General features: G+C 40.4%; 5 protein-coding genes and 1 long non-coding RNA gene across 14 annotated transcripts; 5 read left to right on the top strand and 1 right to left on the bottom strand.

Annotated features, from left to right (window-relative positions):
• The first annotated feature begins 17,008 nt into the window (after positions 1–17,008).
• On the top strand, positions 17,009–24,477 carry MNS1 (meiosis specific nuclear structural 1). The gene is made up of 10 exons (XM_057398158.1): positions 17,009–17,080; positions 17,162–17,293; positions 17,464–17,591; positions 18,478–18,580; positions 19,402–19,631; positions 20,359–20,575; positions 20,654–20,761; positions 21,341–21,598; positions 22,510–22,635; positions 24,188–24,477. The coding sequence occupies exons 1-10, from the start codon at positions 17,078–17,080 to the stop codon at positions 24,284–24,286; spliced, it is 1,404 nt and encodes a 467-aa protein (XP_057254141.1). The 5' UTR covers positions 17,009–17,077; the 3' UTR covers positions 24,287–24,477.
• An 861-nt stretch (positions 24,478–25,338) lies between these two features.
• Positions 25,339–47,876, bottom strand: TEX9 (testis expressed 9). 2 transcript variants are annotated; one of them, XM_057398144.1, is made up of 12 exons: positions 47,817–47,876; positions 47,637–47,728; positions 46,679–46,742; positions 45,076–45,146; positions 41,590–41,638; positions 40,488–40,573; positions 38,814–38,992; positions 37,064–37,146; positions 34,583–34,756; positions 30,208–30,342; positions 29,635–29,769; positions 25,339–25,807 (listed from the first exon to the last, which is right to left on the bottom strand). In XM_057398144.1, the coding sequence occupies exons 1-12, from the start codon at positions 47,859–47,861 to the stop codon at positions 25,730–25,732; spliced, it is 1,191 nt and encodes a 396-aa protein (XP_057254127.1). In that variant the 5' UTR covers positions 47,862–47,876; the 3' UTR covers positions 25,339–25,729. The 2 variants fall into 2 exon arrangements, with proteins under 2 accessions (XP_057254127.1, XP_057254119.1); XM_057398136.1 differs by lacking the exons at positions 41,590–41,638; positions 47,637–47,728; positions 47,817–47,876 and having other exon boundaries at positions 46,679–46,738.
• An 18,246-nt stretch (positions 47,877–66,122) lies between these two features.
• RFX7 (regulatory factor X7) lies at positions 66,123–119,353 on the top strand. 3 transcript variants are annotated; one of them, XM_057398113.1, is made up of 10 exons: positions 66,123–66,223; positions 70,254–70,377; positions 95,480–95,513; positions 103,219–103,301; positions 104,113–104,235; positions 110,245–110,365; positions 112,998–113,078; positions 113,748–113,955; positions 114,621–114,916; positions 115,861–119,353. In XM_057398113.1, the coding sequence occupies exons 5-10, from the start codon at positions 104,126–104,128 to the stop codon at positions 119,170–119,172; spliced, it is 4,128 nt and encodes a 1,375-aa protein (XP_057254096.1). In that variant the 5' UTR covers positions 66,123–66,223; positions 70,254–70,377; positions 95,480–95,513; positions 103,219–103,301; positions 104,113–104,125; the 3' UTR covers positions 119,173–119,353. The 3 variants fall into 3 exon arrangements, with proteins under 3 accessions (XP_057254096.1, XP_057254087.1, XP_057254105.1); XM_057398104.1 differs by lacking the exons at positions 66,123–66,223; positions 70,254–70,377 and adding an exon at positions 73,015–73,408; XM_057398122.1 differs by lacking the exons at positions 66,123–66,223; positions 70,254–70,377; positions 95,480–95,513 and adding an exon at positions 73,385–73,408.
• A 13,147-nt stretch (positions 119,354–132,500) lies between these two features.
• Positions 132,501–190,883, top strand: NEDD4 (NEDD4 E3 ubiquitin protein ligase). Of its 4 annotated transcripts, XM_057398091.1 has the most exons (29): positions 132,501–132,557; positions 143,980–144,053; positions 145,646–145,724; positions 146,642–146,680; positions 147,125–147,178; positions 166,239–166,289; positions 169,099–169,160; positions 171,798–171,900; positions 172,207–172,376; positions 172,957–173,074; positions 173,202–173,369; positions 175,143–175,208; positions 175,821–175,940; positions 176,373–176,579; positions 177,366–177,443; positions 177,682–177,736; positions 177,827–177,885; positions 178,764–178,829; positions 180,833–181,062; positions 181,666–181,787; positions 181,887–181,957; positions 182,788–182,883; positions 183,980–184,053; positions 184,201–184,261; positions 184,826–184,885; positions 184,986–185,093; positions 185,715–185,811; positions 188,964–189,036; positions 189,114–190,883. In XM_057398091.1, exons 7-29 carry the CDS (start codon positions 169,114–169,116, stop codon positions 189,214–189,216), a joined length of 2,352 nt encoding a protein of 783 aa, XP_057254074.1. In that variant the 5' UTR covers positions 132,501–132,557; positions 143,980–144,053; positions 145,646–145,724; positions 146,642–146,680; positions 147,125–147,178; positions 166,239–166,289; positions 169,099–169,113; the 3' UTR covers positions 189,217–190,883. The 4 variants fall into 4 exon arrangements, with proteins under 4 accessions (XP_057254074.1, XP_057254054.1, XP_057254064.1 ...); XM_057398061.1 differs by lacking the exons at positions 132,501–132,557; positions 143,980–144,053; positions 145,646–145,724; positions 146,642–146,680; positions 147,125–147,178 and adding an exon at positions 150,970–153,225; XM_057398071.1 differs by lacking the exons at positions 132,501–132,557; positions 143,980–144,053; positions 145,646–145,724; ... (8 more) ...; positions 188,964–189,036; positions 189,114–190,883 and adding an exon at positions 150,738–153,225 and having other exon boundaries at positions 181,736–181,787.
• A 1,338-nt stretch (positions 190,884–192,221) lies between these two features.
• Positions 192,222–197,867, top strand: LOC130593135 (uncharacterized). Of its 3 annotated transcripts, none has more exons than XR_008970755.1 (3): positions 192,222–192,361; positions 193,732–195,522; positions 195,620–197,867. It is a non-coding gene; the product is annotated as an uncharacterized LOC130593135 (long non-coding RNA). The 3 variants fall into 3 exon arrangements; XR_008970754.1 differs by having other exon boundaries at positions 192,222–192,508; XR_008970756.1 differs by lacking the exon at positions 192,222–192,361 and having other exon boundaries at positions 193,009–194,055; positions 195,236–195,522.
• A 4,507-nt stretch (positions 197,868–202,374) lies between these two features.
• On the top strand, positions 202,375–281,605 carry PRTG (protogenin). Its single transcript, XM_057398034.1, has 20 exons — positions 202,375–202,792; positions 203,484–203,786; positions 233,866–234,010; positions 234,983–235,116; positions 235,426–235,563; positions 236,725–236,883; positions 237,419–237,578; positions 238,222–238,469; positions 242,389–242,553; positions 243,611–243,916; positions 244,255–244,443; positions 268,539–268,634; positions 269,177–269,363; positions 271,015–271,142; positions 271,850–272,020; positions 275,625–275,807; positions 276,984–277,104; positions 278,026–278,191; positions 278,487–278,591; positions 279,632–281,605. Exons 1-20 carry the CDS (start codon positions 202,726–202,728, stop codon positions 280,019–280,021), a joined length of 3,561 nt encoding a protein of 1,186 aa, XP_057254017.1. The 5' UTR covers positions 202,375–202,725; the 3' UTR covers positions 280,022–281,605.
• The last annotated feature ends 6,753 nt before the right edge of the window (positions 281,606–288,358 follow it).

Below are 288,358 nucleotides of genomic sequence, written 5' to 3'. Positions count from 1 at the left end.
AGCAAGAATGTGTGCTGTAGCTGTTATTCTGTTCGGAAACTTCTGCTGTTTGTTTTGGTGAAGAGTTTGACCAGCATAAAGAAAACTGTTTGGAAGCAGTAAACACTGACTTAATTCTGCTGCTGTAGAAACTGGAGCTAAAACTCCCATTCACTTTCCTGGGAATAAAGCATCCTGCTGGTATTCTGTGTTCTCTTCAATACTAGCATCTGCAGAAAGAAGAATGATTGGTTTCTTTGCTTTACCAGAATGGTGTATTTAAATCCAGCAGATCATCCCCAGAGAGAAAGATTTAATATGAGATTTACTTGCTGGTAGTAGATGCCTACACTGCAATCAGGTTTTTCTGGCTGCGAGGTGTTGTAGTATTAATGTTTCTTTCCACATTTGTAGCTCATTATCACTGCATGGAAAAACTCTCCATTCATAGCTCCAGCCTCCATTTAACAAGTTCAATCAGATCCAGCAAAAGGAATAAATAAGATGATGTTGGAGAGATGTCTGGAGTAAGAGCCACATTTTTGAGAATGAAGAGCAAGACTTGCCTACGCCTCAGGGCTGTGTGCCTGATGTTTGTGGGTGAAAGTCATTGTCCCAAGATGTCTGTGTCTGTTTTGTTTTCCATTAAAAGCCAGTGGAGAGAGATGCTGACATGATCACACCCTGAGGTAGACACTGATACCTGGCAGGCATACCTGCTTCTATCTATTGCCATTACCAGGACTTCAGACTCAACTGGAGATGCTGCAGTTTAAACTTTGCTAAGATGGATCCCATACAATATATCCACAGTCGCCAGGTTTCCATTGCAGAGAAAGCAGCTTCATGATGAGTATCTACTGAAGGCTGTCAGCTGAAAAGAAATGCTTAGAAAATCCCAGAGCCCTGAAACCCTGAGCAACACGCTGGAAACCGGCCCAGCTCCGAGCAGAGGGTCAGACCAGACGACTGCCAGAGTCCCGTACACCTACAACTTGTGCTTTAAAGCAGGTTCCCTCTCTCAAGGGTGAGAACCAAGGGGGAAAACTTTCTCTGGTAATGTGTGTGGGATGTCTGTGTGTTACGGGTGATCCTTGGCAACCAAATAGATACATAACATTTATAACGCGGTGACTGATTTGTGCTGCACGGTAAGCTGCCCAGGTGAACTCAAAACTTGTCACTGATTTTTGCACTCTCTTAATCTTCCTGTTTCTTCTGTGCTTCATTAAAGTCAATCTACTGGATGGACTGTCACTCAGGCTAGGCCTGTCCTACTGTCTGCACTCTCTAGGGATCACCCTTCATCCTGATAAATGGTCTATTAGGAGAGCACGTGTCAGAGAAACCCTCCGTGAAGCTAAATAGATTAGAGTCTCTTCCCTCTGCACAGTCTCAGTGGAATGGAGGAGGCATGATCGTTAAAGCGGATTTAGAATGAGAAAGTACTTTTTCCTCAGGACAGGAAATCGCTCCGAGTTTAGAGAGGTACGGATTAGTTCTAGTAAATGTATGAAGTGAAAACTCTCAGTGTGAGCACTTGCCACCAGAACGGGTGCAGTGTGATGGTCTGGAAGTTGCTTGACTTTCTTTTGGTGCCCACTTGGGAACTGAGTAGATACAGCCCTTCTTGGTGGAGGCTTTGTAATACCTTTCTGTAACTACAGCAATTGCTAGCATGGAAGAGCAGTGCTAAAACAGCAGCCAGTGTTCTTGCAGTGCAGTTTAGATGTGTTAGCAGCACCAGCATAATGACCAACAAACCTCCAGCAAAGGGAGGGGACTTCTTGTTCTTGCAGACATCGTGTCCCTCCAGCTGTGGCACGGTTAAGTCATTGCTGCGCTGTCCTGGACCCTCTAAACACATCATGGTTACAGTAAAGCAAAAAATCCCTTACAAATGGAAAACCTGCCCTTGAAACTCTGTTTACAAGTGTGACTTAGTACAAGGGATCACGCACCCAAACACCTCCAGTTCATCATATGGTGCTGCCTTTCTCTGGTGCAGGTTTCCTCAGTGGAACATAGGGATGGGAGCTTGGGTTGCTCCTGTTTGTTTCTTTGTGGAGTTCAGGAAGTGCTAGGGAGAGGACGATGAGCTCCGTTGTTTCTGAGGCTGGTGGACATTTAGCAGAGGTTGACTCTGCCCCTCCGCCAGACCCCAAGAAGCAGCTTTGAGTTCCCAAGGTTGCTGCTGCCTTCTTTCTTTATCTTTCTTTCTCTTCTTGTTTTTAATCTTTTTTTTTTCCTTCAGTGTGTGACATCTTCCCTTTCTCTGCATCACTGACTGAGGATGAAGGGAAAACTCAATCAGAGCCTTCCCCCATAACTCTGTGTCCTGAACAGCCGTTGCCATTAGCAGCTGAAGTCTCCATTTCTCTGGTCTTGAGCTTATTCACCACTTTGTGGATGTTCCAGGTGTTGCAGGGGTGCCTGTGGGAAAGGGGAAGCCTGTGCAAAGAGTATGCATATGAGACCTTGGTGCTGCTTTTTCTGCTGTGTGCAGGGACTAACGTGAAAAGCTCTGATTATTCACCCTTGTTGGAGCCAGTCCAACAGAAATACCTCTGTTCTGCTGGCACTGAAGAGGGTGGCAGGTCCTCACCGGTGTCATTTGTACCAAAATGGGGAGGGAGTGCTGCCAGAAGACACTCTTGTATGAAGAGTGGCTATCGCCCAGGGAGAGCATAGGAAAGATTATGCTGAGAAGCTAATTTGAAATGAATTGAAGGAAGATAAATTCACTTTTTCTGGTAGAGCATCTTTCAGGAAAAGAAATCAAATAAAATGGCATAAAAGTAATAAGCATCAAAGTCAACATTAGTTCTAATGTAGTACTAGGCAAATATTGTAGGCTTTTTAATAATAGTAATAAAAAGCTACAAGTATCATAACAATATGCATGCTGTAAACTCATGTAATCTCATGCAGTTATTGTTCCTAATGTGCATCTTGGTTTTAGCAGCAGTAATATATTCTCTGTCTGCCTGGGAAGATTTGGTAGACAATGACTGCAGCGATGGTACAAAAACTGAAAGAGGTGATGTGGGGGAAAGGGAGCTCTGGAAGACTCTTTTCAGCTCCTTCTTTTGTTGTTGTTTATTTAAATGCAAATTCATCTCCAAAATCTGATAAATATTCAGCAGCTTTGGTGGATTTGGGAATGTGAGGCCAAAGTTCCAGAAATGGGGAGTCACACAGATACTTGTCCTGGGAAACAAGGCACTTCTATTTGGAAGCTAAAGGAAGAGCAGAGTATAGCAAACCCTTAAATTAAGGCAAAGCCTACAGTGTGTATTAGTGTCTTTTAACTGTACTTCAAAAGTCATCTTTATGTAGAAAAATACTCACTTTAGTCATCTTCAGGCAAACCTAAGCAGCACTGAATGCAGACAGCTATAATCAGTGCAGCCTTCTGCCTTCAGATCTGTAAATGACAAGTGTCAGTAAAAGCATGCTCTGCTATGGTTAGGAAAGCAGGTTGTTACACATCATGTGCAGCTGTAGTCATGAGCATGGTATCTAGAAATGTCATAGTGCTGTGAGTGCTTTGGTCTGTGTCGGTGGACATGGCCCTCCCCTGGTGAGATCTTCTCCCAGGGTTGGACATGGTCTGGTGCAAACAGGTGCAGAAGCTCATTTTCCCTTTCTGTTCTTCGAAAAGCCAGTATCTGCACTGTGTGGCTTTCAGTCCCTGCACAAAGCGCAGCAAAAACCTGGCTGCTCCATGTGACTCCCGTGAGAATAGAACCGAACCTTCGTGCGGCTCTGGGGTCCTGGGGATAACCTCTCCTTTTCTCTGCCAGTTCTGAAGAGGTTATGAGAGAGGCAGCTCCTCCACCCGAACAACATCGTGGCATGCTCTAAATATGTGAATTCTTCAGTTTATTAAGGCTAAAACATACTTGACCTATTTAAAAAGTGCCGCTGTTTCCAGGGTATCAACAATAAAAATAATACCTGAGAGATACCTACGGAAGAGCTTGGAAGCATGTCATGAATGTCATGTTATTTCATGGCTTTATGTTTAAGCCACCTTAATTACAGCATCAACTTACACTTCAAAGATTAGCAACTAGAATGAGTTCGAGACTTTGTTTAAATGAAATCTACATTGCATGAAAAGAGCTCACAGTAAAGATCTTTGGATGTAGGTAGAGATGACAAAAATGTGTGGTTTGATAGTTATTGTGTATTGGTGTTGCTGTTCTTGTCTTTTTTTTTAATGTTTCTACTATACCTTATTATGAGTTGATTACAGCAGCCTTGCCTTCACAGGATGACACAAGTAAGCTTATGTTTACCGTTATTATTATTATATCACTTGCTTGTGAGCTCTGCCTGTTTTATTGCTGAATTATAATTTTTTAGCAATATTATTTAGAAATGTCAGCAGCTCTCTAGGATTTTTTCTGGTTTTACACAGATCAGTTTAAACTGTCCGAATCTGAGATACAATACAACATAATAGTCTGTCTGTACCTAACAGTCATTTAGCACTGACTAGGACTGCCATACGTTAATATTTATGGAGGTCTGCATACATTTTGAAATGAGAAAGGTTTTTTTTTTCATTGCTTCTTGAGGAAAAAAAGAGACAAATTCTTTATCTCATGTAGCTGAGGGCATGGAAGGTTGAGCTTCTACATCTAAGAGTAGTGGGTATTTAGGATTATGTATTATTTAAGCTATATCTCACTTTATCACCTCAATTTCCACATCCCTCTTTGAAACCCCATTGTGGTTTATTTGTTTTCTTGCTTTCAGCTGGGGACAAGCTGCTACAAGGACTTAAGCTTGTGAAGGACTTGTGCAGGGAGCTCCCTTTTGCACCTTAGATCTGGACTGGTTGGACGCCATTCACATCCCAAACTGTGTGCAAAGTAACAGAACACTTTCCATGATTTGCTAACCCAGCTCAGGAGCCAGGCAAGGTGAGTGTTAGCTGCCAAGCTGCCTGGAAGGCAAAAAGAATCAGTTTTTTAAATACTGAAATAGTGAAATACTGGGTTGTTTTTTTTTTTTAAGAAAAAGAGGTTTGCCTCTTCCCCCCCCAACTAGATCTGAAATAAAAACTTGCAGTCCCTCAGGAAACTGGCACATTGCATCATGAGGACGAAAGAATTAATTGTTCCTTTCAAGTCAGTTGTTAAAAGCAGAAGATATTTTAAAAGTGAATCTTGCAGTCTGGAGATCAGCAATCTTGTTTTATGTAGCTGCCAGTGAAGAGTCTGGTGTCAAAATGCAGTGGGACTTGTAAGTGGTAATCAATAAACATGAATTATTTAGGAGACACAGGATAAAAATGAGCAAGTGTTAAAGCAGGATTAATCCACTACATAAGCACTAAGGAATGTGTATGAATTCTTAGCAAAATGATAGTGATATCCATTTGGAATCTCAGTTTGGGTGCATAAAAACAAGTGTAAGTGAATATTTCATTATCTAAATGTAAATAAATTATATATAAATTTTAATTAAACTGTGTGAACTAACTGTTAAGGGTCAAGTATCTCAAGTTAAAACAGTTCATAATGCAGTATATAACAGCAGATGTGCCTGGCCAGGTGGTGTGAGAGTAAGAAATGACTGCATTTCAAGTAAGTAACAAGCACCCGGAAATCACGTGCAGAGGGATTCAGCTGACCACCACATTGTAAAATAACCTGGAAGGAAGAGACAATTTAGGAGTGACTGCTTTCCCTGTGCAAGTCCCAGTGCAACTGTGTGGAGAGAGGGTTTTAACACCATACCAAGGTGGAGGGGAAAAAAAACAACCTGTAGTAGAAATAGCAACACACAAGAGACAGGCTGATTCAGGCAATTGACTCTGCTAGGCATCAAATGCTTCTTTGAGGCTATAAGTGATCATTTAGAAATTATCTCAGATCAAGCACCCGTAGCCAAACAAAACCAAGCAGAGAGGAGTCTTCGTTGAAGGGGCAACGAGAAAGTCTCATTTAACACAGACACTGTGTCATTCACACTTTTTGCTTATTCTGTCTGCAGAAGTGAGGTCCCAACAGAACTCTTAGATGCGGGAGAAGCCTGATGAGAGATGTCATTCCAAACCCACCAGCAGAGAAGTCACCCAGAGAGAGGAAGAGGAGTAATAGTTGTTGCATGTAAATGAGGTGAGGCAATGCCTGAAAAAATGCTTCACTACAAGAGGAAAAATGAGGCCAGGAATTGGGAGTGCCCAAAAGAGCACTTTGGAAAGCAGCTGCCTGTGGGATGCTAAGAAAATGCCAAGCAGGTAACGGAGACAAGAAAGGAGGGAGAGAGAATCCATCTGAAAATACTAAAATGAACTTCTTAACCTACAGTTCTATCTCTGTAGTACATGTGTGAGTAGATACGGGGACAGGAAATGTTTTATCTATAAGATAAAACAAGAAGTAATATGAGAGAGTCAGGGTTGGTTGGTTTGTGGTTTTTTGGTTGTTGGTTGTGTTTGTGGTTGGGTTTTGGATTTTTTTAAGCAAAGACTGACATGCATGAAACAGGAGTGAGACGATGACACTGTTTAAGCCAGTGGCAAAATCCCTTTGACTCCCAAGTCACAATCAGGGCTTTTTACTTGCAGTTTCTGGTCATTCCTCACCATGTCACATTAGCACTTACCTCGGTGTTAGACATCAGTACCAGGCCTTAACTTGTGTGCAAAGTTATGCACACACATAGACATTCTGTATGTTTTGCACAGAGAAGTGTACATGGCTGTCTCCCATTTATTGTTAGAAAAATGTAGGCACAGAGAGTGGGGGACAAGTGTAAGGCTCCTGACTTGCAGCACAGCACTTCATGGCAGGTAGCATGGTGGTTCTGAGTGTCCCTGGGAGCCCAGCCTGCCCTGGGAAAATGGGGTATCATCTGTTCCTAGAAAACTTGTATCACTCAGAGCATGAGGCCAGTGCTGCTTTATGATCTGCAATGAGCAGAGAGGATGATGAGAATGGCATCCAGGGAAGTTTGACTTCTGGCACTGCAGTGAAAGCTTTCAGCAGGTAGTGATGCACACAGTCAGGTGCAGAACAGGTATAAACGTACTAATCTGCATGATGCTTCTCTGGTCTAAGTATGACAAGCATTGTTGGCTGGCATGCAAAAAGACAGCAAGATAGTTTTCTGAAAGCTATGTGGCAAATAACAGATAAATCCAGAATTCAGGCACACCTCATCCTCAGTCTGCCCCCTTCTAGTTTCTCCAAGTCTCTTTGCTGTTGTCACATACAAAAGGTAATTACATACTTGAAAATGTCCCCTCCCGAGTTGCTTGGAGAGCTATTACAGAACCCGCATGCAAGGGATGAACAGAACAACAGCGCAAGTTTCTCACTGTTTAACAGAAATGCAGGAATGGCAACACCCCCCCCACCCCCCCCAACATGTAGGATGGGTGCTCCAAATTGCAGGAGAAAGACTTTCATAGCAGTGTTTAAAGTACAGTTGACAAATCTGAGGATTATCAGTCCACAAACTGTAAGGAAATTAATCTAACTATTGCAGCCTTTCAGTGTTTGGAAGTTCCATTGCTTTCAGGATCTGCAAGATTAGTCCCCAGTTTACAAAGGAAACACCTTACCTGACAGGCTTTTGAGTAATGTTCCTCTTTGAAGATATAATTCAAACCACCAGTTCATTCTAGAGCTTTATTAGAGACCTTCATCCCTGTGCTGCAGTTATTGGTTTCCTTGTGCATGGAGTGAATTAGTGCCATGTTTCATCTGGATTTCATGATTGTGTTAACCAGTCAGTAGTAAAATCCATTCAACTCTTTGAAATACCAACCTGTTGTGAATACAATGTCATGTTTCATGGGAGCAGGTTACGTTATGAGAGAGAGCAAATGTCTGCATAGGAGGCTATTTAGCTCTTCTTTGAAACTGAACTTTTGGACAAGCAGGAAGAAGTAAAAAGGAAAAAAATCCTGAAAAACCCTGGATGGGTGGAATTTTCAGCAAATATCTCTTTACTTAGCTGTATTATTTGCCTCAAAGGCAAATACATACTCTACCTTTGTTCTGTGGTTACCCCACTGGAGTCAATCAGTTTAACAAAGTTGTTATGGCTGGTCTGACTCTCACCACTGGGCACTGAGTATTGCAGAGGCAGAGAAAGCACATTGCTGCTTCTCCTGCCTGCCTGCTTGTAACCCTGACCCACCTCCACCTTGCACTTGTATGTATGGGTGTTGCTGAATAGACAAAGCATGTGCTTATTCTAGCTCCACTAAAGCTTAAATTTATAAACTTAGAAGTTCCTTCTCCTGTTATTTCCTTAGCTTCCTTTTCTGTGTCCTGCCCTATAATCTGCAGTAAAAACAGCATGTCGATACTGCTTTCAAACATATGCATTATCTAAAAGGCAAGCCCAGGTAAAATGTTTTCCAAATGAACTTGGTTAAAATTTCAAGAGTATAGATGGATGGGGAGTGGGAATTCCCAACATTAGGAGGAAAGTAGAAACTGCTTATCTTCACGTGTCCTACAACGTTCTATAGGACACCAACTTCAGGTGATGCACCCTTATTAAAACATCAAAAATGTTTTTAGACTCACTGCAGTGAAAGCAAAGTTGTTCGACAGTGGTGTCATCTATTGGGACACCAAAATGATCACTGATTCTTACATGAGTAGCAGAAAGGTTAACTTAAATATCTTGAAAGGGAGAACTTATTTAGCTAAAAGGGACAAAAGATGGGGGGGGGGGAGGGAAGGACTGAAAAAAGTTGTATACAAAGAAGCCATTTAATGCAGATTTGCCATAAGGCAAGATAATAATGCTTGAACATTATGAACTGCAGAAACTCCATGAACACATTATATTTTAAACACTTAATCTGTTTTACAAACTATATACATTCTTCTGCAAAATAAGATGAATTGGGATTCAAGAAGCAGCACATCCTGACAAATCTCCTCCTAAAGGCATCCATTAATATAAATCAACAGTAGCAATTTTGTTTGATCATTTATTTGCAAGAATCATTAAGGTTTATTAGCATAATTATTCCCTGTGGGACTTCATGTCACATAAATGAAAAATGGCATTATCAATATTTAAAAGATAAGTGCGTAATGTTCAGAGTACTTAAACAGCACTCTGCAGGTGGTGTCCAGCTGGAGCAAATTAGATAAGGTTTGATTTCTAAATTGTAGAAATATAATTTCAGTGCAACTGTTTATTTCAAAACTACGTCTGCTCATTGTGCAAGGTATAAACGCACAGCAGAACTCTGTAGTTACTTGTTACAGTACATGTGTGTACATTGTTTTCTGATTTCAAGTAAGCAACTTGTCTCAAGCTATCAGATGGGAAGCAAATGTTGCTTACTGGTGGAAGTCCTTTTATAATCCTGTCTCTTTTACTTTTTCTACCTCTATGTGATGACCTGAAATTTTCACAGTGAAACAAGAGGACTTTCTCTCTTATCCTCCTGTCTCCTTCCAAGCAAAATAGTAGTTACAGTGTCATTAGATCTTCTCCTCTACAGATCACAGAATCAGCTAGGTTGGAAAAGACCTTTAAGACCATCACATCCAACCTTTACTCCAGGACTGCTAAGCTCACCATTAAACCACGTCACTAAGACCCTCATCTACCTGGTTTTTGAATACTTCCAGGGATGGTGATTCCACCACTGCCCTGTTCCAATACCTGATCACTCTTTCAATAAATAAATTTTTCCTAATATCCAGTCTAAGCTTCTCCTGCCGCAGCCTGAGGCTGTTACCTCTTGTCTCATCACTTGTTACTCGGGAGAAGAGACCAGTCACCTCCTGGCTCCATCCTCCTTCCAGGTAGTTGTAAGACAGCAATAAGGTCCCACTCAAGCCTCCTTTTCTCCAGACTAAACAACCCCAGTTCACTCAGCCACTCCTCGTAAGACTTGTGCTTGGAGGGAAACACTGCTGGTACTGCCTCAGTACCAACTCAGTGATCATCTCAGTACTGACAATGAGCTTGGCTTACACAAGCACTTTCTGAAGCAGATGCAGGGACTAGGGCATAGTAAGACATTTGGGCAAGACTGTGCCAGTCCTGCCCCTGATCGGGCAGCTGCATTCAGCATGGCATGGGCCCCATCCTCACAGCCTGCACGCACTTCCAGGTTTCTGCAGGATGCTGCGGAGGTCAGAGTCAGGAAGAGAGTGTATGAGAATATAATGATGACAATCAGAGGGAGATCAGATGAGTGAACTGCCTGCTTATCATTTGCTTCTCTGGTTGCTCTTGCTGCTGCTAGAGCAAGTGCTGAGTGGCAGGTGTGAGCAGGGGCACACGCTGCTTTGGGGAACAGTTGCCAAAGGTTCCTGCACAGATGAGTACCATCCAGGCACTGCTCGAAGTGAAAGCCTTTGACTGAAGGGACAAGTGAGAGTCCAGCTGTGAGGCAGCAGAGCAAACACAGCTTTTGGGGCTGCGTGAGCCCCACTTTTGGGCTGTGGATCGTAGCATGCAGAGCAGCATGATGCAAGGCAGGGAGCATGGCACTGAGCTTGCTGCCACTGAAAAAGGCCTCATGGGCCCTCTGTATGGCTGCTGGCAGTGCTGTGATCCCCCCAGCTCTGCAGTGCCCTACATTAGGGTGCCTTTTGGGCAAACCTGGCATGCAGAGTCCCAGCACAGGAATCATGCTGAGAGGTGAGAGATTGGAGCACCTGGCAGACAGAAATCTATGGGCTTTGTCTGGTCCACACCAATACAGAGGCAATTCACCACCTCACTTGTATTTTTTTGAGCACAAAATTGCTGTTTTATCAGCATTGAAATGTATCAGTAACCACTGTGTGCTCTTCTCCTTTCTAAAGGTTCTTGAATAAAACATCAGGGATTTTGCTAAACATGCCCCAGGACTCCTGCAGACACATCCCCATATGGGGCAGGGAAGCAGAGCCTTTGCCAGCCTGGGGCTCATCATGGGGCTCTGCCAAACCTGACGGGCAGGATGAAGTGCCAGTGTAGAGACGTACACAGGCAGCAGAATTACTTTCACATTGCTCTCAGCTCTTTCTGGGACTGATGTTTGTTTTCTATAACTGCCCTTCAGTTGCCCTTTCTGTTGCTTGGCTTAAGGTTATGGTTATGGATTAGTTTGTTAAATACTTTGTTGTTTGCAAATGGCATCTGTCTTCCTAGTTTTCCACTCCTTGCTAAGCTCCCCTTTGGAGTTCCTCAGCTTTGTAATTATTTACAAATGTTAAACTGAACTCTTTGAAATGAATTGTGTTTGGTGGTATCTTGCAGGAATGAAAGGGGTTCTGCTTTCTTTTAAGTATGTTTCTTAGTGTTCTCTTTTGCACTCAAGTTAGAAGATACACTTGCGCTTGGAGCTGATGCTTCGGGGAAGAGGCAGTCCAGAAAGCATATGCCATCTCACCCTTCACTTAGTGCATACTTTTTTATGCTGCTACAGGAAGAAAAGTAGTAAATCTTAGTACTTAACAGTTCTGTCTCAATATCTTGTTTGGCCTTGGAAATCATGAATCTTCCTTCCAAAGGTGTACGTTCTCATAGCATTGCATACAAAATACTGAAATGGAAACCACAACCTTATCAAATGCTTACATGACATCCAAAATCAGCTGAGGGGAGGATGATCACTGGGTTAGAGGCAGTGACGGGTTTCCCTCCGAGATGCTCCCTTCTGCCCATTCATTTGGGCACTTCGGCACATGAGCTCATTGCAGCCTGGTTACTCAAATGCCTCCTCTAAACCCTGCACAGGAAAGACAAGGAAAGGATAGAGATGGAAAAATGTAAGTCTGGTATTTAATCTTTCTGCTTCCAAATGAAAAGCTACAGATGGAACTTGTTGTCTTGAGGGGCACTTTGTGACAAATAAATTGGAGCTCACATGTAAAAAACTGATTAAACAGAGAACTTTCTTGAAAAGCTTTTACAAACAGAACCTTCATACCCATAAACATTTAATTCTCAACTAAAAATCATCACTGTTAATTCTCTTAAGACAAAACTCAGTCCTTTTGCTTGAACCTATGTTCTCTATTCTTTTTTCACTGGGGACAGGAGTTTGGTTAAGACAGGTAAGTGGGTAAAGATCTCAAAGCACAAACCAGAGGTGTTATTGTAGCAGTGGTTTTACAACATTCTTTACATAGAAGAACTATATTTGCTCTGCCCAGAATATTTGCTTAAAAAAAGAAAGAAAAAAAAAAAGAAGATACCAGGTGAAGCTGAAAGCCTGGTAATTGCAACTTGTATTCTCCTGAGTGTTTGCTACTTGGATTAAAAAGAGCATGGTGGACATGGCTCTCTAATTGTTCTTTAATCACTGAATGCTAGTAAAGCTGTGCCAAATGCACAGGACAAATGCCCTGTTCCATAACCCAAACAGATCTACTGGCCAGGCAGCCAGTTGGCAAGAAAGCTCAGACTTTGCTGTGTGCTATAAAAGCTCATTTCCCAGCTCACTGAATGGATGTTGGATGTTGTACAAAACCTGGCTGATGTTCATGCTGTAACTGCTGCCTTTTTTTCAGGTTACTTACAAGAAGCAATTCAACTGCAGTATAAAGTAGGGAAATAATAAGAAACTATAGAATACACAGGACACTTAAAAACTACTAAATAATGTTGGTTGATGGGAGAGATGCAGAAAACCACCAACTTGGTATTGGTTGGAGTAATAAGAATGGAATAGAAACTGCAGGGAAACAGAAGAACCCAAAGAAAATAGGAAAGAAAGAGTCAGAGAGCCTCAGGCAGGCTCCCATCTTGACCCGGAACAAATCCTGAAAGGCTGAATGCTGGCTGGAGAGAAAGACTTGAAAATGAGTGACAAAACAGTGTCCTAATCCCCTGCTTCTGTTTTACAGTATCAAACAAGTTTGGGCTGCATGTTTCAGGAAGCACTTAGTTTCTTGGCATTGCTAATGTGGAAACAAAGAAATGACAAGGATTGTGTAGAGGTAAGAGACTGTGGGATGAAAAATGATTTTGTCAACACATAAGCCTGGAAGGAACTGTCTAATCTTTCTGCCTACAAAGAAGTTGAATCTGGTGTAGCTGCACTACACTGCAATTTTTATCTTTTAACATGCTTTCTACAGACTACTTAAGGACTCTGTTTTGGTGTTATCCCGCCTTTTAACTACAGTAACTATTATTTTATGTCCAAGCAGCAAAAATACCTTCTGTGAGAACCACTGGAGAGTAAGATCACTGTGGTGTAAAATTCATCTGTGGTCTTTGGAACTTATGTATTCAGTTATTAAAAACCATGTGTCTCCTCAGGGGAGCAGGTGGGTGCTTTATAAACCTGAATGCATCAGTAATAAATACTATCAGGAAATGTTGAGAACGCTGTTTACAGAGGAATACATGAGTACAAAGCTGTGGATAGAAAGTTTTTCTACAGTAGTTTGTCATGTCAGCCTTTAGACACACAGGTCATAGCTTTTACTCGTGACTGGAAGGAATGAGCAGAGGTGAAAGACCAAAAACCAGACCATGCTGCCCCTGAAAAGGACTGATTTCTGTTCACATCCTTGCACAAACATCCTTTCTGGCCAGAGACACTGTTTAATCTTTGGAAACTTAGTACTACAGCTAAATAGTCATTAAACCATGTTTTTCTCATTAGGAACAGCTGTATTTTTGTTTAACGCATTTGAAGCACTATTTTTGTTCCTTGTAGTATTTTTGTTTACAGTCCATAATGTCATAAGTAAAAGATCTCTGCTGCTGCCATGGGACATGTTTTTTTCTCTGCTGCTGCAGGATAATTAAAAAAAAAACAATAAACAAGTTAGTGCTAAGATTTTCTTGACAGTGATAGCCCCTTAGCTGCTTAAATCTGCTATCCCATCCATCACTGATCTCAAGCAAAGCAAGCATTAGTTTCTCTGTGGCTTATCTAGGTCTTTAGTAGATCAATAGCACCGCTCAGATGTTTCAGACTCTTCCCTGTTAGTTCACATTTATCTTTTCATCCAAAGAAGGTAAATTACCTCACAGAGAAGCTGTGTTATCCCCAGTAGCAGTTTATAATGTTGCAAAATCAGCATGACCCACATATCTTATCTCAGCTGGAATGCATTTGTCACTGTCTCATGTTATGATCATCTGGTAAAACGCCCTAGAAAAGAGGTAAACCTGCAAAATAGCTTCACCATTTTCATTTAATGACCTTTTCTACTGTGTGCTCCTGTACCACCTTCTATTTAAACTGCTTAAGTAAAGGGAAGGTTATTTTTCCCTTTAATGCTCCATTTAATCACTTTTATCATTAGCAAAACTGTTCATTCCTCGGCAGTCTTCACTTCTGCTGTCATACGTGGATCTGTATGTGGTGATATTTGAGTCTGAGAACTGAAATATTTATCAAAATCCTATGTTAACCCCGAGAAAGGACTGCTGAGTTTAATCCTACATTTGTACAGTTGGGTGCTGGTTACCTGAAGCTTGTCAGGACCTGGGAGTGTTTAATGCTGTTAGGAAAAAGGAATGAGAAGCAGGTCACCGACCACTAAGCTGTAACCATGCTGCTGCCAGAAGAAATGCTCTATGAAACAGGAGTTTGATAGCAATTATGCAGCTGGGACTCATTCCTTTCTAAACTATAGTGAAGTGGATATTTCATTATCTGTTATTCTGAAAACTTCATAAATCGTATTGTGGAAAGAAAGCTTAAACATAAACACACTTCTAAGGAGTCTGATCCAGCGGGTTGCAAGAACTACATTCTTATTCAAGTAAGCTGAACAACTCTGGACTGAACTCTGTTCTGCAAGTGTGAAATTCTTAGGTCTTTAACTGCAAAATTATCTGGTGCCATCAAGGAGGTCTGCTTTTTGACATGAAGAAAAGGTAGGTCTGCCTTCAACACAGTGCTCGACTTCTTCCCAAATAGGAATGTACAAGGGGGAACCCTATATGGAGCAGTGACCTGCTGTGATGGCACAGCTGGGAGGAATAGCAAGAGCAGATGCTTACCCCTCAGGTGGAGGTAGATCTTGCAACGGAGGTGACCCTGCTGAGGAGAACAGGATGTGCTTGGAGGCACAGGACAGAAGCACTTGCCCAGGTGCACTACCCATGTGCCTGCACCCTCTAGGTTTGCAGATAACCTGGACAGGGGGGTGCAGCCAGTGCCTGGGGACCGCAGAGCACCCTCTGGGTGGTGTGGGGAGTGCACCAGGAACTAAGCTGGGCTCCTGCCGAAAGGCACAGTGTGAATCTGAGTGGCCAGTGGTCACAAACTAGAAATGGGGAAGTTCTGACTTGATGCAAGGAGTTAAAAAGTAGACAGTAAGACAGCCAAGCTTTAGGACAGGAGCCTGTAGCTCCTTGGGGAGGTCTCGAGATGGGACCAGCAGTTGTATCTGAAATGAAAGAAATCACTGTTTTCCATATTCAAGTGTTCAATGTAACAAAAGGAACAGGGCAAGGATATATTGGGTGTTTCTCTGGAGTTTCTGGAGCGTTTTTCCCTCCTTGCTCTCACCATCGAACACTGTACTTGCCTTCCTTTGGAAATCCGCACACACAGTACTGAGCTCTCCCTGTGGCTTAATTTATGCTCAGGAAAACAATCACGGCCTTAAAGGTGAAGAGTTTCTGAGCACAAACTGCCGTAACGTATTGAGGATAGAGTAATTCTCTGGTTGTTTTTTCTTTGCATTTTAAACACACTGCAGCTCCTCTGAGATGCATGGGAAAGAAAAGAACAATGAGGCGCCAAGACCTGGAAACATCAAAATATTTTTCCTTTGGGATCTGACTGGGTATTAGTGCTGTGCTTTGTCCGTTCTGTGGATGCACTGCTCACAAACACTCTTTACGTGCAAATACAAGCCACCTCTTAATATCAAAAAATACCTTTGTGAATGGTCCATTTGTCTCTGATGTGTGTGTTTTCAAGCATTTTTACTCCCACCTTTTTGTCTGAGAGCCTTGCTGTCCTGGAGACTGAATCCAAGTATACTTCTGTTCTCATTTTAGAGTGCTGCTGTTCCCAACTGAGGACATCACGTGAGCAAGGATGAGATTTTTTGCACCTGACGGTTATTTGCTGTGATTTCCAGAGGTGAGGGGTCCTCATTCTGTTACTTTGTTGGCAAGAAAGAGAACTCCATTCATTTCCAGTGTGTTGTGTTAGCTCTTCACTGAGGAGTTGGGGCAGCAAACGTATCTTTTGTACCTTTATCCTTTCACCCCACGAGACCTCCAAACCTTGAGCACTGGAAGTCAGTGCTAGCACAGTGCAGTTAAAAACTTCCTTCTTTCTAAGTAAGTCAGCCCCTCAGAATCACTGGGGGATACAGTATGCTTTTAGTTAAAGACATGGTCTCCTAGAGTTTACTCCCCCCAACAGCACTGTGGGAAAATCTTTGTCATGAAAAAAGCAAAAACCAGCTAAAGCTTCAGAAAGAATTTCACTCATTTGGGAGATTTTATAAAAGATTAAGAATCAGTTTAAAATAATGACTATTCTTATCTCATATACCTAGATATAGGCATATCTAATACAGAATTAGTAGAAACATGCAGACTTATTTTTACCCAGTTCTGAGAGGTGATGTTCTCTTAAGCTTTATTCATTTTATTTTATAAAGTAGGTTAACATTACTGAACTTTAAATACTGCTTTGATTAAGCTTATGTGTCTTTAGTTTCACATCACTAGGCAGAAAGGAAAACAAGGGTGTGAAAAGCGGTAGAAGCGGTTGGGCAGGGTTTGGGGCTGGATCCCTCTGGGACCAGCGAAGGTCACCCACACCCACCTCCTGCATGCCGCTGGCTGCCGGTTTCTCCGCTGTGCGGTTGCCCCCGCCTGGTTGGGATCCAGCACAGCAGTTGTGAGGGACGGAAACACTGAACCGAACGCTGCCCGGTACGAGCCGCGGTTACCGGCGGGCGCAGGCGGAGCCCGCAGCCCCTCACCGCTTACCTCAGCCCCGCGGGCGGCCCCGCTCCCGCCGCGGCTCCGCCCACCCGGTATGCGTATGGCCGGCCTGCCTTTTCCACCAATCAGCGCGGCGCCCTTCCCGGAAGTTAAAACTGTTTCCCGCCCTTCCTCCCGGCCGCGTGGCTCGTTGCCATGACAGCGGCGGCGCTGGCGGGCGGCCGCCATGGTGGGTGTCGGGAGAGGGGATCCGGGCCTGGGGCAGCTCCTGTTCAGTGCGGGGTCAACCGCTCGGTCTTCTCCCTCGCAGGCGTTCGTGGGGCGGGATGCGGGGCGGGTGGAGGCCTCGATAGACGCGGAGGAGCGGAGCGGGCGGCGGCGGGCTGTCAGGCTGTGGGCGGCGCTGGAGCAGGAGCGGCGGATGGAGGAGGCCGTGCGGCAGGTGAGGGGGACCGGGGCGCTGGGGTCGGCGCTCGGCGGAGGGCAGAGAGAGGTGGCGCCGCTGCCCTGGCAGGTCGCTTTCCGGCTGCGCAGTCCTGCAGTTTGCCTGCTTCTAGCTGTGGGTGCAGCTGCGGGGGGAGAGGCGTTACGGGGTCTGTTCGTTCTGGTCAGGCTGAAGAGAGCAAAGCCCGGCGGGAGCTGCAGCTGGAGCAGGAGGAGAGGCAGGCGGCAGAGCTGGCGAGGTTGAACCACGAGAAACTTAAAGATGAGAGGATGAGGCAACAAATAAGACAGAACAGGTAACGCTTTACGGAGCTCAGTACTTTATTTAACTAGCTGCTGCTGTAAATCATTCTCAACGCTGAAAAGTGTGCTTACGGAAGTATGCAGCCTGTCGTGTACCTCCTGCTTGCTTTCTATTTCTGTTGATTGCATTTTGACTGAGCCTTAGATGCAGTGAGATTGTAGGACGGGATCTTTTCAAGCAACAGAGGCAGTTCTAGTGTGCTCCAATCAGATGCGTAACTTATTTTTTACAATAGGCTTTAACTTCCTGAATTTGTGCAATAGAGAAGTTCATAACTGGAAAAAGAAAACTGGAAAAAAGGTTGATTTTGAGTGGTGTTTGGGAGGAGGCTGTGGCCAGACCCGTGGCTGCAAATGCCAGAGAGGTGTCAGAGGAGAGCAAGGGAGACAAATGTGGGACAGAGGAGGACTGGGAGGTGTGACAGGGGAGGTGTGACAAAGCTGCGCCCTCAGTGGGGTGAGACACGCTGGAAGTTGTAACAGAAGCACAAAATGAATTTGAGGTGGGAGGAAAAGTTATTTTAAGAGTAAGGTTTGATAAGTTAATTTAAAGCAAATTTTGTCAGTAAAGATTGTTATAAATGTTTTGAATATGTTTATGTATATACTTAAAGTTACACATTTCTGTAAGTATGCATATTCATGGCATGCATGTATTTATGTAGTTAGATGTAAAGTATGCCCAACTATTGACAGCATATGTAGAAATACAGATAACTCTTGTTTTAAAACAAGTGTTCTTTTTGTGCTTTTACTAGAGCAGTATTTTTGCCTGAAAAATACTTTTTTAAATTGTGTTTAGGCAGTGATGGAAATTCCATTTTTTCCTATAGGTACTTCCTTGTAACAGGATAAATGTCTTATCTCTTGTCTCCCCAGTCTTGAACTTCGGGAGCTGGACAAGAAGCTGAAATTCGCTTACATGAACAAGGAGCGAGCCGCACAGATCGCTGAGAAGGCAGCTCTGCAGTATGAGAACATGGTAATAAGTTGCACCCGAGTGCAGGGGCTCGTTGTAGGGATAGTGCTGAGCACCCTTCCTTTGCCACTGAACTTGCTATTTAAAACAGTGTTCAATGTGGGTGGGTTGAAAATGGGAGTTGCATTAATGAAGGACTAATTATCTATCAATAACCAGCTATAGAAAAGGTTTGCTTTGTTATGCAATCAAAGTAGCAGGATAAAGCTGTGTGAATGGAGAGAGTTTTCATTTTAGGCTTTGTAATATTTATCCAAATTAAAACTGTGGCACAGCATGTAGAGCAAATACTTATTGTAGTGAGTCATTACCTCAGAAGCAGCTTGTTGAAAATGTTGTTACTACATATCTATCTGAACAACTTCAGAGAGAACTGTGAACTTGTATTTATGTGTAGAATAACTCTGGTGAATCAGGCAGATGATTCTGATTCCAAGAATGTTTTATACACAATTCAGTTTATGCAGATTGCACTAAAGACAGGAGTTGACTGAGGATGTTCTGTGGCGTTAACCCACATCCAGTCATTAAGCTGATCATAGTTTTGCTTGTGCTGAATGCTCTGCTTGGTCTTTGTCCAACACGCAGCTTCCTTAAAGTATTATTAGTTTCTTTAAGTTGTTTAGGTATTGAGGGTTCTCTTCAAGGGTTCTGCTTACTGAATTAAGCTTTTAGGCATGTTCAGCACTGCATTTATAGACTGAGGTGGAAAACATTCCCTTTTCTGTAGTGCTGTGTAATTCCTTTTTATATGGTGTGTGTTTTCCTAACAAGTGGTATTAGTGGGAGTAAAAAGGAATCTTGCACTGCTTTTCTCCCTATAGATACGTGAGGGTGAAATAGCTCAAAAGATGAAGGAAGAGCACGAAAGGGCAATAAGAGAAGAAAGTACTGCAGAACTGAGGCGAAAGGAGGAGAAAATAACATATCACAGAGAACTGGAGAAACAGGTTGAGGAACAAGAGAGGAAGAAGCAGGATGCTTATGAACAGTTTCTAAGAGAGAAACTCATGATTGATGAAATTTTAAGAAAGATCAAGGAGGAAGATCAAATGTTAGTTACTTTTAATTCTTATTATTTATTAATTTGAAGCAAAACAATTCATGTACTTCTGTGTAGAAAACTAATTCTTATACATTTATTTCATAGACTAAGGCCCATTTTAGTTTTTCTTGGTCACATTTTACTAACAAGAGACTGACTTGTTGGATTTTGCTGTATAAACCTCAGAATGTTCCAGCCAGTCTCGCATCCTTGTTCCCCAAACACGAAAATCCAGCTGATTTCAAGGCGTGCTTCCACTGGGCCCACTGTGCTGGAAATGGCTGCGTGTCACTGATTTCTGCCTTGCCTCCTGTCCCTGCCTCTGTGAGAGATGTTGTGTGCCCGTCTTACGGACAGGGAGAGGAAAGGAGGTTCCTGAGGGCAGGATGGTAGTGTCTCTGTGGTGGGGTAGCATTTAGTATAAAAAAAAAAGTGTAAGAGATGCTGGTGCCATTAGGCTATTGGGCTTCCTCCTGGCTTTGATTTGTCACAGTGTGTATGAAATGCAGTAGTAGTGAGTACCCGTATGTGCAGTCTGTCCTCCTGAAGAAGGGGGTTAGACATGAGATTCCTTTTTTGGGGCAATTCATAAATAAGTATGTTCAATTTAGGTATGTAAATGGATATGGAGAATCACTAAATCTTAGTCTCTGGAATGTTGTTAGCGATGAGCATATGGTCTGTTTAACATGACTCTGCATCATGTTAAATAAACATTTTTTTCCATCTTCTACAGGGAAAAACAACTGAAGTTAGCTAAAATGAGAGAAACTCAGGCGCATATTGAAGAATATAAAAAAGATCAAGCTATCTGGGCGAGAAGGAAACAGGAAGAGATGGAAGAAGAAAATAGGAAAATTATGGAATTTGCCAACATTCGGCAACAAAGAGAAGAAGACTGGATTGCTAAAGTTCGAGATGCTGAGGAGAGAAAACAAAGAGTTCAAAGCATGGTACAAAAATTTAAATCAGAGAAATAAGATTCTTGTACATTTTTGTCTTTATTCAGAAATCTTTCCTTCTTGTGATAGATTGCCCAGAACCTGGAAAAAGAACAACAGAAGCGTGAAGAACTAGAACAAATCCTCCAAGAGCTGTATCTGGAAGAACAAGCGGAGGCGGAAAGGAAGAAGGAGATGGTAAGTGCTGGCAGGTAGGTGAAGCAGAACCTGTGCAGTGGGGAGGAAGGGGAATATTTCACTTTTACTGGGCTTCTGCAGATACACAGATATTGTCGTGCTTGTCAGATACCAGGTTTTTTAATATGCTGTATGTATGTTAATGTGTACCTGTGCATAAACTGTTAACAGAAAATGCAAGTGGAGAGCGGATTATTGCAGCTTTGCTGTAATTCCTCCAGAACATTCAGGCTAATGGAACTGGTCTGGATGAAACTTCTATAAAATGAAGATAGTGGCTATGCAGGAAAACATGTAGTTTATGGAACTCTTGTAGCTATGGGCAGACAAGTCTAAACAGACCAGATACAAAATGTAAAGAGAAAATGAAAACTTTGAATCGCTGATCTAGAAGATATGTAATAAAGTGAATGCAAGGGCAGTATTTTACATCCCTTTGCTTCTTCTGACATCTTTGTGATGGAGCAGCCCTCCTTCAGCTTTTGCACGTCATTGGAGTTGTGATGCTTTACGAACATTGAGTAAGAGTTTCCCGAAGTATGTTCAGTAGCAGAGCCTTTGATTACATTTCATTTACAGGCAGAAACAGAAAAGAGACTAAGGCAGCGCCTAGACTTACGGCAAGCATATGAAGAGCAGTTGGCTCTGAAGGCAGCTGTGCGACAAGCTATGCAAGAAGAGGAACAAGCCTTCAGACAACAGATGTTGGCCAAGTTGGCAGAGGATGATCGCCTTGACCAGCTGAATGCTCAGAAACGAAGAATGAAACAGCTTGAACACGGAAGGGCTGTGGAAAAACTGATTCAAGACCGTCGCCAACAGTTTGTTGCAGATAAAGTAAGAGTTTTCATGTTCGCCTTAGGTTGGAGCCAAAGGGTTTCAATGAGGACACTCCTGCTATCTGAAGCGACAAGGCTGTTGTTACTAGGGAAAGGTGACAGGGGACTTGCAGAGAAACGTGCAGGGGAAGCAGGCTTTTGTTTTGGTTTGCTGACAAGTGCAAAAAGGCTTCTTCAAGCTAACATTTTCTTGTAGCTCAAGTCAACAACATCCCTAAAGCCCTGAATACTTGACATGCTCTGCAAATCCCTCCTCAGGAGCCATGGGGTCAGCGGCACAACTACTACAGTACTAATACTGTACTACACTGATAATGATGCATGAAAAGGGGCAGTCCCAGCCTTGGCTTTAGGTTAAGTCTCTTGAATTATCATCTGAGGAGGAAAAGCATAAATTGAAAACAAGTCACAGAATCCTCTGCTGTGGTTTTTGCACCCATTTGTAGGGTATAAGCCCCATGTGCAGTGTGAATTGCGATTTCTACTTAATCAGCATGAGACTGCGTGCCTGTTTCTCCTTTTCTTGGATTAGCACAGAAGGGCAGGAACAGCCTAACTTGTCTGAGAGCCAGGAAGGAACCAAAATTTAACTACCTCGAAAAGGGCTTCCAGTATTGAGACTCCATGCTTACCCAGCAGACCAGCCCTGTGTCTTGCCATGCAGTCTTCTCTTTTCTCTGACATTTTTTTCTCATTACCAAATCCATATTGTTTAAACAGTGCTTTGGGGTTTTTTACATAAACTTTTCCACCCTTTCCAAATTAATTTCCCATGACCAGGAGTTAGTAAGTGGAAGTTCAGAATTTACTCCACTAAAAAACTTTTCTCTTTATACTGTGGTGGATATGGGTGGAAGCAAATGTTCAGAGAGCTGAAACTGCACTGTTACGACAACTTCTTTACTGTAGGAGCGGGAACTTGAAGAAAGACAGCTGGAGGCGAAGAGAGAAGAGAAGTTCCAGGCAATTGTTGAAGAAGAGAGACAGAAACTCTTGAAGGAGCATGCATCTAAATTACTGGGTTATCTTCCTCCAGTAAGTGAATTGTATTTTCGGTGCTTTAAATGTTTGCCCTGTTTAAGGTGAAGCTGCAGAGCTGTGAATTCGTGGAGTCGGTGGGTGTCCTTTATTGTGTCAGCTCTCCTGAGTTCACCCTTTCCTTTTCCTTTTCTTTTATTTGATTTGGGAAGCAATTTAACAAACTACTCTTTCTGTATGAGGGGCTTTGGGCTCTACCGCAATGCGGATGCCTTGTACAGAGCTTGCTGAAAGCTCCTACAGTGTTTTGCATGTCCAGTTTTTGGAGTACGGCATGTAAGTTCTAGAGCAGGGCTCTGCTAGCTGGAAAGGGGTCTGCTGTATCTTAAACCCCATTTCCACCATGCTTCTCAGTTGAGGTCTGGGGAGCAAATTCTTACAGTGTTGGCTTATCCTCTGAGTCTTCTGCTCCCAAAGGAACAAGGCATGGACTCTGCTGTGTTTCAAAGCTCACTGCATCCATCCATCCATGCGTTTGTTAGAGTTAAAAAGATGGAAGCAGTCACTGTAATAGGAGCTACAATTTATTTTGTATTAAACTTCATAATGGGAAGGATCACCTGGTGGGACACAAATGAACAAGGAGCTGCTGTAGGGATCTGGAAATGCATTTACATTTCTTACTCTTTAAAGAAATTCTTCAATACTGGAAAGCATTGTAAATGTAGTGGAGTGTAATTTTTATTCAAATATTAATACACTGATTTGGTCATGAATTTGTAAAATTCGAAGTGAATTATTTTCTAATGTAGATTTAGTAAAAGAGAACCCTAATTGACAATATTCTGGTATAGTTTTCTGGTTTGAATTTGTTGCCGTAGGAAGTCTTGGTGATGTCAGTGTCCAGGGCTCATGCCTGCTCCATGATATTGATGTTCTGCTTTGTTCTTTCCTCTGCTTCGACACTGTGCCTGTAGTGCTACATCATGTTACTTCGCTCAAAATGGTTAAATAGAAAAGTGCTAATTCTAAAGTCTCCAATATAAATGCAATTTGTAGTTTATTTTTTTCCTTAAGTGCTGCCTTAAGGGTGTTCTGTTTAGCCCTAAAATGAATTTAGAATTAGAAATCCCTATTTCCAGGTTCCCTTGCTCCCCTTCCCCAAAACATAGTTTCTGATGAAGTTGTTCAGCATCAGTTGTTCTTCAGAATGATGTCTTTCTACAGGCTAGTTCAGTACAACTAAAGGTGGAGACAGAGCCTTGCCCCAACCAGAGCCTCTCCTCTTGATTTCACTGTGCCGACTATGAACGCCTCTATAAGAGAATGCAGATGAATGTTGTCTTTTGCGCATTGCTCATGCTGGAATCTGTAAGCAGTTCTTGCCATCATTTGTGTGAAGAACAAAAGAGGCAGTTCTAGGTCAGCACCCAGCACACCCGTTTGAATTTAAACTTATCCGTGAAGTTTTGTGACAGTTCTCAGGGCTCTTTGTTTCAAAGGTGATCCCAGAACCAGGATACAAGCTACGGCACTCTCTTCCCTAGAAAATTTCAGAGATCTCTCCGTGTTTTACCTTCCAACGTGTGTTTCTTTCCCCTTACTGCAGGGAATACTCAGAGATGAAGGTGACATCAGTATGCTTGGAGAGGATTTTAGACTGGCATATCAGAAAAGAAAAGGCAATGCACTTCCACAAGAGAGCTGAAACTTACCCCATCTCATCTCCGGGTTTGCCACTAGGTGTCACCGGATTTCTAATGAAAAATTCCATTTGCCGTTAACATTGAGGAACTCCTTTTTAACATCATAACAAGTCTCCATTTTAAGACTGGAGCTCTAAACTGACGAGCATTTAGCTCTGCATTTTCCATCAATAAACTGTTACAGAGTGCTCAATCAGTCTTAGTGCTGTAGCAATACTAAAAACGTTTTCTCCAGCAACTCTGCAGAAACCTAAGCTAGTGCAAATTCACATAAGGTTCTATTAATGCACTATTTCTGTTTGTAACTTAGAAGATTTATCTACACTGGTGTTATGCTATTAAAAAATGCTATTAAAATACTCATCTAGATGTAGCTACATCTCAGGGGGTGTATCTGAGTTAGTTGTTTCACTGTTAGGTCCTGTTACTTTGCTGGTAGGATCTACGCAGAGACATTTTTCCATTTTGAGGTCAGAACCACCGTTTATACCTTTCTTTCAGCGCATAAACCTACTGTTTATCTGGCATGTTCCTGTTTGGTTACTCTGAGGGAGGAATCTGCTAAAATAGCTGAGACTTGGCCAAAGCTCATTCAAGTAGCACCATCTTTTCTTGTTCCTGCGAATTAACGTTCACAGGATATTCTTAGCTCATCTACACTTAATTTTTTATCTAGTTCTTAATTATAATGATGACACAATGAAATCTTTTGCTTGCGGAGCACCTTGAACACTCCTGACTGCATCCCAAAGCAGCAGCTGCTGGCCAGGGAGAGATTTAAGATTTTCACTCAAGTGTCAGCTCTACAGAACAGGACTGCAGCAGGTTCTGCAAACTGTCTGGGGAGTGAGGGGCAGTCTCATGGGTGGTTTTGCCAGCCAGGGTGCAAGATGTAACAGCTAAAACAAGTTATGGTCATTTCTATAAAAGAGCTGGTGGTGCTTAAATTAGATGCCAGACCAACCAGCTCTGAGGGGAGATCTGTTACAGAGAACAGACAAGGCCAATTTTCCAACCACGTGTTTTAAAAAGGACATGACATTTTCTTCTCAACTGGATCACTGGGTAATGTATTTCTGTTCCAACAAGGAATTTTCTGAGACTAAACCCTGATTTCTTTGGACAGAATATTACCTCAGGTAAGGTACAGTTTAAAATGTTAAAACAGAGCAAACTGATAACAAAGTTCACATATTGGAATATTCCTTGTGCAGTCTGTGCTTTTCCACTCATTACAGAATGGAGAGTAGAGGTTTGTATTTCATGTGATAATACAACACAAGCTCTCAGTCTAACAGGAATTAAACAATTTAAATGTAAGCAAAATCAACAAAATCAATTCACTGGGATATACAGGTAGTAACAATTAACAAGCATTCCTATATGGTGCCAAAATACTGTACCATCCAACTTGTATTTCAAACAGAAGTTGTGTTTTTATGGAATCAATGATTTCCCCACTCAAGAGCTTTCATGAATTCCTCTTCAGTAAAAGAAAGCATTTTAGCAGCTTCAATGTGCATCTTAAAAGGAAAAAAAAGAAAATAAACTTAGGAGCAGAAGGTAAAACATTGTGAGTGACCAATACAAAATCCTGCCTAACAGCTGAAAGGGGGCTCCAATCAGTCGTTCCTTTTAGTTTTGTACTATGGTTTGGATGGATGTGCCCCTGTTCCAGCTGAAGCTGCTACTCGTACTTTTCCTGCAGAAATTTATAATGTAGGGATAATGTGATAAATTTTATGCTAAACCTTGCACCTGCAGCTCTAGTAAAACAGGACCAACAGCCCATCCGAGTTCCTTATAGTGCTTTACAAATACCTCTTTTTTAGTGAGGCATTGGAGATTCCTGAAAATCTGCTAGCTCCTGTGACCTCTGAAGAACACATGTAAGAAAACTGGTATATGCTCTTTCAAGCTGATTGATACACAGCTGCACTTTATTACAAATCAAATGCATTGCTAAGATTCAGCATGCTAGTGCTTCTGATTATGCATGACTGAATGTTAACTGAGGATTTTAACAAAATACCACCAATAAAAACTAACCATCAGCATAAAACAAAGAGTAACTGTACTGCACCTTAACAGGAAATGCCTGGAACTGACCACTGGTGGCTGTGTTGCCATGTATCACACCATACACTTGTGGTCCATTATGCACCCCCACACACATGTACATATGTACATGCTTAGAAATCATCCAGTAGTCTGATTTTTATTTCTACTACACAGAATACACCACATGAAAAGCAAACTGAAAAGAACAAACAGAACTTTTAAACTCAGAACAAATCTATTTCCTGTTCAAATAATGCAATTGGTTGGAGAAATGTTGCCAAGATCATTGTTGTTTGATGAGAAAGCAAGTACTAAACGGGCAGTGTATTTGTACAGAACTGCCAGTCAAAAAGGCACAACAGTCGGGAAGCCCTGAAAGCTCCCTGGGCTCCATTCAGCTGATGTCACAGCAGAGGCCATACATCCACAGCACCACACTGCTGCATCAGCTCTTTACCTGGGAAATTGTCCCAGCTAAATAGTTTTTACTGCAAATTTTAATAAAATGGGTTATGTTTTGAAGAATAGGAAACAATTCATGTCTCCAAACAGTCCGTTATGTTGGGTTTTGGGGTGGTTTTTTGACATAACTAGTCTAATATATAGACCTATTGTCAGTTCAAAAGGACAACTAGTCGGGCAGTGTAATATGCTCCAGCTCTGTAAAGCTCAGACTAACTTCTCTTAACCCTTTTTAAAACCAAGACTTCCTATTAAATTCTCAAGACAAGCAGAGAGCGGTCTGCAGAGACCACCTGGAGCACCCGCATCCTACCCCTGCTACTTAACACCTTTTGGGGATTTTTCCCTCTTGCCATTCTTCTTATCCTCACCTTTAGGCTCGCTGTATCTGCCACACAAACACTGCACAAAAGGCCCAAATCAGGTTTTCCTCATTAATTCACCAAAAGGCTTGTGTGAAGCAGATTCGAAGTTCTCTGGGTAGTTACACAGGTAAAGCACATGGGAGCTTCAGCAGCTCCTCCCCTGTGCCTACTGCCAGAAGGTACAGGAAGCAGAGTTAGCATGATTCTCTTTCAGGTTCTTCAGTCATAGCCTGGTCTGGAAGGGCAACTAACAACATCCTTCTGTGAGTAAATGCCAATTTATATAAGAAAAGGTAAGTGGCTTCCTCTACTTTCTGCTGTTCTGATACAGTATGTGTAATTTTTTAAAAAAATATATATTTAATGAAGTTTTGTGGTGTGGTTCTGAGACTACGGTTTTGGTTCATGGTCAAACAAATTCTGCTTTCTGACACCCATTTCACTGAATTCATGTTCCGTAGGATTATGTGCTACCTCATGCATAGAGCAGATTTTGAGAGAGTTCTCAAACACAAAGAGGTAGAAGGGCTGGCCAAAAACTAAGCACAATTTTTGTTAGAGTAAGCCCCAAGATCTCCTCTGCATCCTATTACTGCCAGAAAAGTTCCATCGGAATTGCAAGAACAGCCCCAGTTTCTCTTGTTCCAGTTACCTCCCCTCCCTCATCCTGTGTTGGAGAGGCGTTCCAGCTTCAAGGGTATATTTCCATATTGCAGTTCCCATTCTTAGGACAAGTATGTGTATTTTGTTACATGAAGCTGCTACTTCATACAGAAATATTCTTCCTTGGTGGGGGCTCAACAACTTCCAGAGTGTTTACAAAATGTCTGGTGACCACTGCAGTGCTCAAAGGGTAAATAAAATGTTCAGTTTTCTTATCGCAGAGGCTGGCCCTTCTAAGGTGCTTCTGCTCAACAAGTCACCAGACATTGCTGTATTAACTCTCCAACTACTTTGTTTTTAGAGTGCAGAAAGAAGAGCCATTAACTCCACCCCAAAATGAACCTTACTATATTCAACAGAGTAAGCAATTAGCAGTGAACTACGCTGCGGTGTTCAGATTTTGTGCAGTCAGTTGCAAAGCCTCTATCTCTGCATGTGTCTTGTTCAGCCTCAGAGGGAAAAGCTGACAGAAATGACAGCATACAATCCCAAGTACTGGGTAAGTGAAAGGTGTGATGGAACTAGTAAGGCCTAAGTGCATCAGTAAGTGGAAAACTGATTTAGGCAACATGTATAGTATGCATTCCCCTCAGTTTAATTTTCTTTCATGTAAACTCATAGGTTCTTTCAATTCGTATCATCAAAGCACATTTGACAGGTCTATGCTGAAAATGTATTTTGAGAGATACAAGGTACTTACCCACTCTGTAGTTCCCAGGTTTCTCTTTCCCAGTAAAACACCCCTCCTTTTTGGGACATCAGTATAGCTTTATTGAATGTGACAGTAAAGACCTCTTTAGCTGTATTCTAGCTGAAGTATTAATCCACTTTTTGCTGAAACACCTTTTCTATAAAAGCCAAATCACTGATTGTTCAGCATGAATTCTACTGTTCAGCAAGTATTCTACTGCCTATCTTCTTTCTAATTGCAGCTTCAGCTGCTAAAGAAACTAAAAGGCACTCAGCCCTGCCCTCTTACGCTCTGAGGAGAGGGATGGAGTGAGATATGAATGTAGATTCAAACGCTTTTCAAAATAAGGCTAGCTGCAAGTCAGGGTGGATGGGACCAGCCATACAGCCAGGTAGATGTTACTACATCCTCTGTGATTCAAAGTATGCATGATATTCCAGGAACTACAAAAGGAGGTCAACTCCCCTTGTCCAGTCTAGTAACTTCACACCTGAGATATAAGTACTCTCTACTCTCGCCGCCTTCTTTTTTGTCTGACACACAAGGAGATCTGCACCTGGGCAGAGTTGTACATGTACAGAATGCCTCAGAATATAAATAAAGTGTTGATAGAGAAGGACACACTTTGAGGACCCAGGAAGAATGTAGGTCTAAAATGTAACGGCTCGCTCCTGAGAGGGCACGCTGTTACAGCTGCTGCTATGACAAGTAATATGCTGGGGGGGGGGGGGCACGGGGATGACTAAAAAGAACATCTCAATCGCTAAAATGGATTCTACTGACACAGCAGCAAAGGGAGCTGCTGGTATTACCTGAACAGTATTTGTTCTGGGACAAACAGATACTCTCAGTCCTAAAATTTGTCAGTAGTGATTTTTCACCATGACAGGATATGCTTCAAGTTAAGAATGGGGTCAATTCAAAAGGAGATCAGCCTCTGCTATAAAGCAAAATGTTAGCAATATGCACTAAAAAAAGTGAGGCTGCTGCTGCCTCGCATTGAAACCTCCCAGTCTTGGGGCTCCATTTTACAACCCTAACCTTACTTAACAACAGACACATTTAGTTAGAGACTGTTAACTGAAACAGAACGATACCTGGTCCTTACCTTTTGCCTCTTTAAGATATCAATTAACTTTAACTGCTTTTTAAAACCCATCATTAGCTCTTCTTTTTGCTTCTGCAGTTTCTTTTTCTCTGCTTTTAATTCTTCAATTATTTTGAGTTCTTGGTTAGTTGCATCCTATCATGAGAAGGAAAGGAGAATTGCATAATTTGTGGAAGTGGTGCTTTAACCAATGAAACTTGGCATTACATCACAAAATGACAAACAGTAGCCGTACGAGACATTCCTGAAAAGATATGGGATAAATCAAAATATTTCCCCATCAAAACTTAAAAAACCTGAAATCTCAAAGATAAAGCTGTGGTTTGCCTGTGTGTATGTACCAGGTGTGTGTGGCTACTTCTCCCTTCTGAGCACGTCTAATTTTCACACAAATGGGGAAAATTAGAAAGGTGGTAACTTTATCCTGGACATTTCTTCCTCCTGCATAGGTTGCAGTAGTAGTGTCTGAGATAACTCATCAAGTCTTTTGGTGACTTGCTCTAAGTTAATTCAAGACTTTTTAGCACTACTGATCAATTACAGATCAAAACATGTTTTCCTAAGCCACTGTACCTTGTTACTTTGCTTCAGTTTACTCAGCTCCACTTTATACTTCTCTGCTTCTTCAAGGGCCCTGTTTAAGCGAACCTCTGTTGCACTCTGACTGCTTGTGGCCTGCTTTTGTACACACTTTAGATTCTCCAATTCCTATTTAAGAAGGAATGAATCAAAACAAACATTATGAATAATGTTATTTTACTGAATCCCATACAGACATCGCATTTACAGCAAGGCTCACCCTTAGAAACTGAAGAGCCTGTGTGCTTCTTTGGCCTGCAGATAGAATCTGTCTCAAAGACAATTAATTATACCATCAAAACATCCCCTTCTCCTTTGAACTCTTGAAAAGGGATCTTTATAATCTTTGTTTTAAAGTTCTCTCAGAACTCTCAGAACCAGTTGTGGAGCTGATCACATAAGACCACAGGATTGACTGGAAAACCTGTATGCTCAATCAGAAAAAAACCATCAGTATGTGCCCTCTGTGGCACTCTGGAAAGGTGGCTGGTATCCCCAACTGCTCTTTCCTACATGTTTCTTTTACCTCTTTTCCCCAGAGATCACTGCATGCAAAAAAGTTAAAACAGCCTCCTGAAGGTGGCTAAGGGTAGGAACTATTTCATCTAGCAGAAAATAGCTCATCAAGTGATTATGGCAACAATCAGAACAGTTCTCTCTTGTCTCTGATGATAGTATTTCATAGTGCTGTATGTGGGGAAATGAGAAAAAGAGACTAAGCTGAGGAACAGAATAATGAGATTAAAGATCAGGGAATATAGATAAAAGACAAAGTAGAAGAAATAATTCTGGCAGAAAGAGAACATCTTGTCATTTGTGAAAAAGAAACAAGACTTTTTAAAGTCTATCAAATTATTAGTAATGGGCACAGAAAGAGTCTTTTAAGCAAATCAGGATAGAGGGGGGCTTGTTGTTAACCTTTTATCCTCAGACTGCCTTATTTCTGAGTAACTGTTATATTTTCTCCATTTCACACCACCTCTTGTTACTTATGATTTCCAAATTACTTATCCAAGAAATACACCCTAATGGACAAGTGTATGCAGTAAGGACACTTTGGTAAAGTTATGATGGAAACGGATATTTCTAGGAAGCTCTCACAGTTTTCTCCAAAATGGATGAAGAAAACGGGAGAGTACGACGCATCTCACTGACCCTTCAAAATCCTGTTGGTGAATGTGCCTCCTCTAAGAGTGCATAAAACCAGATGTTGCCTCAAGGTTTTTATTTTGTTGCTAACCTGTCCATCTGACTGATTACAAACCACATGGGCAAGAGCCTGGCCAGTAGAGCAGCAGAACCCCCCCCTGCAGCACCTGCATCATCAGGGAATGCAAACCATTTGCTGGAGACTGACCCAAAGAAAAAAAGCTGCACAGCCTGCAAACCAATCTGTCTTGTATCAAGATGATGAAGCTGTAAAGAGTCAGCTAAACCTTTTGTGCTACGTACTTTATTCTGCATTAATATGAAAAGCTTTGGTATGCAGCCTTGCAAGCATTTAATGACCAAAACCACAGTCTCCATGCAATGCAACTTACGTATCAGCTAATCATATCATTTAGTGAAAGAATTCTAATAATTCTTTTAGGGCCTTTTGACATTTACTGTCATACATAATACCTTATCAAGGATTATTATTTTTTTTTCACAAGTCATCTAGTGAGGATGGTTTTAATCTTAAAAATGCGTGCAATAAGTATTTACCTTTGTAAGTAGGCAAGGTTTCTGCCAATTTTTCAATACTTGAAGTAAAAGCTGGACTAATTTTCTCATATAATGTTTCTCTAAGGGGGGGAGGGGGGGGAAGCACATTACTCTGTTTTAAAACAGCATCCCACTTCCATGCCTGGATTGTCTCCCCTGTTCTGTCATGGCTGAGGCACTTAAATATCAGTAGGGATTGTGATACCAGAGAGCTCGTCCACAAGTAACCCGCCCAGCAGGCTTGCTTTTCTCCCAGTAGCAAGCATATACAGCACTTCTATCTTTAGAAAGCTCAGCAACACCTGTCCACCCCCAAAAACATTTGAGAGATGATGTTTGCTTAACGTCAAGCCCTCCTTCAAGGCAAATTATAAAACCCTTGCATGAAGCCTTAAAAGGAGTAAGAGAACAACCTTAGTGTTTCCCTGATCTTCATCTAACACTATAGCAGATTGAACTAACGAGAGAGAACACGGAGGAAAGAATGTTCTTGCAGACAGGCAGTAAAAAAAGACAGAAAAGGTGATGTCATTTATTAGATCAATGAGATGGGGAAAAAGAAGATGCAGGAAAGAAGAGGGTGGAAGATTTGTGCAGCATCAGCACTCAGCTGCTGCCCGAGGTGGGTGTTCCAGCAGAAATATTCAAGAGTCCAATCACCAGAAGAATGAGAATTAAAAATAAACTCATTACCATGTTTTAGGTAAATTGTGAAAACTAGGTGAGAATCTGTGCCGAGGCACATGAAAGAAAAAGTAGCTGGGGGATTAATGAAATTGCAGAAATTGTGGGAAATCTGAGGAAGCATGGGAAAGCACATATCACAGTCGGAGTCTTCTATCATTTATGTTGCAGCAGAAATCACAACAAAAGCAATAAAAGCCCCAAAATCAGAGATTATATTTGTGCTATCTCAACTACGCTTTCTCCATACTGAAAGTGTGAGTTTTGAGTCTACAGGCACAGCAGTACAAATTCAGGCCCATGTTCACAGGAAATCGTTACATGTATGTCTAGAATGAATCTACAGCTACATTAATTATATGGTGTTGAATAATACTTCATAACTAAAGAATAAACCAGTTTTCAGATTGCCACGTCCATAGGAGATTTAAGCAGTTTCTGCAAAATTATTTTTAAATGCATGGGGTTGGTAGATATTTTTTTGTATCAGAAAAAAAAGTAAAATAATTTCTGAATTAGCAGAGAACCATTCATTACATACACTTGCCTTTTTATGCCATATTAGTATTTTAAGCAAGTACCACTATTTGTCATGATTGTGTCTGATCAGTAACCTTGAGAAAGTCTAGAAAACAGAATCTATTAGGAACAACTGAAGCAACTGAGGATGGTAAATGCAGAGCAAAGTGACTGTAGTTTGGATATAGCAGCTGTACAGCAGAAGTGAATAAACTTTTCATCACAACAGGCATCTAAATACTGGGATAAACTTTCTAACTGTGGCTGTGTGTAAGAACCAACACAGACTGTCTATGGAAATTATGGAAATTACCATCACAGAAGGCTTTAAGTATAGGCTAAACTTATTTCTAGGAGGGTTTAGATATCATCTGTCCTGTCTTGGTTTAAGAGAATGGCCTAAATGATTTTGTAAATCTTTTAGTCCTATTTACTGTGAATTGATGAACAGTATGAGTACTTCTGTTGAATATTTTTTTTGCTGACAGAATCAACCATCAGGGTATGTATTTGAGGGAACTTAAAACCTCCAAGAATCTGCACAAAAGAACACACAAACTGTAAACATTTTAGTTTAAAAACGCTAGAACTATAAAACTTAGATTGTAAGTTACAATGCTAGAACTACAAAGCTTAAGATGAAAGCATGCCTATACAAATGTGTAATATGATTTAATGGACGTATAACGAGACTGTGTCAGGCTGAGTTGTGTTCTGTTTTCCCCAGTTTTTTAAGAGAAACGTTCTCCTGGTTATACTACATGTGCAACACAATACTATATGTATCACATGATTTTGAAGTCAACCTCTCCCACTCTGAGTAATTAAACCACGTGCTGCTCTTAGATGAAGTTCCAAACAAGCAAAGCTGTTTATGCAGCCATCTGCTACAACTAGGCACCTATACAATTTTGCATATGTGGCCTACAGCAGAAGACAGGTTAATTTTGATTATTTCATTTTCAAGACCAAAGACACATCCTTTCCTCTACCTGCAGAAGACACTAATGTAAGCCACAGGTGAGTTTTTGGTTTGTTTTTTTAAAGTTCACCAGGTTCTACAGTTGACAATAAAACTCTTATTACCAGAAGTCATTTTTGACCATTATAATTAAAACCAGAAAAATAAAATTTCCCTGTATTTTTCAAGATTCCTCTGTGAATTTGACAGTGGTTTCTGAAACAGTTGTTTTGTGTCTTGCGGGTCTTTTACACAAGAACTTAATTATTTTAAAATACAGAACTATATAATGGTGGAAGCAGAAGAAAAAGAAATTAGTAAAATACATTATTTCCTCCTTTCAAAAAGTGATTAGACCATTTAAATTACAATTTCTAAAACTACTATCAGAGACTGAAACACTAATGGGATCAGTGGAAACGCATCTATGAAGCTAGGGGAATGTGATGCAGTACTTTTCCCCTTTTGTGAGATAAATGAGACTAACATCTGCAATACCTTTTCTAGCGCAGCGACTTCTTGTTGTAACCCTTGACTTTTTCTGCTTGCTTCTTGTGACAACGCTTTATACTTCTCGCTCTGAGAACATTGCACGCTGATGGTTCGTTGCAGTCGGGCAATTTCTCCTTCAGTTTCTTTAAGCCGAGACTTTAAATTCCGATTTTCGTCATCCTGTTTGACAGTAATCAACAGAAAGAAACCCCACCTCGATTACTGCAAGGAAGCAGCAGGATAATGCAATAGTAATATTTTGTAAATAAAATATTTATTTTATTGATATATTTATATATATATTTATAATATATGTAAATATATCCGTATTGTACATATGGAGATCACTAGTTTAAAAATTGTTATTTTTAAACTTTCAGATCCTTCATAATGGACTTCACAATTTCAAAGAGAGGAAGGAATGACGAGAAACTAAGAAAACAAAACATGGATTTACCAAGACAACAACTCAAAAGATAGGAACGCTTTCCTCATTTAATTTTCTGCAGGCTTTTACTTGGATGTAAAACATTTGATTTCTCCTAGTTCAAAGGTTTTGAGAACTATGAAAATGTTACAGAATAGTGTGAATAACAGCGGCATGCAGATATTTTGTGACACTTTTGTGAGAATAGCTAAATGCACTCATTAGGAAAAATTCTTGGAAAAAGAACAGAATATAACTACTGATAAATCAATCCATTATGTTTTAGGAGATTATCTGGTTTTCACTTAAAAGCAAGCTAATGATCAAGGATGCATCAAGTATTCAAATTCAAGATTCTCTTAACATCAAGTAAATCCTGTATTAGATTCATGACCTTACTGGCAATTACATCCCACATTAGGCATTATAATTTCAATGCATTTTTCTTTTCTAACCTTTTAAACATGGTAAGTGAATATTAATGTTATTTCAGAGATACATTATGCCCTTCCCACCCTTAGGATTCTGTGATTCATTTCTTTAAGAAAAATAAATCAAGGCACACACAGAAATGGAATTTCCATGAAAACAGATCTTCCTCTCCTGTTCTCCCAGCAACTAGGAATACATGCTTCTCACCTGGGAAATACATGTGCTTTACTCTAAGTTTCATGTGCCCACATGCACCTCAGAAGTTCCTAGTTCTTTAGACTTAAAACAGATTTACTGCTTCCTTAGAACAACTGGACTGTGAATTGGAACAAAACCAGAATCTACCTCAAGGCTTTGTGTATCTGAAACTTTTTGTGATCTTCTGAATGTAATTAAGATATTTTCAGACCAGAGAAACTAGAGCCCAGGACAATATGTTTAGATACAGAGTGCTATGGGACCAGGACAAGAATAAGTACCGGGCCACCTTCTGTCACTTGCTATAGTAACAGAATTCTGTGGTATTTTTGGCATGAAATTCTGAAGTTTAATAGCTACTGACAAAATTAATTTGATTTGAAAATGAAAATGCTTTTAAAATCTAATAATGACGTTCTCCTGATCACAGCATGAAAGTACCAAGATACAGAAGTACCTGCATCGATACAAGTGAAATAAAGGATAAAGTACAGATATAAAATATCAAAAAGTAAATCCTTCCAAAGATTTTCTCCAGGTACTTATCTCACAAAACTTATTTAATATCATCCTTCTCCTTAACTCTAAACTAAAAGTTTGAGAGAAAAAATACAGGTGGTTTGTCATATGTTCTGAATGCCATCATCACGTTTGGGCCTGAGGAATAGGTGCAGAAAAGCATTCTGAAGTTGAGAGACTACAACTAAGAATGATCTAATAGTGGAAAATGGAAAGTTAGTTCAAAAATCTTCCTCGATTACAAATACATGAAAAAAGAGGTGATCCCTCTGGCAGGCAGACACAAACTATTTAAGGTTTTACAGTTCAAGAAATGTTTAAGCATTACCTAAAAACATATTGCTAGACAGTGCAGATCATAAAACTCACTTGTAGTACACTCTAACACTAAAATATCAGTGTAGCTTAACAATGCCTTAACTTCAGCCTTATCTGCCCAAATATGTAATTCCAAATACAATCCTCTGCATCAAGTACAATCTGAAGAATGGAGAAAGCCAAATTTCTGTTTTGATTACAGTATTCCACTTGAACTGGATCACAGATCAGCTCCAGGCACCACTCCTCTCTGTGTACCAAAATCCATATTTGACTGCTAGTTTATCCTCCTCCTTTTTCTGAGGCTCTGCTAATGCTCTCCATCCCAGCAGTGATGGCTAAGGCACTCTGCAACACCAGTGTTCCTACAGCTGGGGCATATCTTCGGTCCCAGCAGCTCTTTCCTGCCTGCAAGCTTTTAGCCCAAGATCATACAGACAGAGAAACTACTATCCTTGATTCTAAATTCTTAGGAAATCTAAAAAAAAAAACCCCTTATCTCTTAAAAAGGAAAGGCCGAGGGAATTCCATTGTGATTATTTGTTGAAGGGGAACTTACTCCATTTCTACAGACAAGAAAACTCAGCTCTCACCTTTTTCCTGCATTCACGTACTACACTAGCCAGCTCTTCTTGCGTAACACGTAACTTTGCCTTGAGAAATCTTACTTGAGCTTCTGTGAACATAAAAAGTTACATTTAATATCCACAAGTACTCATTATTCAATGCAGTAAAGAAGCAAGACTGATACAAGAACTCACTTTCATCATCTTGTTTCTAAAAACAATTTTTAATTATTAACAGAAAGAGGAAAATAACTCAGATTCCTAAATAAATATTTCAGGTTTCTCACTCTTAGGCAAAGCTTTGCGTAGATTTTTCTTGTAATGACTGAACTCGGTATCTTTAAAATATAAAAGACTCATAATTCAAAATTGAAACTTTTGGCATACTATGCTATACATTACAGCATTCCTTGAGATTGACGTCACAAGAGGTAAAGAAAATTAAACAACTAGTTTTCTAATGGGTTGCTTTCAATCACCTGATGAGGCTGATGAGGGGAAGGGTATCACTTAATAGGATGGTCTTAGTTCATAAAGTAACCAGCAGTTTAGAGAATGGTAGGCAGGAAAGGGGTATCTGAGAGATTTTAATGTTCTGATTGAATAGTTGTCTTGAATTCCTAAGGTAATCTGAAGATTAACATGAAGTGTGACAACACAGTCGGTATTTTGTTCATATGTGTGTGGCTATATTAGATAAAAATAGAGCTTCATGTTCAGCCTTCTATGTATCTGTGTGCTTCTAACTGCTTCTTACCACAGAGTTGAGTCATAATCCACAAAAACAGGCCCTGAGGAAAATGATGTGTAAATCCTGTGTTGGCAGAAAAACAGCTGGACTGTGACAACCTCTGATCATGAAATAAAGATATGGAACCTAAGTCCAAGATGAGCACTGCAAGAAGCTGAAGGAAAGGACAATGCTATCAAACCTTATCAGCCATTGGCCTAAAAACTATCACAGGCACATAAGCCCAAGGAATCACTTTACTGAAAGATTCCAACTAAGAGATCAGCCTGCTCTGTTACAAGGGCCTATTTAGTTTTCTACCTTTACTTCAAACTGTTGGATTAAAAGAGGAGGTTTGGGGCATTTTGTACTACTGCACTGAATCTCTGACTTCATGCTTACTTTAGCATTGTAAGAAACTGTATAAACTCACTTTTATTACATCTGAGCCAAAAAGGCAGATGTGCATCCTTCCTTTAGCTTCACTGGAAATACTGCAATCCCCTTTCCTATTCTATTTCTAGGACAAACATAAACACACCATGTGGAGTGGGAAAGTAGCTGGAGGATTCTCATTCAAGCACTGTAGCTGAACCGTTACTTCATTTAAGCCACTTACTAAGACCCACAGCACTGATCTGAGGAAAGGCTTTTTCCTCTAAGGGCAGAATCTGTAAAGAATAGGAATTAATCTATTTGGAAATAGAAGCTTAGCATCACGTATTTCTATTCCCGCAGTGAAATGAATCAAATGTCAGGCACAAATTTGACATATTAACCACCCAAATATCTTCCTACAAAGGTAAAAATCCAGATAAAAATTCACTTTTCCACATGATTATTCATATGTGATCTGATCTTTCCCTAGGATTACATAAAGAAAAACCTTCCTGTTCTTTTGCCTTTAACTAAAGATCATTAGAACTTTCCCTGCAATTCCTACAGAAACTCTTCCTTTTTTTTTTTTTTTTTTTTCCCTGCAGGAGAACCCATTTCTAACAGTGAAGAAGGAAGAATGAAACTATTTAACCACAGGAGGAAACCTACCTGCTCCAATTTCATTTCCAGCACTTGGAATAGCATCATCATCTACACAATCTGGTAAGACTCCTTTCTCTAGTTTTTCCTCTATTTTGCTTATTGTTTTTGCTAAAGAAAAATCTGTGCAATCCCCCAGTGCTGCAGCAGCATCAACACTTCGTACTTCCAGGTTTCTTGTTTTTGAACTAAAAAAAAAAACCAGACCTTGGATTTTAAATGTATAATAATAATTTTAACATCTACAAAAAATATAGTGTATTTGCTATTTTTAAGAATATGCAAAGTTACCTAATGCAACTTCATTGCTTGCATTCATATGAAAGACACATTGATGCCAATTTCTTACTTTCTAAGATTCCTTTACTGTATTCCACATAAACAATTACAGTGTTTTACACATTATTATGCAGAGGGCAGAAAAGGCAGTACCATTTTCTACTGAGAAGATTCTGGCATGATCTTCTCATCCAACAACTTCATAACTAAATCAGAGTAAAAGTAAGAAACAGGAATGTTGACTTGCCTTTAGCTACTGTCCTTTGCCTTAAATTCTGCTACTTCTCCCTACTTCCTATGTTAACTTCGAAGACTTTGTCCATTCTAGCTATACTCCTACCTTACCGCAACTTCTGTATCATTATGCCTGGCCTAGGAAACTTCATTGACCCTGGAAGCAGCATACCAAAGTTTTCATAAAATCAAAACACACGGTGTGTGACACAACTGCTACACAGGGTATCTCCTCGTCTTTCTTTTAGAAAAAGATAAAGTAGTTCCTACAGGATCTGAAGCTTCTAAATTCTTATTCCAGTATATCCTTATCCCAGTGCTGCTGCCAGTCTCCTAGCTGCTTTCTCCCACAACTTTGGGTTCACCCTGCATCTGCACAAGTCCATCTCTAAATCTCTTGAAGAGGTGCTAGTGTGACAGTCTCCCCTGAACTGTCCAAGAGAGGTCCAGAGGGTCCACAAGTGACTTATAGGTCCTGAAAGACAACCTCATCCTGTGTTAATTACATGTTCTGTCTCTTTGCAGCCAATTTTCATCCTGTTTTGGCATTTGTCCATATTTTGTGGCAATTTTAATTTGCTCCCAGGATTTTATGCATTTCTCTACTTTCTTCTTTTGTATAGATCTCCATTTCTTGCTTTTACAACCTTGAATTTGCTTTTGACAGAGCTGAAGCTTTTCAGCTTTGAACTCCTGAAAGCTGTAGCACTATTACTGACTTTGTCCTGTCCTGTGAGCTGAAGACTCACCAAAATAAAGGAGACACTCAAGAGCCTTATTTCCTGTCACAAGTCTGATCACAAATCACCCTGCACCAGCTAAGTGTGCTCTCTCAGGTTGACTCAGATTATGTAATTCCCATATGTATGCTCCTTAGGCATCCTTTCACTTGAAGAGTTAAGAGTTTAACTGTCAGCCTTGAGAATGCTTGAGCAGAAAGCAACAGTTGTAGTATTAATCACACATGTTCCCTAATAGTTTTTGGTATGCTCCCTGCAAGCAGACAGAGGTAGCTACATGGTGGAGCTGACTGAGCAGGACCAAAAGTTTGCTACACTTATTTACACAAGTATATACAAATATAAAACCATACATGAATGAAAATAACCCGATAGACAAAAATAGCAACTAAAATATTTTATTACAAACAAAAAGAGGTGTATAATATACCTTGAAGTTGTTCTTTTCCCCTTACTTCCAGAGTATGGTCTGTTCTGAGCCATCGGCATGGAAGCACATTTCTTCTTGTTTGCTGGCTACAATTTGTTTCAGAAAGTAGTGATTTTTTTTAATTAGTTAGGAATTTCTTTTTTTCCTAGTGTCTTGTGGGTTATTTTTGTTTGCTTTCTTCATCTATTTAGACTCAAGGATACTTTTCAAACGTTCAAAAGCACAATTTTTCAGTTTTATTTGCACTCATCTTCATCTTGCTACTTTTATGACCATAGGCCCAAATTATAATACATCCAATGGGCATTTGTTTGTGGGAGGTTTTGCACACATACTCATAATAAATTCAGGCATAAGCAAGGCCAATATCTTGGCCATCAAGATATTAACTACTGAACTGTCACAAGAGTGCATTTCTTTCAGGACTTCATACTTTCATGCCTTCAAAGCCATACTATTTTTTATGCATTTTTTATTTTCATCTTACAAATTCCCTGTAGAAGGCAGACCTAACAATATTTTTGTTACTTTCACCCAAACAAATATTCTTCCAAAATTAAGGGGGTTTTATTGTATTCTCATAAATGAGGACAATATTTTGGAAGTTTTAGCTCACCTCCTAAAAGATTCAATATAATTGTAATTAGAGACCATTGAGTTTGCTGCTATTCTCAGTCTCCTTTTTTCCATTCTATTTCCCTTCCTGTACTCAGTTATTTTGACTACTTGTTTATTATTACACCTAAAAGACAGTAGCACTCCCTTTAGTATTATACTGGTGGGGGAGGAAAGAGGAGAAAGGAAAAAATGTATTATGTTCTAATACTTAGCACTTAATTCGATGTTCCAAACACTGAATAATTCTGTGAATGCTTTACAGAAGAGGAAACTCAGAACACAAAAATGAAATGTAAGTCCACTTAACCACCAGTGGCACTGAGAAAGCCTGGTAACACAGTTCCTGTAGCACTGTTTTGAGCATCATTTCCTTCTGGCTTCCTACCCATGTAAGTCCCCAGTGCAGAACAGCCTCAAAACCAAAAGTAATATGTGGAAATGATACTAGAAGACAAATTAACCAGGATAGTTTTAACTCTGATACCTTAGTGTGTGAATGTGTAAGAGAAGCAACTTGAGGACAGAGTGGGTCTCTGCAGAAAAAGATTAAAATAATTAAAAATTAACTGAACATGTATAACAAAATAAACATTTTAGAATAAAAATTGACACTCTCCTGACAGAATTAGGAGAATAACATTTTATATGTCTAGAATAAATATAGCTAAGGTACTTCAACCATAAATTCAGTCTCATTCTCTGCCCTTCCATTCTACCTTATTTGCTATCTAAATCACCTGGTGAGTCTAGAATACCTAATACAGCAGTTTGCTTAGGTACCACAATCTGAATCTCTTACAATTCAGGTGACTGCTGCTGATCTACTTATTTGGCTGAAAACCATGCTGCTTAGTAACTGAACCTCAGGTTAATTGATTATTTTTTAAATCTGCTGGAAAAAAAGCAGAAAGTTTTAGCATGCTGTGTACTATCCAAGTCCAGTTTCTTGTCATATATGTCGCTTTTTTGTTTTCAGAATGAATTATAGGCATCTGTGCTATTGCACTGAAAGGCTACCTTTTTACTACCCTTTGTAATTTTTTACTTCAATTAAAATGCTGGCTTATAAAAGATTTTTAAATATATATTTATATATATATATAAATTTATATAAATATATAAAATTTAAATTTACGCACATCAAGTCACCTCAATTTTTTTCCCCAGCTGATTTGAGCAAATGCTTAGATATTGCCTTTAAAAATTTCACAGACATCCATTCATCAACAAGAATTATCTGCATAAAGACCCATATTTTATTAAAAAACCCAAACAAACAAACAAAACCAACCCCCAAAAATCCTAACAAAACCCCCAACCAACCAGCAACAAGAAGGACAAAAACACAACTGGAGAAATCATCTGTGTGTGGCTGGCAACAGACTTCAAGAATAGGATGATTAGTTTTTGTCTATTTACCCTATTTTCCTCATGCCTCCTTCCTATTGGCTAACACTAGAAGCATGCAGAAGGTGAGGATTTGCTGCCATAGAAATAGCAGTTTTATGTTACTCTGAAAAATATGAAAATACAATGCTCTCTGTACTCAAGAAAACAATAATGTTCTTTCCATCAATAGACTAATCTGTTCCTACTATAGCTGTTGTCTGAGGGCCTTCTTTAAAAAACAGAAACAAAATAAACCCTCATTGTTCACTAAATTCTTCAAACTTGTTTAACCTTAACAATTTATTTCCACTTCCCCACACATGACAACCCATTTTTAAAACCTCAGAATATAGTTCTATAGCTGTGTCATAAGTGAAATCCATTTGTAAATCCTGAAAAGGTATATAAATAAGTAGCTAGAGTATTGTGGCAATACTGAAACAGAAGCTAATGTTTAACAATTCCATCTCTGCATGTAAACAGGAGATGCATGTGCATGAGCAAACCCTTTGTGTTTGCTAATCCTATTCAAAGCCTATAGCATGCTTGTCCATGCGCACAGTTCCCATCGCCATGAGCCTGGCAGTGCTCTGAGGAGTGAAAGTGTAAACAAAAGCTGATGTCAGTGTGGTGTCACTGGAGCTGCTTTGTCTCTATATAATTCAAGTTTCTCTGAAAAAAATGATGCAATAAAATCTCCAGAACCACTTCTTTTAAAATATACACTGATTTTGAGTGACTTATATTTGTTGCCCTTTTTTCACTTTGCTTAATGATTATTTTTTTCTCTAAACCTGTCTTTTTTTCCCCCTTGTACTACATCTTTCTTTGCTTCAGTTTCTCCCCTTCTTTTCAGTTGCTTTAATGTTTATTCTCTGTAATGAAATCAATGGAAATTTTAAATGGATGTTTCAAAAATCTCTGAAATGTTTCCTTTAGGTTTATGGTCTATCTACTTGCACAATTTTGGAAAAAATAAATGGCCTAAATTAAATATTAAATACTTGGAACTAATCTAATTGAATGGCCTCAATGTTCACTCATGGATAATCAGTGTGCCTAATTCCTAGCACACATTTCTATTTTTTTCACTACAGTATAGGATTTAAATTCTTCTGTCACATAAATATCTGCCAGCACACAGATTGTGGTTGTTTTAAGGTGTTTTAGTTTATGAAGGTAAGCGGTAGATCAGCCGCTTCGCTGACATGCAAATTGCCAATATTTGTTTTTAAATCTTCCAGCACTCCCATTTATTTCAAATGCATACCATCAAAGCTATTAACCCCCTTTGTGGGGCTGAACCCTCCAATCACATTACCTCATAAACCAGCCCTATAACTTAACTCAGTTTGAAGTTCTTAAAAATCTTCTGCTGTTCAAAATCCATCTAACAGAACATAAAAGTAAAGCAAGACAGAATTTGTTTGCAAAGCATGATGATACTGATAACACATGGAGTTTTAGGTGGTTTTTTTTTTCCCGTCTATAACTGACAAATTTAGCTTTTAAATAGCTCAGGAATAATTTTAACTACAGCAGCAAACTTCTGATGGTACAGCCAAGCTTCTATCACAGACTTGCTTTCTACCACAGTCACACTTTCTGTCTACTGAAAAACCCTTTCATGTCCATAGACAAACGCTCACTTTTTGGTTTTGCTTTTGTTCTGCACAGAAGTAATTATTTCATCATCTCTAGCAGACTTTCATATACACTATTTTATGTTTCCCAACTGCTTTACTTTTGAAACACTGTGTAGTCTTGCCCAGTACCTCTGTTATCTAGATTAGTAGCATCAGAAATTTAGGAACCTACCAGATCAGATCCTTGATAAACTGTGTAGTAGTCTATCTTAAATTCACCCACTCCCTGTGCTGTCAATATACAAACTCTTGAACAACTAAGCAAATAATAATGCCCCTGACCAGCTAAGTAAATACACCTATGTATCCACTCCAGCACTAACGGGTTTTAACTTAACAGGCCACAACACACAGTTGTATGTATGCTCATACAGGCCAAAGCTGTCGGACTACTGAGGTGTAATGATATCCAAGTTCCAGAGGGTGGCAGCTGAATTGCTGTCTGTCCTGGGTTTCTCTCTGTGTTGGGGTGGGGGTGGGAGTGGATTTTTTTTTGTTTGTTTGTTTGTATGTTTTCATCAAACACTTTCTATCCCAGGAATATTTAGGCCAAGTTTAATATGAACCAGTATCTATTTATTTGCTTTGTCAGATGAACTGGTTAAAAACCACCTACTGCTGTCTTGTGTTTTGTACTGCAAATAAACCTGTTGCCTTACCTTGCTTTTTTACAGCTATCAGTACTACTTAACATCCTAGGTAGAACATGTCATGAAAATGAAGACTTTTTTGAAATAACAAGGAATAACATTTACTTAGCATCGTTTCAATAGGAAAAAATTAGACTCCACCAATCCAGTATGCTGCAAAGATAGATTCAACAGGAGCATGACCAAGGGTGCAAGGCAGAGTGTGCAGGATCACTGTAAACATTCCCCATGAATTATATGCAGCAGTTTTAAAGCACATACTTTTGTTAGCTGTTAAGCACATACCTCTGTTTGTCTTCTTCAGATGACTCAGTCTGTACTGACACTGGTCTAGACAGTATCTCCTGTTGGCCTTTCTTTATTTAAAAAAAAAAAAAATGTCAATTTGGGGGGAATATAAACCATTTTTAAGATTAATTACATATTTGTAAATCACAGATCACAACAACAGTCCACTACAGAAAAGAGTGGAAACTATAGCCTAGTGTGTAAAAGAACTTCTCAAACACAGGAAAAGATGTGGAAAACTTAAAACGCCATTCCTGTACCCCATCAGGTATTCCACCTCTGCAATATGCAATTGCCTTTTGCTTGTAAAACTTTGCTCAACATCATCTGAGATGCTGCTACCCTCCTTCCTTTTTCTCTGAAATACAAGAAGTAGCAAATGCACAGCAGGTAGAACAATTTTTCAATTTTACATATTGTATAAGCCTTAGAAATAAATCTTGCAACATGACTATAATTGGACACTGATATTGCTGTATGTACTTTAGAGAACAATTCAGTCTGAATGCTCAGATAGCTTCTATGCTGCTAAGTTACAATCACAATGCATAATCCAGAACAAAATGCAGTTGTCCTGTTTTGTTTTTTGGGGAGGGTGTTTAGTTTGGGGCATTTTTGCTTCATTTTTAACTTAAGAGTATTTTTCTCTTGTTGTTAAATGTATATCTGTGCAATCTGGCAGTGCCATGTGGTATATTAAGTGTCCTAAGAATATATGGTCTTCTGCTGTATTTGGAGAAGGAAAAATAAACAAACAAAAAAGTGGGTTTGTTGTTGCTGTTTTTTAAAGGAAAGAGACTGGATGCTATTTTAGCCACTTCATCTGCTTCTGTTCCAATGTCAAGCAGTTAGCCTCAGCTTGAGGCTAACTAAGAGAAGACTATGTTTTCACAGGACATAAAAATGAAGTTTCAGCAGTAGGAAAAGTGCATACAAGTACAGCTTTCCTGAAGATGTTTTAAGCTTTATTTATTTGAGTCATTTAAAATTACTTTCTCCAAACTGTTTTGGGCATAAACCATACCTCCCCCATTCCCTTGTTTTAATTTGTCCAGATTTCCTATAAAACCCTGACTCTATGTGGTATACAGCCACACCAGTGTTAAAAGATAATACAGACAAAGACGGGATTTTTTTCTGTTTTAAGAACGTTTTCTTCTTACTAACCATTTATTTTTCTATTTATGCTGCTTGTTCTTTGTATTTCTTTCAGCTTGACCAATGTAGATCCTATTTCACTGGAGTGTTATTGCAACAGTATCTGGTTTTCAAATACCTGGGGGTTTTGTTTGTTGGTTTGTTTGTTTGTACTTACGACATAAAACCAGATACTTTTCCTAAACAGCTAAATTTTTTTACGTGGCTTTATGTATATATCTGCACAAATGCTGTATGCATCTGTCTGGAGACTGATCTACCTGATGGAACTATATAAAAATCGGTTTTGGATGTGTTCTTAGTAGAAGTTTATAATCTTGGAGGCAAAAAAAACACCCAAACACTTCTAGTTGTCACGGTCTAAATAATTTCTTTTGAAACTGGACCGTGCGTACATGTGAATCAAGGCTGAATCATGTAACAGTCTGCATAATCTACCCACCATTACTTCTTCAGCCTGACGCACCAGTTTTTCTGTTTTTGCTTCTAATTCTGCATTCAGCCACCTGAAAGAGTAAGAAAGTTCGTCACTGAGGCTTCGAAAGATTTAAAAGAAATAAATGTAAGCCTGAGGGTACCACTGTATGAACTAAGTGAAATTTTACGAACTCCTACAAAGAAACACCAACATATACTTAAGGGTATTAACAAAGTTATGTTTCAACGATTTCTGTGTTTCTGTCAAATCAATAGTCATAAATCACCTATACCCATTAAATAGTAAGGTTTAGACTATAATTCTGAGAAGAGTTTTGGCCACGTCACTGCTTAATACACATTTTACGGCTTCATTTCTTCCATGTTTTCTGTTTTTAAGAGTCTTTAAGTATCCTCAGCAGCAGAGGTTGGGACAGCAATCACGTACAACTGCATTTCTTGATCACATAATTAAGATGTGTCACTATACATATCCATAGGTTAAAGTAAGCTTGTGTTCTTGCATGCTTCACAGCCTTTCCCGCAGTGGGAGTCACTGAGGTTGAGGCACGGCTCCTTGTGCATCCTGAGAACAGGTAACAGTGAGTGCTTTTAGATCACTTTCACTGCATTTGTCACATGCTTTAGAGCATTTAAGCGTTTTTTGAACAGACTTAAGCAATTATACGCTCGTAATTTAAAAGTAATGTTAGTGTTTTAAATGGAGGAGTCTGGTGTCCAACGCTGTGGGATCGAAGCAAGGCCTAGCACAGTGCACACCCTACGGCGCCTGTGTGAGGCGGCGGCAGCAGAGATGCTGCACGGCGGAGGGCACAGTTAAACACTGTCGTGGTACTCTCCGCTTCGGCGAAGCTAACTGAGGGGTTGGGGTACACCGGGTTAACTGTAAACCCCGCTAGGCCAGGGTGCGGGACGCGGCTGAGGTGACAGGGCCCGGCTGCCGCCCCCGGCCTCCTCCTTACTTGTACTCCTGCTCCCTAGGCAGCAGGTCGCCGCTCAGCACGCCGGTCTCCGTGGCGGCGGGCGGCATGGGGCCGCCGGGCGGTCTCCGCACCTGCAGCGAGGACGCGTTAATGTGCGGAGCGGCCACGGCGCGGCCACGCTTCCCAGCTCGTCTGCCGGTGCCCGCCCCACCGCCTTACCCTGGGCAGGCCCCCGCCCCGCCGGACCCCGCCGCCCGCCGCCATTTTGTTAGCGCGGATGCTGCCATGTGGCGTCTCCTTCGCCAGGGCAACCGGGAGCGGCCGGGGAGGGCGGGTGGCTCCCTCGGTCCCTCCTCCGGCCCTGCTCGTGGCCAGGCCTCCTCCGGCGATGTTGGGTTCGGGGCAGGGACGGGGCAGGCACGTTTCGTCCCTTGCTGGCAGGCGGTGGGAAGCTGAAACGCTGCGCACCCCCCTTCCTCGCATTGCTTGGTGCCAGGGTAACCCCACGGCAGGAGCCCTGTGACAGCCATTGCAGGCCGGGGCACGGGCCCCTGAGTAGAGCCCCGGGGTCAGCTGGCTCCTGGCATGGCGCTGGGCTGCCGTGGGTTCAGGTGAGGGGAAGTGGTGAGGTCTGAGGGGGCATTACACTTACTGTTGTAATAAACATGTATTACAACTCTTCAGTTAGAGCCTTTTGGCCTGGCTACACATTGTCCCACCAACGTCCCTTCAGCGCATGAAACTTTTGCGTTTGCAGCATTATGACAACGGTTCTGCCCTATTTACTACTCGTTAATCCTGTGGTCTCTCTCTGTTTCCTGTTGCCAGTTTGATTGTTGTCTGTTTTTTGCCTTTTCCTCTGGCATGCTTTTGAATGGCTCCATTACTTTTGTCCCTCACCCCTGCACTGTTTGATTTTGCTGTGTTTCTCCTTCATCTGTCGCTTTCCTGCTTACCTCACTCACTCCAGTTTCCATTCCCAAGTTTCTAACAGATGCTGCCCCTCCATGCAACAGCAGCCCTGCCATCCCGTGCCTGTATAGGTACCTAGGTATCTAAGATAGCAAGAATAGTACGGTTCTATACCCTGAGTTCCACGAACTGTGTATGATTTTAATGAAGAGATTTGCACAGGAGAAATCAGAACGGCTTAGCTGTCTAGAAGTAGAAGGTTTGTGCGTAGTTGAAGGATTTCTGCAGAAGCATTAGTTGGAAAACAGAAGAAATGCTTGGAGGAGATTAACTTTGAGCACTGAGACATGCAGTATGGGATAAGTGGAGGTGAAATGAAAGCACAAATGTGATTAGTGGAAGGCAAAAAATAGAAATATCAATATAGAAAATGAAAATGCTTAACAGTAACATTGATACAAAGGTATGGACATAAAGGAGGAAAAGAACGAGCCTATGAAAAAAGTGATGGAGATCTTGAAAAAATTGTCAAGCAAGAAGTCGGTCCATTATAATTGTTTTTTAGTTTGTTTTTTTTTTACTAACAAGAGCAGCAAGAGGTTAATGGTGGCCTTTCAGAAAGAAGATATGCAGAATTTAACTCCATCATTTATGCTTTTGATTTGAAGAAACAAGAAAGGGCAAGGTTAATAGTAGAAACCAAACCTCCAAAGGGAGACAGATTTTGTTAAGAAATAAGTTGCAGATTCCTTGAGAAATTAAAACATCGTAACCAAAGCAAGGTTTTAGAAGCCTCTCCAGTGAGGTTTAGTGAGGTTCTGGAGAATTTTAAGAGAAACAGAGGAGCCAAGGAAGGGAAACAAGGTTGGCAGCATGAAAGCTCTAAGGAGAAACATACTCTTTCTACACAGCAAATGGGATTTCTCAAAAGAAAAGTACTATATCTTTTCGTAGAACTAAAATATCATCTTGGTAACATTCAATATTTAATGTTCTTGCCCAATATAGCTATAAGATCATATCACCTTAAAAATGCCAAAAGTATTAGCTGAGGATCTCTGCTAGTTAGATACTGAGGCAACAAAATCACTGGTTGAGATTAGAGAGATTAGAGCCATGGTTTTCAAGCCAGCTTCTATATAAGTCTTAATGAACAAGAAAGGGGTTATTTATTATATCATAAATTGTCAAATATGTTAACAACCACAGCAACACAATGGGATTGTTTAGAGCCCTCTGGGAATAATAACATTTATTTATTAGAATTGCAGATTTGAACAATTTTTCTAAGTTTCACAAGGTGATTGATTTAATGGGATTTATTTTATTGAAATATCAACTGGATTTAGAATTAAACTACCTATATTTGAAATAATATGAAAAGACTAGAATGTTTAGATAAGTATTTTGTAGTGAACTTTAAAGTATTTCTCCAGAGATGTGGAAAACCAATAAGAGATTTTGGTACATTCTTGATCCCTTACTCCATTAAGGTTTTATCACTTCAAAGTTGACCTGATGTGACCTTAACAGTTGTGGTTAATTCTCTAATACATAGTTGGTAACTGGGTAGAGAATAGGCTTATATTGGAGATGACAACCAATAGCAAGATACATAGGGACTTCAGAAAATGTCTCTCAGTATTTATCTGGAGAAAGAAAAAAAGGCATTTGAAAGCATAACATTGGTATGGTATAAGATTTAGCCAACATTATTTGTCAGCAGATTCCCATTTTCCATTTAAATAATTTTTTAAAACTTGACCTAAACATGGTGACTGTAAAACCAAAATGTTTTTGTCATTTTGATATAAAGCGTAGATCAGATTGGATGCAGATTTCAAGCAGATTGACGTTTGTGATCGTAATGAGCTGTACTTGGGGCCTGTTGCTTGGGACCTGCACAATTAGAATAGTACATCACCATTCTGTATTTTCCAAGTGTTACAATTTTCTTTTGGGTTTGTTGTGGATGTTTTTTGGTGGTTGAGTTTGGTTTTTTGTTTGTTTGGCTTTTTTAGAGTTATAATATCTCAGAATTAAATGGCTCTGACAGAAATGTTAGATTTGAAATTAAATGGTTCCCTGCATTGCTGTTGTTGCTCTTCCAGTGGAGTAGATCACAGAAGCTGGTCAGAGTGATTCAGGACAGAAAGGTGTGCACAGTTGGTATGATGTTAGAACAGTTTATTGCAAAAGACTGCCGAGGATCAATATTCAGTGTTTACTTTGGATCAGACCAAAGAACATGTGTTATTTGTGGCCCTCTTTTTGCAGCCACAAGTTTTGTGATCTCACTTTCCTCCCCCAGTAAGAACACAAAAGCACAATATTTTTATATTAAGTTACCCTCTTTATACTTTTAAACACGTTTTTTTTGTTCACAGTATCATCTTACTGGGCTAAAGATTCATTACACAGGATTTTCCATGCTACTGATAAAAGTTGTGATATTTGCTACAAACCTAGAACAGTACCAACAGCCAACATTATAGGAAGTGACAGGATCCCACTGTATATCCCATTATGTGTCAGAAACAGAGAAAAAAATGTGGTTTGGGACAACATTTTCTTCCATGAAAATCACTGCAAATGTATTAGGCCAAACAGACAACAGCTGAGACCCTTGCTCAACTCTTCATGTGTGGGGTTTTTTGCTTTTAGTAAGACACATTGTAAACAAATAAATAGCATCATATATATCCCTCCACAAATGCTCACCATTTAGTAAAGAATCACTATAAAGGCTATGTATTCGCTTTGGTGTGTAGTAGAGCTAAATTTGATTTTATATATATATATATATATAATATGAGAGCCTTTAGCAAAATATTACCTCTGCTGATTCCACCTCTAGATGAAAAAGTCTTTTATAGGACTTGCTGCTGCCTGCTGTACCTCTGTCGTAGGAAGGAGGGATGCTTCACTGAGGCAGTGTAACTCAAAGTGTGTCATTCTTACATGTAAGCTAGTTTATTTGACCAGGACAGTCTGTACTGCTTAGATTACCCTTCTCCAGGTTAAGCAGCCATGGAGGGACTGTTTAACACACCACATTTACACTTTCACATCTGAACTCTGATACTTTTTTCTGTCAACACCCCTGTTTAGTCATGAGAATCCAAAGCAATCCAAGGAAGGAGGGCTCCCTCCATTGTAGCTGTGTATGCCTCACAGTGCTGCCATATCTCGTGGTCCATGTGACATAAGCTGCCGTTCACACCATGCCTCTTATCACTGTGCTTCACAAGCAGGGCATGCACAGGGAGCCCCACACAGAACAAAAACTACAGCCTGTGCAGGCTGAACCCAGTCATCAAGAAGTAAACCAGAGACAGGCTGACTGCAGCGCTCACAGATGAAGGCAAAGAATGTAAAGCTAGCAGGCAGTTTGTTTGTTTGTTTACTTATTTATTCTAAATGTAGCAGAAAGGATGCCTAACATATGCAAAACATATCACTGTTACCTAAGCAACTGTAACAATTACCGTCCTTTCACACTTGAATAGTGTCCCTGCCTTAAATTTTTGCTTCATTTTCCTAGTGACAATTTCCTAGGAGGGAGAAGGGGAAGAGCAGAACTTTGGAATGAATTGTAGGTGAAATTTAATACTTAGCAGCTTTCTGAAAGCTTGGAATTTTTTAGCTCTAAATACTCATTTTAGGTTTTACTTCAAAAGATACAATTGCTATTTCATATTCCTATTATGTGGAGTGGAAGTAACATCTAATCTTGAATTCACCTACAATCAGACTAAAATACATATTTTTTGTGCAATAATAGGGAAGAAAAAAGTACAGCATTTTCAAACAGTAGTGGAGTGGTTGGATCTAGACAATGTGTAGCTATTAAATCAATAATCCAGACATTGAGGGAATTGCCCAGACAGCTGTTGGATTTTTTCCCTAATCAGTAATAATAATCCAATGGTGTTTGAAATGGCATGATTGTATATTGGAACCTATTTTTGTGCTGGTATTTTCTCATGCATCTCTAATGGCTCCCTAAAAGACCAAGTATTATTAATAGCCATGTATTTCTTACGAAAAAAGCTGCTAGCTTTTTGGATATATGAAGTCTGAAAAAAACCTTTGGACCTTACTGACAAACACCCGCAGCTGATTTACTGTCAGTATAGCCTGGTAGCTTTTGTTTTCTAGCAGAATGACCCTGACGGATGTTAGTTGCCTGTGTCAAGTTTTGCGTGACAGAATTTGGGGAGGGGCATGGGAACCAAGCGTAAAGGTTTTGAGGGGCTCTGCAGCTTGGGGGAGGGCAAGCCGACCTAATAAGTCTCTTCCATCTCCAGTTTAGCTTTCATATGGATTCAAGTGCAATGGAAATGTTTATTCTGTTTCTTATAGCTGTGTAGACATATACAATACCTAGTTTCCAGGCTAGTCTAAGTTATTTTTTTCTATAGCTATAACCAGCATACTTAGGCTATCCAGATTGCTATTTAAAAATACAAATATTTTTCTTTGTTCTTCTCTGCTTCGCTGTACTATGGGGCTTACTTATTTCAGTGTCATTCTTTCTAACCTAATCCAAACAATAACCTTGGCTGAACAATTTAAACATATTGAATCCCCGAGCAGAGTAGTTTTCCCTAGTAATACTCTGATTACAGCAGCTTTTATGTCTGAACAGGAAAGGACCTTAAACACTAAATCTCATCAGCACTGTAAAAAATAAGTGGTGAGCATCAGTCACATTTTCTTGAAATACCACAAGTCTTTCTTGAGGCCTAATCCTTTAATCTCTGGATTTTGGGCACTTCTGTTCTGATTACTAGGGATCAAAAGGTTTGGCAAATACTCTTCAGACCACTCTTCAAAGTGGCCACTGTAATATTGCCAGGTTGTTATGACAATTGCATGATTTTTCCTTGTAGTAGTAGCTGATATTTGGGGAAAAAAAAGCAGAGAAGTTTGCCAGTGCAACGGTCTGCCACATGGAAAATTAATAGAAAATGATCCTCCAATACAGTGGTTCAGAGGATTTCAGAGCATGGCAAGGTCAAAGGGAAATATCCTTCACTAATGATGTAAATCCCTCCTACTAAGACACATTTTCTAATGGAAGGTACCCTTAATGACCTACTGCAACATATACAAATGCTGTTTTCAGATTTTGTTCCCAAAGATACAAAGTAATAATTTTAGTGAAACTAAAACTCTTAACCCATTTCCTACCTTTTTTTGCTTGTCATCCACAGACCAAAATCAGTCCCTTAGACCCCACTACCAGATAGTTTTATCAAATGTTGATTGGCCTGTTCTGGAAGTATATTGTTTTTCCTAAATAATCTCATTTCCTCATCCTATTTCCAACACAGACTAAATAAGTTGTGATGAATCAGTGACTTCTCCTCCCCAAATTTCATTTTACTTATTGCAAACTAGAAATAAAATTGGGCTTAATATTTTCCCTATATTTGATCACCAGGACTCCTAAAGACTGTGACTTCACAAGTTAGAGTTCTGTCTAAAGAAAACAACCCCATATCACTTAAATTTTGAGAGGTAACAAGCTGCTTTCGAGAAGAAATCACTCTTCAACAAAGAGGCATGCTGTTGACAGGGCAGATTTGGAAAAAGAATCAATCTTGTCACCTAGATGCAGAGCCCTGCAGTTATAATAGGAGCAAGTGCAAATCTATACATGCTGTTCCTGTTCATCACAGCCTTCATTGCTGGCCTGCGTTTATTGTTCCTGTCCATGTAGTTGTCAGTAAGAAATCCAATCATGTATTTAGAACCCAAAACCCTGGAGCCTGAAAGAGCCAAAGACTCTTTTCATGAATATTTCATTTACAGAGGTGTGTTGTCATTTGTATCCAAATCCTCTTCACTTGGAAGATTAAGTTCTGCTACATAGCATAAAATTCATTTAGAAAACACTTTTTTATACTGTTGCTTTTGTGGGGTTTGTCACATTGTATGTTTGAGCATGCATATGAGGGGTGAATGCAGATGAAGTCTCTCAGAAGTACTCTGCTGTGTTGACACCACCACAACAGATCTGGCCTTTACTATGAACTTGCATTTTTTTATTAATTTTTCATTCAGTGCAGGGTAAGACATCATGGTACTAAAATATTCAGTGAATATAGTGTGGCATCACCAAGGAAATTAATATTATGTAACAAGCACAAACAAGTTCTAACATTTTAAATGTGTCGATGTTAGCATTCAATGTTAGCCTTAAACTAGAATAACAGATCTTTTGGCATTTGCTCTTTCTATGTTGCTTGATAAAAGAAATGCTAATTCAGTCTATATTGTCAGTTCAGCTCTTGGCTGCCCTGCTAATGCCTATTCTCTGGTGGAAAACTTGTTTTGGTGTAATAGAATGGATTAAAAGTCAATCTACACAGCCATGTGTAAACTATCAGTATGAATGCACTTGACTTGTTAGTGCTTAAACTGCACTGGAAAATTATTTCAGCTCAAGGGAGGTACAAACTTTTTTGCTAACTGTAGTAAAAGATGTGTAGCTGAGGGAGAAAGTTAGTTTGTTATCTTTTGCCTGTTTTCCTAAACAAATGCCAACAGCAATTGTTGTTATTGCAGAGCCAGCAGAAATTCAGAGGGGTTTTATTTTTGTTGTTCTGCCACACAAAAAAAAAAAGGGATGTTATTTTAACAGCAAAGTTTGATAGCTTTTAAAAATACAAGGCCTCACTTTTAGGCATGCTGAACCCCCTAAAGTGCCATTAAAGTAGGTTCTTGCTGCAGATGCCCTACAGCACCCTAAAGAGTCCCTCAGATTTGAGATCCAAGTACATTAGGCAACATCTGTGATGTAAGGATAGGCACCAGGAAAAGCACAGGGACTTTTGTTTTCTGTACATGAACTCCAATTGGAGCAAGTCTTTTGAAACATACATATATTGAATGTGTTCATAGACTCTGCAATGGTATCATCACAGCAATTAGCCTCAGCTTAAACTAAAGCAAGTCTTCTCTAAGGGGAATTGTTGGGTAAAATTTGAACATAACTGCTGTGGGATGATCAGGCACAGTGAAACATCCATCTTTTGAAGAAACTATGGCAAAAATAACCCTGGGCTGAATACTGAGCTAAATTCCCAGAGATTTAAAGGTTTCTGTTGTGTGGTCACAATGTTTTGTATCTCTTAGAGCAGCTAAGGTTTTCCCAGGATTCATGCCTCAGCAGGTAACAGTTAACAGCTGAGGCGGCCTTCTGAAAAAAGAATCTGACAAAACATGAAAGATTTCAAATCCCTGACAAAAACCAGTACATAAATTAAAATGTATTAATTGCATGTGCAAACAAAGTGGAAAAATGCCTTTGCTTCTGTTCCATCACTCCTTACTGTCCTCTTTCCCAAAGTTGAATCCCTACTTTAATTTAGGTGTTGTATATTCGTTGGGTGTTATAGGACAGATGTACAAGTAATGTAGTGGCAGGTAAAGGGCTGTGCATTCCTTTAAATTCCTTTTTATAGTGACATAATTTCTTAGCATTATTAAATGAATGTTTGTCTTTAAATGCTCTGAACCTTTGGTTAACAAGGTAGGAGAGAAGAAAGACTGGCTGATGTTAATTTTGAATGAATCAGCCTTTACGCCGTTGGCTGTCCTGAGTAAAAAGAGCACTCCAAAGGCATTTAAGTTCAAAGACTACATTGTGGGTTCTTTTCCCTAAAACCTGATCAAAAGAAAAAGATTCATTGGAACAGCTATTTTGTTTGCTTAGATTTGGACATTCTTCTCCAGTGTTGGCAACTCAGATTTTGCAAGATCATGCCACTGCATAAGAAGGAGAAAGTGGAATGCAGAGATGAAAGCAAATGTTTGCTATCAAAGAAAAGCTGAATTCTCACTGTAAATAGGTAGTTTGAATAGTGAAGGTATTAACTGTAAAATCTTTGCTGATATTAGTAAATTTAAAAATTTACACTAAAACATTAAGTGTAAAGCTACATTAATACTTTTTTAAATGAAAAATCAGCATATTAAACAGCTCTGGTTATAAATGTGATTCTGTAGTGCTTCTTTTCATGAGTCTTGAAAGGTACTTAAGTAGAATTAAAACTTAAAATGATACAATTCTAGACTGAGATTGTCATAAGCTAATGTCATACCTCCACTTCAGTATGGTGACTTCATTTCTGTGAGGGTCACCTGTCTGTCATTTCTTAACCAGGCTGAACTAACAGCTGTATTGCAGATGGTATTCTTAGTGCAAACTGAAAGTCCAAAAGTGCACTAAAAACTCCACACAACTGATACTGTGCAACATGAAAAGCTGCTGTACCCACTGTAAAAACATTATTTATAGCGGAAGTCATTATCTCTGACATGAATTTTAATACATTCAGTGACAACAAACATACTGAGACTCTTCTTAGGGACTGTCTTGTTACAAGTTATGTGTGATGCTGGTTATGTGAAGTTGCTGATGTCTATTAATTAAGCTTTCTCCTTGTTTCAAATATCAGAAGATGAATTAGTTCAATTAGAAGAGAAATACTTTCAATTTGAAATCACATTAAGGAGATATTGAATACAATAAAATCATCATCATATTTTCTAATAAGCAGAGGACTGTGGGTTTCTGATACTGGTATCAAACTGCCAGGGGTTTGCTCACAGCATTCTTGTTTTCTGTTCTCTTTCTGTATAACAAATCTGCAGTGGGCCTGACTAACTCTCATATTCTTCTGCTCCATTCACTGGCTCGAGGCGCAGTAAAAGTAGTGTCTGTCCCATGTGTGGAGGAAATCAGAGAAGGCACTCTCTCCGGTTGATTTGGGAAATGATGCTAGAGATCACATGAACTGAGGAGAAGGAAAATGGATCCCTAAGAAGGGTTGTCAGAGCTCATTTAGCCTTGGTGAATGATCTAAAGAAAAGGTCTCTGAAGTCAAACTGGGACAGCAAAGAAAAGAGCTGTAAAGAGTCTAGCACATCAACGGTGAAAGAGCAAAGAGCAGAGTTAGTGGAGGTTTGTCTGATGACTTTCTTTCAAATCAAGCACATGGAAAGATGATGAGAAGAAATCACTTTAACCTGCACACAATGAGAAATTAAGGACTGGAAAAATCTTTGTCATGTATTGCTTGTGAAAGAGAAAAAAAGCAGGCAATGGCAGTGAAATAAGTTAACTTTTCTTTGAAGTCAGTACAGCATGAGGAGCAATCATGCATCCTTTCCCTGTGCTACGCTGGCATCCTGACTAAGTGCTGGCCTGTAGTAGAAAAACCACCTCCACTAAAGTTGTGGTTTATTTTCCATGCAGCTTTTCCAACTGTGTTGACATTAACTATAAAGCTGCACATAATGTTATTCCATGCCATGTATAATTGTGTTTCCCCTTATGTGGTCAGCTGTCCAATAGGTAATTAAAATAAACTACCTCTTTTCTGGGCCACGTTGAACAACCATTAGATAAGTGTGTCTGAGCATTCAGTGTTTTATAGAGCAGTGTCCAGGTTTGCGTCAGTGGAGTTTTACAAAGCTGCCCATGTGACAGTGGCAGTTGTTGATCTGAGGGGGCTACGCTGAAGAAAGCACCACTTGTGTAAAGCTGAAAGCATATTTTCCCCAACTTGCATATTTTTGTAGATCTCATTTGACAGAGATTTGAGTTTCGTTGGAGATTTATTCTGATGTTGGAAGTCTGTTTCAGGAAAGTGGTTAAGCTCATATATAGTGCTAAGCATGTGAGCTGTTACCTAACTACATTGCTGAATCAGATTTCTAAATTTATTTCCTCTTCTTTTGAATGGAAATTGATCCATCTTCTGAAACACTGCTTGTGCTAATCAAAACGTATTTATTTTTCCAGAAAGACATGCTAGGTCAGTTAATGTTTGCCTTTAAAGTTTGGTTTCTCCTGGCAGAGAGAACAGTTTAAATTATGTCTGGGCTACAGTAGAACGAATTTTGTAATGAATATATAAGCGATGGAAGAAGCATAGCAAGAATTCCTGTAAGTAATATGAAGCACCCTATTTTATTGTTTGATCTATGGCTGTACTGTTTGAGATTAATAAGAGTTCTTCTTTTTCTTTAAATCTTTTCCTAAAGTTTCAGTCCCCCCAGAGTATTTATCCTTTAAATTACTAGCATGATATGAAACTGTACTGTCTCTTTCCAAGTTCTTTTAGAATTTACTGTTATATATAAGATTAGCTCAATTTTGAAAAAAAAAATTTGTCAAGTTTTTCTATTTTGTCTATGATTTTTATGGTAGAGACCACGATGCAGAGACCACTTTTGCAGCTGATGCTGTATGGTCTGAAGTCATTGACACAACATAAACCTGAGCTGGTTAACTCAGCTTTCCACTCGTGCTGTCATATGTGTGTCTAGGTGGCTTTAACCTTTTATTCTTAAAATATCTCATTGTTACTGCCTCTGTTTCAGCTCTGTGAGAATGTTAGTCTACAGCAGTTCATGCAACACCAAGCTTTTGTGTTCTAGGTTAACTAGTATTCAGATTCATCACAAAAGCAGACAAAATAGCTGCAGAAATAGTGAGAAATTACTCCTTTGGTTGAGGGAACAAAACTGAAGGATGGAACCTGTGTTTTGTCACCTCAAACACCAGAGTGCAATGGATTATATTGACAGTTTCCCAGGATCCAAAATTATATTTAATCTGTTTACATAGCTGCATAGGTTATTTGAATGAGAAACAAGGAAATGAAAGTGGCCATATTTACATCAGCTGGTAGCTGTTCACAGGAAGCAGCAATTACTGTCTAGCCTTCTTCCCCAGGAAAGCCCTCCCAGTTGCCTCCTGTAAATGCATGGTGCATGGACATGCAGCCTTGCCATCAAAAAACTACCAGAGAGTAATACAAACTAATACACGAGGATAGGAATTAGAATAATTCCTGCATGAGCACAAGCAAGGTAATTTCAATTGCAATTCTCAACCTGAGCTAAACTGGCAATTGAAGGAGTGTGTATTTGTAATCAGTAGCTGTGCACTTGCACTGAAGGAGAGACTCGGGAATGGCACACTTGGACAGTATTGCCTCCTTCAGATGCACTCAGCCTGTGCAGTACTCTGCCTTTTCCCTCTTTGCTGTTTTTGGTCACAGCTCACACATCTGTGAATCATTCAAGGGGAAAGTTTTAGAGATGCTATGTGTCAGGTCAATCCAGGTTCATTCACTGTACAGCCTTAGAAAGCCAGAAACACTGGTGTGTAAACAATGGGGGAGGGGAAGGGAAGGTTTAACAAGACAACCAGGGTTCATCTTTTCTTTCAGTGTTGCATATAGTTTGGTTTTCTGGTAACACAGTAAACTGCAGTTGTATTTTCTTTAATTCACTTATACAAATACAGCAGCCAATCTATATTCCTGCACTCTGTGTGTCGTGAGGGATGCACAGAGAAAACCTTTGTTATTTTTCTGGTGCTAAAGGAGCTGCTCAAGTTAAAACATATTCCTCTACACAGCAACAGCAACGTAAATGACTGACAGCATTAATTCAATCCAGGATGCCTGATAAATTGAGAGGGGTTGTTTATCTAGTGTATGAAAGAGTCTCTTGGGGATGGGTTTTATTGTGATCTGCATTGTCATCCATCTTCCTATACTGTCTGTGCTCATGTTTGTGAGTAAAACATATACAGTAATTTAGCATTCAGATAATCCCACAGCTATAATCCAGACAGATTTAGCTGAAATTTCTCCAGGATTTCTATTATCTAGATTTAGCAGTGTGGTGTCGACTGGGTATTTTAAATAGCTGCAAATGCTTTTTCCTACAATAAACAACATATTTTGATGTTCTCATAATTGAAGCTGTGGGTTCTTCCTGGCATTAACCACACGTAAAAATGTATCTTTGTGAGGACAGTGACTGCACAGCTGGAGCATGGTTTTAATGGATTCCAGCTATTTGACTACATACCACATAAGACCATACAATGTTTATATGAAAATCAATGTAACATAACGTATACTGACGACAATCTGAAGAATGTGCATCTTCACACATCATCTATTTGAAACTGAATTCAACTTTAATTTTAATAACATTTTACTACAGTATATTAGACAATATAATATAGAGCCTGGCTCTCTGACAGCATTTTTCGTAAGTAGATCACAGCTTTTGTTGCTTTCAGTTTCCTCAGACAGAACTTATAGTGTTCCTTGCTCAGCAGTTTTGAGGAAAAGAGGCAGTCCAGGGGGAGAGAGAGCATCATTATCCACATGAAATGAAGGGATATTGAGTCCAAATGCACTGGGTGCTTTTCACAGCAGACCACCCTTTGTGATGTGTTCCTCTGATTAATTGCAAATATACTCAAGGGAGCAAAGCAGACACTGAAGAGAGGGTTCAAGTATTCTTGCACCAAAAATGCCAGCCCTCCTACACTCGCTGGCATTGGTGGAGCTGCAGGAGAAAGAATGCTTATGTGGCAGACTTTTAGGAGGGAAATGTACTGTGGGGAAAACTGTAAAGCTGCTTCTTTCACCCAAGTAGCTTGAGTGAGAGTGTCTGAATCGAGGCGAACTGCAGAGCAGGGCAGGACTGTTCTCTGCCTAGTAATAATTGTGTTGCAAATGCACCAAGCACATTATTCACCCCCAGGTCAGATCTTCTGGGAAGAGGCTTGTGCACGCTTGGCACAATAATTTGATCCTAAGATTATGTCACCCATAAGAGTCTGAGAAATTCAAAATAGGCAAACCATTTGGGAATGTTTGGAAAACAAACTATCTGGAACCATTCATGGGAGTTGGGATGCCTTGTGTCACATTTTTGCTCTCTGAAGTGTAGGATTCAGACACCAGTTGACTAGCTGAATTCATGTATGCTGCCCATGAAAGCACTGTGCTGTGTTCCAGATACCTTCTCTGACTGTGCAATACCACCAGCCCCAGTAACTGTAAAAATCTTGAGAAGTTTTCAATATGAAGAGGGAGGATGCTGTGTCTGTGTGGTGGTACTTCTGGTTTCATGCTTGCTCTGAGTTATTCTTTGCAATACTATTGCAGTTGGGTTTCAGAAGCAGCAGCGCTTATGTACTTGCAACTAAAAAGAAAGGGAACCAGAACATTCACTAACCTCACTCTGATGCCCCTGCTAAAGCAGTGGGCCTGCTCCTGTCACACTAAAAGCCTCCACTTCTGGTGTGAGAAATTATATTTATGCTGGAATATCTATCAATATCCAAGTTTCATCCTCAGTAATTTAGAGCTACGAAGCTGTAATGCCAAAGAGATGGAAAAGCAATCTGATAGCTCTTAAACTGCTCTTTCTTCCAGACGGTGCCTGGGGCACTAGCTGCTGTAGCTGGGAGTTTTCAATCCCCAGTTCTCTTCTTTCTCAAAAGGATTTCCTTAGACTCCTAAAAAGTGATACCAAACCACCACAGATGAGCAGAAGAGTTTAAAAAGGACCTGACATAACTATGTCTTAGCTACATCTTTATTTGAAGAGAAGTAGAAATCAATTTGAAGTCTGACAGCGTCTAAGGAAGTTGCAAATGCACCTACAGGCATTCTCATTGCTGCACATAGCTGCTCAACTCACTAGTTGGAGTCTGGTTGCCTGCTTTTTTTTTTCTTGCCTTTTTTCCCCATCCTATTATATCCTGACCTCTCATTCACTAATGAAATCATGCTGAGGACATTTTTCCTCACTCCCTTTGGATTTTCACTTGCTAATGCAAATGAATCTCAAAATACCATCTTCCCAAATTATTAAATCCAGGGCTTGGTGTTACATACTGGGCTTACTTGAAGTATCAAACCAGCAAAGAAAGACCAAGAAACAAAACGGGATGTAAACCATGTAAATATTGACAGATTGTTTTTATGACTAAACTATGATTATTCTTTGTTAATTTGTCTATGTTTCAGAAAAGAAGGGAGGAAGTTTGAACAGCAGAGTAGTGGTTTCTTACAGCAGGCAACTGTGTGTTGTGATGTAGAATTTTCTGTTCAAGAAATCCCTCAAAATGAAAAAAGTTCTGAACAAAACCTATGACAGTATCTCACAGCGAGGCAAGTCTGGTGTGTTTAAAAGTAACATCAGTGTGTTTTATGTCTGTATCTGTAATCTGAGATTAAATACACTGTGGATAAGGTTAAAACCATAATTTTTTCTAACCACCTACCAGGCACTTATGGAGTATATTGTTTCCTTTCTGACAGCTAAATTACTAGTAATAAAGCTCTGTATCTTTCCCATGATGGTGTTTGTCCTCTAACATGGTTGTGCAACTGCATCATCTGCCATAAACTGCACCAGTATAAAGATGGCAGAGTCTGGGCCTGTAGCATTTAGTTAACCATTCTGTGTGCCGTTAGCAGAGCTGGTACCTTTCTACCCCCTCCCCTACCTCAGTGCAGGAGGAATAAAGCAACTCAAACTAGTCAATGGCTGCAATTCTGAAAACAGATTTTCTGTGCAGGAAGTTGCCATATGCACAACCATCCTTTTTCTCTTTGAGTAGCAAACAGCCAGAAGGTACTGAGCCCCCTCTCAGTATTGCAGAGGGAAGAATCTCAGTCATGGCTTTGGTAGCTGTGCCCTGCTGTTTTTTTAACCCATTGAGGTATTTTCTAAAGATGCTCTTATTTCCCTGTGCTTGGCTGGTGTTATGGTGACCATTAGTGAATATATCAAGTTACTGGTATGGGAGTAGCCCTGCCAGGAAGCCAGAGGGCATGTTCAGTGCGAACTGTTTTTAGAAGCCCAGTTAGGCACAGCTCTGAGTTGGGTGCCTGCTATGTTAATAGAAGGACTAAATGTTACTTCTCCTACCCCCTGAACTTGAACAGAGCACAGCCTGTCCCTGAGAAAAGCCTTACTTCTGGGTTGATGTCATATTTGGCTACTTGGCACTTAAAGCATTGTGTAAAGGACAGTTTTCTTAAGCTGGGATCAGACAGTTGGATTTTTGAATTTAGAATCTGCCAGATTTCGGGGGGAGAACTTTTTCAAAACAGAAAGGGGAGAAATTTAGAAAGGAAGCAAACAAACAAACAAATAAATGCCCCATCCTCCCCAACATGGGAAATTTTAATGAACAGAATGTGATCAACTAATTCTGTGGGTTAAAGTGAAAATGAAAAGCAAAGTCAAAGCTTCCCCTGCGTCCTTTCTTCCTGATGTTGAAAGAGATCTGTTCCTTGATTCATGAAGGAAGGAAAATGATCTGCCTCAGGAAAATCAAGTTAGGAAGGTAACTTACTGATTTATTTATTTTAGTCTTCTTATGGTGGTATAAAACATCCAGCTGTAAAGTGCACTGGTTTGTAAACTGAGCTGCTCCACTAGAGGTTATTCAGATTAAAACTGCTGGAAGACTCTGAGCACCATCCCAAACAGTAAAGTCCAGCATTTTATCAATTATAATCCCCATGCTTTCCTCCTGTCCTCAGATATCAGTTGTAAGATGGCAGCTTTTATCCAAATCTCCATGAGTTCACACATGATATTTATTAAAAAGCTATTTAAGTACACCAATTATCTCTTATGTTCTGTTCAAAATAGCGGAGGATGTCACATGCTCTCTCGTACTGAGGTTTATTCCTTGATCTGTTTTGCTTTTGAATTGTTAGGGGAATTTTAGAAGCCTGATAGTATGGGAATGGTTGTTTCTTGGCTATATGGGGTATTGATTTGTAAGAGCAGTGATAGTGTAACTGATCAACTAATTAAAAGATTGATAAAGCTTTTTGATAAAGGATGCCATTCTTCTCCTATCTCAGCTCATTTGCGATTGTTTTTTTTGCTAGGTTGAGCATCCAACCCAAACACGTTCATTAGGACCACAAAGATCCCTGTGGGTACTGAGAAGACTATAACCACCACTGCTGACTCATTCACTGCACATGGGAACTGCTACCCCGCCTTTCCCTCCCACCCCCATTTACATGTTATCTGCCCATGGAGTGGGTTCCCTCAACTGGGAACAGGCTTCATCCCTATCTCAGTGGTACCTTTCCTGATAGCCTAATTTTGGCTCTGATCTAGATCCAGTGCCTAGATAGGATAAGTATAAGATTTCAGCCAGATGGATTATGATCAACATTTTCTTTTCAATGTTCTTGGCTCCAACCCCACAGAAGACTGCTTCAGCCCAACAGAATAAAACCCTGTCCTTCAGGCAGCTGAGCCAGTTGCCTTATTTTAGCATGCAATGTGATTATCCTGTATGTTCCATATACAAGGTATTCTACTCAGACCTTCTGGTTTGCACCTGAAATCTGAATTTGCTGCCAACTTTAGGACTACACAGTGTGAACTTCCGTACACAAGTAGATCAAGGCATTAAGAATCTGGACCTATGTATAATATCATAAAAAGATAGTCTTTTATTTCTTACATTTCACCCTGATAAAAAGTAATGTACGTGCTATACTGAGCTCCGTGCTGGTGAGGAAAGCTCCTTGTGAAGCTTATAAACTTATGCAATGCACATAGATAATGACTTTTTTTTTTCCCCAACTTGATTCAGATTATAAATTAATGAGATTTAGTCCACCAGTCCTTACTGAGTAATTCTGCAATCACATATGCATGCTGAGGAAGACCTTTCAGTGAGATTCTTCACAGGGTAAGTCTTTGCCAGCTATTGGAAATGGGATCATTGCAAGATACTAACATTTGCCTGCTACTTATCAAATGTAGCACAAATCTGCCTGGCCTTTTTATTTATTATTTATAATGTAGCAGACAAAGATAATATTCTTAGAATTATTATTGGAAGAATTTGTGACCTGTTATGAAGTGAAAGTGATTTTGATATATGAGCAGTATCAGGAGAAACTGCCAGTGTGAAAACTCAAACCAGATCTGTGTGCATAATAATCTTGTCTCACAGGAAGTGGTGGGAGTAATATGTGAAAGAGGTTGTTCACATGTCAGTATCCTTGGGAGCTCTCTAGGTGACTTTTCCTGCACTTTGTGATATTCTGCAAAAAGAAAGATTTTCCTTCCCCTTCTTGAGCCTTTTTATGTCACAAACTGTACACACAAAGCCATGTCTGTAACAGCTCACAGTGGTTCTTCAGCAAAGCGTGCAAAGTAGGATCAGGTGCAAAACAAAGGTTCCAGTCCATGATGGTGGTTACAACTACAAATCTCACTGCTAGATAATGTTAATCATTAAAGCAAAGGTATTCTTAAAACTTCATTATTAAAGGGTGATTTATCTTTCCACATTATATTGTGATGAATACCACACAAGCTTTCACATTGCTTTCACTCACAGTGCAACTGGAATCACAAACAGTTTTCATAATGAAGTCCACAGCCTGCAAAAGATTTGTATTCCAAGTGTACGTGTAGACCCTGTTGTTCTAGATTGTACTTCTTTCCTGAAGCATGCACTGACAAGCTCTTCAGTGTGTTTATTACTATACAACACTGTGAGCCAAGTAATGTTTATTACTGGTTGCGCATTAGGTCACTCCAGAGTTTCACCACAACAGGGTATGTTTTAAATGGGTTGTGCCTGAAGGGCACTATCCCTTATGGATTAGCTTAGAAGAACCTGAATCTTAATAAGGATATGCTGAGCTCCCACCTCAGCCTCAGGAGAGAGTAAGTGGAGTGACAAGTCCCGTCCTTGTATTCTCCATGCACAACCACTCTTGATTTGTACCTGGTCTTTTTCCAGGGCTCTCTGGGATGAAGGAAATCTTCTGCATGTCCTGTCTCACTCCTTACAGCTGCACTAAAGCCAACCAAAATTACTGGTATGTGTATTATGTTGAATAATTAAGTCTATGTAACTTCATAAATACATGTGTATTACACCTAAGTTATGTTAATAGAGGAAAGATGCATGCATAAATATATGTACCAGACTGCTCCATACAGATGGTATTTATTCTATATTAATTAATATTGCATTCAGAATTTCCTCCCTCTTTAAATATTTTGAACATAATCTTTTAGAATCTAAATGTACACGTACAGATTCTTTTTGTTTTGACAGCTGACCATTGCATTTTATCTTCATTCAACGTAAATGGCATTGGTTTGTTCTTATAAGTAGTATATTATGTATCTTCTATCTAAATGCCATTATTGTAATTCTACTCTCTGCTTAAATCAAGTTAATCAATTGATTTAATCAGTTGAAAGATGGAGAACAAACAATGGTGCTAACCCTCCTGAAATTTGGAGAGTTAATAGGTTGAGTTTGACTGCATTTGAGTCTGCAGGTGTTGGCTTCACTGGCCATCACCTTCTTTTATAGTTTGTTTTTTCTTAGTCACTTGTTTCAAAACAACATTACACATATGCAGCCACTGCTGAGATTTTACTGTTCAGCATAACTTGCTCAGAAATACTGCTTGAGACATGTGGTTTTTGCCTAGTCTTACACTAGAACATTTCTGCCTTACAACCAGAGCCACGCAGATGTGGCTAAAAACAACAAAGCAATGACACTATCATAGATATTCAAACCCCATTGCTTTAAGGGACACTCTAAAGGAAACTAGGCCAAAAAACTGACCTATTTTAAAAGACACGGCAATCTGTTCTTTTAAAAAATGATTCACACTCCATTGAGTCCTTCTCACTCTCCTATACCATGAAAAATATTGTACAGTAGCAAGAATCAGCATTTTTCTCTCTCTGTACAGTTTCCCATATAAATGTTCGAAGCTGAAATATCCAGTTTGACATTTTAGTCTTTCTCCATCACTGATCTTGAGGGGAAAAAAAAAAATCATCTTAAAAATTACCAAATGCACAAACTGAACTAATTAGGTGTAGCTAACTGCAATTGCTACCTCTCTGCACTTTCTCCCTAGCGTTAGCTGCAGTGGACCCATTTGGCAGCCAAAAGGTCTTAGAATCCATAAAGGATTTTTCCTTCTAGGGACTTCCATGTTTTGCATTTGAAAGCCAGGAGCAGTGAGCCATATTTCTCAGTTATTTTGTTGTCTGAAATCTGGCTGTGAAACTCTGTTTACTTTGTGTTGGACTCCCGCCAGAGGAGGCCTGGTTTTAGCAGATGGTCTCAGAGCAGAGGCCAGACATTTCCTGCTGCGTCCGGACGAGGCACTGATAGCACTGCTCTCGGGCACCGGCAGCGCTGTCTTCTGCAGCCACCATGCTAGAGGTGCAGTGACTGTTGGTGGAAAGGTGGTGAAGAGTCCATGAAGCAGCCCCTGGGGCAAAACCCTTCGTGAACAAGGGAGTCCTGACATGGTGCTCAGAGGTGGTGGAGCTGCCAGCCAGAAGATGAGCTGGAGTTTTGACTAAGAAGAGCTGAAGTGTTAACCCAGATGGACATATACCAGTAGTGATGAGCTCTGATTGCTCTGTTCTTCGATAGGACACCCCACTGTCTTGACAGGGATAGAGAGCTGAAAGAAGAAACTGAAAATGGGAGACTATGGCATTGTGTGGTTTTACCTGTCTGCTCTACAGGCACAATGTGCACGTAGCGTTTTCCTTTTCCCCCATTTCTGGGGGGCAACTTCTCGGAGAAAAAAAATCCTTATTGTGTCCTCAGGCTGGTGTTTGATCTTTCAAGACACTGCCTGCTTGCAAGATGGGGAATCAAAGGGCAATGCCATAATTGCAAGCACTTGTTTATCGCTGGATCACTGCCTTGCCAACTTGCATACAGGAGAAAATGCAAACAAATTTCTCAGGAGGCCGTAGGACCTGGAAATCTTCCAGCATTCCTTTAGGCAGCGGTAAGATTAAGAACATCCACAGTTTGTCTGGGGACCTAGAGCTTGGACCAACATAGCTGAAATTCACAGATCCTACATGGCTATATGGCTCTGCATCTGGGGATTTAGTGCTCTCCCATCCTCTGCTATCAGGTACCTGGAGCTACCACATTCCCATGTCAATAATTTGGGTCATGATTTTGTGCAATTGACAAGGACCCTGTGAACTGCAGCAGGCCCTTTCCTTGCACTCAAGCCATTCTGCAGGTAGGCAGTATTTAGTTTTGAATGCTTGTGCCTTTCCAGTTTACTACTGGATCTCAAAAGGAAACTAATCAAGGGAAGACTGAAATGTTGACTGCTTTATTACATGAAACTTGCATATATTTCTCTCTCCTTGGCCTTGATTCTGTCAGAGTCTTCTCAGAATCAGCGCAAGAGACAACTGACAAGATCAGGCATATGTGTAGGGGTCCACATAAACATGGAGCAAGGGCTGCATACCCATTTCATTAGAGCCTTGAAACTGCCTTGCAGAGGTACAAATGACTAAATAGATGGCAAAGCAGAGAACTGGAGCTGTGCTTGCCAAGAAAACTGCTTCCATAACTAGTCAGAGTGGTAGCTAATACTCTGCTGGAGAAGGACTCGTGATCATGTGGCCTACCTCACACTTCCCTAGCAGTTTCTGGTGATTCCTGTTATTTGCCACGTTGCAGTACTGCCCACCACATAACACTTGCACCCACTCCAAACGTGCTGCAAGACCCAGCAAAGCTCTGCAAACCTCTGGTCAAGTAGGATTTCATTATAATTAAAAAAAACCCTTTACGTTACCAGGTTTGAACGCAGCCCAGTTTCTCCTGTCAGTTGGTATGATACGATTTTGAAGGTTTTTGAGATAAACTGGCTATGTTTGTTTTTTTTTTTAATAATTGAAACCATAAAAGCTGAAATATTCATTAAAAGTGGTGAGGTGAATTACTAGTTATTGCACCTTCATTTTAAAGGTGCTACACATGATATGAGATAACAAAACAAAGAGAACCAGAGGGAGATGTCTTGGGCATAGCTCAGGATACACCGAGACAGAGATCCCTAGGGAAGGAGAGCTGCAAAAACCCATCAAAATGGAGTTCACTGAACCAGCGTTTAAAGCTTTTGGAAAGTGTCTTTTTTTAGCAAGCCTTTAAAGTCAATTATTCTCACAGAATATGTTTTATATTTGTCTTGAGGATAAAAATAGCAAGATTTCATTATTTATCTGCCTCAGACCTCAGTCTCTCTGTGTGCAGTCTCTGGCTTTGTGCTAGGCAAGAGGTGGCAGATCCCTCTCTGTTGACAGGGGACAGGGAAAAGTGTCTTTCCCTCAGTGCTGTCTGCTAGCTGGAGAAAGGGCAGCGAGGCTTTCCTCCTTGAAAGCATGAGATGCTATATGCCCTGACTGTCACAGACAATTTATAACGCAAGAAATAACAAACCAAAGCCATGGTAAAGTATAGTAGAGAAGATGCAGGAAAATAGGTTAGACAGTATTTAAGCGAAACTTTTCCCCACAGAGAGGGCTTGTGTTAGAGCCTAAGCTCCAGAAATGGAGGAAAAATAAACACATCTTTTGGAATTAACCTGACAAAATGGAGTTAGCTCCCACCTGTCACAGGACTGCATGGTGGAGATTGTCTTCTTGCAGACAGCCACCTCTTTCTTTCCCCAAAACAGCTCTTTCATTCTCTTTTGAAGGTCAGCCTCTAATGAATATATCTGCCCAGCGCAGCAGGCTTCCAGTGCTTCTGAGTTAGAAGAGACAGGGATTTTAGCACTAATACAGCAACATCAGTTTCCAGATGAGCAAAATCTGTCTGCAGAGCAAAAAGGAAAGGTGGAAGGGAAGCTCCTGGCCTACCTGCTCTGAGCTCAGCTGCTGCTCTTCAATAAAAACAGACATTTGGAAAATGGGAAAAAAATACGAAAGACCCCGGTCCTGGGGTCAGGTTTCTGACATGCTTAAACTCTCACGCATGCCTCTGTTTACAGCAATGGGACTTAAAATTAACTCCTTTGTATTACTTTTTGTATGTTTTTTGCACAGTGCTGACCAGGAGCTCAATCTCTGCGTCAAATGAAGGTGTTCAGAGCTATTAGATAGAAGAACAGTTTTAGTGGTCCCTGGTGGATATTCCCTGGAGGCCTCCAGTCAGTCCATCTGAGTTCAGGTTTGTCTCTTAGCTGCTAAGTAATTTCCCTCAGTGTATCCAAGTTAATTCTGTCAGCCCAAGCTTTTTGTTTACACAATTACTCTGGATCTATTTGTTCTTTTCTTTATAATCATAGAGTCAACTAGGTTGGAAAAGACCTTTAAGATCATCAAGTCCAACTGTTACCCCAGGACTGCCAAGTCCACCACTTTAGTTGTTTATCATCATGTAAACTGCATATCAGATGCCACCAATTTTTCTTTCACCCATTTTGCACAGTGCAGAGACTTGTGTAGGAAACACAAGGCAAGCTCAGCTGGTTGCATAGATCAGCTAAAATGTCCTTTGTGCATGCATCTACCTACTGCGTAAAGGGAAAAATTCCTCACTTGGTGCTAGAATAGGCATGTAACAAACCTGCACCAAACCCCATGGTCAATCACACTGAGGGAATGTGGGGAAAGCACTAAGGGGGAATTACTCCTAACATGAAAAAGACTCTTGGAGAGCAGAATGTGGGCTTCTCTGCTGTATTTCTGCACAACACAGCACCATTTCTTTCAAGCTTCATAGTGGGAAAAAATCTTTAAGAAGAATAATTTAGATTCTTCTTTATTGCTAAGCCTCTTTTTTTACACAAAACGGGACCCCAATCTCACTATGGGCCTCTGCAATCTTATTTTGGGCCTACTACTCAAACACAGCAGTAGAAACTGGCTTGCAGTTGAAAGGCTTCTTCACACCTAAGAAAGCACAGAAAAAAGTTGTGTTGTTTTTAAAGAAGGTGAGTTGATGGTGAGATATGGGCACACAGACATAGCTTTTGAGGCCCACTGACCGCTTCCACCACAAAAATGCAGCCTGGGAGTCTGGCCCACTTATTTAATCTCTGTGCCAATTTAATCACATTGTGCCCTAAAACACCTGGTGTGAGCACAGGGGGGTGGTGGCAGTGCTGGGGTGCCAGCCCCTGCCCAACACTGTTTGCAGAAGAGATGTGACTTATTTTGTTGGTTACACGATGCCCATACAGCTGTACATAAGTATGATGACAATTTGACATGGCTGGGAACTGAATTTGTGAGGAACTAAATAATAAATTTGTCTTCCAACTGCTGGTTTAGACTGAAAGCAACACTGAAATGATGTATTTTTTTTCCCATTTACTGTAATAGTCTACAGTCCTGCAAACACAATCCACGTTTGTTGAACTTCATTCTGATGTGTAGGCCCATCAATTTCAGTCTGGACCAATCGAACATTTTTAGGGCTGGGATCCCTGTGGGTTAAGCTGCAGTTAGGCAGACGTCACAGGGTCCAACTAAAGATCTCAACAGGGACAACCCTGGCTGTGTTGATACAATTGGTATTAAGTGGAAATTGCCACAAAACTAGAAAATGTCACCCAGGGCATTCCCCTTTCTCGTTTACATGCATATTGAAGTAGTTTTCCTGCAAAAAGCACAGCAGTTAGGGATTTAAAATTGATTACTTTTCTGTTTACTTCTGATTACAATTTTTACTTGTGTTTTTCTCTTCTTTTTTGGATGCCCTTCAGAAATTTCCAGTAAAAGTTAAAAAACTGCTTTTAATAAGAGGCAGGAACAAGACAGCTTAGTTTTTGTGGTTCTGATGAGAAGTTTTATAAGAAGAAAATCACCATCGTCATAGCCATTAATATTCTGATTCTGGAGCAGCGGAGAGTAAGCAAAGATTTGGTTTTGAAAAGTATCCCTTTGGCTGGTGACGCAGTAATTCACAAATACCCATCTCCCACATTTAGCAACGCCGTCTCCATGCGTTTTTACATTGTACGTTGTCTTTTGGCGCACATTTTCTGTGATTAGCATAGGCTTCTTCCTTGCATACCACTGTCAGGAAGGGGACCTGTGTGTTCATCCCCTGCCAAGTAAAACTGTGAATTAGCATCAGAACACTCGTGGAATTGGAATCATTGGGAAAAGAAAGGATATACAGGGGCAGCTTGAGCCGGCTTTTCTGTTCACAGAAAGCTTGGGGGGAAAGGCCCGAGGGAGTCGTGGCACCACAGCCTCGTTTATGTGCAGGGGACACAGAAGACCGAGGGCAAGCGGCAGCCCGGCTTGCCTCGATGGCTGGCGGCACGGCAGGGACACGGGAGCAGCGAGGCATTGATTGTATTTTCATTTACAACTACCGATGACTTGAGGAGCTGCCCGCGCTGGGGGCAGGGGAAGGTGCCGGCGGCAGCGGCTGTGGTGCAGCCCGCTGATGTAATGCTGCCGCCGCCGCCGCAGGACCGGGGTTCACGTGGCTCCTGCGCGCAGCTCTGCGCTCGGTGCACCCGTACGGATCATGCACACCGCCGTGCACTAAATACAGACAGCTGTCTCTAAACCCGTACGTACATACGCACCATCACACGTGTGTTACTCTCGCTGCCGCGCGCAGCAGGGGCCGCCCCGATCCGGGGACACCCCATCATCCGCGCCCGGGATATCGCCGGGGCCGACCCCCAGCTCGGGCTCACCGTCTCGGCCGCGCCCCCGAACCCGGCCCCCCCCCTCTTCCCGGCGGCGGCGCGGGGCGGCCCGTCTGCTCGGGCAGCGCCGAGCCTGCGCACTGCGGCGCCCGGGCGGGCACGGCGGCCGCGGGGCGAGGAGCGGCGGCGCGGGGCGGGCCGGGCCAGGTGCTGCGAGGCGGGGGGAGCGCGGAGCGACCCTGCGCGGGGGCGGCGGCGGAGGCCGTGCCGCCATGCGCCGTGCCTCGGGCCGGGCTCGCCATCCTGCGGCGTAGCGGCGGGACGCGGCTTGGCTTTCCGCCCGTGATGTCCCCCGGGCAACAGGGGAAGGCGACTCACTCGAGGGCTGCGGCAGAGGCCTAGTGCGGCCAGCGCCGCTCCGCGTCCCCGCTGCCGCGTCCCCATGGCCGAGGAGCAGCAGCCAGAGGGGCAGCCGCCGCGGCGGCTCGCCGGCACCCCCGTGCCCGGCGGGGCCCTGCCGGCCCTAGTGCCGGGGCTGCAAGGCGGTGAGGCCAGCGCGCTGCAGCACAAGATCTGCAGCTCCATCTGGTAAGGGCCGGGCCCCGCCGCCGCGCCGCCCGGGTCGGCTGGCCCCAGGCCAGGGCTCGGTACGCGGTGGGGGGGGAAGGGAAGAGGGCGCTGCGCGGGCGCGGAGGCGGCGCGGGGAGGGGGGGAGCGCGGCCCCTTTGTGCCGCGGTGCGCGGAGCCTCCTGCCCCCTCCCCCTCCTAAGAGGGGGGCTGAACCCCCTGCCGCGCAGCGCGGAAAACACGCGTGGCCGCGGGCAGGTGCCGCTCGGGCGGCCGCAGGGCCGGCGCTGCTGCCCTGCTCGGTGCTGGTTGTTCCCCAGGAACGAGGCAGCCCGGCTGTGCCGGGGTGGGTTAGTGGGGCTGCCCGCTTGTGTGCGGGGATAATGGTAGCTACGGGGCGGCTCTGCTCAGCCGGATGGGTGCAGTCTCACCTGCAGAATCAGTCGGCGTCTTACACGGCGCCCTGTTTTTACATCTGTTTTTCTTCACGTTCACGTGAGACCCCCAGCACAGTGTTGATGCAGCAGGGAATGCAGAGCATCGCATTAAGGGTGCATTTTTTCCAGCTTCCCTGTAAACCTCTGTTCTGAGTTTCCAGTCTGGCACTTGAAATACATTTTTGGCTAAAACTTGTGATGAGGGTTTGCAAGTTCCTGCACAGGAATCCAGTTGTTTTGGGGGTATTTTTTCTTAAAAATGAAAACAGAATTCATAATAAACCAACATTTTACTTCATAGTATTTATTTTATGTGCATTTTGGGTTAAGAATTAAATGGAGTTGATCTTGCCCCGCAAATAAAATACTTGGGTTTTGGTTTTAATCTGGAAGTTAGCTGTCACCTGCAGCATTTATATTTTGCCTGTTTTTCAAAGCTGCTTTTGGCTGAGGAGGCTGATAAAAGTATTGTGAAAGTTGGGAGTTGTAATTATAGGTTACTCGTACATAGTGTTTTCCTTTATACACATCATATGTATATATTTATACACATCCTCATCCTAATAAAAACATACTGATCTAGCTTGTGTAATACTTCATATTGTAATTAGATTTTATGGTTTGAATTGATGTAGTTGGAAAACAAAAATAATCAAAAGTATAATTTTGCCTTCAGATTTTATTATCGTATGGCATACTGAAATAGCATTTATTGTTGGGTTGTTGGTTGTTTTGGTTGTTAAACAGTAATAATTCATTGTCCTTAATCCACACTTGCTACCTTTTGTTTTGGTTTTCTCTGCAATGTGACCTAGGGAAGGAATACGAACTGCAGAATTTCCTGTCTGTTTAGATCACGAAATCTTCACACCCTCTTAATTTATTATGGTATTTAGTCATGGCCTTTTGGTATTTTCTTCTCTTTCCATGAACATGCTGCTTGGAAATGAGCATCAGAGAACATGTTTACATTGCATTCAGATTAGGTATCATGTCCAAGTTGAAGACAAAATGGCTACTAAGTAAAACCTCTGCTTTTATGATAGGTTTTCTTCTCAAGGAAATAAAAGCATATATGTTAGCCTTTTAAGTGGAAGCTATCTACTTGATTCAGGTAAACTGAATGAGTAGCATGAGCCCATGTTTGGTACAAAGGAATGGAGGGTTTTACCCGGTGCCAACTGCCTGTGAGCAGCAGAGGTTTAGCCAGCACCTTGCAGCCCTGTCTCCTGGTACTTTCGCGGAGGCTCCTCACCTATGTGCGAGCGTTTCTCCTGGCTACCTGCTTCCTGCACCAGGCTGGGACTTCCCTGCTGCTTTCAGTCAGTATCCGTTCCCTGCAGTTACACTGTTGAAATGCAGTATTTGAAGATAAAGTTATTTTTTAGAAGAAAACCTTTTCTTTGATATCTTTAAATGCTTTGGGACTACTAGAAATTCTGTTTCTGTATTGCGATGAAGCAGTCGTGTGAGGCTGTTTAATGTTAATTTGCATCTTTCATGTAGATGCAGTGGTTGTTTTGAGCAGCAAGGATGAGGAGTGTTGCCAGGGAAGTTGTGCACACTGCACTTGGAGTAAACAGTGGAGAGTCTTCTGTAGCTGCATTCTTGGATCTGCTATTCTGCTCACTGGGCACTGTGTGCTGGTGGTGGATAAACAGTGGGAGAGATTGTGGAAGGCTGCTTGTGAAAATGGCAGTGCTCTGCTTTTGACAGAACTAGGTGTAATGTGCATAAGAGTGCTTCCTCTTTTCTGCCTTCCCTCCTCTTCTTCCCCTCGTCCCTTGCTGTGCCAGTTTTGTGTGATGGCAGGTTGGTGTGTTCAGTTCCTCCTTTGCTTCCCAAAGGGTTTAGCACATCTAGATTAGTACTCTGTTGTTTTCCCCTGCACATGTTTGTGCATAGTGTATGGTTTTAGTTGTTGTTTGTTTGTTTTTTTACAAAGGGTTTCAGTCTTCAAATGGCATTGTCAATGAAAATAGTATAGCAAAATATAGCAGCTACTGAAATACTGGACTTGAGGCTCACAAACAAGTCTGTGCATGTCCTTCCACTGCACTGACAAATATAAATATAGTGTGTGATGTAGGCCTCAAGTGGGACAATGAGGTATTCATTAGCTCGACTCATACTTAATTTATGTTGTTTATTAAATTAAAATATAGTTTGACAGAAGTATCTCAAGTGATTGTGAACATGCGGAGTCTCTTTAAAATGAAACAATAGGTTAAGTCCTACTGGTTAAAGTTGCAGGCGTGGTTAGTGTATGTACTGAAGACTTAAAACTGTGCTTGCTAGGAGTACAGTCTGGTTTGGTTTTGGCTTTCTTTTTTGTTTGGTTTGGGTTTTGGCATATAAAGTGACCATTAGTTTGGATTGCTGTGCTTAAAAACAAATCAGAAAGTATTTATTTGCATTATAACATCACATGCAGGTATTTAACTGCTCTTTGGTTACAGTAATTAAAGCTCATCACTGTCGAACTACATTTTTTTTCCTTGTCTGCCCCACTTGAACTCTTCCAGCAAAGTGGTGCTGGTTTTTGTCTGGTGCTGTGTAAGTGGCTGAGGCAGTTTGATGTGTTCTTACAGTGTCAATGAAACAGGCAAAAATAATATTAGATGTCTTTTCCTGTTGACGGATTAGAAGTCTAGACAGAGAGGGCACGTCTTTGAGAGCCCAGCATGGCTGATTAGTGTCAGGTTGGGCGGGTTTGTAAATTGTGCTGCTCTTCCCTGGACACTGGGCCTTAATCTGCCGGGTTTTATTTCCTTTTAGATTCATTAAAACTTTCATATTTATTAATAGCTTTTTGTCCAGACATTACAGCCTGAGGTGGGGAAAACCTCCCTCGTCAGCTGTCTTGAGCATATAGACTAAAGGGTTTCAGTTATTTTCTTTGGGTGAGGGTACTGTATTACCAAACATGTTTTATTTGTATATGATATGCATACGTATGTATGTATATGTATGATGTTTCTGTATCCAGGCATACCTGGTGAACACAGAGTCTATTCAACATTACGTTGCCAAAGAAACCCTATAGCTGAAGACAGCCAGTGATGTGCATGTGTAAAAGCAGTGGGGAACTAGGATTGAGATGCAGAGATGACCAAGGGAGGATGGTGTTGGCTGAGAGTCTGTTCTTACTGGCATGAAAGAAAAAGACCAAAAGTTTTAGGCAATTTAATCCCTCTGCTCACTGTATTAATCTAAAATCCAGCCCATAGCTGTGCACCTTGAAGGTGCAGAAGGGTTTGTTTTCATAACTGGTGATGATTCTTCAATGAGTACTTGTTTACTGTTGTAAATAGTGATTTGGTGCTTGCATTTGTGCGTGGATTGGCCGCAGCTTCTTTCACCTTGCCTGCATCTCAGCTCTTTTTGACCTAAAGGCATCTGTTAGGATTTGAATATAATAATTCTACTTCAGAGATTAATCTCCTCTCTCTCTCTCCAGTATTCTTGTGTGTAAACCGAGCTGAGGACCAGGCAGCATGGAGTGGCAAACACAAAGCGTTGCTTCTGCAGCCGTTTCATTTGGATGTGGGTGTGGATTTCAGATTCATAATTTTTGTCCTCAAATTGCTCTTCTAGCTAGAAGCTGTGTTGGAAAACCACATGAGCTAGGTCAGGCAGTGCCAAAATTACATGTCCTAAGGCCCAGTTTGCCTTGTGTTAAAGGGGGAGTAGAAAGTGAATTGTACCCTTGTTAGTTTTGAGCTTTTGGTGTTGTGCTGGAAAACCAGATTAACTGATTGTAACACCAGTGTTTTCCAATCTTGGGGAGGCTCCATCCTTTCTAGTCATTCGCATCATTCCTGCTCCCTCCTGCAACTGCACCCATTGCTCCTCATTAGGCATTGTCAGCAAGTGTGGATAGTCACTTAGCTGTTGGCAGAGCAAATGTTCTGCAAATTGGGAAATGCCATGGAAATTTTTCATAATACGAATTGCTACTTATTTGTATGGTTAGGTCAGCAGAAGAAATGATTGACAGACTTTGTAATAAAATACCCAGCAATGAAGAGGGAAGCTCAGGGGGTATGCGTTTCAGGCTCTTTGCAAATGCAGGTGCAAACACCTTTTTGGTAGTTACCTTCTGGAGATGAAATTCCTGTAACAACTTTTATATATTTTCCTAAAAAAAAAACAGCAACAAAACAAACAACAAAACAAAACCAAAAAACCAGATTTCTGGAGCCAGGTTGGGTTAATCTGTAGACAATCCATCTGCATTTACTCTTTTTCATTTTTTCAGTAGTTTGGGAGAGGGAGGCAGCGAATAAGAGAAAATAAGCCAAAACCAAAAAACCCCCAAACCTCTATATTTTGTTAAATGGTCTGTCAAAATTGAGTGGAAAACTTCAAATTTCCTGTAACAGATTACAGTTTCTTTGTGGTTATTCTGTGCATCAGCCACCGTTCCCTCCTTCATCCTGCTTAATTCATTGTTGGAGGTGGGGAACAAAACTTGCAGTTCTTTGATAAAAGAGTAACTATTGTGAGGAAGAGCTAATAATTGACAGGCATACAGGCTGCACTTTTTTCACTAAATCTGTGTATCATCAGAAATGTGTTTACCTGCTTTGAAGAAGTACTTTGAGCCCCTCAGCTAAGAGATGCTGTGTAAAACTGCAAAAATTTCTTCTCATTAACCCAGTTTTCTCTGGCTTTATGGTTCCATTGTTTACCGGTGATGGTGAGACTTGCCTGTCCTGAATGTATTTCCCGACATGATGTATAAGCAGTCAAATACATAGGAAAAAGTTTAGCATGTTTTAATAGTGTTGACTGTATTTTAGGGTGGTTCTTGGTGATTTCAGGAAAGGTAAGCATTCCTTGGGCAAAGCATTTGGCAGCATGTCCTGCTTTGCACTCTGCTTCCCCAAATGGATAGTGACAGAAAGTGGAATTTGTTTGATTTGACTCCATCTGTTTCTGTACCACTTGGTCAAGGTAGCTCAGTTGTAACTCTTGTGGAGAAAAATGGACTTCTGAGGTGAACGCCATCTCCTAGGGTTTCCATAAAACAATCCATCTGATGGCGTTATGTGCGTATTTCTCTTTGACCGTAACAAATGTTAAGCTGTGTGCCAGCATGTAACCATCTGTGGTGCAGATCTCTTGAATTGGGCAAAATAAATCCTACACCATTTGCCGCTTTTCCAACTTGACTTATTTTTCTAGAGGATGGCCACTGCATCCCCTCCATGGGTTGATTTGGAGATCTTCCATTCCTTTGAAGAAGGCCCAGGTACACCCAACTATTACTACACATTCCTGTACAGGGGAAACCCTTTCTATGGGGGGAAGTCCCCCCGAAAGAATTCCTCTTCACCAAAGTGGCTTAAAAAAGCATCTACTGTTCTCTGCTGATTGCATCCCATTGCTGCTGGGATAGCCTTCCTCAGTGCCGCTAGCTGCCGGCAGCAGGCAGGTCAGTGGCACGCAGCAGTCGGTGCCAGATCGGTGTGGGAGGAGAAGCAGCTTTCCAAAACGGGGCACGGCCACCACGGTGGTGGAGTTTCTAGGTCAGCAGGTGTGGAAGCCAATTTGGTCTGCAGGCATTTTTACTAGGTTAGAAAATAAACCTGAATAAAGTGAATGCTGACCTTTATGTAACCTTTTGAGAACAGAGTTGAGGTTTTATTGAATATCCAGGCTCCGAGTTGGATGGAGTAGCTGTGCAGAAAAAAGATCTTTGCAATACAGTCTGCTTTTAGGAGGAGTGGATTTTCCACTCTTGCTCGTGGGTTTTATTTGTCTTTGTTTCTTGAAACAATAGGATCTAATAAAGTATATGGGAGGAAAACAATATTCAACTAATAAAGGATTTGGCTAAGTTTTACTGCTGTTCATTTAAAGTGCATAGGAGTTCATTAAGTTGTTGACTTCACAGCATCAAACGTATGCAATTCCTTGTTTCATAAACATTTTATTTTCCACTGCAGGAGTTCCTTTCGCTGAGGCAAGTCAGATGATGTGACATTGTGACTCAGAGCAGCATTTCTAATGAGTTCTTAATAAGCAGAGAAATGCAGGATTGTCCTTCCAGGCCTCCATAGCTGGGTTGCTTGCCATGTGGTGCAGGTCTGCTTGATTTGCAAATGTCTGTATGCCACTGGAGAGCAGGAATCCAGCTCTCAAGCTGAAAAGAACACTTAAAGCACCCCAGTCCCTCTCCCCAGTTTTCCAGATGCTGTATAAATTAACCAGGAAAAAAATACTGTAAGTGGTGAGATGAAAGCACTGCTCAGGTTTGGGTATCAGATTTATACTGAAGCACTGATTAATCTTTTAATTAATTGGGGCTTGGGGTGGTTTTATTAGTCTTTTTTGTGTGTGTGTGTATGTATGTGTAGTTTTGAGAGCAGGGGTTGAGCTTAATGTTTTTATACAGATCCCATAACTTATGTATGTTGCCTTCTCTTGTTACTCCACTCTGCTGCTTGCCAAACAGAAGTATTTGGAGAAGGGCCAGAGCTGCAAAATTCAGATCAGGATCCAAATTTGGATTTTTGGTTCAAGCGTTTCTAATATCTAATATTACAAAGCCTCGTGTATAAATAAGGAACTCTTTTTTTTAACTGTGAAGAGGTGGAGGTGAATGTAGTTTCCTAGCTCACCTCTGGAGCAGTCCAGGTAGAATGCCGGCTTGTATGTTTGAAAAGCTATCAGCAGGTGATTCAAAGGTAAATTGAATAGATGAAGATGCAGTGCTCTGGCACCTAGGAAGAGCCTGACCAGAAGGTCAGCACAAATTGGCAATTTCAAGTCAGTGAGAAGAATCCCCTAAATACATCTAAAAATTCTGAAGGTACTGGGGTATTTGGTTGTGTTCTCTCAGATCTTTGGGAATTTTGAGGGTTTGTTTTGTTTCATTCTAAATGGAGTTAGCCACTGTCTCCATTTTAATGCTTTCTTGATTTAATGGAAAAAGGATTATCTCTCATCAAGTAGGATGCTTGTTATCGGCTGCTATGCCATCAACAGGCTTTCAGTAAGCTGCCAAGTGTTTTCTGTTGTTGAATGCTTAATCATTAAGGCAGTGGAAAAAAACATTTAAAACTTCCCAAATGTTTTCCCTGTTGCTTGTTTTTAATTGTTCATGGTTGCTGCGGGGACACTGCACCAGTGCAGGTGGGGAGGCTGGGTGTTGCTGCAGGTAGCACTGGGGATGGGGACAGTCTCAGTGGTGGGATATGCGCTCTGGGGGCCTCCTGTGGGTGTCAGACCTCTCCTTTTGGACCTGCTTGGTACCATTGGTGAGTGGTCTCATCTTTATCTGTTGCTCAGGCTGTGTTACCCTTTTCTGACTATAACCTGTATAACACACCACGTGGTGCAGTGCATGGCAGCTGGGGAGGTGAGGGATGTATCTACACATGTGTGTCTTATGGGGTGTACCCGTGCTCCTTCAGAGTGATGGGTCCTGCTTAGCCTTTTCCTGAAGCTGGTTGGGGATGGTATCTCTTACTGATTGTCAGGTACTTCAGGTTTGGGAAGGAAATCTTGTACCTGGGAAAAACTGAGAAGAATGAGGCATATTCTTATTTATCCTTGAGAGGAAACTTGTGGTTAAACATCAAGGTCCATGATTTATGGCTGTCATTTCTGATGGATGATCTTACAGGGATGGAGGCAACCTGTATTTCTTAGTCAAAGTTTCTTAAGTGCCACCATGAGGTGTTCGGGATTCCTGCCAATGAAGTAGTTGGAATTACAGTTCATTACCTTGGTTGCCTATAAAGTGGTGAATTAAATTATTTTTAAAGCTGTCAGCAAAGCAAACAGCCTGATGGAACTTTTTCTTAGTGTGAGGTTGTCTGGAAGTGTCTGCCTCAAGCGTCCTTCAGACAAACAGGAATTAGCTTGTGAGCAAGGTGTGCTGAATAGTAGATTGAGCAATTCTTTCTACTGCATTTTCCTCACCTTCTTGCCCTTGTTTAGAAATCACCTGAAAATACTTGGAGTAGTCTTTGCGACTTCAGTGAAAATACTGTGTGCTTTCTCCCTTCCTTTTCACAACCACTGCCATGTTAAAATACAGACTTCAAATACCAGTCACTCAGTACCACAGTGGTAACTGTTTCAATTGTAAATTGAAAAGATTTAACATTTATTTAATATTTTTTTGCAGATGGACTTAAGTCCTTTTTTAATCTGCTTTGAAAAATAGTAACAACTCCTTCCTCCAGAACCACAAGCTATCTTTATTGCTAATTCAGTGGAGAAAAGTACTTGAGAGGCTTGGATGCAGGGGGAAGATACTGGGCAAAGTGGTTGTGGATGCCATGGCAGTGGGGTGTCTGGGGGCAATCTGAAACTGGGACTCGAGGCTTCTGCTTTGATCCTGGGCATCCTCTGGCAGGACGGGTTTATTGTCTGTGCTGGTGTGTGCAAGGCAGTTGTTTCTCTGAGAGAGCACACAGGTGACAGATGCCTCTCACCTGTCCCTGCTGTGCTGTCGAGGGATGCTCCCTTGCAGGATGGTACTCTGCCGAAGAGAGCTCTGCTTGTTGGTTTTACACAGCATCCTCTGCCTGCAACTGCTGTCTCCCATGCTGTGTTCAGATTCAGATGCTTTGTGCTTCTCGCAGAAAGGTAGACGATTGCTCTGCGATCCTTATGCTGATGGTATGAAAGTTGGTAGGTGCAGGTGAGGCACCTATGAGCTGGCTGGCCGGTGCTCAGCCCTTGCATGAAGGCTGCAGCTCGCTCTTCTCTGATGGCGCTATCTGAAGCAATGGCCAAAAATTGTTTTGAAATAATTTTGCAGGAGTCAGAGTCAGTGCCCCAGGAACCTTTTATCCCGGCTCCGACAAAGTATGATGTTTCTTTCATTAGGGGTACTTAAAAAGTTTGCCTATTCCCTTTATAGTTTGATTATTTTTTTTATTAGGCCTGTTAGCATTATAAATGATGAGCTGTGTTAGGGCCTACAGTTGCTATTAGTTGTCATGTAAACTAAATAAATTAGTTCATATTTAAAAGACAGTCAAATTACTGGCAGTAATTGCATGCTGCACACCTGGAACCACAGTTTGCTGAAGAGCTAAGCCAGCTCTTGGCTCTGGGAGCCTGCTCTGCAGAATTACCTTCATTATGCTTGATTTCAGTGCTATAGTTCAATGATTAACTCATAAAAAGTTGAGAAACGAATTGGCAGCTGAGAGAAAAGTGTATTTGCGTCTTCCATTCAACAAGTGGATGAAGTGGGATTGACAGACCCAGTTTTAAAAATATGGAAAGGGATATTTAAAACAGAAACCATCATTTGTAATGAACAACTAGAGATAGCTTACGGAGTCAAACAAAATCCCAAGTAGTCAGCAGATGTGCTGAAGACATAAGAAAAAGCATGTTTTTTCTTTTTATGGCACTTCAGAAATGCTGGTATGTGTGTGTTTTAATTACATCACAAACAGGTTTGTCTAAATGCAGCATGCAGTGAAACTTGAGTTTAAAAAACCATCTTGTAAACTACTTTATTATGCGGAAAAAAAAAAGTTCAAATGCTGACCCTGAGGATTTGGTGACCTGTATAATTGAGTGTCTGAGCTTTGAAGATGTTGACAACTATCTCTTACTGATTACTTCCGAGTAGAAGCTCAGTGTCTGATTGCCTGTAGATATGTGCCTGAATGTACACTGCGAGTAGTCAATTTTCCTGGTTCATAATGGCTAAAGAGATAGTAATGCTCTTGATCTCTTGGGCTGAGAGTAAAATGGGGAAAAAAAGTAATTTTTTTGTTTTGTTTAGTACCAGTGAGTTTAAGTAGGCCCCATTTAGCTTTCATTGCGCATATCCCCATGGACTGCATTATTTTCTTGCTGTAAGCTTATGTCTCTTGGAGGAATTAAGAATGTGAGGTTCATGTACCATCATAGTTTATACATTCAAGTTGGTGAAACTTTTAGCTTAATTGAAAAACAAAACTTGAATTGTGTGTACAGTGGTTCAGTTTGTGGAAGGTTTCTCTCAGAGTGCTTCGACACACATGCAAGTACTGGGATGGCATTAATAGCTTCAAATGTTCAGGATGAAAATATTTAGAATGGGTGTTGGCAGTTAATCATTGTTATTTGTCACTTCAGAAAAGTTCTTAGTTACCGCTGGATACTTTAGGTAGTAGTAGCTTTGTGGCACATTAGGCCCAATCTGGTATAGGAGATAGCTCAAGTACATTGTATTCTTGTGGAAGAGATGGTCCTTTCCTAAATTTGCCAGTGAGCTGCAGTTTTGGCTTGATTAGTTTAGCTGCTCTGTAAGGGAGTGGCAAAGCAGCATACAGTTCACCTTGAAAATTGAAATCAAACTGTGTTAATGATGAGGAAGAGACATTTTCATTCCTTTAATGCAGGCATCTGCTCTCCCACTGGCATGTTTACGCATGATGTGGTTCACAGGAATGAAAATCCAGACTGATCCAATTCTGTAGTGCTCTTAGACAATGTTTCCTCCTGGAAGGACCCAGCAGACAAGTAACTGGGGGTAACATTAGTGTGAGACTTTTGTACAAGCATAGTTCAGTGAATTGTTAGATGCTCGAAGATGTTAGCAGTTATGTGCTGCAGCCTACAGGTGGATTTCAGCAATAGGGTTATCTCAATTAATATTGCTTGAGTAGCTTTCTCTTTATAGCCATCTTAAATATAATTCACTGTTGCAATGGTACTTAGAAAGTCAAAAGTTTAATGCAGCTTTTCTGACATCTGTTCTAGATGTAATCAAGGTCAGCCTTTTCTGTTTCTGACTATTTTGCTAAAGAAGTTGTGGTTTAAATTCAGAGTTCCCTGGAATGTTTGAAATGGACATACTATGAATAGGAATCCATGCAGGTGTTCTGCAAATCATTTTTAATAGAGTGCTAAATTCAGTGGCCTGTGCGGCTGTGACTTCAGTACTTTGTAGTAGGTCACATGCACTCTGCTATGTTTTTAAAAGAAAACCATGGCATTATGAAAACTTCTAAAACAGGAATCAAAATGGTTGTGGACAATGCTGTGCCTGCAAGGCAGGTATGCTGCTTGAGAAGAAAATTGTTAAGTTCTCAGCTTTTCAGTCTCACCCCTCTAGTTTGCTGCAGAAACGGGATGTGGTGGCAGAGCCAGGCATAGCACAGTCTGCCTGCAACTAACTGGCTGCATGCATTGTCCTCTGTGCTGAGGAGTCGAAATACTGAACCCTGAAGTTGTGGGGTATTAAGTACTGGTCAGATGCCTGCTGTTCATAATTTCCGTTCATAAATGAGGTTTTAGAGGAAATAAATAATCTGATAGGCTTGCTTGTTCATTCATCACAGCCACAGAGGCAGCCTACAGCCAAGGAGGCAGTGGGTGGGAGAGAAAGTGAGTGATGCTCATCTGCCCTACGATTGTAGTTTATGCAATGCTGGCAGAGGAGTTGTATGTTCTGGCTGCTGTGAAGCTGCACAGGCTTGATGGATGCCTCATAATCTTGGGTTGGAGCAACTGGTCTTGCAGTGCAGCCTTGTGAAAGATGCTCTTTTGACACAGTTAAGCTATGACCTACCACATAGCAGTGAGTGCAGTTGTGTTCAAACCCAGCTTTGTACGAACAATCTGAAATAGATGCATGCATCTGTGAACTTACACAGCTTTAACTTAATTGAATGTTGTGCAGCTTTAAGTTTAAGCAAGTGCAGCTTTCAGGTTTAGATAAGTTTGTGAGCCTGCATGTAAACTGAAGTTCACCTGGGTTGTAGGCTGGGGGAACTCAAACTTTCCAAATTAAATACTTGGGAATTGGAATAGCATGTGTTTGTAACTTTTATGAAGATCCCAGTTTATGGATTAAAACCATTTTATCAGATGCTGTTAGGTTGTGTTTTTTTTTTTTACCCCCAGAAACAGAGTGGAAAGTGCTGGGTTTATACTGCTTTAGCATTCAGTGAACTGACCTTTGAGGTAGGCAAGAGACTTCTAGCTACTTGCAGCTTTTTATTTGCAGAGACCAGACAGTTTCTGTGCCTGGAGGGAGAAATGCCCAAGGGTGCAGGTGCAAGGCTGAAGGATGGGGCCTGAAAGAACCTGTGTCAGCTGAACAAGAAGGAGGAATTTTTGAGATGGGAGGTTTTATGGCTGTCACCATCAGCCAGCAGTGCCATGTTCATCGTCCATATGTTCAGCTTTGACATTTTCATCCCTGTGTAAAAATCAAGGACGGGAGTAGGGTTATGGGATGTACCAGTGAGCAGTGTGGCACAGGTCAGGGAGGGAAGTTGCTTTTCCTGTGGCAGGGAAGCCATGCTCACCTAGCACGAAAGAAGTGACCCTTTTAGTAGGCAAATTCTTGGAGAGTGCTTGTAGATACTCAGGGCATTACTCAGCACAGGGAAACTGAAGAGGTTGCAAGGATTGCATTCCCTGGGAGTTACCAAGGTCAGCACTTGGGTGTAGGTTCCACAAGCAGAAAAAAAGATGCAGGGGAGCTGTGTGGTGGAAAGCCATGAGAAGAAAGGGAGTGAAGAGAAGGGATGCAGACATCCAGAGATCAGGCAGAAGCAGAGGTAATGGGATATTGCAAGCAGCATTGGTAGTAGGGGGCTAGATAAAAGCTGGGTTTGTTTGTAGAAAGATGGCATTGCCTGTGGGTGAGCTATTCAGTGTGAAGGGGAGAGATGGATGTCTGTGGCTTGGAGGAGGGACAAAGCATGTGTGAGGAAAGCCCTGTAGATGAAGCTGAACCTCCCCAGTGCAGTGTCTGAAGAGCTAACCAGCCGCACTGCAGCCCTCAAAGCACTGCTTTGCTTCCTAGTGTGTGTCAGGCCCCAGGTCCTCTTGAGATGGTAGCATAGTGTGAATGCTGGGGCTCCTTTCCAGGCTGATAGTGCGACCCGGCTGACCGTGAGTGCTGCTGCTGAGTCTCACCCCCGTAGTTTCATTGGGCATCCTTTCTTAGAGCTATGTGGGACAAAGGCAAGGCTTGAGAAAAATCTCACCGTGCTGTAGAGCATCTCCAGTTCACAGCCCTTAGAAATTCTAGCCTTAAGTAATGATGTGATGAGGCTTCTGTAGACCATGGCTGAAAATTCCATAGCAGATCTTTAGCTAGCTGTACACTGAATTCAGAAGCAGCCAGAGATAGATTTGTTTTTTCACAATTGGTTTTAAGAACACGAGTTACCATTGTGAGATACATGAGCTGTTGTGATGGTTGATTTGCTGTTTAGCCACAAACCTGCCTATCTGGTGACTGTATCTATCCATTCTTTCTGCTTTTAGTGGGACATACTTAAGATTTAGGTTGACCACTCAAGTTCCTGCTTGAGTGACTTTTTCATGTCACTTTATTGAGATCACCCTGTGCTTTTTGCTTTTAGCCTTTCTAGGCAATTGATCTTTGCAGACTACTCTTAGAACGATGCCCTGCAGTGCCCCATGTAGATTGTTAGTAATAAATGTAGGGTGCAGCTCCTCTGAAGTCATATCATCTTCAACATATCACATATCATCTTCCCACATAACGTACAGAGGGCATTGCATCCTTGGAATAGGGTCCTGCCTGAATATAATAATACACATAGGTTTAAATTCAGAGCAATGAGGAAAGATCCAGGGTGAGAGCTGTGTAAAAGCACTCTCTTTGTCTCTTCTAAGAGTTCATTAAAGTAACTTGTGGCAAAATGCTGTAGCTGTATTTAAATAAATGTAACATTCCCCCCCCCCCCCGAATTTAAATGACTTGTTGCTGGAATAGAGCACCTGGTCTGTGTGGCTGTTGCAGGTTCTTCCCAGTAAGAATTGTGAAAGAAACCTTTAGCATTGAATACAGCAATATTTCTTCAGAGAGCTAAAAGAAATGTATGTAGACCCAGATTTCAGATGTAGGTATGCTGATGTCTGCTGGCTAATTATTTCTCGGCAGTTTATTACAATGGGCTGTGTTGGAGACTTGGGTGTTTCATTAGCAGCCTTATCTTCCTTCTTTGTTCAGCTGTTTATACAGTTGGCATTGTTTAACGCTCAGAATATCATCATAGTGTCAGAAACGGTGAAGGGATTAAATTTTTATCCAATGTAAAATACTTTAATTACATTCATTTTAGTAAGAAGCATTGAAATCATGCACTTGACCAGTTTTAACCTGCACTAAGTTAAAATGTCGTGGCATGCTGAACCACTGCTTTTCCCAGCACTGTGGTGCAGCATTGCTCCTCCAGGTGTCGGATGGAAACTGGTCTGGCTTACCCTCTTTGGTGAGCGGAAGGAGGTAGATTAGCTTGCAGTGAAGATGAAATGGTTGCAGCTTGCCCTTGCTGCACTGTTGTATCGGCTTGCTGTGCTTGTACCTTCCTTGTTTCACTGAGAAGAGTGGTTTGACTTGGCCTGAGGAGGAGTCTGTCTTGAAGCTGAAAGATCCAATATTTACAAATTGGTGAATACTTGCTTTGTTTACTTTTTGAGGCCTGAGGGTTGAACGCTTCTCTACATTCCCAATGGGCACAACTCTGTGGCTATTTTTATGCTTTAGGGAAGTAACAGTACTTCATGTGCTTCCAAGATGCAAGTCCCTGTAGATTTCATCTGGAGTGAGAATATATATCTGCATTTGAGTGTTGGAGGATTTACTTTGTCTTGTATTAAATGTTTTGCTTCTCTTTGCTTGTGTTTGTGCTAGGTTTAGCTGCTTTGTCTCTACAGCACGACACTGAATTATCCCCAAGGGACAGAGGAGTGCAGGCAGGGAGAAAACCCCTAGGTGGCATCAGAAGCCACCTGATTTTTGGCTCCTTCGTGCCAGAGGGTGAGATGTGGATGGGAAGGGAGACATGCACTCATGCTGGGATGTCAGGGTTGACTGGTAGACGTGCCCAGCTTGGGCACGCTTTCCTTTCTCAGTAACCTGTGCTAGCAAAAGCTCTTACTGCATTAAGTGAGCAGTATGTATAGTCAGCATTTCGCTTACTCAAACATATTTCAACCTTTTGCAGCTCTGCTTTCTAAATATTTAATTGAAATGCTTTTACAGCCATTTTACTCATCAACATGAGCCAAGCCAGACAATGTAACATGGCATATGTTAAGATGTTAATTGAGTAGCAGCACACATAGGTGGCTGTTTCATAATTTTCTCCTTAGATGATCCTTGGCTCCAGTTTAACGTTTCTTTGTGGTTCTAAATGGAAGGTTACAAAAAGATATATTTAGAGCTGTTAGTCTAAGAAAGAAAAGCATTAATTCAGTAAGATTAAGATTTAAGGGCTGAATCCTGCAGGCACTGCTGGGACACAGTGCTTGTCGTGGTAAGGATGTGATAATAGTACCTTTCTGATAGTACCACTTAACTGTAATAGGGTTGCTAATCCTTTTATTGAGTGGTTCCTCACAGCATGCACAGTAAATAGATTTTTTTTTTTTTTTTTTTTTTCCTAATGTCACCTGATGCCATCAGGCTTGTGGAAGTGATCGGATCTTTCCATAAAGGATATATGGTCAGTGTAATAATGACCCTTGCTATTTTAGCATGACTTTCAGAGAGATGACTTTGCCAGAACTGTCACTGTTGGTATTTAGTTGTGGAGTCTGACTTGCTTTCCTTGGGAGCTGTCTGGGTTTTTGCAAGAGTCAAAGAGGCAGGAGGACACTACACAGGAAAAAGAGCTCCTGGATCAACACCCAGGTACCTCCTGTGCCTGGGAGACACAGACAGGCCTGGGAAATGCTGCTCATGTGGTATTGCACCCAGAGAAGTAGCCTTTCAAGACTACCCCTAGACCCTGTTGTTCAGTAGTTTGACAGACAATGTCAGAGATTGTATAGGGGAATGGCTGGTGCAGTGGGAAATGGAAGCTTTTCAGATCTGAGTAATTTTTAAAAGGCCATGTGGTCAAAATAATTCTTCCTTGGCAGACAGCTCTAACTGCTGTCCTGGGTTTCCTTCTCGTATGGAAGGCTTGTTTGCAGAGTAAAAGTACTGGGGCAGCAGTGTGTGGTCATGCAGTGTGTGGCCATACAGTGTTAGGGTCATATGTGTGGGCTATGAGTGAGCAGTTGAGAAGGTTTCCTGTGACCGTGAACAGCTCCTGCTCCTGACCTCCATGGGTGGGAGCTGTGCTGAGTTGCTACTGGCTCTGTGCTAAAGTCTTACGAGAAAAAACTTACAAGCTTTCTGCTTTGTTGGGTTTTGTTTTGTTTTTTTTTTGCCTTCTCCAGTGCTATTTTAGAACATCATAAACTTCCTCTCTCTTTATTAACTGTCTGAGAGGGTAGGTGGTTTACCACCTGAGATGATAACTAGGTAACAGTGCTAAGTAATACACCTTGGAGATTTCCGTTCTAGTTGCAACTTTTTGTACTGTGTCCTGTGTATTGGGTAATAATGTAACACAGTGCAGGAGTACTGGAAACTGGAGCCCTGCAGTTGGGAACCCTTGCTGTGATGTCGGGAGTCATATCCTGTCTTCCTGATGTATGGCACACCTATTAGCAGGGATGGAAGGTGGTTCCCCTTCATTAATTGCATTAGGATTCTGCAGAAATAATGTTTTCGTTCAGCTGTCCAAAACGTACCAAGCACATAAAACACATCTACAGAGGCTGCTTTTGGGAGGGTGTTCCAGCTTATGCAAACACTTGCAGTTTTGGGCTGAAGGGAATACAGAGTATCTGTGGGAACGTCACTGATGGTATGAAACTTGTAATGAAAAATATCAGTCTTGGCTTTCTGCATTTGGCCACCTACTCAAACCACTACAGTATCTTGCACAATAAATTGTGGCTCCACTTGTCCCCTGAATTTTGCCGAACTGGACTTGTTGCTGTCATTGACATCTTCCTCCATTTGAGTTATTGCTAGCACTTGAATGAGGAGAGCTGTTTCCCATGTGACTTGTGGGACTGGGAGGGCCTCTGCCAGAGCAATGTCCTGGAGGTGCTGCTGTCCTCCTCCTGCCAGGGTCACAACCCAGAGCCCCTTCACTGGCATCCTCCTGCACAGTGTGTCCCAGGACAGGAGCTGTGCGCAGGGGATGGGTGTTCATGCATTGTGTTCACTGTGCGCGTGCTCCCCCAGTGTTTGCTGTGCTGCTTTCATAGGGAGTGAATGCTCTGCAGCTGGAAAGCTGATAAGGGTTAGATTCAGTGGCTGTGCAGGCTTTGAGAAGGCTTAGAGTTAACTAGGCAGTAGCTAATAAGGGTTTTATTTTACCCCTCCCAACCAGCTTCCTCTTTCTGGTCTCACAGGCGTAATGCCTCTCATATCCCCTGTGGTTATATGGCGTCTACTATTTGCAGCATTAAGGAACTAGAATTCAGAGCAACTGAATTCTGCCACCTCTTGTAATACGATAGTCCCCTGCTGCTCAGTAAAGTTCAGCTACCTGTTCCTGAAAGTGAAATGTTACTTAATTAGAAGAAGGTTCAGCAGCATCTGTTTTTATGCCACTTTGAAATAAATTTACATCTCCTTGCCTCCTCCCTCTGCTTTTTCCCCTTGGTGCAAAGTAAACCCAGGTGCATACCTGGGGAGAGAACACACTCCTCATTCTGCCCATGCCAAGTTGGAGCCATTAAAATGGCGCTGTTTTGAGTAGAAATACATAAATAGGTCAGGGAAAGCAGGCATGCATACTTTGGCATAAGATAGAAGAGCAGTTTGAGGAAATGCTTTAGACTGATTTCCCCCCCCACCTCCCTGTTCTCCCCAAGATACTCTAAGGAGTTTGTCAACGTGGCTTCAGCATTTAGAAGCTTAAATTACTGCAGCTGTTGAAAGTTACCTTCAGGATTCTCTCAAAGGTCTTGGTCCTAAAGGTTAAGTCCAAAGCTGAGGCCATTAAGATGGGCTGGAGGTTTTCCAGTGAGGCTTCCCACTGCAGATGCAAGGCAGCCTGTTCCCTGGGAGGACATGGGACTGGGGGTCTCTGTGGAACGCAGTGGCTTTTGGAAGGAGCCACTCTGCTATGCTTCTCTGAACCACAGGCTAAGAAACCCCATTTTATCTGCAATTCTGCTGAGCAGTAGAAGATGGGTTCTTGTGTTTGCGTGGCTGATGGTAGCTCTTCAGAGGAGCACAGTTCACTGGTGGTGTTTGGGAAGAGTTGGCTTTTTGAGGGGCATTGCAGTACACAGGAGTACGTTCCTCTTAAGTCACTCAGTGGGCCTTACCTTTCAAACTGTCTTCATGCTGGTATGCACAGAGAGAGTCATCATTGGTTGTGATAGTGTCATTGAAATTTGAGGGGGGAGCAAAATTTTGTTATATAGTTTTATGCTCCCACGTTCTTGTGGTAGGTCAGTATCTGGTACAAGTTGATAAATCCAAGGTGTCTGTAAAAGCAGGTACCTTTGTTATCACCTGTAAGAGACAGCTATCCCTAGAATCGCAAGTCATCTTGTGGATGAAATTGCTTGAAGTAGCCTGAATAAAGTTGTGGATGAAGTAAGTGAAGAGTTTAACTGCAGGGAGGCTGTCAGTATGAAGAGCTACCAAAGAGAGAGCAACATCAACTGTGCTTCTAGGTGTGGTGGGTCACAGTGAGCCCCAGGAGGAGCTACACTATCTGTTGGCTTGTGGTACGGTTTCTAAGTTTAGTTTTCCGATGGGCTCAGGTCCCTGGTAGGTTGAGCCGGTTGTTTTCATTAGTGAGAACATCTATTACTCCTGCTGCTCTCCTGCAGCTGTTCCTAGACATGCAGCAGTATGTGGGTAGCAACCTCCGAAGGTCAGAAACCGCTGAGGCCTGATTCAGCCTTGCTCTTGGGATTGCTGGTTGCAGTTACTGCAGAGTTGGGTAAGGGGTTCATTTGACAGAGGCAGAAACAGACTTACTTATTTATAAACAAAATTTCAGCTTTCAAAACTTACCTGTCCTGCTAGCGGAGGCAAAGGAGGGGTGAAATAAACCGAAGTGGCAAATACAGTGTAGCTGGAATGGCTGTTCCTTTGCCACCTTTGTCACTTTTCCTTTTTATCTTCTGATTTGGTGGAGATGTGTATCCTGCAGTGTCATCTAGTGGAGCTTTTCTGCGCAGTGCTCAGCACCATGAGAAGGTCCTGTCCCAGCAGCTTCCCAGTGAAAGGGCAAGTTCCTGAGGGTTGCCATTTCTTGTCTTTGACATAGATAGCTCCACTGGAAGATAAATAAGCATTTTTTTTTTCATAAGGCACAGGCTTTATAGAGTCGGGCTATGCTAGCCTACTTGTGCTCTGGCTAGGGTGAAAGAAGCCTCAGTTTACTACTAGCAGATTTCAGTGGTGTCCTCCCAGTATACTAGGGAGCATGGGGCAGGAGATGAAAAATGAAAAAGCTGTAAAAATAGAAGCATGCTTGTCCCTGCTGAAGCCATAGGAACTTTGCCTTTTAAAATGTCACGTTTGCTTGCATATTGGAGGACGTGAACTTGACTATCTTTTTTGTGCCACCAGCTGATAAAAGAAAACGGAGAGGGACTGCTTTTGATGGCCTTATTGTTGCTCTTGTGCTGCAGCTTCTCGACACTGTTGATCAGTGCTGTAGGAGCTGAGGTCACAACTGGAAAAGCCTGAACTAAATTTGAGAGTTTACATTTACTGACTCGGACTGATACTTGGAGATAAAAGCGCAGCTCTAGGAATCTCCTGCCCAGCTGCCTCGTGGCAGCTTGCCTCTTTGTCTTTGCAAGAAGAAAGTATTAATGCAAATGGGCATGCTTATGCACAGTTTGGCAGAACCTAGCAGGGTGGGAAGGCATGCTGGCTGAAGCGTGCTCTTCTGAAGAGCCTAGTACACAGTGTCATCTGCAAGTCTATAGAGCAGAGACTGTATTTGGACCAAATTTGATCTGCCTGTCCCCTGCATCCTTGTATTCTCCATGCTCCTTTTCTGCATTAAGCTATCATGTAAGGCCACAGAAAAGGTTTAGGTACAAAAATGGGCACGTGTGCCTGAGCCCTGTTGCCTACTGCCATGAGCACAGCTTTGTACGAGAGGCTGTGGATCTGAAGCAGCACAGGGACCTGGAGGCCCTGCTGGAGGCAGGAGGCAGTGGGGTGGTGTGGAGTCCAGAGTGACAGAAGTGGTGCTGAAGAGCCCTCTGTTTCAGCATGACTTTTGTCAGCATGGCTTGGTCAGCTTTGGGTCAGAGACAGTGATAACTCTTAGCAGCAGGAGGTTTCCATGCTTGGTGTCCTTTGACTAGTAAGTCGGTGGTTTTGGAAGAGCGAGATGACACTTGTGTTCCCTTCTGCAGTTGCTACAGTAGGTGTGATTGTCTTCCCTAAGGCAAGGAAAAGCTCCCATTTTACTGTACTTAGCCTTTCCTGTTCTCAGAAATCCTCAACATCTCTGCTTTACTCCCTTTTTGGTATTCCTGAGGATCTACCCAACTGATTGTCTTCTCTACAGGAAGTCAGTTGAAGTGGATGTCTGCTGATGTATCTGCTTCAGTGGACTGGTCATATATTCTTAACCTGTAGGCATTTTTTATTGTATTCTGTCACTACAGCATATGCAGTTCTAGCATGGGAAGGGGCATCAGTATTAGCAGCTCCTGCAGAACAGAATTTTAGATGGTCATGTTTCAAAATGTAGTGTTGTAACAAGCAGGACAACCAAACTCCTGCCCCTTTGACACTTGATACAGCAGTAGGTGCTGTTTCAGTAGCTTTGGTTCCTATCATTGCCAGACACTAGAGCCGTTTGTTTTGCTTGTTTCTTATTTATGATTTTGGTATATCCATCAGATACCTTACTTGGTCTTTCTTTGTATGTGGTAGCACCTGTAGAAAAGTAAAATAACTGGAAATTGGATGTTTTGTTGTGCTAACAGGAGATTGAATTATATTTTATTCTACTAGGAATATTCCTAGTAGAACAGGAAAACTCTTCCTGAACTCCGAAAACTGATGCTTTGTGCTTGCTCAGTAGCTGTCCAACAGGAAAGACTGTTGTTTTTTTTGCATGTTAAAGATTCTGCTCCTCTTCAGAGCGATAATAAAATGCCTTCAACTGATGCAGTTAGACCAGCATGTGAAATAGAGCACACTTAAGAAATGCAAAAGCTGCTTATGGGTGTGTTTATATGAAGTATAATCAGTTCCATACTGTTTGCACTCCTTGGCACATGTACTGAGGTCATTTATGGCATTCTTTAATTCAGTCCCCACCCAGTGGCTTCTTAAGAAGCCAACTGGGAGGTAGCAAGACTAACGTGGAAACCTCCTGAGTTGCCAGTGGGATGCCAATTGTCTGCTTTGTAGCAGCTCTTTGGAAAGCTAGAAATAAATGCCTTGAAGTGGTGGGATTTACTGAAGTGTGCGGAGAGAGGGTGGTAATTGTGTTTACAGATGAACAAGTAAAATGAATCTGAATTGTGGAAGAGCTTACAGTAAATGTAGTAACATCCATACTGGCTGCTTTGCAACTTGGGATAATAGCTCCAGTTGCAATGATACCACGTTAAAAAAACCAACCCAGTTCTTATAGAAGTGAGTGAACTATCAAGAATCCTAACAAACAGTTAAGTTTGGGCTGACGTTCTACGAAAAAATAGCCAGATGAGTATTCTTCCATGAGCTAGCAGGATATTTCACAGCAGGAGGTTAAGCCTGTAGTGCAGTGATAGAAATTGTAATATGTGGTGTTTTTGTCTTTGCTGTTTAGATTAATTCAAGATTTCTGTTCTCTCTTTCTTCCCTCACGTCTAGCAAAACTGTACAATCTAAAGTGGACTGCATTTTGGTAAGTACAACTCCAGAATGCTTTTTAATATTTAATAAACTGCAAGACCAAAATAGATGGCTCTGGAGGCTGGCAGCCATTATGAAGCCTTTCCTTTGCAGTGCTTTAAGGTACTGCCATTAAATGGGATCCAAATTATTTCCCATTGCCAAAAAAAAAACAAAAACCATGATGTGGGTTTGGTGTTTGTTTTTCATGGAAATATTGAGCTCTCTTTGCTTGCCACTTGTATAACTGTCAGTATAGATACAGAAAGGTGACTTAGTGCTTTTGTAAGCATGATTTTGTTAAATGAAACATACATATTGCACAGATCAGAGTATGCAAGAAGCTATTTGTGCCTTCAAGTTCCATTGCTCTTTAGGCCTTTAATGACAATGATTATGTTGCTGCTTCCTTGGAACAGCTAATTCATGGCCAGTAGTGCATTTTAAGGAAGGAACTGCATGTTCACACAAAACCTAGCAGACTGATGGCCTCATGTGAAAATCTTGCAGGTGTCATAATTTACAGATTTTTGGGTTTGGGTTTTGGTTTTCTTTCAAGTCTTGTTAACCTCAGAAGCTGCACACTGGCAGGCCTGTTAGCTCCACTGTACTACTTAGGACACAGAGACACACAATTTCTTGAAGAATGAAAACCCTTGAAATGCATAAACATCATCTTTCTGTATGCATTAAAATAACAGGATCTAGATTAGAGATGATTTCTAGGAAGCAATATCTAGCGTGAACTTAGAGGTTTTGTTTGTTTTTAATAGTGAGCAGGTTGCAGATCTCTTTAAATCAGAGTCCTAGTTCATGAATCTTAAGACTGAAAGGGGCTGCTTATTCTGACTTCCTACCTTCAGCATTTCATCCAGAAGTACCAGTGGGTGAGACAAAACAATGACATACACAACCATCTGGATACGATCAGACATAATCTGTTCAGCTGTATGGCTGAGCTGAAGAATACTCCTTAAAGTCACATTATCATAGGCTAATTCAGATGAAACTGAATTCTCTTTCCTTAAAATGTTGTCTTGCTTTAAACCTCTTACTACAATAAATTAAGCTGTTGTACTGCAGACAAACTTGGACCCAGTTTTGCATTATAAATTCTTGAATGCATCCAACTAGAACTGTGATGCAGAAATGTCATTTTTGTCCTCATTATTGCTCATGGGCATTTGTGGGCACAAAGCAGGTGTCATAAGATCTTAATTTTGTTGTTATGTGACTCTTCAGTGGCAAAAGGGCAAATTGTGAAATTGCACTTGTAAAACTTTCAGTACTGGGTTTTTCTGTGGTGAAAAATGGGAAGTGGGGCAAGTGTTCCTAAGTAGCATCAGAGAGGGAGTAAATAAGTAGGAGGTTAACCAGTCATCTGCTTCTTGGAAAGCCATTTTAAGAAAATGGAATGACATTGGACTATTCTGGCATTAAATTCTGTGGATTTGCAGACCTAGGGTACTGAGATAGGGATTATCAATTTGTGTGAGCCCATTCGTTTGTGTAGGTCTCATTCATTGGATGAACAAGCTCTTTTTTCTGAATAGTGCTCCTGGAGGCAAAGCAGTCTCCATTGCTTGACTTGGAACAGAACAGTAATGTCCTGATGGTCTGATTTTCTGTTCCAGATGCCTCCTTGTCTGTTCTGCTGATGAGTTCAGAGGAGTCCTCAACAGTGGAAAGGCCACTCTTGGTTAGCAAAGGTAGATCTAATGCTGTTCAGGTAGTTTAAAAAGGAAAAATCCAACATCAGAATAGTTTCAGGAAATAAAAATTAAGTTGAATTCTGTCAAAATGGCTTCTGCATTTTTACATGCTTTCAGAAAGCTGTGAGCTGCAAGACAGAAGTTAAACTACCAGACCAAGACTGTATAGCTCTAAATAACTTGTTCGGAGCTTCCTTGCAGCATTGTCCAGTTTTTGTCCTGCAGAAGGTAGATGAGCAGGTTGCCTCTTTCTGGGCATGTGTATGGGTTTGTCAGAGCAATCCTGTGATTTGGGTCCCAGCTGCCTGCAGAGAGTCAGACTCCAAGCTTGTGGGCAGGTCAGAACATTTCCTTTAAGTGCACATTCTTACATGTCTGGTTCAGATGGAAACCTTTTCAGGGCCTTTAAATCAGTTTCATGAGGCACCAGGGGACAATGTCTGTCCCTTGTCTCCCTCCTTACTCTAAGGAGGAGATTTGGGACTAGCTTTTACTTATACTGGGAGGTGCTGATGATACCTTGGAGCATTTAAACTTGATCAGTTTGCTAGTGATCTTAAAAGGAAAAACACCAATAGAGGAAAAATCAGTCTTGTTACCATTTGTGTTTGGTAACAGCAGTCAGAGCAGCAGTGTGCAGAGCCACATACAATGCTATTTAGCATGTAGGCTCCATAGTTCAACACAGGATAGCAAGAAAGAGAAATAGGAAGAGGAAACTGAGGTGATGGCAGTAATTTTGGTTGTGGAGGTAGCTAGCAGAAGAGGACTATGGAAGACAGCTATTATAAGGGCACTGGAACTGCAATTACTCATACAAGAGACCAAAGTCATCTGCCTTTTGTTTGGTAGGCTGCAGCACTTGCCTCCTGACATACTGTCAGTTTCTAGAAGATCATAAGAACATCATTGTATTCTGTGCAATCCAGAGAAGATAATTAGCAAGAATTGTGGTGTAAACAGCCATTAAAAATTCATTACAACATCTTTTTAACTGTAGTAAACATGTCTAGCAGTAGAGTCTCTTATGACTTTGCTTGTTATATTTGTTGCCACATACTAAGTGAACTCTTGAACCTGATTTTTAAAACTGTAAGCTCCATATAATTGCTCAGCAAGAAGCTTGAAGTTTCTTTCCGTAGTCCTCTGCAAAGAGGTCAGTGCTGGTGAGGCTGTGCTGGATTGATGGCCATGAAACCTAAAGGTGGTTGGTGATGGCTGGAGTGGTTAGAGTGTGGGCAGCAGCAGGACCAATATGCCAGTCTGCCTCTTCTGCAGCAGAGAAAGAGGGTAGCTTGTCTTCTTGGCCCAAGAGGAGATGGGCAGAAGCTTGATGAAGTTTTGGCAGCTGTGCTTGGGCACCATCAATGCAAAGCTGCCATGTGTTTTTAGGGCTTGTTTGGAATATTTAGCACCTGAAATATGTTTCTGCTTCTGTTCAGATAAAGCACGTCAAATGTATTTATTAGCAGCTTTTTAGGATAAGAGGTTCAGTTTCAAGTATTAGCCATTTTCAGTCTTGATCATGTTTCCACCAAACCATCTGACCTTGAGCAAATTATCCAACCTTTGCTTCTTGTTTCTCTATTCACAAAGTGGGGAGATGGTTGCTTGACTGCTTGGCTATTCTTAGTCTGGTTGTTAAATAATAGATGTTTGTTCTGCTGAAGTCTGACAAGCTTTGGAACCAGTCTGCCAGTAGGTGGAAGTTATATTGCCATTGGCATAGCCTTTTTTACTTCGATCAGAGTATAGGTATCTATAAATACTCAAAATGTGGAAAGAAATATTAAGATCACTCCATGCTCTCTTAAAATAGTAGTCTTCCAAAAAGCTTGCAGCAGTGCCCCTGGCCTTCAGCTCCTCTTCACCAGAACTCGAGGACAGAAATAACCTGTGGAAATGTGAAATAGTTCAAATTGAATGCTGTTTTTCACTCTGTTCATTACAGAAGTTGTGACTGCTAACTCTTCCTTAGTGTATTCTTCCTCTATCTTATCTAAAGTTTGGCTGACTAAATATTTTCTTCTTTAAAACAACCCAGAAAAACCTGGAGTTTTCCCAGGGTAATCCCTTTTGATAGCTTTAGGATGAAACTTCACTAACATTGATGACCTGATGCTAGGTCAGCAGGCAGAGAGAACCAATCTACTACAGTCAGGAAACCTTAAATGATATTCTGTGGTTCTGAAGACTCTTGTGCTCTGAAAAGTTTCAGTGTCTAGTTAGTGTATCTCAGCATGAAACCAGATGTCAAACTCGGCTATTTTCATTAAAAAACCCCAAACCAAGAAACCCCAGACTAAAACCAAACACAGCATATTGGCCATTCTGGTTTATTTCACAGCTCAATCAAAATGCCTGTTAGAATGAAAAAGGAAGTTGCATCTGTTCCTAAGAGATCCTTGCTGTGTGTGTCGTAGACAGCAAAAGGACAGATTCATTTGGCTACTAATAATGCGAATATAAATGGATCTCTGGTTTAATTTTTTTGCTGCATATGTTATGCATTCCTATAGTGAACTAGCTGTATTTGGTAACTGTCATATCAGAGATTGCTGCTGCTTTATGGGTTACTAAAAATCGTTGCTTAGCTGTGACTTGAGGTTTGTAATTCTTTGTCCTGTGTTTTTCTGTCTCAGATTCTAAGACCACTCAAGTTTTGGCTAAATTGAAGCTAAGTTGTGAAAATAAGTCTGAACACTGCTTGCTCTCCACCTTCACTGAATTTTCCTTTACTTACTGTGGTTCCAGTTACAGGAGATGAATATAATGCATGAAGACCAAGAGTAACAGAGGTGCTTTGTGATGGCTTTGCACCTTGGTCCTGCAAGTAGTTCAGCATGCTTATGCGCTTTTCTAATGCAGCTTCAAGAAGTATGGTTTATAAATAGCCTTTGGAGAATTAGACAGTCTGATCTGATAGAACTAGTCAATCGAGGTCCGGAAACTTCAAGCTACATTTTTACTTTTAAGGAGCAGATAAGGATTCCCCAGACATTTTACATTCTGTATGGGTTTTAAAACTACTGTAGCATAAGCTTTTAAAGGGCTATGCAAAGTGGAATTTGCCCAAGATGATGTCGGCATCCCGGTCTTCCTTTTGATGTTTTGACTCTTTTGTACTCTGTTGACTTATTGACCTAACTGGGGGGGAGGTGGAGGAGAAAATGCGTAGTATATTTTGTGTTCTGTTTCTTTTTATTCATTTCCATATGCATCTAATTTAGCACAAAGTGAAACTCAGGGTGAATGAATCTTTTTCTTCTTGGTCAGTAGTCAGTAGGCCAGCTGAAATGTTCATCTTTCTTTTCTGACTGCGTCAAGAAAGCAGAAAGTTTTGATGCTTTGAACAGTTGTAGTAACAGAGTTATTACTGAATTCCAGACCTTCAGCACAGAGAACTGGTGGATGTCAGCTGAGGCTGAAGAAGAGATTGTACTTCCTGGGGTTGTAAGCAAGGATTTGAGAGTTTTAGAAATGTTTAGAGGAAATAACCTAAACAAAACAATGTTTAACATATTTTTAATCTAAACAAAACATGATGTTTCCTGAAGCTACTTGCACTGGCTGTCACACTCCATCTCCTCACTGCCACTTCTCCAGTTTTGAGATGATTTTCTCTAAATAGATTCAGTCTCATCTAATAAGCTTAGGTTTATCTAATTATCACCCAGGTAGGATTACCTCTGTGGACTGCCTTGACTCCTGGCTCTGTGTTAACTCTCCTGTTTCGAGGAGGTCCTGCCTCCCCGGCATTTCGCTGCAGCCATTGCTGGAAGCTGGAGGAGTTGTGCAAAAAGTGCTGTGTGGGGCCAGGCATGGGGAGGAGTGGGGTTTGAGTGACAGCAGAGAGAAATTACCACTGTCCAGCTGCTTCTGTGCTGAGGGTGTGAGGAAGCCGCCTCAGCTCTAGGGATGCACTTTTGCTGATGGGAGAGTTGCTGGCTCGCTTGCATCTTTTAAAAAAGGCTCTGCTAACATAATCCCAGGCACATTTTTTCTCTACACATGTATCGTTGGGGTTTTTGGTTGTGTTCTTTTAATTGGGAGGGCTTGATGGGTGGGCCTGTATAGCAGAGCCTCCCATAGCTCAGGGAGGGCCCTTCCCTTAAGCCCTTCCTTCTGCCAGGACGCAGCAGAAGTTGCTTCAGCCGCAGTGGGTGTTGGGACAGCTTCAGGATATTTTGATGAAAGATAATGTTTCTTTTAAAACCTCACCTTTTATGTTGCCCTCTGGCACATGAGGCTTGGAGGTGATAGGCTGTCTTCCACCTCAGTGTCAGAGTCATGGGGTGTTTTCGTTTTGCCTGGGATGTTTTTGCCACATGGTTTAGCGCTTACCACGCAAGGTAACATCACCTGCGCTGCATCCTTTGGTGTGCTGCTTTGGCAGTTCCTCAAAGGAGAGGAGGTCTGATAAAGAAGTGCAGGCTTTCTGGCAGTTGTTATGTTTCTGTCTTTTAATAAATAAGTGATTAATTTTCTTCGCAGAATGTTGATCTTTCAGTAATGGGTTTTCTTAAAGGAAAACTCACCTGCTGTGACTTATGCAGGAAGGCAGGAGCGGAGAATTTGGCAAGCTGCACCCAGTTAAGAAATACCTTTCTGGCTATTTGGTGGTCTGAGCACCACTGCTGTGTAAGCTGCTATAGAGCCACACAGAAATCGGGGTCAGCAAATTTCAGGAGTTTGTCAGAGGGAAGGAAAAAAACCCGAATGCTGTGGTTTGCTGCAGCTTGTGAAAGCAACAAATCGGGTGTCTGTTACCTGGCTGCTGCTGGAAGTGTTTCTCTTGGCTCTCAGAATATGTGTGGCATCGCTGGTGGCCCAGTTCTGCGGAGCAGTTAGATAGTGGGGAACAGCAGGCCACGTGCCCTCCCAGCACCCTTCCTGGGTGGCATGTCCCAGTCCCTGCCCAGTCTGGAGTCATGGTGGGGACCTGTGCATTGGGTGCAAAGCCAGCAGAGGCCAAGTGGGAGCTCACCTCTCTCAAGTACTGCTGTTAATTTTGTTCCAGCTGAAGTGCGTTGGGTCTGGACATGACAGAGTAGGTAGGGAGCCCCAGGTTGAAGTGTTAGGTTTTTAACTGAGCTCCAAAAGCTGTATTCTGACTTAGAAAGGGATCGTATGAGTCTTTGACTGAACTGATGGTGCACTACCTCATGCATTGCTTCTGCAACATCTTACTGAAGGAGAGCCCTTTTGCTTCTTGTTGCACGGTTTTACTCGCACTGCTGTAGAGCAGGCCTGAGCACATTACCACAACAAATACCCCTAGTATTTCTAAGCCCATGCCGCTGGTTTCAGATGACCAAAAGCTAGTGTGTATGTAGCAATCACTGTTTGCATACACCAGGTAAAACTCCCCCTTGTGTCTGATCCTCAGCCAGTATCCGTGGGAGGAGGAGTCTGGAATCACTGAGGTTGATGCTAACTGAATGCCTTGTCTTCAGTATCTGTTCAGTGTCTCTGATTTCCAAAGGGAACAAACAAAAAACCCCACATATGTGTATAAATAGATTTTAAAATGCCATAATTGAAACCTGTGACACTTAACTCTTAGTATATAGTGGATCCACAGCATCAGGTCTGATATCCCCTGTTGTTACAGCATAGCTGGTTTTGGTACTGTGTTGTCAGAGCTGCTTCATGTGTGCTCTGAGAAGATACAGTTTACATGTTACGTGTCTGGTTACAGAAGTGACCTGGGAAAATGCCCGTAACAGATTCTGCTTTTGTTGCGTGGGACTTTTGTAGTGAGGACAAGTGCTTTCTCGTGTGTGATGGTGTGCAGATAAAACAGAAAATCACATTTCTAGTCCCAGAGTGCTCAAAGTCACGTTTTTCCACATAAGTAAATATTTTCTTGTTTTCAATGGTATCATTGAGGACTGTGCTGTTGGATGACAGTTCTCAGCTGTCAAACTCAACTTTTCTGTTTGCCTTTTCTCCCCCTGCCCCACTTCTTTTCTTTTTTTAAACCACAACACCTTTGTTATCTAGCAAGAAGTTGAGAAGTTTACAGACCTAGAGAAACTCTACCTCTACCTTCAGCTGCCTTCGGGTCCCAGCAATGGAGACAAAAGGTATGTGTGCAAGTGTGTAAATGCGAGCAGCTAGTACTGAAAGCTTACTTCCTGTGACACTTATCTGCTGAGGAACCATTCACGTGATGTGTTTGGTAGCAGAAGCAGCCTTTATTAAGCGTTAGGGACTCTTCCTGAAGATTGTGTTGTGCTGATGTTTGTTTTTTTTTAACTTTGGAATCTTTAGTGCATGAATAGCTTGTAAGTACAAACCTCCTAAAACACAAGAGTCATCGGAGAAAGTGTTTTGCAGCCCAAGTGTAATCGTTTCTTCACTTTTTATGTAGGAAGTGATAATAGAGCAACACGTGATGGTGGAGGAAAGAGGAACTAACGGTATTTCTGGTAACATTTGTTTGACTAAAGGAAGGTCTAGAAAACCAAGCTGACAACATCACAAAGCTGGTACATGTTCTCAGTAGGATGCTTATCAGCCTGCAGGTGTTTCCAGGAAGCACTCTGAGCATCTGCTGGCAAAGGGCAGCTGGCAAACTGAGTGGGCAAAGCTTAGAGGTGGTCAGAAGGAGCAATAAATGTAAGAGGGGAAGTAGGTGAACTCTAACCCATCACTGTCCATTCATGGCTGCGTATCAGTAAAGAACTGGAATGTGAGGTCAGTATGTTAAATTGTGGATGGAGGAGGGAGATATCTGCTGCTCATGTCTCAAGGAATAGTTAAGTGTGTGAAATTGCATCCCTCGCTGTCTCTGGTGTCTCTGCCTACCTGCGTAGGCAGACAGTTATAAAGTCTTGTAACTGAGGAGCAGCTATGGAGCAGAGACTTCATCAGCATTGCTTCTTCTTTCACTAGTGATCAGATCTCCATGTCATCCAGCCGTGCCCAGCAGATGCACGCCTTCTCGTGGATACGGAACACCTTGGAAGAGCACCCTGAGACATCCCTTCCCAAGCAGGAGGTTTATGATGAATACAAGTGAGTGCTCCTGAATTGGAATCATGCATGTGGCTTTAGTGAGTGTGGATAGTTCTGTGACACTGGCTCTACGGGCACTCTACTGATATGCATGTATGAGTGCATACAGTAGAACAAGGCCTTGTATACTGATGTACCTAAGAATGTTCTAGCTACAGTGAGGCAAACTGTATTCATTGTTTCTGCCAGTGAAGATAAGATTGTGATGTTTAAGTTGTGTATTAGCTACGCTGAAGGAAAGATACAAGCATGTCTTAACAAGTCAATATCTGTATGAATATTGTTTTGGTATTTGGACAGAGCAGCACAGGTAAAAAGCACTAGGTATTATCTGGTGGTACATTTTGGTCTGCTTACTTATACTGCCTTATATGACTGCATTAACTAGGTTGAGGGGCTGAATTGTTCCTCCTGGAAATGCAGCTATTTTGCACATAAGATCTAGCCCGTCACACCTCTCTTTTCAGAATAGTGCATAAATATTGGACCTTCCTGCAGCAAACCTGATTTCTACAGAGGCACTATATATCCGAATATGTATGAAACCAGTAACCAAGGCCACTGCGAGTCTGTGTTGTCAAGTCTCAAAGCTACCATGTAACGGGAAAGCGATTAGAAGCAAGGGAGAAGGAGCTGTCTGACGGAAGTTGGATTTGAATTCATTTACAGAACATTCCCTGGGGCAGGAGAGGAGTATGGGGGGAGAAGAGAATAATCATCTCCAGCCCGGTTGCCTGAAGATGAATAGCAGATTTGTGATCTAGTATGAATATTTCCATAATCCGAGCAGCGATTACAGTAATTTGCAGTAAGCCAAATCCCTTCACTCTCTAAGTGCCTACAGGGTTCAGCCCTTAGTCATTGTTATTCCAGGGTTGCCTTTTGTAAATACCTCCTTTTAATTGACTCTCTGGTCAAGTTTTTCACTGTGAGCCCCGAACCATGATGGCATTCGCTCGCCTGGGGTTGATAAACACGCACACACCTATTTCTGAGATGGTGCCATTGACTGGAGTGGTGACGCAGCCTGGAAGTGGAGCCAATGGCACAGACGTGCCGGGGTGGCCAATCCCCGAGCAGCAGCCGCTCGCGCAGACACAGCAACAGCGGCAGCTGCTGTGCGGGAGAGAGATGGGAGCGTTATTCTTAAATATATTTCTTATTAAATAATTTATGGCCTGCTTCAGCAACAAATCTGCTTGGCTTCCATGCTGTGCCAAGCTGCAGATGCCCGGAAAAATCATCATCTACAGATTGTGGAGTGTGAAATTTGGATGGCTTTTGTATGTAGCTGCATCAAGTATTTGTGTATTGTATTTTTTTTTTTCTCCCCTAACAAAATAAGGGTGGTAAGCAAATATTCAGGAAAATATCAAATGTTTGGAATCTGTTCTCCTTTGAAAGCATCTGTTCTGTTTTTAAAATATTCAGTTTCTTTGAATATTTTCATGAGTTATTCTTGCACACGAAAGGAAAAGTAGTCTTGGAGTGGGAGGTGGGGAACAGACATAAATACATGAGAGTTAGTTTTGATAAGTCATTTTTCTTTGCCGAAGGGTGTTAAAACCTCTCAAAACTCACTCCTGTCATACTAACAAGTTACCATTTCTTTCCTCTGTGTACCAAGATAGACATTGCATGAGTTTACAGTGAGCAAGCTTATGCACTCTGCACATATAAATCAAAGTTACAAGGCTCCAGAAGAGTGATGCGTCCCACCAGCATCTCAATTCCTGCTCTAAATTTTGGTCAAAATAAATCTTGCAAAGCTACTGGGCTTCTGCATCACCTTTCATATGTTTGGGTTCATTTCTTTTCAACGAAGAGGGAAGACAGAAGCTTGCAATCCTCACAAATACACCACTGGCAAGTGTGGATGGTGTTTCCAGCTCCGCCATGTTTCAGTATCCTCTTCTTGTGCTTATTCCATACAGCAACTCTTCTGTTTTCTTCCTCTTCTATTTAATTGTGAATTCACATCTCTGACTGGATTATAGTGAATGGATTCCTCTCTCTTTGGAAGGGAATAAAATAAATGAAAAATGCAGCGTACTACAAGGCAGTAGCACTTGGGAAGGTTGAGAGCTTGCAGCTGAATTTCAGAAAGGAGGTAGATGAGCGCTAGTTCACCTCTCTTGTTGGTGCTGTGAAGCTGCTTGTTTCTGTTGGCAGACATGGTTCTGCCAGCTTCTTCTGGGAATTATGTGGGATACTCTGGAAAATACTATGGGAACTCAGGAGGAGCTGCCTAATGCTAGGTAGCCTGTAGAGAATGTATGCTGCCTCCCATCAGATACTTTCAATGTTTTCTTTTAAGTCAGTTTTATTTGGGTGTCTTCTCCCTGTTAGTAAACACCCTTCTGGAGACCGCCAGGTGTAGATTTAGCTGAGTTTAGGGAATTAGGATTTTGAGTCTTAAGTGCAGAACTGGAGTAGGTACGCAGATAAAATCCCCATTTGCCCACAAAGTGGTTTGTTGAGCCTTCAGTAAACACTTGGGTCCTCTTATCTTGCTTCAACTGTGGTGACACAAGGAAAGAAAGTCATTCATATGTAAGTTTGGTGCCCTGAAGATTCACTTGATATGCTTAATATGGATTATGAGGTCTTTGGGTCATCCCGTATCTCTTTCCTTTAGTCTGTAAATCATTAATCCGTGCTTTTCTGGCTGCTGGGCCACTCTCATGCTAGATTACGTGCACTAATATTAAGAATGTAAACCAACAAGTTAGGAGAAGAATATTCAGAAACTAGCACAGAAGAGGGTGATAATATGGGAGTATCATGCCTGCTAAAAAAAAAGACACAAGATACTAGTCTTTAGATAGCACTTAACCAGTGTTTTCATGTAAAACTCCCTGATAGAAACAGGCTGGGACCTATTGTATTGTATATCCAGTCCTCTGTCAAAACCAGCTACCTATATATTGCTTTCAAAAGCCAATCAAACTCCACCTAAAGCAGCTGTTTCCCACCTCTACTGCTGCTCTTGGGAGTCTGACCTGCGCTTAAAATGGTTTTCAGACATCTGGTTTCCATCCTATCTGATTTTTTGGGCTTATTTCTGTGCTAGAATTGTTTATGAGCTTAATAAGAGCCTACCTCTTCCTAAGGTTCTTTGCTCTAACCCACTCTTAGAGACCAGTGTTTTTGCTGGATTGGATGAGCCAAGATCTTTGCTTCATTTCATGTGAAGTTCTTCATCATCTGCTGTTCATGTTATTTTTTCTGCCCAGGAAGCTCTATGGGCTGGGCTGCATAGCCTGATTGTCTTCACTGGCTTTTGGGTTAATTTGTATGGTGGGAGGTGTACTTCAGGTATGCTCCTGAGGTCACCTATGTCTTGAGTGCATGTAAGTTTAAGATCTTAGGGAAAAAAGAAGGGGCCTTTTCTCCTTATGATCATGATGTGGAGCTCTGTACAAAGGAATGTAAGCAACTGCATGCCCATTGTCATTCCTGTCTCTGCATAGACCTTCCCTCCCCCATCTGTTTCCCACCCACCCTTCAAATAAGCAAAACAGCTCCTGGGCTCAGCGATGTGCCAAGAGTGCAAGTAGCAAAGAGAAGAGCTTCGGGGAAGAGGCTCCTGGTGCGTGTTGTCAAGTCAATGAGAGACCACAGATGGACATGGGGGATTCTCGGCTGAGCCAGGAGGAGGAGGGGCCACATGGGATGTTTTGTCTGAAAACTGAAATTACATGATAATAGCTCAGAAATCACAAGCTTGCAGGGGCTGCCAGTATGGATTTGAGGGGACCATGTAACTGGATGCTTTGCTGCTAGCAAATAAGTGTCTTGAAACAGATGTGCTCGACTTGAGGAATGGATCTTTTTTTCCTTTTTCATTTATTTTCTCCTATGCAGGGAATAATTTTAACTTGGAAGTCGATAGTTTGGTAGGCCCCTAATCCTGTTGTTCTGCTGGGTTAGGTTTTCATTTTGTTTTGCTGACATTGTTGAGTTTCAGAGACATTGCTGACTGTGGCAGAGATACTCAGAGAGCCCTCCTTTGCATGCTAGTTGAGACTTAAAATCCTGTAATCAGCATAAGTAAGCAATAAAGAGCCACCTTCTAGGAATTTTCAGAATAAAGTTATTGGGGCCTGGAAAGATGCGAGGGCCAAAAAACAAACCTGCACAGATATCTATCACCCATAAAGCAATGTCTGATTCCTAAGAGGGTGCAGTGAGGCAGCAGAAGTATTCCTTTGTAATAACTTCAAAGAGACATAGAATTCAGATTCTGTGACTGACCTGCATTGAGATGAAGTTGGATAAAAACATTCTTCATGTCCCATATAGAGACTAGACTAATGGCTGACTGTCAGCCAAGTTGTAGGCAACATCTTCTGGTTGGCGCAGAGTGACTGTGTAGATGGGGAAGCAGGTGTATGCAAACTCTGCAGGGAAATGTCATAACCGAAGAGTGTAAATCTTGCTCTTTATCATCATCAAAATCATTACATTTGTGGTGGTGCTTTCCAAGTAGAAGATACTTTCATACCACCAAGGCAAAAGCAGCAGATACCTGCTCTGTAATAACTAGTATTTTGAAGGAGAAAATGCAGTGTAAGTATCTCCAGAAACATACTTCTTTCTGCAGAGGCATTCTGACTGGCCTACTTGGATGCAAATGCCATTGCTATTTGCTGCCAGTTTTAAGAGATGATACTGGGCATGAAGGACATGCTTCAGGAGTGTTGCTCTGTCTGTCTGTGTGTGGTTTTCCATGTATGTACCTGATTAGAGTAGCAGGCAGTGTGTTGAATGAAGTGACTGTTTTTCTGCTCTCCTGCTGATGCCCACACAGTCACCTTTCCAGAGGTGGTTGTGTTTTGTGTATTGCTGGTAGGACATTTCAGAGGAAGGGAGGTCATTGCTGTCTGGTGCAGACTCTGTGACTGCAGGAAATCTGCAAGAAAATGCTCTGGCAGTGTGTGTTTTGGGCCTTAGCACAGTAACATCTGTGAAATGCCACAAGGCTCTTGAACAAAAGGCAGTATGCATTCTCATCTTCGTGCAGCCTTAAGCACTTACTGCGTAGGTAAACCTGCCGGAACAGTTCCCAGTTTTCTGCTCTGGTTTCTCATGTTTGTGATTTTCCAGAGCATTCAGGTTTTGCAGTGAAATCAGTGATTCTTGTTCCTGCCTCAAGGAGATATTGTTTAAATAGGTGTTGAAACAAATTTTCTTGTGCTGTTTGTGAGAACTGAGGACAGATAACAGTGCCTGTTTTACCAGGATAAGTAAACCTAAGAGAATAATCACCTTTTGTTGCTTTATTCCCCTGTACCATCAGGTTGCATGCTCAGTCACACAAAGATCTACATTTGCAGAGGCAGTTGAAATCTGTTAATTTAGGATTGTTAACACAAAGGTGTTTATAATCAAGCAGCTCTCATAGTTCTGTGCTGGTTACAGTCATTAGAGGACTAGCTCCTTCAGTATGTGTTTGTTATACCGATAAAGGCAAAGCTGCTTCCCTGGAAAGGTGTGTTTTATTAAGTTGAGTTCTGTTTAGCTCTGTTAAATTGAGGTTGTGTAGGCAGAATCTTTCTCTGGACACTGACAAATCTCTTACTGCTTTTCAAACATTCCTGCAGGATTTCAGGCCTTACCACACTCAGGTATACTTCTGGTTAGAACAATGTCTCTGCTTCTATTATGTCCTAAAATAAATGAATTGAAACATATGGTATGCTTCAGACTAAGTTGTGGAGTAAATCTTAACTGTGCTCTAGATAATGCCACTAGTTGTTACGTCTCCACATGACTTGTCTTTGAACTCAGTAGAGAACAAGGCAAAAACTATAGTATTAATAGCTCTGTTTATACATTTTTAATGCGTTCAATTCGTTGTGGATAGCTTCATTAATGTTAAATGTGGTTCTAAATATGGATGGTTATAAGTGTTTTCTTTTGAAAACCTTTGACGGAGTCTAGCATGCAGGCTGGCCTCTTCTATTAACTTCGATTCCATTCACGCTTTCTTTCTCTTTGTTGCAGGAGCTATTGTGACAATCTTGGCTACCACCCATTAAGTGCTGCTGACTTTGGAAAGATCATGAAAAATGTCTTTCCAAATATGAAGGCCCGTCGTCTAGGCACAAGAGGCAAATCAAAATATCCTTTGCTCGAACACTTCTCAGTAACTTCTTCTGCACTTGCCTGGTGAACATCTGTCGTTATGGCTTAACTACCAGCTAAATGTAGAAGTAATGTTAAACAAAAAATGCAGGCGCTTTCCCAACGTTCTTTAAAAATCAGTAATTGCAGTAGTGTAAGGTTGCAAGATACAACTTCGGAAACAAGTGCTTAAATTTAGCTTCTGACACGTAGTTGTCACAGCAGCGAGGAATGAAGGAGGCTTTATCATTTAGTGCAAAGGGAAGTAATGGAATAAAGGAATGTACCTTATGTATGTGCAGTGACTAATATTTTATTGGTAGTACAGCTCAGAATTATCAGAACATTTCTTGCTTTTCTGTTATGCTTGTGCACACCAGTAATGTAAAAGTTAGTTGTAAAGCCAAAGATCCTTCTTAATCTGTGCTACAGGTATTGCATTAAACTGCCTCTCAACTGTTAGTATTGCTTGGAAGAGAAGAGGGAACTGGGAAGTTGTCACAAAAGCTCACTTTGGCCTGGAAGGCACAACCTGAGCCTTGTGGTGCTGTCAGGGAGGGAGACAACTCCTTCAGTGCCTGGTGCAGGCCTCCTGAGATAGGAATGGCAATTTAAAGCAAGAGCCTCTAGGAGGTGCTGTCTCTGTGTCTTGGCTGCAGAGTCTTGTTCCCTGTGTCCAAAAGTTGGAATTCCCTTCCTTCCCTGTGTTAGAGAATAGTCATCCCAGAGGGCATGCAAAAACACTACCCCACTTAATGGTAACTTAATACAAACCTTAAAATACTTAAAACCCTGATGCTGTCATATTGTAACTAGACATAACTGTTACAAGCAGAACTGCACACAGTTAGATCTTGGGACAGATTAGTTTAGCAGTTAATAGGCAGCCAGTGTGAAGAATTCAGTGCAAATGCTGTGCAAAAGAGTCTGCTCATACCACTGGTGCTTCTAATGCTTTAGTGTAGGGCAGAAAGCTCTGATATGTAAAAAATGCAATAATCAAGTCTAAAGGAGGCTACAAGGTTATGAATTTCTTAGCCTTTTCTGAGACTGAACTGTGGTTTATCTCGTCTTTATCATGCTGAGGTGTTCCATTAAAAAACAAAAAACTGCTGTGATTTTCAAAGTAAGTAGGTTTTTCATTAAGAATTTTGTCTTTTCCAAATTGAGAATTACACCTTCCCTTAAGAATCAGTAGAAACCATCATGATGGTGTCTGCTGCACCCCCCAGCATCCACCCTTGCTCTGTTCTGATGTGCTGGGTAGGCTAAGCCACTGCAGTGAGCGAGAGAAGGAGATGGTTAGAAAGCCAAAAGGCATCAAGGTAGCTTGTAGGCTCTAATTAGGAACCACTCAGAACAACTAGCAGTAATGATGTGGACACACTATAATACCAACTTTTGCCAAGGTCTCACTTGAAGCATGCACTTAGGGAATTAAATGCTAGCAGGTAGCCCAGAAGTGTTTATCTTCCCTAGAGGAGAAAAAGTCTCCCATGTAATAGTAAATGAAGAAACTGTGTCAGTTAAATTGTTTCATAAAATACAGTGTTGGATTATCTAGCAGGGGAGTGCAAAAGTTAGTAGTGATGTTCTGGATAGAACTAGAGAAGTTTTAAGGAGGAAATCAAATACTGTAATTGTAGCTTGACCCAGGGTATCTCTTTCCGATCTATTTCATAAGTTTCTAATTCGGAATGATTTAAATGGGACCTTAGCTCACATTTACTGTAGTATGTAGCCTCCTTACGTATATTTAACTGTAATTATGCTTAATCCAGGTTAATGCAAGCTTCATAGTGTAAGAAAGAGAAATATAGACATATTTACAGATTGTGAAAAATTAGTCTGAAGAGGATTTGTGTGTATGTGGACTCCCAGTGTAATGCTGGGGAGAGGAAAAAAGGCTGATTTGAGTTTTAGACCTAGAAACAAGTGAGTAAGAGTAATGGAGGGGGTATATTTTTGTGTACTGATTTGACGGCATCAGCGTAAGAACAAATCTGGGTATTTGTATCCATATTTTTACAGAAGAATTATCATGGGTGGGGAGAGAGCAACAAAAACAGTGTGAGATCTTGGGAAGAAGTGTCCTCATCAGTCATGTTATCTTGTTACGGAGAATTTCTGTAGTTTATTGAAGTCCCTTAGGAGAAGGAATTGTCAGAAAATTCATCAAAAAGGCAAAAAAGAGCAACTCAAAATAAAACTTAAGTTTGGGAGCACATTTTTAATAGTGATTAACTTCCGGAAGTGCATTCTTCATCTTCTTTTAGGCTTGGTTTCTGAAGGGAGTATACTCGAAATTTATGTTCATGATTTAAATATTGAGTAGCTGATTGAAACTATTCAGTGTGGTTTAGTACTTCTTTTAAGTTACCAAATTCAGTTCATCTCGCCCAGCATCACTTGCTCCTCTGTGTAGATGGAGAAGCCCAAGGACATGCCCAAGAATGCAGCCATTTGCAGGCTTCTGGTTCTGGCTGGCTGAGAGACTGTTAGTGACAATAAGTGTTAGATCTGCTGTTGAGATTGCTTGTAAAGCTTATGAGGGGTATCAGGAATTGCTGCCCTTCCCTCTTACCCCCTAACTAACAAGCGGACTATTTAGACCTTAATTCTTGTTCACATATTGCTACAGTGGACTGAGGAAGAAGGCTTTTGTGCATATGCCAACACTGCCCAACCTTGACTTTCACAAAACTGGAGATGGGGTATGACAAATACTTGCTTATTTATATGTATTTTTGCCTGTTAACATTTATTATGTTGTTTTTCCATCTGACATTTTCAAAGCAAAGTGAAGAGCTCTGTAGTTCTTTAAGATTTTTCTTTATGATACTTCTATTCTGAATCATTGTTTGATGTTTTTATGTAAGTTCAGAATGAATTGCAGTGCTATTAAACTAATTTAGGAGGTGAAGCAGACTTTCCCTGTGTTGCCACCCACAAGCTGTATCTTTCTAACTCTGTTTCTGTTTTGGTTATGGTTTTACCATATATTAAAAAAAAACCAAACCAGCAAGTCAATGGAAGTGAAGAGGAACTACAGTGAAAGGAGTTTCTGGGTAGTGGTGTCTGCTGAGTTGATAAGATTCTGACTGCAGGAAGCATCAGTTAGTGGTGGTCCAGATATTAGGAGTCTGCTGTTTTCTTCCAGAAACGTTAGCTCTGTATAATGCCTTCAGAAACCAGCAGCAGATTAATGTTAAGGCATTTCATTTTGAATTATATTGATGTTGTGATTTTATTTTGCTAATTTCATGAAACACTATGAACATACTTTTGCATGTTTCTGATCATCATTTGCTCTCTTATTTTGGTTTTCATGACTTAATGACCCTTAATAATTAAAGTAACCTTTCCTCCTTTGTTTGTTGTAGTTGGATGGGGCAGAGCCATCTGGGCAGCTACAAAGTGCTGATGAGGAAGTCGTCTCTGCGGCCTGCCGGCTTGTTTGCGAATGGGCCCAGAAAGTGCTGAGCCAGCCTTTTGATACAGTCCTGGAACTGGCTCGTTTCCTCGTGAAAAGTCACTATATCGGTACCAAGTCAATGGCAGCTTTAACAGTAATGGCAGGAGCACCAGCAGGTAATGAGATAAACCCAAGACAAGAGGGACTTGCTTTGAGGGACCTTGTTGCAGCCCCCCTACCGTAGGCAGGGACACCTTCCACTAGATCAGGTTGCTCAAGGCCCTTTCCAGGGGGAAAGGCCTTTAATGTGGTCCATTTAGTGTGGCCTATTCTCATATGAAATGCATTGTGTTTAATGCTTTGGCCATTAGATAATATCAGCTGCTCAGAGCTGTGCCTCCGTGATACTTACCCGCAGGTTTCTGGAAAGATTTTCTGTTTTTAAAGCTGCCTTAGACATTGGTAACAAAACAAAAACACGGTAGCCGATGAATGTTAAAGGTTCATGTAAAATACATCCGCTGCCCTCTACTGTCAGTTGAACGAAATGCATTGGGTTTTAGTTCTGCTAACACGAAAATTGTGATTGGGATTACTGGAAATAAGGTGCCAGTACACGGTGTTTTAGCAGCGTGTCTCACAGATGGAGGTTTTGCCACAAATGTGGAAATAAACTGAAACACTGAGTAGATTTGAGGCTGAAGTGCATGGGAGCACCTCATGGGTATTCCCAGAATGGTTGTGGAGATGTCTGCCTTGTGTTCTGTGTGCTTAGATACAGAAGTGGCACTGCAGCAGACAGGGTATGTGTGGTTATAATTCATTCTTATTTTCTATTCAGGAATAAAAGGGATCCCCCAGCCCTCAGCTTTTATACCTACTGCTGAAAGTAATTCCTTTCAACCGCAAGTGAAAACTCTGCCATCTCCTGTTGATGCCAAGCAGCAGCTGCAGCGTAAGATCCAGAAGAAGCAGCAAGAACAGAAACTGCAGTCTCCTTTGCCAGGAGAGTCTCCAGCAAAGAAAACAGAAGGCACTGCAACCAACGGTGTGACCAGTATATCTAATGGAAGTCCTGCAATTCTGTCTCCTCCGCCTATTGGCATTGTTGTGGCAGCTGTCCCCAGCCCAATACCGGTAACGTTCTCCAGCAGCTCTCTAGAGAAACCACCTTACAAAAGGGTTGTAAATCACCGGTAACTAAGCGGTGTGTCAGTGGGATACAAGAACCGATTCCGTTCAAAGGCTTGGGTCCCTTGATGCTTCTCATGTCCCAGTGACTGTGTTATGCCACATGAGTTACAGGATTGATACAGAGGCAACAGAATTCTGATCACACAGCATAGGCCAAGTTCATCTTTGAAGTCATTGACAGTGGGATTTCTGCTAGCAATAATTAAGGTTATATGTGGGAAAATTGCCCTTGAGATAAAGTTTAACCAGATGAGAGAGCTGACACTAGATGTGTGGGTTGCTGAGCCTGTGGCATCTAGATTGCCTTCTGTGGGCTCAGTGCGTGTAGTGACAGCAGCAGTTTTACGTTTGCATGATTATCTGTAGTATGGAGCATCTTTGTCTTTCAGCCATACAAAACTGGGCTGGCAGCAGTGGGAAAGGTGATTTGGTTTTTCAGTTGTTAGCTCTGTTGTAGATTTCAGTAAGGTTGGCCAATTTTTCTGCTCGATAGTGAGTTTGTATTTAACCGGTTCTTGAAACCCTAACAGTGAGCAGTGTTTTGAACACATCCTCTCCTCTTTAACTTTTCTGTGTCTGTCTTTTTGTTCCATGTGGTGAAGGATTGTATGAGAATGACCCTTTCATTAGCAGAAGAGTAGACTAGTGTGTAGACCAGTGCCTCATGCGTTACAAACTGAGGCCATGTGTCTGTCTGCCAGTCTTTAAGCAGACAAATAGAAATTGTCTTGCATATAACTGAAGAGCTTGTTTTGTTTCAGTGGCATTCACTAGCTTTGGTGTATTGAGCTGTGTTGTCCTTCACCTTTGAAAGCTTGGGGGTGAGGTGGTCCATGGGCTTTGGGGACTTCCTTGCTTCATTGCCACACTTTTTTCTCTCTCTACAGGTGCCAAGGACCAGGCAGTTGGTGACGTCCCCAAGTCCTATGGGATCGTCTGATAGCAAGGTCCTGCCGCTCAACGTTCAGGTGGTCACTCAGCACATGCAATCAGTCAAGCAGCCACCAAAGACTCCCCAGAATGTTCCTGCCAGCCCAGTTGGTGACCGCTCTGCCCGGCATCGCTACCCGCAGATCTTACCGAAACCAGCAAACACCAGTGCTCTCACCATCCGCTCTCCCACAACGGTGCTCTTCACCAGTAGCCCAATCAAGACTGTTGTGCCAGCTCCACATGTGAATTCCTTAAATGTGGTAAAAATGACAGCAATATCTCTCGCCCCAAGCAGCAGTAGTGTGCCCGTCAAACAGACGCCTTCAGGTAGCAGTAATGCAGGCGCAGCAGAAGAAGGGAGGACTGGTCCACAGATCAAAAACGGATCTGTTGTTTCACTTCAGTCTCCAGGATCCAAGCCTAGCACTGTCGTAGCTGCACCTGCGGTCAAGGTCAAAATGGAACCTGAAGCATTGCTGGATGAGAACTTGGTACAGGGCCAAGAGAGCTCTGATGTGTCTAAATCCGTAAAGGCAACCCCTGACCTGCCTCCTGCTCAACTAATCAATTTTGAGGTTGCAACCTTGAAGGTTTCAGTTGATGATGTTGTGGATACAAAACCAGATAAGGGCTGTGATCAGGGAGCTGAAGAAGCAGGGACCAAATATAAAACACAGTCTGATGAGATCACACCAGTTTCTTCAGCAGGCAATAATCAAAGCACTATAAAGGTCTCAGTTGCCAGTCAGAACTTGTCCAGCACCAGCATTGGTTCACCTCCTACTGGTGAGTCTACGATTAAAGACAAAACATGCACTAAAAGTCCAAGAAAACGACAACCGTCTACACTTCAGGATTCCCAGGTACCACCTGTAAAGAAACCACTGGTGGAGCAGCTTTCAGCTGGTAATGCTGTGGAGAGTCAAAAAGCAAACAGTGTTAAGAAGTCTCCGAAGGCTGGATCATTAGCCAGCAGTGACAATACAGCAACACTTGCTCAAGTTCCCAGCAGCATACCTGTGAAGGTACCTGTACCTTCTGCTGCTGCAAACTTAACAACAGACTTTTCTTTGAGCACCAGTTTAAATACCAGTGATTCTGCTTTAGTACAGCAGCTTGCATCAGCATCATCTCCAGATATAAAAGTAAAATTGGAAGGAAACTTATTTATCATAGAAAATGATTCAAAATCTGATGGCAGCTTTAACCCAAATACGTGGCACCATATCACCAAAACCTCCGACTTTGCATCTGTGAATTGTGAACAGCAGCAAGACATCAGTGTTATGACCATTGCAGGGCACTCTGGCTCTAGTGACTTACAAGAATCGGCGTGGGAGCCAGTGGACTGTGAAGGAATGCAGCAGGATGTGTACAACCAGCAGTTACAGAGCCAGATTCAGGACTCCTCCTTGGGTCAAATACAAGCACAGCCTTCAAATCAGTTACCTCTGCAGTCGGAGCTGAAAGAATTCGAGCATACAGTCCCACAGTCAAACGACAACTTCTTTTCATTTGATGATGACCTTACCCAGGACAGCATTGTGGAAGAGCTGGTGCTCATGGAGGAGCAGATGTCCATGAATAATTCCCATCCTTACGGTGGCTGTCTGGGAATGGCGCTTCAGAGTCAGACGGCCGCTCAAGGAGCTCCTGTGTCATCTCATGCAAGCAGCACGCACTTCTACCATTCGATCCATAACAACAGCACTCCCATTCACACTCCTACCCCCACGCCAACCCCGACTCCCACCCCAACCCCGACTCCAACACCCACCTCCGAAATGATCGCTGGGTCTCAGAACATGTCCCGAGAGAGCCCCTGTTCGAGGCTGGCTCAGACGACTCCTGTAGACAGTGCTCTAGGAAGCAGCCGGCATACGCCCATCGGCACGCCGCATTCCAACTGCAGCAGCAGCGTTCCTCCAAGTCCTGTGGAATGCAGAAACCCGTTTGCATTTACTCCCATCAGCTCCAGCATGGCTTACCACGATGCCAGCATTATATCAAGTAGCCCTGTGAAGCCAATGCAGCGGCCTATGGCTACCCATCCTGACAAAACCAAGCTCGAGTGGATGAATAATGGCTACAGTGGCGTTAGCAACTCGTCGGTTGCAAACCACGGCATCCTTACGAGCTATCAGGAGCTGGTGGAAGATCGCTTCAGGAAACCTCACGCTTTTGCTGTTCCTGGCCAGTCATACCAGTCCCAGTCGCGCCACCACGATCCTCACTTTGGTCGGGTGACCCCCGTTTCCCCTGTGCAGCACCAGGCAGCTCCTGTCAGCAGCACCACCAAGCAAGAGGGCTTTGCTGTTCCTGCTCCTTTGGACAACAAAGGAACCGGTTCCTCTCTCAACAGCAGTCTGAGATGCCGGAGTGTGAGCCCCGCTGTCCATCGCCAGCGGAATCTCAGTGGAAGCACTGTTTACCCTGTTTCAAATATACCACGCTCTAACCTGACACCTTTTGGAAGTCCAGTGACTCCTGAAGTTCACAATGTATTTGCTAATATCCATGCAGACACGAGTGCCAATAACATAGCGCAAAGAAGCCAGTCAGTCCCTTTGACTGTGATGATGCAGACGGCCTTCCCATCTCTTCAGAAACAAACAAACACTAAAAAAATAACCAATGTGTTGTTAAACAAACTCGATTCTGATAGTGATGATGCAGTGAGAGGTTTGGGAATGAACAACATGCCCTCAAATTACACGGCCAGGATGAATCTCACTCAGATTTTAGAGACATCCGCCGCTTTCCCTAGTGCCAACCCGCAAAATATGATCAGTTCCAGCACTTCGGTTTATGAATTCCAAGCACCAAATTACCTCACAAAAAACAGCAGCACCGATCAGATCAGTTTTTCTTCCGGAGATAACCAAGCACAATCAGACATCGGAGAGCAGCAGTTAGATTTTAGCAGCGCTGTAAAAGACATTTTAGGGGAGGACAGTCTGCCAACAAACCAGCAGCTGGTGAATCAGGTGGCATCAGATCTCAATAACGTTGCATCTGTCTTTTCCAGCGACATCAGGTTGTCTTCCGAGCTCTCAGGCAGCATTAACGATCTGAATACTTTAGACACAAATCTACTGTTTGATCCAGGTCGTCAGCAGGGACAAGACGATGATGCTACACTGGAGGAATTAAAAAATGACCCCTTGTTTCAACAAATCTGCAATGAATCCATTAACTCAATGACTGCATCAGGTTTTGAGTGGATGGAGAGCAAGGATCACCCTGCTGTTGAAATGTTGGGTTAATCTTGTTTTATAATATGTATGTAGCACACTGTATCTAAGAGACAGACGTATTGTATTTGTCTTAATGGAAGTGCCTCCCGCAGCAGAAACACTTGCTATGTATTGTGGCATTTTTAAACAAGTTTGCTGTACCTGTTGCTCATTCTTCAGCAGGGAAAAGGCAGTCTTACCAATTTTAAACCAATCTGAAGGTGTCAAGGAGCCAGTGTTAAAATTGGAGTTTTATAGTGTTTCCCATTCAACATTTCTTACTGTAGCAAATAAAGAAGTGGTTGATGGCCAGCCAGCAGTGGCAGCTGTGGTTGAGGCTTTGGGAAGGTTGGAAGTCAGTAGGCTTGCCAGACTTTGCGTTGCTTCTTACGTCTTAGTAAATGATCCTTACTGACCATTGTCTTTCAGGTTTGAAATGCAGCGTGCCTGCAGATAGGTAGGTGCGGGGGGGGTTACAAGTGGGCCAGGTGACTGACATGCAGGTGCCTGATCATTGTGTAGCTGTCTTGAGCACTGCTCAGTGGTGAACTGTGGGCAATCTCTGTAGCATTCCGGTGCCATTGGCATCGCTGGTAAAACACAGAGATAGGAAAAACTGACAGGAACGATCAAGGAAAAAGAAAGATGCACTAAATTTTTTATTTAAGAGAAATAAATCTATGTAGTTATTTTATCCATTAATATTCATGGCATACTTGATATTTTAGTTCTCGCTTCAGTGTTTTTATATTAGGTAAAATTCATGAGAAAAGATTTTGAGCACCGAGATTTAATCTAGGTATAACACCCTATTTTAAAGCGGTAGGTACTGTTTAATTATTTATCAATGCTAGAGAAGGAACGTGATACTTTCCCTCCTTTTTTAAAGAAGAAGAGCTGCTGGAGCTCATTAAAATACTATTTTTAAAGATGCGTTTGTTAAGTTTGCTCTTTCCTAACCTAGTGGAGGCTGTAGGGAGCTGGTCTTTTCTCTGTGTTTCGGTAGGTTGAGCCTTTCTGCTTTTCTTGCTCTTTTTTTTTTAAAACAAAATATTATTAAAATATTAGAAAATGTGGTTGATCTAAAACTATTTCATACAGAGCCATAATACTGCCAGGCACTTTACAGACACACAGTAAGAAGTGATCTTGCTTTTAGAAGTACTTACTGGTTTGGGAGCCTGAGTTCCATTTTCATCAATGATTTGACAGGACTGGTGGATCTGATTTTTGTTTGGAGGTTGGTTGTTTACAGGTCCTTCCCTGACCCTCTGGAAAATGAGTTTTGGGCTTCTGATGGACTAGTTCACCTGAACCAAACAAAAGACCTTTTGTTTTTTCAGCATGGCATGGGTCTCTGTAATGGTCAAAAGAGACAGGTACTTAACTGGCCATGGCCCTGATGCTAAAAGGAGCACTTGCAGAGGCAAGCTTTCACAAAAGAGATGGTGCTCTTAAGGGATGCTATGCCTTGAGATTAGAATAAAATTGTTTTTGTCTCCTGTGAGCTAACACGTTAAACAGAAAGCAGAGCAGAAACATTTTCCTCTTTTGCATCACTTGTTTGAATAAGTGATCTTGGATTTATGAAGGGGGAGGCACTGTGAGCCCCCCTGGATTTATTTAAGGGGAAGATGCTCAGATTTTTCAGGTGATCGGTGTTTTTTTAAGTGTCCTGGTGGTTTTCTGTTTCTTTTTGCTGATGACTTGAGTACCTGGTCCATTTTTTGGCGGTGCTGATTCAACTTGTGCAGCTGCACTGGCTCTTGAGGTGCTGGTGTACCATGGCTTCTCTTGCTCTTGCCTCAATTCATCACCAGTCTATGGCCTCTTCTGCAGGGACAAACAGTTGTGCCAAGCTGTAGCACCTTATGGGGCCTGATTTCACTGTGCTTGCATCTCAAGTTTTGCCGCTTTGTCAAGAACAAACTTGGAGAGTTCAGTTCTCTCCTTGAAGCATGTGGATGTGCGATAGTGTGGTTTGATTTGTTTAAGACCAAGTTTTAACTTCTATTAAGGAAATGCGGCAGAGACTAAAACCTGCATGGTACCCTTCTGCTTGTTACCTTGCCAGGTGTCTGCCAGGAAGGCTTGAACCATTTTTCTTGGAGACTGAAGTTGCTGGGCTTGTGTTCTGGACCTGCCCATGGCCTTTTGCCAGAGATGTGCTGAACATCCTCTTACCTTTGCTTTGTTTGGGTTGTTTTCCCTGACCCTGTGGGAAGTGCCAGCACTACTGTGAATAGGCAAACCTACCTTCCGATGGAGAGCGGCGCGAGAGGCCGGGAGTGCCGGCGCTGCAGCAACCCGTGTGTCTGCATGAGCTGCTGGGCTGGTCTCGCCTCCGGGTCGCTGACACCGAGACTGAGGTGGGCTTGGGGGGCACCGGTTTTTGCCTAGCTCTGCTGTAGTGTTTTAAGAGCCTTTCTCAGAGCAGCAAGAGCAGACTTAAAGCTGATGCGGTCAAATTATGCAGCCTTCACCAAAGGTTTTTAAAAGTGCGTTTGAAATTATTGTTAAGTATAAGCATTACATTGGGCCTAACGTGATTTAATTAGAGGAAATACTCTATAATCAGTGGATTTGAAGCAAATATATCTTTAATTTAAGAAATGTTCAATTTGAACAAGGACTGTTTCAAGTAAAATCCAAGGCACAGCTTTGTACATCGGTGTGTATTATTTTAGAGGTGTTTGTGTTGGTGTTACAATTGATAATGTTAGGTCCCTGTACTTAGTGCTAGTTAGTTCTTTACAATACATTGAGACAGAGCACTACTGCACACCAAAGTATGCAATACCCAAAGGAAAAATCTGTGATTCTAACAAATGGAAGCCTGTCTTGTCAGATACTCCAAAACTAAGAATTTGAGACAGTTCTGACCCCTTGTTTACATTATTGGCTTCCTACTAACATGAGAAATGAATTATTTTGATAGCAGGTTTTGTTAAAGTATAAAAAACCTAGTGAATTTGTACCCTGTGTACAGTATTGCAGCAAACACTTTAAATTGGGTTGGTTGGTTAGTCCAGCAAACTTTCTGGGTTCATATATTGCACTAAAACTCTGTTGAACCTGTGGCAGGCACATTCCTTAGGATAAATGCAACAAATACGGCCCACAGATTAAAGTGAAAAAAAAAAAAAAGGCAAAACAGAAAAAAAAGTTTTTAATGTGTTTCATTATTAAAAGGCAAAATGTCATTAAAAGTGACAGGTGAAATTGTCTTATGTAGCAATGTGCATTGATCTCAATGAGATATTTCTATTATTCTCTTACATGAGAATATTACAGCAGGAAGAATTAAGTTTAGTTTGCTTCACCATGTTAATACATGATCACAAAACGTGCATGAGTGTTAATGACTTAATCTTGTACAGTACTAGATATATTCCTGTAACCACTTTTATTTTTGTTATTCTTTTGCTGTATTGAACTGGTTCAGTGTTAACCAGGTGAGCATAGTTATTCACAAGTTATTTACTTTTTTATGTTAACTAATTCAGCTTAGTTCTTGTTGAATATGTTCCTTTCTTGGATTATTTTTTATTGTTCTGGTGTTGAAAAAACATTTTTGCATCATTTTATCATGATAAGAATTCATGAAGTAAATAATTTGCAAATAATTGCAATAAGCACTGACTTCTGAACTGAAAAGAAGGAAAGCGTTTCTTGTGCAGTGCATCTGAGGTTCATATAATAGTCTTGTACTATACTGTGCTTTATTTACTGCACCGTAAGGAAACTAAAATCCCTGTTCCACGTTTTCATTTAGTGCAGGAAATCCAATTTCTCCCCTCTTCCTCAGTGTTTTATTGTCTGTTGTACTGCTGAAACTACAGTAGTTGAATATTGCAGTAGCATTTCAGTTATTTTTTTTATTGAAAGTGCTCAAAAATTGTTTTTTAAATGTTTTCAAAAACAATAAAAACATTTTATATTAAAATGACTTCTGGAGTTTTTTCTTTACATGGAAAACGTGCATTAAGGTTGCCCTAAAATACATGGCTTTGTAGTTTGTGTTGAAGATGGATCATAGCTGCCCAGTTGTACTGACTTAAACTGCAGTTGCTGAGCCCGGTTGTACACTTAAAGCTGAACACGAAGGTGAATCTTCCTAGCTGGGGTGCTGCTGTCAGTCTGTGCTCTCAGAGTAATCTGTTAAGAGTTGGTGCTAATGGGTTTCTGACCAATTACTTCATATTCCTTTTCTGTAGGTAGCCCTTTTAAGTGGTAAGTGCCTGTGTGGTGATACCGTGACACTTGAGGGATAAAAAGCTGCAGCTTACAGCTGAACCTGAACTGACAGATTTGCCATCAAACATTAAAATAGCATTTTGGTGCAGGCTGTGCTTCAGAGCATGGTGGTGAAAGTTGTGCAGGTCAGAACTGCCATCTCGTGCACCTCTGTGCTGCAGACAGCCTGGTGGCTGCTGGTCAGAGTGTCCATTTCATGTCTGGGTGGTGGCTGCTGCTGTGGTACAGCCATCCACAGTGGTGCTGCATGGCTGGGTTTGCTTTTCAGTTCTAGTAAAGCACTCTTACAAGATAGTATTACAGTGCAGCTTGACTTGCTGCCATAAAGGGGAACATACACTGTTCTGGTCTATGGAGTCCTTTGTTTGGGTTGTAGAATCATACATAAACCCAGCAGTGTTCCCAGCTATGTGACCACAATGGAAATGGAAATTGGCTGTGCGAAAATAAGGGTGAGGATAAATATTCAGGTTTTCATGCCAAAAAGATAGCCCTGGTTGTTAACAGACTCCATCCTCAACTCCAGAGTGCTGAGATGAGCTGGCAGGTGGCAAGATTTGATGGTGGCACAAAATCACTTGGATTTGTCAAGAAAGAAAAAGAATCATCAGGGAGACATAAAGGAGTCAACATGAATGAAAGAGCATCCAAAAGATCATTTTTAACATGAGATTGGAGGGAATGCAATTAATGTGTCTTGTTGGATCCTAAATTAACATGCTCTAAAAGGAGTTCTCGGTGAACAATTCATGGACACGCTTTCTCTATGTTCCGCAGTCATAAAAAACCACTAAGATTGCTAAGGAATGAGATGCAATGTAATGCAGGAGATATAAAAGGCTATTTTAGAAATTGGTAGTTCATCTGAGGTAATAATGTGTTTTAATCAGAACATCTCAGCTGCAGACCAGAAAGATTTGCTTTTAATAAAAAGGGTCATAAGAGCAAGCAAATCTGTAGCTGTGAATGGAAATGGCCCAACAGCAAAGACTTACTTAGGAAGGTGGAAACATCAGAACTAAACACAAAATCAAAATTACCTTGAAATGTTGAAGTCAGGAGCTTTCAAAATGAGTACATGTTGATATGTTTAATGAAGACCTCCAGAGTAAAATCTGAACAACCGCTTAGAGGTATTTTTACATCTCCAGAAATACAAATCTGTGTGTGTGAATGCAGCTGGTATTCTGGAAAACAGAATTCTTCCTCTAGGGTCTTAAGGACTGGTTCGTGTAGTCTTCACAGTGTCTGTGGCACTTGATGCCACCGTCTTCTCCAGACAAAGATGCCCTGCATTATGAGGTGGTCACAGAATAAATTGCTGCTGTGAATGCTGCTCTCCTAGAACTAGGAGGTAGGAGGAGCTCAGCCTGAACTCGGTGCTCAGCTCAGAGCCTGGGGTGAGGTATTGCCTAGTTGACCTCAGGAGCTTCCTGAGAACCTCACTTTGTCAGCATGTGTATTAACGCAGGAGGGTTGAGTAAACCCAGCTGGATCTGATTGTGCAGCATGGCTGCTCTCACTCTGGTAAAGTTAAAGCATAATATTTGATGATCGTCACATTCATTAGCAAACTTTAATTATCTGGGCTGCCTCTGTTGTGTAAGTCAGAGATAACCAGTCTTGCTGCCTTCATCCCCCTCTTACAAATGGCAAGTGTTAAGACTGGATAAGGAGAGAAAGCACGAGAAAAATATACTCTGGAAGACAACTCCAAACTTAAGAGATGAGCAGTGACCTTACTGTACACTTTAGGTGTTCCTGAGAAATGTATGTAAGGGAGTGCAATAAAACCTAGAAACTTAGCATTCCTAATAGTTACCTGTATTCACCCAGACCAGAAGAGCATTACACATTGAGGAGTTAGTGATCTACCTAACAGTTAACAATTAACCTAAATATGCCCAGGCCTGTGCTGCCTGCAGGGTAAACTTGGCCAGGTGACCACAGGAGAGGAGCCTGCAGGCAGCTCCCACCAGTGCTGGTGATTGCACCATCTGTGTGTCCTTGCCTTGGAAAGTCAGCGAGATGTTCTCATGTGAACATCCCTTCTGCCTGACAGAAGAAATAGTAAACAGAGCTGTTTGCTTGTAAGAAAATCCTAGAGTAGCTCAAGTGACCCAAATGGGGTGACCCTTCCACAGGAAAGATCTGCATGTGGATCAGAGGCCTGTTCAGTGCTGCATAGCTCAGGGATCTGAAGGCATTTAAGACTAATTTATACTGCCCTCTCTGTGCTTACAGTGCTCAGTCTAGCACAAATGGCATTTTAAGCAATACTTCACAGAATCTAAGTGCCTTTGTTACTGTTATCATAAGAAACCAGCACCTCCTAGAGCATAATTAACATTACCTAATGAAATTGCACATGTTCTAGTCTCTTTTGCTTTTCCTGCTCAACTTGTTAAAAATACGAAACGGGTTAAAATATAAACTAAGCAATCACGACAAAAGCGAACTGAGGACATGGAGATACTCATTTAGAAAACACACAGTGCTAAAACGGCAGCAGTTTCATTCTGCAGATTGCAGTGTTTAAATATCCAAAATGAAAGACTACCTTGATATAATGTGGAATATATAAACAAGTGATTATAGTTCCTGATAGGTCACAATGTTTCTGCTATCTGATTTGAATCCGTAGGAGATGCCCTGCTAGTGATGTAAATACTCAGATGTGTTGCCTTGGAACATTTGCATGCCTATTCTCCTATGGCTTTGTCGTGGCTCCTCCTGAGTCTGTTCTTCCTGGGCCTGCCTACCCGTTTTCTATATCTGGTAATGCCTCAGCTCTGAAATCATCAAAAAGGTCCATTTTTATCCCTGTGGCTCATCTTTCCTCTGTTGTCAGCTTCCTTTTTACATAAACTGCTTTTATGTGGATCATAGGTTGTGTATCATTGGAACTTTGCCTATTCATACTTCCTAATTAGATGATGCCTATTAGAATAAAATTTTGAGTGGATCTCAAGCTGCTGTTTCAAATACCGTGAGCCTTCATGTCTCTTAAAGGCAGGAAAAAAGATGTGTAGGAAACTGAAAATAGATTTCCATGTATTCAGGAGCTGATAGCCTGGTATCCAGTTACTAGCTTGTTGTTAGTGTTTTTTTGTGAAGACTAAATTGAACAAGGTCTTACCTGGCAGCTGCTGGAGCTGAGTCCATTTGTAGCCTCAGGTTTTCTGAGTGCTCTGTAGAGGAGGGTGGCTAATAGGAATCAAAAGAAGTGGCCCCTGTAGCCTTGCTTGGGTAGCTGACCTATCCATCAGTAAAAAACTGTGCTGCTCAGCTCGCTTATGTTAGAGAGCTATTGGGCTCTCTCTTCTCAAATACCAATCTCTGGTTTTCAGTATGGATGGGAAAACACAGCTACATAATTATAAACTAACTGATTAGGACTCATTCATCTCCTTTCTCTGTCAAAAATACCCAAGTGTTCAATTTGCCTGCATCATATCAGTACTTCAAAAGGACACTTGTTCCAAGGACTCTGATAATCATTTCCCAGAGAGATCAAGCCCAATTCCTCCTTGCTCTGAGACAAGAACAGGCATTTTGAAATGCGGTGTTTAAAAAGTGATGTATAAGCAATGATTATTTCTGACTGGAACAAAATGCTCCTTGATTCTATTTCAAATTGCTTTGAAAAATCAGAATGATCTCTCCTGCTATGTATGGATGGATGAGAGGGGAGACGAAGTGCCTGTGTCCAAAAGGCACCGCTTTAGGTTCTTGTGCCAGTGGCATAACTAAACTTTGCTCTGCCAAGGAGTACTTGTGGAAAGCGTATCTAATGCTAGGACTTAAAATGGCTGTCTCTGCAAGAGCAAAATGACTTCACTCATCAGGTGTGTGACTTCAGTGCTTACAAATAAGGAATTGCTGAAGCCCTGTTTAAGCTGCACATAACCTTAGAATTATTTTACTGCTTTAGGAATTATCTGAAGTTGCTTTTTTTTTAAGTAAATAACATCCGTAAAAGGTAGCTATATAATTCAGGTGGATATTTGCATCTCCTTTTGGCAGAGGTAACAGTCCTCTCACTAATAGGTATGCTTTTACAGCATGCACAAAGCCCTACATCTTTATCAGTCCAATCATCCTGGTTTTAGAAGTACTTTCTTATGGGATTAGTTTATATGCCAGCCAGACCTGAAGATGTGTGTACACTTCTTGGATGGTGTGCTATCGTGTCGACTTTGCCTTATTAGTAAGTAATTCCCAGCGACAACACTTTAAAGTTCATTGGAAGCCAATCAGTGGTCCAAGGACAACACATTAAAAGTCTGTACTTTGAACACTAAAAAGCTCTCAGAAGTAATTAAAACAAACTTATAACAGCAATTATTTACTATTCCGTTTTCCTAATACAATAAGGGAGAAACAGTATGAGCAGGAGCATCTTGTGTGAGAATAAGCACAAAGATGGAAGTGCATTGAGTCCTGTTCAGTCATGTCCCGAATCAGAACAGTAGCTTCCTCTGGGTTTAGCGATGGAGAATGATAATCTCAAGGTATTTAGAGGAGAAAAGCCCAAATACATCATCCCTGGGAGGATCTTGCTTCTGTAACATTGTGATGGGTTTGAGTTGTTAGCAGAAGTATCCACAATGACTCTATTAACCATGGGATCACTGGTGGTGAATTAAGCTGGGAACAGCATGACAGCAGTTGACTGGAGCTCAGCACCTTCGGGTTCCTGTTCTGGCAGCTCTCCTCCCCTTCATGCTGAAAATAGGGAGAGAAAGATGACATCTGAGTGGTGGTGATTCAGACAAGTGTTTACCACTTCATTCAAATGCATATGCACAAAATGAGTGTGACTTTCCACCTCCACCACAGTTGCTCTTCTTACAATTCAGGTTTGCTCATCAGGGCAGAGAGATTTCAAAAACAATTGCTTGTAAACTGTTATCCTAGTCACAGAAATTAGGAAAAACATTTATTACATCTTCCCCTTCTCACAGCCTCCCCCTGTGAGAGCTGGAGGTTTCAGCAGCTTGCCTGGGGGACAGGAATCTCTGTGGGGGGAGCGGAGGGAGCTGATGTTAGTGCCTTGGGAGCACAGACCCACACTTCGAGAGCAGTGTTACATTTTGTCTGGTGGCTGCCCTGGAAAAGATCTACTCAAGGGGAGAATTTCTGTTTCACCTCAGGTCTGTCCCTAGGCAATGGTCACGCCTTGACAGTCAACGCAGGGACACGGAAGGCTGCAGGATTTCAGACAGCTGATGGCAGTACCTTGGCACCAGGTACCACAGAAAGCAACACGTGTCCAGACAGAAGATATGCTGCTTTTAAGGGAACGGAGAAAAGTTGAGGAAAACAGAACCAGTGACTATGGAGAACTGAGAATGAAAAGGTGCAGTAACGGGCTGGCAAAAACCTGAGCATGAGCTGACTGCAGTTTAGTTGCAGTGCAATGCAGAGCCAACAGTCAGTCTGGGCTTTAGTCTTTAGTTTTACCAGAATAAAGCTCTTGCTTATGAAATTTGAATTTTATCTTTCTATCAGTTTTGCATCTTATTATGTTGGTGTTTGAAATCCAGTACTAAGAGCCAGGATCTAGCACGTATTTGCACGTAACTGTAGAGCCAAATCTTGGGCTCTTAACTATATCTCTGGCATGAGTCTCATCAGTGAGTCATTGCCGTGGTAGAGAAATTGAGATTAGTAGACTATCGATAGGTATTTACTTCTCTTAGTCATACCAATGACTCACTAGCAATATAATTCTTTTCTATTAATTCCCTCTTGCATGTAGCTTACCATTTACCTATGATTTACCACTGTGATGTTGTGAGTGGTTCATCATAACATTTTCTACATGACTCTGTAGAACGAAAGACAATAGGGCAGAAATCTGTTTGTGTCATTTGCATCCAGATTTTTTTTGTTTAATTTCTGATTCCTTTGGTTTAAATGTATCCAATTTGATTTAAAATCCTCTGTAGCCAAAGTTTATCCTGTATTTAAAAGATAAATCATACTTTGATGTCACTTGACGTCCTAGCTTTTGTAATTTAGCCATTATTATAGTTAACATGCATTCTTAAAATAAAGATTATTTTATTATGATAACCCTTTGGATTTCTGAAATAAGTCTCCTTTCCCTACATGACTTCCTCCTTTAAGAACTCTGCTCTATTTTTTCAAAGCCGTTCAATATTATAATATATGGATTCTCTTCAGCTTATAAAAGCTTTTGTGCTAAAGAAAGATGCAAACCAAGTATTGTAAATATATATAAAATTCCAACCACAAATGGAGTCAATCAGGCTACACACCATGAGCTAAGAGATGGAAAATATTTTTAAGGTTTGTAATTTTTTGATCTTTCATGGGACTGAGGGTTAATTTAGATGACAGGAGAAGTCAAGCTTCTTCATTACCAGATGAGAACTCACTATTGGGATGGAGTAATGAGATAAAACATTAATATGTTTTTAATGGTCTTAATATACAGTTAAAGTGTTCCAATGCACTCAAGATGATCCAAATGCAGGTTATTCTTTGCAACTGAGAATCAATTATTTGCAGAAAGAGGAAGAGCTCTCAGAAGAGCTCTCTTCCACTATTAGTTTGTAATTGCGTAAGACCATGAAATATTAAATGCTGGAGATATACATCTTACATAATAACTGAATGGTTGTTAACAATAAACTGTGGTTTATTTTCCCCTGTTTTTAAGTAAAAGAATAATTTAAAATCCTTCTGTTTTGAGTGAACTGCTAGGTATCTTCCTGGAATATTGAAGATAACTTGATCCCACTGAAAATGCACGTAGACCTTATCTTAGCATACAGATGCCTCTGGGTAACAAACCCAGAAACACAAGCCTTGTTGATAACAGGTCATCTACTTATGGATCTGGGATTTGACTGTGTTGTAACTCTTGGCCAATCAGTGGTCTTCCCACACAAAAAATGAATCAGTGCTGTGTTACACTCTGCTACTTAAAAAATGTGATTGATAGAAGAAATTGAGTGTGCTCATGCCCCTTCAAATTTTAAATTTCAAAAGGGCATTATTTCAAAGTTACTGAAATGGCATGTGCCTCAGAATGTAATCTTTGAGGTTTGATGTCTTACAAAACAGCCCATTAAGTAATGCGCTAACAAAATATTCACAAACAAGACCTTTGTTAAACAGGACTTCAAGATGCTTGAGAGTGCTTCTTCTCACAGCCTTCTAGTGTACTGAAAAGCTGACGCTGAAAATGCAGAAAAACAGGCGAGCAGAGTTCAGGCAAGTGACAGTAATGTTGGAGTGGGAGACTTGTAGGGAGAAATAAACCAGTATTTTTCATTAGACTAACCAAAACAACTTAAAAGAAACCCAAACAAAACCACAACAACCATAATAAACAAATAACCCCCCAAAACAAAAAACAATTCCCCTCCCAGCAAAAAACCCTAAGCTTTTTGGGTTCTGATGTTTTGTCAGACATGCTTGCTTTGTACACGCTAGAAGAGTGTAAGAGGCAGCACTGCAAACCCAGGCATTCATGCTTAATGGCCAGAAACCCACATGCTTTTTCTAGCAAGCTGGAAGAACAATTTACTAATCAACATTAGTCTCAATCCCAGAAATAAGTGCTTCACAAAGTAACTGGACCTGCAAATCATGCCTGCTGTAACTTAGGTCTTCTTGGCTTGGCTGTCACCCAGGAGCCTTCCCACTTACACTGGGATAAGCCTCTAAAGTTGTGCTGAGAGTGTTGTTAGGCAAGGCTGAAGGAAGAGAGCTCGAGAGAAATACTGGGTATCGAGAGGCTTGATCCAGAAAGAGGATGGGGTTGTTTCTTTTGAATTACCCCAAAGCTTATGTGGATGTTTTTTATCAGTTCGTCTGATAAAAGACATCATTTCCCCATGTTTCTACAATCTCATATTCACCAACAGTCATGACTACGAAGACATTTGCCTGGATGCCGCTTTGTCTGTTTCTCAGACACTCGGTCTTTCATAGGTAATAATACCCTACAGTGATTTTGCAACATGCACAGACTGATGTTGCTGTTGAGATTGCCTTTCCCCAGAACATCCTGTTAGCCCTGGGAGTAGAGCCCACGTGTGTGTGGTAACGGGCACAGGCCTGCCTGAGCCCCGCTGTGGAGGTATTAGTTACCTGGTGTTTTGTGACCTGCTTGGGGCACAGTCCAAAGAGCTGAGTCTGGGTCTGTGTTTGCTTTGGAAAGGGCAGAGTTTCTCACTGGATGAGGAGAGCAGTAGGCCACCCAGGTCGTGGGGGGCTAGGTGCGATGAGCTGAAGGATGACAAAAGACAAGAGTTCCCTGACAGCACGGGCGCTGCTACGTTTGTTGGTTGCTAGTGGCACACACGATTTGCCACATGCTCGTCCTAAGATGAAGGTACTTTCTGTCCTTGCAGACTGTGCAGTGCCTGAAGGAGTTTGGCTCTGGCTTGTACTAAGGCTTATGTCTACAAAGCTCGGCCTAAACCAGTGCTTTACTGGTAATTTTTTAGCACAGCTCTTCCTGTTGTCCTCTGGGAGGGACTCCTGAGCGATTCCCGGGCAGCTGGCGAAGGTGGTGTGAATTCACGCCATCTACACCACTGCCATGGAATGAGGGCCAGTTGCTGCACCGCTTGGAAGCTCGAGCTGCGAGAGGAGAGCAGATTTTTCTTTAGGGAAAACAGGCAGTCTTTACAAAGCTGTTGCTTCGGTTTCAGACAAGGCTCTTAGCGTTTATCTTTTCCTGTCCTCCGGCGTTCTCCCTGCTGGGGTGTTATGTCAGGTCAGCTCCTTGCACAGCAAGGATTTCCTTCCTCCTCCCGTACCCTGCCAGGCAGCACTACCTTGTCCTGGCCGGCAAGGTCCTTCCTGCGCGCTGACAACGGTTACCTTCTCCCCTCAGTTTCCCCGAACGCTCGCAATTCCAGAGGGTTCCCTGGCAGCCTGCGCCCGGCCCGCAGAGATGCGGGAAAACCCCGACAGATCAAACCTCACGGAAGACGTTCTTTAAACCGAGCTCCCGCACGCCACTGCCCACCTGAGGCGCTCCGCCGCGCACCCGAGCCCCAGGGCCGGGCTCCCTCAGCAGCGGCAGAGCTGAGGGCGGTTGCCCGCGCCGCGCGTGTCTCCGGGCGGGGCGCGCTTCTCCGGTTGAGGTGCTCGGGCTGCCCGGAGAGGAGGTGAGGCCTGCGGCCGCCGGACCGCCGCGCTGCCCCTCCGCCGAGCGCGGGCGGCGCCTGCCCTGCAGGGCCGGGGCGGGTCTCCCCTCAGGGCGGGGGTTTCCTGCGGGCCCGCCGCTGCCTGGCGTGGCGGCGGGATGGGGGAGCGGGGCTGAGGTTCGGCCTCAAGTGAGGCGTGAGGTGTGAGGTGTAGCGGGGGGCCTCGGTGGGCGCGCCCGGGAGCATGGCAGCGCGGGGCCGGCGCTCCGTGCCCGTTCCTCTCGGCCCCCTCCGGCTGCCGGGCGGTCAGGCGGCTGCCGTGTCCCTAGCAGCGGCATTCCTGTCTGCGGGCTGCTGTTTGAGCTGTGCGAGCCTCCCGCTATGGGCGGAGAAGTTCGCGAGCGTTGGGCAACTTCCCCGTGACGGTGCTGGACGGGTGCAGCGGGGCCGCGTCTGCCCCGCTTCTTGCCCCGCTCCCTGCCCCGGTGCTGAAGAATAAAGTCTTTGTTTCGGGCTGTATTTGAACCACTGAAGCGGGGCGCGGGTTGAAACTGTACAAAAGATGGTTTGGGGCCTGAGCGATGGCGCTTTGCTGTGCGTTGCCATGAGCGGGAGTGTGAGATCTGGTGTGCGGTTCAGCGGGCTTTGCAGTGAACTCGTGGGTAACTGAAGGTGGTTTCTGCAGCCACTTCTGTCTTGAGGTCCTGGCTCCTGAGCACGTGGATCTTTGGAAGGTGGCTGGCACTGATGTACCAGTTACTGTGCTTAATGGTAGACGGGTGGGGTGAGCTTTGGCATGGTCACTGTGGCTTGTGCATAGGGCAGAATATTGATGGAATAGTTAACTTCATCAAGAAGAAAGGTCACGTTGTTTTTTTAATTGCTGGTACAGGAAGACTTAAAAGCTCTGCCCATCCAAAAGCTGTTTGGTGACCTGTGTGAAATGTCAGTAATGTCTTTTTGTCAACAGGATATTTCACCAAGGTGGTCTTTGGTCAGCTCTGTGTGTCCAGGCAGTGATGATCTCTGTGTCAATGCACACTTGTTTTCCTTAGCAGGAATGAACTTGATTAAAACTTTGAAATATTATTCCTAGTCTGTATTAGCATGTCTCTTTCTCAAGTTCTGCTTTACTTCTGGAAAACTAACTATAAGGCTCTCAAGTTGTGGGTTTTGGTTTTTGTGTTTTTTTTCATCTTAATATTTGAATTGCATAGGAGTTCTAATAGAAAATGAAGCCAGCATGCTGCAAGGGTTGCATAGCACTTCTCATTGCAAGATCCTGTTTTCAGTTGCTAGTAACTTTTTGAGGCTATCTAGTTGGACTAAAACATTCTGTGCCTCAGGCTTTCTTTTAATGTTATTAAACTTTGGTCAGTTTAGTTGTTTCAGTATTTTGAAATCTGGTCAGAATTGGATAGTTCTGATCTTCCCTCCATCCTTTTCAACATGAACACATTCCTCTGGAACAGCTGGGGGAAGAGAGAGAAAGTTTGAATATGTAACAAATCATCAGATCCAACTTCTTCCATAATTCAAAAGCTTAGCCAAACTTTTTCAAGTTACAGATGTGAAAAGTACGGCTTCTTTATGATCAGCCTCTGATACTTGGTGCTTATTGGTTCACATATAAAGGACGCTGTTTTCTTCATTGTTTTCACATGTTATTCTGCATGCACAAGTGACAAAACGAATGAATTTAGGGTTACAGGAAAACTGCTGCAAGCTGCTTTGCCGAGAGTGCTATAATGGCAACTAGGGTTGTGCCTCTCTAGATTGTATTTTTTTGTTTTCTCAGAGTTTAAATCTGGAAGGTTGCATACACAATTCACCACAAAACCACAGAGTCAGAAACCCAAATCATATTGAAAGTAGCATCAAGGAGTTCTCTATAAAAACCTCCCCCATCCGTTTTGCAAGCTTTTCAGAGTTTGTCTTCACAGTGCTGCTTCCCCGGGGCTGCTCTGCAATCCATTCTGCAAGATGGATTTGCTTGGGGTATGGATTAAAATTGTCTGGTAAAAAGGAAATGGTGTTATCTGCAAAACGTCTTGATTTGTTGTAGCTATTGCATATAATTGTATGGTTAACATAGTAATTGTAAATAACAAAAGAAGGTGAAAAGTTGGTCTAATTGTTGAGGCAGTTGAATGCAGTGTTAGAATGTGTATTTGTCCTTAATTTATCTGGTTCATGTTTTCTTCTGTAAAATGGATAGAGTATCATGCTGTCATCCATAGGACTTCTTATGACTTACTTGGATATTGAAATAATAAGCACTAGAAGAGTCAATGGGGAAAACTAATAATTCTGTATCCAGAGCAGGGTCTATTGTTGCATACTCGGATACATTTACCTTTGAAAGTAGTTGCAAGTGTTGGTTCAGATCCGCAGGAGCGGACTAACACAATTGCTGCTGTTTTTCTTTGTCATAGCAGTGGTAACTATGCTGGTGCTCCTAAACATGCTTGTTGAGGTGGGTTGTCCATTACTACAGTTTTTTTGGCTGTTGGGCTTTGGAATGGCTTTTATTAAAATGATGCTGCTTGTTGATACTCGTCTACTTCATAGCCAATTTAATGTAAGTATTTGTGTCAGTGTTCTTACAGTCCCAGCCTGACTTTGGGACTTTCTTTTTTTGCATATATATTGCCTAAATAGCATTATAAGGTCACTGGCTTTTTTATCTGTCATGTCTATGATGTTTGATCTGTTTCAAACTAGTAATGGGAACTTCTTACAGGCAAAAATACACTTTTGACTCTTACTCATTGCCATTTCAGGTTTCTCAGTCACTTAAGAGCTGTCCTATGTAGACCAAGTGTTCGTTTTCTGCAGGTCACAGGTTTTCTCATAAGCATGTGGTATTCCATTCTGGAAAGCTTTGGATGTATTCTTATGTCCTTTTAGGATACACTTCTGGAGAAGGTTGTTTATGGTTATTTCACTTGCTGCTGGTAAACTGAAAGTCTTGGATACATGGTTTGTCTTCTCTGCTGCTGCACACCTTACCCCACAGTCCTTCTCATATTGTTGTATTTTGGAGATTATTCTGATGACTCCCTCCCTACCTGGGAGACTGGCATGGCTCATCTTCCTCTGGATTGCTTCTTATGAAAACGTTAACCTTTTCTTGGTTGGTGTAGGGTTTGGTTTTGGTTTTTTTGTTCAATTGGTTATTATTTATTTACGTAGGAAAAGTCTGTTGGCAGACAGGTAACTCCATTTCTTGGACTCTTGTCTCGAATATTTTCCTTAATTTGCAAACGAAAAGAGGTGTTAAATACAACCTGTAGTAACAGCCAGCATTTCTTGAAAGATGAGACTTCCTTGTTTATGAACACAAAGTTCTCCTGTGGTACAATTAAAGTTCTTTTAGTTAGTAAGACTGGATTGTAACCAGCAGGTGGAAGTTAATGTCTTGTAGGCATAATTAAAGATTGATTAATGTAGTTCTATAATAGGAATCTTCCTGAATCTAAAACTTGCTTTGCTTGCTTTGAGAGAATTTCTTCAAAGAAGAATGGTCTGGCTCTGATAGGCACCATAGAGGGGGGAAAAGAGTGCTCTTTGGGTTGTGAAGGAATGGTCAATACAGCAGTCTCCTTTCTTATTTCCATCTCCTGGTGGAATGTTAGCATCACCAGTTATGCTAACTGGTGATGCTAACAAAACTCATCATTAGAGGTCACTTAACATACATGTCTGTCTAACTTGCAAGGTCTGAATATTGCATGAACTACTTTCCTTCAACTAAAGCTCACCATTCTGTGGGAAATGCTTTCTTTCAAATGGGATGATAAGTTTTAACAGTAACTTCATTTGGTCTATTTTTTATGCTGTCAACTTTGTACCTATCTCCTGATAGAATTGCTTAAGCTGAATGCAGAATATGTAAGTGCTCTTAGCTAGCCTGATCTTATAATTATGTGCTGGAGTTCTTTTGTTTAAGATCTGAAGAATTTTATTTAAAATTCTTAGTACCTCTTTCTTTATAATATATGAGGAAGGTCTGTTCGTGAGTGTGCTTTTTAATGTTTGAAGAATGTCAGTATCTTCTAGACTGCTCAAGGAAAAACCTTCAGTGCTAACCTCAGTGTAGATAATGGAAGAGCCAAATCCTTAATTATTCAGGCTCTGAAAGTTTTCTTTGAGGAAAGACTGCTTATCTCTCCCTTAAATGCCCCTAAGGAGTATGTTTTTGTTGTGAAACACTCACACATAACTTTTATGGTCACTAATGAGCTCCAGGTAAAAAAAAAACCAAACAAACCAAAACCCACAAACACCCCCCCCCCCCCCCCCCCCAAAGGAAAAAAAATAATCCCCCAAACCAACAAAAAATCCTTCAAACCTCTCAAAAACAAATTAAAAGGAAATAAACTTTTAATGAAATTTGAAATAAGTGCTCTTGGTTGGGAAACTTGCTAAGATGAAGGTTTAACTCAGAGCAACACAATGGTGTCATCTACTAAAATTGTCAGATGCAAGAAGCTATGTACTCAACTGGAATGTGTACACACTTTAGGTGTAAGTAATCTTTCAGCCTTGTTTCTGAGCTGCTCCAAGGCTTCCGAGCCTTTTATGTTATGCTGTCTGTCTTTAATCAATGATTTATGCTTGAAATACAAACTAGTAGTAGGGTAAAAAGCTGGGTACCTTGAGTAAGGCATCTCACAGATGCAAGAAGCGTGTTATAAAAGAAACTATATATTCATGGTGCATATCTCTTATGCAAGTACGTATTCTTTAACAAGGTCTTGGCTTTAGTGCACTTCCACCCATGCAAAGTGTCCTGACCTTTCTTGCTGTTTATAGCTGTTCCTTAGTAAGGTCAGCAGTTTGCGTAGATGTGCACTGAACACTCTATAAAAGTTGATAAACTCTTATTTTTTCTCCTCCCTGACTTTCTCAACCTCAGTACGTGGGATGGGAGGGATCGCTCTACATGGGATGTCGAACACATCCAGCCCATTGAACAGCCCTTCCTTTTTAGGCTAGGCTATTTTCTGGTTTCAGTTTTGAACTTCCAAGCTCTTGGTAGGTTTATTTCAGCTTGCCTTATCTGCACATGCCCAAATCTTAATTTGCTGTTATCTCTGTATGCTATGTGCAGGCATGATATGAAGCTTAAGAAATCTTTAATACATAATTCCAGATATTACCAGAATCTTCAAAGGTGATGCTCCTGTACAGTTTTATTGTTGTAATATCTTCTGATGCTCTTTTCGTGGCTTGACTTAGTGGTAGTTGATTCTTGACCTATCTAACTGGAACAAAAGAATAACAGGATGTTATTGCCTGGAGCAGTTCTTTACTACAAAGCATGTTCTGTGTTAGACTACTTCAGACATTTTTGTATTGGCTTCCTCAAAAAAAGCTCTCTAGTAGTCCAGCAGATACTACCATTTTATGTTTTAGATCAGACTAACCATCCCGGGTTTGGTTTTTCCTTGCATCCTGTGTGAATCATCTCTGTAGAAGTATATTGTAAAAGCAAAACCAAAACTTGAACTGAAGATTAAAATAGGAAAGCGAATAAAAATATTTTTTTGTACTCTGAAGAGCCCCTTTTAAAAACTTTTCTATTGCTAGACAATTATTGTATTTTGTCTGAATTTTGTGTGTGTCTTACACACATCAGTCTGGTATTTCTATATGGTAGTTGACTGATTGGAGTCAGACTCAGATGAGCATTGCTGGAGGTTTGGGATGTGTCAGGAATCATTGTTCAGCAAGTTGCAATCTGTTTCTCAGGTTCAAGACTCCTGTAAAATTGTTTGGACTTGAAGTGTTTACATTACCATCAGAGCTTTTATAGCCACTGAGTTAGATAATAGCATGTTGTTACGCATTTTGTCTTACAGCTCTAAGTGAAGGAGAACAGTTAGTGTAATAGTTGAATTATTGAATGCTGCAGACCTGTGTTGCTGGCATAACATTATAGTGTTTCAGTGTACAAAAGAGAAAATGTTGAGCTTTTTTCTCCCACTCCCTGTCTCCAGCTACAGGCAGCAGCTAACACTTGCAAAGTGACCAGCTAGATCCCTTTCTTGTGATCTTGTGAATCTTCTCACATTTGGTTTGTGTTGGGAGTATTTCATCATTTACAGTCTGTGAAACTGTCAGCACACTCTATGGGCACATACGTGTATCTGTACACATGCATGTGCACACACTTGCAGAGTGGAGCCTACCTTCAGGGACTTGGATCACACTTACTGGTCATCCTCTGCTTTATTCAGTGTTCTGTACTGTAGTCATCACCATGTCACAGTGTCTTAATTTATGCTTCCTTTCTCAGGCTTTCTTTCTGTGTATTCTTTTTCTTCTGTCTTCTGTTCCATGTTAAACTTCCACCACTAAAGCAGGAGTCACTTTCCCGGTTGTCATTAGCATTATTTTCCTGCTGTGTGAACTTTAGAAGGTTGTTGGTGAGAATGGGCTTTGGTCATGCTCGTCCTTTATAGTCATTGACTACAAACAGCTGTAACCTAGGCAAGATTATTTGATTTTGATCATGTTGTGAGCACCTTTAAAACTCCTTAAGAGCTTGACATTTGTTTCCAAATGCTGGTTCCTTGCCCAGAATGAATAGTTCTGAATCTCGCCTTAATATGTATTAATTGAATCTAGGTAGATTCATAGTGGCTTTTTGTGCAGATGAACGCTGTTTACTTCTGGAAGTGCCACCTTATTAGTCTGACTTTTGCTTTGCTGTGTAGAGAACACATTTTAAAACCAATAGGCATACAAAGTATCACAGGCTGGCAGGCATTGGCTTTAAGTTATTGCTTGTCTACATATCAGCTCAGAAACTGATTTCATCATCTTGTTTATCATCTTGTTAGACCTGTTAGTAAACAGATTCATTGTTAAGAGGTTGTGAAAATGGCAAGGGTTAGCAGACCCAGATATTTTGACCAGTTAATCTTGAATGTGTACTTTAGCATGCACTAATATGACTAACAATAGAATAATGATAAAATCTGAAAGTCCATAATAAGATAACTAACTTGCTGATTCAGCTTTGTAAAGGGTGTTTTGTCTGACTTAATCAGACTAAGAATTTCTGGGCAGCTCAGTCTCTGTAATATCTGGTAGCCTTACCCCCCCTTTACCCTACACCACAGCTTTAAATATATCGTATAACCTCTAAAACTAAATTATCTTTTAATTTGTTGGGAGCAAACTAACCGAGATAAGCACTCGGTGTCATTTGGATTTCAGTTTTATGCAGCCACTCCCTGGCAGGTTCAGTAGTTTAACAAATAGTTATTCTCCCACACTGTTTTTACCTGATTCATACTGGAGTACTCGTGTTGTTCAAGGGAATGCTTTACAACTGATAGTTTTAACGGTGAAATGATCCGCTTGTATTTTGTATATGATGCTGTGTTGGGGCCATTATTGCCTTTCTTTCCCCCTCCAGCCTCCAGAGTGGCTGGCAGTCAAATGTCAAAAGAAGCTGAACATCTGTGCTCCATCTATACAGACAACCCCTGTATGACTCTGCCCAGAGCTGCTGCCTTTGGTGGGCTGTTGTGTGTGCATGTTTCTCAAAGTGCATGTCTGTGTTACAGAGCAGCTGGGTACTAGGGCATTAAACCTCTAAGATTCAAAGCAGCAGTGGTATTTAGTCCCCTCAGCTGCACAAATTCAGTCTGACCCCTTTCAGTTGATGTCAGGACTGCAAAAGCATGGGTAGGCATTTATGGCCCTTGGGGAGAGAAACTGGGCTGAGCGAGCAGTTTCCTAGGCAAGCTGCAGTGCTGCTAGATGCCGCTGGCATGTTCCTGCTTACTCACTAGGTGCCTATCCCTTCCAATGCCACCAGAGCCACTGGAAGCACTGCACTGGTGGAAAAGAATAGCAAGGTGAGCTTGAGAACGTCTGCAGTCGGTATAGAAGAGGCACAGGCTGCAGCCTTTGTGTTTCTTGGACTACAAAACACTATCCAGTTGCAGCTGTCTGTAGATCTACAGAAGCAGTTACTAATCCACCATTTCTTGTATGTGTGGCTAGGAAGAGGGCAATAAGGTCTCCTGCGCAAGGTGAATGAAAGAAAAGGTTCAAAACTGCCTTCGAAACCATGAAGTTTTGGTATTGAACCTATTCCTTGTGGATGTCAGAATCAAATACCTGATTCTTTGCCCCTGTACAGAGCTTATGCCGCCTAATTTTTGGCTGCATGAGATCAGCTTCTAACAGTCCTGGAACATGGATGTTTGGATGTTCATTTGGAACATATTCGGGTGTTCACTGCTTTGCCATCAGTGTGTTTGGGACAGCTTTTGTGAGCTGAGGCAGCCGTTCCTTAGCAATTCTGCCTGTCATCAGTGAGCGGGGAGGAGAGGTCATATGGTCATGGTGCAGATGGGTATCCTGTCAGCAGGCCTCTGCCTCTTCAGGATGTTTGGGGTTGCAGCATAACGGGACCTTCCAGTGTTAGGCTTTTCTGACTGCGTTTGGGTTGAGCTGTCTGAATTTCTCCCGGTTTGCCTTGCACGTTGGTGTGACAAGAGAATAGGGACCCTAATCTCTTGTAATTAAGTATTGCCTTTGCACATTAGTGTGGGTTTTTTTCCCCTGAAGTTTCTAGTCTTTGTAGGTTGGAAAAGAAAGAATTTTAAACTGGTTTTGTTAATCTGTGAGGGTATTTCTGCATGGCAGTTCATAAGCAGATGTCAGCTGTTTAGTTGTTGTGCTGGGCTACATAAAATTCTGTAGCTGCCCTAGTTTGGCACTGATCCCAGATACATAAAACTCTGGCAGCAATGCATGTTTAAATCAACCTTCATCATCCCAGCCTCAGGTTTGCGGCTTCCAATTTCCTGAGGTCATACACAAAGCCAAGTTGTCTTTATGTAAAATAGCATTCAAATAAATTCAAATCTCTATTCTGATATAAGTAAACAAACTGTGTGATTAAGCCTACTTTACAATCTGAGGAGCATAGATCCTATTTCTGGGATCTCCCTGTGTGGACTAGGTTGATGCCCTGTTAAGCCTGACTGCCCGTGCCCAAAAGCATCTAACTGTCTTTACTTTTCTCATGCTTGAATAGCTGAACAAAGCTGGTAGTCTAAGCAACTAAATGCAGATGAAAGAAAACGTATTTGTCTTTTAGGGAGGTTTATCCTAAGCTAGTGTCGGCCTTTGCTCTTTTTCAGAGGAGGAGGTGATGAGATTGTTTCTCGAACTGGGTTCTGTCACTTGGGTCCCATGGGCTGTGACTGAGGAGCCTCTTGCTGGGAGAGGGTAGTGGTGCGGAGTGAAGTGTGCAAGTTCTCAGTGAGAGCAGAAGTGCACACATGATACTTACTCCTCAACGTGAGCAGTCTCCAGAGCTAACTGATGTTGAATGTCACTGAAGCCGGGTAATTGATCGGGGCTGAATTGGGTGCTGTTTTGGAATGCAAGGCAAGGGTGGGTATGTTAGGATTTTTGGAATAATACAAAAATATTAACAATCAGCTCTTCTTTATTTGATGCCAACACAGTTTTATACTTGATTTTTCTTAAATCTAGTCAGTTCTATTGCTGTCATAAAATATATTGGTAACATCATGTGTTACCTTAAAAGCCTGGTCATGGCTCAGAATTCTGAAAGCTTGGGACTGCCACTAGTAGTGCTCAGTGCAGTTGGTTATTAGGTTTTCTTTTCTGAACTGTTACATTTCCTATAAGGAGACAATTTCCTGGGAGGCAAAGGTGGAAGATAGACTTGATTAGTCAGGAATTGTCTTGGCCAATTGACTGCTCAGTAGGTGGGTATTGTAGGTGTTCATCTTAGTCCCCTGGCAGTCACCTCAGACTATAGAGAGTGGGATAAACTTTGTTAAAACACATTTTATGTAGTGGTTTGTTTTCAGCTTTACCTTGTTAGCCGGTAGTCTGCCTCAGGATCAGCATGCAGTTCTCTCTGTTAGCTTTGCAAACCCCTCCAGTTGGTATTGGTTAGTGAGTCCAGCCCTGTGATTATATAGGAGACCAACGAGAAAACAAACTTTCTGCCTACAAGTCTCCTTTTGAAAGCACTTTGAATCATATGTGGAATTCGGGAATGCCGCAGGGACGACATCTGCTGCTTCACCCATTACTCTTGGTATCTGTTTAACTCCTTAACCACCTGGATTGGTTCAGCTTTCCTCACAAGTGTTTCTGACAAGCCATTGCCTACAAACAGTCCATCTGCAAAGCTTTTTGCTTTTTAGAAAAACTGCTCGCTTTTCATCTTCCTCTGACATGGTCACAGCTGTTGGGATTCCCCCCCCCTTGAATTCAGCGGCTTATCAGATGAGCTGTGCAGAACTCTATGGGGCTATATTAATTAACAGGAGGAGAGTTAATTGCTTATGTCCCTCCTGTGAAGCTGTAATTTCAATAATGTGTACCTGGAACAGTTTCTGGTTTTTAAAAATCTCGGCCTGCTGATGGGTCATTTCAGAAATCCCAGTGTTTTAAGTGTGGCCTCTCTGTGCTGTAGAATAAAAATGGAAGCAAGAATTCTTTATTCTTGCTTTTTTTTCCCCCAGAGTTCTTTACTGCTTTATTAATATGTTTTGATAAATTTGATCCCTTTTTCATTCCCCCAAGGATATAAATTTATGGTCAGAATTTATTTCCCACCCTATGATGAATGCAAAGATACCATTAGGTGAAAGTTGTCTTGGTCCGTACGCATTTGCCTGAGTGTTTAATGTGCCTCACTTGAATGGCTGGTGGGATGGACGTGGCAGCGCATTTGGTGTGTTCCATGTACACCAAAGATTGTTACACTGGTCAGACCATGATCTCAAAAACGTCCTTGTCTACTAAGGCTAAGAATTGCCTGCTGAAAAACATGGAACTGCGTGTGGAAATGGCTCCCAGATGCTTGCCTACCTGGGAGCAGTAGAAGTCACTGGACTGTATGAATTGCAGTGTTAGCAGCTTGGGCTGACTGTTGCCCTAGGAGAAGCTATGTGTGCGCTATGCACTACATCCATACTGCATCCAGTCTGATACAAGTGTGTTGCAAGGCTCGCTGGGGGAATGTGGTAACTGCTGCTGCTGAAACCATTTGGAAATTGGGAAAGAGGGTTAACAGTTGTGTTGGGCTAAGCACCCTAACTCGAAACAAAATCCCACTCCTTTAGAATGCTGAGAAACAAAAGGAACTTTAAACACCTCAAACCCTACTATATTGACTTATACAGTTTTGTGTTTAATTACACGTTACAACACATATCCATATATCTGGATATGATGGCGATAAGACATTAAAAGGGGTAAAGGCAGAATAAATTTGCTACTGAAACTTACAGCTGTTTCTGTAAGACAAGTAACTGCATTTCTTAGCTTTCAGTGTAGATTCAAAATGATGCCAAGCATTGTTTTCACTTAAAAATTAAAAATAGGTCTGAAAAATGCATCTTTAATATGTCCTTTTTCATTTTAGGAGAACACACGAATCGTCAGGGTGAAGATTATAGCTGGAATTGGCCTGGCCAAGAAAGATATCTTGGGAGCCAGGTAAGAATATATGTTGTTAATGTATTAAGAGACAGATGCTTTTTTATTTTCTTTCCACAGCTGTTTAGATTTTAGTAAATCCTGCTGTGTCTCTTTCCAAAAACATCAGGACTATTTTAACTGGTGACCTTATAAAATCATCAGAGACTATATCAGTGTGAAGATACCTGTTTTCTTGCCAATGACTCACTTGGACAGATCTTATACACTGGTAAAACAATGTGTGGGAAGGTTTAATTCTCTTCACAGTTAAATAGTTCTGCCATGGAGGATAGACACGCGTATATATCTTTTGGTAGACCGAGCTAAAATAACAGTTCAGTTATAATAAAAACTGTGTCATCTGTGCTTTAAAGGCTTGGAAGGAGCATGGTACTAAACACTGGTAGCAACAAGACTATTTCAACTCAAATTATCTGCAGAGTATCCACCAATTGTATAGATGTAGTAAACCCATGCCAGTGGCCGCAGGCTCTGGGTATGTACACATAGGGAAGAAACAATCAAAATACTAACATTTACCACAGGAAAGATGAGACTTTTGAACTGGCAATTGAAATGCTTTGTAGGCTCTTGTAGAATTGGCAAGTGGCAGCATTCAGCTTGCACTAAAGCTACTTCTTCCGGCCCATGTGCAGAGGGTCTAGAAAAGTACTGATGGATTTAGTACTAGTTCTGCTGTCAGCCACTTTGGCATATGTATGGAATGCTGTTATTTTAGCTCAAGCAAAATTGTTATGTGAGCTTAGCATTAGAAAAATATCTCTTGTGATACTCATATTTTCCCTAAAGCCAGACAGTCTCTGTTTAGTATTTTTTTCACACGCAATTTTTGTGCTTTAAACAGAATAGGGCAGCTTTTCTCATCATAACTTAAATATGTGAAAACTGTATGCTCTTTTGCCATGTGGCAGACAGTCTTGGTCACCTTTTGTTACTGGTCTGTTTGAGCAATTGAATGTCTTGGCTCTGTTCATGAAAAGTAGGTATTCATATAATCTGGTGTTTATTGTACCACAGGAAGGAAAAACCCAAATCTGAGGCAGTAGACCATTTTAAGCAACCATATTAGGACACCTTCATCCACAGAAAAATTCAGGTTAAACTGAATTTCACTCTGCAAAACTGAGGGAACGTTTAGTAAAAAATATTGCATGTTCAAAGAAGTACTTCAATTTCCAGTGTTGTAAATTGTTAAATCTAAGACATTTAGTGCTTCAGGTTTCTTCAGTCACAACTGGTTTCAATTTTTTTCAAGGTATGTCTTGTTGAAATGCTTGAGGATTTATTAAACTTGTGCTCATGAGATTTGGAGCCCTGAAAGGGGGGGAGAGAATCAAATTGTAGTGACATACTGAGTATAAAATGGCATAGCTACTAACTATGGTCATAATCAGTAACAATGGTCAAGATAAGTTTTATCTCTATTTAGAAAATGACTAAGTACAAACGTGTGTGGTGTTCATAAAGTAACTGTAACTCCTAGTTTCACAGCTTCTATTAATTTAACCCTTTTAAAAAAACAACTGCTGATAATGCTGACAAAAAAGGATATACAGCAGCATGCTTATCTTTTTCCTTCCCCCTCCCAGTGACCCATATGTGAAAGTGACAGCTTATGATCCGGCGAATGGAGTCCTTACCAGTGTTCAGACAAAAACTATTAAAAAGGTTAGCCATCTAATCGTTGTGGGTGTGGTGGTTTTTTATCAGGCTCTAGAGGAAAAGTTAATACTACAGGAAATATGAGAATTAATGTCACTTGAATGAACGGAATGGGGAAAGGAATGTTCCATGACCTGCTCTGTTTCCATGTTTATGGCATTATTTTGGTCTTTTCAATAACTATAGTGAAAGGTAGAGAAACACTAAAGAAGATGAGGTGAGTATGGATTTGAAACTGTGCAATTAATGGAAAAAAACCAGATTTTTCTGATTTTGTGGGATCTTTAATGATACAAGTATCTCTGTTGCTGTACAACTTTTATATCTTGGTTCAAACCATAAAACTGATTGGTAGTGTTTAAATATTAAATAGCACAGTCCACCTGAGCCATGATACTACTGCTCCTTTCCTGAGAATATAGGCAAGAAAAAGTCAGTATTGGCAATTTATGTTAGATTAAATAAAAATGAAGAGTTGTATACATGAGAGGTAAAGTACTCTTCCAAATCGTTGTTCAGGTAGTGGCTGTGATTTATGTTGCAAGATCACTTGTGCATTTTCCCATAGTTAATTCATAGTTAAATTAACATAAATTGTTAATTTAACTATGATGAGAGTTCAAAATATCTCTGGTATTTTTAAAAATAGCCACAGTTGACAGATGTGTTTAGTTGAGCAGGTTATACAGTGTATGGCCCACCTGTGCCTGGACTGTCTAGATTACAGTGTTGAGAGATTTGGCATTTGCTAAGAGTTCATAATTTTTATGTGCAATATCAAGCTTAAAGCTTTTGTACTTTAAGTGGGTTGTTACATGGGATAAAACAGATTTGAAAGATTCAAAGCATACACCAAAACCAGAATAACCAATACTGTCTTCTTATTTTTTTTTCCTTTTGTCTAACCACTCCCTGCCATACAGTCCTTAAACCCAAAGTGGAATGAAGAACTCTTATTTAGAGTAAGTGTTTTCTGTAACCTTATTACTGATGTTGGATATTATATTAGCACATTAGGAAAAATGTTTTATCACTACTTCAGCTTAAAATTGGAAATATGTCTATAATTAATGTGCAGAAAGGTTCAGAGACTGCTTTTCTGACAAATACATTTGCCAATGTTTTTTTTTATACCAGAGTTGGATTTTTAGTCTTGATGTTATCTTTATTCCATGAATATTTAAAAACATGAACATGGAGTTAAAAACAGTTTGGGGTAGCACCTGTCTTAGCTTATTGTTTCCATTAGAAATGTGTTGCATAGTGAATGGCAACAAGATGTAGATTTTCTGTTTAATTTGGTTCTTAAGCATTTCTTTTGTCCTTCATAAACATAGAGATTTTGCTGAAGACAAATGCTGGTATTTGGCATACATTTTAACTGTTAACGTATTTATTTTACCCAGGTTAATCCTCAGAAACACAGACTCCTTTTTGAAGTATTTGATGAAAACCGTTTGGTAGGTTCCATTCTGTTGGTATTGCAATATATTAAAGTCTTGAATGAAAGTAAGCTCATCTGGATTCAACATGGATAAAAACTCCACACCAGCCCCCCCTTAACTTCTGTGATGAAACCTACTTCACTGCCATTACCACACATTGTGATGCTCTGAAGAAGTTATATTATTATTCCTATCTTCTGATGTGCTTTAAGTCATAAAAGCATTGTTCTTTTACAGTGCTTTTCAAATGATATGGCCACATTTTTCAGTGATTTTGAAAGCTCTGCATTGAACATTGATCTTTCCCGCAAAGTAGGTGTATTGAGACACGGTGTGAGCAGCTTCAGTGTGTGAGGAGTGGCAGGAAAGAAAGCGGGTGTGCATTTTCTTTGGAGAACTTAACAAGTGGATGGTGGTTTGTGATCTTGTACATTGGTGTCACTGTCTGAATGGCAGGTCATAAGACAGGGATAGCTTATGCATTTATTTTCTTGGTGAAATCAAAACTCCTTCTCTGCCCATGCTCATTTTACTGTGAAGATATCTACTTCCCTAACTTTCTGTCTGTATGTTTTATTGTAAATGAGTAAGGCTGGTAGCAGTACAGTCATGACAGTTGCATCCTTGGGCTGCTTCACAGACATTCCTTATCACTTGAATGTATACCTTTTCCTTCTGCAGTAGTTTGAAATTAATAGGAGGGGTTGAATGTTCTTTAGTTTGTTCTCCAAGCACAGTTTCATTCTGATAGCTGTTCTAAAGGATCTCTTTGTGCTTGAATAGTGTGTTGGCTGTGAAGAATATTATTTTTTTTCTTCACGCTTTCTATGTATATTCAGTAATCCATTGTATCTGTGAAAGTCACAAAGAGTGAATGAAAATGTATGTAAATATAAACACAAAATGTCAAGAATAATTATATAGAAGAGGCGTGTTTCTTGGTTATAGGCATTACACAGTGCCCAAACCATTTACTTCTTGACTGGTGGTATTACCTGTCCCAGGTATTGCAAATATGGTCTCTTCTTTTATTTTTTTAAAAAGTAATTTAAAGGGAATTGTCAGCATTTGTGGCCTACATGGCAAGTTAAATAGGATTTTTCAGGATGCTCAGATGTTCACCTCAATATGACTTGGGCTACAGTGTATTCATGAGGTTGAAGTGCTTTGTCCATTAGTCATTGGAACATTACTGCCACCGCCTGGAAGTCAGGAAGCATGATTAGAAAGTCAGGTTCCTGATTTTTTTTGGAAGAAGGCCAATGCTTTCGTTGTGGTTTACACCAAGAGAATTCTGTAGCATTCTTTATCTAATCTAGAGTAGATAAGTTGTTAGGCCTGTTTGCTCAGGGGAGAGGAACCAATAAAACATTTTACTGGCATCAACTTGGAAATGGTGTTTTGTTTCCTGTATATGATTATATTTAGAAATCAAGGCATTGTGACCCCATCAGTCACTGTATAGTTCTACAATAACCCCAATATTTTTCATCTTTTCCTCCTCCTCACTTAGTGAATGGAAAGGCTGTCTAGCTATTTCTCTTTAGCTTGCTCTCAGAAACGCTAAGTTTCTATCCCAGATGTCTTGAGCTGTTTTAAATAAGTCAAATTGTTGCCTTAGCTGTGATTTGTTGTTTAGCTTTGACAGGCTCCCCCACTGTAACTGCTGGGAATAAAGTCAAGCCTGAAATCTTTGCTTTTTACGTTTAAGAAATGTTGCTTTCTTGAAAACCAGGCTCAAGACTTATATTGTCTGATGTTAGGTTTAAATGCAAAGTCTTGCTGCACTGGCTGTATCACCAGCAACTGGAGTTTTAAATCTTTCTGTATTAGCTTTAAAACTTTTCAAATACTGCCTGTCTTGGATTTGGTAAAGGGAACACTACACTAAATAGTTTGTTCTATGGGTTTGTTGCAAACCATTAGTAAAATAAAGGGCTTGAGCAGTTTGTGGAATCCTGAGCGATGGTTGTCTTTAAAAATGCATTAGAAAAATCTGTTGGGAAGAACAGTGAGATTACTTACGAGATGGACCAGTGCAGGAAGGGACTGGATGACTTCTTTCTGTCTCTTCCTGTCTTAAAATAACTTGTCACATATTTGTGTATTTCAAAAGAAGTGCCAGATCAGCTCCTGATGCTGAAGAAGTCAATGATGTTAAGATTTGAATGGAACTATTGGTACTTAGGAAAAAAATACTGGTTTTATTTTATTTATATTCTAATTCAGCAAGATGGGATTCTGTATTTTAAAAGCCATCTTGTGTTGACTAAGTACCCTGTAGCTGGCTGGCTATACCTACCCAGTTCCAGCTAAGGAAGAGTGACATGATGAGATGAGGTACTTCCCTTAAGTCTTAAGCCTGAGTTACCAAACTATATCAGTTTATTGTTAGAGACTTCTTTATTAAAATTGGAAAAACACTTTGGATCACCTCTTAGGGGAGAAAGGGTTGATTTGTTGGGCAGAAAAGAAGCTTTAAGAAATACATCTATTTACTCTTCACTTGCATATCTTAGGTGGGTTTTGTGGTTGATTGTGTGTTTGGTTTTTGTTTGTTTGGTTTTTAAATATATATTGCTTAAATTTCAAATATAACTTTTTGAAACTGAGACCGAAAGAATCTTTTATGGTATTTTCCTTTCCTTTCACCCCCCATCCCAGCCCCCCTAAAACATAAAACATGAGAAGAAGTCCAGTTGGCAAAGCATAATGAAATAAATGAGCTATTGTATTTGTTGGCTTTTTATGAATAAGCTAGTATTCATTTATTGCTGCATTCTAATAATGGAATTCAGGTAACAGAGGTTAAGTAAGCCCTGGAGTATCATTAGAAAACAGATTTGTTACTTGCAAACAGGGTACCGTGAATTTGATTCTTGGCTCTTTTTGGGGAAGGAGGTATAAATGTTAATTTTACTGCCTTCTAGCTTAAAATACAGTAAAGGTTAAATAAATATGGAGCAGAAAAAATCTGGTAGTATGACCTATAAAAGTATAAATGGCCTAGTGTTCTCTTCTGTTTGCATTTTCTTAGCAGCGCTAAGTAATTTCGTGTCAGTGCAGTAGCATTTAGTACTGCATCATATGTAGCTTCTGTATTCAAAAGTACATTTGTAGCCACATGTTTGGGGTCACCCCCCTCGCCCCCAGTCAAAAAAAAGCCCACCAAAACCGAACACGCAACAAACAAACACCCAACAAAAAAAAATCCCACTTAAGGTGCATTCAAGATTGTCTTTTTTCCAAAGTCCCACTAGGTGCCAGCAAAGGACCTTATCAGACAACAGGAGCCAGGGAAACATTTTGCAGGAATTCTCAATGCCATTACTCTTGCCAGAGTTGACAGGATATTGGCTTCTTGACATGCTGATCGCTTTTGTTTTAAATAAAAATTAAACCGAAACAAAAAATACCCATGAATGTATGAATGTATGAGTTTGTATCTAATGATGCAGAATTGCTTCTGTAATTGTGCTGGCTAATCATATTTTTCTCTGCACATACTTAGCTTTGTGTGCTAAAATATGCATAGCTGCTTATGTATTTACATGCCGTATTGAACTCTAGTGAATGTTGGTTTATTGTGGTCTTCCAGCAAACAAGAGGTAGTTCAGTTTGTAAGAATAGTTTGTTTCTCTCTACCTTTAATAGCTGTACTATAGAAAGGTTAAGGTATAAAATAAAAGGTTGAAGTGGTAGGTGGAAAACAAATTCTGAATTAGTAATCAGAGTAACTTTTAGTGGTTCTAATTCAGTTGCACGTCACTGAAAATTACAGATTAATTGGCAGGAGAGGTTTTACTACGTGCAAATCTTCAGAAAGTGTGATTGCGTCACAGCATGTAGATTGCGAGGTAGAACCAGGTTTCTTTAAAGTGTTATTTAAATAGTGCAGAAAGCCTTCTTTTTCTTTTTCCTTTATTTTGTTTTTAAGGGGAAGGAGGCTTATTTCCCTGGTTTATGCATAATTCAGACCTCAGCAGTTTGCTAGCATGGTTACTATTTGGAAATTGAATCCTAGACTTGATACTCAATTATATGGGACTTCATTCCTACCAACTTCCTGTAATTCTAAACCTATGGGTAAAAATATTAGTAGTCATACGCTGCTGAGGAAAGTACGGACACATTGACTCAGCTCATGCAGCTGCAGCAGGAGTTGCTGTTTTAAACTTGGAAGTACTGGAAGTTTATTATTGTATTCATTTATGCAAATTACAGAAGGTATAACTGAAACAAGGTCAGTAGTATTTGTGAGTTGTTGCAGCTGAGGTCGTTGGAACATGAGTGCTTTGTAAATGAATGCTTTTCTGACTGCAAGCCATCAAAGACGGTCCAGAAACTGCAGTTCAACGAGTCGCTGACTTATTTCAAGAGGTACAGTTGGCTTTTTTTTTAACACTAGTATTTTGTAGAAATTAGGTCAAAGACTGCAACTTCTATGGACTTTTACTGCTGTGATGTACTAGCTCTAGGTTCTGTGCAGCTGCCTGTAGCATTTCTGCTGAAGGATCTTTGTGGGTTTCATTTGCTAACATGCATGGAAATGAGAACAAATGGCACGACGGTTAAGATTGCATTTTGCTACCCAAAGAAGCAACACAGATCCATTATCGGAAACCTCTGAAGATGTTTTGGATAGTAACAGTTGTATGTACTTCAAAAAGCTGCAGAACTCTGCACCTAATGTTACACAAATGAACCTGACTCCTAGACAGGTTGCTTATGCACCTGTAATGCCACAAGTAATTAATCAAGAGGAAAGTGCAACTGTTTCTTCACTGCAAATAAAAAAGAGCACTTCACTGCACATTTCCCTGCAGTCTAGAAAGTATAGTGGATGTCTTCGGGCTGGTGATGCTGAACCTACTGGTGAAGACACTTCATTCATTGGTATTGCTAATGAAGGAAATTGTGGCGCTAGAATTGTGGTTGATCATCGATCTAATGATAGCCTTCTGAGCAATACTGTTCTGTGCAATGGCAGCCTTAGCAGTATTGCAGCCAGTGACAGTGGATCGTTCAGCAGTGCTGGCAGTGACTACGGATCATGTGCAAGTACCGCAAGTGATGGAGGTTCATATAGTAACAGTGTCATCAGTGACAGTGGTAGTGGCACTCTTTCGACAGGTGATGGTACTTTCTGTAGTAGTATTCATGGTGATTCTTCATATAGAAGCACTGCAAACAAATGTAATCCCTATAGGAGCAGCTCATCTCGAGAAAGTCTGTGTAGAAATAATACTGCTTTTGACCAAGATGCTTTGTCAGTAAGGAAGAAAACTAAAATTCCATTGCGACGTTGTTCATCACTGGTTATTTTTCCTAGGAGTCCTTCCAGTACTCCTCCAGCTTCACCAGTAAGCTCAGGTCAACTACCACATAGAGGGTCCTATCAAACATCCCATAAACTAATTATTTCTCCTAGTGACTTGGCACAAAAAGAAGATCAAACCATTTCCAAAGGATTCCTTTCGACAGCAGTCAATGGACTTCGACTGTCTAAAACAGTTTGCTCTTCTGACGAAGTCAGAGACATTCGACCGCTTTACTTGAATCCGTCTCTACAGGACAAAAGTCAAATTTTGAACAGTTCCAAACAGGCAACTTGTGAAGAAGTACCTGATGGCTTCCCATGTGTTTCAGTTCATCTCTCTCGAAGAGCATTTGCATCAAGCAGTGAAATGGTTAATGGCTGTTGCAGTCCAGAGTTAAATCTGAACTCCACTGCAAAATACCCTCACTTAAAACTGGCACGTAGCACATCTGCATGTTTACCCTCAAAAATCGATCCAGAATGTCAGATTAATATAAATGAACTAGAAAGACCAAATGCACAGATGAGCAAAACCCACCACGTTTTGCAAAGAAGTGTTTCGCTGGAAGGATCACGTCAAAGAGTTTCTTGCTGTTTATCCAGCAAGTGTCATAGTGGAAGGACATCTCAGTTGCACATACAGTTCAAACCTGGGAATGAAGGAAAACCAACTGTTGTTAAGAAAAGATATGGAACCTCTAAAAGGGAAATGTCTAGTACTTCTTTGTGGAGGCCCCATAAGGTAAGTGTTCTGGTTTATAGAAAAATTTGATAGTATTTTACAGCTGAAATTTAACTAGAAAATAATAAAATTCATAGTCAAGACTTAGATGCAGTGATTTCAGAATTTCCTAATGGTGTCAAGCTGTCACCATTAGGAAGTTAAGTTTTCATGTTATCAGTAACATTTGGGGTTTAGATTTGTTTCTTAGAATATGGTACACACAGTAGCATAGGTGAATAGGTCTTACAGTGAAATACTTAATATATAGAACCAATAATTTCCTGTTTAAATGAACTCGGGGGAATTTTATTGTCTAGTTATGTGGACATGGGAATTCTTTAAACTTCAGATGAAGTTTCACAGTTTTAAATACGCAACTTCTCAGAAAATTAATAGTAATTACTGAAATTACATAAAATGGTTCAAAATGAGTGTGTCACTGTAGAGGCTTTTAGGTTTATTTCATATAGGCTTTATTTTACATGACAGTTTGTATGTAGGTTTAAAAATAAGTAATATTTGAGCAGAGAAACTGTAAATACCATTTGTTTCTGCATACACCCTGAACCACAGGAATTTTCAGAGTTTCCTCTCTTTTTTTTTTTTTCTTTTTCGTTTTTTCTTCCCTCTCCTTCCAACCACTGCTTCAGCCTGAGCAGTACACTGTAACCTAATACCTCTCCCAACAACATTGCTGTTCAAATTATAGTACTTGGGTCTGGAAGGCTTATATTAAATGTATTTTTCTGGTAATGAAACTCGTGTCCAACTAAACTGCAGAAGTGTGTTTGCTCTTATTAACTCTTCAGGCAGTTTGTTTTCTTAGTGAGGCATAAGCCACAAGAAATGTGGATTTTAAGACTTGTTTAAATAACATTGTGAAGACCTGAATGATCTGACTAGTATATGTTAGTTTTAATTGTGAATTCTGATAAAAGTGCAACAATTAATGTTTACTGGAATTGTTCTAAGATCTCATTCTCTATGAATTGACACTACTATAATTTAACGTGCTTGTTTAAGCAAAAGACTTTATGCCAAAGATACACAGTTATGACAGCCCCTTTCTAAACTAGAAGTACAATTACCTTGGAGGTATTAGCTTGTAATTTTCAGTCAGTTGCTGCCCAAAGTGTGTGGTGATTCTACTGTTTTTGATTTCTTAGGAGTTTTGTATCGCTTTTTGGTTGAAAAGAGTTTGAAGAAAAATGTGCTTTTCTTCTTGTATAACTGTGATCTGTGTTTAAGCTTCATGATAAAAATCACAGTGGATCACAGGTAATCATTATGGATACTGTTTGGTGATTCCTCATCCTAAAATCAAACTGTGAATTTGATGGTGACTTCCACAATAAGCACAAACAGGTTATGATGTAATTTAAGTGGCCTGGATCTAGTTATTTTTAATAAGCATATTGTAAAAAGCGAAACGTTGAGTCATGCACTTCAAGTACATTTCTCGGCAACTTGCACTTCTCTCCTCTGGGTTTAACGTCAGTTGATATGCAAGATATTTTATATGTTAATACTGAGTGAATTTTTAATAAATGCAATTTAAATAGACTCTAAGTTCAGGGACTAAACTGTTGGCAAACATTTCCAGAAACTCTTGCAGGGCACTGGACTGACAATAGTTTGTTTCAATTCCTGGGAGCAGTGTTTACAATGAATTGGCATTAAATCTAAGGAGACTTAAGTTTTTAAAGTGCTTGACAGAATGCTTCTGTGGGTAGTTGAGCATTTTACTGTGGTACTGTAGCAGCATGTTTCAAGCTTCCTGAATTCTTAAGATTTTATCTTCTCACTGGAAGATGAGAGAGAGAAGCTTAAAAATAAAAAAAAAAAAAAACCAGGAAAAAAAAAGTCTGAATCCCAAATTGTTGTGGTTCTCTTGTACTTTTCATATATTTGCAAATATTTTGATTTGTGCCATGTCTACATACATCTGACATCAGACAAACTGGACACAAAAGGGTTTATGGCAGTGTACTTGTTTCTGATTTCTTTATGCAGCAACAGGCATAGGAACCTTTTAGTCCTGAAATGGCCCTTGGAGGATATTTTATAAAAACTGATTTTACTTAAACTGTTATCAAAAAATGGAAAAGCTTCTCACACCAAACCAAGCAAAAAAGCATGGTTGACTTTATAGCAGTTCAGCAAGTCACTGCAATAAAATAGATAAATACTATTTGTCTTTGTGACAAATATAATAGGTTCTATGGCAATCGTTTAATTATATAGTCCAGTTAATTATCGTGGTGTATTGTGACTCATTTAAAAATAAACAACTCCCAAAATATTTCTCTTGACTCCAGTTAGTCTGGCCTAGTATATTGATATGCTGAGTCTGGGTTCAAATTTAACAAGTTGATACTGGAGTAGCATTTAGTAATGTCAGCTATCTGTGCAGAGCAGTCATGAAATCAAATCAGTGCTTTGGCCAGGGACTCCAGAGTCTGAAGCAGCAAAAGGTCTATGCATTCTTTTCTTACATGCCTAGCTACTAGCCTTCAGCCACCTTGTATCAGATTTCCTGCTTTCTATAATCAACAGCTTGTTAAAGGCTGACTTAAAAAAAAAAACCAACACAAAACCAAACCCTAAACAACAACAAAACCCCAAAAACAATCCCCCCCAAACCAACCCTACCCACATTTCCATTTCTGTGACAACTGCCCTTGGATTATTTTTAATTAAACTGAAGAATGTGGAATGGTGATGGCCCTCATACAACTGCTGAACTTTACTGGAAACACATTGAATAGATTCTGCAGTAGATGGTGGAATTTCACTTATGCGAAGCAGGAGGAAGAGGTAGTTCATGGTTGCAGCACTGACAGTTGCCCTTGACTTAGTATTTCTGTTCTGAGTGTTTTCTCAGGGCATCTGTCTCTTGCTAAGGGTAGAAATAAATCTGCAGCTAAAGCACTTTGACATCACAGGTGTGAATTGGGAAGGTACAAGTAAGGAAACGGTTTGCATGTCATCTTAGACCTCTAAACTTCAAGGGGTACAGAGAAGAGCAGAAGCAGTGACTTACAGTTCCACTTCATGTAGACCATAAATAAGCTTAAAAAAACAAACAAAACCTGTGTTAATCTCTTCCACAAGTGTAATAATATTTTGCTGACATCCCTGTTGACATCAGCCATTCCTTCCCCATCAGTATCGCTGCTGATTACATAATGTATTTGCAAGTATATAAATGTACTTGCAAATCTGTTTCAGCAACTGTGTACCTTTAAAACAATTTCTTGTACAATTAAGGGAATCATTATGTTATTGTCCTTTTGTTTACAAATAATGTAGTAAAGGTTTGTCTCCAGTGAATGAAATGCACATTTTTGAAGCAAAAAAACCTTCAGAGGTGGTATAGAATAAGCAGAACATTTTTTCTACTGTCAGGTTTGTGTGAAGAAAACCTCTAGCTGGAACTCTCAAGTTTGGGTTTCTTTACCATGTTCTGGAACTCTGCCTTTTGTATTTGTAAAAGGAGATGCTACTTGGATCTTTCAGTACTAAATGTGTATTTTGGACAAAATGTGTGTGAGGATGGCTCTCTTTTCTAACTTATTTCCCAGCTGTTCTGAATATGCTGAGGGGACTGTTCTGAATATGCTGAGAACTTGGCCTGGAAGGTACCGATTCCCTTGATAAATGCTGCACCACAAGTTAGCACTGAATAGTCTGAAGTTGTCTTCTCTCTTGGATCCTCTTTAAGTATAGAGCTTTTCTCTTAGCAAAAATCCTTCACAGATGATAATGGCTCAACCAGGGAGAAGTGCCAAGAGAAGGGGAAGACAGCTGTGGCTTGCCTCCATCTTTCCTTATTTAGTAAAGGGGCCACGTGGATGGGGATTGATGTCCCAGATCTGGGAAAAGGAAGTGAGATGGAAAAGGGGCAGGTGAAGCAAAAGATTATAGAGGCAATACAAGACAAAGCACAGATTGTCATTTCTCTCTGCTATTGTGCTATGATAACCTCATCACCTAAAAGTTTTCATATTTTTTAGTATTGCGCATCTTGAAGGATCTTAAAACATGTTACATTACATACCTGCCCTTATAAAAAGTCCCTTTCCAGCTTTCTTGTAGGCCTCCTTTAGGTATTTGCTTAAATACAAGTCCATCTTGCTCGATTGCAGAGTTTTGTTATGGCTTCTTCTCCACATTTCTTCATGCCTTTACTCTTCAAGGAGAGAAAAAGATTACACACAAAGGATGTGATAAACCTTCCAGCCAGGACTAGCTGCGAACACTTGCCACGTGGAAGAATTAGCAAAGGAAGCAGTTAATGTTACTTGGTATCGGCTCCATCCCAAAGGTTCTTTTTCTGTCAGTTTTACCAACTTGTATTTGGAGGCAGTGAACCATATGTAACTTTCAGAATATGATCATGCAGTAAGGAACAGTGTCAGGGCAGAACACTTGAATAACCCTGTAAATCAAAGCCTGAGCACTTTGTAGTCACCAGCAAACACTGTGTGTACATTAAAGGTAGTTTTATTAGACTGTACTCTGCAGAAATTGTGATTAACCTCTTTGTGTTTATAGCCTGCAGCTGAACTCATTTGGGTAGGTTTCTCATGCTAACAAAAGTGGAAACTAAAACTGCAAAACCATGCAGAGCAGACCTCCTGAACGGCTTAGATAAATATTTAAATTATCCAGCCTTCAGGTTGTTTCATCTCCTTTTCATCTACCAGGAGAGAATGGGAAGCATTGCTTGTGTGGCTTTAATATAGCCACAAGCTATAGTTATTTTGTCTCTTAAGACTCAGTATATAGTTAACAATGTGTTAAAGTAAAACTTGTTCCCAAAGTAAGATAGAGATACTCTTCCTTTTACACGTGACTAGCCAGTAACTTGGAGGCTTTCAGATATGAGGCCATGGTAGTAGATTATTTTTGTTTTCTGTGAGAGGTTATATTAATGGTTTGGGTTAAACGAAAACATTTCTTGGAAAATGTTGTGGTGATGTAGAAATTGGTCTTTGTAAGCATGACAGTGTAAGACAGAAGCCCTAACAAACTAATAGCACCTGCAGGTATCCTCCCAAGAATTGTCAAGAAGCTCAGCTATAAAATTGTTGAAATACTAACTATAATGAATAATCTTTCAACCTATTAGATTTTCTTACTGAAGGAAGGTGAGTATTATGCTGGCACTTTAAAACGACCAAAAGGGCATCTACAGGCAACAGGCCAGTCTGGAAGAAAAAGCGCATGGAATAGATTCAGTAGGCACATGGCATGCTTTGTGTTTATAAGGAGGGGGAACTGCTTTCAGAAAAGGACGTTTTGTCTTAAACTCAAGGTAAGCAAAGATGGGCGAGCTGGTTAATGCAGGACACTGAGCTTGTAAAAATGTTTGACAAGAACCCTTAGCAGAAGTTCTGAAAAATACTCTGAAGACATAAAGCGCAGATAAAAAGCTTCCTCATTCATGACCGCTAATTAAAACTAAAGTGAGAATTCTCACCTATGAAAGTACAGAAAATCTCATGGTACTGACTAGATAGTCGAAATGAAATTTCAAAATGAAATTTGAAACGAAATTTGAAAATCAGTGTTGATAATTGCCAAATACTGTACACAGTGGAAAACCAGCTGGGGATGCAGGCGTGGTAATCACTCCCATACTGGCCAGAAGGGGTTTATGCCATGGTGAGTGACTTGTGGAAAATGTCAGCTCAAATCTTGTTGACAGTTGAAAGGCAGACAGAAGGTTAGGATTTATTAGGAAAAGAATAAACTAACAAAATGAAAAACACCTTTCTGCAGTTGTACAAATCCACATGTGCATGGCATGCTTTTTTTTCCTTTTTTTTTTTTTTTTTTTTAGGAAACGTGTAACAAAGCTAGAAAAATAGCAAGAGTGGTCACAAGATTGGCTAAATTGTATGTGAGGAGACACTGCGCAAAGGGTTTCTTAGCATGGGGCAAGAGGGGAGTAAAGCAAAGTGGTATTAAAGGAGTTTTATAAAATGATAGTTCATGGGGGGGTGAATTTAAACGGAGAATCCACTCTTATAAAACAAGTGCGTTCTCTTAATGTGTTGCTGAGCTTACTGCTGCAAGATGATGTACATACCAAAAAGTAGAACTGGATTTCAGGAAGAGGTTGGATAAGTTGAAGAAAGATCCATCAAAGAGTATTACATTCTCAATATATATTTTAACATTAGGATCAGAAAGTCTGTAACCCCATACCCATTAGAAATGGGGATAAATCAGAGGAAGTACTATTCATAACTGCTGCTTTCATTATTTCCTTCAGCATCTGCTCTTGGCCATTATTAGGGAAAGGATACAAAGCTTCACAGAACATTAATCTCACTACAAAGGTCTTTGGTGCTTGCTCGGCCCTTGCAGCCACCTAGGATCAAATGGTAGAAATGCTCTTTCATGTTCTTCTCTCACCGTGCTGTGTTTAACACGTGTTTTCTCAACTTCCTGAAGTGGATGACTTTCAGAGACTGAGCCAGCAAGCAAGCTAAACTGACTGGCGTTTCCAGGGGAGTCATTGCTTACAACTGACTTTCACCTTTGTCTGAAGGAGACTGCTCTACATTTCTCTCAAATGTCTCTGTTTCAAGTGAACTTTCTTCCTCACTCCCTGTGATGAACAGGATGTGCTGATTTGGGAATACAGCCAATAAAATGTTTGTAGCTCACGTCAGTGTTAGTTTATGGATCCATAATCATCTCCATTTCGAGAGAGTACATTATTCTTTTTAACTTTATTCTTTCGTTGCGGCAGTTTGTGGTAAACTGGCAAGTCTACGGATAGATGTGGTTATAGTTTAGACCTTGGGCCACTGTATCAACTGTAACATAAGCAAGCAGAATTTAAGGAGGACATCAGGGAGTTCCTGGCTGAAATTACATACAAACTTGAACTGGAGTAATTGAAGTCGGGGCATATTAAAAAGCAAATGGGACACTGCAGCTACTGAGTAAGAGGAATGTGGGAAGAGACACAGAACTGGATTCTTTTAGACCTGGATGATTTCTCTGGCAATCTGTGATTTCCCTGGCATAAGAGAGAAGACCTTGTTCGGAAACGTGAAAGCACAAGGGCGTTTCAAAGAAAAAGGTTTCCAGAATTTAGCATGAACTTTACTTACTTTTTAATAGTTTCTGTCTTAGCCAGTTCTTGTAGTAATCATTGTTTCTAGAAAGTTCAGTTTGGGACAAACACTTAGCTTATAAAGGACAAATCCAAAGTGGTTAAAACGTGGTAAATTACAGGCCAATAAAACTCATGGGAAGTGTAATGTGACTTTAGTAAGAGATGTTGAGCTTATCTGAAATAAATTGTGATACTGCTTTTGTTGTAAAGTGATTGTGGTTGGATTATTTGTGTTGTAGTTGGTTTGTGTTATAGAGGTTGAGGCATCCAAGGTGACTTCACACAGACAGGTTTTGGACAGACAGGATTTATAACTTGAGCACAGCACAGCTTAAAACAAACCAGGAAGTTCTGCTGTAGCCCCGTCATCTGTCTGCATTTAGGGCTGGCAGCAGTAGGTGTAGGCTTGGAGCTGGAAGAAGTCAGTAGGTAGGGCTTGGGGCTCCTGTTCAAATTGGTGGTGGCTGAGGACACATGTGGAGCACAGAAGAGCATGAAAAACTGCACCGTGGTGGGCAGTGGCCACTGTCTGAGTGCTGGTGCGAAGGCACAGGGAATTCCTGAGTTAGTGTTGATGTTGAATTTGGATCAGCAGTAGCTCAGAACAGTAGACTTTAAGAACGCTTTTGAAAACTGCTGGACTAACTTTGGAGTAGGCTGAGGCTGTTCACCCTGCATCCAGCCCTGCTGTAGGTGCGTGTTCACAGAAGTTTCTTAGAAGGGGTCAGTTACTTGTACCACCAGGGCCAGCCCTTCAACATTATATTCAGGATGGGGAAAAAAGCAGCTTCCAGGCACAACATGATTTATTATCTATGTGGCACTGTATTGGACTTCATGAACTTCCCAGAGTGAGACCATGCTGCAGAGATGCTCTGATTGTCTGTCTGCATTGTGGAGGCAAATGGCTTGCCTTTTAATTATTTTTTATTTTTATATTCTGTTTGTTCCCTCCTGCTCTGAATAACAAAAAGCTGTCTGTGTTATGAGTCCTTTGGCTGGGTGTGTTAATTAGCCAGTGAGGTTAACGTCTGTCATATCTGGTGTCTCTGATGTTTATTTTAGGGAGCAAATTACACATGTGGTTTAATGTTCAATAGAGGTTTACATATTTTTGATTATTTTAAGCTTTACAGTGTTAACTGGTGAAGGTAAAAGTGCACCTGGAATTGGTACTGCATGAGTTTGTTTCCAAACTTTATTTGGAGTCTTCCGATGTGGCACAAAAGCTTCTGCAAACTGATGCAGAAGTTTTCTGGTTCATGCTACTACGAAGTTAACTGACTTGATGTCAGACTTAATTACCAAATTAAATATTTGGTACTGTTTTCTAGTACTTTTTCCAGGTTTGGTTGGTTTAACACAGGAGGCCAAATCTGGATTGGCTCTTCATAAAATGTGATATTCTTGCTTTTTTTATATGGTAGCTTATTTGGCACATATGTCCATAAAACAAAGGGAACTCAAATTCCTGATAAATAAAATATACTCATTACTAACTTTTGACTTGTTCTCTGTTTATGTTGTGCTTAAGTTTGCTTGGTTATATTAGACAACTTCCTGTCTTCCTGTTACCTATGTGAGAATCCTTGTACGCAAAAAAAGGGAAAGCAAGCCATCTGAACTTTCTTTGTTAATAAACTTCTAAGCATAGTGCAAGCTTTCAAAGTAGCAAACACTCAGTGGAGTAATAATTACTGTAGACTAAATATGAACTTCTAAGGTTCTGGTTCTATATAAAAAGTGTAAGCTGTAAGTGGAGAAACAGGTGACACTTTTGCTCTGGTCTTTTTAGAGAAGCAGTTATCTGAAAATATCTGAAGCAGGGAAGAATTAGAGAAAAGAACTTGCGTGTCAGTTCTAAATGCTGTCTGTTAAACAGATGGTGAAACTGCTGAGGCATGTTACACTGACACCTTGCTGTTGAAGCAGCTGGCAGGGCTGAAGGTCCTGCAGAAACACGTGTTGCATAATAGCTGTTGATCTAACAGTACGTATTGTCTCTATTTTGACAATGCTGATAGGTTCTGATGTCTCAGTATTGTACCCAGTTGGCCATAGGTGACAACTAAAAAGAAGTGCCTACATACCATTAAAAATATTCTCCTCACCTTCTGCCTCTCCCCCTTAAAAATACATGAGTCTGTAATGAATTCCACGCATCAAACTATGTCACTTTGCAAGATAGAAACATTACTTTTGGAATCCGAGAACTTGGTAAGATCTTAGCATGATGATTGAATTTTGCATTTTTGAAACTGTTATTTTCCCGTGATGAATAGCACATGCTGGCAGTATTTTATGGAAGAAAATTCACTTTTCTTGATTTAGAGTTCAAGAGAACCAAAGAATATGCTCAGCACAGCATGAGAAGAAAAATTCTTCAAGTTGCTAGTGTAGCTTAGGAAAGTTATTCGGGTTTTTTTTTCGTTCTCATCAAGCTTGTAACTAATGTTGATGTTTGGGTGTTTAAGCAAGAAGAATGTTGGTTTTATAAGGAGTCTATTGAGCTCTTGTTTTCTCAAGCAGCGATAGTCCAGATCACTGTTTGTTTTTTCAATTTGAATTGATACTTATATTCCCTCCAGTAAAAGCGGTACGCTTTCTCATTTGGCCATACTGCTGTAGATTTCTGTGTGAAGGCCGGCTTAGGCACAACACGCTGCCTGTTTAGCCAGAAAAAGACTGGAAATATACTTAGGTTCTAATTCATGCACTAATACTAACAAAAATCAGTCACACAAGTTGGTAGAGAAAATATCTCTTATTTCAGCACCCTGGTCCTGTACAAGAGCTGTTTCAGAAGGCACTGTGATGAATCCAGCAATTAAAAAAAGCATTAAATTCAGTTAACTGTCTTAAAACATAAATTGATAAATTTACAGATTAAAACATAAATGATGAATTGCAGGTAATGTGCTCAGTACTGCTCTTAAGTGTGTGACTCAGATAAGCATGTCTGTTTAAAATCTATTTCTATCCAGTTTCTAATGGAAATTGCAGAAAAATAATCCAAAATCTTAACTGTTAAGGCATATTAAGTATATATTCTTAAAATAGATGAAAATGAGTTTTGGGCTGGATTATATTTGGTGCTTTTCCTTTTTGAGCATTCACTTTGGCATTGCACTACAGTTCTTTAAATGAATTGTATACAGTAGATGTCTGTCCTCACATGTTTTTAATAACTTTATATAGACTAAACCAGTGAATCAGAAAACTAAAAGGCCTCTTTGTTAGTGTACTCTATCATTAATTAAGGTTTATGCACTTACGGTTTGGCAAGCAGAAAGTTTGAGTTCTCTGGCTGTTAAGAAATTAGAAGTTGACGAGAACAACTGACCCACTTGTCCGTCTCGAAAAAACTGTGATGCCTGCTCTCATGAAATGGAGATCCAAACAATTTCAGCTCCATTGGCATTTAATTGTTAATGTGTGCGATGTCTATTTCAGAGGTTCTTTGGCACTTCTTTGAAGGCAGTTAATCAGCTTGTCACAGTGAGGCACATTGCTAAAGAGCATTCCTGCTATCTGATTTATGTGTTAGTTGTTTGGAGGTCAACAAAAATCCTCCACTGGAGGATTTTACTCTCTGGCTGGAGGAGAAAGTACTGTTAAAGGTTGGTTATCGAGGCTAGCTCTGCTAAAAATAGCAGGAGAGGCAGCAGAATAATAAAGTGAATAACAGGAGCGGAGCCCGTACTAAAATAATGCTGGTAACAAACACAATGTTCTGAGGTTTTCTGAAATACAGCAGACTTTTGTCCCACATTCCAGTAATTTATTTGAAAGGCATGTTCCACTTGAGGATTGCCAGGAACTTTACAAATACTAAGCCTTTTAACATGTCTAAGGTATGTGCCGTGCCATTTTAAAAAGAACCTCATAGGCAAAAATGATAGCTATATTTTTCCAGAAGCTTGTGGTCTGTAATAATACAGAAAGTTTTCCTTCAGTAGTTCAGGGAAGCTTCAGACTCTTCAGGTATGAAAACCTGTTGTAGATTTCTATTTCAAATGAGTTTGTGAAGTAAAAACGTGGGTGTTTTGTCTTTATTTCCACTCCCCCTTCAAATCTGAATGTAAGACGTACATGCTACAAATTCAGTCTGAAGGTGCGTCTCTAGATTTCTAGCACCTTATCATCTATGACAAGCTCTGCAGACTGGTTATGCTTTTTTGGAGGTATAACAATTTTGTACAGATGTGAGACACTGGTTCTCCATATACATGTATAATTTAAAGATGAAATGGACAAATGTAAGAGAACACAGCTAAAGAACAAGGTACCAGAATTATTAAAGGAGAAAGAACTGCTTCAAGAAATACTTGTAGCCATTAATGTCAGAGCTATTTGAATGGAGAATGGCTTCGATGGGACAAAAAGTGAGCAGGCTTGGACTGGAGCTTTAATACTTTAGAACATTGTCATTGAAAACTAAAACCATAGTTGTACTGGAAGAGAAGTGAGAGGCCCTAAGGTGAAGGGAATAGGTGTCAGTGAGATGCAGAGCCTCATAGTGGAAAGTTTTTGTGGAAGAAGGCCATCAGGATCCTTGGGTGATGAGTTTGATTAAAAGCTTGTGGTGCACCAGCAGACTTGGGAAAGAACAGGCACCAATTCTTCTGTTAGCTGGAAAAATCAGGAAGATCAGAAACCCAGAGGATGTACACAGGCTATACACGCTGTTGATGACTTCTACAGTTTCTTACTCTGCCAATGCAAAGAAACACTGTCTTGATACAGAGCAGACTTTGAAAATGCCATAGGCTTATACATACCTTTTAAAAATTTCATGCCCTCTTGATCTTAGCACACAGGCAGTGATACGCCTTCATGTTAAATGACCCATGTAATATGTCTTCCTGTTTTGGTGAAGGGTTGCAAAGCCTTTCAGATCACAACTGAACTTGAAACAACATATGCTTCAGTACTGCAGTAAGGAGTCAAGTGAAGTACTTGGGCTGTTGGCAGTGATTATTGGCAAATACTGAAATTACCTGCGTGAATTACTAAAATCTTAATTTCCTTAGCAGACAAAAATCAGTGATCAAAAGTGAACTGTACAGTGATAACCAGGTATTGTCAGGCCCTCCCCAGGTACAGCAGCATAGGCTGGAGGGAATCAGGCTGCAGAGTTGCTGGAGGCATAGTCTGGTTGTAGTCAGATAGTCCAGGCATCCAAGTCGGGGCAGAATCTTTCAGATTTTAGTTGTTAAAACTGAACTCCACAATGTGTGTAGGCAAGTGGTATTTTTTCATGGATGCAGTGCTTTTTAGTGCATTTTCAAATGTCAACAGGGATGTCAGGCAGGGGGGTAGAGAAAATGACAGACTTGAAGCTCCTGCTGCCGGGCTTTGGGACCATTGGAATTGCTCTGGAACTTCCAAAGCATTTATCACAGATGAAACTTATTTTTGCTTTCCCTCATTTTTAGCCATATAGCTGTATTATTTTGAAAAGAAAAAGAAAAGTTTATGTATGCCGTATAAAGAGGTGCCTAGGCTTACAGAAATTGTCAGGTGCTCCTAAGAGGAGGGTCCTTCAGGGCAATGTTTCTACTGGGAATGCTGATAGTTGTGGTCTTGATGCTGAACAACTCTCTCCTGTTTGATTAGCATTATTCTGTGTGATTTAAATCTCTGTCTAAATCTCTACCCCCAGCTCTCTCAATCCTCATTTATTTTGATGAAGGCTGAACTGTCCAGGTCTCTGAGTGTTGAGTCAATCCGAACTCTTCTGTACAGCAGAAGTCTTACTGTCTGTAATTTAAGAGTGTCTTTAAGTGCTCAGCAAGCATTACTGTGCTATCAGGGCTTTGGAACAATGTTTTTAAAACACTTTGCAACTTTAAACTTTCTGTGTTTTTTTGTTTGTTTTTATTTTCTGTAGACTCGAGATGATTTTCTTGGGCAAGTGGATATTCCTCTTTATCAGTTACCGGTTTGTATTTTTTGTTTGTTTTTGTTTTACAACTGTGAAAGGGAAAAATGATTCTGTATGTAACAGTATTTGTCTTCTAAGGAAGTTAACCTTACTGATAATACAAGTGATTAAATTCTGCTGCTCTGTGGGTTTTCTGTTTTGGTTTTCTTTTGTGAATTTGTTAGGTTTTGTTTTTTTTTTAGTGCTGATATTCATCAGAAAATATAGGTTACCTTGTGATTAGATATTGGTTTCTGCTGCTTACAGGAGTTAGGAGTGCTTTGAGCTTTTTCAAGAATAAAAACGCAAGGTTTGAAACAGTCTTGAAGACAAGAGACTGAAATTGTTGTATTTCTCAAAATACGTTAAAGTATACATTTACTTTTAATATTCCTTATAAGCAGATACAGGAAAGGGTAAGTGGGGAATAGTGGTAAATAGAGCTAGGGCTGCTTTGTACATTCTTTTAATATATATATATATGGTTTTAGGTTTTGGGTTTGTATTCCTTTTTCAAAGCACATTGTTAGTTTTAAGCAAATATCACCAAGAGCACTGAAATATGTAAACCTTTTCATTTTCTTCTGAGGTTTCAAAACATTAGCAAATACCAACAGATTTATCAGCAACTGTTTTAGAGACTGAATAACAACCATGGCAGAACCTTTCCAAGGGCAGTTGTTCTTTCATTCCAGTAGGAGCTGTGTCAGGAGTAGTTACAGATAGATCTTGTTTCCCATTGTAACTGGGATATGAGATCACACTAACTCCTTTGCCTCAGTCAGGTGGGTTGGAAAGACTGGCTATAATGTCCCTTTTTAGAGGGCTGACTGTGTTTCCAGTGCCCATTCGTAAGCTGGACAGCACTATCTGGACTTAGAGATATTGGTGCATTTCCTTTTTGTTTGTTTTGTCTTAGCATGAATTAATTTATAGAACCTCATTGAATTGTTTTCATGGCAATTTTCTCACCTTTCCTCAAACGCTGGCTTTTTCCTGTCTCCTCTTTCTTTCCATCTTCCTGGTTACTCGTCCTTAACGACTTGGTCTTGCCATCTAAATCCATTCTACTTTACTGGCCCAAATACACGTGGCGGTTTTTTGAAAGTCTTTTGTTTACATGAGTAAATATATCTTGGACAAATCAGTTTATAAATTCTTTACTATAAGCAGTTTTGGTTTTGCTTGATATGATGTAAATACAGACTCTTAGTAACAAGAAGCACTGACACTTGGGAACACTTATAAAGGGCAAATCATCTACAAAGTAAGATAGTTGGCAGATATGATTCTGCTCTTTCCAAACCAAAAATGTATTAATCCAAGTGTAATCTAGCATTGAATCTAAAGCAGCTGTTGTATTTGTAAAGTCATGAAATAATTATAAAACTTAGAGTAAGATGATCTTTTGCTCACCTCTGATGTATTTCCACAGTGTCTGTGTGTTTATGTTGGTAGAAATAATGTAATCCTGGGGAGTGGGGTGTGGAAAGCCCCAAAACCCACAAAGCGAAACCCCAATGTTAATTCAGTTTTAATTTCAAAGAAGTATTTACCTTAGTTGTGAGGTAATTCATATTGCAAGCGTAGGACCTGTTCTTGTGCATTACACCAGTGTAACACACACATCATTACAGGTTGAAAATCTGCATTTTAAGTAAGTGAGGGTGGAACACTTCAACTTGAGTGTAGTATTTCTAAATTGTATTCGTAAGGGCTTACACCAAGATGTCCGAAATGCAAGAGAGCATTTTGTTTCTGAGATTTGATGTAACAGTTATCACATTCAGTAAAATTTAGACAGCTTACTCATAGGACTTTTCATAACAAATTTCAGCAGTTCCAAATAAAATTCTAAAATCTCTCCCTTAATAATGTCTAACCTTTAGATTCTGGGTTTTATGTTTTTTTTTACTTCTTTCTAATCACATAGTGACATAAATTAGGTATTTTTTGAAAATACTGTTACTTTGGTCTTTGAAGATTGCATCATGACCATTGTTCTTAAATAAAAGGCCTACAAGCAAAGCAGTCTCAAGTCTTTCCTTGTATTCTAGAGTACTTTTGGAAATGGTTAAAATGTCTTGATTAACAAGCACATAAAGTTACTCCCCAGAATCTGCAAACAGCTGAAAAAGGAGGGGAGGAAAGGGCTCGTGAAAGAGATTGACAAATGTTCCTAAACAAATGGTATTGTAAAAATCAAATGGTTTTGTAAGAACTGCAGAACTTCACATGGATTAGAAATAGTTTTGTCAACCAGAAAAAGAAGTATCTTTGTTTTCTTTAATGATCCCTCGTGTGTTTCTGTACCTGTCTGTGGAATGTGTATTTATAAACTTATGTCAGTTTACTTCTGTGCTTTTTTCTGTTAAGCAACTTCACTGTTGTGAATTGGAACGGAGGTGTTCTCGGAATAGATTCTTCTGTGATTAATTTTATCCCCAAGTCCTAGAAATGTTTTTTTACATGCATTCTGTGTAAAAAATATTTGAAAAATACTGAGGGAGGAAAGAGAAGTTATGGCAGATATTTTAAATGTGAAAATTGAGACTCTGTTTCTTGTTGTCAGGCTTAACAGTTTTTTCCTGTGCTTTAGAAACTGTAATATATGTATACACTGAAAGGTAATTTTTTTTCATGAACTGGGGATTTAGTCTTATAACTAAGATTAAAGCTGGTATTGCTGTTACTGTACCTAAAGCTGTAATTTACGTTTTAAAGTGTTATCTGGCCTGTGAAGAAACTCGCTGTAAATTTCTGATCATTTTCTTTAACTTCAAGTGTTGGGTACAGATTTTTCTTGAAAAAACTTGTCTTATTCCAGACAGAAAATCCAAGTATGGAGAGACCATATACATTTAAGGATTTTGTTCTTCATCCAAGAAGGTTAGTAAATACTCCATAATAATTCTAAGTTTCATATCTAAAAAATGCCGTTATGCAATTGCTTGTACATAGGTAAACACTGTCTATGTTTTTATGTTTTCATGGAAGAAATTTGAGGATCAATGGAGTAAGGTATTTGCGATTCTACTAAAAAGTCAACATTTATGTTCTGCTTTTGGCTGGGATAGAGTTAATTTTCTTCCCAGTAGCTGGTGCAGTGCTGTGTTTTGGCTTTAGTCTGAGAACAGTGCTGACAGCACACCGGTGTTTTAGTTGTTAATAAGGTAAGGCTTACTCTGATCAAGGACTTTAGGATATCATGCTGTGCCAGTGAGGAGGGGCACATGAAGCCTGGAGGAAACAGAGACAGGACACCTGACCCAAACTAGCCAAAGGGGTATTCCATACCACAGCATGTCATGCCCAGTATAGACACTGGAGAGAGTTACCCGGAAGGCCCAGATCACTGCTCGGGTCGGGCTGGGTATCTGTCAGCGAGCGGTGAGCAATTGTATTGTGCATCACTTGTGTTTTTTGTTGCGTTTTTTTTCCCTTTACCCTTTAGTTTTATATTCTCTCCCCTTGTTGTTTCCCTTATCATTATTATTAATGATGGTAGTAGTAATATATTATACTTTACTTACTAAACTGTACTTATCTCAGCCTGTGGGTTTTACATTCCTTTGGTTCTCCTTCCCATCCCACTCAGGAAGGGGGGACCGTGAGTGAGTAGCTACATGGTACTTAGCTACCAGCTGGATTTAAACCGCAACAATTTGTTTAAATACTTACAGACAATTTCATAAGAATAAACCATTTTTTCTTCAGGCCATGGTATAATTCATTTTATAACTTCATCTGAACCAGTTTACTGTTTTGCTGAACAGTGAAATTGGTCACCAGTATTACCCTGTAACTCTTTTATCCCTTCAACTTGAAATTGTTTCCTGCCTTCCTGTTTCTTTTGTTTGCCCATTTCATGTAAGCAGTTTCATCTGACCTTAATTATAAGCAGAACTTATACTTAAAAACTTAAACTGAAAAGCTGCTTAACATTTAAGACCTGTGTTTAAAAAAAAAAAGATTTTTTTTTTCCAATTCTGTTAGTGTTACTTGTTACAGGTTTGGTTTTAAAATGTAGATTTTTAACCTAAATCTGAGCAGTTATAAGAAATCTGTATTGAAATAAAATACATAAAATGCATGTCTATTTTTTCAGATAATAGGTTCCAATTTAGAAATAACATCAGAACATGTGGGATCTATAGGTCTTTCTCAGCCACATTGGTAGCAAAAGTATTTTACAGTTCTTAACTTTGAGCAGATCAATTGTTTTAACAGAATTAGTGACTGTCAAGTTTCATTCTGATCTCCTGTTTTTCTGAATATTACATTTCCTATCCTATAAATGAATCAAGAGTAATATTTATTGTCTCTACATAAATTAACTTCAGTTGCTTGTTAGTCAAGAATCTGATTTCTTCTTGTAGTGGCTACCACGGGAATTGGGCAGTGCTCTGTAGTGCCACAGGTTTGGGCACTTTTCTGCCTGAAAATCTTATTGTAACAACTTTTAGGCGCTTTAGTGTTGCTAACGCATGTTCTTCAGTTTTGCCCATATTTGCTTTTACTGATGAATATTAATAATAAGGTTACTACCTTTCCAATACCTCAAGCTGAGTAAGAATTATTAGTATGTTAATCCTCAAATGCAGTACTTTACTTTATTGTATTGGAAAAAAAGAGAGTAAGCTAATTCTGTCAAAGAGATATGGGCCTTTCTGAAACTAAAATGCAGTCTGAATGAACATGTTTATAAACCACTGTGTTTCTAAATCAACATGAATATTTTTATGGATAGCAGAAAATCTAATTCACTTTTTTTGCATGGCAACAAACAAAAACCCCAAACCCAAAGCATGAGATCTTAGTGATGTGAATTGGTTTGGTTTTTTTTGTTAGTATTTTTTTTGTTGTTTTTTTTTCTTTTTGGTCTTTATTAAGATCATGTGCAGGCATCCGGTTCACTCAGTATTTTCAGGATTCTTTTTTGGTGGGTTTCTTTTTTTTGGGACAGGGGTGTTTGTCTTTTGGTTTTTGTTTTTTTTAATATACCTATAGTCAAATGGATGAGATAATTCGGCAGGTTTCTTTTCCAAGTGCAAAAACTAAATAAAATCAATATGGGGAAATCCTGTTTTCAAGCTTCTAATGAGGCATTAAGATAAACACAGCGAGGCAGATGCTGAAGTATCAGCTTGCTGTAACTTAAAATTCTAGGCAAAGTAGTCCTATATAATGCTTGATAGATTGTCTGCATGCAGTCAAATGATCATAATTATATGAATGAAATTGTCATGATTCATACTTTCTTGTTCTTGTTATTCATTGGTTACTAGTGAAGTTTTCCAAAGAGTGTGTTGGAAAGAAAGGTTTCTAGTTGTGGTGCATAAATCTAAGGGTTTTCAGAAGTCTGAAAACTCAATATCGTTATTTATCTTCATTAAATTGTAAAAAGCCAAGTTTGTGTTGAAAGACTTAAAAGGAATCCTTTAGCAGTGCTTTTTCAGCTGTTTTTATTTCCAGGTAACAATTTAACAAGTGCACAACTAGAATGTTTTATTTTCTCTTCTGCAGCCATAAATCAAGAGTTAAAGGCCACCTTCGATTAAAAATGACATACTTACCTAAAAGCAATGGGTCTGAAGAAGAAACCACAGAACAGGCAGAAGAATTAGAGGTGGGAAAGACATATTTGTTGCTGAAAAATCTAGCAAATGTCTTCAGCTGTTAAGGATGGTTATAGTAAAAATGGATGTTAGGAATCACAAAACTGTAAATAGTGTTTTAAACAGAAGGCAATTGCTTGTATCTTGGAAGTTGTAAGACTGCACAAAAATTCTGGAGTGTTTTTTCTGACTAAAGGAGTGGGTTTGTCAGTATGCCTAAAAAAAGAACACATACGTTAGGCTTTTGGGTTTGATCTGGTACTGACTTACCATATGTCTATTAGTAATATTAATGTAGTTAATATTATATCTCCCAGCCTGGATGGATTATATTGGACCAACCAGATGCTGCTAGCCAGCCACAGCAGCAGCAGCAGGAATCTCCTCCGCTGCCTTCAGGCTGGGAAGAAAGGCAAGACATCCTCGGGAGGACCTACTATGTCAATCACGAATTCAGAAGAACACAGTGGAAAAGACCAACTGCTCAGTATGTCTTTTGGCCTGAAAATTCAGGTCTTATATTAACTAGTGTAACTAGTTCACTCTAGTTATAGTGACAGCAAGGACAGCCAGAAAATGAACAGCTTGAGAATTAGTAGAGAGCTTTTCCATGACTTAACCTTCAAGCCCATGTGTAATGATCACTGGTTAATGGTCATTTTAACCGCATGGTATTCTTTCTGTTTTCTGGAAGCATGCATTCAAATAGAAACTGGTTGCAATTGTAAGAGATAGTATCTACAGAAATGGAAAGGAATTCATTTTCCAGCTCTGAACCTGGTTCCTCCTTCCCAACAGGCACTGCATTAAATTATTTACCTTGGTTTTTTTTTTAATTGTAGTGCTTTTTCTTAGTGTGTGAATTACAAAAATAATTCCGGGACTGCTCTCTGTTTCTTAGTTATGCTTCATGTGGATGTGAGTGCTTATTCTTTTTAAACACTTTGCATTAATTTTCACAGCTCACTGTGTCTTTTCCTTTTGTGTGTTTTTGCTGTTAGCCTAGCTTACTGTTGAAAGGTAAAACATGGCTACTGTGTGCTGACTTCCCTCCCTTCCTCCAACAGGGACAATGTAGCTGTTGCAGACATTGGTAGCGTGCAGTTGGAGGCCCAGCATGTGTTCACTCATCGTCGACAGATATCAGAGGATACAGAAAATCTCGACAACAGAGATTCCCCCGAGGTGAAAACAATCTCTGAATGTTTCTGAAATGCAGTTAACTTTTTTATCTAATCAAAAAGCTGGTCTTAACTATTTGTGACTTGGAACTACTTTGTAAAATTATTTTTTCTTTATTTTCTTTTTAAAGAGCTGGGAAATTATAACTGAAGATGAGGCAACAATGTATAGCAATCAGAACCTTCAAATACCTCTCTCTCAGAGTAATTCTGACATACAGACTCATCTTGCAGAAGAATTGAATGCCAGACTTACTACCTCTGGAAGTTCAGCTACTGGCCAGTCAGCCACCTATACTGTAAGTTATTTTTCTCATTGTTCTAATGGATAGAAATATCTACAATATTTTGCTCAAAATGTTACTACTGATAGATCCATAAATACTTAATTTCATCTCAAATACAGAGGATTTAAGATTTTTTTTTTAAACTGGAACAGTTTAAAAAGCAAACATTTTATTCTTACCTACTTCACTTATGTGAATTTCTGCCTGAGATTGAAACAGACTTGCATGAACTGTTTTACAGTCTGTAAATCTACCCTTTCTACTGTCATACTGAATGCTGAAAACTACAGATGAAGGAAGCTATATCCTAAAAGCTTATTTCTAAAGGAGTTGTGCTGTATTAGTTACTTTTTCCACTAGGACAAGTTTATTTTTCATTGTGAATATTGGCAGAAAGGTTTATGATTGGTCTGAGTAAAACTGGTACCTCCGTAGCAGTGAAAATGGGACCTTGCTCATGCAGTTCCACAGCCGTGTGCCAGTCAGGAAACTTGTGTGATCTCTCAGTGAGTCTGTTCAGCTTGCCAGCCCAGCAGAAAACTATTCTCTTTTTTCCTCTCAGCTCTGTTTTTATTTGCAGTTAGCAAGCTGAAACAGCATGCTGTTTTGTCTAATAAATAAGATGGTGGCAAAGGGGAAGCAGCAGGAGTACATAGCCAGGAGTGAGGCATGTCTTTTTGGTGGTAGCAAGCAATTAAATATGCTCAGCTGTCTTGTGAAACCCGAGCTCTACAAACAGCCTGGTAACCTGATACGTGACTTGAGAAATCCACTGTCCATTCAGGAAAGCCTATAGAGGTGACCCAGACCATCCAGTCTGTAAGGTTGTGGTATTTAAATAAAATCATTAGCTTTTGTGATGCTGAGAATGCCATTTCAAATGGAAATTTGGAGTTGACTGGTTTTCTAAGTTGGTACAAAAGCATCATTAGTGTTGCTAGAAACAGCAAAGTGAAAGTAACAAGACTTTACTGGATCTCTGCTATTCAGAATCCTGTGGATAACAAGAAAACTGTTATTTCAGCTTGCTTGGGTGGCCTAAGCGAAGGAAGAGGCAGATGTTCAAATTATTTGCGCGAGCCAGCTAGAATGACAATCTTGCCTCTTTTTACCTTCATCACCCCAAAGAAAAAGCTAAAAAAACTTAATTATACTTTTTTCTTTTAAATATTCTTAAAAGAGTACATGGAGAGGTAACAGTCCTTCAAATCATCTGGGAAGTTCTGGAGCAAGATGAAATACCGTTGCTTAATTGTAGCAGATGAAATCTAAATATGATTCTAGGCTGAAAGGTGGATGCTTACAGAAAGTCCAGGGATTAAGTTACTCTTCTCAAACTGAATGTCTCAGACTCTCAAATCGTGTCATTATTGACTTAATCTAATCTCTGAAAAGTTACATTAGCCCTGATCAATCACAGGCTTTAGTGTACTGTGACAGGGTAATGTAGTAAGTTCTATACTGTAAATTCAATTTAATGCAACTGCTTATAATTAACTCCAGTATTTTACATGTGAAAACATCTGTTGTTAGGGTTTTCAGAACTTTCACAAGCCTCTATTTTCTGTTTAAAGGTTATAATAGAGTGTGGAACTTAGTATTTGTAGGAGTATGAAAACAGGAGTTTCCAAAATACTAGATTTGATTGATGTTTCAGAACAAGTAAGACACTTTGTTCAAGATGAAAACTGTAATATTTAAAGTGTGATAACCATTGTTGACCGTTTGCTGCCATCCTTAAAGTTGCAATAATAACTAATGTGTCATTCCTCTTTACTACTTCAGAACCATTCCAGCAGAAGAGGGAGTCTGCAAACATACAGAGTTGAAGAGCAGCCTGCACATCCAGTGGTATGTCATTTTCCCCAGAGAAACACAGGCTTGGGTAGCAGAGAAGCTGGAGGAGTTTTTAATTTAAAACTGTTTCTTACGTGCTGATATTTTAAATGAGATTTGGCCTTTGCTTCTGGCAGCTGCCCTAACAAAATTGCAGTTATGAGTCTAGCAAGATTGGAGTTCGGTTATAAAGCTTTCATGTTCCAACTTTGTGATTTTAATTTATCATTAGCTTAATGCATGCAGAAGGAAGTAGTCTTCCCACGACGACAGTAGTTTTATTTTGCAAATTGTTTGCTTTGTAATTAAAAGCTGTACCACCATTCTTACATTATGTTTTCATGGTGATGCTGCAAACTAAGCCGAAGTATTAGGGGATCAGCTTATACCTAAACCAGGTATACATATGATTCCTTTTAGATGAGGAGCTTGAATATTAAAAACCCTGTTACTTCATACTATTCAGTAAGGACTTAAAAACTGCTTTTCTATTTTATTTAGTTTGTGAAAATCATGAACCTTCTGAGTTACGGTCTTGTTTTGTTGTTTTAATTGGGTAGAGGAAAGCCTTTTTGGTCAATTTCATAGTTTTCTTAATGTTTTTCTTCTGTTATCATTAATATTTAGTTACTGCCTACTTCATCTGGATTACCCCCAGGCTGGGAAGAACGACAAGATGAAAAAGGGAGGTCATATTATATAGATCACAATTCTAGAACCACTACCTGGGTAAAACCAGTTGTACAGGTACTGTCTGTCTTCTGATTTATTAATATTTGTAATCATTCAACCATTTAAGCATTTCACATAATAGAAGTAAAGTTTAGGGAAGTCTTTGAAATGAAAAAAGGCATAAACTGGTAACGCACTACATAAAATATGTGAGAGAATGCAACAAGAGTTAGGAACAGTAATATTTATGGCAAGTCACTCTATTATCAATGTACATGAAAGCCTTCTGGAGGGTGATAGCTGATGAGAAACCGTAAAGACTTCTTTTAACCTTTGAACCATATGCAGTGATTGCTAGTCAATGTTGTTGATATTAGACTGAAATCTGTATAGTGTCTGGCACTTGCTTTATGAAGCTTCTTTCATGAGTCAAAACACAGGTTAATAGAAAAAATACATTGTTCTACAAGGCTTTGATTTGATACTTTTTTTTATCATTTACCATAGACTGCTGTGGAAACAGGTCAGTTGTCAGCTACACAAAGCATTTCTATGGGAAGACAATCACAAGCAACATCAAGTGATTCATCACAACAGTCTTCCCAGCAGCAGCCTGAAATGGAGCAAGGATTTCTCCCTAAAGGCTGGGAAGTTCGACATGCACCTAATGGGAGACCATTCTTTATTGACCACAATACCAAAACTACAACATGGGTAATGGAAAACTGCTCTTGTGGACTGAAATTACAGTTCAAGCCAAAGCTTTGCTGCTTTCAGCAAGCTTCTCTAGATTTCTTTAGTGCCAAGATAGCTGTGTCACGTCCCTTAAGGAACATATGTAAAATAAAAATGCAAAGTCATTTACATTATCTGTCATGAGTAGAACATGATGAATTTTACAAACTGTATGGGTACTTGAAAGTTTAGGTTGGAAGGAAGAAAATACTGATGCGTGTAGGAATTTGTTTTGCAGACATAAAGCATCTCCTACATGACACTTCTGTCATAACTATGAAATTATGATAGCTTATATGTCCTGTTAACAGAAATCGGTTTTGTGAACTTACCTTCTACAGGAAATTCATTACCTTGAATTTGTCACGTGGTTCAGTGCACAGTGCAGATTCCTGTGAAAAGCAGGCCAGGTGTAGCTACAATATGGATGAGGGAGTTGTATAGCTACAGTTCCGCAGAGTGGCACTGCACACCACTAGGGAGTGTTTATGGACTTCAGCATTTACAGAGTAGGTCTGTATTACTGTCAGTGAATGAGAAACAGAGAAATGCATTAAATTGATTCAAAATTAATATTAATTTCTTCAGGATTATGGAAAGACCAAATTTTACACAAACACCTTCTCCCTATGTAGCTGTATAGAATATGCAACAACTATCCAGATGGTACTTGGCATATTCTTTACCCAATCAGTAATAAAGATGAAAGTATTAAAAGCAAAACTACAGAAGGATTGTAACATGCTGCTTGTTTTGTTTTCAAAGGAAGATCCAAGACTGAAAATTTCTGCTCATCCGAGGAGAAAGACTTCCCTAGATCCAGTAGACCTGGGTCCATTACCAGTGAGTAAACAGTTTTAACCTTTTTTTGCAGATACAACAATTTAACTACTTCAGTTAGCCCTATAGAAACTTGCACATGAGAAAATGCAGCCTGCTTTTTTATACCAAAAATACTGTATTTTAAACTCCAGTGCTGAGGGTAGATGGAAAGGAGGAATGCCTCCAACTGCAGATCATGCTGAGTTGTATGAAAACTATACAGCCCGAAATTTGTAATAAAAGTGTGTCCTTCTTACAGCCAGGGTGGGAAGAAAGAACTCACACAGATGGAAGAATATTCTTCATAAACCACAGTACGTATAATGTAGTGTTCTCCACCCACTCATCATCGTAAATCTGAACATTAGCTAAATTAGTGGAACTAATTCAGAAATGTCTTGCAGATACAAAGAAAACACAGTGGGAGGATCCCCGACTACAGAATGTGGCAATAACTGGACCAGTAAGCTTTTGTTATGTAGCTTTATGTATTTTTCAGGAATATTGTTAATAGAATTCAAACAAACTCGTCGTTTATCAGATATTCAGTCTAGAAGATGAAACTTCCAGGGTGTTTAAGCAAGGCATTTTCATTTCTTGATTTCAGGACTGTTTAGAAAGCTTTTGGTGGAAATGTTTTTTAAAATGCCAGAAAGAAAAATCAGTTTCCACAGTAGCTGGAAAGTTTGGGGGCTTGAAGCAGACAAATATTATTTTTTATCCACAGTGTCAAAAAAAAAAAAAAGTCTTTAAAAGGAATTAAATTAATTTCCAACTGAAAAATAATTATCTAGCCTTGACACTTAATCCGAAGTGCAAAATTACCAGGACTAATTGCAAAGACGGTGCACGTTATAATTATAGATGGGTTTTAGTGTTCAGCTGATATCTGTGTTTATTAATAGCCTGCATATGTAAACAACCTTCTCTGTCCATGGAAAATAGAGGTGATTGTAGCCAGGTCTGTCATGATACAGCAGGGAAGGACTATGCGTTATGTAAGTCACCAAAAGCATTTTGGTCACTTTGATCTGGGTCAGTCAGTGATCTGATTCACATCAGCTAATAGTAAAGTACAGGATAAATCCTATGGAACAGTAAAGTATAGGATAAATCCTATCAGAACAAATGATCTGAACAGAGAAGTACTTTTCGTTCCAGATGTTTTGAACTGTCTGTATTTATAAACTGGAAGTCTCCATTTATGCTTATATTCCTGTTTTCTCAGAATTTAAATGCATTTGTCTGTTTTTCATAAATATAGACTAGTTTCTGTTACATGAATTGGTAGAATATTTCAAGCACGTTTTTTTCTTTGTTTTTCTTTTCTTCTCCCCAAAGGCTGTGCCTTACTCCAGGGACTATAAGCGGAAGTATGAGTTCTTCAGAAAGAAATTGAAGAAACAGGTTAGTAATCAGTAGGAATCCAGTAGAAGATTAAGAAACTTACAGCCCCAAACAAAGGAAAGCTTAGGTTACAGTGAAAAGAAATTGAATTTTGTAACCTGCTTATGGCTGTTAAGTTTACTGTCAGATCGCAAATACAGTTGTGAAGCAGTGACTTGGTAATGATTAGAGTTTAATCTAACAGCAGAATTGGTGACTTTATGTAGTGTTGAGACTGAGTAATCTAATTGAGAAAGTAGAAATTCTAAAAGGTTAAAATAACTCGTGAACTTGGAAGTAGGCTGGCAACAGAAAAGTTTGGAAATCGCTGATCTAGCATACTAGTTTTTGGAACTCAGCATACGGAAATACAAGTTCTCAGAATAGATTTTAGACTGTCCAGATTGAAATTGGTACTGTCATCTTGATCAGGCTAAGTGATTGCAGTAAATTCTTATAGCTTTAAAATCTTAAGTTTATGAATCTCATTTGCAAGTTCTAGTTTGAAGTGGCAGTGCCAGATATATTTATAACACATAGCATAAAAGACTCTAAATAGCATCTGGATATTAGGATAACAATGAGTCTCTGCAGAACTGCAGTCAAATTTGGTATCCTTGAGAGATATTTTACATATATAAATACAGCCTTTGAGTTTAGACCCCTAGTTCACCTTTATCTACCAAGTCTGTCTCTATCCTGTCTCTGTGTTTTGAACTGACATGTAAATTGCATGCAATTATATATGCACCTCACTTTTTGAGTTCCAAGTCAAACAAGCCTGGCATTCATTCAAATGTCATTATCCTAATCTGAGAAGTGATAGACAGCTTAGCCACGCAAAGTAATTGTACTCATTAAAGAACTAAATACATGTCTAGATTTTAAAGCATAGGTTACTATTGCCTTTTAAACATTCACAAATACCTAAATGACAATTTAGGGTTAGGGATTGATTTATATTGAGATTAAATTATTGAATACTATTTTAATCAGCAAAGTTTGGTTTCAGGAATTGATTTTATTATTGCTTAAGCTTTTTTTGTTTTAATCCTAAAAATTTCATTTGCAACTAAAGGCAGGAGTTTTTAACTTTTTTTTTAATTTAGAGGTGTTTACTGCTTTCTGAAATGGTGAAAAAGACCTATAGATTTCAACCACCATCTAAATAGGGAGATGGTAGTGTAAAGTATTTTGTAATGTGGAAAATGGCAAATAATGTGCTCCCCCACCCCAAGCAATTATTTTTTGCTTATAGTTTGGATCAAGCTGCTGTTGGATATAAATAGGCATTACATTTAATTGCAGCATTCTAGGTGGGGTTTTTTGTAATTTAAGCTAGACTGTTTAAGGAGTATAAGAAAATAAAAAGGAAACATATCCAAACATGTGCTCTTCCGAGTGATTTATGAAATACTTCTGCATTCAAAAATTCAGTATTTCTACTTGGTGTGTTCTTTGAAATTTGAAATATATTGAGTTTCATTGCATCATCCTCATCTAGTCATAGAGAAACACGAGATGAAATTTCCTGTCCCCACTTTCACTGAATTTCTCAATTTTGCCTGAAGCAATTGCTGAAATAAACTGGCTGAAAACAATAATTTAATGATTCAACAGAGTTTTAGTCCTGGTTTATTAGGGATTTACTCTGAGTGGGTTTGTTTTTTTTTTGGTGTTCTTTTTTGTTTGTTTTTTTTTAAATTGAGCTTAAATTATGATGAATTTTCATTGTTAAAAAAAGATTCCAGGCCTTGGTGCATGCAGAACAACTGAGCATATGCTAGTAAGAATTTATTTTAACCCTATTTTCTTGGTATGAAATGGAGTTTAGTATCTGAAACTCTCCATGCAAGTTCTATGTGAATAGAACCTCGTGTCAATCATACTGCGTTATGTTTACAAATCATTTAAGTAAAGGATTTGTGTGTCATTCTTTGTCTATAGAATTTGTGCACTCTGTAAGACTTGAAGATGCTGGATTTTATTATTTTATTCTATCTTTTCATTATTTTTTTTTTTAGAGTGATATTCCAAACAGATTTGAAATGAAAATTCATCGCACAACAATCCTTGAAGATTCCTATAGAAGAATTATAGCTGTAAAGAGAGCAGATTTTCTTAAAGCAAGACTTTGGATTGAATTTGATGGTGAAAAAGGTTTAGACTATGGAGGAGTGGCCAGGGAATGGTTCTTCCTTCTCTCTAAAGAAATGTTTAATCCTTATTATGGATTGTTTGAATATTCAGCAACGTAAGTAATACAGGTCTGGAAGACATGAAAACTAGTTTAGTTAGGGAAAGTAGATCAACTGTATTTCTCATATCTACTTTAAGAATTGAGCTAATCCTCCCCCATCCCCAGCTGTATAGAAGAGTTTAGTTAACAGCAGTATTCTGCATCTAGTTCTTTGTTTGACAGAAGAATAATGCAAAGACAGTACCAGTATTTTTGTTTGTTTCAGCAATCTAACATAAGCTGTGTCATCTTTGCAGAGACAGGCATCCGCTTGCAACCATCTACTACTTACAGAGGAAGCATTATTTAACAAATAATGTGGAGAATGTTATTCTGACTACTGTAAAAACAATAGCCATTAAATCTTTTTTCTTTGGTAGATTTCTAACTTAGGAAGGTAGTTCATAGTGTTTCAAAACTATTATTTCTGCTATGCCAGTGAATATTGTTTAGTATTAGATTAGCAATTTATTAATCCAAATATGATTAGTTTTCAATGTCATGAAAAGTAATATCTGATTTAACTAGTGATGTCTTTTGGATCTTCAAATCTGGGACAGTTCCAATAGCACAAAATTTGTTTTTCTTTTTCTTCCTTGCTTCCTCCCTCAACTTCAGAGATAACTATACTCTGCAGATCAATCCAAACTCTGGACTTTGCAATGAAGATCATCTCTCTTATTTCAAGTTTATAGGTCGTGTAGCTGGAATGGCTGTCTACCATGGCAAACTTTTGGATGGTTAGTATGTATTTTATTTAATGTGCTATTTAGATTAATATTGTGGATATTTTGAATTTTAAGTTATGTACTATTAAATTTATTTGTTCTTCTTTAAAGCCTTTTTTATTCGTCCTTTCTACAAGATGATGCTCCAAAAGCCAATAACACTTCATGATATGGAGTCTGTGGTATGTAATTTGCTTTATCATGTATTTTCATAGAATTGTGGAATCATAGAATTAGGGCTGGAAAGGACCTTAAGATCATGTAGTCCAAACCCCCCTGCCATGGGCAGGGACACCTCCCACTAAACCATGTCACCCAACCTGGCCTTGAACACCACCAGGGATGGAGCATTCACAACTTCCTTGGCAACCCATTCCAGTGCCTCACTACCCTCACAGTAAAGAGTTTCCTCCTTATATCCAGTCTGAACTTCCCATTTAAGTTAGGGTTTCATGATCTTTATTGTATATATGTTTTGAATGACATTGTGAATGAGCGTGATTTGAAGATATTTTAGGCTACATCTTTCGTAAGTCTTAAGTTGTATAGGAATTAAAAATTCCACTGAAAATCAGAGACTTGGACTCTGGTTTAAGTCAGTTAAGCTATATTGAAAAATTTACTCAGAAATTCCTGTGGTGTTTTTTTAGATATTTTTAAACTCTAAGGTTTTGAAAATGAGCTATAAACATCTTTGGGATCCCTGTCTCAACTTGATTTTAAATTAGTTTGTCTCTTTTGATTATTAACAATAAATGTATTATACTTTCAGAGACTGAAAATACTAATGAGTGATAGAATGTAATATTTTCAGAGGAAATCTTATCACTATTGTGCTACGTGAGAGATTTTTAGTCCTGAGATTGTAGACATCTGTACAATTGCAGAGGCTCTGTAACCAACAAGGGGTTAGCCTAGGTAGCAGCATTCACTGGGCTGTAATGGAGCCTTCTGTAGCATCAAAGGTGGCTACTCTATTTTGTATTTATTACCTTGTAATTCTCTCTTTTAGGACAGTGAATATTACAATTCTCTGAGATGGATTCTTGAAAATGATCCAACAGAACTGGACCTCAGATATGTAGTTGATGAGGAACTTTTTGGTCAGGTTTGTATGTTTACATAATGTAGAACAGACAAAACATGAAAGAAAACCATTTGGCCTATGAATTTAACTGATTTTATCTGTATGGTATTAAAACCCCTTCATTCACAGTCATGTTGGTTTGTTCAATCAGCTGCATCTTTTAGCTGGCACATGTTTAGGCAGTGCTCTGTTAGCCTGGCTGGGATGTGACAAAGGACTTGGAAATAAGCAAAACTTTAAAAAATAACTCATGGGATTCTTTTCTTAAATAGTACTTGAATTGTAGCTGTTGCTGTGAGTGCAACTGAGATTAAGTTATCCATAGTCCCATTACTTGATCTGGAGTAGAGGTTGGGTTTATGTGATTGGCTGGAAAGGATGAGCTCTTTCGGAAATGGTTGGAATCATAATTTTCATTGGGAGATAATATAGGGTTTGTTTTTTTTTTTCTCTAAGAGGCACTAGAGAGCTATGGAATAAACAAATCTGTTGTTAAGTAGAAAGCTGTCCAAGATGAGTCATGTAGAAACATCACAGGTCTTGAATACAAATTCCAAATTAGAGGTGCCAAGTAGATCTAAGTAGGATAATAGCCTTTGTGGTCTTCTGTAACTAAAGTGATCCTAAGTAAGAACGTGAAAATGTACATCTGTAATGAACTGAAAATCAGGTATCTGTCTATTGAGGTTCTAGTAGTACAAATTTCTGTGTAACAGGTATGCATAGTCATTCACCTATTTACTGAGACCATTGCTGAAATTGTTCTGTAAGGGTTTTTCCTTGAAATGCCTTAAAAAAGGCTGGGTCATTGCATATGCAGTTAGCGAAGCCTGCATTACTGAGAACATGTATGCATGGTGATAACAGGTGATCTGTTGTGACACGTCAGAAAGAATTGAGGTTGCCCCCTTGGAGTGTGATATCCCTCAATAATAAATGTATTTTTTAAAGCAGTCAACCAAATTCTGTTTATTTTTGTGACCTTGAAACTGGTTCTATTTCTCATGGTTTTCAAATTCTGCAGTCTTCAGGAGTTAACTAAATCACCTAATATTAGCACTTGAATTGTCTTACGTATTTATCTCATTTTAAGGCCTATTCTGTATATTGCATTTAGACTCATCAACATGAACTGAAAAGTGGTGGGTCAGAAATAGTTGTCACCAACAAGAACAAGAGAGACTACATTCAGTAAGTAGTGGTCACTATGTGCAATGTATCTCACTGAATTGCCCCTCTAGTAACAGGGGCTGTCTTAGTTGTAATAACAAAGAAGGTTGTTGCTTTGTATATAAATTGCTTTTATTTTAAATGTGGGTTATTGTTTTGTTTTTACAGTCTTGTAATTCAGTGGAGATTTGTGAGCAGAGTACAGAAACAAATGTCAGCCTTTAAAGAGGTATAGTTTTAATTACAAAATAAATTCTAAGAATTTGTTCTGTTTAATTTTAAGGCAAACTTTTTTGGACATCCTGAAGACCCACAGATAATGTTGCTAAAAGTAGAACAAAAGTCAGTAATACTGTTTGTAGTCAGCTTTGAATTATTTCACACTTGAAAATCTTTTTGGTGCATTTTTATTGAGGTGTTTAATTCATATTGAAAAATTTGCTTATTTCTCAATCCTGGCTAACACCTTTAGCTGTAGTGCAAACTGTGTAATGAATTCTGCAGAGAAGAAAATTAATTCTGTTAGTTTGGTTTAAACTATCTGCTTGATCCTTACTTGCTTACATGATATTACATATATGTTATTCAGACTTACATGGTATTCACAATAAAGATGTGAGATAAATCAGAATTAAAGTAGCATGACCCAACTAGAGACTGCTGGTGTCCAAAATCTGTGTTTGCTGTATTGCTTTGGCTGTGTTTACTAAAGCATCTAAAGATCATTTTAACTGAACAAAAAATGCTTAAATAATGTTGACTTGATTTTTAAGAACTTCCCTCATCTCTTTAGGGCTTTTTTGAACTAATACCACAGGATCTGATTAAAATCTTTGATGAAAATGAGCTAGAGGTAAGTGTATCACAGAAAAGAAAACAAATTATGTTCAAACTTAATGTTACTGACTTCAACTTTGGTGGTGTTTGTTTTTGTTTTTTATCTATCTGTGTAGTTATTAATGTGTGGACTGGGAGATGTGGATGTGGCTGATTGGAAACTACATACAAAATACAAAAATGGCTACAACATAAACCATCAAGTAATACAATGGTTCTGGAAGGTATCATGAAGTTCTTATTTTCTTTTATTTTTATTAACTTAAAACCTGATCAAAAGCTGCTGCCTTTCAACTATTGTAGTTTATTGTGTGATTCATGAATAGGTAGGTAAATATTTGACCATTAAAACTCCTGAGAAAGTAAGGAAACTAGAGATGAGATGCATGCTAAGAATGTAAATACACTACTGATGCTTACTTTAAAAAAAAAAAAAATAAAAGAAATAATCCATGTCTGATGGGGGTTAAAAATATTTCTGTGTAGGTCTTTCTGGCATGGTTACGCTGAAGAGGTGTTAAACTCTTCTGTTTAATAAATTACCGGAATTTGGCTGCTAGTTCATAACATCAGGGAACTTCAAAGCAAGTAGGGGCCAAATCTTCAAGGGAAGTATTTTAACAGCCTGCTAAGCTAGTAACTGTACTCTTGTTACAGTGCCATTAAAAAATTGTTGACTTCATAGCTTTTAGTAATAGGCAGAGAGGTGATCTATGTGTGTCACTAAAAAAATGCGTCTATATAAAGGATAATGATTTAGAAATAGAACCTGTGTTGCGTAACTCTGCTAGCTTTAAAGCTTAATTTAAAAATAAATCTTTAATTCTAACTGTTATCATACATAGGCAGTCTTAATGATGGACTCTGAAAAGAGAATAAGATTACTTCAGTTTGTTACTGGCACATCACGCGTACCTATGAATGGGTTTGCTGAACTGTATGGTGAGTACTTTAGATTATGTTCACAATTAAGTAACAGAGAACCTGATATTGATGTTGTCATGATGTTTGATTTCAAAGACAGGCACATTATTTTTCAAATTTTGCTTTAAAAATGGCTTATATACTGACAGAAGAAGCAAAGTTGGAGTGACCGAGATCACACATTTCCCATGTTCTGTAAATAGTAATGGTTTTGAAAGGTTTTAAATGCATAGGACTCAAAGGAATGTGGATTCTTAAAGTCATAAAGAGGTGCAAAAATCTTTATTAAACATGTGATTGAAGTTGAAGAAAATTCTCAGTTATCTAGGTTCAGATTACAAAGACATGCTGGCATCAATAGTTAACTTGAGATTCTCCTGAGTTCCTCAACTACTTCTATCTGCTCACAAGCTACAGTTGTACAAATACAGTTGTCTGTAAGGATAGACTGTAGAGAGTACCACTGAAGTAACAGAAGTTAAATGTAATGCCAAAAGAAAAGTAGTGAAACAACAATGCAGAGTCTGAAACAAGCACATGACAGTGAGGAGCAGACTTCAATACCAAAGTCAGAAAACCCACTGTGGAAAGACCGCAGGCAAGCAGATGTAACAGCCCACAAAGGGTAGGGGTGTTTTGCTTATGGGAAGTCTTTTCAGCTGCCATCAACTATTATGTTTTCTGCTAGACTGCTTTATGAAGCCTAAAAGTGCTTGAGATCCTATGCAAATAGCTGAATAGCCTAACTTGCATATTTGAATAAACATTTCCTTCTGTGTAAACAAGACAGTAATTTGTCTGTAAACTACTAGAACTGTGAACAACTACCACCCACCATGTATCCCCATTTCTCCTTCTCTGTTTTCATCATAAATACTCAGTTTGTTTTCCATTCTGTTGGTGAGTTGAGAGTTGCAATGGAAAGGACAGTGCCCTTGGCAGACTTGAGCCATGTGTCTGCTGTTGCACCTGAACCTTGGTACTGTTGGTGTTACAGCACATGGCTCATCGCAGTGGAACCCAATGGGAATTCTGCTGCCTCTTTTTGTTTATTTGTCTAAAAACACTTCCAGAGATATAACTAAGGAATGACACAGGGGAAAAACTGTTGAAGCTCTTAGCTCCTGTCTGCCCAGGGATTAGCATATCCTTCTAGTGAAATCCCAGTTCCTGTAGTTGTGCTCACTCGTTAATGACAAATTCAGTTAGCTGTTGTCTTGCACAGTGCTTTGTTTCTTTGTCTTACAGTTACTTTCGCTTTGTGTGGCCAGCATGCCACCCTGACTAAACCCCAGTAATGATCACAATCAATCACATTTCCAGTACCTGCTTGTATTTGAGGAACTGTAGTTGGTTCTTCAGTGCTTCGTGTTCGTACGTGGCTTTTTGCTGCAGCCAGGCTGCGCCTGCGGTTGTTCCCTCTCCACCTTCGGGCTGCGGCCCTAGAGCTGACTTTCTAGCCGGATAGCCCCCTCTTGTGGCGCAGAGAAGCATTTCTGCTCATAAAAGGAATGCTGCTGATCCAGAAGCAAATCCGCCGAAGTTTTGAGGACTAGGACACTGAACAGATGTGGCTTTCTTATTTCTTGTCTTCCTCCCAGTCTGCTTTGTCAGCCTCTAGTTAATTAGTTGGATAGCTAAAATGCAGAGTTATTACCTATTGCTAGGTAATAAAAGTGAGGTTTATCTTCTTGTCACATGGTAGGATGAACCGTCAGTCATAGAACTGCTTCTCTGCTTCATCCTTATCTCAGGCATTCTCACTAGTTACCTTTTCTGACCAGCCTTCTCTGTTGAAAAAGCATGTAACCCAAAAAAGAAAGTAAAGAAGAGGAGCTGGAAGTGTTCCCACAACTGCTGACATATCTAGTTCATTCACTAGACTTGTATGAAGTATAGTTTCTGTGCATTGATTGGTATTTCCTACCTTTTCATGTATGTTAGTAGTTGGGGAAGGGTTTTCTCCTCCTCTTGTTTTATTTTCATGTTTGGGATGCCTTGTCTTGGGGCTTTTATTGTTTGGTGGTTTTTTTTTTGCTTTATATAAGTTGGCTAGCATCTTCCAAATCCACTTCTAAAATGTGCATTATTACATGTTCTAATTTAATTATGAATACATTTACATTTTTTTCCATGTCTTCATAGAACAAATGAAATCTTATTGACAATTATAACTTGTGTAGTTGGAAAAAAACTCTAACATCCAACCAAACAAATTTTGGAGGAGTCATAAAAAACAGGGAAAGTGTTTGCTTGCACTGTAAAATCACATTAATTTCATAGGTCTAAAAGTACTCTACATACCATTTATACCTCAGCTGCATTCATAGATCAGCTTGTTCTCATTACTGCTGCTCATCTCAGTCTGAAACATGTTTTACATCTTCCATTTCAGAAGTAAAAGGCTACTCATACTTGGGTAGCCATCTACCTTGGAGTACAGTTCTCTTAACTGTATTGATGGTCTCCTTGTAGAAATGTCAGAAAACATCTACCCTCAGGGATCATCTCCTGTTCTCTGACAAGATAGTGGTTTATTTGTCTTTTGGGTTTGTTTTTTTTTTTAGTTAAGCTGCACAGTCTCCTCCAGACATAGATAAATGCTTTCAGCATTTCCTATTTCAGGAAATAGTTACAAAATGCCCTTGGCATCCACTTGGTGAGAGCTAAGAGGTTCAAGAAACTTTCAGATACGCCATTCTGTAAGAGTTGTGGAAGGCATGGGCATAGGTGGGGCTGCACATGCTAGCCAAGAAACTTCTCTCAGGTGCATGAGTACATCCTGAAGTACACGTGTGGTCGCTGTGTTTCAAAAAGTTCTTAGTTACTCTACTCTGTTGTTGTGAAGGTGGGCATTGAATACTTTCTGCCAGGTTCTGTAACTTGGCACACTGTGATTTAACATGTCTAAATTTTCACTTGCAAAATGTATACATTATAAAACTGTCTTCTGTGCAAAATTTTCAATGCCAGCTACTATGCATATGCATCTAGGTCTTAAATGTCTGAGCTTAAAGGGTAGAAGTCTCTTGAAATTAAGATATAGCAAAAAATAATTCTGACTAACATCAGAATTGCATTACAGAAACCCCCAAACATTTCATAACTTGCATTTCTGATTAGAAAAGAATCTCATAATGGGGTGAAAAATGATGTCTTCTTTTCTGCAGGTTCAAATGGACCACAGTTGTTTACAGTTGAACAGTGGGGCACCCCTGAAAAACTGCCAAGAGCTCATACCTGGTGAGTATTTAATTTAGGTAGATTACGACCTTTTGTAAGAGTGATGAAATACTTAAGAGTTTTCATCTGTTTTTCAGCTTTAATCGCTTGGATTTGCCTCCATATGACTCGTTTGAAGATTTACGGGATAAACTTCTTCTGGCGATTGAAAATACTCAGGGTTTTGATGGGGTTGATTAAGACACAGACATAAATTGTATTGGTCCAGTGCTGCAATTTAATTTTAAGGGTTTACAGACAAATTTGAGTTCTCCAGGGACTACCATTGTATTTAGTCACATGGCTATTGAATCTTCATAGTATTACTTGTAAGTATGCAAAATTCACTAACTTTTGAAAATGTATTTTGCCATTTCCACGGTTTTGTGTACCTTGCTAATGACTACAGTATACGCGTTGGATGGGCCAGTGCCAAGTAAGTCAACACCTAAAATGTTTTTAAGCAGTTGCCTCTTCTACAGTATTTGACAGACTGTCCGGCAGTAAACTACTGAAGTAAAACTGTGAAGAAGTCTTTGCGGAGGGTGTAAATTTGTATTGCTGCTTTAAGAGGAACAACTGAAATTGTTAAACTGTTTTAAAAACCAAACCAACAAAAAACCAAAACCAACAAACTTCATGTAATGCAATATCATAATCTGTGCTGCTTCAAGCTGTTTGCTACCCATCTGTCCAAAGCCTATTAGTAAAAGGAAAGCATTTGTTTGCATTATCAGCCATCAGTTTGCAGAGCATTGACTTGCTGACACATTGTATTTGTTAGAGTTCTATTTCTAACTTGCTTTTGTTAAAACAGTGTAACAAATCCAGGATTTTTATATGAAACAGACAAGCAGCATAATTGTGTTGTAATGAGTGATCATATACTATATTTGAATTTGTATACTGTCATTGGTTTATTGTGTTCATCACTTTTGATAAATTTGTAGTTCAGTGATGGATAATATTTTCAATTCAGCCTTTTGCAACAAAGTAATCTTAAAGTGAAATTTGTATGGATATCACTCAGTATTAGTTAGTGATAGAGGCCTTTATTATCCATTCTTGCAGTATTGCACTACATAACAATAAAGAACATGTTTACAGGGGTTTCTGGGCCAAATTCAGCAGTCTGATGTGTGCACGCTTCTCTGAACTGCATGGAGGTTATGCACATGTGATCAGGTGCAGAATTTGGTTCTGTAATATGTTTACAGGTTGTGCTAGTTTCTACAGCTGCATTTTTATATTTTTTTTCCTCCACTGTTAGTCTAGAAACCAAATTTGGTAATACCGTATAACCAAAGTCATAGCCAACAATGTGCAATTGATTGTAGATCAACTTGTCATAGAAATACTAGGTTGATTTCTTTTGTAAATGTGGATGTTTTTTGTATTAACACTTTTTTTGAGCAAGTGCTGGGTAAAATGATTAGCAAAATTGGTTCTAAAAGAAAAAACAGATTTATATACCTGGCTTGCTCTGATTTTAACATTTTATTACCAATATGATCTGTAGAAATGACAGCACCTAGCTTTGGCCAGGAAATCTGTTTAGTCTTTATAAATATGCAAGAAGGAAGTGTAGCACATCTCTCTATACAGATATGTAAATTATGTAACAAATGTAATGGGTCTTAAGGGATATTTAAAATCCCACTTTGTTTTATTCTTTGTCTAGGTTATTAGGGCTGAGAATATGACATGTAAATAAAGGTAACTTATACAAATTTCCCAAATCTATATCCGGTTTTGTAAAACGTGAATGAAATATCAGTAAATCTGTATAGATTTGAATGTAGCAGGTTTTATTGCTTAAAGTATGGAAAAGGATCCTGAGAGCAGTAAATAAAAGTTTATTCTAGTAAGTTGTGTTTCAGTTCTTTGAACTGCAGATCGGCAGTCTTGAAATAGCAAGACTTGTTTAGTGCTCCTCGGTAGACCTGCACCAGCACCAGATGGGCCTGAACTAAGAGTTCACACCAAGAAGTGGTGGGTGACAGAGTGCAGATGCTCCCCCCTGTGGGCTTTAAACTAAGTTTGTTGAGGAATGGTGATAACAGCTGGCGGTTAAGTTAGCGAGGAGAGGTCAATTATGCGAAGTACTGAGGCAGGGTGAGGGGAGCGAGGCAGCCCTGATGGAGGATGCCGCAGCCTCAAGGGGGCCCACCTCTTGTGCCTGCTCACACTCCGAGGCAGCCAGGGAAAGACCAGGAGGAGCAAGGGATATGGCTGGAGCCACTGTGCTGCAGCGAGGTCTGTGGAAGGGGTGACAGGCTGGTACGGAGCTTTGTGGGTCTGGGTCAGGGCAGGACTTGTCCTAGGCCACCTGTTTGTCATGAGGGGGTGGCAGAGTGGGCTTTGAAGCACCTCAAGAAAGTCAACATCGCGAACCCTTGCTCTTACGTCAGACTAAACTCCCTCACGTCTGCGGGAAGGGAGATACAATCTGCAAGGCTTCTGGAGGGGGTTGTGAACAGCTAAACAGGGGCTCTGGTTTGGCCAGCAGGGAGGTGTTCTGTGTCCCTTTGGACTTGTTTTTTCTGCACATCATACCTCTGTACTGACTGAAGCATGTTCACTTAGATTGGGGGGGGTAGGGCAGCTCCCAGATGCTAATCTCTTGGTAATAGATTTTGTGCAGATCCAGTTAAAACGCTTAGATCTATGAAGAAACTGCCGTTTAAAGGGAGACTTGAGCACAGTGCTCGTTCTGCAGCAGGGCACCTCGGGCACCTCCAGCTGCTCGAGGCGGCGCCAGCATAGGCCGCCAGGTGGCGCCGCCGCCCGCGCCGGGCGCCGCGCGCGGTCCGGTAACGGCTGCAGCCTGCTGACAGAAACCGGGCCGCGGGGCGTGCGGCTGAGCACACGGTAAGCTTGGTACGAGCCGGGTTACATCAGCGGAGGATGGTGTAAAACCTCCGCGGAACTTCTCGGGGGCTTGGCTTCCATGTTTCGTGTTTCATGAGGACTGGTGGGGACGTTCATTTGTGTTATGGCCGTTAGATAGGGAGTGGTGTTTCTGATCCTAAATAACTACAGTGCTGTCAAAGAAGTGAGTCTGTTTAGCCTTATAAAGTATATGGAGTAACCTCAGCCAAGGCTTTCAGTTTAAATGTAGTTCAGAGGTCTCCTTAGACTGCTGTGGGTGAGGTTTTCTTAGATTTTCAGTCAATGTCAGTAATTCGGTTTGTATTGGCTTAAGGGGTTTTGGTCTGAAATTGCCTTTCTCTAAAATTTCTCCTTCACTCCAAAGGTTACCGTGGATGAGGAAGCGCTGTGCAGTCTGGTGTCACAGAAATGAGGCTATAGGTAGGAACAAGCAGCATTCATCAGTACCGTGGAGGTCTGCGGCACTGGATTTTCCTCTAAATGCAGTTCTCACCACTGGCAGATTCTCGGGTTGGGTGTTATTGGTGTCAAATCTGCCACTTCTCAAGAGGGTACAGGTGATGCTTCATTGTTCTCATCGCACCATGAGGCAGAGCTGTGGGTTAGTGGGAAAGCAAAACAATTTCTTGTAAGTGCCACTGGGGCTTCACTCATGCTGCTCACAGGACACATGACTTAAATTATTTTTAATTACTATTAATCAAGTCACATCTGTAGCATATTAAACAAATTATTTTTTACTAGAAACAGGGCTGTCTGCTGGCATCAAACCTAGGCAAAATATATGTATGTGAGCGTAAGCTACTTATTTTCCTTCTCTATCCTACTTTTCCTTTCTAACCTCATTGTTTCATAAAGAAACTTACTTTGCAAGCTACCTAGTGCTTTGGCATTTGATTTGTTCTCTAAATCCATAGCACAGTATGTTGTGGGGCTTGTGTTCTTCACACAGGATCATAGCAAATCATATTCTGCTTTTTTTTCAGGCAGTTTATTTTAGTATCTACCCTTTTTAATGAACAATTTCTTTAAGGAATCAGCGTGCAGTTCTTACAATGTGAACAGAGAGGAGCTCGCTTATTTATCTACAGGTAGGCCACCATCACCAATAAGAATCCCTATCTCTGGTGCCATAGAAATACCTCATGGAAATGTCTGTGTGTTAAAAAGGCAACCGCCACATAGCATCTTCTATTGTTATAAATGGGAATTAAGGATTTAACAGCTGCTGTATTGCTCTGCAGCATTATGAAATGAGTAGAAGATGCAAGCACAAGCCTTGATACTCCTATACTAAATCATTTTTCTTTGAAGTGGAGACTTAATTGCTTTTTCTATGTGGAACATATATCGTTAGCACACTAATCAGAATACAAGCAGCTCACAAAGGGGATAATGAGGGAGAACTTCCATGTAATGCTTGGTTTACATCCACGTGACTCTGTAGAAAAATGTTTTGTTTTCCTGAGCTGCCCTTAATTTGAGGTTTTTTGCTTAATGAGACTTCAAACAAATTCTGCATTATAGGTTTCAGGTTTTCATCCCAGAGAGAGGCTTGGGATTTTGGGGAGGGCAGGGAGGCAAAGCAGCTTGGAAAACCTGAACAGACATTAAGTAAGCGTGCCTCTTGAGGAAAGACAGATAAGGCAACCTTCCTAAATGCGACAGAAGTAAAACTTCCTGTTTAAATACACCATAGTCTAAAAGCATACGTCACAATTTGTTTTTCTTAAGCCTTTTGAGTTTAATTTAATAGAAAATGTTTTCATAATTGTCTGATAGCTTTTCTGATATTTTCTACAAGCTGAAATATTTCTCATGCAGGTTTTGTTTTGAGGGCTGGGAAGTATGACCTTTTGGAGGCTGGGAACACACGTGTCCTACTATGCACTGCTGCTTGAGAGTATGCAAAATGCTAAAGGTTTAAATCAAATTGCCCTGAGGACTGCTTACTGACCTTTTGAATGCAAAGCTGTCAAAACCTTCAGCTAGACATCAGCTAGAGAAGAACACTTAAGGCAGATCAATGCAAACAGAAAACAATGTGGTTCTGACTTTTGGTAATTCCTAGTTAGTAACAAACGTTACTGTGCTGCAAGAGCTGTTGGAAACAAACACGTACTGCTGAGGAGTTTCTGTGAGTAACATGTAATAGTTGCTTCTCAAAGAAAACCTTTTATAATCTACTTAAGAAATTAAAAGTTTTCATTAATTGCTAAATCCTGATAGAGTTATCTGAGCAAGATGCTTCATTGACTTCAAAGGGATTTTTGTCTACTTAAGGAATGCAGGGTCAGGCCCTTAACTAGTGATAACTTTCTTCAGTGGGTTGTCAGATATGACAAACTATGCCACTTTAATAGAAGTTACCCTGGCCTTGCCATGCTATCCCTTTATCCTGCAAATCTGCTTTCTTCCTTTGCCCAGAACTTCTGGGTGGCTGTTATATAAAATTTAGAAATTGCTCTCTGTAAGCTGCGGCTTCTGTGATTATATTTTCTTCACTTTGAATATACATTATATTCTAGCTATGATACATTATATAATAAATCCAGTTGATGAAAGTGTTGGATGTAGTTATAAGTTTGTCCCCCTTCCTTCTGTGAATTGCTGCCCAGCTGTTTGTTGTCCATCCTTAACAGACTTACTTGTAATTAGTTGCACTATTACTTGCTGTAATGCAGAGTTTTAAAGAAATGCCTTCCTTTCTATATAAGCTTACAGAAATGAACCAAAAATCAGGGGACTGGGAGGATTTGTTTGGTCTCAGTCTAATAATTAGAAGTGTGCAATAAGTATTAAGCAATCATGTATGTCCTGTGGTGAAGACCCACAGGAATAATTACTTTGCAGGTTAGTAAAAAATAATTCTCTGTGCTTTATCAGAGTGTTACAACTGCTCTCTCTTAGTGTAATGAAAAGTTAGTTCTTGATGCTTAAGAGGTGCTGCTGCATCCAAGGCAAAAATAATATAATTGAGCTCTATTAACATGTAGCAAAAAAGTACGCCGTTTTGCCACTAACTTAGCATAAAACTCCACCCTGCTACACACTTTTCCCCATAGTACTTAAGATGAACATTCTGGCATGCACATGGTATGTGTTGCCTAAGTGTCTTATTTGCCTAGTGCAAGTTCTGTCATCTGGCAGAACTTGGCCACTGTGACCTTCTAGAGGTATCTAAACATAAATGACAACAAAATGTTATTTAGTATTTAGCAAACATGATCTTGGGGTAATGATTAGGTACTGGACCGCAGCACAGCTGAAACCAAGTTATACTACCAGCAGCCCTAACTGGGGGTTGCTCTCCTAATGCACTATGCAGGCACATCTGTGTACGCCACATACTAAACCACACCAGGGACTTGATTCCAGTGAAAAAACACTTCTATTTCTCCTGCCAAGTTATTTGCATCCGCATCAGTTCTCTGATCTGATTCCTCGCTTGGTCACACAAGCGCTTATGCCAACCCAAAGTCAGCACCACAAGTTGCAAAGCATTGAGTTGCATCAAACAAATGGAGGATGCCTGTGGATGTGCTTCCAGCAGAGCCTCTGATCTCCTCCTGCCCTGCTGGGCCTGCTCAGGGGCCAGAGAGAAACTTGAGCCGGGTTAGTAACAGTGCAGGGGAAAGAGGAATTGGGGTGGGCTGCTCTGTCCTCTAAGCCACGCAGGGCACTGTGATCCAGCTGTGTCTCCTGCCTTCAGCTCCTGTCCAGCACTGGGCAGACAGCTCTTGCAGAGCCTCTTAAAATATGAGAAATCCCCATGGGCTCTCAAGTGACTCCTACAGCCCAGCTGAGATAAGACCCCAGCCACTGCAGCTGATGGAGGCAGTAATTTTGGCATCAAAAGAAATCACCCTTGTGCTGCCCAGCTTTTGGCTCCCCTTAATTCACCCCCCTTTGGCTTGCTTCTAGCACCGGGGTGTTGCCTTTAGCGGTTCAGCCCGAATTCTTGATGAAGCTGTTCTGGTGGAAGTCACAGCTTTGCGTGGCCCTTCAAACATCTTGGTACCCATCCCCAAAGCAGTGCTCTTTGCAGGGGCCTTTGCAGGACAGGGCTGTGTGCATGTGAGGGGGAGGAGGTGCTGGGAACATGCCTTGAAGGTTTCAAATCTGTTTATCTTCACACTCCTGAGAGGCAATCGCTCTCCCATGACAGGGTGGCGCACTGGAGGGAACTGCACTGGCAGTGAGGAGATAAACCTATGGGGCACAGGCTGCTTTGGCCAAGTGGCCTCTCCCTGACCAGCAATTCCTTATGTCTCTGTGAGATGAGACGAGCAGCAGGAAGGCTCCTTCAATCTTTCTTTTTAATAGTTCCTTGGGATAAATTGTAGATAAGAGGAGACCATATTGTTAACAAGCTGAGAATGCAAAGACAAAGGAAAAGGCTGCAATCTTTCACAGCAGAAGTTAATGGGTATATTCAGCAGTATGTCCAACTGCTGATTTGCCTTGGTTTTCGTTTATTTTATTTCCAGTAATTGTTTCCTGATTGCAAACATATAGAGGAAAAGAGGCAGAAATGATTTGCATATTTCCTCTTGTAACAGCAGAATGAAGGTAAATTACACAGGGATGAAAGGAGACCATATTTCATGCCTGTTGCTAAACAAATAGCTGCAGAACAGTGGGTTGTCATGATAAGCAAGAAAGACACTAACAAAAAGCTGCCTCTGGAAGGTTCGAGAGATTCCTTTGTAGGTTCTAATGCAGAAAGTGGTAACCTAGGAGATACCTTCTTTCTCTTCAGTTATTCTTGGTCTGATACTTATTGTATCAACCCAGTGTATTAACACTTTGATTTATGGAAGATAACATCAGGGTACCTTACTGCCGCATTTCCAGGGTTGTGTTTTGTTCTCTTACTGGGGAAAGGGTTGAGTGAGGGGACTGTACTGAGCAAATTAAAAAATATATACATTGCAAATGCAGTTTATGGGGCAGCTCTTCTCCACCTGCTGTCCATTCCTGCTCCTTGCTGTGATTTCCACATATGCATAAACCCTTAATGAAGTTATTCCATGTGTTTCAGCATGCAGATTCCAGCTGCGGCTGCCTGTCGTCTCTTTGGTCCCAAGCCAGCTGAGCACCATGGGCTTATCTCTCAGGATTGCTGAGCATCCCTGAGGTCAGAGAAAGAAAACTGCGCAGCACCTTATGTGAGAGCCCAAGGTGGCATGGCAGAGGCATGCAGGCTGCCCTGGCCTGGGGAACATTCATGGTGGTTTAGCTGATCTGAGTCAGGGCAGCTGCTGTCCCGTGCTGTTGCCATACATTCAGCTGCATGTTGCAACCCGTGGTCCTTCACCATTCATTGTGCACTAAGAGCCAGGTTAAGAAGGTAAACCATGAGAAATCAAGCTCTACTGAAAAAAAAAAGGAAGAGTTTTCTGGCAGGTTATGTGTCCAGAGGAACTCGGTGCAGGCAGAGGAGCATCAGCAGTGGCATGAGGGCTGAAGAGCATGGAGCTGCAGTAAACCTAAACTCCACACCATAAGAACTCTACACTCTGTGTAAGGGGAAGACTACACACTCAGGCATCAGGTATGCCCTCAGGAGTGTACTTTCTGTAGCCATAGCTGTGTGGTTTGTTAAATGTACCAAGAAGACCCAATTGCTTGCATTAAGTATTTTTAACACCTTCCAGCAGCAGTAAATGGGCATGGGAGAGCAAGGAAACATGCTTTGCCAGATCCCTGTGAGGTTACTCCTCCAAACTGCTTGCAGTTACCTCCAGCAGCAGGGGAGGATGTTGGGGTGTCTTCTTTCTCCTGGTGAAATTCATGGCAGGGTCCCTTTTCATTCTAGTGTGATGAGACTGCAGGGGTAGGGGTAAATGTCTGGAGGCTGCCTCTGGAGCACTGTGAAACAACCTGGCTGAGGCATATCCACTGATTTGGGTCAGTGGACCACTGTTGTAGAAGGTGGCTGGGGAAAAAAAAAAGCAACGAAAGTGTGGCAAATAATTGTAGTCCTTCCACTTTGGTGTTTGCTGCTTTATAACCAAATGAGATCTGTGTTAAAATCCCTTTGTCAAGGAGGTGTGCTTTTCCTGTACAGGAAGGCTCCCTGGAGAGAAAGTTCATTAGCATCCAAAGGGCTCAGCCCAAGGTGTGTATGCCCATCTGCTCATGGAAGGAGTGAATCTCCTTTGAGAATGCAACAAAGATGGTAACTGTACACAGGTTCAAAATGAAGCAAGAATCCACTTAAGTGACCAAATGTGCTGAAAGTAAACATTTGTATGATAGATCTTAATAGAGTTAGCTTAATATGTTGTAAATCTGTGAATACAGTTGTAACTGGGTCAGGAGTTTGGCATGAGAAACAAGAAAGTGTCTAAACATGCCTACAGTAACACCAGATCAAAAACACTCAGAGCAAGAACTGTAAAGGAAAGAAAAAAGGGGCTTCCCTGAGAAGAAGGGTTAATGACACCCTGCCGGGAATGCAGTTGTGGCAGGCCTTTAGCTGGGTTTTGAGGACTCCCCCGGCTGAAGGCAGAGCTGAGCCAGTGCAAATTGCTGTAATTCCCCTGCAGTTAATAGGGCTCTGGCAATTACAACTGCTCTCAGCCCGCCCTAAAAAGTGACCGCAGCTCCAATGCTGCCACAGCCATGCTAAACTGGTGATTGTACTCTCTTCTGTGCCTTGGGCGCCTGTAACTACAGCTTGCTTCATGCCAGCAGTGACCTGCCCGCAGACCTGGTGGATGAACTGGGACCTGGCACTGGTAGGGTTGAGCCTGGGGGGCTGGAAGGAGTGGGGGTCCAGGATGATGATTATATGTTGGTTTGAAAATAGATTTGGGCTCCAGGACTCTACTATTGCCTCTTAAAGGGTGCAGCTAATTGAGAATACTGTTGTGACTGCACATGTGCCAATGGGCACACTTAAACTGCTGTAAGCAGCTCTCTCCCCACCTCTCCTGTTTCCCACACATGGGTGCTTATCTTTACCCTTTTCTGTCCCATGACATTACAGTGTTAGAGCAGGAGCTGTGCAAAGCCACACTTGGGGAATGGATCATCTGGGCAAAGACACTTCCCCATCTCTGAGCTTTTCAGGTCAGGTGGGACACAGCATATGCAGGCACTCAGCTTAGGCAGGTTGTGGCCATGCCAAACACCATTAGTGCTGCTGTGACAGCTTTTCCCAGACCACAGGCATGAGAGTGCTAACATGATGCTATTCTTTTTCTCAGGTAGAGCTGAAATGCTTAGTGCAAAACTGACCAGAGACCAAACTGAACTATTTCTGATTTAAGCTGAAAGAAATTGAAATGGTCCAACACTAGAAAAACCTTACTCTAACCTGGAAAGAAAATTCATTCCCCATCGTGGGCTTGTGGCTGCAGAGATCTCATAAACAGAGTTCACTGTGGAAACTCCAATCAGCTTCTTTCCTTTTCCTGAGGCTGCTATATACCATCCCAAAGTCCTGCCTAATAGTTCCCTTTCTAGAAACGTTGGTAACACTTCAGAAAAAGTGTATAAGCACCATGGTCACGAAACTTCATTCATGTTTGGAGAATCCCTCTCTCTCCCTACTGGTTCATAATGGGGCCAAAATTCTGGATTGTATGGCCCCAGCTCAGTTTAGCAGCCCTGGAGGGGTTGACAGCTGCCCAGCACACATGCAGAAGAGCAGTGGAGCAAAGCCTTGAGCTAGATCTGTTCATGTCAGTCTGATATTCAAATCTTTCTTTTCAGGGCTTGCCAGATCTGAGGCTGAGGCTGAAATGCAGCATAAGGTAATCAGGTTATTTACAGACAGCAACCTGGACAGCATGCTGATATTCCAGCTGTTGGTAGCACTTCAGAAAGAGGTCTTACCACTGACTTGTGTTTAAAGACACTGAGGAGCTGACTGCTGAAGTTATTATTTCTTTGAAAGGTGTGTGCAGCTTGTTTGCAGACCCCCAAACCGAAGAGAAAGCATAGGAAAGGATTTATATGGATCTGTAAAGAACCACAAAACCAGCGGAAGTTTGCACAGCCAAAAATACAGATCAAGTCAAGCAAAAAAGTCTGTGTTGGTGACAGAAGAGAAATCGCTGCCCTGCAGCAAAGTAGGCATAGTTTTGTTTATGTTGGCTGGCAGTACTTTGTACTCATCCTGGACTGCCATTCTGGCTTTCTCAAGATAATGCTGCTGTGAGAAGGCCAGCCAAGTGATAATTGTGTTTATTGGCTCCATATTTACTAACATGGTGTGTTTGACAAAGTTATGGCTGGCAGTGCCTTTAAACTGCGGTTCAATGGGTTTATCAGTTTGCAGTGAAGTATGAATTTAGATATGTTATCTCAAGTCTGCACTATATCTAATCCAGTTAATTACTGGAAAATGTGTTAAAATGACTTCTGACAAATTAAAGAGAGAGAGCTTATGCTCATCTAGTTAGAGGATGACTGACTTAATTCTGATAAGAAATTTATTATTTGTTTTGTTCAGCAGATATGTGAAAATGGAAATACTGGTGTTTGCAGCTGCCTCAACACAGCCACACGAAGTGCTCCAGTGGGAAGCACTTTTCTTTGTCAAGCCATTGAAGACAAATATTGTATTTGATCTCATGAGTCAAACCCTCCTGCTGGCACAGCGTAGTCCAGGGAAACGGTAAAGCGGTTTCCCTGCCACAGGAGTGAGCACAGACAACACAACTAACAGCAATCAGCCCACAAGTAAGCCTACAGATTGTTTTTTCTCCATTGGCTTCTTTTGTCTCCTGGTCCATTAGGACGAACTCCTGCTTCAAAGAGGGCTGGTGAGCTGGGCAAGGAGGTGTCCATTGCTGGGCAGTACAGCACAGCCACCCACTCATGCCTGCGGGAAGCAGTGTGCTGCTGCACAGAGCATAGGTCTGCAGGGAAGTAACTTGTATCTAACAAAGGACAGTTTCAGCCTCTCCACCAACTGACCAAAGCACATGCTGTATGAATGTTACTGGGTAATGCATTCCCTGTCCCTGTGTTTGTCTTCTAGTTGTGCCGAGGTCATCTAGCAAATCTCAAATTCAGGTCACTCTGATCAACCACGATTTAGCAGGAGAGAGTCCACTACCAACATGAGCTGCAATTGAAAGTTGTGAGTTTGCCACAAGAAAGAATTCATGTTTAATCATTAATGCTCAAAAAGAATATAAACAAAATTGCTTGTGATACCTTTTTTCATAATTCACACTTTTATGACTGGATAAATTAAAACACTTAGGAAATTTTAAAAATACTGAGTCAAGTGGATCCTGATAATGTATTTGCTCCTATTTGGACACCAAAGCCGTACATGTGCTTTGCAAAATGACTGTGAAACTGCCTGGATGCCTTTTGGGTAACTGATCTGTATGCAGAACAAATCTTTCCTAATTACCTTTCCTGAAAACTAGTGGTAAGATCAGAGCAAGCTGAATGCTTCTGCTTATGTATTTTTGACAAGTGAGAAAGGTGATATAGGTCAAACTATGGCTTGTGTCATGTTTAGATATCTCTGATTTTCTTCTGCAGGCTTTCAGGAGTCACTGACTGAGGCTGCATCCAGTCCCAGTGATGATGCGGCAGAAGGGACCAAGTTTGGCTGCCGGGTCCTGGCTCTGTGAGCTTTGCACTGCTGGCAGGAACAAAAAGCACTGAAAACTTGCCTGTCACTGAAGTCAGCAGCTCTCACAATGAAAGCAAACAAGGGGCAAATATGCTGAGTAAGAAGATGCCTTCCTACATGGTAACTTTAGAAACTAGACCTCTGAATAGACAAAAAAGTAGCTTAGAAATCGCTGGCTGCAAGCATGGAGTAAATTTACTGGTGGAGCTGTGAACTTCAGTGATAGTGGCAGCATTTGATTTGATATTTCACTTCCAAATCGTCCATAGGGTGTTGATAGCATAATTCTCAAGCCATCTGTTTGCAGTTTAGGTTGCATTTCAGCAAGCTACATTTTGGACTTGAGGCAAATGTAAACTTGGCTGTTTTCTGGTGGAGGGTGGCTCATCCTCAGCAGCAGAGCACTGCCTCACGTAGGCATCTAGAAGTGGTTTTACTGGTGCTGTATGAAGGGGTCAGTGAGAATCACTGACAAAATGGCACTCTACTTCTGATCAATTCCCATTCTCGCAGCGCCGTGGGGTGTTCTGCCAAACCCAGCCATCATGCCACCTGTACGGGGCACTGCAGGGTCTGCTGCCCCGACCTCGGAAGGCCCGCCGGCTGCGTGCCGCTGGTGGGCAGCTCCGGTTTTGGCAGAGACCTTCGGTAAAGACGGGTCTGGCTGAACGCTGCTAACGCTCGCCCTAGCGCTGCGGTGTGTAGTGCCCTGCGCCCTAGGGGGAGGCATAGACGGCAGCTCCTGCCCGGTCGGGGGGGGCTGGGCCGTCTGCCCGCAGAGCCTGGCCGGCGCGGGGCTGTCCCGGGGGGGAGCTGCCGTTGGGCCCCAGCGCTGTCCGAGGCGCCCCGTCTGCGGGGCAGCGCCGGCGCTCATCCGTGCGGGGGTCGGGCCCGGCCGTGCTCGGCCCAGATGGCGCCGGAGCCCCTAGCCCCTCGTGCTCGGGGCCGGCGTGTCCTGCCGCCCCCATTCCCCGGGGTATTGTCCGCCGAGGCCCGCCCCGTCCAGCGGCGTCCCTCCCTCCTCCGCCCCCCGCCCGGCCCTGCCCCTCGCCCCTCTTCTCCCCAAAGGCCAATGGAGACGAGATGCGGAGAGTAGGGCCGGGACGGGCGCGCCGGGGCCGCTCCGTCCATCCTCTGTCTCCTCCCCTCGGCCGCTGACCGGTCTCTCTCGCGGCGGCCGGCGGGGCATGCCAGCCGCCTCCCGCTGAATGGCGCCGTTCTGCCGCCGGGCGCTGCTGCGGGCGCTGCTGCTGCTCCCTCTACTCCCGCTGCCAGGTGAGTCCGTCCGCCCGCCCCGTGCCCCGAGGGCCCATTGTCCGCCCGCGCTCCGGCCCCGCTCCGCCGCACGTGGTTTTATTTATCGGGCACCGGCGGGGCCGGCTGCGGCGGGAACCGGCTCCGGCTCCACGCTTTGTTCGCGGCGGGGCGCGGTGCTGCGCGGAGGGGCTCTGTGCCGCCCCGCCGGCAGGGGGCGCGCGCTGCGGGTATCCCCTCGCTGCCGCGTTAGGCAAGGGGCGACCGTTAATTAGCCACGCGCTCGGCGGGGGCGGTTGGAGGGGCTCTGAGGGGCTGCGCGGGCACCTGGCGGCCGCTGCCTCCCGCTCTCCGCCCCGGGGCTCCGCCAGCGGCTTGCCGTGACACCGGCCTCCTGCGCCTCGCCCCGCTCCTCGAGCGGGCTCCTGAAGTCACCGAGCGGGAGCGGCCGCAGCTGTGTGCCGGGCCCCGCGGCCGCCGGTGCGCGCTCACCTGACGCGCTGCGCGCCCCGCGCTCAGCCCTGGCCACGGTGGCTTTACGCTGCCTGAACTCAGTACCGCAGAGCGCGCAAAGTTCTCTGCGTTTGGAGCCTGTAGCAGCGAGAGTTGTACCTTGAGCGGTGGGCTCAGCACGGTGACCCGCGGCTCACAAGTGCGCTCGGTACCGTGCACCCCTGTGCTTACTGGCAAAATCTGTTTTTCTCTCTCTTAGGAGCATGGTGCTTTAGTGAACTCTTTTTTGTGAAAGAGCCTCAGGACATTACAGTGTCAAGGAAGGATCCGGTGGTTTTAGACTGCCAGGCCCGTGGAGAAGCTCCTATCACTATTACATGGCTGAAAAATGGAGGCAAAGTATCTGAAAATGAACGGATCTACACTTTATCCAATGGCTCGTTATATATCAGTGAGGTGGAAGGAAAGAAAGGAGAGCTGTCTGATGAAGGATTTTACCAGTGCTTAGCTCTGAACAAATATGGGGCCATTCTCAGTCAAAAAAGCCACCTCACACTAGCAAGTAAGTTCCAGCTCTTATTTATTAACCTGCTTCTCAATTTGTGACAGCAATTTCCTGAACAGTACACAACAACCTGTCCTTTTGATTGTGTATCTAAAAAGACACATTACAAAGCAAAGATCGAGTCAATTCTGCAGTACCTTTGTTTCTTGTTACATATTTAAAGATCATAAACAACACTTGTGATGGCCCTGGCGTGGCAGGAGCAGCACAGCCACCTCTGAGGCCTCTTGGGCAGTGGTGCTTCGTGTGGGTGGCTCATGTAGGTCACTGGTCTCCAGAGCAGGGGGTGGTGCAGAGCTGTGCTGGCTGCAGCACTCCTGGGTCTTGTTTCCCATGTGCTGTTCGGGCAGCCTTACAAGGGTCATCTACAAATCTGATTAAAAAATAATAAAATTACTCCTTGTTCAATATCTTGGTGGTGTGCCATCTTGCGGCAGGGCAGAACAACTGATGAAGCTGGTTGTCTTGGGGAAGGGAAAGGTTTTCTGATCAACCATGAGGGTTATATTACCAAGCTGTTGCTTTTCTGACACTTGCATTCAGCCCAGCAGATGCGGGTGCTGTCCCTTCTGGGACTCCTCTGGAACTTACCCAAAGGGCCTCTTACGTGGTCCTAAGGGCTAGGAAGTGAGAGTCACGTTTCTAGGGTGACTCCCTGCTACTAGATGAATGGTGAAGGAAATAGTTGTAAGTGCCTTTATGGTTTTAACTGTCTGACACGGACTGTGTGTTGCCCTCTTGTTTTCCTAGCATCTTTAAATGCGTTGAGCAACATATGTGCATTGCAAACTGATTGCCATGCCTTTCTCCGTGCAAGTGCAAAGCATTGCCAGTAGGCTGCTTCTACAACACTACAGGTTTTCTTCTTTTCAAAGAAAGTGTAACACAGAGAGTACAAAGTTGATGTAGTCTTCTCATGTTCCTCTATAATAGGACTTAACTGATGAACTTAATCTAATAGGAAAAGGCTTCCTTTGACCTCTTCAACCCTGTTCTTGGTAGCAAGTTGCACAAAACTGACATTGATGTCTCTCTGGAAACTTGGCATTTGTTGTAAATTGCAAGTTTTACCAAAATCAACCTGAAACTCATTAATACAATTGGTACATCAACTTACATGAAAAAATGCTAGAATGTTTTTCCTGTGTGCTTCTGAATTTACTATATAAACTATCCGTGAGATACCCCAGGAAGGTGTGAAGTGAGCCAGAGCATGGGGCAGTTGAAAATGACCCTGAATCAGGTGGCTACTAGTAAGTGATAAGTTTTTCATGTGCTGTAAGAAGCTGTTACGTGAACTCTTGATTTCAAAAATCTGGCTACTTACAACTAAGTATCATGGCATCCCGCATACAGGATAAACAGACCAAACACCTCTTGCATACTTTTGCGGAAATGATGAAAAATTAAGTATTATTATTGTTGACATTTAAATTCACCTCACTAGGTTTCTGAGTGTCAGTGCCATTAATAAACAGACTGAAGAAAACCTTTCTTAAAAGGATAGGAGTTCTTAATAAATACAAAGGAAGTCCCTGGCTGATGGGTTCCGTGTGCAGGATGGGGGAAAATTCAGGGCCACTTTAAATCTGAGATATTGCAGGATGAGCTCTGTTCTCAGTGTCAGAGACCACCTGGAATAGAATAGCACTGTAGTAGTACAATGCAGTATTAGATTTTAGTATTAGATTTTATTCATACAGTACTGAACTTCTGTAAGTGTTTCTCAGATGCACATTATTTCACCAGAAATATGGTTTAATTTTGTTTTGCTTTTTTGATAAAGGTTTTCACACAGGAAGAGTTGTGAACCAAAAGATTTCATGCTGTGGAGTGAGACTCTTGTTTTGCAGCCCTTCCTTCTCTCCCCCCCCCCCCCCTTTTTTTTTTTTCATTTTTCTCCCCCCTCCCCTGTAAGACTGTGACAAAAGGTTTCTTTTTCTTCTTTGAATACTTGAAAGGTTTCCTATGGCTGTTGGAGAAAACTGGAAGGGATAGTGGATCCATAATGATCACAGTAGGTGTTGTTGACTTAGCGATTAAGTGGTTAACTAGGGGCCAAACATGAAGTTATCTTATGTAGCAGTCTCTTCTTTTTAGTCATGTTACAATCTGACCGGCTTCAGAATGTAATCTTCCCTGTAAAGCTGTGAAATGAGGCAGTAATTTGTATCGTCGTATTTTGAAGCCCATAAAATCTGCACAATTCATTTTATACCAAATTTTTACAGTGTTTGTGCCTGGTATCATGTGCTGATTGAACTTGGCAGACCTTTTAAGCTAAATATATTAAAATCTTGTGGGGGATTTTGTAGGCTTATAATTTTGTTTAGAAGGAGTTGTTGGTTGCTGTGAAGGCAAATTACCTTGTGGTCAGGGTAGAGAAGGAACTATACATATTAAACAGGTGGAGAATAGGCATTAAATGGGCATTCTTTCTTTGGGGGAGAAAAAGCAAATGCTCTCTTCAGTTAGTGGTAGCAGCAGGGTGCGAGGATGTTCTTTTTCTTTGCCTGGTCAGAGCTTTTGCCAGTAAGCTTATCTCTTGCTTCAGAATTGTAATGTTTAGTGTTGCATTTGGAAATCAAAAACTTTAATCTGTCCAAGAGTTTAAGATTTGAACACACAAGGAGATCAGGTCTTGGTTTCTAAAGTTAGGAACTGGAAGCTGAAGGTTGCACTCTTGGCAAGAATTCCATTATTCATGTGCAAATTAAGAATTCACAGGGTTAAAAGGTTAGAAACTGGCCAGGATGAGGTTTACCCTTGTGATAAAGAGCAGATGACCCTCATTCATTGGCCAAAGCTTTCATGTAGCTCCTCTGCAAAGTTAGTGATTGCCATGAATTGTTCTTGAGGAATGCAGAAATTCAAATGTGAGCAGGCCTTTCCTTAAGTGTCACTATGGAGCCTTATCTCCTGAGCACATCAGAGTAGGTCTGCAGGGACAGGGTTCCTCCCCAGAGGCCCCAAGGCTTTGCTTTCCTGTTGTTCATCCATGCACAAAAGAATTTAACTAATTTAGGGCTTCTTTTCGGTGAGATCCCCCTACTCTTTTAAAGGGAGCTGTGGGGCTGAGGTACTGCTTAGGTAAAAATAAATATTAGTTTCACTGCATGCTTGTAGTTGCTTACTAAGCAGGCTAATTGACCTGAGGGGGAGAGGAGGAGGTTCCTATGTGGTTCTTTGTGAGGCAACATGTTAGGGTAAAACGCTAATAGTGAAAAGTATGACTTACTCAAAATTCAGTTTACTGCTGCCATTGCTACTGAGAGAGGTCTCTTTTAATGGAATATAAAAGGAATGTAGACTGTGGAGAAAGTCATAACCACTTTCGGTACAACTTTGAGTCAGCCAAAAATAAACAAGCTGAGATTTTTGTATCCCCATATTTTTAAATTGCGACTAACCATGGTTAACTAAGATTCTGAAAATAAAGCCAGTCTTCCAATAAGATAGCATTAAGAAAAAAATGGAGAAGGTGGTTCATGTTCTGAAGGTAGTAGCATGGGTTTTGGGCAGTGATTGAACAGGATGCTCATTTGTTTCCTTTTTACAAAAAGTGGAAATTGAAGCCTTAAGATGGTTGGATGGGATATGTACAGCTGGATAGGAGCACTCCCTTTCTCTCTTGTGACTTCGCTGAATTGATTTTAATGCTTGTGAATTACAGGAAATGTAAGCCCAATTCTTGGTGTACAGGTTTCTACATTTCACAAGAGTGAAAGGTTATGCAAGCAGAAGGTTTCTGGGAGCATGCTCCTTGAGGGAAACCGCATGTGCATGCTGCACTGCAGTTTGTGAAGCACTGGGCTTTTATACAGAGCACGCTATACTTTGTGGAGAGTTTGTAATTTTGCTTACCTGCTGTGGCAGTCATATGACTTCTGGTCCCACTGCAGTGCCAATAATTGGCAATATTTATGTTTTGCTATCCTAATAACACCTTTTGCTCTGCTTTTAAATATTTGCACTTAAGAGTGCATCCAGCTGAGCCTTATTCTGTACTGTGACAATAATGTTTTCTTAGCAGTTCCAGCTGTTTGTTCCTACTTTTGTATTGTGCTGTTTCTTGTGTGGGCACAGCTGCATTTGTGGCTAACTGAACAGGGAACCGATCTGGGTTAAAATAATAGAATTAAAACAAAAGATGATGTTGAACTCAGATGAGTTCCCTGATGCAGTTTGTCATGGAGCCACTCTGTGAAAGCACTGGTGTAACTGAGAGGAATGATGTGGAGGTAGGAATGCTTAGTGAGGACAGAGGAAGGCTACTGAAACTTAGACTGCTGCAAAGCTAAATGTTCATCAGACTGCAGCCTTTCTGGAATGTGCGTAGGCAAAAATCTTGCCCTTATGCTACTATTTTTTTTAAATTGTGCCTTAAATAAAGAGATTAATAGCTGTAGTCTAGCAGACTGTCTTACGATCCTTTCCAACCCTAACCATTCTATGAGTCTATGATAATATAGTTTTCATTTTGTATAGAATCTGTCATTTCAGGTGTTTTCCAAATGCATATAGATCTCAAAGGTATGTTTCGTTATTTTAAATCGTATGGAGAGAGGAACAAATTAAGAGATGGAAGGGTGTGCATAGGGGGCAGAAGTGTTTTTTGACTGAGGTGGAAGTGAAGTGGCAAATGGCAGCTGTAGGTAATAGTCTTGTATTAAAAAAGATAGCAAATTCTTAATGCTGTAGAACTGGTGTGGTTGCAGGCAGTTTGAGCAAGCTCTTGTTTAGGTTGTTACAAGTCCTGCCTTACTGCTCTGGCTTTGATTAGTTGATTTGAATGGCCTGAGAGTAGAATCTTTCTAAGCTGAGCGTGCACGTGGCTGATCCTTAGTGCATTTAAATTACAGTATTTAAGGCAGGAGGAGGATGTTTAATGTCTCATTTGGCAATGTCAGTTGATAATGGTGAAGAAGAGCGGTAAGATTTTTGCTCTTTAACAGATATATACACTGAAGAAATAAGAAAACTGGGAAATATTTTCCTTCTTAATTCTTTTTCTTGTGTGATTTTCCTCTGCAACTTCCCCAGGCATCTTTGGCCTGAATTCTGACAACATGTCTACAGAAGAAATTGTCAGCATCCTTTTAAGATATAACCACTAGTTACTTTTAAAATTTTTTTTGGCACTAGGGCATTTCCTTTTCTTTCAGCAATGACTGGTGTGTGGTTGTAAGAGCTCTTCCACAGACTAATGGATGGGCTTTTATATTGTTGCCAGGACAAAAAATGTATAAAGCTTTACTTAGTGCATGTGAACAGTTTGTTTCCACTACCACCCTACTAGACAAGTGAGCTTTTTATGGGTTTCCTCAATACTTCAGTTTCAAAATTACATTAAGCATAATGTGAAACTGAGGCATTTTATGCCCTTGTTTTCCTAGCTAGTAAGGCCAAAGCTGTTTTGGTTTTTATTAGTTTTTACCACTGTTACTTCATAATGTATGAAGTTTTTACCAGCTTTTTTTAAAGGAATGTTCAGTTTCATTGTAGTATTTAGCGAAGGACACCTTCACCTTCGTTAAGAAATGTTGAAGGAAAACATGGTACCATGCTAGAAGTTGTTCAGAGCTGTGACTAGAGGCACTCAGTTCTTACCTGGTGTGAGTTATATGTGAGGTATGTGCACTAAACTATTGATATTTCTTTTCTACTTGCAAAGCAATGTATGGCAGCAAAGGATGCTGTTCTGTTCTTGCAGTGTGGTGCTCCCTCCACTACTCCCCTTCTTACCCCTGCCTCCCTCTCTGTATTTCTTGGTGTAGAAATTGTTGAAAGGGCATTCAGTAAGGCCCCCTTTTGTCAGCCAGCTCTGATTATCCTAAAGAAAAGGATCTCACTCTGAGCAGTTGTTTGCCTAGAGACTTGTTGTCACGTCTTCACAATTTAACAGCTGTGGCTATTGATGGTGTGCAGAACAATCTAAGACAATGACAAAAGAGAATCTTGGAGGAAGAATTTAAAAGTTACTAAGGATTTTCCTCCAGAAATATGGTAATTTCCTTTGTTGGACAAATTTGTGCTTAGTTTTTGTGTGTTTTCCTCTGGATTTTGTATTTTTTCCACTTCTTATCTCCAAAATCGTGGACATAATCTTTTGTTTAGTTTTGTATTGTTTTTTTTTTTTTCATCAATAGGCCCAGCTGTTAAATTGGGATTGATTACTTCCAGTCTTTATAACTGGTAATCACCACCTAAGTGAAAAAGTAATCAACAATGTCAAGTCTCCACATTTTGTTGAGTAAGTGTGGGTTGTATGGTCAACATTAGTTACTAGGGTCCATCTCTACATAGCTTTTAAGCAGTAGCATTATAAGCAGCATTCTACATTTTAAAGGTGATTGTCTCAGCAATTGTGTTAGAGGTGAAAAAAATAATCGCACTAGGTGATCTGTGTTGGGAGTTAGAAATCCATCTGTGAGCTTCCCACAGTTTACGTCTGTAGTGGAAATATTTTGTTCTTATGGGTAAAATTGTTACTTTTTTCATAGATGGAGTTAAACAGCAGATGGAGGAAGAAGATGGTTTGGAAACCACCAGGAAGGTGGAGAGTTTGTTATTTGCTGTATGAAATTAATGTAACCTGTGTTGTTTCTTCTGTTTCTAAAAGTTTCTGAGAGAGATGGCCTTCCTGATGTGTTACAGGAAAATGTAACAGTACTAGTACTAGACAGATTTTCTTTACTGTGTTTACTTTATTTCGTAACTCTCAACAGTAATTCTGGTTAGTTATTTTTTTTTTTTTCCAATGAAATAGAGTTTGATCTCTTAGGTTAGTGGAAGTTTTTTTTGTTTTTAACAACATGATTGCTCACAAAGACAGAGTAAACTAAGCAGCATCTGGATAACATGGTTATATCATCTTGAGGGCATATCCCAAACTGCAGACTTGAAAACAGACAAGAACTTTGGTTACGCAGCTAAAAGTTGGGTAGAAACCTCATTTAAGTAGAGTTTCCAGCAGTCCTGGGTGTGGAGGCTTGCGAGGCTTCTGGAGCACATGATGCACTCTGTTCCAGCTCCTTCTAGAAACCTGGCCTTACTGTTGTAGGATTGTTAATTACAGGAACAGAGCACGAGAGCACAAGGGTGCCACCCTTATTCGACATCTCTGTGGTTGTAGGCAGTTTGTTCAATGAAAATATCTCAAGTGCTCTTGAGAAATCAAAGTAGAAAATAAATGCTTTTATGTTTTTACCTGGCAGGATGTTTCTTCCTGTTACTAAATCTGGGCATTGGTTTAAACTAATGAATGTACAAGAAACAGCCAGGTCAGGTAACTGTACCTTGTATAACATAAACCATGGAATTATCTTTCTTAAAAGACCCTCCACCCAACCAGCAACCCCTCCCCCCCCCAAAAGACACCACAAAGAACATACGCCACCACCCCCCCCCACCCCCCCCCCAAAAAAAAAAAAAAACAAACAACCAAAACCAAAAGAAAACAAAAAAACCCAACCAAACCTGAAAAACCTAACCAAACTCAGAAAACCCCTTTGGGAATAAAAACCCAAACCACCACCAAAATCCAAAGAGCAGGTTTTTTTTTTCTCCGAAAATATACAAAAATGAGTAATGATCTACAAGTGTGATGCTAAACTATTCTCTCAGCAGCCATTTTTAAGGGGCGTTGCTATGTGAGAAAATATAGCTGAGCCATCTGCTCAGTTAAGTCAGTATTAAAAAACACCTAAGAAAATTACCATCTCTGCAGTCCCTTCCATGGACAGTAATGATCAATACTGTTCCTCTCAAGACCTTACAGTTGTACTTTGACTTCTGTGTTACCAGTTTGCAGTGGTAGAATACTACTGAGCAAATCTCCAGCCTTTGGCAAAAGCCATGTTTTAAAATGGCAGCTGCCATAAGAGACCTGGTAAAATTGTCCTGGGCAGCAAGAAGTAAGATTGTTGTTGTTTCTGAATTATGACCAAAATGTGTTGTGAAGAGCAGGAATCTAATTGCAGAGAGTGTCTTTGATATCCTTTCTGATCTAAAGAATCTTAGGGAGAAAACTCCCTATGTACTGGTTGATGTAAAGGGGCTACTGGTAGGATGGGTTTTGTCTCAAAACATTGCAATTCACTGTATCTGTATTCAGATGTGGAACATCTTTGTGAAGCCCATGTTTAAGTAGATGTTGGAATGGGCAACAGATTCTGTTCTGTGCAAGTTTACAGTTCTGTCCAAAATTGGGAGGCTGTTCTGAATTGCAGCATTAGGTTGCATGAATACAGTATGACCTTTGGAAAGGAGAAGAGTTTGTCTCTAGCTACAGGCTACACTGAGTGGTATACTGATGGCAAAGCAGGAAAGCATACATCATTCTAGTCCTCTAGCCTGAGAACATGCCAAAGTTATAATTTTGAATTTAGTAACAGCAACAATTTTCCATGTCTTAGAAACGTGTAGTGGAATTTTGCTCCTTAACTCTGAGGTGCAGAAGGTCTCTTTTGAAATTATTTGCATTTGAGAGACTGTTTTGAAAAAAATAACTGTCTGATTGACCAGGGTAAGGGGTACGTAAAAGTTATTACAAGCATTAAACATGTCATCTGGTGTTCTTTTAATACATAGCTAGGGGGCAGTTAAACTGAGTCTTTACAGTTTGTGATGTATATTTTGTGTGTAGTGATACATGAATGTTGGAAACTGGAGAGGATTCTGTGAACAGAAGCAACTCTATCTTCCGATTTGATTTTTAGCATCTTCAGGAAACGCTACTGTTCGCATTGATGACATTGTTCTAATTTCGATAGATGAGAATTTCTCATGCAAAACCTTCATGTCTTAATGGTATCACTGGCAGATTGATAGAATTACAAAAGTAGAAAAAAATATTGGATTTTTAATTGATCAATGTAATTTTACCACATGTACCAGCTCATCTCTTTGGACATCCTGATAGATACACGAGTCTTAAAATCATGCATTACACCAAAGATCTTTCTGAATCTCCCAGTCAAGAGGATTTTGAGTTTTGATATTTATAAATTTTTTTTGTGGCTCTTCTTTGAACCAGTTCCAATTAAAGACTAAACAAGATAAAATAGGATTAGAAAAACAACTTACTGTTTTGTATCTCCTTAGCCTTTGCAGCATGAGGCCAGCCTTCTCCCGCTAAAATCATACAAGTCATCTGTCAGCCTGTTTACAATGTAGGATTGTCAGTTCTTTTAAGCTGTATTGGGAGACACCTTAAAATGGAGAGGAAAAAGTACCAAATAGAAAAGCTTCTCATTTATTTGCTGATCTGTTCTAATACTAAATATTTTCTCATCATTTGTGTCTTCTTCCATCCTCCCACTCTTTTCTCTTACGTCAGTTGCAGGCTGGTTTTGCTGCAGGTAGTCAGGTTTGGTTTGGTTTGGGTTTTCTTTTTTCTTCTCTTTACAAATTATCACATACATGCTGTATCATTGTTTTGGATCTGCATGACTGCTTCTGGGGGCTCCCCCTTTCTTATTCATTTCTGATGACTGGAAGGAGGTGGTGTTTTCCAGTGGAGCCTTATTTTCACAGCTGTGGCAGAGGAGGGAAGTGTCATAAGATACTTTGAATCAATTTTGACCCCAAATTTAGACGAGGTAAAAATTATTCTATGGGAGTGTAATATCTTCTCTCAAGAGGTCTGGCTGGCACTTCAGCCACATAATTATGATTAAGAAAAAGTCATTATAGTGTACAATTGAAATGGATTAGTGTTACACAGTATTGGTTTTTGTTTTACAACTTGTTTCAACTGGAAGTTATCAAATACTTCATTATCTTTTCAAAGAAGCTTTAAGGTTTCTGAGCATGCAGAAGAGTTTAAATATTTTTTTTCTTACTCCTCTTTGTACAATCTTCAACATATTAATAATCGTTTAGGTAGCTTATCAGCAAGTTAACTGGTGTATATTGTTAAATTACCACTTCACTGTCCACATCAAGGTCTCTAGTAAACTTCTAATAACTGTAACATATGCCTCAGGCACGGCCGTGCATTATGTATGTTCTTTGTAACAAGAATTCATTGACTTTATGAAGCCATTGACAGACATTTATCATTTTGTTCATTAAACTTGTCTGTGACATCCGGCAAATTGATGTTAACTGGAAATATTCTCTGGGAGTTCTGGCATGACTCTGTCATTTTGCCTGAGGAGAGAGAAACTTGGTACATAAATGTATCCCAGATTACAAGAGTGAAAATTCCTTCCCCCACCTCCTCCCCGTAAGTGTAAGTGAGCATATGACCAGCTCTTTTTTCATCTTCTTTTAATGCTTATTTATGCAAACAACCATGTGGCCACAGTTTGCAAGAAGATTTATCATTGATCTTCAGTAGAGGTTGAAAGTGGATACTGCCTCTATTAGTTCAGCTGGTCTGTTTCGGGAAGGCAGCTCAATTTTATCACATGACCAAACTATTGTAAAAATGATCATAATACAGATCCACAGTGCTCTGGGCACGCTGGCTTATGGAACAGGTACATGTGCGTTTGCATTCAGATGCAGTAGTCTATGCTCTTAAAAGCAGAATTTTATTTTATTTAAGAAGTAGAGACATAATTGGGTATGGGGATTTGTTTTGGTTTTGTTTCTCATTAGGATTCAAGAAATTAACTATGGAATTCTTGGTAGCATTGATGGGAGTTTTGTGACATTCCCAGCACATGGCATTTAGTTTTAGTTTTTAATGGTCATTATCTTTACCTGATTTTGCTGATTCACATAAAATACATGGTAGGTGACCAAATGCTTTGTTGAAAGCCTTTATAATATATGTTGTAGAGTGGTTCTTTGCTGGGTCTTTAAAAATTACTATGTTTGGAATGATGAACAATATCTCATTCATTCTGCGATTGAGCACCCGGTGTGTAAGAAAATATGCACTTTTAACATCTGCCTGTGTTTTGATTCCTGTGGATAGCTATCTCTAATAATGGTAGAGGTTGTTAATAGGCTACCTACCCACCTGCTAGTGTTCCTGTGGTGCTACCTGAATCCAGCTATACCAGGGATTATTCAAACGGGAATGAATATACTAACAAATTGTGGCATATTTGTTAATAGGTCATAGATAAAGTTCAGATTGTAAAACATTCCAAAAATAATATCCAGAAATCTATTACATAAAATTTTTGTCTTTTGAGAAAAAGAGTAGAGCAGTTGGCTCTTTAAAATATATTGTGTCTCACTACATAATAGTTCACTGGATTAAATGAATTTATTGATTTCTGCTTCTTTACTGACACACATTTATGAGCAGTTTCTTTGGCACCATGGCCATATGTCAAAGGTCATAACTTTCCTTCAATGTGGAAGAATAAAAGCTTTCAGATGGTGAATCCCTGAAATCCACACAGTGCTTTATTCTTCCCTTCCCCTCAATGTAATTACTGGTTTTGCATGACTTTATTTAAGATAAATAAACAATAACAATAAAAAGTATGCACACACAGGGGAAAAAAACCTGTGCTGTCTATCGTAAAATACTGCAGGAAACTATTTCTCTGCACAAAAGTCATCATATCTGATCTGCTAATGATGAGACACATGGTAGTGTATTAGGTTATTTTATGGTCAAAGGTTTTATTGAAAATGGTAATTTTTTTGGAATGTAATAAACATTTCTTAGGAAGAATTTTATGACACTTCAGTTTAGAAACATATTTCTTTCATTGCTGTGTCAAAGTCATATTAGCCTTTGTACACCAGAGGTGATGCTGGAAGTAGATCTTACTGAGTGAATGAAGGACTTTCAAAATCTGTGCTTTCTGTTTAGATGAGCGTTTAGAACGTTGACATTTTCTTTAATGCCCTTCATTAGCCTGTGGGATTTTTGGTGTGCACTAGATATGAAAGACTACTGATGACATAAACACAAAGCTATTAAAAAGGAAACTGCAATGGTCTATAAAGTTCACTAGTTTGCAAAAAGAGAGTGATAAATCATGGTTTAAAAATAAAGTGGCTGATGCTAGTACTGAAATTTTGGAGCTGTAGAACAGGATGCAGTTAATGCCATATCCCTGGAGCAGTCTGTGGTGCTCATCTGATTGATAAGCTGGCAGTATTAAAAAAAACCAAACCAAAACAAACCGTCTTCTTTTTGTTGTTGTTGATGTTAATCTACATAGTTACCAAACTAATGGGGTTAGCTGTCATGATTTGAACTGGCTTTCTGTGTTATCACAAGTGCTAGAGCTAGCTTCAGGTAAGTAGGCAAGAGTAATGGAGATTTGGGACTATATGGAGAGAGTTTGTCTTCACTTTTTAGCAGCTACTAACTGGTAGATTAGCTCTGACCATCTCAAGAAACAGCAGTCTGAAGGTGACTTCACTGAGGTGTTATTTCAATTTAAAATAATCAAAATGTTTGTTCTAGGTAAGGTGAAATAGATTTGAATTGCTAGAGGGGCCTTGCTATAGTACTCCTAGCAGGACTGTTTCTGAAGGAATAGCAGAGCATGGAGTTGTATCAGTGGGAGAAAAAAACCCATCATCTTCTGAGAAGATTTGAAGTCTTCCCGTCACCCACCCCAAGAAAAAGAATCTGCTGACGAATTTTATTTGTGCATAGTAGAGATGCAGCCTTTTGATGCTTTTAATCATGACTTTTGCAAAGAAACCCAACCAGACAAAAAAAAAAAAAACAACAACCAACAGTGGTAGACTTTCTTCTGCTCTTGATCTTATTCCAAGAGAGCTGGTGGCACTCTGCTTGTTAAACTTACCAGATATTTATATTGCAGCACTGTAGTTGCTGAGTTTCTGACATGTTAACCTTTTGGATAGAATTTCGTCATGTCAGTATCCATCTCTTTGATTTTATTTATTTATTTTTAATACAGTATACTACTTCAGGACCATTTATCCTGTTCCCTAGAATAAATCTAATATGAAACTGCTTTTTCTGGATTTTTGTTTTGCAGTAGGATAGCATGGGAATGTCTGCTCTAGCGAATAGGGACATGGGATTTGTTAGGCAAGTGGTCTTTGTGTCTGGAAATAGATCTTGCTGTTGCTATGAATATTTTTGCAAATTTGATTGCCTTGTAAGTTTTAAGGAAGAATCTTGAAGTTTTATTTGAGGGTTTTTTTTTTTGGCACACGTTCAGCACAGACTTACTCAGCATGACTAGCTAGAGACACAGAAGATGCTGTTTGTGCTGATAATGTTGCTTATGAACACTGAGGTGGGCTTTCCCTCTAAGCAAGCAGTCCTAGGCAGTTGTGGACTTGCCTTTTTCCCTGTTCGGAATTAATGAGGAGCTAAAGTGTGATCTAACACTGCCTGGAGAAACCAGCTGGCATTGAAAGCTGAAGCAAGTGAAAACAATGGTCTAATTACCTGGAGAGGAAGTTTAGGAGGGGAAGTGGGTGAGGTGGAGGTGTGAGTGGTCTCATGTGTCTAGAGGTCAGGAAGGCTAAGAGAAATGCATTGCTGGGAAGCGGCTGGTGCTAAGGAAAAGCTTGTGGCCTGGGGCTGGCTCGGTTTGGAGATTGTCATGGGTACAAGTTGGAAGTGGGGGAGGACTAAGGGGCTGTCAAAGACTGGCTCAAGACGGTGTGCCTGTCAGAGCAGCTGATCTTTTAGGACATGGAATGTGGACCCAGGAGTCCTGGAGTTTCCTTGGGAACTTCATGAAGACAAAGAATAACCTCCCAGTAAGGGGATCTGTGGAGGATTTAAATTGCATCACTGCTTGAGCTGGTAGCTTCTACAGTATGCGACACAAGTCAACTGGTCTCTACTTTCTGTGGGAAGTCTATGATCATGGGTTTCTTACAGTCTTGGTGTTTGATGCTAGGTTTTGGGGTTTGATCAGTTGGGACTGCAACAAGTTGGGGGAGCTGTGGTTGCCATACAAGAGGTGCTGTGAAGGATCAATGTGTTCTTTTGAACACCTAAATTTAGTGAATATTTTGGGCCACCATGCAACTGTTTGTCCAGACCCAACAGTAAAATTACAATAGTAATAAAATATGACAGAATGTAATACATCTACTTTTCAAGAGTAGATGCTTTAACATTTGTGAAGAACTGTAGTGCAGAGCCCTGCAGAAAAGGCTATAGGGAAGTTAGTAACTCTGTCTTCAGGGCAGTGCTTAACAGAGTGTAATAAATAAGAAATAAGGCTACATACTGAATGGAGAAGAGAAAACTAAATATTGAAAAGATGCTCATTATGTGAGCACCATTCATTTGGTGCTATGAATAGCGGGGGAAGAGCAATTGTGCAGTTGGATTGTTTTCTAAAGCATGTATATAAACAGAACAAATCAGTTACATAAACAGCTTCATTTCTAAAGTTTCTTCTGAGCATTTGGGTTTGGAAATTCTCATTTTGTGTATGTATACACATGTGTAAGAGGTGGATATACTGAATGCTGTGTTAGTGGGGAAGTTTAGTTTTAGCTTAATTTACCTAATGATGTGTGTAATGCAGCAAAAAATGAAATATACGTGAAACTAGTAGAGTTTTATATAGGCAGAGTGTCAAGAAAATGGGACTCATGATGGAGGGAACTGTGATAACTTCTGAGACAAGTTAAATAAGTTTATTGGAACTTTCTCGTTCAAGCAAAACATGGGTTGGTGTCTAAGCATGTATTTAGCAATAGCTTTAACTTAATAATAATCCTCAGGTACTTTTTTTATATGTAAAGGTTTACTGACCGGTGAAGATACTGTAGAGCAACATTTATAAACCTGTTGTTTATCCAAGCACAGTCTAATTTAGGAAACCATTTTAGCACAGTACCAACAAACTCTACATTTAATTTATACTTTTGACTACAGTTTAAGCTTGTGAGTACCCACCTGTATGCTCTCTGGTGTTTGTCAGTACAACCGTTACTTTCTCTGTGACTTGACTGAGAGGAAATCTGCTTTATTGCTGGTGTATGGGAGAAAAGCTTTTTTTGTGGTGTGTGGTATTAGGTAGGTGGCAGGGAGGACTGCAGGCTCCAGCACTGCGAAGGAGGTAGCACCTGTGGGTTTCACCTTCTCTGTCATCTGGTCTCAAGGATTTACTCCAGCACATAGTGTAGACTACCACCTAATTGCTAGGCTACAGGTCTTGAGCCACAGGGCAACTTTCTGGAAGTGCAGCCCAGCAGTTGTGACTGGAGAAAAGCCCTAATGCTCTTTTTTGTTCTTTTTCCTGCCATGTTTATGTATAACGTCTCAAAGGCATTGAAGTATTCAACACCTCATATCTTCAGTGCATGGTACACTGCTGGATCCTATTGAGGATCTTGCCCTGTGGGTGCTGAGACCTTCTTGCTCTGAAGATGTTTGGGGTTTTTTTTACAGTCATGTTCAGAAGTTGTAATTATGAGGACTTATTTGTACCAATTTTAATTGTTCCTTTCCTCACTATTTAGTTGCTGCTGTGTTTACCATTGTCTTGCATTTACCTAAATAATGGCTGCCTGGCCTTTCACCAACTTGTGAAGAGGAAAGATGGTGACCACCTGAAACAATATCTGGCAGAATAGCCTGAGAACTTTAAATAACCAGAGGGGACCGTTTCCAAGGCTGCTAAGTGACCTTTGGATCCCAGAAGCGGGCTATTCATAGAGGCAAAGCCTTTGTCCTGCTTTGACCAGTGGTCAGTGAACTCTGGCAGGCCCCTCGGCTCACCATCTTGGCCCTAGACTAGCAGCTGGTGATTGATTCATTTAACTGTCCAGATTCACATTCTTCTGTCAAGGACTTGTCAAGGAAGAAAAAGGTTCTATGGAGGGCTATTCATTTTACTAAAAGGAAGGGGATGCATTATATGATTGAGTGGATTACTTTTGGGTCAGAAGAGTTACTGCATTGCTCTGCTTTAATTCGACCTTCAATCAAAGAGAGATTTAGTTTATCAGCACAGTGTGGTGCTCATGAAGAGGGACAGATCAGTTCAATTCCATCAGTGCAATAAGGCTGGTTTGTTTTGTGGGGTTTTTGTTGTTTCTCCTCCCCTCCTTTCCATGATTCGTCCACCCTGCTTCCCCCCCCCCCCCCCAATCTGTAGGTTTTAGTGATGAGTTGATATGAGAGAAGGTTAAGAATATTCATTTCTATTAATTTCACTCTTAGTTTTAATGTGTATGATGTATGAATATTAATGCTCCTACTACCTCTCATATATGCAGTCAAGCAATCCAGAAAAGCCTAGGGTAAGTAAAAGATTAGTGTGTTGCCTCTGTTTTAGATGTAGAGAAAATTGAGAAGAGAATAAATTCTGCAGGATCAAATTAATAACTTACTTTCCTATAGACAGCACTGGCAGCTGCAGAGCTGAGGGTAGAACCTCATGTTTTCTATCCAGTGCCCATTTCCACCTGAAAAAAAACAAAATTTTATTGTACACAACATTTTCCAGGTGTGCAGTGGTGTTATCTGTTCATTTGTCTGCTGATTTAGAATCCCCCTTTTTTAACAATAAGAATGTGTTTCCATGCTTTATGAAACTTGTATTATATTTTCAATTTTATAATTAATGTGTCCAAAACCCAGCTTTGAGTTTAACTAGGGAGGTGTGTTTTCTCTTCAGTGTGTTGCCTAGCTCTTCCATTCATCTTTCCTTCAGCTGGGCTGTGTTCCTTTAGGATTAGAATATTTTGCTCATCCACATTGTGAAATACTCAGAATGGTGTTGCTTAGCTCCTTCCACTGGAAATAACAGGCATTAAAGAGCATATCCCGCCAGTTAACCTTCTGCCTCCTTTTGAATGAACATGGTGAGCTGCAGCAGATGAAATATGACCCTCAAGTTTCTTTATGCCTCTCTCATAAGCTATGTATTGTTTTGATTTGGCTTATTGAACGCATTATGAGGGATTTCTGACTGGCTTCAGGCCAAGTTGTTGCACTGCTGCTGATGGAAGTACAAGTGCATAATTTAGAAGCAAATACAGTGAGGCTTGGTCTGTTGTATTCTGTTCTCTCCCTCTTTTTGAGAGAAAAGGGAGAATTTGGTATTTGTTGAGATGAGTGCCTGAAGTATCTTAAGAGCACGAGAGAGGAAGGAAGTGTGAGGTAATCTAACCTTGCTTAACTTTTCTGTTATATGCCTTTACATGCATGTCAGATAATCTGGGATAAATACACCACCTGTTGAACAGGTCTTCTTGGAGGCCTGGTAGTATTCTTTTCATGTCTGCAGTTGCATTTCCAGAGGATGAGTCACCTTTCTCAGAGCCTGCTTGTTTCATGGTGGAACATGATGTCTGAGACTAGGGTACTGGCTTGTCTGTTCTCCAAATAACACTTCCCTCGGCATTTTCCTGGTGGTTTTGATTCATGGCCTTAGGTTGGAGATAAATAATGAGCTTTAGAAAATTGTGGAAAAGGAAAATGGGTTGTCATTGTGTATTGCGGAGTATAAGCAGTCTAATAACCAGAGGTATTACCTACTTAGTAGAACGTGGTTATTTGCTTGCAGTATGACTGGGCAAACTCGAAATCCAGTGACTGCCAACTGCCTCCTCCCCAGGCAGTAAACAGCCATAACAAGGTGACTTTCTCTATTGACAAATTTGTTTTTGTTTCTGCTCTCTGCCTTTGATATGAGGGCTTTTATGGTGTGTTCAGAACAAATTTGCGGGATATTTTCCAGGCAAGGGAGTGAGAGAAACATACTTGGGGAATAACATAAGGATTTCTGTGACGTGGATGCCACACTGATTTTATGTGAAAATTGAAGGAGTTTTAACCTCTTCCCGCTCCCTTACCTCCAAAAATTTTCAGATAAATGTCTCATTAGAAGATTTAAGTCATTTCAATAAATAAGAAGTACTGATAGTGCCTTTTGTTACTTGTCTTTTTCTGTGAAGTTTGTTTCTGTTTTTATCCCTGATGGTCTCAAACTTTAAGACATTCAGAATTTTGCTTTTAGTTACTACTCTCTGTAGAAAGAGAGCTATAGGGGAGAGATCTCTGGGCTGTGTAATGCAGGAGGGGGGCATTTGGTGACAGGGAAATGAGCTGCAGGCGTTTGGTCCTTGAGAGTGGAGGCATCTCTTCTTTCATTTCCCCATGAGAATGCTGAAATGTTGATGTTTGGGGAGGGGGCTGAAAGGCTTGAATTCCCAGTGCCTCTCCTCAGTGTTTTGCAGTGAAATTGTCTTTCATCCTAGGATGCTGGTTCTGGAACACTGAGAGCAAAAGATGGAGAGTGCACATCTCTCTCAGGGATAGCGTTTCTGACAGTCTGAAGACTTACAGCACCACCGTATCAGCTTACGCTCATTCATCTGAGGCTGGTGTCAGTTTGCCACTGTATGAAATTAAACCTCTTCCTCTGCCTCCCCCCAGATGTGAAGGAAGGCTCAGGGTGGGCGGCGCGGCAGAGGAATGTGTGGGGCCCTGCTCCTGTCCTGGGATGCGCTCTGCGGTGCCTCCTCTGATTGATGAGCTGGGCAGGCTGAGGTGAAGAGCGGGCACTGCATTCTGCTTAGGGTCTTGTTGTATTTTAGCCAGGAATAGCATTTATTTATTTTTAAAGGTACATGACTGATAAATAGAGGTCTTACCCTTCTGCTGGCCTCTGCAGCAAAATTCATTGATCAGAATGGGGCAGCTTTAGTGCTTTCAGTGCTGGAGGCTCTTATTGCACAGTGTTGAAATTCTTTTCTGTTTGGCACTGAGTGATTATTATATTTTTGCTCTTCTTCTTGGGGTTGTTTCTTAGAACCATAGCAGTCAGTCTTTATTGTTTTATTTCTATTTTTCTTTGTGATTTTATTCTTAAATGCCATGATCTTTTGTTTCACGTTGTGAAGTGCAAAAACTGTGCTGGATGTTCTGCATGCAACAGTTGGGCTATTAAGCTGAACTAATTCTTCACAGAATAGCAACAACTCCAAAGAAAGGCATCTGTAGGATTAAGCAAAGATACTAGAAGGCAATCACTTGGCAAACTGTTGAAGGAAAGCAGTCTTTGCAAGGGAGAAAGTGGTGTGTTCTTTCTCCTGAATGCATGCAGCCACACAAGTAGAACAGCTTTGAAGCTGGGTAATGTGGCTTACTGTCTGCCTTTTCTGTACTATTTCCTACATTTCTTGTCTGTAGAAAAGCAGAGGGGAATTCCTTGATAAGTGCATTAGCATTTATTGTGCGCTTCTGTGGCCACACGCTGTTGCCTGAATGATAGATAGACTGAGAAGGGAAAACCCCAGCTGGGATGCCTTCAAAAGTGAAAAGATCAAATCTCTCATGCTTGTTTACAGGATTCAGTGGGGTATGTCAGTTACACCATCAATAAACTGTTGAGTATATTCTTCTAAGCCTCAATCTTTTAGTTCCTTTAAAACACTGCTAGTGTTACATGCCTGGTTTCATCAGGAAGGGTAGTAGTGGTATACTTTTTGCCACTCACTAAATGATTGAGGTGTAGGAAGACAATATGAATACCTAAGTGAATAGCTTATGCATAGCTGCAAGAGGTGGAATGCATCATGGCAGTATCATTAGCTGCTTTGACCAAGGTGGACTACAAAGACTTGGGTGTATTATCCTGTACTTTCTTCCTTGACAGATTGGGAATGCTGATGCATGCCCCATATTGCAGTTCTTGTGGACTGTCATCTCAGTGGGGCTCTAAGAGCGCCTCATGGCCCGGAGAATGAACAGTAAAATAAGGCTTATGGGTTGATTGTCAGTTAGGATCCTCCTGTTGTTTTCTCTAGCACACTGGTGCTGCCTAGGATCCCATTTATTGTCACAATTATGTTAATGTAATGAATAACCAGCTGTGTGTCTGTTCCAGTGGTCTGAGGAAGAGAGGAGGAAAGAGTACAGTCTAATAGCCACCTTGTCAAATTATACATTTCTGTTCTTGTATGCATGTTTCTGCGTTTAAGAGATCTTGAAAGGATTATCTACTTCTGAGGAGCCAATTTTCTTTAAATATTTTGATTTATTTATATTTTTTTTTAACATACAGCAGGTATGCTGATTATGAACTCTTTTCTGTTGCTAAGGTAATGCTTTCCAAAAGTGATAGTGAACATACTCTCCCTATTTAGCAAAATGAAAGAGCATCTTTCATACAGCACAATATATCCTGAGATGAAATGATTGCTTTATCTTTGAAAAAATTAGAGACTCCTGTTCTCTCCTGGTATTGTGTTGCTTATTGTAATAATTTTTAATTCACGGTTTTATCAGAGAAGGAAAGCTTAGACAGACAGCTACGTGTTTAAATACTTAGAATCTGGTGAGCCATTTGATCTGCCCATCTGTCCTATGCCCAGGAAAGAAACATTTACAGGTCTGAAAGTTTCTGAGACAATAGTTAAATGGCAGTGGTAGGACTTGTTTTTGCCTTCAGTGATGTCTATGCGTGTAGGAAGGTGTTGCATTTCCAAAACTGGCTCACCCAAGGGAGGCTGTTCCAGAACCGTGTGCCTTATTTGTTCTTTTGTTTTCTGCTGTTACTTCTCTGGAGCAGTCATGGGTGATATTCTGTCTCTGAGACCCTGTCTCCAGACTTCACACTTCTAAAGAGCTCTTGCAAGAGGGGAAGTAGGTTTTGTTTTGTTTTAAATGAAAACAAAAACAAACTTGGGGAAGTCAGGATGTACAAAGAAAAGGCTATTGGTTCTTGGGCAGAGGGATTTTTTCCTTATCTTGTCAAATTTCTTCTCCTTCCCTATCAACTGTCTTCAATGTGCATCCATTTGAGACCAGCTCTTAATTTTCTGCACTGGGATAGATCAGAAACTTGTTCATAATAGTTTCGATTCTGTATGCAGAGAAGACAATAGACTTCCCTACTTTCTGAGGATGTTGTAAGAAAGAAGGAATAAGGATACTGTAGGATCTTCCTAAAGACCTGATCTACTTGACTTCCAAGTTTTCAGGAAGAGAAAATGCTACATATGAAACTTCAGACTGGTCTTAACTTTGAGAAGCTGGTGGTGAAAACCGTGTCTGTGTGTGGCCAGAAACACCTTTACAGGATCTTGTCCCAGCCCAAACAGTGGAGAGCTTAGTGATCTTTAGTGGACATATTCAGGCTTGGTTATTCCTGTACAGCGATTTTTAAAGTGATCATTTGTCAGCCACTGAATAAGGGCTTTAAAGAAAGGAGCAGGGGGACCTGAAAGTGTTAGAGGAAACAAATGAGATTGCAGCTGACATCTCCAAGGGAACTTTTGTTCAAGGGTGCTCAGGCTGTTGACCTCTTTGCTTCTCCATTTCATTGCCTTTAGATTACAGCATTCTTCAGTACCAGAAAAGTAGTGGCTAGTTTGTGAGTGGGCAGATGCTACCATTTTTTCTGGGGGTGTGTGTGCAGTCATGGACATTGCTGTGAAAAGATTTTAATGCACAAAGAAACAGTTTTGTACTGAATTTTAAAAGTTTGGGGTTTATATATGGTTTATTTCCTTTTCTCCCTTCTTACCAGAGATTGGAGAGTAATTCTGGTGATATGCATCTTAGTTTGGAAATCATTGTCTAAAAACTATACTTGGGCATCTGTCAGCAGATTGGCAAGAATATGAGAGGAAAGGAAAAATTAAAACACACCATTTCCATTTTCCATTCCTTTCTCTATTGTAGTTCCCTCTCTTTGTTTAGTTTTAGTGGCAGAACTAAGTACATGATAGGCTAGAAGTAAATGTTTTTGCAATAAGATGACCGTAAGTTTTAGCAGACCAGACTGTTTCTCAGATGTAATTGCCAGTTTGTTGGAGTCAAAACTGTAGTAAGCTCTGTAAAGGACCTCACCCTTTAACTTAGGGCCCTGAAGATTTGTCCAGAGCAGAAGTAATGAATTGAGAACAGCAGAAAGGGCAGATGGCCCAAATCCTCACTCATTACCTCATCAGGGGTCTCCTTGGTATTTATCAGTGAAAGCTTTCTCTAAGTACCCTTATGTGCTGAGCAGTTTCTGGTCCCACCAAAACTCAAAATACGGTTTTGAGAGGGTCTTGCACACTAATGCCTCAGAAGGATTTGCTTCTTGCCTACAACCTGCCAATACTATTCTGTGAACTGAAACATGGTGTGAAGGATCAACTGTCTATAGGGAATGTCAAATTTTGAGTTCAAATAAGCCTCGCTCTGTGTGCTTATGTCTTTTACACTGTAGAAATGGGGTTCCTAATCTTGTTTGTTTTTTGCAATATTCAGACCTTCCTTGTTTTGCTTGCTTGTTTAGGTTTTGTTTTCAGTTGAGGTATTGGCATATTTTGCACTTGTAAAAAAATTGTGTAAAGATTAGTAAACCAAATCTGAGCAACTCGCCTTTCAGTCTTCCTCCTTCCCTCCTTCTTATCCCAACTAAGCAAATGTATGCCAGAGTTATGGAGTAATATACACAACATCTAGAGAATTAAGGAGGCACCGTATTTTCTCAGTAAAGGGTCTCTTATCTCTCTTAGGTGTAAGGCCCTGCCTGAAAGCCTGTTGAAATCCCAGATGGAACTCCCACTGGTCAAGAGGTTGATAAAAATGAAGAAATATGTGTCAGCAGTTTTAAATGTCTGGCTCTCAACCTTTCTGGGTTTGTGAACATGAAGTGCACAGATGCCAGTAAACTATGCCATTAGCTCCCAGGGTGTGACCTCATTTTGATAAAATCTATCCTTTGGCTTAGGAAAAAAAATGGAAGGTGGGAAGAGGAACTCAAGTTGTAGTGCTAAGCTAGTGGCTCTGTGATTTCCCACTCTGCAGGGTTTTCCAAAACATCAGAATAATAATGATCACCACAGGATGATTGTGTTCTGTATGAGCTGTAATTCCAACCCACCTTCTTTAAAATGTTAAAATGCCTGCTAGGAGATTTTAAATGGCAAATGGTTAAGAAAAAAAATCTTTGGGATAGACAGATTAATAGGTGTCCCATATAAATTATTGATAGTGTCAAATCAATGTAGCAGTTTCAGTCTCATTTAACCTCCCAATTATTTAATTGTAGTGCTCTAATAACCTGAGGCTGGAATCCTTTTTCAATGCAATTCTGAACTATCATCTTCAAAACTGCTGCTGTGGTGTTCATCATATCACAGTCTAAGAATTTCTTGATATTGGTAAGGTCACAGAAGAACATTTCTTCATCTTCTGGTTTTCATTTTAGGAGAAAAAAATTGGTTTATTAGGTTTATCCTAGATGTATGTCCAACTCAAAAGATATCGGCGAAAACATACAGTGTAATCTGTTTCACAAATAGTATGGTGATAGGCTAAATGTTATCCTGCTTGCTGATATTTCTAGTATACACAGCAGGCTGTGGGGTTTCGTTCTGTATGTTCCTGAACAGTGTAGATAGAGTGTATTAAAAAAGGGAGCATTATTTGCAGTTCTGTGATTACTTTTCATTTCAGTGTAGACTAAAGGGAGCAGAAACCATACCCAGGTTTCCGGTTTTGTCCCAAAGAAGAACTCTTCATGGGAAAAAAAAAAAAGAATTTAAATTTAACCCTTTTGCTTAGTTGGTAAAGGGAAGATTTTTCTTCCTCAGATTTAATTTCAGCAAGTCAAGGAATAAACATTTCTTTTAAGGGAGTTTTACTGCCACTTGGTGTGATGGTAGAGGCACTTTTCAAAGCTATTATTGAGGAAAACCTGATTTTTCTGAGGTATTTGCAGTGTAGATTTAGGGCTAAATGTGCGGTTAGATTTTTCTGAACAGTTTTCATCCTGCCAGCGCCATAGTTCTTCTGTAGATACGTGGGCTTTTTGTCTCATGAAAAAGCTCTCTGTTAACCTGCATGTTCAGATGTTTCTTGAGGAAAGATATTAACAAAGAATCTGAAAATTACTAAAATATTTCTGTATGTGGAAATACTACCTTAAATGCCAACCAAACCTTGCTTTGTAGCAAAACTGTATACCTGGCTATAAGGGCTTTTACACTGACAATATTGTGGTTTGAGGAGTCCTTTTATTTAAGTAACGCTACTGTTTATTTGATTTCATCTCCCTCTTGTTTGTTTTTGTTTCTCCTTTTCTATTTTTTTCAATTTTATTTTCTTTAAACAGGAAATCTATTCATTGGGTGCAGTTAGTATGACACTTTGCAAGTTTTCTCTTACAATCTTGATCCTACTCCATTGCCCACTGACATACCACGCTGTAGGTTCTGCACTTTTCACAGAGCAGACAGTGCCCCAGTCCCTGCTAGAATTTAGACTTCTCTGATATCTGTACTTTATAGGAGCATATCCAGTATTTTATATTCATATATAGTGGTAGCTGAAGATGTGCAGAATCAGCAGGGTTATCCTCCTCTTCCCAATGTAGTTGAAAGGTATTCATACCTGTTGATCATCTTGTTACTTCTTTCTCTAAGTTCATTGACTCACTTGCCTCAAAAAGAATGGAGATGTGTAAGGATGCTGACAAAGCTACACAAATGCATGAGCTCTCGAATAGCAGTGTAGAAACCGCTGTCCAGCAATAGCGATTCCAGGTGAGGTTGAGCAGTGGCACACCTCACCTGTCTGTTACGCCTCAGGGGATTGTTTGCTGCCTGACTCATGCTCTACTGAGGGGTGCTTCTGGCACGGACTCCTTTCTTAGATATCCTTTTCTTTATGTAGCTTCATTATCTTGTTTCCGCAGATTTTAGGGCCTATCCATGTAAAATATACTACACTGATAAAGCTCTGAAGAGCAAAAGAAGAATGAAAAAGGTGGGGAGTGAGCAAGGTGAAGCAGAGGCTGGAAAACTGGAGAACATCTTCATACAAATCTGCTCTGAATTGTCTTTTGCCTGGCAGGATAAAAAAAAACAAAACCAAACAAAACCAACAAACCAAAACCAAACCACTCTTAATAGATTCTGGATGTTTCTGAAGGAGAAAATAATTTTCTTTGTGAAAGAATCTTTACTGTAGCATCTGATGTAAGGAAAGTGGCAGGAGCAGAGTCATTGTCCTCAGGCCAGGTAGGTAACAGCCTAGGTACACCTTTAGCTAGCAGTTGTACCGCCTCCCTTACTCACCTGCTCCTTACTAAGACATTTCCCTTCAGCAACCTAACCTGAATTTCCCATGGTAAAGCTAAAGTCTCTTCCTGCTTTTTCTTACTGAGGAATCGCTCCCCATCCTCTCTAATATCTTCTTTGTATACTTGTAAGACTGTCATTTCTCCCTTTGGCTTCCTTCCCCAGGGCTAATCAGATCCCAGCTCTTTGAATCTTTCCTTAGAGATCAGGTTGTGTTTTCACCTGAAATCTCTCAATTTTATGCTTCACATTTTAAAAATAGTAAATCTATGTCAAACAGCATTCGATTAAAATTTTAAGGGTGAATGGTTGTGGTAGCACATAAAGAACACCCTTTCACAGTAATCCCTTTTCACTTACGAAAAACTTTACCCATATTGCTCCACTTGTGTGACATTCACCTCTGAACTCTATGTACTCTGCAGAACTTGAGCTCTGAAATAGTTTAAGTTTTAATAGTGTCTCCCAGGAAACTCAGCAAAGATCCACCCGTTAGATCACTTGACTCCAACTGCTTCATCAGAAATGGGGATAATAGCTGTGTGTCTCTAGTCTTGCCATGTGTCTGTCAGTACTCAGCCAAGGATTATTCCCAATTCATATTCATGCCAGAGTGTGCCATTTGAGTAGTAAACCATTTGGAAATAGGTGTGCGTACAGCCAAATGGCAGAACTCCCTTCAAAATCTGTTTTAAGCCTCACTCCTTCGAGGACTGTGAAATTGCACTGAACTCCAGAAAAATATGTGCAAGTTGGCTTGGGTGCAAAACTCTAATACATGTGTGTATTTGTTGCGTTTTTAAACAGTGTTTCAGAGAGAGGGGCAGAGAGACTGCGTCATGAAAACTGGATCAAGAAGAGAAAATTCACCATTGGATTTATTATTTGCTGAACTGAAATCCATTTCTTTGGAACAAACCATAGCTTTTCTTTAACATCCAAGTTTATTTGTCTCAAGAGAAGCCTCTTCACCTGAGAATTAAAAGGAAAAGATTCTTGTTTTCGTTTGAAGAGTTAGGGCTATTTTGTAATTCCCAATAGCATTAACACATAAGTTCTACAAATGGCATTATGCACTTTTGTCCTTTCCACCTGAGCAGTTCATTTATCTAAGTGGCCATTATCTCTTGAGAAACACTTAAGTGGTTGGTAGCATGTGCTGGAGAGTTTCTCAATATCTGTTGCATTCTGGTTAGATGAAACCGTTCTGTGCTACTGCTTCAGTTCAGGGAGTGATTTCAATTCAGGGGTTTATCTTCAGTTTGTTATACAGTTGCAGTCCAGACTCAGACTACTGCCAGCTGTGATGAAACCAGCAAACTTTGACAGTAATATATATGTAGGTCATTGGAATTTCCTCTTAAGAAAGCTTATTCAGAAGATCACTTAATGACACAAAGTGTGTGAGTAGAAAGTGCAGCATGTGTGGGAAAAAGTGACCTACCTGGACTTGTGGCTTGAACAACCTTCAGGACTTATTTCAGGAGTGAATGAAATGGGGGTGTGTTGTGTTTCATTTTTGTTTGTTTCTCTTTGTTTATTTAGTTTTTAATTAAAGTGAGTGAAGCACTGCTGCTGTATTTAAGCAAACAAGAGATGTAAGGGATGAGCTTCTTAAGTTTGACTTTTTTGTACCTTAACAGTTAAACCTATATAGACCTATTTAGGTACAAAAAATCTTTTGCATGCATGCATGCAGGATACTGTTCAATCCATGCATGGTGCAGGAGACACAGCAGTGTTTCTCTTAGTCAGCATGTGACAGTAAGCAATCATTTGGGTTCTTTAGCCTGTGGGTATTTGACTCAGTGGTAAATGAAGGAACTTAACACGAGTACTGAACTCTGATTTCTCTGCATAGATAACTTTGCTGGACAGAACTATGTGTTTTATGCCATACTTATATTTAAAAGTACCTGTATAAACACATCTTCCTATTGCATAAATTGCAGGAATTTATAGAAGTAAATAAAGTTCCTAGCTATTGTTTTCTTCTTCTGTAAGCAGTGTTTGGTCTCTTGCAAGTTAAAAGGATGGGAGCATCGGCTTCTCAGAGTAACATTAATTGTTTTCTTTTGGCTATAAATCTGAGAACAAAATTATTAAATAGACTGCAGAAGAGGGGGAAAACTCAAATAAAAAGGCACTTACCTTTATTGCGTTTTGCAGGGTTGGTTTTGGGAACAACGTATGTCTCTTGAGACTTTGTTTCTTATGCATTTTATAGAGCTCCGGCCTCTTAAGGGCACTGCTTTAATTACTTGGTCTTGGGGTTCTGAGTTTGTATCAGCGCTTGCCATGAAAACAAGCCTGTTACAAAGAGGTCAGATTTCATGAGACAGCAGTAGACTTGTAAAAACAGATTTTACTGGAACAAATAAAGTCAGAATTAAGAAGAAACCAGAGATTTGCGTGAGGAAACAAGATACAGAAGGAGCAAGTATTGAGGTAAACTGATAAACAATGTATAAATTTAGACAAGACGTAAGTGGGGATTTTTTGTTTCTAAAGCCACATTTAATGACATGAATGTGTTTTCCTGAAGATTTTGTGCAGTTCTCCATAGTTCTGACTTTTGCTTTCTTTAAAGGTTAATTTTTTGAGGAAGTAGGTTGTTCCTGCTCAGGTGGAAAAATGTTCTTTAATCAGCTTCAGCTAACAACTTGCATGGGATTTCCTAGATAGTAAAGTTGAACCTGTTCTTTCTTGCTATCATGATGACGTTGTGTTCTGTGAAATACTATTTTTCTTCAGTTTCTTTTGTAGCTCTTTGGAGTCTCACTTCTACCTTTAATCTTTATTTATTTTTAGAAGATCTGTTAAGAATAGCACTAGGAAATACTATTCTGTCTTCAGGTGAACTCATGTTGTCTGTGTAGGGAGGGGTTAGAACAGAGGAGGAGGGAAGGGAGAAAGCAAGAAAAGCCTGGATGCTTCCCCCTGGCCCTGTGGTGGAAAACTAGAGCAGAGTCTGACTGCATAAAATTCAGTGAAAGCAAACCCAGAAAGTTTAAAATTACGGGAACAGCCTTGTGTGTGTGAATGTTATTTGACTTGTACTGAGTGTTTCTGTTCCCTGAAATAGAACTTCTGTAGGTAGGCGAAGTACTATTAAATCTCTTTTTTCTTCTGATGATGTCTCAGCAATCAAAAGTCTGTTTAAGGAGAGAACTGTTCCCATGTCTCCCACCAATAGGCTTTAAACGTAAGACTTCTGTTGTAGCATCTTTATGCGAGTTGTGGGTTGGGTTTTGTTTTGGTTTTGTCTTTTTTTGTTCTTGAACCTGGTAGTACTCATAAGTGAAAGAAAGAGCAAAGGCTGGAACATAGGGAACTGGGTTAAATTCTGCTAGTGAGAGAGGCTAGTTCTGTCTGCGGTGAAGATGGGTAGGGAACAGACTGCAGAGCATGTTGGAGCTGCAGGAACCTCCTGCCAAAAGCACAGGACTGGTGGTAATAATGAATACCAGGAGCATCTCTGCTTTTGCATCCTGGGAGTCTGAATCACATTTGAGGTGTTCAGCAGCCATGGTGTTTGTATCGTGTAGCTGCTGCTGCTCTCAGGTGATTTTGCCTTAGGAGGCAGTTTAGTTGTCTTGGTTTTCAGAGTCTTTGGGAGGTCTGTCCACAGAGCTGCAACACTCACTCTGCTGGTATGATCCGGAGTGCTCATTTCTGCAGTGCTAATGCAACTGCAGCAATACAGTGCTAAAAAAAAAAAAGGATTTATTCTGACCTGGGAAGTAAAATAGGTATAGTAGATAATAGGAATCTTTGAAAGATTAGGAGTTAATTTGTGCCTGGAGGAGAAAGCAGTCAGGTGATGTCATGTTTCCTTTGCACTTCAATATTAATCTGTTGATGCTATGCAGTAGTAGTAAAATGACAGAGGGGAGCAGCGTTAGTTAATATGCTTGGTCTGCATCAGTACTCTATGTGTCCTCTCTGCATAACAGCATTATTGAGAACATATTAGAGTAAATAGGATGAAAAGCTATTCAATTAATAAGCAAGTAAAATAGAAGAATTGTTTCAACATGAAACTTGAATGTTAAGAGATGGTTAACTTACTAATATTGGTTTATCTGTATAATTTATATAATATTCTGTATAATTTATACAAGAGTAGGTGTTTATTTGAAATCTGATTATTTTTAAAAAGAAAAACAATCAAGTCAGTACCGTTGCGTTTATGCAGACATTGTTCCCTCTGCAATTACAGGGGGTAGAAATAAGTGTGGAATTCTTTGTGTAGTGAGCTATCCAAAAGGAGTTGCCTCTGAAGAGTTGGTCTTCCTGCTATGTTATAAGTAGCAGTAAATAAGCAATTAATTTGAGGGTTTTGTATTCCTTTCTCTTTGGCTTTTATTTTCTGGGCAAAGAAATCCAACTACTGATCAATTTCTTAGGTGGCTGTTAGCTGTAAGGTATTTATTGATCTGCCACTTCATTTGGCTCAGTTTTGTGAACTGCTTAACTTGTAAATGCTCAAAATTGTATTGATGCTCTGTGCATCAGGCATCTGCTTGGTGACTCCTTGGACTATTGGGATGAAAGTGTTCTTACATGATTAAACTTATTCTGAGATATTTTTTGGTTTTGATATATTTTTTTTATCTAACACTTGAACTTGTCTAGCTCTGCAGATGCTTTTACTAAAGTGAGTATTATTAAAGGACTAAAATATGACTGTCAGGAACCAAATGGTGTCTTGGAAATTTTCTATTGCAAATAATTTTCCTTTTAAGTGTAGTGGGGCCAGTCTCAAACTAGTTGATACAAACTTCATTAGTTTAATAATTGATAGGATTTCCATCTGCATGTCAGTCATTTTGTGTACTTAATTCATTTGAGAGAGTCATTGATTTTCATGGAAACTTTTTTTACTGCATTAGGTTAAAGCAAAGTTACTTTAAGTAAACCTTCAGCCAGTGAAACCATGCTACCAAGCAAAGCTAACAGGGTAATTAGAGCTGTCTTTCTTTGCATGTAGAAAAGAGGACTATTTGAAGTATTTCTGGGTATTTTTGCAAGTTGATCAGTGATCTGGAGTTTGGTTTAGCCAGGAATTTTTCCTCACTTTAGTCTTTTAAATTCAATGTTCTCTTATTTTTAGCCATTTCTGCATTTGAAGTCCAGCCACTTTCAACTGAGGTCCAAGAAGGCGGAGTAGCTCGATTTGCCTGTAAAATAACAGCAAACCCTCCTGCCACTGTGACATGGGAAGTGAATCGAACCGCTTTACCTTTAGTCGTGGACAGGTATGAAGAGTTACGCATTTTAGAATGTCATTTATTTTCTGTGATAATTTTGAGCCTGCTACAGGAAGAAAATCTGGATACTTGCAACTCTGTTTTCCATGTGTGTAGTATGTCAACTATTAAAATAGCTAGTAATAGTAGTTAATGAATTTTTAAAGAGGTGTTAGGAGTGCAGACCAGAATCACCTGCTATTGCCTACACAATAATCACTGACCTATGAATTGTTACTGATGAATTTTGTATGCAAGTCATCCTCAGGACTGTGGGATACAGAATATGTGTGGACTTCGGCTGTGGGGGTGATTTGAACTAGCGAGATTGCTTTTGCAGAAGAAATTATGCTGAACCTGTTTTTCTTTAGAGGGCCAATAAAGAACTATATGCACAGCCAATTGAGTTAAACACTTCATGCTAGGAAAATTCTGCACAGGGAGACTTCTCTTGAGTTGATTAACTTGAAGCATATTGCCTGCTCCTTACTAGAATCTTTTCCTGTCCAGATTGTATCCATTGAACTTACTCCCATCCTTCTTGACATGCAACTTTAGATGAACATGTCTAAGGTACCTAGCATGCAAAGGAAGGTGAAAAAAGAAACACAGAAATTGAAAGCATAGGTGGGTTTTTGGGAATCATATACCAGTTGTGCTAGTATATCAGAAATTGCTGCCAAAAATCAGCCAACCTGAATAGTATAAATGTAGCAGCTGGCTAAAGAAGTTGCTTCTGAGGGTGAGAAAGATGTACTTGTTGAAAGTAAATTCCTCTGCTCTTGTGATGGTGCTGGGGGTAATGCTGCCTGTACTTCAGAAATGTGGGGAGATGAGTCATATGTAGAGAATGTTTTTGAGCCTCCAGCCTGCTGTACCCAGGTCAGTGTAGCAATGGCTGTTTGTAAATCAAGTAGTTAATTCCACGATGGTAATTGCTGGCTGAATGTTCATCTACATCCTTTTTGGTTTCTGTGACAGGATAACCGCTTTACCTACAGGAGTTCTTCAGATCTATGGTGTTGAACAGAAAGATGCTGGGAATTACCGGTGTGTTGCCACAACAATAGCCAATAGACGGAAAAGCACTGAGGCAGTGTTGAGTGTCATTCCAGGTACTCACCATTTTTTTCAGTGGCATTAGATTCTTTTTTACATTATAGCAAAAACACTTACATGCATTAAAGAGCTGTTACTGACCTCTGAACCACTTGCCCAAATAATAATTTTGCTTGTGTGTGTCTTCTGGCTAAAATATTGTTCAGTGTAAGTTTCCACAGTTACTGAAATTAGGCTTTAGTGTGAATTTAATTTTAAGCATCCTTTAAAAAAAGTCATGTTTTATTTCATGTTTAATTGAGTTTTTGTTTATTGTTCTCACTTTCTTTGATTTTATTTTTAATTATTTTTCCCACATTCCGAAGCCTCAGACTTGAAGCCTTTTCACAAGCCATCTATAATAGCTGGTCCTCAAAACATTACAGCATCTCTTCATCAAGCTGTCATACTGGAGTGTGTAGCCACAGGGAATCCAAAGCCAATCATCTCATGGAGCCGGTTAGGTAAGTCTTAAAATTACAGCATATGACCTTCAGTCTGTGAAGCGGAAGTAAAACTGGAAAGAAAGGATTTCAGCAATTAGGTGACAGTTCTGAGGCTTCATGTAGTAGGTAACGATTAGCAGGTTAGGGTAGGATAAGTGAAACACTCTCAGTTGTATACTTCATACTGCTGTTAAGAAGCCCTGAGGTTTTCTGAGGCGTTGGACTCTGAGCTTCTGCTGTCAATCCGGCACTGCCCCCAGCACAGTGTGTGGATAATGCTGGGTAGGGTGGTGACCACCAGGGATCTGTGACTTGGAGTAGAATCAGTGGTGGGTTAGGGCAGGCTGGAGTGATTGCATCCTATGAAGCAATCCTATAAATGCTTTTCCTCTTCTTCATAGAAGCACCGTGTGAGTGTGATTTGGACCTTGTGTTAATGGGCAGTTTGGACTATGAATAGGTATTGTCAAACCCTGAGTAGTCTGCCTGGAAGGGGAGAGGAGAAGGAATGCAGTAAGAATAATAACATTCATTAGTGCATCACATTTTTCCATGAAAACTACCTCTGTTTTTATTCTGACATGTACCTAAATGTGAAAGTCAGGACTGTACCTGTAAAAGCAAATAATGAAAAGTTTTCCCACGTTTTTATTTCTGAAAGTGGGAGAAATAAAGATATCTTTTGTGGTTGATTCAGTGACTCTTACAGACAAAAAAGCAGGAAAAAGGTTATGTAACAGTCATAGAGCATTTACTGTGAAAATAGAAGAAAATACATGGTAAGCAAATATACTAATTTTATCCCCAGCATAGTAGAAGAAGATAGATGATCCCTGTTTGTAAGGATGATGAGGATGTTGGTAGTGACAATCTGAATCACAATGTAAGGCAACTGGAGAGGGTAACTGGGAAAATGGTATTATTTTTTAGCTGTGATGGTGAATGCCAGATATAAACCATTTATCAAGCGGTGAGACCCAAGCATCTGAATGTTCAGATAACTGAAGAGCGAAGCAGATGCGAAATGGAAACCTCTGAAGGCTCGTCTGTGATTTCCCTTTCTCTTTTGACTTTGAAACTCAGATCTATGCCATTACTGCCCAGGCAAGCCTATTTAGATAAGTTATTTAGATACATTGAACAGCCTTGTAATCACACTTTTCCCACTCTCTCAAATAGACCATAAGTCCATTGACGTCTTCAATACCCGTGTCCTTGGAAATGGGAACCTCATGATTTCTGATGTCAAGGTGCAGCATGCAGGTGTCTATGTTTGTCGAGCCACTATTCCAGGCACACGGAACTTCACGGTAGCAATGGCAACTCTCACTGTGCTGGGTGAGCCTGCTTTGACTTCTACAGTGTTTATTAACATCTTGTGTGTGTCTTGAGCTCTGCTGTGTACTGGGTTGAATTCTTATCTCAAACATCAAGGGCTGTAGGGAGACTGCAGAGATAAAACAGATCACCGAACTCTGGCTGCCGCCTTCTGTCTCTTGACTTAGATGAGGAGTGTCAGATACTCATAAACTATCAGTTCAGTTGCACTGGGAAATACTCAGGTGCAGTGTTGGCTCTGGGAAGAGAGAAATGAATTCTATAACAAAGTACAAATATGTAATATATGTATGCTTTATGGGCAGTATGTTGTAGGCTGGAGTTTGATTTGCTTTTATTCATAAAATGTGTGGAAATGCTGCAGATAGTGCAGACCTTTAAACAAATGTGCTTTGCCTTCTACATGGGTATGTGTGTATCTGGGTGATCTGAGGAGAGGGGTTTGTGTGTGGAAAATTCATTATTGTTCTGGCTGTCCTTGCATTTGTGGGGGCTTGATTTTTATGTTCTTTTTTCCCTTATTACTTGTCTGTAGCTCCACCTTCATTTGTGGAATGGCCAGAAAGTTTAACAAGGCCTAGAGCTGGTACTGCTCGTTTTGCTTGTCAGGCAGAAGGAAATCCTGCCCCAAAAATTTCATGGTTAAAAAATGGAAGGAGAATACACTCCAATGGTAGAATAAAAATGTACAACAGGTAAGATTACAATTGCTGTATGAGAACTGCACTAATGATGTGCTACCAAACGGTGAAATTCCAGTAACTAAATGTAGCCAAGCAAGACTCAGGTAAATATGAAATTGGACATTGAATGTGGTTATGGTGTAGTTGTGGGCATTTCCTTGGCAGAAGGAATGCAGATTAGTAAATACCTAAAATCCTCTGCAAAGCTTTTGTGATCTCTGCCTTAAATGACAGGATGGGAGAACGGGTGGACCTGAAGAGTTTTACCACAGAGTTGTTCTGGATTTACAGTAGTATAGTAGAGACAAGAATCTTGCTAGTTGTTTGAAGCTCCATTTTACTACTTCTGTAGAATGAGCAGCTCATATTAAGGAGTTGATTAAAAAATGACAGCCCCTTTGCAGGTGGGGAATAGTTTTATGGGTTTGTTTTCACTGTGCCTGGCTTTGCATAAGCATGTCAGGTTTTGAGGAACACTTCAAGTTGCTAAATTTCATAACTGCACATACATGTCTAATAGAAAAGTTTGTGGCATGTAAGACAATTATACTAAACTCATGAAGCAGAGGCAAACATAACTGTTGTTGCATTATGTAGAGCTAAGTTTATCCAAGATGTGAGATTTTTTTTCCCTTTTTCTTCTTTTTGGATTCAGTAAATTGGTGATAAACCAGATCATTCCTGAAGATGATGCCATTTATCAGTGCATGGCTGAGAACAGCCAGGGATCTATTCTCTCCAGGGCCAGGCTTACTGTAGTTATGTCAGAAGACAGACCCAGTGCACCTTACAATGTCCATGCTGAAACGATGTCCAGCTCAGCAATCCTGCTAGCATGGGAGAGGCCACTGTACAATTCCGACAAAGTGATTGCATACTCGGTGCATTACATGAAAGCAGAAGGTAAGCAGTTTGATTTAAATGCTGTTTCACTACACGTGTAGTAAGAGTGTGAATGTCTGTGCAGAGACTCCAGTTTGAATGGTTCGTAACAAGGGCTGCACCAGAGCATGCCAGCATATAAATGCATATTGTAATCAACAGGCATGTTTGGGAAAAAATGCTTTTGCCACATCATCTCATTTGTGGGACTGAGTGTTCTTTCCACTCACCCTTATCTGATCACTCAGGTGAGCAGATTTTGAAGTTAGGGAGGGATTTCAAAACTGGGGCCTCAATACTGCTACCTCTGTTTCACTCGGTCCTCAGCAGGAGCTTCTGCCTACTCTCTCCTCTGTGTATGCTTGGCAGAAAAAGAGAGCATACATCAGAATCCTAGAGGTTTACAGAGTGAACTGCTCACCAGAGACAGCTCTTTTGTCTAGATTCCTGATTTATTCTGACTTTACTGTCTTTTGTCTATTTTGAGGTAGAATAATTGATACTTTATTGACTTAACTATCTTCTCTTAAAACATATATTGGCTGAAGGTAAAAATCTGCTCTCCTTTCATCCTGTGGTATCCTATAATGAAAAATGTATTCTTAAACTTTAAAATACACTGAAATAGCCAGGGAAGGTTTATTCTAGTCTCTGAAATTATATATGAATTCCTATATAAAGGGGAATGGATAGTTGGACTAAAAATGAGTAACTTGGCATTTTAAAATCCATTAGTATTATTTAATTGCTTTAACCTAAGGTAATCTTTAAGGTGGTAGAATACAGGCATTTTTCATAAGCAGGAGAAGTGATTTCCAAATGACTCAAATTTTTTAGGTGCATGGGTTAAACTGAGCTGTGATTCTGCTCTGTTTTCTAGGAGCGATTTCTTTTTCACTTCTATTCAGTAAGTGGTTTACTCAAGAGCAGGACTGCAGATGCTCAGTTCTGTGTAGAATACCAGTCTGCCATCTGCTAAGCAGAGGACAGGAAGGACAGCTTAATTACTCTAATACTGCTGCAGGAATAGCTGCCTTTGCTTTGGCAAGTGGGATATTTCAGGACACAAGAGAATTTTGTCTGAAGGAAAGGAAGGAAAGAGTTTTAAAAGATAATGAGGACAAGAGGTGTGGGAAATTACCTCCCATGCTTTCAGGCACTGATGTATTGTGCTCACAACCCCATCTTAAAGCTAATATGAGTAAAGTCACACTAGATAAGTTATCTGGGTAATTGTATGTCTGGTGCCTGTGTAGAGAGCAGAGAGCTGGTAACTTGAAAGAAAACTGGGAAACTGTCCTTAGGGAAGTGTGTATCTGTGCAGGAAATACTTTTGCACAGTCATGAAAGGAGGTATCTTCTGTAGTGTGTTTTCTGCAGAATCATTTTGCAATCCCTGCTATTTGCTTGCTTATCCAAAGGTTACATCTTGTGAAATGAGATTGTAGCTTGTCCTGGTTTAAAAACCAAAACAAACTCCGAACAAAAGCAACCAACAAACAAAACCCGCTGGTTTACTGGAACTTGCTTTCTCATTTTTTTAATCTTTCCCCATTGTCTCTTGATAATTACTTTATTTGATATAATGCTGTTGTGCATCCTTTTGAATTAGAGAGAAATCCACACAGGGAGAGCGGGGAGGACTGTGGTAAGAGGAGTAATTACAGTGGTGAGAATCAAAATGTAGGTGATCTGCATGCATTTTTGCTTTGGTAACATGATTTGGTAGTTGCAGAAGGTCCACATCAGGACATAAAAACACTTTTGTTTCATTTAGTGGACAAAATGTTGAGTTTCAAAGGCTAATGGCCTGCACTTCTGTAAAAAGAATTGCTTTCTAAGTGATAGTCTGTAAACCCTTCTGAGGATATTGCCTATATATCAGAGGCATTATTAAAACCCTAGAAGATGCCTTTGTGAGGAGGTATCACATCAGCCATTTCTTTAATGTAAATTTAGAAGCAACTCTATTTAAGGAAATGCAGATTAAATATAAAGGAAAATCTTTGGATGACATTCACACCATACCAGGCCATAGAGGTGCTAACATTCACTGTTGACACTGTCAACACCTTATTTACCCTGTATGAATTCTGTATAATTATGTACTAGTGTAAATAGTTTGTATGAATGAAGGAATTGATTTTGTTATTCCTTTCAGCATGTCTTTGCCCCCTCTGCCCTCACACTCTCTTTCAGACCCTAATGAAAATTAAAAATCCTTAGATGCATCAGATTTAACTGGAGTGCATCTTACTTACGTAAAGCTTTTCATGTGTAACTTTTTACTTTATACATTGATATTCATATATTGCTCTCTTCTTTTAGCTGGGAACCACATTTGTCAGTGTGAGTAGAGAACATTTAATTGCAAAAGAAAAACATAAGTAGTACTGCTGTTTGTGATTCCATAAGCTTTAAACAGAAAGGAAGACTGGATAATACACTGGTCATATATAGTTTTATAGTTTTGTTTTCTTTTCCTGTAGACTTCACAATGTGGTAGGTACTTTGAATACAAAAGATCATTTAATCGTTTAATTTCACAACTCGGGTATTCTGATGTTTCACTGTAAAAACAGGTTCAGGTCCTCTTTCCTATTAATAAAAAAAAAAGGTTAGTGTTTTAATCAAGTTAGTTGTAGGAACCAACAGGTGTGGGTTTTGTGGTTTTGTTTTTTGTTTCTTTAAGCAGAATATTTTACATTCAAATCGGGGTCAGAGTAGCAAGAAGAAAAAGGGTCTGATGAGTGTGCATGTTGGAGTGTGTTAATTCCTTGTTAGTGATTTATAAAAGGCACAAAGGGAACGCTGATTGTGGTGGAAGGCAGGCCTTGTTCTCTATTATGGCTGTTTCATTAGGGCCTCTGCATGAGGCCTAGCAATCCATTCAATGAGAGAACAAGTTCTTTTAATTTGAGCTCAAGGATCTTGTTTAGCAGGTCAGAAATCGTGCCTTGCAATTCCTAATTAACAAGCCATTAACTAGTCTGTTGTGAGATGCTCATAATCTTGTCTTATTAAAATGCTATCAAGTTAATTCATAGATGTGGGAAAACTTAATGGTGGAATTTGCCTTTCGTTTTGTTTATAAATTCAGTTGTGAAGAGGAGGAGCTGGCTCTTTAAGAGGTTTGATTAAGTTGACATGCACTTGGTGTGAATTGTTCGTTAACACAGCAGCTTTCACCACACTTACTCTGCTTATAGCCTTCTTCTATAGGAATAAAGCCCAACAAAGACAAGGACTGCTGCATGCATTGCTATGCATATTTTAATGTGAATTGCTGACTTTTTTTTTTTATTTTAAATTTTTAACAATTCACTATGAGCCAAACATTTGTGAAGCTCATTTTGGTCTGTTCTTATTGGCCTTTCTCCAAATTAAAGAAAAAAAAGGCATCAATCAAATGTAATAGAATTCACAGGGCTAAAATGAGGTCCTTTTGCTGAAGAAATTCTTTCTGTTTGTTTCTTTTTGGGGGTGGTGGGGGGGTGGTGTTGTTTTTTCTGATGGAGTTAGAGCCCTCACATTCCTCAGAGTCTGCTATAGAAAGGCCCTGTAAATAGGTTTTAGATAAAACCTCCCTGACTCTAAACAAATAGATTTAGAAGCTTGGTATGAATGATAAGGCTATTAGGGCTTGTCTGTTGTGTTACTGTACATTGGGAACAGTTTGTTGTGACTAATTCTAAATAGGGTTTAGAATTGCATTCATCATCCCTTATTCAGGAAAATGCTGAAACACCATAATCTACGCTGCAGCAAGACACAGTTACTTCTGTGCATAAAAGAGCTTTTACTTAGTAGGATTGAAAACACAGAGGTAGGCTGGGGAAGAACATGAAATAACTTCGTAGGATCTAAAAGTTAAGATACTGCGATGTTTAGGGATTGACAGGAATTTTTGTTTGTCTAACTCTTGGTTTCTTTATGTCAGGTTTAAATAATGAAGAGTACCAAGTGGTCATTGGAAATGATACAACCCATTACATTATTGATGACTTGGAACCAGCCAGCAATTACACCTTCTATATTGTAGCTTATATGCCTCTGGGAGCCAGTCAGATGTCAGATCATGTGACTCAGCACACCCTTGAAGATGGTAAGACAAATATCACTGATTTAGCTGAACATTTTTATTTGCACTGTGTAGAAATGCACAATCCAGTGCTAGCAGCTCTTGAGGATCCCAAATTTCCATTGATGTCAGTGAAAATTCAGGATATGCACAATGTAAGACTGAGCCAGCTGATGAAAGGAATGAGAGTAAAGAAAAGTAAAGTAACATTGCAACAGGCAACATTGTATATTACACAGTGTCGTTATCTGCTTTGAAAGACATTTCATTAAATTATGTAGATAACTCCTAGATTTTTTAAGAATTCCCTTAGAGTTGAGAATTTGATGATACCCTGAGACTTAGTCTCTATGACGCTGTCTTGGGAATCTGAAATATGAATCAAACTGCACATCCACTGCATCTTTTGCAAATTTTGGAGGAAAATTTGAAATAAAAATTTGCTATGCCAAAAAAAAACTTTTTTCTTTTTTTCTTCTTTTTTTTTTGTCTACCTGCTTGTAAGTAGCGTCGCAATTTCAGAAAAGGCCCTACTTTTGTGCAGTGATTTAACAATCTGAACATCATGATGGCAACAAACTGTTTGGTATAGTTCATTAGAACTGATAAATAAATTCTGACAGGGTTAAGCTTTGGCAGCATGGAACATTGCCAGTTCCAGTTGTCTGCCTGTCTCTTGTCCAGGAGTTACTACCCTAATTACACAGTGCGGTAGAAGAAAACACACACTGAGTATTCAACAGTGCAGGTTGCTGTCTGGACTCTCAGTTTAAGCTGCTGCATCTAACCTTGACAGTCAGGCTGTCAGAACAGTAAGGTCCTGATTACCTTTGATTGCTGCTGACAGTAATAAGAAAACATTGAAGACCTCATGGAAAGGAGCTTGCTAAGGCTATACTGCATACAGAAGGTGAGAAGTATGAGCAGTGTCAAGTTATTCTTAAAATAAACAAGAATGTACGAAACTTCTTGGATTATTTACTCTTACATTATTGGTATCTCATCATAGACTAAGCTTTCAGATGAGAGCTTTCCATCTCTCTTTTCCCTGAGCTCAAAAACTTTGTCTTTTCCTTTTTAGTTCCCTTGAGAGCTCCTGAAATAAGTTTGACAAGCAGGAGTCCTACAGATATTCTCATCTCCTGGCTGCCAATTCCTGCAAAATATAGGAGAGGTCAGGTGGTCCTGTACCGTCTGTCTTTCCGTCTCAGCACAGAGACCAAAGTTCAAGTCCTGGAGCTTCCAGGGACTTCAGATGAGTATCTGCTTGAAGGCCTGAGGCCTGACAGTGTGTACTTGGTTCGTATCACTGCTGCAACAAGGATTGGCTGGGGAGAGGCATCTTTATGGACTTCCCACCGGACTCCCAAAGCTACAAGTGTGAAAGGTAATTCTTAGTGTTACCAGCTTCGATTTTTTTTTCACCAGGTAGTGCCAGTACTGACTATCTTTGGTGTGTTTTCATTTTTCTTTGAAAGTAACTACCTTTTAGTTTATTTATTTATTACTTATTAATTATTATTACATTAAAAAAATTCAATTCTAATTTATCCTGAATTACATTGTTAGATTAGCTTTATAGGGAGCCAGACATAATAAAGAAATAATTATGAACACACAGATGAGCTAGAATCAAAGTCTAGAGTGAACTTTGGGCACCCAGATTTTAATGTGAAAATTAGTTTCTAGAATGTAAGAATGTTATATATATTTCTCTAAAACCAGCACCAAAGTCTCCTGAGCTGCGTTTGGAGCCGATGAACTGTACCACTATTACAGTGCAGTGGCAGCAGGACTCTGAGGACACTGCAGCTATTCAAGGGTACAAGCTGTATTACAAGGAAGAAGGCCAACAGGAGAATGGACCAATTCTGTTGGATGCCAGTGATCTTGAGTATACTGTCAGTGGTTTAGGTGAGTATGTAAAATATTACTTACCTATTCTGGAAGACAGTGAAGTCAAAGACATCTTTGAGAGCTTAAATCATTGAATCTGAGGCAACAACTTTTAGGTTTGGCCATCTATTCTCCCAGCAATAAGCTTTGCAAGCTTGATTTACACAGCTGAAGGAATAATCCTCTCCCAAAATGTGTCACACAACACGTAGATAACATGATCTTGTGAACCTTATGTAAGTAGGAAGAAGGACACCCGATTACTTATCACAAGGTACAGAACTTACAGTTAGTAATTGCTAATAAATGATGTCTTTTACTTTTCAGATTAATATGCATTTTTTTCAGCTTTTGTGTAGTTATGCCTGATCTAGTAACAGTGAAATATTAATGCCAACTACCAAAGTTTTTTGCTCTGGTATTGCTAGCCTATTTGTCTGTTATTTGTAGCCTTTGTCATAGCTGTACTACACAACGAGCAGTGCTTGCTCACCATAGTAGCAAATAACCCTTGTGCATGTTATTATCTTATTAATACTTTTAAGGAGCACTGGTAAATATTTGTAGGACTGAGCACAAAGTTTAGGGAACAAAACTTGCCAAGTCCTATTGGAGTCTTTCTGCTGATCACCTGACTCTCTTTACTCCTATAGCTCTTGCTATGGGAGGAAACATAACACACATTACAGATGTGTTGGTATCATCCCTAAGTAGCAGATGCTTCTGTAAACATATGTAACTGAGAATTTCTTTCATAAAAAGATGTCATCTATAATGTGATTAGCAAAAGTAATGTAGGACTGGACACTTCGTGTTTGAGGTGTGTGGAGACAGTTTATTTAAGGGCAGTGTGGAGAATTAATCTTGACTAAACTATCAGAATTGACCTGCAGCCTTACCTAGGTTACATGGCCTCTTGACCATGCTTAGATATTTGCATCTGCTGCATACAGTGGAGATACTGTTTTAAGGGAGATTTGAAGAGAGCATTCTGGTGTGTTAGGTGCGCAACTGACTGTCCGTGACCCTTTCTAGCCACAGCATCTGCCAGCAGCTGACTGTTTAACAGAGCTGTGAGACAAAAGAGCAGCGGGTTGAAAGGATGTGGTGTCTCAATGTCCTGGAACAGAAATAAATTTTTTTTTTGCTTCTCGTTATGCAGTTACAAAGCAGTAATTTCAGACATGCAATTTTATTAATTGTGTGATCTACATAATATGGATTTTCTCAGGACACTAACTCTCCTCAGATTAAAATCTCATTTTACAGAATGATGTTAATCTAAGTAATTTTGACCATTTAAAATATTACTTATTAGGAAGTGATCCTACCTGGTAGAATTTGATACAAAACAAGGCAAGTCACAGCTCTAGGTTTTGTGACTATGGTGAACTGAGTCTTCATGAGCTGGATGGAGGCTTTGAGGACTAATGTTCTGTCATCCATTTGCCTCTCCTGAGGACACTAAACTACTGATTTATTGGCAGCCTCTTTAAAATAAATGTCTTCATTATGAGCTACAGGAATTAGTAAAATACTGCAAGTGTGACACATGAAGGAGAAAGGGATGCTTTAAGATTCTTGGTTTCATGTGTGTTGTATAACATGGTCAAACAAAAAAGTTATTCCTAATTTAGAAGAATATGCTAATAGTATTAGGTGCTTCCCAGTGGTAAAGATGGAGTAGTTTCCAAACAGTCCCTCTTCATGTCTTAGTTTGTCATGACCTAAGGCTGCTCTACCATTTCCTGTTCTCTTGCACAGTTAATAAACTGCAGATAGAGTTGTAGTGACATTTGGAGCATGTCAATACGTCTCCCCATGGAACTTTCTGTAGATGTTGGTACAACTGCCGGTTGTCCGAAATCTGTGCACTTAGACAAGACGCTTCACTTACTCTGTGGCAATTGAAGTGCATCACAAAATCAGAATTTGTAACATTCTCTAATCAAACAGAACATTAGCACTGATGATATAAGCACTGTTGATTGCATTAATTGTTGATAGCATTGATATAACTACTGTAAAAGATTTGAGATGTCTACAGGGCTCTTGATGGAGGCACAGGTGTGAGAAGTAAAGCAGAATCAGCAATGCTAGTGTAAAATAGGTTACAGTGATTAAACATGAAATACAGCAATGTGAATATTATATTGAATGTTTTGATATCTTGGTTCCTGTGTTGCTTTTTGAAAACTGACCTCTTACTCCAGTGTAAGTCTACCCAGTTACTTCTGTGTAATTTTAAACTGGATCTTTAGCATGATAGTCACCATATAAATAGAATTAAATGATCTGATCAGTCAGAGCTACCGTTTTCAAAATAAATATCCACAGTTTCACATAGACATTTGTTTGTGTTAAAGGTCTTGGCATTTATTTTTCAAAAACAGGCCGTTTCCTAGTCCAGTGTAAAATTCCACTATTACTTGAATTTGCCACCGGAGCAGACCCTTGGGTGCATACCATGCATTTTTGCCTCTATTTTTAATTCCTTCTTTGCTTCCTCCTGCTTTAGAAAACTTTCCCTAACAGAAAGTCTTTCATTGTGGCACTTGATGAGTCTGCTGGTAAAGTTTCTGTTTCTCTAATGGTTCAAAATACATGTGTTTAGAAGTTGAAGTGAATTTTGTTGGTAAGAGTTTGTTTGGAAGCCTTCTTGCTGTCTAGCAGGAGAGGGATTGGCAAAGTTCGCAGGTTAAAACAAAATACGTGTCCAGAGAAGCTCATCTCCCATTTAAATGTCTTCAAATTATTTTTTTGAAAGACTATTTTAAGCACGTGCTTTTGCATCTTCGCCTCAACATTGTTGGTACTCACTATTGTGCTAGGTGGACTGTTGGCCTGTCACAGCTCACTGTGATTGCGGCTATATGCCTGTACAAGAAGGGCAGTGACTCAGAGGAACCCGTTTTAACCTTATCTGGTTTATTGGAGTTAGGAACTCTTTATAACTATGTTGAAGGCTGATAGATATCTCATCCTGGAACCTACCTCTAGTAAGCAAACTGAAGAAAGCATGGTCAGTTACTATGCTGTAATGCAAGAGTGCTATTACTCAAGGCTGCCTGGAAGTCTCCCTCTCTGAGGTTTTTATTATTTTTCAGTTCTTACCATGCTAGAAATGAATTTGAGTGTCACTGGTGATGGGGGAGTGCAACACGTTCTTGTGCCATTAATGCGTTCTACGGTTAGAGGGAGGAAGGAAAGCAAGAATTCACTCTGCTAATTCATTCTTCTATAGTTGCTGTCTCAGACCTGTCCCACCACGAGTGGTGGTAGCTACAGTGAAGGTTTCAGAAAGTTGCACTTCGGTGACAAGACTAACTTAGAGACTCACACAAACCCCTGAGGCAAGAAGGTTGTGGCAGAGAGGTGCTCTTTTGTTTCTGTTGCATACAAGATGATGTCACAGTAAATAACCCTTTTCAGGCAGACACCTTAGGGCATGGATAAACTGGTCTGTTAGCTTTGGTGGAAATGCCTTGAGCATGGGAGCCCACACAGCTTAGCCTTTCCTGGGTGAAGGCCCTCCCCAGGACAGCCTGCAGGGAGGAGTGTCCTGCCCTGGGAGCTGTGGGAGCACTGCTGGCTCCCCAGAGCCTGCAAGACACTGGGCAGAAGCTGCCAAGTGATTTGATGGCCATGAAATGGAGTGTATCTGCTTTAAAAACATACATAAAATAGTTTGTGATTCCTGAGGCTTGGCGAGACTGCAGCTCGCTCTCTGCGATAGCTGCTTCTGTGCTAACTGGCATCATCCGAGCTGCGTAACATGAGGGGCACCACAACCCCTTGCTGCTTCTTCTGGTACTCCAGTTTCACGTTACCTGGTAGCATTTTCCCCTGCCTCAGTTGGAAAAATAATTGGATTGCCAGATTCATTTGTGGGATTTACTCCAAAAATTTGGTCTTAATCAGAAAAACTTCCCTGCCTGAAAGCTCTTTAATGTCTTATCTCTTTCCAGTTACTCTCTTTACAGAGGGGAAATAAGGGAAGGTGCATTTTCTGTGCCCTCCTTGACTTGGGCAGAATTTCCAAGTCAAGAATCTGGCAAAGTGTAAATGACACAAAGACACGTTTTGTTGACCCTGCATGGCCCTCTCCTCTGAAAAGGGGGCTTGTGCTGAAGAATTAGCCAACTACCTACACTTAGCATTCCCCCAGAGACCTGGCCTTCAGTTGTTTAATTTCCCCTAGATCTATTTATGTCGTGTTACAACCATGATTATAGCTAAGCTTTAATCCAGGTCAACAGAGATGACAGAGTCAATCTACAGTCTATAGAAATTGAGTGAAGGTGTGTGAGAAGAGTCAGTGCAAAGAATTTCTCCTATTAAAGTGCCTTATGCATGTCACCTAAGATTCTCTTGTAATGAGTCTGTAAGAGTGATTATGAAGTTTTGTAAAGCAGTTGATGTGATGGTCAGACATCACATGGTTTTGTTTGCACCGTACTGCAGGTGGATGTGCTAGCAAAATGTAAATTAAAAACCATAATGGCATCTTGACAGCTTTGACATCTTGTTATGAACCGCAAATACTGTGATATAGAGGAATACTGTAAGAGCATTACGTATGTTAATGGAGTGTTTTCTGATAGGTAGGGTTATAATTTCAGTTTTATCCCAGGTTTTGTTGGTGCCAAAATAATCTCACATACTTGTATCTAAAAATTCCAGGGTATCCAAAATTGGGGATGTGGGAATTGATACTTTTTTTTGGTTATAAGTTACTATGGAAGCTTAGCTTGGGATTCCCATACAAATTCAAGGAGCCAGTCATCCCTACAGTTTCCTGAAATGATGTGAAACAAATACAGGTCTTCTCTTTCAACACTTTTCTTTTTGTTTCATAGTTAACTGTTCTCAAATAGCATTTAATGAAATATCATCTAGTATTAGATATACAATTTCTGCTTAGATATATCAGACATTCACAGTTAAATGTTGATTTGAACAAACTATGCAGCTCTGTCTAAAAAAAAAAAATCAGAAATTACTTTATTTTTTAATAAAGCTCAGTTTTCTTGCTTGGAACACCAGATGGTAGCACTGTGAGCTGTATATACTGTAGCCATTATATTTACATTGTTACATAGTGAAAAGTGTCTAATAGCTCGGTAGGTGACCAGGACAAATATTATCATTTATATCCACTGTTTACAGCTGGGTCACTCTAGTGTTTGCTCGCGCTGATTATATCCTTAAACTAAACCTCTTATCTGTCAGTTCTCCTGATTGTGTGTAACAGGCTTGCTACTACTACTTATTAGCTAAAACATAAGGGATTTGCTGAGAGAGTGGGGGAGGAATTAACAAATACATATTGCCATATTGCACAGTAATAAACCCAAAAGCCCTAGAAGTAGACTGGGCACGTTTGAAAGCAACCTCTTCCTCAGCTGTGACCTCTTTCTCTTTCGCAGACATGGCGGTTTATGTATATTTGTACTTAACAGACCCGAGCTCTTGCGTAGTTTGGCATGATAGTGTGCTTCTAGTACATGTCAATAAACAAGAGACACACATTCCTTACTTTCTAGTCATGAAAGGCAAGACCTGTCACCACCCTAAATGAGCCTGTCTTCCAACTGCAGATGTGGCAAATCTGCATATAATTTTTTTCCCTTGTTTTTTTATCTTTCAGGATTTAAAAGGGGAGATGGAGAAACCCCCATAGATTAAAAGAGAGAAGGGAAGGGGCTTTATTACCCTGTATTTTTTTTTTACCTGCAAAAAAAAGCTTTGACAAGCTTTTACCTCTTTTATATCAGGAACCATATTGCATTTTAAAGGCTGTAAGTGTAAATAGAGCTCAAACTGGGTTTTGTTCTGGTTTGTGGTTGTAATTTACAATGTCACATCATGTTTTGTTTCAAATACTTGTCGGTGCTAGTAACTTCTCTAGATATATTTGTAGCAGAAAGCTTCTTTTAGATTCAGATTTATTGTTCTTGCTTGTGCAAGAACTAGGTTGGATGGCAGAGGCAAAGAAAGAATCAAACCTCTGCCTTATGCAGTGTTTCTGATTATGTTCTTGTTGGTCCATGTGCAGCTTAGCATGTACAAGGACGAGCCAGTGGGGAATATCAGGAGGTTGCAGAGCACAAATAGACTGACATGAGCACAGATAGACTGACATGAGGTGACCAAATGAACTAATGGGCAGAGTTACCCACTTGGTTCATTTCTCCCTTATGGAAGAAAAATACTACGTTGCTCTGTTCAGCTGAAAAATTGATTCGCTCAGGTTGTAAATTGAATTCTTACTGAACAAAACTGAAGCTCGTGTTTAACTATGCGGCCCTTTGTTGGAGCGCGTTGGCATGGCATCCATTCCAACAACTGTCTTTGGCTCAGCTTTATTTAAGCACTCTTACACACGACTGAGTGGGAATCCTAGATAAACATCAGCTTGTTCTGAGCAGATTTGCTGAGGAGAGGCCTGTTAACTATCAGCTGCTAATGCCACATACTTATTATGCAGCTCAAGTGCCACATCTCTAAAAATGTAGTGCCTTCCTATGTAGTTCTGCCATTATTTCTCTTGCACTGTGCAGTATTGCAGTTTTGTGTCATAATAAACTTTTGCTCTTAAAAAAACCCAAAAGAGTTACTTTGCATGTGTTTTTTCTGACAGCATTTAAGTTTGCCTCTGTTAAGGAAATTGGACTTATCAAATAGTTTTAAATCACAGCACTGTTACTTCTGCCCATGTTTTAGTTTTTGAAAGTAAATGTTATTTTTGTACAGTTCATTTGTAATGAAAAACTTTAGTTAACATTAAATGGTTTTGTCAATTTTAAATTTCACCATCAAGCCTCTCAGTAGGTTACTGATTTAGCCAGTAATCAAATTCTGTAGGCACTAGAATACTGGAATCTTAACATCTGCATTAGCAGCATAACTGGTTTTGGTGTTGATTAAAATGTTACATATGACAGACAGAGGAATCTCTAGGCTTTCTTTGAATTAACTGCAGAGTCATGAAATGGCTCTAAAATTCATAGAAAATTATTCATTTGCTTACCTGCTAAGCACTTAATCCTGGGCCAGAAAGAAGTATTCTTGCTCTCTTAGTTGAGATCTTTCAGAAACAGGTAGATTGTGTGTTGGAAGAATTGCCTAATATATTTTTATGTAACCTTCTGGAGCAAGCTCTCTGAACTGTTTCAGTTTGAGCCCATTTATCTGGGAAAATAGTCCTGAGATCCTCATTTAAACGTGCCTTGACTTTTGCAGTAATTCATTTTAACTTCCCAAGCTTGTGGGTCTTTAAAGGGGTGAGAGAGAAGATACCCAAGTGCAGAATAAAGATTGAATATACTGTACTTCAACAGACAAAATAGAGTGCTAAGACCAGTTAAGCCTGCCGCTCTAAAGAGATAGCGGGAGCTGTCAGGATGAGGGAATTTTCATTATTTCATAGGACAATGCCTTTTAGCAATATTAAAGATAAAATGCAAAGATACAGGCTTTACTAAAGTGATGGGAAAGATTGTGTTCCATGGGCCCACTCCAGTAGCACAGAGGGTTGTTGCATGGTTTTGAGAGACTTTCTGTCTCTTTATCAGCGGTCCCCATAACCGAGTTGGATGCAGTTGTTTCTCTCAGGACACCAGACTAACTGTGTCATAACTTGAAGAACTGGAATCAAGTGTGCTGCAAAGCCTTGGAAATAGCAGGGAGAGATTTTTTGTACTCTGGCAGTCAAGCAAAATGTGTTGTCTTGAAAGTATTTAAAGGTAAAATTTTCAGTGGTGGGAAAGTGATAAGAATCTTGCAGGAAATGCTCTCTGCTGCTCTGTGTTCTTGAGGTAGGAATTCCACCGTTTAAAGCTAAAGCTGTGTGGGAATTCAGTTGGGAAATTGTGTCATGTTGATTGAGTAACAGTTAGGATGTATGCAAATAGTGTTCCATTGTTCGTTTGTGGAGCTGAAGGTTAAAATTCACTTCATGAAAAGGATGTATTGATCATTCCTTACATTGAGAAAGTTGTAAATTATTTTAAATAAAGCCCCTTGAAGTTGCTTTTGAAATGCACCTAAGTATTACAATGAATATGTAATAGCATGCATTTTAGTAGCTGTAATATAAAAGTGACCAATAAATAAAGACTAATTTATTGGAAGTGGAAATTAAGTGCGCACCCCTGTTTAAAAAGAAAAAAGAGTGAGCAGTTAGCAGTGTCAGGAATGACCAGATCATTACTCAGTTTTCTTAAATAAAACAAAATAAGCTGGACAAAAAAAACCCCAAACACCTTCTCCCAAAAGAAAACCCACCAAAAAAACCCAAACCCCACTCCAAACCAAAACCCTCAACAGCTATCTACATTCCTGCTATTGCTATGCAGCCTTTTTTAGATTTAACCAGAACTTTAAATATGGTGGTTGGGGTTGTTTTGTTTTGTTTCCTTTTTATTTTCTGAAATGAGAGGATTTGTCTCTGGGAAACAGCATTATTTAATTTGCTATTTATTAGACTTCATTAGTAAAATACTTAAGTCCTGGATTGCAAAGAAACTGCTCCTTGGAGAAAGCTTAGAGAGAACTCCTGTTATAGGAAATTAAATCAACATTGTCCATTAATCATACTGCACGTCAACCCCCCAGACCTCTCTTGATTGTTCTTGGTGAATGTGAGGAACCATTAGATGTGTGAGGTCCTTAAAGGTCTGAGTAAGTCAAAGGGGAAGAGTTTAAAAAAATGCTACCATTAGCACATGAAAGAGACTTCAGAGTGGACAGAAGAAAACATTTGCTGTACAGGGCTAGTTACATTTCTTCATTTTTCCCTGTGTTGTTTTTCTTTCTTCTTTTTTTCCCTTCCTATTATTTTATTTTCTTCCTTTGTTAAACAACAATCCAGATGTTGTGGTCAAAAACTTCATTTCTCCTGAGCTTTTTTCATTAACTTCTTTTGGGTCATGTTACCACTTGTGATAGTTGTACGGGAAAGGTAATAGTAGGGGCTCTCTGCAAATTCTGTGTTAGTGATAAGTAAAGGCACTTTCAAAGCTAAGCTAATATGTTTTCTGGTAGCTTGCCTGCCTTGAGTAACACCTTGGTTATATATTTGCCATGAAGGCATTATTGCTAACAGAAGGATTTTTCTATTTTGGGAAAAGATGCAATTGTGGAACAGCCAATATTTGTTTTCTTCAGGCTGCCTGGAGTCACACTTTTGTGGCAAACGAAAGGAGGGTCTATGGGAAGTGTGTGTGTGGGAAACAATCTTGGATTGGAAGAAGCAACTCTTGCAGTGCAACTTCTTTTGCAAACCTTTGATTTTTTTTTTTTTTTTTTTTATTTTTCATCTGGAAAAAAAGGTTTAGGAGAAATAGGTTTTGCACAAAAAGTGTGTTTCAGCACTTACACTCACTTTCAATGTTTTTACTAGTATCATGGCTGAATATTGTACCCCAGCTCAAGCTGATTATCATTACGAAACAAAAGTACTTGTTACTGCAAATGTTTGCAGAAGCTGGGACGGGGAAGTACATTCTTGATCCTGTCTGGTAGATCAGTTAAAGGTTTGAGTTTTGTGTCTCTTGTGTGCATCCAGTTGTGCATGCTGTGGCTCTTTGTGCAACTGACACATTTGTATATTCAGACAAAGGAGGGGACATGAAATATTGTATGCAAATATATCTTGAAAATGGGGTCTGTGTATCAGATGATCCCAGGGCTTTTACTGGAGGCCACTGAACTGGATATGTTTAGAAACTATAGGCTAGGATGATGTACACAGGGGAAGAGAAGCAGATGGGTAGGTGTTCACTACTGCACCTTGTGTCCATTTACCCATCAATTCCTCACTTTCTCTTTTGCATATTTAAGATGCAGGAAAGGACGTGGTCACAGCCTGTTGCCTAGCTGTATATGTGTGTCTGTATTTGCCTGTGTATCTAGAAACTATTGGGAGAAAAACGGGATGTCTTCTGGCTTCCTGATCCTCTTTGTCTTAGTCTAGTCCAGCACTTTTCCATCAGGAGTATACCTCTTTCTATATTAGTCCTTTGCATTAATCTTTATTTTCATGATAACTGCTAATGTTGGCCTAACCTAGCCTTTTTTCACTACACATGTCTTTTGACTGCCTTATTCCTGTTTCTCACTTGCCTTTATCTAATTTCTCTTAGTTTGCCATCAGTTCTTAATGCCTCAGTGACAACCAGAAAACACCTAGCTGTAGCACTTCTTACCAGTTATTTTTGCTGGAAAACTTTGCTCAGGGGTGGCTTAGATCCATTACGTCTTTGTATATTATCCAAGCAGAGAAGACACGTATGCATGGGCTGTGATTGAAAGAGTCCTGTCATACCTGCAGTGATAATCATCCCTGTCCTTCAGAAATGACAGCCAGATCATGCTTCCAATCAACCCAATAAAATACCTGAAGAGAAGCACCAAAGCACAGTCAAGTTGTAGGACAGAAAAGTGGATTTCTTGGCATGACTCGGAGCACAGGCATGATTCCAGGGTACTCCAGCTGGCCCAGCAGTGCCTACACCTCCCTCTTTTGCTTGAGCCTCCCTGGTGGAAAATCCACTTCTGAAGGGTCATCTTCCCCCTTGTTGAAGCCAGGAGGGAAGCTCCCTGTGGGAGTGCAGAGCCTGTGTTGTCTTGTGCCCTGTGCAAGGCAGCTGTAGCACACTGCCTGGGGAGCAGTGTGACAGAACCCCACTTTAGGCAGTTATTTATATTTCCACTTTTCTGTGTTGTTTCTGCAAATAACGCATGCTGTGTTCTCCCAGCACTTTGTAGCCGTTCCAATGAGTTTCACAGGTGGATGAGTGTTCAGTGTCCCACCTTACAAACTGGGAACCTGAAACACAAGGAGGACAAGGGCCATTTTCAATGGAGTCCCTTGGGTACTGATGATTTAAACTGAGTGGTACGGTATCCCTGAAATCAGTGACTGAACTGAGCTGTAGCTTTCCAGACTTCCAGCTTTGCATTCAGACTATTAGATAACAGCTCCCCCTTGAGGGAAACTACTTTTATTAATAAATTCATAGCAGGGCTATTCTATCATTGGAGGTTTTTGTGGATAGATTTGAGGGTCACAATTTCACCAGGCTGCAAAAGATGAAAGACTAATGGTGGTTGTGTTGTGTCCTAACCAACTGGTGGTTCTGCCAGTCACTGGCTCTTGGCATGTCACTTAGTTCTCAGAGTTCATCAAAGTACAACTTGGAACACAGTGAAGTAGCAAAAGCTGGCACTTTTGAAAGAAACTGCACCACATTCCTTGTGTACCTCTCTGTGCTAATTTGTGCTGCTTCTCTCTGTGCTTGCATTAACACTTGTGCACTTGCATAGGGACAGGCTGGGAAGTTAGCCTGAATGAAAAATAACTTGGCAAACGAAGGTAGTGGCAGGAGTGAGTGGCTGGAGGGTGAGGGGAAGCAGGCTGGTTTCTTTCAGCAGCAGTGTTGGCTAATGCTGGTTTAGAGTACTCATCAAACTTGCAGGCTCAACTTAGCATTTGTAAAACTGAGTTAATGATGGGAAAACCCTTTTAATTGTACAAAGGAAGATAGCTAGCTAAGAGTTAAGTAGCTGTGTGTTTATTTTACTGAAGTAATCAGTCAGACTGCTTTCCATTTTCTAAGTGTTGTATAAACTTCATATGCAGAGGAATTACCTCAAGATAATTTTGTTCTCCCTTTTTCAATCCAGATAGTAGTACAGTTTGGATTTAAATCTTGACTGCATTAGGAAAGATAACAAAAATAACCTTGATTTTGAGTAGTCTCCTGGTCCTTACTCTGTACCTTCTGGTTTGTTAATACAGTGTTTGATTTAATGCATGTTCTTCACCAGACTAGTTAAAAAATACAGCAGGTATGCTGAAAGATTTAAATTACAACTGGTCTGTGGTCGAACATCCTGGGAACAGCAGCATTGCTTACCATGAGAAGTGATTTTTTTATAGGAAAAAGAGAAGATTTTGAAGGAAAAATTTAAGCCAGAGCAAATTTCCATGTGTATAATTATGGAAAATACTTTACACACATAAAAAGCATTCTTGGAAAAAGATGTGTGAAAAGATCTGTGAAATTCTATTCCAGATTCTGCAAAGTTGTATTGTCCTTTTCCATGTTGAGCATCCTTTAAACTACAGCAGTATTTACCTGTAGCAAGTGGTATTTACTTTCAAAACGTTGTAATCCTATTCCAAGTGGGGGAAAAATACTCTTTTGTCTTTACAAAACAGTACAAAGTATAAAAGAAATAGTAGGTACTGTGTTGTCAACCAGAAGAGCAAAAGATTTTCAGACATTTCAGGAAGCCTGGTATCTTTTAGGCTACTCTTTTTCAGATGCTTCTTCGTATGGAGCATTTTTGTGGAAGGTTATTAGTACTCAGAACACAGTTCAGAGAATTACTCTGATTAAAGGATTTTTTTTTGCTCCTGAGATTAGGTCCAAATTCAGATTGCACATGTTGACCCCTTTTACACCACCTGTGAGATCTGTCTACGGTGCTTTCAAGGATACTGTTCCAGCGGTTTGGTCTTCATTAGTCTTCAAATAAACCATTAACATCTATTTAACTAAAAGCAACAGCATTAACTGCACATCTGCTGCCACTAATATAGACTGACTATTCCTTCTGGTGGATTACTTTAGAAGAGCAGTCCTGGCCTGGAAAGAGATGAACACAAGATGCCGTTGAAATATGGTTTGAGGTGGAATCAGTGTGGAGGTGAAAAGTTGATGTAACTTTTACAGAGCAGCAAATTCTCCTGGCCTTCTTGGTGGGTATTTGTACCAAATCTAATCTCACTGAGAGCATTCAAGAGGGAATATAAGAGAGAGTAGTATATTGGGCTTCATTACCTGGTGACAAGCTGTCACTTATGTTCTTTTAATCAACTTTTCTGTGCAAATTCCTACCACAAAACTCATTACAAATAGCTCATGCTAATGTGCCACTGAATATAACAGAAGTGCATATTAGAGCTAAGGATGTTGTCGCGTCCTGGATGCTTTTATTATCATTACAAATGGATATTTTCTTCAGGACATGTTTTAGAAGTCCGGGATGCGCTGTATGAAAATGTAAAGGCTAAAAATAACACTGCTGTGCCAAACCATTAGGGAGGTACTTCAGCATAATCTAAATGTAATTAAAATGAATACACTTGCTAAGTGTCAAAGATATGCAACCAGAGAGGCTGTAGAAAATAAGGCATCTTAAGAAGGTAGTGAGGAAAACGTCACAGACATGTTCATGTAGAGAGAGAGAGATACTGCAATGTATTTCAGGGCTGAGGAAAACAGAGACCTGTGTCCTCATGCCACCACACTTCAGGTGAAATTGCCTGCTGAGTTGAGGCATTTGAGTTGAGCTCTTGAGACTGCTATTAGCTGTCTTCCCTGCTTCCTGGTTTACTAACCTGTGTAACTGGAGAATGTTTAGCAATATATGCTGAGTTTTCAGTGAATACTTGCATTAGAAGTAGTGTACAGAGGGAGCTTGATGCCAACCTTTTATTTTAAGCTTTCTTAATGCATCTCGATTTACCTTCCAGATGTATAAAGTTAAATCCAGATGCATTAACAAAGTATGAAGTGTTTGAAGTATTCGAGTTGTCATATTAGAAGCTGTAAATATGTATCAGACTGTCAGTCTCTGACAAATGTGTTGGTTTAGCAAATTCCCTATAAAACTTGTCAATCTACTAGGTTAACTTGCCCCTCCACCCTGTATTCAACAAATAAGTGCCAAATTTTGAACTTCACTAAGCAGTTCCTTTACTTACATCGGCAAAGTATTTGTATAGTAATAGTTCAGTACTCACACAACTGCATACTGCAAACGCATGGACACAGTGTGGATTAGGTGTCTATATGCCTGGTAGGTGCACCACCACAACCTGGTGTCTGCCAAATAAAAGGGAGCATGCATGGCCCTTGACACCTGCAATAACAGAATGTTCCACTGAAGTTTGAGCCCTAATTATAGATGCAGCTGGATATAGGCCATGGAGCCAATATTTGCCTTAAGAAAAATATAGTGGTGGTTTCTACTTGAATATATTGTATTTGTTTTCCTGTACGTTTAGCAATGTGCATGTGTGTTAGTTCAGTTCCTTGTTGCCCTTTCAAGGAGGACAGAGCCGGATTGATTGTTAGTTGCCCTACCTGAAACTTTTGCATCTTGCAGTCATGCTTGCAACCGTACAGTGCCTGAAGCTTGAGATCTGAGAAGAGTCACCAGTCCACAGATGTTTTTGCAATGAAACTGTGCACCTCCTAGAAAGTCACTGTGGTACAAGTAATGATAGATAGTGTTTTCATTTTGCTGCACAAAAGGGTCAAAATGGCACGGGGTATCCATGACAGACCAGCAGAAAATGTTGGTTCTGAAAGAAAATTTATTTCATAGCTTCAGGGAAAAGTTTGGTCCCTGTGAACAGATTGCCTTTGTCATTGTGTAAAAATGTGTTGTTTGTAAGGTGATGCTGGATGTCAGGCAGTCAGTGCGTACATGTGATAGAGCTTGGTACCTAAACAGATGTTAAACCAAACTTGGTGGAGTGCTTGTTGCATTTTCTGGAAGCATTCTTCTTAGCATGAAGGTCAGGCAAATTGTTTAAACTTCCTTCCCATCTGCAACCCAGAAATGTTGGTCTTCCCTGGGGAGATCATCTTTTCAGTCTCTTCCATCTTATGGAAAAGAACCTTTTATACCACATTGCCGTTTTGAGGCATGCCTGTAGGTGTGTTTTGTGGGACTTTCTTTTGGGGATTTTTTCTCCTTGCCCCCTGGCACTCTACTGTAATGTTTGATTCACTGTTTTCACTCCTGCATGGGTCACTTGGTGTGTGTAAGGGAACGTGTTGTATGGGATGGCACATCCTATTTGGACCACTGCGTGCATTCTCAGTGGACATATCTGTGTTAGTAACTGGGGGTAATTAAGGCTCTGCTGGCTCCTTTGGACACTTCCCTTGCCCCCGCCCTCCCTTTCTTCTTCCAGAGATGGCCTCTCTACATAATTCCATTAAAGTGATTGTGCTCTGAGGGGTAGACTGAGGGGCAGTGCTCTCATCTTTCAAAGCAGGACCAATGAGCTATGTGCTTTCCACTGGGCAGCAACAAAAGAAAAGGTCTCTCAGAAGAAAAGACGAACACAAAAGATCAAAATTAGGTGTTTGTCCAGGCCTCTGGTATTGCTTTCAAGTTAGCTTTTGAGGGCTCACTTTGAAAACGGTGAGCCAGGCTACTTAACATAAGGGTGTCTGCTAGTTTGAGAGTGTGTTGTTAGAATAATATTGGAAGAGAGCTTCTTGCTTGTGCAATTTAACAGTTCTCTAAAACACCAGAGAAACATGGGGACTGATTGAAAATGCTACAGGCATAGGGGTAATGTTCTGCTCCCATAAGGAAATCGAGCAGTGTAAAATCCCTGAGGTTTGCTTCACTTCTTTGAAAAAGATAAGGGATATTTAGGGTTCTCTTGTTTCTGTAGCCTCCAAAAGGCCAAAACGCTGTATGCTGGGAATTCATCTTGCCCTTCTAGCCCTCCCCCCCACACTTCTTTTTGTATAAAGCTGCAACTGCTGATGGTGGGCAGGAGGAGAGGTGATGTTTTTACTGCAAGGGGGTGTGAGGTGTTGTTTGTCCTGGGGCCCTCTAAGGGGATAGCGCAAAGCTACAAAAGGGATACAGACCCTTTTCAGATTTAGACAAATAAGCCATCCAAAGGCGCGGAAAGCCAGACCGTTTAGCTGGATCAGTTCACACATGTTGTATGTTCTAGTTTCTACCAAAATAAACTTTTACAATGCTGTACAAAGAACAAATTGGTTAGTTCCCCGTTCAGTTATTTGGTTTGCAAAAGAAATTATGAGTATCACAGACAGCCTTTGTTCCATCTAACTGTTTAAAGTTACCTTTAAATGGAAAAAGAAACCATGAGATGTAAAACGTTGGTGATTTGTAACCTCTCAAACTATTTTACCCTGATATTAACAAGTTGTTATTTAAAATGTGTGATCAGTTGAAATTCCTTTAAAAATAGAAATAATTAAATATTATCTGAAACCAGTAATAATGCTTAGAAATAACATACCCAAAGCCTTGACAAGATTAAAAAAAAACAGACCAAGATTGCTAAACTGTTCATTTGCTTGATCATATGTCCTTGAGCAAGGTAAAAGGGCACTTTTCAGCAAAGAGAAATAAAATCCAGTACTGAAAATCTGAGAGGGGATACCTGCTTTTGAAAGGAACAGACCTGAATCTGCATAATCTTTCTACTTCCCGGCTTTATGTTACTGTTTGTCTTGATGCACTTCTCTCTGTCTCTTTTGTCAGCACATTTGAAATGTATTTGCTTATTTTCCTAATAAGTTTCTGCTGTATTTACATTACTTTGCTTCAAAAGTACATTTTTAAGGATAGTATTTCTTGGTGCTCTTCCTTTCCCACCCTTCCCCCTTAATAATTCCCCTGGACCTCTGTTGCTTGAAGCAGACTTTGGCTAGCCCCAGATTCGATGTCAAAGGCCATGACCCGATGTCAGAGCAGCCCATGCTGCTGGCCTCTTCTTTGAATAATTATCTGGAGTTTATTGTGTTGGAGGGGCGGGCTTGGGGGCAGCACAGTCACCCTGGCAAACCAGACCAATGGGCTCTGCAGCTGGACCACGACCCAACAATGGGCCTGTAGGTTACACACAAAATCCAGCAGCACAAAAGATTCAGTTAAAAATGGACATTTGGCCACAGAAGTTTTGGCCTTAGAACAACCATTTTTTCCGCCTTCTGAGTGTAATATGGGTTTGACACCTTTAATCGAAAGGAAAAAAGTATTATGTAAAAAAATGTATATAACTGAAGTATTTTTCTTGCCCTCTTCCCCAACAGTTAGAATCTCCATTCTGGATATAGCCTAAGATGTTAATTCGAGGTTTCTAGTTGCTGAGCTTCACTCAGAACTTCAAAGCACTGAACTTACTTGTTTTTTTCCCTAGAAATTCTGTGCAATCCTAATTCTTCTAGAAACAAGAACAAAGCTCCCAATACTTTTATGTCTATTGATATTTTCCTCTTAAAGTGCTGAGAATGGGTTTGTTCAAAACAGGTATGATAAAGGTTCAGTATCCAGACTTAATGAGTCAACAGTAAATGATAGTAAAATGTCCATTTTCTTTGGGCTTCTTTATCTTTTCCTCTCCCCAAAGAGGACTTAAAAAGCCTGAAATCCAGATTGTGGAGTGCTGTCTCTTCTTATCGGGACTGAATGAAAGGCTGCTGGAGGTGGACTTGCTGCTCTGGAGGGGTGGGAAGAAAAAAAAAGTGCTTTCATGGTCTGACCTCGGATTCTTTCTTAATTTTATCTAGCCCTGACCTGTTGGCTCTGCTCTGGCTCCTTTCAAGGCCTTCAGAGCTTCACAAACATTCAGCAGCTGAAGGAAACAATGACAGGGCTTTCAGGGGTTGCAATATTACACTCTCGTGTAACCTTGGCTAGGTAGCCTGTCAACAGATGCTTTCTATGAAGCATTTGCCAGAAAGCCAAAATTTTGGCTGTGTTGATACCAGTGAACATGGCTCTGCAACATTCTTGATTCAGGACTCTTCAGTTTGTATTCAGTATAAGCTTCAGCTGAATGAAGAGTTACCCAGAGCATGTCTTATGTGTACAGCGTGGTCATGGAACCTGCTGGTACAGGTTTTATACTTACATTTAATGCTATAAATTTACTTGGAATAGAAGAATCATATGAAGACAAATTATCAGAATTGGAATGGGATAAACACAGTTTGATCTTTTGCAGAAAACTCATTTGAAGATAGTGTTAAAATGTGACCAGGACATTTGCATTTCTGTGGGTTTTTTTGAGATGGGAGGGTGGAATTATGTAAGGATTAGGATTTTTCATTGGCTGGGTTGTTAGCATCATGCTGCTTTAAGCTTAGAGGGTTTTAATTGTGTAGTAGAATGTATTGAGAATGGAAATCTGTTCCATTGTGAATATGACAGGGACTTGATTGTTCTTAGTAACTTTTCCTAAAAGTTCAGTCTGTGGTATTTGGGTAATTTTAGAATGAGGAGTTGCATTAAAAAGTACTTCACCAGCTGCAAAGTGATTAGAAGCACATTTTTTGTTTTAGTTGTTTTAACTGCTAATACAGGCATTTAATCTTTGTGCCTCTAGTTTTTCCAGCTGTGTTCATTGGAGGTGCATGAGGACACCATCTGGCAGTAATGAGATATAACTCTACCAGATGGAACTAACCCACGTTCATTGGAGAGATATTCCTTCCTCTCCCCATGTCACCTTTATCGCTAGGGAAATGTCTTCAAAACAGAGGACTTTCCCTCCCACCTCCCCTTCCTCCAAATAACGGTAGCTGCTACAGCAGTCATCCCAGCAAAACCTGCTTTTCAGTGGACATATTTCAAAGGCCAGTAAGGGTCAACAGAAGCACCATTTATTCTATTGTGGAATGATGCCAGATTGTTTTAGACGGTGTTGTGTATTTGTCTCAATGTTTTAGAAGAACTGAGTTTGAGACAGTAACTCAATAGAATTCCATGGAATACACCAAAATACACTAAAACTAGTTCTGGCATAAGAAGATACCAACTCTGTAGTTGCTTTTGCCTACCATTGTGTATGTATTTACCAGATCATTTGTATTTCCCTAAGCTTTGAAAACTGGGCTCTGTATATTTAATCCACATTTAACTAGTAAATATGCATAACATAAACATATTAAAATCCTAAGTTTTGGAAAAGAAAACAAGAAATCTAAATATTAGTATTTCTGACTGACAGCTGCTTTGTAGCAGCAACTTCTCCCCTACTGAAAGAGAAATGGAAGATTTACATGGAAGCAAGGCTGATGCAGTAGTAAAAAACAGTGAATAACTTTGAGCTGGTGCAATAAAACGTGAATGCTTCGGCAAACTGTAGAGCAACACAACTGCTAATAAATCAAGTCTCAATTCTTCATATTTTTGCAGTTTCTCTCAGTTTCTTGTGTCCAGATAAGCAGCTGTGGTTCTTCCTCCATGCTGGGAAATGAAATGACTTGTCACAAAACAGGGTTGGAACATCTGGGTGCACTGTAATTTCTTTCTTGAAGAAGCTGGTTTTTAGCATTAACATTAGTAATGGCCACAAGCTTCCTGCCTGCTGTCTGAGAAACTGAACATCGTCTCTAAGATTGCATCTCAGGGATGCAGTACGACAGTACAATACACAAGTAACTCATTGTCATCTGAATTCTTGCTGAGCTTTAGCTCATGTAATGCTTAATGTTTTTTCCAAGTTACAATCCATATTTTAAATGATAGTTCAACTTAATGGTTTTGCTCATACATGCAGAGTTTACCTTTGCCATAGTTCCACTGTAAGGTGCAGAACCTATTCATAGCCTTGCAAAACAAAAAGAAGGCTCCCCCAGAAGAAGTGCTTCTGAAAGACCCACCAGGGTTGAATCTGTAGGGCTCACTGCAGATTTTTATGGGAGAGTGAATGACAGGATCCAGAATTCCAGAGGAGTATCACCAGGGAGCAATGATGTACAAAAACTGTAGGAAAATGAGGCTGATCCTACATAATTTGTAAACTGGGTATTTTTGGGACAGTATCTATTTTGATAATTTGAAATTAATATAAAGGTACTTAGTTTTTTCCTGCTTTTATTTTATGGAAGTGTTATTAACAGAGGTGAAATTTGTGCCTCTGGTTGAACTGTTATTTATGTGTGTTTAATCCTAACATCTTTTGGTTATATGAAAAGGGTATGTGAGGGAGCTCTGTTGTCCTGTGTGAATATATCCCAGTTTATCACACCCAGCCTACAATGTCTTTTGAGGAAGCCTCTATGTACTCTGGAGGCATTCTTGTAATAAAATTGATGAATTAGCTCTAGCATGTTTATATCACCATCAGTGCCAGCCTCTTGATTTGTACAGTGTAGTTTTTGCGTCCTTTCCGTGAGCTGATTTAAGTAATAACAATAAAAATGCCTTTTAAAAAGCTGTAGGTGCTGTGACAATTTTATAACAGCCTAATGCCAGCAGCATGAAAAAAAACCAAATAAAACAAACCATATTCAGCAGAAATGAAGTTTAAAAAATTCAGCCAGTTGGTAAACAAGCAACAGAATTTTTCCTGTTCACCTTAGGCCTGGAAACCCGCCTTCAATCACTACCCAACTGCTGGCAATTGCAAGAGAATTAGTTGAAATGACTCAGTGTAACCAGCTGTTCAGGGAAGTTTGGAAATGCAGGGGTAAAATGTTGCTGTGAGGTGTTTTTTTTTACTTAAACCAAATGTATGTGTTGAATGGGCTGAGTAAAGGACTGCACCTACTTTGTTTCTGAATAGCAGTGATCTTCTGTGGGAAGAAGTGTTACTCCTGGGTATGTTATGACCATGACTGATGGCCTCAATACCCGCTTCCCTGTTTTCTGAGCCTCTTGAGCCTCCTGTTGCTGTATAATGTGCATGGATGGCGTGCACTAAATTTGAGACTGTCAGCCCCCCAGGTGGCTCAATCTTTTATCAGTGATTTATGTGTAAACTATTCAGGATACCTATGCTGGTTAAAGATAAGAAAGCTTCTGAAGTTTGTTTTCTCAGAGTATGTCTGACTTTTGAGTGTTTGATCCAGCTGATGAACTGCTAGATGGAAATGTTTATGCCAAGTTTGTATTGTGATTGCCATTGAGGAGTAGATTAGATCAAAAGCCTTGAAATGAAACTAACGGTACTTAAAAATATTCTAAACAGAGGCTACTTCAAAAAATATTTTCCACTGTTTCATAAAAACAAATAGTGTACAAGTATCTGTGGAACTGGAGGTAGATCTTTTGGCTATTGGTTGTCTTTGTTTTGCATGTGGTGGAGCTATGATCAACACGGGACAGCATCTCAGAAGGTACTTTGTGTTGATCATAGCTAATGTTACACGTGTAATCTGAGAAGCAAGTTTTACATCAAATTCTTTTGCTGCTCAGTACACTGTCTTTAAAATTCTTTTATATGGACCTTTTTATTTTACTATGACAGTTAGGCTTTTCTGGGCCAGTACATAATGCAGCCCTCCTCAGTTGCTGCAATTACAGATACCAGCGGCTGGTTTTTCAGCCACTAAAACAGTAATATGTGACAGCTAAAAAATTCTGTCATTTGTTTTGGATTGAACTAGTCTTACTACCAGCTGAACCTCAATGTCCTGAAGTGATCCTTGAGTTTTATGTGGTAGAGACTAGTTGAGAGACTGAAGTTTTAAACAGGTTCTTCTATATAGCAGTGGTTCTCTTTGAAGCTTCTTGCACTACACAGGAGCAAGATGAATGGTATTCAACATTGTACTTTTTTCTACATGTAGAGCATAAAAGACACTTAACAAGTTTTTAAAAATATGCTTTTCTCCAAGCCATTTGATTTTTTTTTGGTGGGAGTTACGTTTTTACTTTCCTTGCACATCCCATCATTCTGCCTCCTCCCAGTCAAGTGTTAATGAGGAATTCAGTTAAAAAAAAAGGCAGCAATGAGGATAAACAGACCTCACAGGCTCCTCATTCAGCTCAGCAGGGCACTAGACCTCAGCTATTCTTCATTTCACAGTGAAGATGATCAGTTCTGGGTGACCACTTTCAAAGGACAGAGAGTTTTTGAAGGTGCTCGGCAGGATGATGAATTGTTGTGTCTGTCATCCTGGGTCCTGCGGAAATGCAGCGGGGGTCTCTTCTGCAGGAACTTGTAAAGGAAAAGGTCGACAGTGATGCTTGGCTGGCTGGATGCCACCTGGGTAGGTGAAATCTCTTCAAGGGTCTGTTAATAGTACCCGAATTCCCATTTTTTCTAAGAACGGATGGGAGAATCGATTACTGAAACATCCTCTAAAGAGGAATCCTAATGAGATCTTAAAGACGTCTTGATGGCTTCTCTTTAAAATCTTTGCTTTGAGTACTTCAGTAACGCTCTACCTGGCTGTACTCTAGCACAGGTTAGGAAGCCTGGGAAGGTGTGTATTTCTGCTTTGCTGAGATGTGTGCTGTAATTTGTCCTAACAAGTCCCCATAACTTGATTTTAGTGTATTCAAACCACTTGGTACTTCTGAAGTGTAGCTATCTTCCTGGTTGAGCTTAGTGTTTTTAAATGCATCTTCCCTTCGCATGTCTTTTGTTTTTACCAGGTTTTAAGAGATTGCAATGGTTTCCATATAATTTGCTTACTCGTTTTCTGAATTTTCAGTATTAAAATTCCATATTCTCTTTTATCACATACTTAAGGTTATTTTGTGTGTTTGTGTCCATCTCCTCCTATTCTCTGTAGTTTGTTGGGAACAACTGATGTCCTCTGTTGTTAAAGTGATAGTGTAAACTGAAAAACAGAACTTCAAAGCAGATGAGAATATTACTCTAGTTAAAAAAGAAATCACAAGTTTTTTTATGTTTTGTTATTTATATCATCTACTTGTGATGTTAAAGTCTATTTGAAAAATGGGAATGGGCTCCTCTTGCCTATTCTGCCACTAGTGTTAAACACATTGAAGAAATACTTTAATCTAAATTTAAGAGCCCCTTTTGTTTTACAGCTATATTTAGGTTTTGGTAAAACAGTATCTTAAAAATAAACATACATAGAAATGTAAACTCTACCTGGCAATAGTTAATTTAAAGCTGATGGTGGTAACTACAGCACAAAAAGATTGTCTACTTCAAAAGAATATGAAAAGATTTTATAAAATGCATTATTATGAAATTACTGTGCTGTGCTTACGGAAACCTCAAATCAAGAGCTGTTGAGGTTGTATTGCTGGTGCAGAGACTGCAGAGGGAGCCAAGGATCCGATGTGAACAAAAGTCCTATTTGTGGTGAAGAGATGTCAGGGATTTGTGTTCCTGTTTATTTCATGAGAGAGGCTATGTCAAATCCCGGCTAAAGTGAGAAAGAAAGAGCAGAGCTTACTTTGAGAAGGGACAATGTTGCAGTGTTTTAGGGCAAGGAAAAAATAAACAAGATCAGCACAGTTATGTAACATCTAAACCTTCTGAAAATCTTAATAGAAGGAAATAGGCTCATGACAATAGAAGAATGTCCTAATGCCTACATCAGTGCTGGGGTGAAGTTTAGCTAGACCCAGAAGAGCTCATACGTACTAATAGCAAATGCTACCACCTTGCAAATCATCATTGTCTAGAAGGGATTTGTTGCAAATATCAGCACAAGGGAGTAGGCTGCAGAGAAGCAGTGCAGCCATCCTGGGGTTTTGCATACCTAGCCACCTATGGGTACCCTGTGCCAGCCCCACTTACGGAAAGCTCAAGGCCCCTTTTGAGCTCATTTCTCTGTAGTAATTTTTCACCTGGATCAAGGCCGGTGTATCATTAACAGAGCTGAGGGAAGCAGCAAACTGCAATACAGCCATCCACAGATGTGGCCAGAGAAGGGGAAATAGGGAGACCCTTCAAGCTGGGACAGTGACCTCCTAAGAATGCCAGAACAAGCTTTCAAGAAAACACATAGAAGTGGAAGTTGTTAGTCACAGGCACTGTTAACAGTCAGTGTTCTTTCACAGTACATCTCCTCTTAGAACCTGGAACAAAAACATTTCCTGTTTCTTTGCTGGGTCCTGTCTTCCTGCCTTTGCTTTGATTGCCCTGCTTCGTTACAGCCTGCTTATCCAAAAATAAATGTTAGTTTCTGTGGCCTCATGCTGGCTGTTTTAACAAGTCTTTATTATATACTGAAAACACGTTCAATATGCTGAATCCTGCTATTAAATCTAACTCTATAGCTATGAAGGTGTGATTTTATTACAGATAGAAATGCGGTATTTAATCCTACTCCCACTAATTGTTGTTACAAAGTTCTGTTTCAGGCTGTCAGAAGCAAGACTGGGAAATAGTGGCTGATTCTGGGAAAAAATTCAGAGAAATTCTTAGGGCTGGAGAAAGGACAGGCTTCCAGGCATCCAGCCTGCTCATCGGGCTGCTGACTGTAGTGGACAAGTTTTGAAACAAACTTGCAGGAGAATCAAGTTACCTGGCTATCTGCTGAAGTCCGAAAGTCCTTACTTTTTACTTGAGTCTCATTATTCCATTTCTCTTTGTATAGATCCTAGAAGAAAGTATCATGTAAGGCTGCTGGCATATAACAGTATGGAAGAAGGTTATCAGGCAGACCAAACAGTCAGCACTCCAGGATGTGTCTGTAAGTGTTATAGGTGCATGAAGAATTTATTAGAAGCTGAGATGTTTCATGGTCCAGCAGCTCTGTGTTTTTAACCTATAAATAATCAATTAATTCAGTGTAAAACAGAGAACCAGAAAGATTGTATCTGTGACAAGTCCTATCCTAGTCATCCTGCGACTGAGACAATCTCCAGTGTTCATGAGCTGCAGCTGAGGAAACAAGATAGCTACCAAGTTTTCCTCCACTGCTAGATTGCCTGCATCATCTAACCAGTGACGTATCATGTGTCTTGTGAGAGATTTATCTCTCTCCTTTTTCTCTATTTATAGTTTTGACTTTGGTCTTGACTAAACAAGTGGGACTAGAGAAGTGATAAGTGACATGTGTTGGGTTGGAAGCTTGAACTAGATTCCTGGGTCTGAATACCAGATAGTGCTGGGTAGGGGCAGATTTGAATCTTAAACCTTTGGCTTAAAGGCAGGCTCAGGCCTGTCTTTGAATCATACCACTATCTGTATACAGTTCAATAAATAATTAATGCTCCTTTTTGTTCTGAACAGCTGTCCGTGATCGCATGGTGCCACCACCGCCACCTCCTCACCACCTCTATGCCAAAGCTAACACTTCATCTTCTATCTACCTTCACTGGGGAAAGCCTGCCTTTACATCTGCACAAGTCATTAACTACACAATCCGCTGCAACCCAGTGGGACTGCAGAATGCTTCTCTGGTTCTCTACCTTCAAACGTAAGTGCAGTGCTGCTAATGAGTCTAGGTTTCCCATTTCCAGATCCTTTTCACTCAGATCCTACTCTTCCTGCTCTTAGTTACTTTTTACTGTAACAACTTTTATCTCCCTTAGAGGACATTGCGTTTTGCCCAGTGGCTGCTAGTTTTGTTTCTTGGGTTTTTTAAGACGTGTTCATAGAACAGCTTTGTTCACTAACTGTGATGCTTGTGTTGGATCCCTGTACAAGTTCTTGAATGGCTATTTAGCTAAGTTGAATTTAGTTTTAAGGTCTTTTTGAACCAAACAAAAGAGAATAGGTAGCTTGTCTGGGCAAAGTGGCTTCATCCAGTGTCTGATTTTAAGACTGGAATCAAGAATTTTTGAGATGTGAGAGCTCGAGCATGTTACTGTGGGAATGCCACATTCCCGAGTGTGTGGCACCCTGCCAGGAGTGCGCTGAGTGGGAACTAGAGCTCTTTCAGAGAAGCAACACATGAGGCATAGAATGGCAGAACAGAGAAGAAATTCTGCCTAGGCCTGGTGTCCCGCTCTGCTCAGGTGGCATGGGCACAGAAGACACTGCTCCATTGTGACTGCCTATGATAGGGGCAATGGTGCTGTTGAGGGAATCCATGTAGCTCCCTCAATACATGGCTTTACTCAAGACTTCTAAATAAGAAAACTGCTGCCCTGAAAGATAGTTTCCATCTTAATGTCAGTGGTTTTCTCTTCAAAGAGCGCATCCCCTGCTGTATAACTCCTGACTTAACGATCTGACACAGTATAATCACCATGTAAAATTCTTAGTGTGCAGTATGGAGCATGGCAATGAATGCTGCTGTTTGTGATAGGATGATGCTATTGCAAATATTGGTGACTGCCTTTGCAGTATGAAAGATGAAAATACTAAGTGAGATTTAATAAAGCAATATCTGTAGAGTAACACCATTTTAAATTGAGATTTAATCTTGACTGGGTGTTACCACCCTGGTCTATCCCACCCCGACAGTCAGAATAAAGCAGAATGTCAACAACTGACTTTGTGATCAAATAGTAAACGACAATATTACAGTTAATATAATCAATTTTACAATTAATAAATTACCAAATGCAACTACAATATGAATAGGGAACATTCATATTCTACAGAGATCCCTAAAACATGAGGTGATAGAGGCTGTAAGTGGAAGGGGAAGTTGGATGCTTAGACACTGCCTGTTCTGTGAACTGAGAAGCAGATCCAGAAATAGCTGATGGAGCCAACATCATGTGCTTTTTCAGCTTGTGGTGCTGGTTGTAGTATAAGTGTTACTCCAGCTTGAAGCATATTGTGCTATGGACAAATGCAGAAAGAGCTGAGTTTGAGATACTCACTGGTGTTCTGGGCAGTAATACTCTTACGCTTGCTTGTGCGTCAGCTGTCCAAACAACCTTTAGGTTAAGTTAACTGACAGCACACAGAACATCTGCAGGAGAGTTCCAAGTTAGTACAATTACATTTTCAGGTAGACAGTGCAGATAGACCATGTGTCTGGACTTGCACTGGTTTGTCTTGTGTGGAACTGACAGTGGGAATCTACTCATGTTGACTTAAGAGATATCAATTGGGTTTAGGATCTTGAAGTCAACTGCTGCAGTTAAATGTATTTTATTCCTTCATCGGTACAGGTCAGAGACTCACATGTTAGTTCAAGGTCTTGAGCCAAAAACCATGTATGAATTTGCAGTTCGGCTCCATGTGGACCAGCTCTCCAGCCCCTGGAGCCCAGTAGTCTACCATACTACCCTTCCAGAAGGTAAGACACTAGCTGAGGACCCCATAGCTCTAAAAATAAAGCTCAGTAAACCAAATGGCATGAAAAATTGCTTATTAATTTCAAGCTGTCTGAGATACAGATGTTGCTCTTCTTGGTGAGAGATAGAAAAGTGCTGTCAGGAAAATTCTTGTTTTGGAACTGGGAAATTGTTTTTCAAGAATCACCTAAAATCAGTAATGATTTTGATATAAAATTAGCAACCACTGAAAGGAAATAACTTGGATCAAAACTTTAAAATACGTATTGAAGAGGCATGGTTGTTTCCTAGGCACTATGGAAACATATTTTAAACCCCAGACTTCTAGAAACTGTAACCATATTACACATCTACTGCCCTGGCTGCTGGTTTGCTGCTCTGTCAGCTTGGTGAGTGGAAATCAAAAGCTGGAGGTCCATGTTCTCAGCATTGCAGTGTTTGGGACATACCCTGTTCACAGGGTAATGATGTGGGGGTTTTGTCAGTAACTGTTTCCTTCCGGAGTTGAAGGAAAAATACTAAATTTGCTTTTACAGAATCTGAGCTATTGATCAGATCAGAGTTAACAGGAGAGTTTCTCTTGAGGAGCAGTATGTGTTTGTATGTTTATCTGGGATGTAGCAGTAGCCATTAGGTCTGTTTCTTTCTGAGCAATTTAATTGCATGTAAATTAGGTTAGCCTAATAGCATTGTGTTACTGTTCTCACAGCACCATCTGGCCCTCCAGTAGGAGTGAAGGTGACTTTGATAGAGGATAATACTGCTTTGGTTTCCTGGAAGCCACCTGATGGTCCTGAAACAGTTGTTACACGATACACTATCCTGTATGCATCCAGGAAGTCTTGGATTGCTGGGGAATGGCAAGTGTTGCACAGAGAAGGTAAACTAAAATCATAAACCTGTGAACTGGATAAACAATAAGGCTGCTTATAAGATGCTTTGTTACTTTCAGCTCCCTTGGATTACACTAAGAAATTCATTTGAATGTTCATGTGAAAGTTATAAGAAAATTATAATTAGTTTAGAATTACTCCTATGGTTGCAATGAAAATGTATTAAAGAACAAATAATGCTGAGAAGGTGAGGGGAGAGCAGCTCTCTGTGTTGCTCTGGTGCTCAGTGTGTGCATGTAAACCAAAATGTCTCATAAATCCAATTACATCCATCTTAGCTCTGTTGTAACCAGGATTGTGATGGTTTCATTTTGTAAATGCGCTTTTTCAGGTCTCTGAAGTCTCTGAGATGCCTTGCTTTCCAGAAATAAATTTATAAATGTGGCTGTGTGGGATTAGATGTTCCTTTCAATCACTGCCAATCCAGTTAGCTCAGTTCACTTAATGAACTTTCCCCTACTCCCAGTAAATTGCTCTGCAAATTGAATTTAACTCTCTGGCTCTATTCTGCTGCTGAGCCCTGGCTAGCTAACCTAACAGGAACTCAGGTATGGGGATGTGAACTTCAGTCACATCTTTGTGATTAGATACTGTATACATTTTTATAGGGATTTTCCAGGATAATACTATGATTTGAAGAGCTGCATTGAGAACAGATTTCTACTATAGTCAAAAAAAAGAAAAAGGCATTTACTGTTCAGTTGGTATTCCAGACAGATAGAGGCAGTGCAGAATAGATAAAGTTCTAATTATATATTAAACCAGAGAGGGAAGCTCAGTGTTATAGAATAAAGTCATGTGCTTGAGTAGCTTATTTAAGAGGATTGCCCAGGAAAAGTTGCTATTTTGTTGTTCTGTGTTGTTTGATGGCTGAAAGCTTCGTTGTCAGCAGAATGAGGCTTGAAATTTTCCATGGAGAAAATTCATAAAGAAATGAGTGCACTTACAGAGGACAGAGTTGGTTTTGCCATCAATGAGAAGAACTGTTTTAGTTCAAAGATGGGGTTGTCCTTTGTGCTGCTCCTGAAGAGAGGACGAAGGACCAGCAGCCATTCTGAAAGGTGGCAGTGCTGCTTTGTCTTCGCTGGAGCAGAATGGTATTTGTTGGGCTGGCCTCAAGTAGAATGGTCAGCTGTGAAGAGTGACAGTAAAATGACTATTACTGGCGAGCAAAAGTTGTGAACAACAACTAGTATCTGAAGTATCAATGAGGCCTAACTATAGGGGGAAGATTGAGCCCATGGTTTTTCACTGTTAAAATTGTTCTAAGAAACAGTGATACAAAGTTGTCCCATTAACTTGTGGAAGGAAACAGTGATGTAAAGTTGTCATATTAAGAGACCAGTTTAATACTAATTTTTACTCACTAAAAACCCCAGCAGATGTAAATTCTTATAGAGCTTATATGTGAAGAGTGCATCTTGTTATTTGGGTGATGTCTGTTGTATGCAGCAAAGTGACTGAATTGCTTTCAGGTATGTACTTCAGCTCAGCCAGGGCTGTAAAACGGAGCAGCATCTCAGTGTTTTATCACAGGTATTTCAGATGAGGGGATGCCAATAACAGTAAACATTTTCATGTGTTCCCATACTAAAAGTGTTGTCCGGAATGAGCAAATGGAGAGCTATAAATCTCAGTGTATTACTATGTCCATCAATGCTAGGGTCACTGGTTTTGTATTTTGACAGATATATTAGGGTATGAGGCATGGCATTGGAGTTAAGGCATTGTGATGCATTAGGACAATCTGTTGTGCTCTTAATTAAAGTACAGATGAGAAAGTCTGAAAGAAAGTTAGCATGTCAAGGTAAAATTGGGCAAATACTGTGCTACACCCATGAAAGTCCTTTCACAGGTCATTTGAGATAGACACAGGGTTTGGGTTTTTTAATGAATTTATTGTGATAAGATCAGCTACCCTAGGCACTAATAAAGAGCATTGTTTTGTCTTGACACTAAACTTGTTCTGCAGAAGATTTGTGAAATCTTAACCCCATTCTGTTCCCATATCTCCAAAGACAGCCTCCAAATAAAAAAACAGCCCCTCCAAGCCAAGCGAAAACACCACAATATCAACCCTACCACCTATAAAAGGCATAGCACAGGCTTTAGTCTATGCATGCAAATTTCTACCAATCCACCAACGTAAAAACCAAAACTCTCTAATTTGACTGAGTTTATCTTAGGCTCGGCAGTGTTAGAAAATGTAACTGCAGTTTGCTGCTGATTTGTGATCTGAGTTACCTTCCAACCGCCTTCCCCCTTTTCACCAGTTCCCTTCAAGTGGATCAGAAGTTACAGCCTTTGCACACTTGGTGTGCAGTAAATCAGTACAAAGTGCTTACTTGCTTTAGCGATGCAGCAGATTTGAAAGGAGCTGGTGGGAAAGAGCCTGTAATATTGAAATGTGACCTTTCGCCCTTGCTGGTGCTAAATATTACAGCTCCTTTGGTTACAGATACCTCACATTTTACTTCAAATGCTTTCAGCTAATGGGTCGTGTTTATGGAAGAGCTGAAACAGCTTTTGAAGTAGCTTCCCTTTTACCAAAGGTATAATCTTTTCTGTCAGCAAAACAACCTTGTATTTTATACACTGCTAATGCTACTGTAAATTCTGGCTTCTGGAGCTGATTTCAAAGGTTGAAATTTAGACTCAAGTCTGAGAAAGTGAACGGAATATGTGAAAGAGACCAAGGAATAGATTTTTACTTGTAACTGCCACTGTTTAGGGAAAGAAAAGCAGTATATTTCTATGGTAGAAAGAAACAGGCATTTTAGAAATGAATTGGAATTTTAAGCAGTAGTCTTCAGTGCCTAGCCAAGCAGAGCTCTTATTGGCTTTGATAGGAGTTTTGCCTGTCTAAGGACAATGCAAGTGAATCCTATTGATGTTCTTAATCTGTTTTCCTGCCTTCAGGGACTTTAGGAAATGAATCCTTAACATGTGAGAAAGACATTTTCTGTAGTATTTTTAGTAGCACAGCTTAGATGCACAGTAATCAAGGAAGCCTACGCAGGTCTAAATAGGGTTTAATTTTCTTTTTAAAGTATGGTTATAATGTATTCTTCCAAATCTGTCCTGTTCGTTTAACCAACTAGACCTGAAATTTGATAAACCTAACGTGAATTATTTTGTTACGACAGTTTTAATTCACATTCAGGCACATTGATTAGTATGTGGGGGAGGTCTGACATTCTGCTTTCTTTGCCTGACAGTCTGGTTACTAGCTGGAGCATCCTCACAGATAGAATCACAACATAAATGCTATCACACTGAAATGCAGAGCACGCTGGATCTAGGATTAGTATGCTGTGTATCATATCCAGTACTTGAATCTGGGGTTTGAACTTTACTGGCTGCAGTGTGCTGTGGTAAAGTAGTAGGGAGAGAAGGGACAGAAGGGACCAACAGGCAACCCCAGTGTTCATTCTGTACCCTGTGTATGCAGGTTACAATATGCCAGCAATCACAGTCCTCAAACAAGATTAGAGGTGGTACTGGAAAGAAAGTGTACGTCCCAATGTCTAAATCTCAGCCTGTTCCCACAGATGTTGTCTAACTGGAACTCTTTCTCAAATCTTTTCATAGGAGCAATGACCATGGCTTTGCTGGAAAACCTTGTGTCAGGAAACGTCTACTTGGTCAAAATAGCAGCCTCCAATGAAGTGGGAGAAGGACCCTTCTCAAATGCGGTAGAACTTGCTGTCCTCCCAAAGGAGACATCAGAGTCTAATCAGAGACCTAAACGCCTGGACTCGGGAGATTTCATAAGTCAGTAGCAATGTTTTGACCACTGCTGTCACAAGCAGTAGGAAAAAAACGTCCCTGTTTGTTTTAGCTTGTAACCACTGTTGGGGTATATCATTCTGTCCTTACACCATAGAATTTTATTGTAAATGAAACCATTTTGGAATTTTTATCTCAGTTCAACTCAGAAGTGGTTTAATTATTTTGCTCAGAAGTTGTACGTTTACCTTTCAAATGACAACACATAACTGTTTTGAATTTCACATCAATATCAACTTTGCAGCCACTCTTCTAAGGCACTTCCTTTAAATCCTTTGTTTAAATATCAGTAGCACTGGTGAAATTAGAACCAAAAAGCCCAGCAGAGATAAGATGGCATCTCAAATATGTCTGTTGAAATTTGCTGGTTCCTGGTATTTCAGCATCCCAAATCACCCATCAGTCAGCGATACACCAGCATATACTTTCACCAAACAAGTCAGCCCCACCTGCAGCTCTTTGGGGAGAACTTTTTTTAGCTTGTGGAAATTAAGGTAACATCAGTGGTTTCTCCAAATAAGAATGGAGTAACACATTGTCTTTGTCTGATAGAACAGGGTTTACCTTAGTGACTTATTACAGATTTTAAAGCGATTTGGGGAGGCCAGAGCTAGCAGTTATTCAGGTACATGAACCTTTTACCCTGCTCTTGTTACACATTGAATTCTGATTGAAAAACAGGGATTTTTCTTGCTCAGGTTTTCTTCCTTCCTGGAATTCAGTTATTTTTTAGGCCTGTCTAAGCAAATAGTCATGTCCTCAGGATTGGGTTAATAGACATATGATGTCAAAACATGAACTAAACTGAGCCCTCCTGGGCAGCAGTGGCTCCCTCCTAGGAGCCTTTTCTCTTTGTTATCTAGTAGCACCCTGCAGGGAAGGGGTTGAAGAGAGCTCCTCTGCTCCATGTTGTAGGTCACCAAAGAGGCTGTGGTGTGTGGACGTGCTTCCCCTCCCACACCAGAACTGTGTATACTCCTCTGTTTGGTCTACAAGTTTTGTTTTCAAAAGTGTCAAACTGTATGACAGAGAAGGTCTGGAATCTCATTAAAAGGAAGCATTTGTCTCTGTGGTTGTGACTGTAACCCTGTTAATATCCTGACAGGGAGGAGGGGGCAACTGTTCTTATTTACTGAGCTTTTCTATGTTCTTTTTTTATAGCTTATTCTGACTATTACCATCTGGACCAGAAATCAATGACTGGCATTGTTGTGGGGGTTTGCATAGCCTTGACCTGCATCCTTATCTGCATCCTGATCTTAATTTATCGCAGTAAAGCCAGGTATGTTTTTGCTCTTGAAGACTGAGCTCTTTCTCAAGGCACTGATTCTTGGGATGTGCATTCATCTCCAAGAGTACTAAGTTCTCTGAAGTACTCTGTCTCTTCACCTATTCCTACCAGCAGTGGAAACAAAGCACTTTGTTGGCTCTTCCTACTCTACCTGAGCCCCTTCTCCAATGAAGAGGAGGAAGAACTCACAGAGTGAGTCAGTGGTGCTTTGACAACTAAGTATGAGGCATGTTTCCAAATAAAAAAAAACCTTTTTGTGTCAGACAAGCATGCTGCTTTACATCATCTGCTCTTCCTGCTTAACCCTCCAGCCTGCCCAGACCTGGTTTGCAAGGCTTTAATCCTCTAGTGTTGCTGGACAAAACAAACTGACATAAAGCAGTGCCATGATGCAGTTTCTTTGCAGTGGCGCAAGCCACCATCTGTCTCGTCATCAGCTGCTATGGGGCATAAACTTGCCCAGTGACTTTCCATAACTTTGGGCTCAGAACAAAGCTAAGTTACTTGAAATAGCAAACTTTAAAACTGTCTGAAAGTGTATTTTAGTAACAAGGGCTTTTTAGCACATATGCAGGAAAAAATGCGGATTGGGAGACAGTCTCTGTGTAGCATGGTAGAAAGGCCTTAATATCATTAGTGGTTACTTCCTTCAAGTAATATTACTAATCATTACAATTCCTGTCTGCACATAAGCTTATAGCCTACTGTGTATGATTAACTGGAAGCAGATGTTATTTTTATCACAAGCAATAACATTTAAATTCCATGAGAGCTGGAAGTATTGTGTAACAAAATGTAAATGCCAAGAATATTACCAGTATTACTTGATTAATAATAGCTTTGAAGTTTATCCTTAATTTTTTTGTATTTTCTTCCTGTGGGTCAATTTTATTCTTGCTTAACGTTGTGTAGGAAAACATCTGCTCCTAAACCTGTGCAGCAAAGCACTGACCAGCTGTCACATACCAGCATCTCATTAGCCAGTGCTAATGAGGTGGAGAAGAGTATTGAAGGAATTGCAGAGAACGAAGAATCCTTGTTGCCAATGATAGTGGGAAACAGCTTTATCGATGCTAAGGTAATGTGAGCTTTACTTGTTCCCAGACCAGAGATCTTTCTTCTGAATTCATTGCTATAACATCAGAGTGCTTATCAAAAGTGAAATATATACACTACAAATCCACAGGAAGTTTTTCTAATGGGGCAGCACAACTTTGGCAATACAGGGTCAAATTTTCAAGACTTACCTGAAAGTTCAGCTAAGGATCTGATTCAGTACACTTGTTTCACTCTGTGTTCTGCAGATTGCAGTTTGACTCTGTCTTAGAAATGTCATTTGTGAAAATAAATGTGTTTGTCTCCATCCGTTGTAGGGGGGATCTGATCTGATTATTAACAGCTATGGGCCTGTCACAAAGGCTAACTGCAAGAAAAGGTGGCTGTTCTTCCAGGATACCAAGAAGGTGAAGACCGAGGAGGTAATTGCTCTAATGGGCAAGGATGTGCAATCTTTAATACCCTGTGTTTGTAAAGGAAGACATGTAGTTTTCCATTTATGGAAAAGCATAATTAGTGGTCTAAGTTTTAGTCGGGTGTGTTAAGGCTCACGGTGTTCTGCCTTGTAGTAAAGCCTTACAGAAGTTTTGTTTTCTGTCCCAAGTTGTCAGATAATTGTTAGTTGGTTGCTTTCTTGCCTGTGCCCTTTCGTCTGTGAGCAAAAGGATTTCTGTGTACTGGTCTGTGCGTAGCATCTACAGTACTAAATATGCAGTGATTTTGTATAAATAAAAATTAGTAATAGTATATAAAGAATGCTACCCTGACAGCTAAAACTTTGTTTGCTGAAGAGAACCAAGAGAGGGAAATTAAATTATTTACCCAAAATACTGAAGAAATTGAGAATCTGTGTAGAACTGTCTGGCTTCTCAAATGGTTACTGTGGACACGTTTGCTATTTGGATGAGAAAAATAACTGTTTAAAGCTGAAATGTTAAATCCTGAACATTATCATGCAAATTCACACCTGTGGAGCATCTAACTAATGTTTCTTGGATTGTAACTTGTATTGTGCTCTTGTATATTTAAGAAAGTCTTGATAACCATATTGTAAATTGGTATTCCAAAATATTTCCAGAAGTAGCTGCATATTTCTGATGCCTCTATAAAAAAAGTAGTTGTTACCACTCAAGGAGTAATGCTTAAAGAATATGCATGAAGAGATAGGAGAGAGCTCTACCAAGTGTGTTTTTAAAATACCATCAGGTCTCTCCAGTGGAGTCATTCTTAATTAGCCATTCTTAGCTAGAAGGGATTATTTCATCTATTATGGAAGAGAAAAGTATGAGCAAGACTTGAGATTGGTTCTTTTTAACCTCCTGTAGGAAAGCCCAAATTGTTCCAAGACAGTGCTGTTAGAGGTTCTCTGGAGGAATAGGAGATAGGGAATGCAGTAAAACTTCAAATTCTGGCTCAGTTTTTCAGAGCCTGAACAACCTTTTTCTCTCTGCTGTTTACATAGCCTCAGAGAAGATTTGCCCAGGCGGTGTGTCTGTACCAGCCAGGCACCACGGTGCTGATCAGTGAGGATGACTCCCCAAGCTCTCCTGGGCAGCAGTCTAATTTCCAGGTGCCATTCAGTATTGCTGCTGATACAGAGCATTCCGCCAACAGCGAAGGAAGCCACGAGACCGGTGACTCTGGAAGGTTTTCTCATGAGTCCAACGATGAGATACACCACTCCTCTGTGATAAGTGCCACCCCTCCCACTACCAGTCCTTTTGCAAGCAGTGACTTGGGTATGAATGTGATGAGCTCTGATAAAAGTAACTGCACAGAGTCTCCTCTGCTGTTTGCGGCTGACCCGACTCCTACCTCACCTCTTCAGATACACTCTGCGGTGCAAAACTGACATCCTTAGGGCCAGGCCAGACATTCGTGCAGTGTATGTCTGTTCGAAGGACAATGAACAGGGAGCCAAAGTTTTATTGTGGAAAGCCTGGCTAACCTAGCAGGTGATCCCAGGCTTCTGTTGAATGTTTTTTTTTTTTGTTTCTGGGTTTTTTTGCTTGTTTTGATTTGCTTTTAAAACTCACTCATTGTGAATGTTCAGTGGTCAACAAATGTGAAAGGACAGTGAAAATTCCTGACTTATGTTAAAAATATGTCACTGGAGCAAAGGGAAGGCTGTCGGCCCTTTTGCTGACTATCTACCTCAGTTTGCCGAGAGGTGAACTCTGAATGATGACTGCTTTACCTCATGTGTGTTCTAGTTGGTCTCAGCTATGAAACTGATACTTCCTAGTAGTGTTGTTTTATTTTGGGTTTGGTTTTGTCTGTTGGGTTGTTTTCCCTTCCCCAGTTGTGTGTAGAATGTATGCGTGTGTGCACATGTGTGCGCTCAGTGATCAGGGAGTTGTATAGGTAGGCGAACAAGATTGTTTAGCTGAAGCTCTGTCTTTAAAAAGAAGGAAACCTCAGAGTATAAAATGTAATGATTTAATGTGGTTGGCACAGAGGATGTTAAAAACGGGAAAACTGGAGCTGGTGTTTCCCCGTATACAGCCACAGGAAATCTTTTGTACCTCTTGATTTTTCATGACCCCAGTAAGCCTAGGACAGTGCCTTTTCCTCAGAAACTTGTGCCAGTGACTTCTGCCAGGGTATATACTATATCCGTAGGGCTCTGGGACATTTTGGGTTCCCCACCATGACAACTGCTTCCCCTTTAATGACAGTTAATGCTAAAAAGCATGGCAAAATGAAGAAGTATTCAGCATTTCAAAACAGTTTGGCTCTGCATGAGAGTCATGGAATAGATGATAATGCTGAGTATTCCAGTATCACAGTACTTCTTAGCAATGGTGCCTTGCATTATATATTAGAAATTACTGATTTGCCTTATGCCTTTTTAGAATTCGTAAGTTTGCTTTCGAGTACAGAAAGATGCCTTAAACACTTCTTAGATGTTTTAAGTAAACTGTGTCATGAATTTTATACTTCATTCTTACCCAGCTTCAAGTGCTGATAAGCACTGCTAGCATCGTGGTATGTCTCAGAGCTGTTTTTAGGATGCAGCCCTGCTCCTTGCCTTCACCTAGTGTGCTGTTAGCTCAGGGAGTGACTTTACCCACATGCTGATCTAAAACTCTGATCAGGCTACTGTAAGAAACAAAAGGGCCAGAGCTTTAGTTGAAGAGTCTGTTGAAAGAGGCAAGTACTGCCTTGAACCCATGCAATTCCTGGTTTATACTACCTCCTTTAAAACTTATTCTAGTGTTTTTTGGGTTTTTTTGTTGTTGTTTTTTCCTGTACTCAGGGAAGAGTTTGTTACTTTTGAGCTGCCTCCCAGAAACGTGGAGCAAACTGACAGGGTATCACGTTTTGTTTTGTTTTTTAATAGGAAAGAGGGAGAGAGAGTGAGGAGGTTGGGACCATCCAATGTTATGACCTTGCCTGTATCTATATCCAGTATCCAGTTTCCTTCTCCACTCCTCCCCTTTCCCTGTTTTACTAAAAAAAAAAAAAAAAAAAAAAAAAAAAAAAAAAAAAAAAAAAAAAAAGAAGACCCCCAGGCGTATGTTTTTACTGAAAAAAAATGTTTAAATTGTAATGTTGTGAGAAGCAACCATAGGAACTCCTATAGGGCTCCATTTAAGTATTTTTTTTTAAACTCCCATTGACTTTACTGGGGCCAAGACATCACCCTCCAGGGAGGGCAGGCTGACTTCTGGTTTGTTCCTCATGTATCAAAAGGTGGTCACAAGTTCTCAATAAGCCCTGATGTTCTTGTCTGGCTTGTGCTGAGGAATCGGCTTCTGGTTACTGTAGTTCTGTACCTTGTAACTGCTAGTTCTCAATCAGACAGGACACATTCACCTTTTATAACACTGTTGATTCAAATGCTTTAAAAATAATCTTGAACCAAAGACTTTTCTGTAGGGAGAAGGAAGCCACATACTGTCCAAAAATTACTGAACTAGGCAAAAGCAGTAGGTTTGAAGAGCTGAATACATTTTATTGTATAAGTAGTTACTAACAAAAACCAATAGGGCTTCTTGATTGTAGTTGATTGCATAGATGAGTTGTATGCTTATACAATTTTATCTACCTTGTTGTTACAAGAGCCTTTAAAGAAATCTATAATAATACCAGCAGGTATCTCCAAAGACTTCCAAGTGTAATTTTTTTCTCCAGCACGTAGTTGAACAACATTACAGTATTAAACAAATTATTTTTGAACAGTTTTTTATCTACTTGCTGAAGAAAAGGAAAACCCTTTCACCAAAGATTTATTTTTGGTCTCGTCAGACAGAATGTTTAGTGTACAGCAGAGTACTGTTTCTAGTTAGGTAAAGTGTGAATTAATCAGAACTAGATTAAGAATGTGTAACTGTAGCATGAAGTTTCACACTTCATCTTTCAGAGTAGCCTCTTTTGTTAGTTTCATTCAGAAAGAGCCGATATGCAGAGATGGTAACTGCTTCTCCAAAGACTTGTTTGCTGGAAGTACTGATAATCAGATATAATTTTATGACCATCATTACAGGTAAATACTATAAATCTGAAACTTTTTCTTCCAGACACCCACTCTAGTTTAACCCATGGATAATTTGAGAGAAATAGACTCCATATAAAATCTGTCAACCCAATATAGATGCTCTAACAGTTTAAAATATCCAGTGTATTACAGCTCAGTGCATCCAGAACTTAAGGTTTTATTAAAGTACTTTTTATCAGCAAATAAAGAAAACCAAAGATATTTAAGGTTACCTCAGCATATAGGCAAGCTTAGTTAGACATTAATTATTCTGTCTTTTTCTTTACTTTTATGTTAACCAAATATAGTAAGTTTCTCCAGAACCCAGTCTACATTCATGTGCTTCCATCGTCACAGTCGTGATTACTACAGAACAAAAACAGGCTCTTCTCAAAATTCATGACATCAGTAGTCTATCACAAGATTTTGCACGAGAAAATTTGTCTGATGATTGAAAACTCCACCAGTGTAAGGGATCTCCAAAAAACTGTGTAGAAATGGATACTTTCTCTCTCGAACTCAATAGCAGAATCAATCTGTCATGATTGTAACAGTGCAAAATTGGGCTCAAAGTTGAAATACTTTGTATCGTTGAAGCCAGCACCTGTAATTGTAGATACAACGTTCCAGCTACTCATTTGCTTAAAAGTTTATACCTGTGGCCATGGAAATCAGTTTCTCGTGTGTGAACTTTGTTCACTGCATTTGCCTTGACAGAGCTGACAGAGCACAGCAGGCAGGATGGCTGCAGGTTTCCCTGTTTTTGTCTTGGTAATGTCTGTAGAAACTGGGTCCTGGAGGAAAAAGCCAATATAATTTTTCAATTATGAATATTACTTAATGCATTCTGGAAGATGAACAGGAATGTGGAATTTAGTGTTACACTATGTGGACTGATTTCGTTTAAGTGTTGTAAGAACTAAGGAGCCATGGCTGGTGTAATGAGTGTATATGCAACCCTTGTGCTTTAAAAAGAAAGCAAAAATGTTACAGTTGATGTCACTTGAAAAGCATCAAAACTTACAGAGGAAATCTTGAAACTGGCCTATTGTGCTAAAGTGTTTCCAAGGGAGGACTCTGCCCTGTAATTGCAACAGCAATGCCTATGCCTGTTCTGCAGGACCTTGGTCCAAACTGTGGCCTCAATCTGCCCACAATTACACTTGTGTACTTTCTTCATATTTAACAAACAAAAAAATATTCTTATCTTTCAGGAGTTACCCAGGAGAACTGGGAATCTGTGTGCTGTGTAGAACAGGGCCTATCATTTGGTTGTTTTGTTTTTTTTTTGATAGCTCTATTTCTGTAAGAGAAACTTGAAAAGTCAACATATCATTTTTAATAATTCCCTATATTAGCTGTGCATTTTCTATGTAACTTACGAGATTTTAGCAGAAAAGGGAGTACTGAGAGACTTCCTCACCTGCTTTTAGTTATTCTTCATAGTTCATTGTGTCTTTGGTTTTATTCCCTTGCTTGAGACTGTGAGCTAAATCTTGTTTCTTTATTCACATCAGGGTCCTGATCCTGTTTCTTTTAAAGTCATCGAGGGAATTAATTTTTATTCCAGTTTGCAGAGCCTGGACAGACAAAGTCAGCTTTTTGGGGGTGTTGGGTTTTTAAATCTTCACAGTATTACTCTTTCTAAAGGAAGAAATTCTTACATGGTTAAAACTCCCACTGGCAAATGTGGTTTTGTAAGGTAACAAGATACCATGCATCAGAGGTACATCGGAGGTCCATTGTAACTCTCCATGCATCCAGCCTTAGCCTGTAGTAAATACTGAGTATTTCAGGTCAGTTTACTTCTTTTTCATTGCAAACTAAGTCAACTTGAATGACTTACCGCTTGCTGCCACCTGCACGTACACAGGCATAGTTACCATGGATTGCTATGTCTCAGTAACATGTTACTTAGAACACACTTGTCAGCCCTAAGACCAGAAGCTCTGGCTCATTTTATTCATTACAGAATGAAGTTCATGCAGGGGAAAGTCCCTCTCCGAACATGGAGAATGTTTGTAGGCCCCTCCGTGTTTAGCCAGAAATCTCATTCCCACCAGCTGGGAGCTGCACAGGTGTAACTCTGGTGCTGTTTCACAGAAATGAATTGGTTTCTCTGGTAAAATTGAAAGCAGAATTACACCTAGTAATTGCTGAAGAGGTCGTTTCTAGTTTGAACTATTGTTACACTTAATAGTTGCTGCAACTGCAGCTCTGCTAATAGCAAGCCATTTCTGAAGTGGAAGAATTTGCAGGAAAAATGGAGCACCTTTCTATAATAACGTAAGTTTAAAACGTATTATTTATATAAGTGTGTATTTTGGAAGATGTGTTTCAAAAACTGCTATTCTTCAATAGAACTCCAAAACCAATTTGCTTTCTGTTAATAGAGGCCCAGGTGAAAAGAATACAAATTCAGTTTTGCTCAAATGTGAGTTTCTTTCTTTGTAATTCCTCTAGATTTACACTGAGAGTGGTGCTCATCAACTGCAAAGGGCTGTAAACACGTGCTGTGTTGGCCCCTCTGGCTCCACTGCGAGCTGTGCTCCTTCTGGAAGTTTTCAGCTTTTCATGGTTGCATATACCCACACGGCACCCGCCTGGTGTGTTCTCAGTAAGGACTGACTGTATATGAAAAACGGACATATACAAATGTTGCTTTTTGATTGTTTGGCTTTTGGGTTTTTGTAAAGTTTGAATGAACTGCCAGTGTAGGAGCCAGGTATGTATCTCACATTGTGGTGTTCTGGGTCCTTTCACTCCGTGTGCCATTTTCTCCTAAGGGCAGCAGTGGCTGACTGGCTAATGGAGGATGGAGCTGAATTGTATTAATTCTATATTTGTCTCAGGGGATCAGCTCTGTGAATTCCATTGCATGAGGGAAGCTAATGTTTGCCCTGATTTGAATGTAACTTTTTAATGTCCTTTAAAAACTATTTTGTTTAATAATGTGGATTTCTTTTTCTAGCATTCTAGTAAATGTTACCTAGTGTGTTGGTTCATTTTTCCCCTCCAGGGTTGTTTATATACTACCCCAAGGTCATGCCAAAAAGTAATAGAAGTTTAAATGCCAAATGTTTATGAAACTGCTGTCTAAATACTGGTTGATTGCACAGTTGAAATAAAAGTTTTCCTTAGTAAAAGTGCTACTTGTTAAATATTTTATTTCCAGTGTGTCTGACAAGTGGCTAAAACCAAGGGAGATGTAAGTGCAGCACCTCATTGGAGGCTGAGCACCTAGGGAGGTGCTGGCACTTCAAATCATAAAAAGAACATGCGTTATCACTGAAATTCATAGAACTTCCCAAAACATGTGTTCATGTGTCATTTATATACCTGGAATTACTTCCCACCTAAAAACTCTGTCTGTGTCCCATCACAGTCAAACACCCACGTAAGATCTCTGTGTTGATTTGTATTGCTGGGTATGGAAGATGTGGTTCTCAGTGCAGTCGTTCTCAAGTCTGGCAAGCTGCAGTCCCGATTTTTTCCCAGCAGTTTCACATCTGCTAACTGTTGAACCGAGTATTCCAGTGCGTGACAAGACTATGAACGTGCCGTTGCTGTTGGTCAAAAGGCAAACTGCTATTTTTACGCAGGACTACGTTCTAGACAAGAGTCAGTCAAGTTAAATCAGCGAGGAAATGATGTCCTACGGGGATTAAAAGGTTTCTGTTGCTAGCAGGTTGATTACTGATTGCCACTTGAAAGCAACTGAAAAATTGGCCAGGTGGTTTAGAGAGTTATGTACAGAGCTGGATTTAGAGTGGTGCCCATGCAAATCCTGCACTACTGAAAATGAAAGCACAGCAATTACTGCTGTTATTTACAGGGTCTCTAGGGAGAATAAAGAAAAAACAGCAATGGAATTTGAACTCTTGCAATACTTCGGTAGGTTTGACTTTGCTTTTTCATCTGTATTGTTCCCTAAAAGATTAGAACTCTTCGCTGGCACTGACTATGCTTAATGGGAAAGAAAAGGTATTTCACAGGTATTTCAAAGCTTTGAATCACAGTATTGGGAATTGAAGATTGGAAATAAATGTTCACTAACTTTCTTCTATGTCCAGGAAATGACTGTTCCTGAATACATTTATTTTTACTTCCTATTCTAACCCTCTCTGAGAGGCACGTGTCCTGTCATTTACAGGTGCCCCTCAGAGAGAAGGTGCGCTGTGAGCACGAGGAGACAGCCTTTCTGCCCTGGCAGCATCTCACACTGATGGGTCAGGCTGCCCAGGTTCTACACTAGAACCATCATGTCTGTTTTTCCTTTTGAATTCTTGGGAAGCAAAGGAAATCCAAAAAGCCTCATCATACTTCTTTGTGAATCACAGCTGCTCTTACCTGCAGAGTCTATATAAAACAGTTCTGTGTGGCTGGGTAGCTTATATGACATTTATTGCTGGGGGTATTAGAGCACCAGCTGTGGTAACTATTTATAAAACAAACTCTAATCCAAAATTCTTTCCTCCTTATGTTCAAATTTAGGAACACTGAAATATGGTTACTCAGAGGTCATTGAGAAAATAAGACCAATGCTGAAAAAATAATGCAGTATTTTAACAGAGATACTGTAAAAAATGGATAAATCTTAACATGTTGTAAATGAATTAATTTTTAAAAGATAATAAAGAATTTTGAATAGGCAGGACGCACTCGGTCTTGGACTGTCCAGTGGTAAGAAAGCTCTACCAATGGAGTCCACCAGAGATGCTGCTCTCTCTCTCGGCGAGAACAGGAACCAGCTGCAGTTCCTGACTATGTTATTGCTGGTTGGTGTGGGTACATTTTACAGTCCAGTGTCCTCAATAGCAATAAATAAATACTGAAGTCTCATCTTCCAAGGAGTTATTATTGTAAAAGAAAGCTTCAAAACTGCCCTGGTTGGTGACCTGATGCTGTGCTACCTGCCTGCATTCTGACGCCAAGACGCACCAATTGAAATGACAGCATTGCTGTGTCTTTGTTTAGTTTATCAGTGACATCTTTCTACAGACCTTGCTTACCTGTTTTTTGGAGAAAAGGACCAATACCTTGGAACTGCACTACAGCAGGTGAGCAGCAGTTCTCTGTGGGTTAATTCCTCTCCCTGTCATCCTTTCACTCAGCAAGTAAAACTGGCATCTGTTAAGAAGGGAGTCTGTGCCTTAGTCTTGCTGCTAATAACGTGCAGAGCACCGCACATCAAAGGAACTGACCCCAGGGTCTAAACGGAATACGTGCATCTTGAAAACCAGCCCAGTTCTCCACCAAATCTGGAGCTGTGGTGACAGCAGATTTGCGATCTCCTTTGCACATAAAGCCAGACTTTGTGTTTCGTTACAAATGAAAACAGACATCTGCTCTTCTTTCCTTTATTCCTTATTTCATTTAATATTTACAAGTAAATCCAGTTGAAATTTGTGTTTGGGGGTGCATATGCATTTGTTATCAGTAGGATTAACCTATGCTAACTTATTTGTCATTGTCATCTTGTCATGTTGTCATTGTGCAGCCCAGTGTGTGTCCCCTTTTTCATTCATCTGCAATCATGGTCTCAGGATTGGTGCTGGACTGCGGAGCATTTCCTCTGTCATTAAGAGAGAAGCTGTAGGTGCTAATGCTGTTGTTGTCCATGTTGCAGTGACCTGCTCTTTCTGTAATTAATGTATTAAGGCTTGGCTTCACCTCTTCTCCCCACACAGTGAAGAGGATGGATTTGAA

Source organism: Pezoporus wallicus, unplaced genomic scaffold (genome assembly GCF_028554395.1).
Source record: "Pezoporus wallicus isolate ANWC-B61680 ecotype Strahan unplaced genomic scaffold, APGP_CSIRO_Pwel_v1 contig_3952, whole genome shotgun sequence".
Lineage (NCBI taxonomy): Eukaryota > Metazoa > Chordata > Aves > Psittaciformes > Psittacidae > Pezoporus > Pezoporus wallicus.
This window is presented reverse-complemented; position numbering and strand designations above follow the sequence as displayed.

What these genes read in the sequence shown, in the direction of transcription:
- MNS1 (XM_057398158.1), top strand. An exon ending in ATCAAGGAGGAAGATCAAAT is followed by an intron (nt 19,632 to 20,358) that starts GTTAGTTACTTT and finishes CATCTTCTACAG; the next exon opens with GGAAAAACAACTGAAGTTAG. An exon ending in AACAGTTTGTTGCAGATAAA is followed by an intron (nt 21,599 to 22,509) that starts GTAAGAGTTTTC and finishes TCTTTACTGTAG; the next exon opens with GAGCGGGAACTTGAAGAAAG.
- RFX7 (XM_057398104.1), top strand. Translation starts at nt 73,263, where the DNA reads ATGGCCGAGGAGCAGCAGCCAGAGGGGCAGCCGCCGCGGCGGCTCGCC. An exon ending in AAGATCTGCAGCTCCATCTG is followed by an intron (nt 73,409 to 95,479) that starts GTAAGGGCCGGG and finishes CCTCACGTCTAG; the next exon opens with CAAAACTGTACAATCTAAAG. An exon ending in CTAAAGTGGACTGCATTTTG is followed by an intron (nt 95,514 to 103,218) that starts GTAAGTACAACT and finishes TTTGTTATCTAG; the next exon opens with CAAGAAGTTGAGAAGTTTAC.
- PRTG (XM_057398034.1), top strand. Translation starts at nt 202,726, where the DNA reads ATGGCGCCGTTCTGCCGCCGGGCGCTGCTGCGGGCGCTGCTGCTGCTC. An exon ending in AAGCCACCTCACACTAGCAA is followed by an intron (nt 203,787 to 233,865) that starts GTAAGTTCCAGC and finishes TCTTATTTTTAG; the next exon opens with CCATTTCTGCATTTGAAGTC. An exon ending in AGAATAAAAATGTACAACAG is followed by an intron (nt 237,579 to 238,221) that starts GTAAGATTACAA and finishes TTTTGGATTCAG; the next exon opens with TAAATTGGTGATAAACCAGA.
- NEDD4 (XM_057398061.1), top strand. Translation starts at nt 151,723, where the DNA reads ATGGCACGACGGTTAAGATTGCATTTTGCTACCCAAAGAAGCAACACA. An exon ending in TTGTTTGAATATTCAGCAAC is followed by an intron (nt 181,063 to 181,665) that starts GTAAGTAATACA and finishes CCTCAACTTCAG; the next exon opens with AGATAACTATACTCTGCAGA. An exon ending in ATGAGGAACTTTTTGGTCAG is followed by an intron (nt 182,884 to 183,979) that starts GTTTGTATGTTT and finishes TATTGCATTTAG; the next exon opens with ACTCATCAACATGAACTGAA.
- TEX9 (XM_057398144.1), bottom strand. Translation starts at nt 47,861, where the DNA reads ATGGCGGCGGGCGGCGGGGTCCGGCGGGGCGGGGGCCTGCCCAGG. An exon ending in TGGAAATGAAATTGGAGCAG is followed by an intron (nt 37,147 to 38,813) that starts GTAGGTTTCCTC and finishes TTATGTTCACAG; the next exon opens with AAGCTCAAGTAAGATTTCTC. An exon ending in TACGTGAATGCAGGAAAAAG is followed by an intron (nt 34,757 to 37,063) that starts GTGAGAGCTGAG and finishes ACTGTCAAACAG; the next exon opens with GATGACGAAAATCGGAATTT.